Here is a 288358-nt window from a genome sequence, read left to right on the forward strand (position 1 = left end):
TTGAGATTGAGCTTTGTAACTAACTATTAGCCCAAGGCAAGGACTGGGAAAACGAGAATTTGCTGAGAAAGTGACCCCCATCCACAAACACGAAGTGTGAACCACTGTACTTATGACCTGCCATGAAAAGAACTCAAGCTTGGATTTATGGGCAGATATTGCAGTTGATTTGATAAAGTAAAATGAAACCAGCACCTTCTGCACCTGCAGGCAGGCCTAGGGACTTTCCAAAAGAAATATTTCTATTATTTTTATCTTTTTGTGTTACAGGATTTGAAATGAAAGTCCGTGTCCACTCAGTATCCACAAAAGACTATCAGTAATGAGCTGGGAAAGTTGGATCATAATAAACAAGACAAGGAGAAAAACCAGCAAACTAAAGTTGCCTTGTGATGAGGCTGGGCTATGTATCACACAGTATGCTCATGCCATTTTCAACCCCTAATCAAGCATAAGAACCCACCAAAGCAGTGTTCTGCCAAGAACAGATGTCTAGAAAGCAACCCATTTACCACTCAGGTGTCTATTTGTTTGTCTGGTTGGAGTCCTCATTCGTAATTGTTATCCTTCAGGTTTGAGAAAGACAGAATGACCCTGCTTCAGAGCTTTAGCTTCAGCTCAAAGGTTTTTGTCTTCAAACTACAGCAAACTACACACAGGGCTAACTCCGAGATAGAAAGAGGAACACTTTCATGGCGCCTGGGTGGCTCAGTCTGTTAAGCGTCTGCCTTCGGCCCAGGTCATGATTCCAGGGTCCTTGGGTCGGGCCCCGTGTCAGGCTCCCTGCTGAGCGGGGAGTCTGCTTCTCCCTCTCCCTCTACCTGCCGCTCCCCCGTTTGTATTTTCTCTCTAATAAAAAATAAAAAAATCTTTAAAAAAAGAAAAAAAAGAAAGAAAGAAAGAGCAACACCTTCTCTCAAGAAATTCCCAGTAAAATTTCTTACTAAAACATTTTTAGCCATTACTTCCAGAGTAGGGGCGCGCTTTTTTTCTACTTACTTTGTGAAGGAATAGAATTTCTGCACGTTAGACACTTTCCCCTCCTGCTCAGAAAAAACAAAAAAACAAAAAACCCCAAAGGGGTTGCTGCTGCCATGCCAAAAAAATCTAAAGGAAACAGCTGAAAACAAGAATTCCCAGCCCTGAGGGCCTGGGGCTCCGAGTGAACAAGAATGCAGTTTACTTTATTAAAATAAATTAATTAGCCTAATAAATGAGGGAAGAGGACAGAATGAGAAAGAATTTTCCCAGTTTAATGTGTCTATTTGGGCCCTGCGGGACATAGAGTCTATAAAAATTCTTAAGGGAATTAAAACACATGTGCACCAACTACGTGTTGTTTCCTTCCTCCACCAAAGGACCAGAAGTCTCCAGAATTTCATCCAAAACATTAATCTACAGAGAATCTCTTAGAAGAAATCAGTGATTTCTCCATTGTAGTGTTTCATTGTTTATCTTTCTAAAAAAGCAGTAAAATATCCTTGTCAAGAATATTCCTTTAGACTTTAAAAAGTCTTTTTTCTCTCTAGAGAATTGTTTTGTCCTTTTTTTTTCTTGGTATTAAAACCAACAAGTAGACACAAAAGCCTCAGACAAAATCTATGAAAATGGTTAAGGACAAGTGTGTATTGAGACTAAGATCTGAGTGAGCTTAAAAATATTTTTAATTGAACGTGCTAATATCTTGGAAGTTTGGGTTATTGGGGCGAGAAAGGAGGTGGTCAGAATATTTATTCTCACATTTCTTATCAATAATTGTGGTCAACAGTCAATGAGATCCTTTTATTTTATTTTTTAAAAGATTTAATTAATTTATTTATTTGAGAGAGAGAGAGCAGGGGAGAGGGGCAGAGGGAATGAGTCTCAAGCAGACTCCCCACTGAGCATGGAGTCCCATGTGGGGCTAAATCTCACGACCCTAAGATCAAGAAGTCAAGACTGGATGCTCAACCAACTGAGCCACCCAGATGCTCCAATGAGATCCTTTTTAGATGAAAAAAATTATAAAATACTTTCAGTAATCAATGATTGATAAGTAATGTTTACTGAATACCTACATTACACAAACTCCTAGTTAGGCTTTAAAGAGTACATAAAGAGAGGCAAAAACAGTTCTTGCCTTCAACAAGTGTATAAACTAGTTAGTGGCTTAAAACTTCAACACACTGAAAAGTAACTTAATCTTTGCAGCAAATAATGTCAAGTAAGGCATATTAACAGTAAGTGTGATGACATGTCAAGAAGCACTCCCTCGTGTGGACTGATCAACTGATCAAGGAAATGTTTTGTGTAGCAGTTGGAACTGAAGCTTGGTTTTAAGGGCCGAGTAGACCTAAGCTAGGGGGTGCTTTAGCTCTCTCTTTCTGTGTTAAAAAAAAAAAAGAAATCCCATAACCTAGTAGATTAAAATAACAATGATGACTAAAAATAGCCTATAACTCTGAGGGTTGACTGGGCTCACATAGAACGTTCTGCTCCATTTAATGTCAGCTGGAGTTACTCACTCAGTTGCATTCAGCTGATCATCAGGCCGGGCTGAAAAATCCAAGGCTTCCTTCACATGGAAAATATCTCAGTGCTTCCTCATGTGACCTCTCCACAGAGCTAGCTTGGACTTCCTCAAAATATGGTGGTCTCAGTCTCTTTATGGTACTCATGAGGATGACTTCTAAGAGTAAGGAGGTGAAAGCTGCCAGTCTGCTTGAAGGTCTAGTCCCAGAACAGGCACAGCCTTACTTTTGTCACATCCTGTGGTCAAAGAAAGCCACAAGACCATCCCAGACTCAAAGTGGGAGGAAATAGATTCTACTTCTTTATTGTTGGAGCAGACAAGAGGAAAGGCACTGAAGACTCCAAATAGCTTTGGGGAGACTATTATAAGCAAATAGAAAAAGAGGAGATAGAATATAGATCCTCCCTTAGATAGTGACCTCTAAAACAAACAAACAAAAAGCAAAACAAAACACACATTTTTTTTTTTAAGAGGTTTTCTATGTGTCTAGCAGTGTTACATGTTACCCATAGAGAAAAAAAGAAATCTATTCCTTGGCACTAGAATTCAAACAGCTTTCCACCATTTTGTTGTTTTTGTGGTTTGGGGGTATTTTTCACACTGGTTCTTATTTCCAAATAAGTATATTTCCAAACAGTATAAAAATAAGCAGAAAATAAGCCTTCACTCCTCAAGTAGAATCAAGACTACAATGGAGACTGTGTCTGACACATGAAGATTATAGACGAGTAGAAAAAACAATGACATTCAGAACGCTACGCAGAGTACTAGAGACATATTTTATTCTTCAGGTAAGAACTTTCCTTTGAAGTTCAGTTGGTTTCCTGGAGAGTTCCAGTTACCCTAATTTAAGTAACATTTACATCCAAGTGCACGTGCCTACCAATTACCAAGAAGACGCTGCTATGGTGATAAATCTAGATTATCAGCTCAATGGACAGAATTATGTCTCATATATTCTGCCCTGTACCTCCCCAATTCTCTGTAAATGTTTATTATTAATATAGATGCTGTTAGGGTTTTAAGGAGAAACAATAAATATTACTGGTTTCCCCACTTGAATTCTAAGTCAGCGCAACAGTAGACAAACAGTAATGCACAATGAAATAAAAATAGAAGCTTTATTATAGATGGAAACGGAGGCAGAAGATGTGGCTTCGGTCCACAGCAGTCCTAAGTTTGCTGACCCGGAGCTCGCCTGCCCAGGCTCGGACCTCCCTCAGGTGTGGGGCCTGCCCTCTGCAAGACATTCTGCATGGAAGACTAGATTAGACAGCAGTTTGCTGAGAAAGGTGGCCTCCTGGAAAGAGAGAAGAAGGCAGGGCTGAGTGATGCATGACTGCTTTCACCTACCAAACTGGCCGCTTTGCTCTCTTCTCCAGAGAGAAGTGGGTGAGAAGGCAGCGCAAGGCATTTAGAAAAATACCCTTCTTACAGAAGTGTGATGAATAGAGCTGAATTGTTCCCATGAACAGTTCCTTTAAATATATTATATATATTTAAAATATATTATATATAAACACACATATATACATAAATATATAAAATTATGGTAGAAATATACTATATATATAAATATATAATATATATAATTATGGTAGAAATATGACATACACACATTTTGACCATCCAGAATCAAAGAGATGCTTATTGAGACCTTGACTTTCCATAGGTCACTTTCTTCCATTCCTTTTTTGAGTCAAGAAAAATCTCTAAAAGTTTTAAAATTTAGAGAGAGCACCAAACGCACACACATAATGTAAAAATTAAAAGAAAAAAAAATGTTAATTAAGAGAAACTTCACAGTGGTCATCGCTCAATACAAAAAGCTGAGGGAAAATACTAACAACCACACCTAGGCCTAACTGGAATTTGCAACATGGAGAGGAAGATAATATATGTGCTTGCAAGAGAGTAGGACTGGTTTGTAAAGATAAATAAATAAATAAATAAATAAATAGTTTTTCTCTCACAAAGTTAAAACTAACAAAATAGTCCAAAGTTTCTACCCTTTGTCAAGATTGCAATTAATGTTCTTCAAAATCTCATCATTGATTTGTATAAACCAGTTTATCAGACCTTAAAAATCATGATTATTCAGCCCTCTGGATGCCACAAAGTAGAGTTTACAGGATTGAGAACCTCTGTCCGTCGAGCCCAATGACACAATCCCGAATTTACACCGATTCCACTGTGGGATTTGAGCTGGTGGTTTTTCTTCTTTTCTTCTCAGGCTTAATGCTTATGTTCCCACTCTCAGAATTAACCTCTTAATGCCCGAGAATATACCGCGCTGTGGTCTGATCCTGAGTTTTACAGTCTGACAGATATTCATCTCTGGCTCACAGCTTGCAGGTGGGAGCCTCAGCCGAGGAGCCTTGGTGTCAAGAAATCAGCAGCTGCTCGTATATCACACTGGTCATTAGTGGAGGATCATTCTGGACCTTTGCCCACAGCACCTTGCTATGGCAGGAGAAGGGCTATAAAACCCTAGGCCCTGTCAGCCGTTGTCACTTAGGTGAGAATTTATCAGGTCTCCGAGTGCCCTCTGACTGGATTATTATGAATAATGAATGAAGCTTTATGCTACACTGAAGCATTAATAAGATGGGAATGACTGGGAGAAATTCCGAGCACCACAATCACGGTTGCTCTCCGGGTTAGCAAATCCGCAGCTGGTGGGCCTGCCCGGTTGGGCCTCTGCTGAATCTGCGACTGAGAAGTGAAGTCCTCCTTTAATCACAGAGCCGAGCTTCACAGTCCGAGATCTAGCCTGTGGCTGGTAATAAAGAACCGGGCATGAAGTTGTGCGTCCACCCTGTAAAAGTAGATGAAACCAATTTTAGATGCCTTTACGAAAACAATTAGAATGTTTGATGTCAAGCATATGTTTTACTATCAACTTAAAGCAAGATTCTACTGTTGAAACAGAAGCCTTGTAGGAAATCTCTAATATATAAATGCAAGTGCCTTCCATGACGAAGATATTTGGGGTGTGGAGAGGAGAATTTGCCCCTTTTCTAAATGGGGCTGGTCCTGCATGAGTCTCAGAAATACGTGGACTGAAATGAGGGAATGCTGAGGAAACAGAGGGACCGATGTGATGGAAAACAATGTGTCTCAGCTACATCTGAATAGAAATCATTTTCTAAAACCATGTGAGGGTTACGGGGTTCCTCCAGCAAAGCCAGCCTCAGAGCTGATACCTTCTCTAGGCTGTCGTGGCAATGGCAACTATTGCGAGACACTCCATTGACTTCCTTCTCGCCTTCCCAACTTTTACTAAAAAAATAAGGCCATCTGAGTATCTTTCTCAGAAAACACTGTTGGATTGAATGAGGTAAAGAACAACCTATGCTGTTGTGATTTTCCTTTTGACTCTCTTCCCCGGGTTCAAGGGCCAAGGACTAGACAATGTGTTTGTTGGTCTGTCTTCTTCAAGAGACTCACTGACCAGCTCCCACTGGATTAATTTCCATTCTTCAAACATCTTCTGAGCCCCTAAATTTTTCAGGACTGTGGGAAATATTTTTTAGAAGACATTTCTCCTACATGAATGGACTGACACTTGAGAATAATATCCCTTTCTAAATGTACCAGGGGTAACCCAGACATTATACTTCAGTTCTCTAAGAACTTCTGTGACGAAGTTCCTCTTCCTAGCGATAAGAATAGGAGTTTCAAAGATGTAGGTCTACCTCAGGCTGTGTAGGTCCAGGGTGACCTGGAACATCCTCTCAACTTTTCTTGTCCTCAGCTACCGCATCGGTAAAATGAGGGAGGTAGAGATTACTTCTTAAACTCTATCCAGGTTAGAATTCTAGGACCCATTACTGACTTGGAGAGACTCAGAATACACGTACACCACTGCTGTTATAGAGTGAGAAAGAAGTCAGAGCCTAAAAAACATTAAAAAGTGGATCCCGAGGGAATCCTCCCCTGATCTTGCTACAAAGGAAGAAATCTATTCCCTGTTCATTCAGATGGATAGAAGTTATCAAGTATAATCACTTGTGCTCACCTTTCAATTCTGTTTTTACTCATGTAGATGGCGTTATTTTCCCCCCTCTTTTATTCCTAGACATTTTTTGTAGTCGAGAATTATAGAATCTTTAGAACTGGAATGGAATTTCTAGTTGGCCAAGTTTAATTTCCTCAAATTCTCTTTAATTTCCTCAAATTCTCTTCCTCTGAAAGCCTATCTGACACTCTAACCACCCCCAAGTGCTCTCTCTCTCCATTGATTGCATTACTTGTTTCATGTGTTAGGTAAGCTACATGGTAGCTTGGAGAATGCAATATTCATGCATAAGACTTACCTTCCTAAGATTCCTCGAGACAGATGTTGTGTCTTAAATTTCATTGAATTCTTCATAGACTCTAGCAGTGTCTTTCTCATCACATTTATTGAATGATAATTTATTAAGTATTTACTGTGCGTCAGAAAATGTGATGGTTCTTACAGATACAAAGATGATTAGCACATATTTCTTGCCCTCACAGACTTCACAGTCTGGTAGATATTTAGTATTGAAGCACCGCGTTTGTTATGGCTTAGATGACAGCCTTGAGGGAAAGATGAAGCAATATAGACTGGATGCAAGAAGCATTTAGTTAAGAAGCTAACAAGTTAAACTATCATATACAAAGGGCACTGAATAGTTACTGTACCGATGTCAGTCTTAAAATAGGTTCTCTGCATCATGGTGTTCTTGTCCCTGCTTCACTCATCATCACCTTTCCTGATCTGGATGAAGATCTAGAGGGCATGCCTGTCAATTTTGTGGCTAAGAGTAATTGTCAGTGCCTTGAATTATTAAGTCATAATTCAAAAGGAACTTAAGTTGAAATGGTGACCTGCATCTAGGAAAGCGAAATTCCCCGGCATGAAATAGGATCCTGGGGTTGAACACCCCAAACCACTTTTATGAAGGTAGAATAAGGAAATATGTTATATGTGTCCTCAGTGATAGCATGTTCAGTATGAAGCAATATATGGTTTTTAAGTCACCCCCGTATCTAGAAGAGACGATATCTTGCAACAGGAAACATCTATAATGTTAACTGAGGTGTAGGTGCCACGATTGATAAAGAGAAATAGAGTTAAACAAGAATACACAGAGAGAAGGGGAACCCAATAGTCAAAGTGACTCAAAATTATGTCATAAGAAGGGGTGCCTGGGTCGCTCAGTCGGTTAAGTGTCTGCCTTCAGCTCAGGTCATGATCCCAGGGTCCTGGGATCGAGTCCCACATTGGGCTCCCTGCTTCTCCCTCTCCCTCTGCCTCCCCCTGCTTGTGATCTCTCTCTATATATATCAAATAATTAAATAAAATCTTTTTAAAAAATTATGTCCTAAGAAGATGGAAGGGCCTAAGGTTGTTTTACCTGAAAAAGAATAGGAGTAGGGAACACGGCCATTGTCTTCAATTATTTGTAAGGCTTTGCAAGATGGATTAAAGTTACTCTGTGTAAACTTCACAAAGATAAATTTCAGCTTCCACAAATTTCAAGTTTTGTGGAAACTTCACAAAGATAAATTTCAGCTCAATATAAGAATGAATTTTCAACCAACTCTCTAAATAGGCAGACTTGAGAGGTGGTAAATGTGGAAGAAAGAATTGAGGGAAACCCCAGCTCACCAGGGCCTCCAATCCCCAATCTTCTAACTACATATTACACAGTGAAACCACTCTAACTCTGTTTCAAGAGTGCCATGGGTATTTTGTTTATGAGGGTGGGTTTTGTGTATCAGTTACAGATGAAGAAGCTGTTGGTGTTATTCAGAACGCATGATACCACGTATGTGAAAATTTCACCTCCATACACCCTTTGGAAGATGGCATGAGAAGGACCACTAGCTAAATATATTCTGAAAGTGAAGCCTAAGGTAAGAGCTGAGCTTAGTGCGCAAAGGGAAGTTTTCTGTAATTCTCCACAGAGAAGCAGAGAACGAGGAAGGGAAAGCAGTGGCCCCACGTAGCCGAGTAGCCCAAGGTGGGGGAACAGGCACCCCTCCCTCACCCAAGAAGACTCTGTGATCCCCGCACAAAAAGAACCCTTCCTTCACTGACACACTAAACAGACAGAGGCACCAGGTAAGCAGTTCTTTTTTTTTTCCTTCCAGTTCTACCAAGAAATAATCAACATATAACACTGTATGGGTTTAAGGTGTACAGCATGATGGTTTCACTTGCCTCTATTGTGAAATGATTATCACATGGGTTCAGTTAACATTCATCCTCTCGTATAGATACAATAGAAAGGAAAGGAAAAAAAATTTCTCCTTGTGATGAGAACTCTTAGGGTTTGTTCCCTGAACACCTTTGCTGTCCAGCACACGTGAGTGTTAGCCATGGTCATCATATTTCCATCCTAGTACTTACTTATCTTATAACTGGAAGCTTCTACCTTTTGGCCACCTTGCTCCGATTCCCTCTCCTCCCAACCCCCAGCCCTCTGGTCACCACAAGTCAGAGCTCTTTTTCCATGAACGTAGTATGTTTTTGTTGTTGTTTTTAGATTCCACACACACGTGAGGTAGTACAATATTTGCCTTTCTCTGTCTGGCTTATTTCACTAGCATGATGCCTTCACGGTCCATCCGTGTTGTTGCAAATGGTAGGATTTCCTTGTTTTTATGGCTAAATAATATTTTATTACATATAAACTATATCCACCACTTCTTTATCCATTCATCCCTTAGTGGACACAGGTGCTTCCATACCTTGGCTATTGTAAATAATGCTGCTATGAGTTATGGGGTGCACATATCAATTTGAGCTGGTGTTTTCATTTCCTTTGGATATGTATCCGAAAGTGGAATTGCTGGATTATATGGTAGTTCTATTTTTAATTTTTTTGAGGAACTTCCTTACTGTTTTCCACAGTGGCTGCACAACATAGCCAGTTCTAGTCCCTTTTCCTCATCACCACACACTTAGGGTCTAGAGAATACAAAGGAGGAGGAGAAACAAAAAGCATGCCTGGAGACTTTCAAACCTCAGTCTTTCCTCCCCAGAGAAAGCCTAAGGATTAAAAATGAGCTGCTACCAAAGAAAAGTTTAGGAACCAGCTAGTGGATTGAAACTGTGTCCAAATTGTAATTCAGTGAGTTCCCACTCACCGGCAGCATTCACAGCATCAGGAGGGCTGCGGGGAGACCTTGCCAAGGGGAGGGGACTCCAGCACCAGAGAGGGGCTAACCAGGGCAATCTTTCAGGCTCTTTCCAATTCTGACATTCTGGGCTTGAAATGCACCCTGCAGTTCTGGCTGACAAGTTTCTGTTCTTCATGCTTCGGTCTCCATGAATATCTACAGGTCTAGGTAGGAATTTTTTAAATGCTCAGCTAAGAAAAAAAAGGTCCTTTTATTCACTCACTCAAGCCTCCCCGTCAAAATGAATCATACTTATGTGAGCAGGATTTTCTTATAATTGTGAGGAACTTGTGCAGCATAGATACTCCATGTGTGCACGTGTGTGCATGTGTGCAAGCCCATGCACTCAGGCACATATGTTCTGTTGAAACATGTCTGCTCGGGCGGGGGAGGGGGGTCCTCCCACTGAGCCAACACAAGTTTGTTATGTAGAACATTGGCATTGGCAGAGTTTCATACCACCACTAAGCCATAATCTGCTTGGCAGGCATGAGGGAGGCCACAAAACCCCAAGGTTAATTGGGAACAAGACCGTAAACACTAGCTTCTCCCAGGACAAGCTTCATACTGAGAAGCTGTCCAAGGACATAGTCTACTTCAACTTTCATGGACAGAACTGCTATTTGAACTCTCAAAGGTAAAGACAAGCAATGTCAAGTTTATCAAGATTTTAAGAAAATTACATGGTCTTTTATTTTTAAGATGTTGAAAAGAATGTAGGGAGTTAGATGACAAATCACCTAGGATTCACAAACATGAAGGAAACATCTAGTCATGGAGCCACACACAGGCATTTCAGACCACCCTGAAATAGTTTTACATTCTGACATTTATAGGGTCTCCTTGCTCCTGAGGCTTGTTACACCCTTAATATGCAAATTTATGTTACTTCTGGGTGCAGGATTGACATCTTCATACTGCATTAGAGACACAGCTCACAAACAGGAGTCGGGAAATAAAGAATGAGTGTTGTACACCTAAGATCTTTTCAATTCACTACATGAATTTTACTTCAATAAGACTGTTAAAATGGAAAATAAAAAGGAGGAGGTGGGTGAGGGGAGGAAGGTATAGTTTGGGGTCAGAAAAGCATTAAACACAAGGAACATTTGGGGTCACAATAAACATGAAGGAAGATGATGACAAAGGTAAACCAGTGAATACCCTGATAAACAGAGTGAAGCTTTACTCAGGACCAAAGGAAAATGTTTGAATGGGAGAAAATGAAGAACAACGATAAAAAAAAAAAAAATGGGGAAATTAAAAACAATAGAGCCATGGAAAGATAAAAAATGGGTAATATATGAAAGAAGTTAAAAAGAAGTAGAACAAAATCATTTTAAAAAGTAAAAGAAATATAAAATCTACCGTAATCAATGTTGCTGTCTTTGCCCCTTAAGAGCTCAAACAAAGGAAGAAGAGATGCCCACAATTATTATTTATTCATGCCCCTTGCTTCAGTGGGGTTCTCCTGGCAAATTTCCAGCAGCTTTGCCATTTTGCAGACTAGGGACTTCAGAGTGTAGCTGCTCTGAGGATTTGGCCCTATAATCTCAACTCAGATGTTCATAAAATTGACATGAGTTTGATGTCCCTTGGAGATCTGGAGCCAGGGCAGACAGGGGGATGCCCATGATGGAGATCATACCTTGGACGTAAAAAATTCCTTCAAGGGATTGTCATCTCCTAAGTTTTAATAATCGTGCTGCTACACCAGACCTACCTCTTCCATCTGACTATCTATGTCCTGCCACAAACCACAGTTTCAGTAGTAAGCCATAATGACTAATTTAGATAAAGCAGCACTCTCCCAGCCTTGGTAATGGAGGATGCAGGCAGAAGTGGCAGGGCCCATGTTAGGAACTTGAGGTATATTGTAATTTCAACAATAACTTATGATGTCTCTCTGTCCCCAAAATCAGTGCCCTGTGACAATTTCCATTTATTAAGCCTCTGGTAGGTCCCAGGTCCTTTATATATATTATCTCTGATAGTTAGCCCAGCCTGTGAGTTATTAATATCCTCACCTTACATCTGAGGAAACAGTGTCTCAGAGGGCTTGATGTGTCCAAGAACATACAACTAGTGAACGTTGTAAGTAGGCTCTGAACCTAGCTCTGAAGGAGGGCAATGCATTCACGCTTTTGATTTTGCCACATTGGTCAGATTAGTAAAAGTTATTTTACCCCTATTTCCTATCTTCTCTAGGCTAAATTAGAGTAGAGGATTTTAATAAGTTCAGGGTATTTTATTTTGTGCTGTGGTGTATCAGGTGCAGGAATAGAGACCAAAAGGAGAATGCAGAATTTTCTTCCTTTAAGAAGCTTACCAAAGGGGCACCTGGGTGACTCAGTCGTTAAGCGTCTGCCTTCAGCTCAGGTCATGATCCCAGGGTCCTGGGACCGAGCCCCACATCAGGCTCCCTGCTCTGTGGGAAGCCTGCTTCTCCCTCTCCCATTCCCCCTGCTTGTGTTCCCTCTCTCGCTATGTCTCTGTCAAATAAATAAAATCCTTAAAAAAAAAAAAAAAAAAAGAAGCTTACCATGAAATGAAGGAGGCAGACTCATAAGCAAAACTAAGGGTCCCAGCCCACTGGGGCTCTAGGAAGGGTTCCCAGTCTTCCTGAAACTAATTCACACTGGCCCATTTAAAACCAGTAAGAATTGTTTTGTTTTGTTTTGTTTTAATAAAAATTAAATAATTAATAAAATAAAGATTTAATAAAAATAAAAATTCTTTTTCAGGGAAATATTAAGGCTGAACCATTCTACCCAGTACTAGCCCTATCCCAAATAACAAAGTTCACTTTGCAGACCCTTTTTCCAGGGCCACCGGGTCAAGTTTCACGTAGTTCACTAGGCTAAAGAACCTAAAATCTTACTAGTCTGCGTTTCTGTGATAGGAATCCATAGAGACTGGTCTTATTTCTCACATATGGAGACACAGGTAAGGCCATTAGATGGAGTCTTTATTTAGGCAGCCATAATTTCAACACCGCAGTGAGAGTCTTAATGAGTACTTCACTCCCATTTCTGTTTTTCCCCATATAATGTTACTGGCCAGGGACAGCCTTATACATGAGCAAAGTAGGTGACTGCCCCATCAGGTTAAGACAAAGGGTGCCTGGGTGGGCCCTTACTCTAAACGTAGTTCTCTTCCTGGCTTATCTCAATGCCTAAAATGTCACCATTTGGGAGGAACAAGATATTTTTAATGACTTTCATTGTAAAACTAATGCACACTCACTGGGGAAAAAAATCAAACATATAACTATGGAATAAAACACAAAGGTCCCCTTTTGCTGTCCTTACAACTCAAAACTCACAGGCATTTCCAAAGAAAATCATGAATGTAGATAAGTAGTTAGATAATTGTAAAAATGTACTCAATCCCCTGTTGATAGACATTTCATTTGTTTGTGATGTTTATGATTACAAAAAAGGTTGCAATTAATATTCCAACATATATATCCTTGGGCACATGTGGGAGCATTTCTGAAAGATAACTTCTTAAAAATTGCTGGGAGAATGTGCATTTTAAATGTTCACAGATACTTGTAGAAATTCTATAAACCAGGGAACTAAGTTATAGTAAGTACACTGGAAATTAACTATATCGCAAAACCTTCCTCACTCGTGCTGCATCCCAGAAAGAAAAATACTTGGGTACATATTCATGAGCATACGTCATGCATTCAGATTATACCCGTTAAATGTGTCCTGGAAGCAAACAAGAGTTGATCACTGTTGCTTTAAACCATTCTGAACCATTTGAGAGTAGGACCTCAAGACAGTGGGTCACAGAAAGTGTACCTGGGAGGCCAAGATGCATAGTATAGAGATGATGGATGGCATCAGAGGTCCAGGCACTAGAGAGCAGAGGTAGGCACCAAAAAAGGAGAGGGAGATAACAAGAAGAAAGCATGAAGGGAAGAGAGATAAGTACAATCCATTAACAAGATTACCTGGAACTGTTCGAAGCCATCTTCTTCGTATTTTCTCCATAATAGAGACTTCTCACAAGACAATGGAGTAGGGAGAAAGAATTAGACTGGAGGGGTTTGAAACCCATTGTCACAGGAGGAGAAAGTGAAAGTTCCAGAATAGTTGTCTCTGCTTTGTGAAAGAAGAGACAAAAAGTGCCTGGCCCCAGTGTTAGTTTCCTTCCTTTCCTCTCTTCTTCCAAGGTTTCTGAGAGTCACGGTGAGAAATACCATGAACTGACACTCAAGTCTCTTCATGTCTTGTCCTTCTGACAGGTGGTGTAAGCCATAGGCCACTATCAAGTTTCTTGGCCTCATCTATAGCCACCCTCCCCTTTCTGGCATTTCTATACAGTGACTGCTAATCTCCTTTCCATTTCTGTACCTTTGCATATACTTTTCCCTGAGCCGGGAATGCTCTTCGACTAATCCGTTATCCCCCTTCTCTGGGCCAACAACCCTCATCCTTCAGGTTTAAACTTAAATGCCAGTCTTCTGGGATGCTGCCCTGACCCCACCCATACATTTTCCCCAAGACTAGTCAGTTCTACTCATTAAATATTTTCAGAGCCCTGTGCCCCTTCTATCCCAATGAGATTAAATAATCATTTGTGAAATTGCTTGTTTATGTCTAGATGAAAGAGCCCTGAGAGAAGAAATAGGTCTGTCTTGAGCATGAATGTGTCTACAGCACAGCATAGTACCTAGCACAAGTAGGAAGAGTGTAAATACTGTAGAATGATGATCAAATGAATGGACGGACAGGGAGCTAAAAACCACAGTAATCAAAAGAGATAGGGTGTTGTGCCAGAGAAGTTGAATAATCCTGAACCTGAAAAATCAATTTCTGAATATTAGGAGTTAGCTATAGACTTGAACTAGTTTGACAAAAATTTAAACATAAGAACATTCAAGAACCACCATGAAAACAAGTGAATCTCACTTGTAGAGAAAACAGTTTGTATAACCACTTAAAATATTTTTTAAAATAAATATATCATTTTTCTGATATGTGTTGACTGAAAGAGATTAAATGCATTTGAATGTAAACATATTTAATAAAGTTTAATGGATCTCACAATTAAAACTGAAGAATTTGTTTCATGACAATGAAAGGTTGAAGGGATTTTTGTATTGTTTGTGTAGTAGAGCAAAAGAACTATTTCAAACAAATTAGTTCACAGCTTCCCAGTTATAAGAGAATTAACTTTAACATTTCTGGAATGATGGTATTTATTTGATATGTGTTGGTCAAGCTAAGATTTATCTTCATTATCAACTCTTGAAGCTTTTTTAACAAAAGACATTTTACCTAAGGTGCTCAAATATATTAATTGTAAATAAAACATTGCCTCTCTGATAAATATATAATTAGCCCTTCCACCCTTGTTAAGCATGTATACTATATTTTTCACCTGAAAGTTGGAATGACTTAAAACTCTCCATGTAATTACATAATTAGGTGTTCTCTTTAAATGAGGATCATGTGCTCAAACAAAAAATGTCTGTTTTATCATACCAATATATAATTAAACTGTAGACATGCCAATAAAAAAGTTCAGGACAAAACTCATATTAAATATGCTGAAAACACACAGAAGACGCTATTTAGGTTTTAGGTTAATGAGAATTTGGTAAACATTACATCAACTAACTTTACTAGCAAAAGACTCACCTAATGTCACATAAATCATAAGGATTATATAGTTGGTGATGAAATAAAAATAAGCCTCACAAGCATAAAAAAAAAAATCAGATCAACCCAAAACAAATTTATTATAGATTTGGGGCTAATTTTTGAAATTATATTCTAATCAACATTAAAGTAGTCAATCATTCTCTTGATCTCACTCTAACGTTGTGGAATTTCTCTTAAGCAGTAAAGACAGGATTATTCATAATATTTTTGTAAAAGTAGATTTTATAATAACACAGCCAAGGATTTCCTTGTGGGTAAATATTTACTTATATTACCATTGGTCCTCTTTTCAAAAAACGTTTACCTTTTGACTTAGAATTATAGATGGATACCTATTTTGTTAATTTTCCAAGAACTAAATCAAAAAGCAATTCAGGGTTTTTAAATTTATCTTTTTAAAAATTAGGTCAAATGTTTATTTTTATGAACCACAAAAAGAATGACTGAATCTTAAGTTTTAAAATCTATTATGTATGTCCTATTGAGAAATCCATTTGTTTTCATGAAGAGTAAAAACAGAGCACCAGGTTAACAATAGATATCTCTTGCACCAAACCACAGACAATCCATATGCTGTTGTCTTCCCTGGTTTAAATGTGTTCCATGTTCTTTTCACCCTAAACTCATTTGGCTTAAGTTGTTGATCAAAGAAAGTTATGCATGAGAGACCATTCTGTTCAGGAATGAGGGTCTGTCATGCCCTGAAACATCCCTGTGATTTATAATATATGAACGCTGTGTGAAAAAGGTAAATAAATTAAGGCAATTTGAAAACAGAGGGAAAACATACTGTGTATACAATTTATTGGTCACACAACCATGGGTATTATATTCTGATCCAATTTTAATTTCTAAAAATACTTGAATGACATGAGCAGAAACTGTCCTAAATATAACACACATACACACACACACATAGAATATAATAAAATCACACTGGAGAAATAGTTTTTCTGCTTATGTACCTTTTAAAAATGAATTTGATTCTTTCAAATTCTTATTGGTGCAGTTAGGTAACTTGTCCTTTGTTAATATTTTTCATTTTTACTTTGATTCTCGCAAACAATTTGCCATTTATCAGTAACTTGAAGCCAAAATAATCTCTCTTGCTAAACTAGGAAAAGTTCAAACCACCCCAGTGAAAAGCAGAGATAGAGAAAAAGAGATATCAGTACAGTTCAGGCTGTTCTTGTGCATCAGATTAAAAGAATGGGCCATTCCTCTCCTTTGCAGAAAAGAGAAAGATGGTGCTGAGCAGAGGGCAATAAAAATTGCTGGGATAATTTCGCAGGTCCTCCTAAATTAGGATTATATAATGACTTAAAGTTTGTTTCCTGAAAAATTTTGAATGAGAACTCAGATGAACTCATCGTCATAAGTAAATGGCAAAGTTTATTTCAAGCCAAATACAAATCAATTATTTTAGGGCTTTTCATAATTTAAGAAAACTCTGTACATTCTTCCTCTGCATTACTATGGAAAATCATGTCAGTTTAGGGTAGTAAAATTAAAAATCATTAGAGATGCTTGTCTTGCACATATTGTTTAAGTAGGAAATTGTCCTAAAAATTTTAATTCTCAATCATTCTCATGAGTTGGCTCACCTTTTCCCAAATAGAATCTGAGAGAATTAATTAAAAAATACAATCAGCTAAAAAAATGAACAGCTGAAAAAAGCTGGATGAAGAGAAAATGAGAGTAGAGAAATAGATGAAATTGGTATCATGAGTAATACGTGCTATGAATCATGCATGTTCATATACAGTTTCCAGAATTACATTGGGAATTGATTCTGAGCGCTCTAGCATCCAAAGCAAAGCTGCAACAGTTCAGATCTACCCAGCATGCCACAGGATTGATTTTCCAAGGACTAAGAAAAATTCCTTCCCTGAATCTTCATAGAAAGGGTTTTAAAATCTATTATGTATGTCCTATTGGGGAATCCATTTGTTTTCATGAAGAGTAAAAACAGAGCACCAGGTTAACAATAGATATCTCTTGCACCAAACCACAGACAATCCATATGCTGTTGTCTTCCCTGGTTTAAATACGTTCCATGTTCTTTTCACCCTAAACTCATTTGGCTTAAGTTGTTGATCAAAGAAAGTTATGCATGAGAGACCATTCTGTTCAGGAATGAGGGTCTGTCATGCCCTGAAACATCCCTGTGATTTATAATATATGAACTCTGTGTGGTAACATCTTCCACCATGTTTGGTACAGTGCCAGAATTCCATTCAGTAAAAGAACTCTTCACAAGGGCAAGTTCATGTCATCCCACCTGTAGCTTTCTAATAAACTAGATGGATTCAAGGATGAATTTTTAACTACCATGAATTAATAGACGGCATAACCTTTAGGCAAGCCACACAATGTCGCAACCAAACTTCTTAGCAATGAAAAAGAGTCAGCTCAAGGGTTTTTTGTTTTTGCTTTTTTTCCCCAAGCTGAAACCTGAGTGTAGGCATTCCCTTTACCAATTAATAGGAAATCCATGGGCTTTGACGATCATCCAAAGAGCAAGCAGGATTTTCATCATCTTTTTGTTAAAAATGCAGGTTCCTGACCTAGATATATGGAAGATATGGCCACTGTTTCCACAGGTACCATCTACCTCATTGGATCAATTCTTAAAGATTTGCATGATGCATTCTCTGGCTGATAAATTACAACTGATTGTAGGTACCCACCATGCAAAGGAAACCATGTCAGATAACTTAAATCTGCAGATATGAGAAACAAAAATATGGTATTGTTAATGGTCTTTTCTGACCTCTCAGCACTTGGGAATTTTTCCTCCCATGTCCCCTAGGCATTTGAGCCTTGCCTACTACAGCATTTATTATACAGCATAATAAATAAATGCCTGTTCATTTTTCTGTTTGTATCCCAGGCAGGAACTATGTATGCTTTATTCACTTCTGTATCCCCTCAGGGCTTTGTCACATTGTAGGCACTCCTTAAGTATCTGTCAAATGAGTGAATAAATATCTCCTGGGCTAATTACAAAGATTAGAGTGAAATAATGTGAAAATGCATGGCACATAGTAGGAATTCAATAAATGTTTCTTTTCCTCAGTTTTCAGCAAAGGGAACTCAGGCTATTTTCCAACAAGAAGTTTTCCAAAGAGTCTGGAGGAAGGAGGGGCAGAATTGTCATCAAACATCTCTCTCATTTCACTATATTTTGCCTAAAAGTTTATCATGCCAGCATTGTATAGAGCTTTGGATTCAGATCTTGGTTTCCAAACCTGGCTCAGTCAATATAGAGAACTGAATTGTTTAATTCTGCATTTTGTCATTTGTAAGATGTGAATGATATAGATACTTACTTATTTGAGTTATTATCCGAGAAATACATGAGATGCTGCATTTACAGTGCTTGGCACACAGCATGTCCTAAATGAATGTTGATCATCATTGTCTCTGTCCCCATTTGGCAAACTGCCTCTACCTCTGTGGTCTCTCAGGCTGCCCCCCATCAGTCCCTGGACTAAGTATAGCATAGCCATTCCATCAGGAGTGCAGACATAGTCCAAAGATCCAATCCATAGCTCTTAGAGGTGGGAGCTTATATGTTTAGGAAGGGTACTGGGAAGGCTGAAGAGATGAAAATGTCTGGGCTTCTACTCATAAAGACAGGGTAAGAGCTAACAAAGGATACAAGAGTTGGAAAAAGGATAGCCCTAGTGAATTTCCTCTACACATCTGAGCCTTCCACAGACTCACGCTGTGCTTTATTCTCTGCCCCTCTTCTTAAAGAATACACGAAGAATGAAAACCGTCCTGTTTTTCCTAAAAAACCATGCACCCACACATAAGTGGTATTCTATACAAAATTAATGCCATGGACTTATTCACTCTCTTTTGTTAAAAGAATAAAGCATATATGTTAGAGCAAAGCATTTAACAGTACTAACAAAATTCTGGCTTGAATAATCCATTTTCAGAAATATATTCATTCCATAAAGCAAGATACACTGAACCATTTGATCCCTGTTGTATTCATCTATTATCAGTCATGAAATCTGTCTCATACAGCGGCAACAAAGTATTTCTGAATGAAACAGAATGTTCTGGGGCATATGCTGGATGGAGAGACTAGAAGGCAGCTATGCTCACCACTATACCACCAGCTCCAGCCAGATGGAGAAACCAGATTCATCCTCACATTTAAAAGACGGAGTCAAAGTCCCCGGTACAGTGGGTCAGGGGCCGCTCGAGTACTTGTGGGCAAGAGCAGTGACCATCCTCACAGGATCCAGCATAGTGCTTGCCACGTAGTTGGTCCTGCCTCTATATTTGTTATTTAACTAAACTGGTAATGAGGGAACAATGGACCTAGAAAAATGGAAATACATTGAGGACTCAAATCCAAACTCCTCATTTTATGCATGAGGAAGCTAAAATTTTTTGAGGTGACTTGCCTGAACTCAATTGCTAGGAAAGGCAGTCTTATGCATACAGTCTTTTGACCCCCACTTGGTGGAATAAAAGTGGACCTTCCACCTGGAACACATTCTTACCAAGAGATAGAGTCCTCCTAGTCTATGCTGGGCTTATCATCCTGTGTAGGAAAGTCTTTCCATGTTTCAGACTCAACATGTGCTCCTTGGTTCTACTTTAGTGTGTGTCTCTATGGCACCTGGCCAACCCCACTGCTCTATCTGTCTTTTGTGGGGATGAGGTCCTTTTGCAGCAGCACAAGAGCGATGTGAGCAGGCCAACAGCCCTACATTGGCTGCTGGGAGGGACCTGCTGCTCATGGGCAATCAATGCCCACTACCGATCGTGCTCTGTCTCTTCTCTAGGTGAGTAAAGTGTTGTTCTATCTAGTGCTCGACTGCACTGTATTTTCCTTGGCAATTGTGATTCCAAGATGCAGTGGGCAGAAGTGCTCAGACTTCTACTTCGGACAGTAGACAAGAGCTGTCACCTGCTCTGCACGCATAACTTACTGGTTTGCAGAATCCGATATGGTAGGTAGCTCCCTATGGTCGTTTCCTCCCAGTATTTATGCCTCTGTGCAGTCTCTTCCCTATGAGTATGGGCTGGACCCAGTGACTTGTTTCTAACACATAAAACACTTGCAAAAGTGATGGCATGTTGCTACTGAGATTGGTTTGCAAAAAAACTCTGGCTTCTGTTTTACCCACCTTGCTCTTCCTCTCTTGCTCTCTCACTTGACTCTGCTAGAAGCCAACTGGCATGTTGTGAGTTCCCTATGGAGAGACTTACGTGGAAACAGCCAGAGAGAACAGCCAGTGAGAAACTGAGGCCCTCAATTCAACAATTCATAAGGAACTGAATCTTGTCAACAACACACAAGTGGCCTTAGAAGCAGATCTTCCCTAAGTCAGGACTTCAGATGAGACCACAGCCCAGGTCAAGATTTTGATTATAGCTATGGGAAAGATGATGAGAACAAGAACCCAGGTAAGATATGTGTGGACTCCTGATGGGCAAAAACCATGAGATCCTAAGTTTTTACTTTTTTATATCAGTAAGTTTTGGAGTAGTTTGTTATACCCACCATAGATGACTAGAACATCAGTATTAGGATTGGATCTGAGTGTTTTTCTGCTTCAACATAGACAAATTTGCTGATGATATTAAAAAAAAAAAAAACTATCTTCTGAACATTATTTTCCCAGGTACTTCTATTTTTCTGTGCATTTTCCATTTATTTTAAAACTTCCTCTTTATGAAGTCAATCTGTGTATTTTACTACCAAGAGAGGTGTTTTTTTTTTTTCCTCTTACTTCTGTTGGCAAAGTTCAAGACCAGTCCTGTACTTTCAATTATAGACAATGGAAGCAAGGCACAGGATGCCAAAATGTGTATCCAGGGACCATTTTATTAGATACATGTCAGATACATCTAGCTTAGAACTCCATAAAGACTCAAACAAGCTGGAAAACAAGAAATAGAAAAGATCTAACATTTCACCCATAGGGTATATACCTCCTTCCTCATTTCCCATTGAAGCTGTGCTCTTCCTTATGTTTTCACCAGACCTTACATTTAGTCAGGTAGTTTGAGGCTTCCAGGTGGGGATTCTGGGTTTCCTCTCATTGATTTGGTATCTAACCTTGGGCAAGTCTGTTAGCCTTGCTGTAACTCTTTTTTTCCTTCTCACAAGTAAAAATAATATATCTTGGGAGAGAATTTAGAAATCTTCAGAGAAAAATTATTGCTGAAAAAAAATCTGTTCAATTATCTTGCTAATTATATTATATTATATTATTACAGAAATTCATGGCATTGTACTACTATGGTTATAGTCACATTCAATTGCTATATCAATTGACAGCCCCTACTAAATTTTTTGAAAAGGTGAGAAGCTTCTTTTCCCTGTGTGTTCTGTATACTATTTACCACATTTTAACACAAAATGTATAAAAGCAGATTTTATCACTGACCATTATATATCAATAAACTACATCAATTAAGAAGTTAGGATGTGTGATTATGATACATTTTTGACCAAGGTTGGCCCAGCCAAAAAATTAGCATATTATTTTAATATTAATAAATAATAGTTTCGTTTTAGAATACTTATTGTTCAGATAATTCCAAAGTGACCCACTCCCTTCATCTATCATATTTTTTTGAAAAGTAAAGACGTGGGGGAATAAATGAAGTTTATTGTTGGAAAAGGAGATAAGAATACATTTTAATTTGATTTTAAATACTTCAAAAAAGCAATTCTTGAAAAAGATCACCTCAGTTCATATAACCAATGTATTGATGTACAATATATCTGATTACATGGAATGTAATCACAACGCAATTTTATTTTCTCTTCCTCTGCCCCTTTAAAATGTATTCAGTGGAAATAGTTTTTTCTCTGTTCTCACTCATGACTTTTCTGGTCTATCTTGAGAAACAGAACATCCTACAATCACAAGTCAAAAGCACAGTCTCGATTAAGGCAAAAGTGTCCAGGCTCTGGTAATAACCATAACTTCATACTTCATATAAAGGAAAACTTTCCTCTTTCCAGGGTCCTAGATGTGGGTTTGGGTCCTACTGTGGGCCCGCCATTACTATGGAGGAAGGACATATGGTTCTTCCCTCTTTCTTGCTACCTCATTCCTACTAGTTGTTTCTGACCCATCCAGGGGCCGAGGAAAGGGAAGGAGAAGTAAAGGGGAGGCAGGATGTTCCTGACTGGGACTGTTAGAAGCTGCCTTGGTGCTCCCTGGGCTACTGTTGTCAAAGCGGACTTTCTCCCACAGTTCTGAGTCCCCCTTGCTTTCCTGAGGCACAAGGCCCTGGTGCCAGAAGAGCACAGATGGACCCGTTTGACTGGCTGCTCCTGACATTCACTCTGTTTCACCTCTTCTGAGTCCCACACTGGGAAAGCCCTTTGAGGTAGGATCTCCTTCAAAAGGGACCTAACAATCAGGTTAAGAGTTCCCCATTTAGTCCCTGATATTCTCTCAGATTTAACCTGCTATGGGAAGATCATGTTTGCACTCCCAGAGGCAGCCCTCAAATCTGTGATCACAGGTCCTTAGCAGGAGTCAGGCACCATTGTGCCCCCATGACTGCAAAAGACACGTCCCACACTCTCCAAGTGGTCCCTTGAAGTCCCCTCACTAAGCTTGGTAAGCAGAGGGAAATGTCTCCTACCTTCCCCTTTGTCAGAAGACCTCAGAGCTCAGTTCCCTCTGAACAAGTTTTCTTTATAAAATCTTCATCAACCAAAACATTTTTACTCCCCTGGAATGGATGTGGGCCAAAAGTTGTGAAGCCGTTATTTAACCCAGTTCTTTAGAAGAAGTTGCATACTCACTTTGGAAAAATCATATATTGTAATTTGCTTCTTCATCAAAATTTCCAACTTAACATTCCTGATAGAATGAGCTGAACTCTAAAGAAAAACTCGAGTGGTAAGTAGATCCATGATTCTATAAAACTCAGATGTTCTCATGTGTCCTTGGACATTGGAAGCTGCTCTACTGAGAACACACACATTGAAAAAGACATAAGGTTAGTACATACTTCTTTGAGCCGATTACAGGATAAACATAAAAATGCCCCCTTCTGACACTTTAGATACCAAGGTTCAGCCTCGGTCAAAATCTTATGGCTAAGTTATAAATTGCAGGAAAGCATTATTCTTGAAGCATTGACACAGCTTAAAAGGGAGCTGCTGAGCAGGGCAGTGGGAAAATAAGGAACACATCCAAAGCCATGCAAGATTGATACGTATCTAACATTGGATTTTTAATGCTTTACAGGCATCATATGTTGGCAGTCTCATTGCTAAAAAATACATCATTTGGGACATCATTTTAAGGCTGATTTAAGTAATCGTAAACAGACTCTTGAGTGTTCCCATTATCCTGCTTAATAAACCACCTCAAAACTCAGTGGTTTAGACCATGAGCATTCATTGAATCATAATTCTATAAGCAAGGCTGGGCTCGGGAAGGAGTTTCTCTTCTGGTCTAAGTCGTGGTCACTCATGTGGCTGTAGTCATCCAGTGGTTATAACTGGAAATACAAGATGGCCTCATTCACATGTCTGTCACCTTGGCTAGGATGGTTGGAACAGCTGGCTATCTCTCTCTGTCCGCATGATCTCTGAAGCAGAGTGGCAAGAACTCCTTGTGTGGGAGCCTAAGGTTCCAAGAGAATATAGCTGGAAGCCACCAGGTCTCTGAAGGCCTCCACACAAAACTGGCACGTCCTCACTTTTACCACATTCTATTAGTGAATACAAGTCATAATGCCAGCTCAGATTCCAGGGGATGGGAAATGGACTTTACATCTAGACGGGAAGAACTGCAGAGGATTATAGCCATCTTTATTTACCACTTGAGTTTTTAAAGAAAACAGTGGACTTTGTTATCTGTGGAAAATACTAGCATCAGTGTTGATGAATACTCTCTCTAAAATGCTGGCCAGCTGATGATCTCAGAAATCAATTTCAGCAGTATTTATCAGTAAAAAGGAGAGAGATGTCATACAAACATGGTGATAGTATCTGTGAGACCTAAGGAAAAAAATAAAATACATACATAGGGAATAGCTAATACTGGAAGAGGCAAACAGTGCATTTCTAGCTATCTCCAACTCTGCTTTTCTTACACATTATCATTATCATCAAATATCCCAAGCTCCATCACCCTAGTAACAATATCCCACTAAGTCCTTAATCTCTCATTAATCCATCCTTCTATTCATCTGTCCACTGTGCTAGACCTCAGTGATATAAAAACAAACCACACACAGCCATGTCCTTCAAGAAACCCATAATTCTATAATTACAACAAAAGTTTAGGAGTGATGTAACACAGATAAAGAGAGCTCTGTAAGGCCATGGTGTTAGATTAGATTCCTAAAGTCCATAATACAGTCTTTTGAGAGATGAGTAGGAGTCTACTGGGCACATAAAACACATACATAGTCAGGGAGTCAAGAAAAAATTTTAGTGCTCAGAAAACAGAATAGTTCAGTGTGAAAGGAAGACATCGTATGTATAGGAAATAAATTGATGATAAGGCTAGAGATAGAAGCAGGATTTCATATGTCATTCTAGGAGACTGTATTTTAACCCATGCAGGTAAGGATGCACTGAACAGGAGAGGCCCCTCCAAGCAACCTAGTTCTTGAGGTCATTTTCTTTCTTTCTTCTTCCTGAGGACCACCCGTCCTGGTGTCTCCCCCCTCTGTGAATAACACTACAGACAGATGGTGTATTAAATGATTCTCAGTGCTATCAGTTGTCATTTAACTACTGCTCTTTAAAATCTTTTCCTAATTCTCGGGCGCCTGGATGGCTCAGTTGGTTAAGCGACTGCCTTCGGCTCAAGTCATGATCCTGGAGTCCCGGGATTGAGTCCCGCATCAGGCTCCCTGCTCGGCAGGGAGCCTGCTTCTCCCTCTGACCCTCCCCCCTCTCATGTGCTCTCTGTCTCTCTCATTCTCTCTGTCTCAAATAAATAAATAAAATCTTTAAAAAAAAAAAATCTTTTCCTAATTCTCAGTTTTAGATGATGGGGACGCTCTGACTATTCGTGCACAGTGATCTAATGTGTGGGTTTACCTGGAGGCAGTTGTTACAATTATTAATATCCCACATAGAACTGGAATGGAGGCAGAAAAAGTGAAAGAAGCAGATAAAATAGAGAGAAGGAGAGGGAAATGTGACATGCCTTAATGTCAAAGGCATAAAAATCAATTCCTTTGTTCTGCTCAGTGAAATACAGAGTTGGTTGTTTAACACCCCAGCAGAACAAACATAATGTGTGCAGTAAGAGTTAGTGAAGGGGTAATCGAGGAGGGCAATTCATAAAGACTAAAGTGTAATTTATATTAATTAACATAAGCCATATCCGTTGTCTACCAACTATATCCCCAGCACATTAACAGACACGAGCAGTATGTATAGGACAAATGAAATAGACTTGTTTCTGCTCTCTTGGTGCTTACCATTCTTCTCCCAATTGGCGTTTGATGGAAACCTTGGAATTCATTGTCAAGACCTGATTTTCTTACTAACAAAGTGAGAGGTAAGGAATGGCACTTTTCCTAGGGAACTTAAGAATTAACAAAATCTCCTCCTAACCTTGGATTGGCTGAGATGTTGTTAAGACTTACACATTGTCACTACATAGGGTTTTTCCTTTGTCTGGAATAGAAGACAACGACTTGACTAGGAGAAGGGAAAGTCAAGAAAACTATCATTGAAGGCTGGGATGGAATAAGGCTGAGGACTAAGGCTTCTCTTCTGTCCCCTATAGGAAAGAAAACTCTCTCCAAGTGTTAGGTAATTGCAGACCTAAACCTAAAGTATACAATGGCAAGATGAATGGGGTTGTTAGGGATGTACTGCTGTCTAGCACACATTATTCAATGGAAATTAAATACTATAAAGTTTCTCAGTCCAAGAAGTCTACAATTCTTCCCACTTCAAATGGAATTTAGAATCTAGTTTCAGTTTATTCTTTGGAACTCAGTTCCTAATTTAGGTACAGCTCATTGGCAAGACCTCTTTGCCCAGTGATTAAAGGTTAACTTGAGGGTAATGGTTCTAGAAAGCATCTTCCATTTCTAACCAAACTGCAGGAACCACAAAATTGGAAGCTCAATTCTGATGCTTTTTAAACATAGGTCTTGGGGATACTAGTTGGTTGAGAGTTTGAAGTGTAGGGCATCAATCAGTGGAATGTATTGAAGGACAGAGATGATCCTGAAAAACCACCCTCCTGGATCTTGATATCTAAATCAACACATGGGACTTAGTGGTCCCCTCAGAATTCTTCAGAATTCTCACCTGTAGGCTTCTCACCTCCTTTAGTTTATCCCACTCTGCTTGGATGTGGTCAGAGGGACATGTAGCTGCTTTTCAACCAAGCATTAAATATGAATAATCTATTCATTTTGGAAAGTTTGGGAACACAATGAGAATTTAATGACTCTGCTTAGATCAATTAAAATAAGACATTTTATAAGATTTTCATTTCTACTCCCAAGCTCTTTAATCTAGCCAATTTAGTATAGGACTCCACGCTGGAAGCCAAACTTGTAATTTGGAGGTAAGATGGGCTTTTCAATTTAAAGTCCCCCTCCTTCCCCCTTTTTTTATTACAGCCAAATGCAACATGCTGTTTTAAGATTCTCTGGATTATAAACATTTATGTCCAATCCTCTTTTAAAATTATTTTCTTTTCCAAACTTTAAGAGGCTAGACCTATTAAAAAGTTTAAAATTTCCTAAGTCTTAGTTTAGGAGGAAGAACAAAAATGGTTTCTACTATTCAAAGTTTTGCATGTACAAATTCAAGGTTCTGTTTTTACAGAAGAACCTTTTTCCAAATTTATTTCCAGCTACTTTTGTTTTCCTTGAGGGACCTTTGAAACACTGTATTGCTACTTTTCATGTTTTTTATTTGCCCTGTGGAACAATAAAAGCTCAAAGGTTCATAAATATGCATTCTGTAAATGTATTATGCTGACAAAGTGTTGCTCAGATAGCTGTTTTTGCCTTTGGGGAATGAATAAGTTTACAGCATGCTTAAAGAGAGAAAAGAAAAAAGAAGGAGAACAGAGGAAACGGAAAGAAGAGGAAGAGAGAAAACTGGAGATAAACAAAAAAGAGGGGAAAGAAATGAGGGGGAAATTAAAGAGCTACAACAACAGATGAGGGGAAGAAGGAATCCATAGTGAATGAAAAATGCAAAAGCGAATTAAAGACCAAAGAGCAACCATATTTTATAAACGTTTTATAATGTCAAGGAAGAGAAAGAGATCTGTTTTTCTACCAAAGATCTGAAGTTGTTTTTTTTTTCCCCCTCAAAATGATTTGAACTGAGCAACACCCCATACCTATATTCTCATTTGTGTCAGGCTTTTCTTAAAATAAAATTTGAACACAAGGTTTTTGTCCTTATTAATTCTAATTCCCTCTGGAATGAATCTAGTTCTGCTTCATTCAACTCAAATTAGATAAACCATAGGTCTGATGATTATCAATATGCAAGGAATGGAAAGAGGAACACATTTCAATGACAGAAGTGAGAACACCTAAATACACTAATCTCTAGTGAACTGTGCTAATGAGCGTAAGTGCAGATATTAGTGAACTAAAGCTTTGATTTGGATTAAGTTAGTCAGGTGTAGAAATGATTATTGGTTAATCCTATGATAACAGTTTCTGCTCTCATAAGAATTAACTGTGCAATTTAGAAATTCTTTGCATTTTTGAAATAAAAAATTTTTATACAAAAAATTAATTAAGATTGGAAAGAAACGTGAACAAAATAACATTTTTAACTTAAAGGGGAAAAATGTCTAAGAAATAGTAAAATTACTGGGGAAGAAATTGACAAAATATTTCACTGGGCAGTCTCTAGCCCATCAGTAATTATTACCAACAGTTTTATGCCACAGACATTTTTATCACTGAAAATGATCAGTGAAAATATTGAAAAGTAGCTAGTATTCGTAATTTAGATTTTCAAAGATGAGCTAGTATTCTTAATTTAGATTTTCAAAAATAAATTGGCTAGATTAAAGAGCTTGGGAGTAGAAATGAAAATCTTATAAAATGTCTTATTTTAATTGATCTAAGCAGAGTCATTAAATTCTCATTGTGTTCCCAAACTTTCCAAAATGAATAGATTATTCATATTTAATGCCTGAAAAGCAGCTACATGTCCCTCATCTTTGATTTAGATATCAAGATCCAATAAATATCTAAATTTAGATATTTAAAATTTTTTCACCCTCAGAACTAACCACCTATCATTTATCTACTTCACATCTTACTCCACCATGGGATTCTCACCATCATTGGCTGGGTAGAAGCTCCTTCCCGATCTAATGCCTTCGATGTGTTGCTTCCTCCAAGATTTCCTCAAAATCCCACAATTATGCAGTCAAAATGTTCTTTGATACTTTACAAAAGTTATTATTTTATTTGTGTTTCTTTTCATTTACTCAGTGGACATTGAGGGCCTGGCATCATATTCGGCTTTTCTCTGAGGAGTTTCTCATCACAGAGAGATGACACACTAAATATACAGGATGTGCTAAGTGCTTTGAGAGAGAGAAAGAGAGATCCAAATGCAACCGGAAGTGCTTAATTCTGCCTGGGAGGAACATAGAAATGATGATATCTGAACTAGGCCTTAATGGTTCATCAAGCAGAGAAATGGGGTAGAGGCACGAACAAAGGCACTAAGACATGGAATATGTTCAAGGAGGTGTGTAGGACAGAAGGCAGTTAGTATGGCGCCTGGGTGGCTCAGTTGGTTAAATGACTGCCTTCGGCTCAAGTCATGATCCTGGAGTCCCAGGATCGAGTCCTGCATCGGGCTCCCCGCTCAGCAGGGAGTCTGCTTCTCCCTCTGACCCTCCCCCCTCTCATGCTCTCTCTATCTCATTCTCTCTCTCAAATAAATAAATAAAATCTTTAAAAAAAAAAAGAAGAAGGCAGTTAGTAATATGCTTAAAAGAATGAGGAGCAAGAGAGACAAGGCTGGGAAGGACATTTGGGAAAAACCCTATAAGCCAGACTGAAAGTGGGCTTATCCTGTGGCTTTCAAAATTCTGATCACCAGGCAAAAAAGAAATTCTTAATATATGCAGCCCAGTATATATGCAGTAAGTACAGTAAAAGTATCACAAAACAGAATGACAGAGGAGAGATGGTTTGGAAAATGGAAGAACTGGAATCAGGATGTCTGGGAAGCACAGTGGGCAAAATGGTCGGAGGAAGAGATCTAGAGTTAAAATAGTAAAAAAAAAAGCAGAGTGTTTCTTAATGTCATATTTGAAGAATTAATTCATACTAAGGGTTGGTGATTTGTTACATTGCTACTTCCGGGATTATTTCCATTTCAAAGTACGCTTTTAAGAAAGAGAATTGTTAAGACAAAGGGCTAACTCCTCAATAAGCGAGATAACTTGGGAGCACATCCTCCTGGATCTACTCAAAATTACTTCCTTAGAGGAGCTCAGGTGTGTGATCTGGGCTTGAGCTATGCACAGTTGGGGGTGGAGTGGCTGGTACTGGAAATAGGTATTTACAAGTAGGATGAAACCGTGGTAATGCATGGTTTTCCCACCCCCCCACCCCTCTCCCACCCCCCACAACCCCCCGGGGTTTTTCTCTAAAGAATCCATCTCTCCTGTGTTGGGGCAGAGGTCCCCTCTGACAAATTGTGAGTGTGAGTAATCTATCATCTCAATATTTTCAAACTGTGTGTGGAGTGAGGACTTGACACACTGAAGGAGGAAGACGCCATCCTAGCATCTGTGTGTCAATTCTTTATCACCTTGTAAAAACTGTATAAATCCCATTAAAAGAATATGAAGAAAAAGATAGTCATTGTCTCTAACATCTCAACTATTTCCTCTTTTTTTTTTGAGTGGTAGTCAGAGGATATGTACAATCTGAATTCCTCTTTTCAGCACCTTAAACATTTCCGAGTTGCTGTATGAGCTTCATAGAATTGAAGCCAGAGGCATTTTCCAGTTTCCATTTACAAAGCATTTACGAATGTCCCCCATTTTTCTCAAACTCAGCTTTAAATGCACACATCCGTGCAAACCCCAATTTCCAAAGGAAGGAATAGATTTGAAAAGGGAGACATACAATGCCATTCACCTAAAGTCTCTCAGAAAATCGGTTCTAGAATTTGAATTCAGTGCCGTGTTCATATCACATCTCTCCAACTATAGTTCAAGGTTGAGCATTTTCTGCATGGCAGGTAAATGGAGATTTCAAACTAATGCTAAAGTCCACATGGACTAAATACAGTGGAAATTAATTCTTTATTATACTATTTCATCTCGTCTAAATGAGTATTTAGATCAAATGCGAATCCTCCTTGTCAAGCAAACAGCTCTCTTCTCTTCAGGATGCCAGTTTCTTCTTCAAAGCCCTTTTGTTTTATGGGGTCTTCGATATTTCTCCATTTCATCTCCATTTCATTCACATCCCATCCCCTAAGCCCAAATGACATTCCTTAACAGATGAGCCTTTTATTATAATTTTTTTCTTCTCTCTTACTTTGATTTCATCCCCTTTTACCTTTTTTCGTGCTTTCTGAAGAGAGCCATCCTCTTCTGAAGCAATTTCATCACATCACTGAGGCTTCTTTAAGGAAACTTTAAAAGCCAGCTTTCATGTGCTCCCCATCCACTGACCTCTAAGAACCCAACCAAATCAGCTACTGCTGTGGCTAAAAACAAATCAAAATAGGCCCCCGAGCAGATCTTATTTATTTTTTATATTTATTTATTTATGTGTTTTGCTTTGCATTTAGAAGTTGATTCCAAGAATTTTTCTTGATTCTAGGACAGTCCCGGGTATGGATATTGAAAGAAAATGTTACTAAATGAAGAAAAGAAAAAAAAAAGTAAACTGTCACCCAGGATTCTATCAGCCAGGAATGTCTGTTAACAAGGATGTGCACATTTCTCAGTACACTGATAATCCATTACCATAATGATGGGTCTGAGCTACTGCAAGTTCGCAGAAGACTGAGTAGTCAAAGATCATTACGTGCAACACAGTTTCACAAAGATGTTCTTAATTCCTTGAAAATTAGTTTTCCCTAGATCCTGTAGGTGAGAAATGTATATGATTTTATTGCCCACATATTCAGGCACTTTTGTAAAAATCCAAAAATAGCAACAAAGAAAACATACCATGTATTGTGTGTGTACGGATTTACTCATTGACTCATTCATAAATTAAATGATTATGTTTATGTTAGTTTCATGCAAAGCTGTATATGCTCAAAGCTTTAAATGTAAAGCTCTCCATCCTTATTTCACCCTTATAATCTCATCTCTAGCACCAATAGTTTATTCTGTTCCCATAAACTTGGCAGGTTCTCTCTTATCTTCCACTGCCTACACCTTTATCAGCTCTGCCTGGAGCCCTGTTCTGCCACTTCTTCTCTTGCAGGTTTTGCAGGCAGATTTCCACCTCTCCCTCATACCTCTGTCTCAACTAGGTTCCTTCATTAATACATTTTAAGTTTATACATTTTACGTTTATATATATATTTTTAACTGTATATGCATATATGCTATCCTCAGCCTGTTGGAACTGAGATAGGTTTCACTGGGCTTCCTCTGTTATTCTTTTCCACTATGTATTTATATAATTATATAATATATGACCCACTGCATATTCATATAGGGATAGTGGCATTTTGAACTTCCTATTTACAAAGTATTTACCCATTCCCACCTCGGCCCACCATTTTCTCAAAACCAATCTTAAATTGACTCATCAGTTATAGGTATAACTTAGGTTTAAAAAAAAATTCACACTAATCAGCAAAATTTATCCAGAGAATTGACATTGGTCTGCCATCAAAAGATTGCTGAATGAATGTACTTTTAGATATTTTAAGTAAAATTAAAGTTTTTTGTTGTACAGATTTTTTTTAATTTTTCCTCATATAAATTTTTTTTTCATTAATCAACAATCAGTGTTAATTGGATTAGATCAGAGGACTTCTGCTATATAATTATTAATTAAGAAAATGAGAACCAAATAGCTTAAGGCGCTTGTCCAAGGATGTCATCTAGCATAAATGGGGCCAAAGCTCAGCCTCAAATCTCTATGGATCCAAAGCCAAAAGCTCTTTCTATTATGCCGCACTTTCTCTTGGTTTATAAAAACAACTTCAGCCAAGACTTACAGTAGCATGAACATAACTATTTCATCTTAATTCCTCTAAAAACACATTGATTTCTATAGGATTAATTCATGTGAACAAAATAAACCTAAGACCAATTTTCCAAAAGATAGCCTTCATTTACCACGTAAAATTAAATTACTCTTAAAAAAAAACAAGGAAGAAACCAACTGTTCTCCAGGTGCAATTGAATTTTCCCATTTGGCCATTTCTTTCTCATTTAGAAAATGTAAGCAGTCAATACGGAGCATAACTAAGCCCAACTATTGACCTCAACAGGTCGATATGGATGTTCAATATTAGTCAGACATAGCTCAGTTGTCAAATTTGCACTTGAGGAAAAGATTACTGTTTCAGTTCTTATTATTTATTCCAGGAAGCAACTGATTCCCTATGGTCTTCTATGTAACCTATCTGTCATATTCAAAGCAAAGTTGCCTTCAAATGCAATATTGACCTTAGAGAGCAATCCTGTAGGACAGAGAAATTGTTCCTGGTCTGAGCATTTGTGCTTCCGCCACAGACTTATCCTAATCCTTGTCAATCACCTTGCTTTAGGGGACCAGATACATGCAATATACCAACCAGGCTACACAGCGGGGGGTCTGAGCCACAATAATGTAATCCTACATTTCCTACACTTATTATTTAATGAAATTTGACTATGCCTTTCATTCCCAAAGTCAGCAAATAATTGTAATATTCAAATGAAAAGACTATAGAAACTATTTAGATAGACCAATGAAAATGCATGCTCACCTTCAGGAAGCAGGAGGATGAAATTTCCTCTTCTACAGACATTAAATCTCTGGTGTGTAGCTCTGAGGAGAAGGCACCATGCATCTCTCTTTCCCCAATTCACAAGCACAAACATGCACACAGGTACTCACTCAGGAAAACAACATCAAGGTGATGTACCTGCGCATGCTAAATAACACAGCACAAATTACATGTTTTAAGAGAGAGTCATGACAGAAAACTATGCACAACAATGTGACTTACTCTACAAACTGTACTAGAAGAATTAAGTTTATTGTGCCAAATTTTGGAGAAGACAGGCAAGTTTGGGAAAGTATTCATGATGGAAAGAAAATATGGGTTCTAAGATTTGTGTCCCCAGAGATCATCTCTTCCCATAGCCCTGCATGTAAAACTACCTGTCCTAAGTCTGCCTTCATCCTGGATCTCTCAGATACATCTGATGCTCTCTGGCTGCTCCATCCCTTCCCATCAGAATGGGAAAAAAAACAGGGAATGCCTCCCCAAATAAATCTCCATAATCTCAGGGTCTAAGTGTGACACTGGTTAGCTATTTCCACTTTCACGGGATAGTTATGTAAAAATTAATAATAAAATAATCTCCTTGACGAGTTCAGCTGTAATTATGTGAAAGAATATTTGGCAACTAATTGATAAAGTGAAAACATGTCAGTTCATGCTCATTAATGCCAGTTCATGAAGCCACAACGCCATATGTTGGGTTTTTACTGGGCATCTAGTGTGTGTTGGTAATGAGATAGGACACAGCTCCAGGCCTCAAAGAGCTCCAAGTCTAATGCAAGTGGTACACATATAAATGTAGCATGATAGCGCAAAATAGGGGCATAAACAAGGTGGGAAAGTCAGGATATGCTTCAAGGAGGAAGAAAGGATTAAAATTAGATCTTAAAGAATAAGCAGAATTTGTCAATTGGAGAACAGATAAGAAGCACAGAGACAATTATTTGAAAAGACTTAGAGTAATGAAAAGGTTTGGTAAGGTAAGAAACAGTGGCATAGTGGTGAGGACTGACTGGTAAGAGAGAAGGTATAGGAAGGGGTGGGGAGAGAGAGGAAGGAAGGAAGGAAGGAAGGAAGGAAGGAAGGAAGGAAGGAAGGAAGGAAGGAAGGAAGGAAGGAAGGAAAGGAAGGAAGGAAGGAAGGAAGGAAGGAAGGAAGGAAGGAAGGAAGGAAGGAAGGAAGGAAGGAAGGGAGGGAGGGAGGGAGAAAAGAAGGAAGGAAGGGAGGGAGGGAGGGAGGGAAAGAGTTGAGGCTTAGTCTGAAAGACCATATATACCACATTGAGGAATCGAGTTAGACATTTATCCCAGAGCTTATGACAATGCAGCAGAAGTTTATAAGCTTGGGAGAAGGGGAGACATTATCAGATATGTTTGCTGAAGAGAGATCCCAACACTATGTTTAGCACTAACAAGGCACTCCAGATGTAGTTGATGATGGAAAAGGAATATGAAGCCTGTATGGGAGGGGAAATGCCCTGAAGAGAGACTAGTTTTACAATTATTGAACTACAGGTGGAAGAAATAAGGGCCTCCTATAGGCAGGAACTGGGCAAACTAGCAGGAGGGCCTGACCCAGCACATGTTAAAAAGTGTAACCGACCCGACTAGTTTAGAGGTTGAATGTTAAGGAGAGAGGAAAGAGAACTCCTGGATTTCATGTTTGTGGATGGCGTTACTTATAATGGGGAGAAGAAAGATAACAGAATGATCAAATTTCCATGAGAAAGTTTGTCACTATCTCTTTTATAATGTTATATGTATTTGTGAAATATCTTCAACGTGCCTCCCTGTAAGGTTTAAATTCCATGGATGCCATGACATATTGCTTGGTACAGACTAAGTGCTCAGTTCTCTTTATAGAAGAAAGAAAGAAGGGATCGAGGGAGGATGGAAGGAAGGAGAAAGTTGAGAGATGGTAGTAGAGGTGGGTCTAGAGTTCAGGAGAGAAGTGCACAGGTCAGCAAATAGGATCATTCTCATAAAGCCAAGACTTGATTTGAAAGCTATTGAATTAGTGCTGTTGAGTAAATGCAGCTTTAACTCCTCCATTCCAATATAGATTTTTGAAAATCAACAAATTTCTTCCTGGCTGAAGGGCATTGTTACATGTGCATATATATTTCCAGTGAAGTTGCATCTCCACGATTAATTTTTTAAAAGATTTATTTATTTATGAGAGAGAGAGAGAGTAGAGAGAGGGGAAGAGAGAGAATCTTAAGCAGACTCCCTGCTAAGTGTGGAGCCTGCTGAGGGGCTTGATCCCACCACCCTGAGATCATGACCTGAGCTGAAACCAAGAGTTGGACGGCTAATGGATTGAGCCACCCAGGTGCCCTACAGGATTAATTTTTAAAGTACTATCTGTAACTGAAATAGATTCTATCTCAATTTTAAAGCATCTGGAAAATGAGTGACCAATTAATGTTTCCTTGCATTCCCATATGGAGAACTGCAATGTCCTCAATAACACATTTTCACTGTCCCGTTTCAAATGATAAGATATAAGTATTCAGTAAACCGCAGACATTCTAACAGACATAATCTGAGAAATGAATCCCTGAAACTAAAGTTTTCAGGATCTACAACAAATGCACCCATACCATATTTAAGCAACAACCATCACTTGGCTAATTTGCTGCTTAAATATTGAGCTCATCTCTGATCATTTTGATACTGTTTTTACCAAGAATGTTTTAGAATAAGGATAGAAATTATTAGCATATCATAAGAAGAAACAAAGAAGGAAAAATTACACAGGGTAAGAAACACTCTGAATGTTTTTTAATACGTAGAGTCAAATATTCTTTTACACTTAACTCAATTTTGTCTTTAATATAGGCCCGACTTAATATGATATGACTGACGTACTCTCCTTATTTCATCTATTGTAATGTTCTTCAATCGCCCGAGCATTCCTTAATCAAAAGAAGAGTTCCTTACCACCCTTGGATATCAAAGGAGAAGGTTTCTATAGCTATTACTGAACCAAAGAATGATTTTGTGAAGAACCTAAGGTGAAACATTGAAAAATCCTTTCGGGATACATCTGAAAAATGCCACATGTGTGTTTCCTCCAAGTATCTGGTGCAATCCATCAAAAGACTAATAAAAACACAGGCCCACACTCACTTGATACACGTATTCATTTCTCCTATTCTCTCTCATTTTCTGTGTGGCTGCAGATCGACTAATCTTACTCATGCAGAGTATAGCAGAACTGGGTAAAAATGCCAGCCCTGATTAACGAGTCAGGTGAGGAAATGACCTCTGAAATGCTTTCATTTCAATAAACCTTTTATGCTAAGGAGCCAGGCCAGGGGAGGAGAGACATCGTCATGGTAGAGCAAAAGATATGTAACACACGAACAATAGTTATGATTTCCCGCATTGAGGCATGTCCTATCTGTGGCCATAATGTTACTAGGGGAAAGTTATTTAATTACTTTGTTCTGGAAACCCCAGCCTTTTTGGTTCAAAAGAAGGCATTTATAAAGACTACTTGGAATTAAGATAATTAGCACATATCTCATTATTCAAAAGCTCAATCCTGTGAGAATAAATAATTATAAAATTCAATTCAGAAATGACTAGACTTTTTTTTTAACTGTGGCTGGTGAACAGAGTCTTTTTTTTTTTTTTTTCTTTTTAAGATGGAAACCTACCCATTTGAAAACAGAAGTTGTTAACTTGCTCCTTGAATTTAACATCTGGTAACATTTTCATCTTTTGCAAACTAGTAAAATGTTATAGTATTTTTGACAGTGAGAGTTCAGTGCCAGAAGAAATTTTATCAGTACAAAGAGACTACAAAATAGGTTTCTTACTGGGCCACAGGGTTTCTTAATCCTTATCTTACAACATAAAAAAAGCACTGCGGGGAAGGTGCTATGTGCCCATAATTTCTCTAGGAATTAATTTAGGGAGAACTTAATGGCAAAGAATGGGATACAACTATTCCCCTAGACTGCGTTAATGCGTGGAGTGAAGTCTGCTGTTGTTTGAATCTTTTAGTGCTTCGAAGATTTTATGAGCACTACCACTTTGGCGAAATCATTTCTCCGTCTTATTGTATCAATCGCATCTATCTTTTTTGGGGACACATTTATCATTCACTGATTTGGTTTTGAAAACCACCTTATCTTCTATTACTGTGTGATATCCAAAGACAAACATATTACATATGACCAGCAAACTTTTAATATGGAAAAAAGAGGGGCGCACCTGGGTGGCTCAGTCTGTTAAGCGTCTGCCTTCAGCTCAGGTCATGGTCCCGGGGTCCTGGGATCGAGCCCCACGTCGGGCTCCCTGCTCAGCGGGAAGCCTGCTTCTCCCTCTGCCTGCAGCTCCCCCTGCTCGTGCTCTCTCTCTCTCTCTCTCTGTCAAATAAATAAATAAAATCTTTTTAAAAAGAAAAATGAACACACGCGGGGACCACTGAGCAGAAAGCCATCTGAGAGTGCTCAGCTCCGTGCACTCCGTGAATGAGTAGGAATGTGTGACAGCCCACGGAGCTGGTCGCAGAGGGGTGCTGGTGAGGAAGCACATGCTATGGATAGAAGCATCAGGCTGTGGATTCTGGTTCTGGCACTTACAGAGACTTGCTCCAGTCCTTTACACTCTCTGAACCTTAATTTTCTCATCTGGAAACCGGGGAAATAAGATGAAGTCGTTAACATATTTTGTGAAAAGCAACTAGCAGAGAGCCTGGCAATAAGGCTCACCAACAGACGATATTGGCGTTATTCCTGTAGGGGGCGCTGTCTGAAGCATAAATTGACAGGAACTATTTTGAAATACAGACCTGTACCCCTGAAACAAATAATGTTATATGTTAATAATAAAAAAATTTTTTTAAATATCAGCCTCCTTATGATTTTGAGCAGAAAGAAGCTAGAAGTGCATGGGTGAGCACACACACACACACACAATGAGTTTATATTTGACCATAGTCATATAACATAAAAGTGAAACATTTGTCTATTCAATTTTTCAAAGTCTCTGTATACAAATAAATTATTCAGCAAGGACTTGGAAGCACAAATTATTTCTCTGAGGACAAGGAGGGTTATACCCAATAAATGTTCTGATTAAAAGGTTCTGGGCTAGGTCTGATTTGTCTGTGGTATTATAGAAACAATTTAGAGGGCAGAAAGGGAATTAACTAACACCTTTTCAAAAGCAAAACAAAACAAAAATCATTAAAAATCTTGTTTACAGATAAAATATTGCTGTAACCCAAATGTTCTATGCAGTACTCAAATGAAAATGAAGGAAGAAATTCATCTGAACAGGTCTTACCTACAAAGAAAAACATCATTTGTTTTATTGTTATAAAAATAACATAATTGCCAATATTGTTTGAACATTTACTATGTGTCTGGCACATGCTAAATGCTTTTCATGAGCTATTGAATCCTTACAATTCTGAAAGGAAAAATGAAAGCTTAAAAAAGTTAATAATTTATCCGAAATCTTACAACTACGAAGAGAAATAAAGACCCTGGCCCTTACTCAAGGTCTGTCTGATTACAAAACACCTCAGCCTGAGGTGTGCCGCTGAAATCACAGTATTTTTAAAAGTTATGTGATATTAGGACGACTCAGCTCCAAAAACAAAAACAAAAAAATTCCTTCAAAAATATTATCTGGCATTTTCCCATGAAAGAGAAGACAATATCTGTACATCCTTGTGATTAATGTACCACAAAGATGCATGTTAAATATATGAAAAATGAAAAATTTAAAAATGTGCAGTTAGGTTTGTATTTACAACAGACGACAATTACAGGAACAAAGCGTGCCAAGAACTCATGTCACTAAGTTGGAGAATGGGGATAGATAAGGTTAAACTTATCTTCAGAATGTTGTAACAAAAACAAGACAGCTTGCATGGAAAGCTTTATCAAAACCATAGATCTATAAGGATAAATCCGCCTTTCATGTTACATCAATAAGAATGAAACTTCCCCGGGCGCCTGGGTGGCTCAGTCCGTTAAGCGTCTGCCTTCACCTCAGGTCATGATCCTGGGGTCCCAGAATCAAGCCTTGCACTGGGCTCCACGCTCAGCGGGGAGTGTGTTTCTCCCTCTCCCTCTGCCACTCCCCCACTTGCGCTCTCTCACTCTCACTCTCTCTCTGTCTGATAAATAAATTCTTAAAAAAAAAAAAAAATGAAGGGTGCCTGGGTGGCTCAGTCGTTAAGCATCTGGCTTCAGCTCAGGTCGTGAACCCAGGGTCCTGGGATCGAGCCCCACATCGGGCTCCCTGCTCAGCAGGAAGCCTGCTTCTCCCTCTCCCACTCCCCCTGCTTGTGTTCCCTCCCTCGCTGTGTCTCTCTCTGTCAAATAAATAAATAAAATATTTTTTAAAAAAATAAAAAATAAATTAAAAAAAAAGAATGAAACCACTCACTGATTTCACAACACAAAAGAGAAAACAATTTGTATGTCAAACATGAGGGAGGGAAGGGAATGCAAAAATAGCATTTTAGGCTGGGAAATTGAGGAATCCCTACACCTGTCCTGTCCTTCATCAATAACCTCATTTTACAGAGAAGAAGCAGAGTATCGTGGTAAACGGCTTGGGAGGGACTCCCAGCTCAGCTCAAACATGTGTCACTTTTGACAAGTTACTTACCCTCCTTGTGTGTCAGTCTCATAATTTACAAAATGGAGAAAATAATAGTATCCACCTCATGGGGTTTTACTAAGACTTAAGTGATTCGTAAAGCACTTAGGACAATACTCAGCCCAGGGTAGATTAGTTTTCTGTTAAAAAATATTTTGAGTTGTGTATCTAAATAAGAAACATTTGAACTCTTGCTAATAATAACTAAAATGTATTGACTGCTTGCCATGTGCCAAGTGCTAAAATAAGCCCCTCGTATAGGTTAATTTTTTTAATTCTTACAATACGTTTTTGAGGGAGGTACTGCTCAGATAAATGAGATAACAGGGTCTCATGGCTGATAAACTGTAGAACTCAGAGTCAACCCAGGCCATCTGGCTCCACATTCCCCATTTTTAATTAGAAAACATAATTATTCTCCCAAATACAGGAAGGAAATCTCATCATTAAAGGCAGAGGGGATTGGTTAATGATAAGTATCAAATGAGTTCTTAAACTGCCTTATTTTTACAATTAATCAAAATAAACTGAGACAACATCTTACATTGTCTTTAACTTAAAAGGAATATGTGTGTTCTTAATTTGTCAGAGATCATTTATGTGAGTCCAAAATATATATCCAAACCCTTGCACTTCCACTATTGATTTAGTTCACTATAAACAGACAGAAAGAAAGTAGCCACATAGATTAACTGTGACCTAATTATGTTAGCCTTGTTCCCTACAGGAACTTTCCATCTTAATTATTAGCTCTATATTGGACTAAAAACAAACCCTTCTATCCTTTGTTATCCTCAAGCTGTGCTCTTGGAAATCCACAGATAATAGCTATCATTTACTGAAATCTATCATGTTCCATGTGCTACACTAGCCCAAGGCTTCCCAAACAACGTTTAGGTAAAAATATTCTATGGAATGTAATTAGGTGACCCACAGGAAAAAAAAAAAAGTCCCAAACAAAAACTTGATATGTTTACCTGTTAGCCAGGTTTCCTTTTTTAATGCACATTTTCTCAGAGCTATTAATATATTTGCCAGCATGTGTATTGTGAACCTCCAAGAAGGGGATTTAGTAAAGTAGTTTTTCCTACATTTATATGACCATAGAGACTTTAGTGGTTAGAGCTCAGATTTATATCTCCTGAAAGTAAGTGATCTCCAGAACATACTTTAGTATAATGGCACTTTAATATTATCTCTGTTTTACACATTACAATTTTCAAAGATAGGTAGTATTATCTCCATTATGCAACTGAAACTACAGCTAGAGATGTCAAATTACTTGGCTGAGGTTGTATTTATGATGTGGCTGTGACAGGATTCAAACTCAGGTCTAACATGGTACAAAGGGTTCTGCTCTTTCCATGTCCCCATACTGCTTCCCCCACAAAGAAATGGAGCAACATGCTCCGGAAGGTCAGCTGCCTCCACGCTCCCCATCTTTCTTCCTCCCAGAACTTCCCATTACCACCAGCATGAATCTGACATTTGCATGAAGAGAAAGAAAACTTATTTCCTTGATTCTTTCCTCCTCATCTTCCTCACCCTCTAGGGGAAAGTATGCCCCATAGATGTGAAATATGACTCTGAGATGGAAGATTTTAGAAAAAGTGAAATTTTGATCCACCAGAGCATGAATTCAAAAATCCCTTTCAAAGACCACGAGGAGCCCCCAAGCCTTCCCCCTGGAGAAATTCAGGCCTTTTGTTGCCTGGCTGAATTATAACAGTCAGACCTTGCTATTAGTGGGGAGGTTGGGATGAGGCAGAATGCAATCTAATGTCACTTAGGAGCTCATAAATCATACATTTACCTTTCATAGTTGCAAGAATCCTATTTATCCCTATGGATATAGCATTTCCTTCCTTTGGATAAATAAAAGTAGCCCTTCTTTTTCCTCTAGCACATCAAGACTTCTTCTAATGAAATTGGACCCCTATTTCACACCACTCAAAAATAACTCAAAATGGATAACACTTAAACATAAGACCTGATAACATAAAACTCCTAGAAGAAGAAAATATTGGTCTTGGCATTGGTTTTTGGATATGACACTAAAAGCACAAACAGCAAAAGCAAAAATCATCAAATGGGACTACATCAAAGTCAAAAGTTCCTGCACAGCAAAAGAAACAATTAACAACATGAGAAGACAACCCATGGAATGAGAGAAAATTTTTGCAAACCATATGTTGGATAAGAGGTTAATATCCAAAATATATAAAGAACCAATTTAATAACAACAACAAAAAAAACCAATACAAGTAAAAAGTGGGCAGAAGGACAAAATATAGATTATTCCGGAGAAGACATCCAAATGAGCAACAGACACATGAAAAGATACTCAGCATCACTAATCATCAGGAAATGTAAATTAAAACCACAATGAGATATCACCTCACACTTGTTAGAATGGCTATCATCACAAAGAAAAGGGACGGCAGATGCCAGGGAGGATGAAGGGAAAGGGAACTCATATACACTGTTGGTGGGAATGTAAATTAGTTCAACTACTGGGGAAAACAATGTGGAGTTCCTCAAAACATTAAAAATAGGTCTATCATACAATCTAGCAATTCTGTTTTGGGGTATATATCCAAGGGAAATGAAAATAGGATTTCAATGAGAAATATGCATTCCCATGTTTATCTCAACATTATGCACAGTAGCCAAGAGATGGAGACAACCCAAATACCCATCAAGGGATGAACGGGTAAGAAAGATGTGGTACATACACATAATGGAATACTATTCAGACATGAGAAAGGAGGATATCCTCCCATCTGCAACAATGTGGATGGACCTTGAGCTAAATGAGGTAAGTCAGACAGAGAAAGACAAATATTGTATGATCTCACTTATATGTAGATTCTAAAAAAGTTAAACCTATAAAAACAGAGAGCAAAATGGTTACTGAGGGATGGAAGGCAGGGATAAGAGTCATGGTGTTTAAGGGGACAAACTTGTAATGAGTAGTACAGAAGGCATAGAGATCTAATGCATGGTATAATATAAATATAGACAGTAATATTAAACTATAATGATGTAATGTGGTAAATATTTTAACATCAGCAATGATATTACAATATATAAATGTATCAAAATAGCATGCTGTACCTTAAACTTGCACAATGTTACATGTTAAATTTATTCAATTTTTAGAAAGACTTTTTCTAATATGCTCGTAAGTGGACTGTTTATTGCATATACAAGAATCACATAATCAAGGTGCCTGGGTGGCTCAGTCGGTTGAGCGTCTGCCTTCGGCTCAGGTCATCAACCCGGGGTCCTGGGATCAAGCCCCGCATCAGGTTCCCTGCTCAACGAGGAGTCTGCTTATCCCTCTCCCTCTTCTCCTCCCCCCTGCTTGTTCTCTCTCTCCCTCCCTCTCTCCTAAATAAATAAATAAAATCTTAGTAAAAAAAGAATCACGTAATCATTTCTTTCACTCTAATATCATCCAAACTTTTCTTCTTTCTACTACTTTCATTCACTCATTTAATACTATATTAGCAATGAATTTGTTGAGCTTGCACTGTGTACTTTACATATTTTTTCTAATCCTCACAACAACTCTACAAGATATATAAAAGAAAAGAATTTATTTTTTTTTAAGATTTATTTATTTGACAGAGAGAGAGATAGCAAGACCAGGAACATAAGCAGGAGGAGTGGGAGAGGGAGAAGCAGGCTTCTTGCTGAGCAGGGAACCTGATGCGGGATTTGATCACAGGACCCTGCGATCATGACCTGAGCCAAAGACAGATGCTTAATGACTGAGCCACCCAGGCGCCCAAGAGAAAGGAATTTCTTAACCCCCTGAGTAAATTAGGATTTAACTTACTTGTGAAAAAATTTTTTTAATATTTAATACTTGTCTCTTCTACTCCAATTCTTGATTTTTATGGTTGTTTATTACAGGAAAAAAAACTTATAATAAAATACTTAAACAATTTGTAAAAATGAACAACACAGATTATTTTCATTAACGAAGCAAACCTTATGGTCATTTCCATGCATACAAGTAGTAGTATTCATTTCTAGGTAACTGGTATAAGGGCATGGAATTATTCAGAGTCTGAACCATCCACACAGTCCTAATTAAAAAGTATCCATCCCCTTCCGCTCCCTCTCAAGTTTTCATTGATGTATTTACTTCAGTCAAATCAATGCAGTCCTTTCTAAACTGCAAGGTAACAAGAACCAGACCCTAAACATTATGTAATAAAATAAATCATTTTCCCTTCTGTTTAGTTCTTGTCCCATGTGTCTGACATGGCTTCGCCATATAAGGAGGTGACATTTCTTGTTTTCCACCAATGATCTGTCCTCAGCTTCTGAAATTTTTGAGAGCAAAGCCTCTTGAAATTAGATTGGGAGTAAAGGCTGGGAAAACATTTAAGCAACCAAACTAAGCACAGATCCGTTTCTCAAACTGCTCACTTTCAGGTTGCCATCTAAATATCTATGGCTTATAATACACAAAAGAATTAGGAAACAGAGTTTGTGCTCCCTTAAAAGTAAACACAAAATATTTTAAAATTTGTCCAACAAAAAACAGTCCTATATTTGGGTGTTTGCACAGTAGTCAATCATTGTGTGAATATAATTAAAGGAGTACTTTCCATAAACACTATTGTCAACACCTATACATTCTGGTAACTAATAAACATTGCCCAAAGATACTTCTTTTTTCATTTGCTGATGTCAGCTTTGGGGAATAAAAGATGTCAGTCAGAATAGTGTTTGAACTTGCTTAAGTAGGTGGAGAGGGAAAGGGCTGGATTCAGCCACAGTTTGATGAAAGGTTGGAGTATGCATTCTGGATTGTTCAGTTAAAAGAATGAATAAAAATAGTAAGGGTAAATGGCAGAAGGTAGAAATGAGAAGTACAGAAAGAAGCCATGAATTTCAACAAGGGATGTTGACAGCTCCCACTAAAGCTCCATATTTAATGAATAAATTCCTCTACTCTTAGGATTTTTAAGTGTTCAGGCAAAAATTTATTTTAAATAAATTCATGTCCAAATATATATATTTATTAACTAATGGTAATTATTTTTTATTTACCCAGGAAGACATGTGAGCCATTCATGGTAATCTCACTTTCAGTACATAACTGGTATGTTTCCTTTTTTTTTTTTTTAAGATTTCATTTATTTATTTATTTGACAGAAAGAGACACAGCGAGAGAGGGAACACAAGCAGGGGGAGTGGAAGAGGGAGAAGCAGGCCTCCCGCCGAGCAGGGAGCCCGATGCGGGGCTGGATCCCAGGACCCTGGGATCATGACCTGAGCCGAAGGCAGACACTTAACTGACCGAGCCACCCAGGCGCCCCATAACTGGTATGTTTTCAAACCCAGGAGAGATTTGTTGACATTATAACAACAGATTTGCAGAGGCGGCAACAACCCTCCCCAGGGCACACAAACCTCAAGGGTAAAATACTTTTCTTAGGGAAAAAAAAAATTCTGAAGATTGAGAATTTTCAAATGAAAACATGAGATATTCCTGTTTTTTCATTGGGAGAGATCCAGAAAAAGAAAGAAAAGAAAAGAAAAGAAAAGAAAAGAAAGAAAGAAAGAAAGAAAGAAAGAAAGAAAGAAAGAAAGAAAGAAAGAAAGAAAGAAAGAAAGAAAGAAATAGATAAAGGGTAGCAGAAGTGATGGGTAAGCAGTCAGAAAGGTAACTTTCGCTTTTTTATAGGATTTAGGAAAATTGCCAGGATGTCTACTCCAATTTTTCCTTCTTCTTCCTTTCACTTTCGAGCCAGATGGCATGGAGTGGTTGCGGGCATTTTTAGGGGAAGTTAAGGTGTTAATTACCTTTAAAAGTTAAAAGTTAGGGGCACCTGGGTGGCTCAGTCGTTAAGCATCTGCCTTCAGCTCGGGTCATGATCCCAGGGTCCTGGGATCGAGCCCCGCGTGGGGCTCCCTGCTCCGCGGGAAGCCTGCTTCTCCCTCTCCCACTCCCCCTGCTTGTGTTCCCTCTCTCACTGTATCTCTGTCAAATAAATTAAATCTTAAAAAAAAAAAAAAAGTTAATTACATTTAATTTGGAGTATTAGTCTGGGTCAAATCAGGAGATAAAAATTACAGTAGTTTAAAGTGGGAAGACTTAATATAAAAAATTAAGAGCCCAAGTGGATTGGAATGAAAAGAGATTGGCCAGTAAGAAAGAAAGAAAACTCTAAAAAATATAGGAATGGCAGATACAAGGAACCACCGCTACCCCTAGGGCTGAGATAGAATGCCCAAGGAGGAGCCTTCCATAACTGAGGTCCAGACATTGCTGGAAAGGGCCTGGTCGTGGCGCCCTGAATGGCAGAGAAGTCACCATGGTGCCACGTTGGCAGAACTTACAAGAAACTAACCCTCAAGAGTGCCAGGGAAGGCTGTTTATGGGAAAGAATCTTGCTGGAAGCACTCCACTATGAAACCACCCTCAGGGAGGGAAGCCATTAACTGCTGGGGGAGAATACTGGGGAAGCCTCTTACTGCTGGGTGTCGCTGGTCAATGTGCACGCAGGAGAGCTCCAGGAGCCTGATGGGCAGAGACCTTTGCACCGCAGGAGCTGAGCCCTGAGGAAACTGCCCAGGGAGCGTAACAGAAACAGGAAGCAAAACCCTCTCTTCCTATAATGTCTCTCCAGCACCCTCTACTGACGAAGTTTAATGTTGTGCCAGCTGGGGTCGGAAAAATAGAAACAAAGGGCCCAGATCCATTTTTATAAAGCAGGCAACTAATTTGGAGCTGAGAAGTAATAACTCAGTAACTAGCACAGTCAACCCCTTTGGCTGTTCAGCTTCTATATGCACTCTCATTTGCCCACGTATTTGAATTCCTGTGTATCAGCAAAACAACTCTGTATTTCCACCTAAAACAAGATGTCTTATACATAAAGATGTTCTCACTCCTTCCTCAAAATAAGAACCACGGTCCCAACGGTCATAGTATCCATTTTTGCTGCCTATATTAATTATTGCTCATATTCAGTCCCAGTCCCAGTGCAAATTCCATTACCTAAAGACTAAACTATAAAACTGACATTCAGCAACCTGTATATAAAGTCAAAATGGAAAGGAGAAAAAAGCAAAAAAAAAAGATAGGTACCCGCACATACACATGCACATGTAAAGAAGAGAAAATCCGGAAAGCTGCTAGAGTCCTTGTTTCTGTACTTGTCCATGAGGTCGTAGTTGCTATCTCTGGCTTCTTTCTTCCGAATCTACTCTATATTTCCCTTGCCTTCAGCCAGAACCTCAGCTGTTCTGTGTTCATTACCTGGTGGAGTGATGCAAACCTTCCTTCCATCAAGGTCTGAGCACTTAGTTGCCCCGCCTTCTTTTGGTTGCTCTGGTCTTCCAAGACCCCCGACTCTTGGGTATGGAAGTACTGAAGGCATCCCAGAGTCTCCTATGGATTCCAGAGTGCCCACAATCCCCCATTCTGTAGCAGCCACCTAAGTTGTCCTGGCTAAACGGGTATAATCCCTTTAGCTAGAAAATGAACCCATTCGTGTGTGCCTGTTAGTTCAATGCAGCAGGAGCCCCACATGGCCAGGCATCTATTTCACTTTCCAGTTCAGTGGCAGAATTGCCGTGTCCCCCACACCCCATGGAAGCATTTCCCTTTTGTGGACTAAGAGCTCTAGAGCAGCCGAGCTCCAGTTTCCTTCCTCCCTATCTACTCCAAACTGCCAGCGCTGTGAATGACTCCGTAGATGAGTTGAAGTAGCACATTCAGATGTGGTATCCAGTGCCTCAAAAATGCAAAAAGGCTTCTGTTTGTCATAGATGGCCCAAGGTCCAGCAACTTGTTTTTCACTTTGGAGAGAATATCTTGGCATGCTCCAGACTATCAGACTCTTGGAAACGTTAACTGAGGTGGTGAGAGCCTGAACTTTGGTGGGGTTTCCACCCTCTCATTCACAGCTGTTTTAGTAAGGCATTTCAAGTATTTACTAATTCCTGCTCATCAAGTTCAATCAATAAAATGGTGTCAATAGAGTGGCCCAGGTGGTATTTTGTGGAGTGACTAGATATACTTACGTGGTTTTCAGTCACTTCCATGTTTAGTTGGCTGTCTGACAATCATTCTTATAAAAATGACTCTCAGGACTCACTGTGCCTCTTCACTAAACGTTGTGACACAAGGGTGCGTGGCCAAATACCACACAAAATGGGAATTGTGGCAACCAGTACTGGAAGTGAGTGAGCCGTGAGAGGTGAAGAAGCTACAAGGTGTAAAACACACAAAGGCAAGCTAATCTGTGGAGAAGCAGAGGATTCAGCTCTCATAAATTACTTAGTCACAACGGAAGTTCTCTTTATCATTCAATAATGAAGCATATACAATTATAAAGCACCATGCATAGTTTTTTTTTTCTTTTTGATGATATTAAAATGAAATAGAATCTGTAAGAATTCTTTTGTTCGTAGGGCACTGTGGCAGTATACACAGCAGAACATTTATCTGTGAAACCCCACGTTCTACGCATCTCATCTAACAGTGATAGAGAAGTTTTACTAACGATGTAAGAAAAAAGACCAAATTATCTTTCTATTTTCTCAATTAGAATTGTGACAAATGTTTGTCATTTGAAGAGGAAAATCAAGAGTATCCAAGCAGCTAATTAATAAAAATAGTCTGGTTTTTCTGGATTTGTTGATGTCAGTGGTATTTGTCAACATTTTAAAATTTTGTATTTCTGGGTGCCTGGGTGGCTCAGTTGGTTAAGTGACTGCCTTCGGCTCAGGTCATGATCCTGGAGTCCCAGGATCGAGTCCCGCATCGGGCTCCCTGCTTGGCAGGGAGTCTGCTTCTCCCTCTGACCCTCCCCCCTCTTATGCTCTCTCTCTCTCTCATTCTCTCTCTCAAATAAATAAATAAAATCTTTAAAAAAAAAAATTTTGTATTTCCAAAAGGGCCAGTGTCCTTATTAACCCCATGGAGTAATAGAATCCATACTGCCAATTCTAGGAAACATCAGGAGTTTGCTGGACATTTGACCTCTGTTATTACAGAGCTGAATTATATCAACATCTTAAAGAGGAAAATGGGATGGAGACAACCGCAAATGGTAAAGCCAGCTGGCGGTGAAGAATGACTCAAGGAACTAAAGTTTACTATATTGCGTACATATTTGGAGCAGAATTTGATACAAGATTGTGTAGTTATGTTGCCTGGACTGGTTTTTACATTTTTAAAATACTTCAACTATCTTTTTGTTATTAATTGTGAAATTGGCACGTATATAAAAAAATATACATTTGAAATTTGTCCTCCCAAACCACACAAATTTGTTTTATGGTAAAAAGATGTTCCCTCTGGTAATGTTTTTTGAAAAATTCCTAGGCTTCTCTTTGCCAAATAAAACTATTAAAATTCAAAAAAAAAAAAAAAGAGAATTCTGTATTTCTTGTATGTTCTTCATTCAATTCTGGATACATATTCACTTTTATGTTTAACTCTATATTGGTAACTTTATACATTTCTATTTCAGTTTCCCAAAAGTATACAAGGTTCAGGCCCACCTAAACTTGGATGGACCCCTGAGATGAGACGAAGACTGGTCTTGTGACTTGCCAAATTAAATGTGATGTTTTAGTACTCCCATACATTTAAAATCAAGCATTATCTATTTAAGTATTTACATACTAATGCTTTTTTTAAAAAAAAATCCTAAAGCCACAGGAAAAACAAACAAAACAAAACCTAAAGCAAAAGAAGCAAATCTAAAACTTCTAATTGTTATGGAAATACAATGCTCCATGAACAAAACTATACGCTGCACTAAGACCAACTCACAAAAACAAAGATCTTAGATCTTGTTACAGTGCTGTGTTTATTAACAAGAGAAGTTAAACTTCATTAAAATCTAAACTAAAAAAACTTGGGTTTTCAAGCCTCACCTCAGGGCTCCCATTTATAGATTTGCATATCTATTATATTTTTTCCAGTAGGTGGCAGTAAAGAGTCTTGTTCTAAATCAATTAGTATATTATAACAATTTCTGACAGATGAAAAGAAAATGTCTTGAGGACAGGGATTCCTTTTTTTTTGATATTGACAAAGGTGCTTATATAGGCTTGCAGTCGTGCCAAATTGTTTCAGTTATATGAAAATTCTAACCTAAAACTCAGATGCAAATTTAACTCTATGACCTGGGAACTTGGAAATCTACTCAAAGTTGGGGATTAATCTACCTCAGAACACCTGGGAGGAGGAGGAGCAGGTACACAAATTGGCAATAACGTAGTGTTTCTGCAGAAAGAATCTTGTAGCTTCCCTAGTTGGGGGGGTGGGGTGTATTTTTCTGGGTCAAGTTAATAACTCTTGGAAAGACTAATCTGTTAAATTCTGATGGTTGATAGCTTTCAACCAACACATCGACTGAATAAGATTAAAAATATTCAAGACTATGTGATCTAACTGTGATATCAATTTGGACCTGCTATTGGTTTTATTTCAAGCTCTCATCTTCCTTTTCACATATATCTGATTATATATACACATAGAATGATATGGCCAGGAGATATATGGCTTAGAAACCCAGAATTTTCATATGCTAATAATGAATGCATGGTCCTATAAAAATCAGTGTTTGTATAATATTATTGTAAAGCAATGGAGTAAGTACTGGGAGAACAGAAGAGTTAAAAACCAAAGCTGACAAACAGCAGGAATGGCTCGCAGGTTGAGACTTAAGAGGCACAGTGCAGCTGAGAGCTTTGAGAATAACATCAAGTGGAAACAGGAACAAAATGATTTTGAATAGCGTAAAGGCTTACACATCAACCTTAACTAAAAGACCATGAATGGATATGCTGGCTCAGTTATTCTTTTAACTGGAGATTAATACAAGCTCCTCCATTATTTTAGCTGCAGAAGATACCAACATATTTGCGGGCCTGCAAGACTTGACAGATTAGACTAAAAAGTCTCATTTCAAACTAAAAAGCGTTACAATCCACATTGAGGATATTTGACAGGGGAGCACCTTTTTGTGAAGTCATTTTTCTTGTGTCTTAAAATTTAAGAATGGTACAAATTAGACTGTTTGTACTTAATTTTCATCTTTGACTGGGAAACTTTAAAAGTTTAAAGAATCTATTTGCCATTGATTCAGTCTGTCAGTCAATAAAATAGACTTACTTCGGGGAATTCTCTGTTCTCTCCCTGCTCTTTTATGATTCTATACCACACAGGATTCTTAAACATCAAAAATATATTTTTTTCCTGAATAATCCACCCATTCCATTACTGTACTCTCATTATGCATACACAGTGTGAATTTTTGTTATTGTCTTTTTAGGATGTGGGGGGCGTGTGTGTGTTGGGGTTTTGGAGAGGGTTAGTTTCTTTTCTTTGGGTTATTTATTTGAAACAAGTGCTTTAGCCACATGTGAGATTTTACTAAATCAGCCTGACTTTGTGGTCATGAATAAACATCACCTTCCAAAGACTACTACCTATTTAAGTGTGACCCCATCTCTCCCAATAAATAAAAAGTTATCCAATGTAAAATTACCTTAGATATGCTTACTTCATGAGTGTTCAGCAACCAAAGGGCAGTGAAGTTAGAAATATGAATGCAAGTGGTAAACTATGTGCCATTGAACAGGGAAGGATCACGGATAAAACAGGAAAATAAAGATATTTGCAAAATATTTGAGATAGAGAATGATTTAATGAAGGGCTACTTACTAAAGGCAACTGAGAGAGGGCTGGATCAAGGGGTTGCTCAGCATGCCAGAGGTCCAGAAAGGATTGTCTTAAAGGTATTTATCAGGATAGGAGAGTTGTCAATATCTGCTCAGTATGCAAATAACTGGACTATATGATATTTAAGGTTCTTTGTTTTGTTTTGTTTTTTTTAATTAAGGAGCTCCTTGGGATGCAAAATGGTCTATCTTAAAGGAAGAAGACATAAGGAGAGAGAAGTGGAGGAAAGTAGAGAGAGAGGAGAGCAGAGGATAGGAAAGAAAAGAGATCTGTAGCATGGACAGAAAATAGAACAAGTTATTGCCAGAGTCCAGCTCCAGCTGGGGTGGGTCTCTCGTAGGAAAGGACAGCGTCGGCGAATGAGGAGACACAGACACAGGGTCAGGTTGCAAGCATCTCCTCCTGACAGCCTCAGAGGAACTTTATTTATATGTTAGGATATTTTTGTTTTTCCAAATCTTAGATCATTTTCTGGATTACAGCCATAGCCTTCTTTCATTTTTCCTTTGTAATGGTTAACATGACCTTTATTGATTTCTGCTTATTGGCTTTTGCTAAAACTAAAAAACAATACTCAAAGAGAAAGGTGCTAGACAGAGCATGACCGTCTTGTTATTTTTTTCTATAGAAACTAATTCTTCGTGGAATTAGTTTCATTATGATTGCTTAGATAGGCATCACTAAGATGAGTAGTCACTTTATCATGAAACCCCAGAAATATTCCCACAATTATAAAGATTGCCATAAACAAAATGAAAGAGAATAGCAGGAGCCAGCTGTGGAGTCTCCTGTTTTCAGGATCATCCCCATACTTGGACTTTGTCAAACAGCATGAGTAGCTTGGCTCACGCCAAGTTATAGAGAGTGATGGGTCTATAAATTCTTGATTAATGTGTTAAATTGGGCTGAAAACAAGACCTGGCTTATAAATTATCTTCTTCTATTATCTTGAGATCGGCAACTAAGATCCACAAATGAAAGACACATCCTGAGATAAACACCAACAACTGGAGACAGATACCACTTCAAGGACGTGCTACGAGCTTCGGAACTAGCCCTACCGCAGTCAACGCTCTTTGCAACTCCCACCCTCATCTCTGAAATTCATAAGTGAATGGTTGAGGAAAGAAGGAAAGAACCACCTGAGTTACAGGTGTTCAGTCTGGTAGAGAATTCTGAGGCAGACAGGTGCTTCTCTTTTCCTCTCCCCCAAAGCACAAGAGAGCGATTGGGGAAAATTAGGTTGTCTGCAAAAAGAAGAGAAAGGCATTCTTTGTTGATTGGAATCATAATGGGTTTTGTTCATCTGTGCCCTGCACTTACTTGAGCGAAGAAAATAAGAAAAGAGAATTAGAAAGAGAAAGAGTGGAGATGGAGCCTGGGCCAGCAGCTGATTAGCAGCCGGCACATTCTAGACAGTTCTATGAAGTGATCTTTCCATGGGTCAAGTGGACAACGAGGACAGCATCATGTCTTACAGGATCCCTGCCCTATCCATGAGGACCGTCGAGTCAGTGAAGAGCTCACCAGAGCAGGGGACTCTGAGGTGGACCACCAGAGGCAGGCACTAGCTGGGAGTGTGGGGAAGTGGCATCAAACCTCCAAGGCTGTAAAATGTGGCAGTTGGTTTGCTCCGATAGGCCCCTGAGAAAGTCAGTATTTGGATGCTTGTCACCAGAAGCACATTTTTCATGAAGTTAATAAAGCTTAAGCTTCCAAAGTCTGTGAAGGGGCTGAATAATATATTAACAGAACCATGTGGGGCTCTTTTGTTTTGTTGTGTTGTGTTTTTTGTTTTTGCCAAACTTACAAAAGTAGGATATTTCTGCAAGAAAATGTAAGGTTCATGAGCTAAATAAATGTTGGGATTAGGAGGAGAGAGCAGTTGAGGATGATGACATTTCTAGCTAAGAAAACTGCAAGAGATGTTGGCATTATTAAATGCTACAGAGATAAAAGGTAGAATGCTGGGTTTGGGAATATGACTAATGAGTTCACAATTGGATATGTTGACAAGTTTCTTTCATGTCAACTCATTTTCATTTATTGGTTTCCTCAGTCCTTGGTCCTACCTCACCCCCATTGTTAATCTTTACTTACTAAACACACCCTCAGTGACTCGTGCTCAAAACTTAAGCAGAGAGTGGCCGAGGTGGGGGGGGGCAGTGCTGCATGACTGTAAACACTGGCTCAGTGTGCTAGAGGTGCTAAGGTTCCACCCGAGTATTTAGAAGTCTCATCTGAGTGGTTGGTTTTGCGCTTTGAGGATGCCGGTAATTGTCACCTCTTAGACATGAAAGATACAGCCATTCAGCAGTTGCTAAAGACTTGTGTCATTTCTGTGCTCTGCTCCTACTGAAATACTACAGAACATAGTCACCCTCTGCGAATGGGAAAATGTTCATGGGTTATCCCTAAGATTGAGTTTGGAGACGAATGTAGGAACTTCACCTGGACTTAGTCCCCAGAAAAATATATAGTGAAAATCTGAGAAGGGGGGGCAAGTTGACTGTGATCTGCTTGACCTATCTTAAAAGCAAACAAGTTTCTAGCTTAACCAGTGATATAACAGCTACTGGGCAGAGGGCTTGTGTTACCCTCACAACCAAACTGTGAATTAGGGATTTTTAATTCCCTATTTTAGAGATGAAGAAAATGAGGCTCAGAGAAATGACCCAAGCCAAATAGTTCAAGGTGGCAGAGAAAGAAGAAAAAGCCCAGCTTGTCCAACTCCAAAACCATGCTCTTTCCATGATAGCCTATTAGAAATGTTTAGCTGATGCTAAAAAGGATGACATCCATATATTAGTAACACTTCGAGAGTATGGGTAACCATTTGAATCAAGTGCTTAATTTTTCTGATTAACCCTAGTTCTATAATAGTAACTCCTAACTATAAAAGGTTTACTCTGATTTTCCCATTGAACCTATTTATAAAGCCCAAAGCATTTTGATAACACCTTTGGCATAGCACCATCATTAAAGAATGTACGTAAATTATTTTAAAGACATAATAGATCTCCAAGGACATTCTCATAGATTAAATGTCAGAGATGAAATATTGCATTTCAACTTCATAGGTCTTTTGGAGTAGATGTGAAGACAGTAATTGAGAGTCCTGTAAAGTGCAATTTATGATACTGCGATTCTGGAAGCCAGTCATTTTTAGTAACAATTTAACAAAACGTGTGGTCTGACCCCATAGAATTGGCTCTGTCTCAGCCCCTGTCTCCTGATGATATCCCAAGCAATAAGATTACATTTGTAAATTTAAGGGGATTGACGCCAATGAGTTTCATCACCACAAAAGTCTCCATGCTTTAGAAAAGGGTATAATCTGTAGTGGAGTATTTGGCAAACCACTTGATCTCATTTCAAAACGAAAGGATTATTTGGAGACATTGATGCTAAAAAAAAAAAAAAAGTGTCTGTAATAAGGGGAGGTTGACTTTGGCTTGTGGGCTGGTCTTCAGAATGCCAATCACCAGCATGGCACCTTAGATATAAATGGGTGAAATTATCAAAGAAGAAATAAGGTCCATTCCAGCCTCCTACCCAGCAAGGCAAAAGATGAATGCCTGTTTGCTCAACTTCTCTGTATTCAGAAATACATACACAAAGCCCAGTAGTCTCTGGGCAGCAGGTGATCTGTAAATTCCCTCGTCTGTTTGGTTCTGCTCTAAGAGCAGCCTTATTGAGCTCTGTGATATTGCTGTTTCACAATTTCCTATACTGCTTCTTAGCTCTTCAAAGAATAAGGAAATCAATAAAGTTTCTTCTGTTTGTTTATTGCAATTTGGTATACAGTCACTTCAAAACCTCCTTTCCATGCTGGCTTTAACAGCTGAGGGAGGGTGGACGGGTAGAAAAGCATTTATTTCTTCAGGAGCTTCGTTATTTCTTTCCCTATTCCCTGTGGCTGAGTACAGGATGATTTAGCAACATAGCACAGTGAGGGGGATGTCATGATGGGCTCTGACATTGCCTGCCTGGGATGAAGGCAAGGGCCTGAATCGCTGTGATCGCTGATCACACGGGAGAGAGGGTGTGCAAGCATCTCGACAACTGGACTGGTTTGCCAGCAAATCTTTGGCTCTCTTTTGGATTTGGGAAGATAGCATTTCTAGCAGTAACTTTTTATTTTTATATGTTGTCAGGTTATTCAACCAAATAAACAATCATTTTTGATTGTTGCTGAGGACTCTGCCAGCCTATGGCTAGCAGAAGCTGTAGAATAAAGGAACCACCAGAGCAAATGGCTACTGCTTATAAAACTAACCCCCCCCCCTTTTTTTTTCCTGTAGGGTTAAGTTTTATGCCTAAGTCCCACTTGCCATTTTAATTTTAAAAATGTAAAATCTCATCCTCTAAGGAATTCTTTCTTTGGAAATAAATATACTTGATTTTAACCTGAAGTTAATTTTTCATGAAGAATGGGGGCAGGAGGGAGAAACCATGGCCTTGCACCAGTAAATAAAAAATGAAGAGAGAGATGTTTTCCCGGAGAGAGACATGGCATTTCCTGCCAAAAAATCTGCTCCAATATTCAGTGTTGGCGGCTAGCAACGTAAGGTTCTGTATAGTTGTGGGGACGGAGGCCAACTTACTATGCACCTGTCTCTAGCTACAAAAGGAAGATGGAAAAGGTTTTCTCCCTTACCAATAGTTCACCATAGTCATGTATAATTCGTAATTATATAACCTGTTTACACTTTAACCAGCACCTAACCGTTTTCCTGAACTTCATCTTAATTCCTTAGCTAAGGTCTTCCAAAGCTTCACCCCCCTATCTCCGTGATTAGCACTTCTCCTAGGCAGGGACCCCAGGCTTCTAGTCAATAAAATAGTCAAGATTTCTGTCCTCCTGTCTCTGGACCTTTGTGTAGTTCAATTAAAATTAATGGTGTTTCTTCTGCCCGAAATCGTATTCATTTCTCAAAATGTGCCATAACCCTTGAGGCTCAGTTCAGATGCTCTTTTTCATGAAACATTCCCTGACCTTCTTAACAAGTTTCAATGATTATTTCCTCCTACACTTCTAAAGCTTTTCATCTGACCCACTTTAATAGCACATACATTCTTCCTTTTAATGTATATGATCAATGTATGATATCTCCTATGGTTGAAAATAGATCCCTTGCCAATGACGCCATGCCTTACCCATTTTGGAAATGTCTATAATGTCTAGAACCAATTTGTTCATAATGGGTCCTCAAAAAGTGTTGAATTTCATCTTATAAGAAACTTACTTACCCATGTATGTCACGGATTTAAAAAAAAATGTGGTGGAAATACTGAACAGAGGGAGACTCTGTTTTAAAATTTACATTTTACTATAATCTAGGCATGGTGAGGCCAACAGATTAGACGATTCCTGTCATTGGAAAGATAATTTGTTACTCAAAGTTCCCAAGAGAAGGAGGCACTCTCCTGCGGGCCATCCCCCCCGCGCCCCCTTTTTTCAAAAACTGAAGCATACCATATACAGAAAAGAGCACTCATCCTGCATGTATCCAGCTCTATGAATTACCACAGGATATATGCAAGGGCCACACACGGAATCGCTGGGGGCATTGAGGGGTGAGGTTGGAATCCTGAGCGAGAAACTTATTCATGGCTTTTTCAGTAAAGATTGGAAGAGGCAGGGTAAACAGCTAAGCAGATTTAAGATTGGCTAGTTTCGGTAATTTCAGTAGGTATAGGGGTTGTCCCTAGTTGCCTGATATCTAACCAAGAGATGATTCGAGCAGGGAATGGTGACCCCAGAGTGTAAGAACCTGACAAGGATGTTTGAGGGGTTATGGGCTCTGGATTGGTTAGTTTGCATATGAAAGTCTCCCTAGCTGATGAGTCATTTGCTATCTCTAAAAACTGGCTAGCAATAAAAGAGCAGTCTATCCAGGGTCAGCAAGACCCCAGATGTCAAAGTGTTGGAAATACAGAAACTGAAAAGGCATGACTCATTCAAGGTCTTCCCGCCCACTGGAACCTACTTCTTCCTCACAGACACCAATTGCCTATCTCCGTACCTCTCCATCTGCTTGTGAATAAGTATAGTTCAATAGCACCATCAGGAAAATACGTGTTTTTCCAAAGAATTTTGGTTAACTTAGATTTAGCCTTTTAGGTATCATGATATTCCTCTTATTTCAAAAACTGAAGCATACTGTCTACAGAAAAGAGCCCTCATCCTGCATGTATCCAGCTCTATGAATTACCACAAGTAACGACATTTCTTTTTACTCTAACCATTTCATGAGACCCTTTTTGAAATACATCACACATTTTCTGTGAATGTTGCACCGTGCTTAGTGGGGGAGAGTCTAGTCCTAGAATGTCTGGGTTCAAATCCTGGCTCTGCCGCTTCCCATCTGTTACCATCAGGCATGACACTTAACTTTTCTGTTCACCTTTATCAGTTTCCTCATATATAAAATGGGGATAATAACACCAGCGGCCTTGTAGGATTTCTGTGAGGAATAAATGTGCTTAGGACAGTCTCTGGCATATAATCGATCCTCAGCAGTAATATTTGCTTTTATTATTACTGAGAAGTAGTACATAGAATAACGATCTAACTTTTCTTCATGACAATACACAATGATGATAGAGACTCAAAAGATGTCTCTGGCTATAGCCTACTGTCCTTGTGTGATAGCTATGCTCTTGGAATTCTATGCTCTTAGAATTCTACTCGTGGCTTTCTGTAGACTTTATGTCTTTTTAATAAATCCGGCTGTTTGTCAAAATCCATTTTTGTTTCTTCTCATTTCTATGTCCTTAGTACCAAGAATAGAGCTTAGAATTTAATACCTACCCAACAAATATTTTTGAGAATAAACTCTCTCCTTGTTTTTGCCATTATACTTGTGTCCAGCACCAAACAATAACATTTGCCGCTTGCAATCTGCTAAGGGCAGGAAAACTGAATATCCCAAAGTGGGAAGGTCCACACATGAGCCTCAGCTTGTATACAGACATGTCCAAATACAACCAAAAATCTATTTTTCCAGTAAAAGAAAAAAAAATCTCACTGTCAGAAAAGGATGAATCAAACACAACAAATTGATCTATTTATTAAGCTTGACAGCATTTTTTTGTGTTTGTAACTTGACTCTGACCATGATCCAGTCTCATAGACTCATGTCAGTGTTCTATAGAGCTAAAAATAAATACCAACAATGCTATTTACTTGAAATCCTGTACAATAGAGGCCAACAACACAGTCCTTTCACCACGTATAGCCCAAAATGGGGAGAGGGGACAACGCCTATACCTACTGAAATTACCGAAACTAGCCAATCTCTTTCCTCCACTTCTCTCCCATCTTGTCACACATCCCTTTGAAGCTCTGGCACTTGGAAGAGTCTCCCCTATCCCCATTTATTGGTGATAGTGACCGTTAATGGTAGACCAGTGACCTGGTGGAGTAATGATGAATAGAGGCAGAGGTACACAGAAAAACAGGGAGCAAGACTCGTCAAAGCAAGGGAGTCTTAAGAAGATTGGCAGAAATGCCCATTGGAAGTGGTGGTGTTCAGTTGAGGTGGTAAGTGTTGCTTAACTAATGGTTAGAAGTAGCTGACTGGATTTGGTGATGAAAATTAATGAGGTAGTCACAGGAATGTTTTTCACCTGACAAACACTGTGGTGGGTTCCCAAGGATGTCCATGCCCTAGTCCTTGGAACTTGTGAATATGTTATGTTACATGGTAAAAGAGACTTTGCAGATGTGAGTAAGATTAAGGAGCTTGAGATAGGGAGATTTTCTTGGATTATCCAGGTGGGCCCAATCTAATCACAAGTCCTTAAAAACAGACTTTCCCAGCTGCAGAGAGATGGCAGCATGAGAAGGACTCTATGCGCCATTTTGGGCTTTTAAAGATGGAGGAAGGAGCCACCCACCAAAAAAAGTAGGCAGCCACTAAAGAAGGAAAAAGAAGGAATCAGATTCTCCCCTAGAGCCTCCAGAATAACACAACCCACTGAGACCTCAGTTTTAGACCCATGACATTCACATGAGACTGCTGATCTATAGGACTGTAAGATAATACATTTGTATTATTTAAACCACCAAGTTCGAGGTCATTTGCAGCAAACAATAAATGAATACAGTATTTATAGAGTTCCATCTTGGACCAACATCAAACTAAATACTACAGCAACAACAGTGAACAAATATATTCAATTTCTGCCCTAATGAGGCTAGGGTCTAGTATTTGCAGTGTTCTAAACCCACTGATAAGTACAAATAAGTATAAGGTAGAGAAGGAGCATCTTGTTAAGGCACTTCTACCATATTACTATCTGTATTAAGTGTGCAAACCATGTTCTGAATTATAAGAATAGACAATTTCTGAATCAGCCTTTCCTACCTATAAATTGTGCTCTTGACAAAAATATACCGTATTTGTGTAAATAACTTCAGAATGTTTTACTACTGAGATAAAGTAGTACTCAAAAACTAATTTTTTTTTTTTTTAGAGATTTATTTGAGAGAGAGAGAGAGCACAAGCAGGGGGAGCAGCAGAAGGGAGGGAGAAGCAGACTCCTCACTGATCAGGGAGCCCGATGTAGGGCTTGATCCCAGGGCCCCAAGATCATGACCTGAGCCAAAGGCAGCCACTTAATCGACTTAGCCGCCCAGGCATCCCTCAAAAACTAATTTTAAAAATGGTAAACAATTCTATAATATTGTTTAGTAAAAACTGCTAGAGGCAATGAGCGGGATGTATAGCCAACAATTAACTTGGCAGAGGTAATAACAACAAGTGACGTGTGGAATTAAATACAGATGACTGCCAATATTTGTCTAGTTTAGTAAATTGGTTATTCGTAAACCACTACAAAGAACTATAACTGCATATATACTTATAATACATTAATTGACTTCAGGTTACAAACAACTTAAGAAATGTTTATGTTTTCCATTGGATTTAATGCAAAATACTAAAGTGGATGATATTTCCTGAGAAATAAAATTCCTTCTTTTTTGGATGTCACCAATAACTCACAGGAATGAAAGGTAGGTTACAATAGACAAAGATACTACTGCCTATTCATCTGTTAGCTGGAGAGACAAAAAAAAAAAAAAGGAAATATCTGGTTATTTTTTATTTAACTTTTTGCTGAAGATTAGCATTCTCAACCATACCATTTCTCATTGTAGAAATGCATCCTGATTTATCCAAAGATAAATTTGAAAGGAGACAAAGGTCCTTATAGATGGTAAACTTAAGAGAATGAGCCTTCTGACTTTAATAAAAGACAATTTTGTCTCAAGGACAAGTACAGGAACCATTCTATATCAGCTCTCACTCTGGTAATTTCTATAGACACTCTCTTCATGTAGGAATCCAACTTAGTTTCCAATTTCCACCATTCCATGATGCCTCTCTGGTGTCCATGAGGATGTCATAACCTCAATGTTATTGACATTTGGGGTAGGACAATTCTTTATTGTTAAGGGCTGTCCTGTGCATTGCAATATTTAGCAGCATCTCTGGAATTTACCCACTCAATGCCAGTAGTATCTCCTCCCCACTCGCACCCCCACTCCTAGTTTTGACAATCAAAAATGTCTTTGAGACACTGCCAGTGCCCTCTGGGGGGGCAAACCTTTGCAGGTGAGAATCACCAGCCTAAGTGATGACTAGTGATTAATGTAAACTAAAATAACAGAAAAATATCTTTGAAGGTATGAAGTCACTTTGTAATTCATGGTTGTACTTCCTGTTACTGACTTAATGAATAAAAGAGCTTCCATTAGCAGAGCATGGGGGGATTTTCTCAGGGTTAACTTCCTAACGTATTGACCATTAATGTAGCGCAGACTGATCTTTCATTGCAATGATCAAAGTCTTTTATCTTCATAGCCAGAATTAAAATAAAACTTTAAAAATACTATAATTTCGGGCACCTGGGTGGCTCAGATGGTTAAGCGTCTGCCTTCTGCTCAGGTCATGATCTCAGGGTCCTGGGATCGAGTCCCACATCGGGCTCCCTGCTCCTTGGGGGCCTGCTTCTCCCTCTGCCTTTCTCTCTCACTCTGTCTCTCATGAATAAAAAAAAAAATACTATAATTTCTAGGGGGAAAATACCATAATATTCTGTTAGCCACTCTCCCAAATCATTTTGTAGAATCCATTTTAGTTCAATCAAAGGACAGCCATATATGACTTACACAGATAAAAACTGTAATTACATGAATATTGTATACATCAAGAATGACGATTCAAAACATCGCCAAACAGTAGGCACAGAGAGACTTAGAATGACCAAGTTTAATCCCTTGTAATGACATAGGTGGATGATTCAATTATGTGGGATGCCAGATGTGTGATATCACATAAAATGTCAAAGATACAGGAAATCCATTTTTATTTTTATAAATTTACTTACAAAATGCTTAGTATCCAGGAAGAGAACAGTACGGGGCGGGGGGGAGGAAAAAGCATTTCTAAAGGAACTGCTGAATTATATATCATTTCTATGCCTTCTATAACCAGAGCAACTTTGGGGTTTATTTACAATACATAAAGACAAGGGTTTTGAACAGTGGCTTGTGCTTGGTGTTTTAAAAGAAATATTATTAAAGAATCTCTAGGTTCTTTAAAAGGGGAATAACATATCCTGAAAAGGAAAAGTATCATCATATAAAATTTGAGTCTCTAAAGTATGAGTCTCTAAAGACACAGACCATTGAATCAACCTGCATAAAAAGCAAGAACTGATTTGTGCAGTTGAATCGGGTATGCCTATGAAACATTACGGAGAAAATGTCTTTGGCTTATTTGAGCACATGATATATTCAAGAGAAAGGATAAAGTCTATAAAGCTCAAGATAAGCTGACATAGTACTACCATTTTCATCTCGAGCTGTCCTATATTCACTGCAATAAGATTAGTACCTAGATTTGTTTTCCTTACTGGAGTCTCACAGAACAATTTTGGGGAAGGTGTCTTTTAGTTGAAATTTTACTGAAAGAAATTAGATTCCTAGACTGATGACTTAGCAGAGATCACACTTTGCCATCAAATATACACAAAAAGGAGAACACGGTTTCTGTAATGATGTGGATACAATTTATGTTTGCTCATTTTACACCGCCAGCATTAGACGTGGAATCCTACATTTCAAGGAATAGTGTGGTATGTTTAAAGAACACTAACCCCACTTCTAAAGAGCAAATACTTTTTGAATTCCTCATTTTTCAGTTACCAGGTGAATTCCTGTGGTTTAACCTATGGAAAGACCAGATCTTAGAGCACAATGCGCACACACACACACAAACACACACACAGACACGCACACCGAGACATGCACACACACACACACGCAAGCTACATGTTCTTTTTGCCCTTAGGAGATTGAAATTTGATTTACCAAGCTAGTGGACAGGTTGGCAATTGAAATCAAACTGCTCTCTGCTTCTCAAAACACTAGGCATGAGGGTCGTTTCTTCTGATTGGTTATCCCTGGAGAGAAGTAAAGAGCAGAGGGAGAAAATATTGTGGCCAAATGCACCTGAGCTAGCTGCTGGATCAATGGTCAGTATCAGCGGGGCTCTATTTAATGAAGCTTACACCAGTGTCACCGCCTTGCTGACAACAGTGGGTCGCTCTGGTGCCAACGCAGAGGAAGCGGAATCCACTGGAAGACAAAATAATTGCTTCATTTTGTGGTACAAAGATATAAATCTGATTTTTGTGTACATAAGAGCTAGCTTTAAATCCTTAACTGGAAGAGAGCCTTGCACAGAACACAGAGGAAAACATGACAGAAAGAGATTGTGCAAGGCTGTCTGGTCCACAGAACTCCGGGAGAATCGCTAGAGAGCTTTATAGTCAAGTTGCTCTCAGACCGTCCACAAACACCCACCCAAAAGCATGCTGTCTCCGTTACAGAGAGAAAATCATTGTTTTCGTTTGTGCTTTTCCGTGATAAAGTGTTTTGACAGATCAATAGAAGCAGGTAAAAACCCCACTGATGTGATTTACACCTAATGTAACTCATTACTGCCTCATTATTACGGGGGAGACTCAGCAGGGCACGTCTCCCAAATGCTGTATCTGGTACACACTTGAGAGTAAAAAGGAAAATAGAAGTGACGGTCCTAACTCAGAATATCCGTGTCATGTTTAAATTTTCTTGAATTTCTTTGAATAGCCTTTGTGCTAGCAAGTAAAATTATGAGACAGTTATGTCCTTTTAAAGACTGTTCCTAAGTGTTGGTGAGATTAAAATTAAGGCATGATTTCTCTGAAACGTTAACACAATGCAGCCTAAATTAAGGAATTCAGACAATATCTCTAGCATGTATGCATATTTCAGGTTTCTACATCATAATCCACCTTACAGCTGATAAAAAATGCATTATGCTAGTTTTTAGGCAGTAGGATAAATCCATTCTTCACTAGATAACTGGCAAATAGCTAAAACAGACCTGTCTTCAAAGCAACCTCATTAAAATAAGTAAAATAGTAGAGAATCATACCTGTTTTTACAATCTTAGTGGAATAGAATGTGAACTCATGAAGGCACAATCAACACTTTAGAGCCATTGTCCTTTTAAATGAACCAATTCCCTGAAATTTTTATCAACTTCCCAATATTTTTTCCCAAGTCCCCCTTTTTCTTGTCTTCCTAAATTTTTTTCATGCATTGATTTTCCTCACAAATATTTGCTTTGAGTGTATCATGGACTGGCGATGATTTTCTCCCACCACTTCCAGGCCCTGTGACCTTGGACAAGTCAACATTTTGAGCTTAATTTGATAATTTTTAAAATTGAAGATAATATTGACAACTACTTAAGTAATTGAGACAATTAAAAAAAATTAAATAAGGGATATGTCTGAGTATTACACTTAGCACTTAGAATATCCCTACCGAATACAAGTTAAACGTAAATACACTCCATTTTTTAATCTCTTTGATCATCATTAACAGAGATCTTCATGGAATGATAAAGAAGTGCCTTATTGAGCTTTCTTCTCAATTCCCTGTTCCACTAGCTCAGTGTTAAAGCTACCACTTCTCCACCCCCAGGTCATTCATTAATCAAGTGCTGCATCCAACACACATATGTGAGCAGGCTTTCCTCCCTCCCAAGAGGCCACAAATAAGAGAAGGACAATAAAGAATAAAATAAGTGTCTTAACTCATCTATATTTTAGCTCTTTCATGCAACTCTGGATTTTGCAGATTTTTGTCAACATGACAACATGAGACTTTGAGCAGAACTAAAATAAAATCTGATTCCGTGACCTTGGCAAAACCCTTTATCTTGTCAGGGCCTCAGTTTTCTCAACTGCTAAATGGGGGCAATGACATCAAACTTGCTGGAATATTTTTAAAAAATACATATAAATGAGTCCATGTATGTAAATATTCATTCCACGAGTATTTATTGGGTACTTACTATGTTCTAGGTGTTTTGCTAAGCACTGAGGATGTAGCAATAATCATGACAGACATTGCCTCAGCTAATTAGGGAGCTTATAACTTTGCATGAAAAGCAGACTCAAAATAATGACAGAATATTTCATTATAAGAGTGGCACATGCTATAAAAGAGAAACACGGTGTGTTAACAGAGTATATGCCAATGGTTAGGAATATCAGGAAAGGTTGCATAAAACAAGGATTTGATTTCAGCCTCATTTTTAATACTTGATAAGAGCAAGGTATATAAGAAATGAATTTTATTTTTCTGGATCCAGGACTCATATAACCATTAAAATGGAGAAATGTCTCCTGATTTCTCAATTTACTCCATTTTTGTTAAAAAAAAATGCATTATGACGTGCCTGCGTGGCTCAGTTAAGCTTTCGACTCTGATTTCCTCTCCAATCATGATCTCTGGGTCGTGAGACCAAGCCACACATCAGACTCTGCACTAGGTGGGGAGTCTGCTTCTCCCCCTCTCTCCCTCTGTCCCTCCCCCCACTCATTGGCATGCGCTCTCTCTCTCTCTCAAATAAATCTTTTAAAAAATAAGAAATAAAATTAAAAAATTAAAAAATGCATTGTTTAAATTGTCAATAGCATCAAATACATGCATGATGATTGAGGTATTGCAACATACATTTCAGGCTGTTGAGGATATGTAAGTAAACGATAAAGAAAAATATAAACATTGGCCAATAATATATATTCCTTATGCATTGTTAACTAGGCAAATTTGACTGGCAGAAGCTTTCAATATGTCATGCATTCATACATTTATCTATTGAAAAAGTATTAAGTGCCTCTCTGCCAGGTACTTCATCCCATCTTTAGGCAAAACAGCAGAGACATTTATTCTGTACACACTATTAATTACAAAGGAAAAATCAATAACTTTATAATTAAGGTCACCAACTTAAGTGATGAAAGTTTGCACCAACAGTAATGGAAAAATTGGCATTCTTGCTTCCTGTCATGTTGTATGCAGATAAACTCGGCCTTGCTTCAGTAATATTCCATTTCATGAGAAAACATCAGGCAAACCCGTATTGAAGGTCATTCGACAAAATAACTGGTTTGTACTTTTAAAAAATGCCAAGGTTATGAAAGATAAAGAACAGACTGAGGAACTGTTCTTACTGAAGGTGACTACAGAGGCATGACAACTAAATGCAACACTTACTGCTTAGATCCTGGATGAATATTAAAAAAATAAATTCTGCTATAGAGAGCAATTGTTTGAAATTTGAATGTGATTTGTAGGTTAGATAATAGTAATGAATATTGCTTTCCTGATTATTATGGTTGTACTGTGATTATATAGGAGAGGGTCTTTTTTAGGAAAGCGACAAATATTTGGGGGCAATAGGCATCATGTTTGCAACTTTCAGTTGGCTCAGAAAAAAATCTATATAGAGATTTAAAAAGAAACTATAAAGCAATTGTGGCAAAATATTAATATCTGAGAAATCTGGGTGAAGAATTCTAAATTTGTACTAATCTTGCAATTTTTTGTAAGTTTGAAATTATTTGCAAATTAAAAGTTAAAAAATAGAGGTATAGACTCAACATAAAGTAAAAGTTATTTTAAGTAGGAAAAAATGTCCATGCTTTTGTACTGAACAAAAGAAAAATATAAAGAGGTATAAGAACTTAACTATATTGGCTGAACTGTCTTTGTTGTCCACACTCATACGGTAACCAAAGTTAGCTTAGTTTGTGTTCTTCCTCACCTTTCTCCATGTTCAAATAAATGTACACAAACATATACACCTTATAGTTTGTTTTTAAAGATTTATTTTAGAGAGAGAGACAGAGACAGAGAGCATGCACACCAGAGGAAAGGCAGAGAGAGAAGAAGAGAATCTCAAGCAGACACCCCGCTGAGCAAGGAGCCCGATGGAGGGCTCAATCCCAGTACCCTGAGATTGTGACCCGAGACGAAATTAAGAGTCAGTCGCTTAGTCAACCTTTTCTCTTTCATATATCAAGTTCACATAATACTTCTTTGTGTATTTGATCTTATTTTGTTCCACCATTCTATTCCCTTGTTCCTCTTAATACTGCTTAATTAAAGTACCTTTATGGTAAGTTTTAATACTTGATAAGTCAAGAGCAGCATATTTTTTTTTAATGTTCTTAACTATTTTTATAGATTTATTTTTCCATATGCACTTTGACATCATTTTATCTGGTTCCAAAACATGTGAGATTCAAATAGACACTACATTCCTAATATTATAGAGTACTTGATTTTTATATGAAACTTCCCATCTGGAACACAGCCTCTTTTTCCATTTGTTCAGTATTTGCTTTGTGTTCTTCAATGAGATTTTATAATTTCCTTCATGTATATTCTGTGTGTTTCTTGCTCAATTATTTCTAAGTATTTTATAATTCCTAATATAAATTTTTATATTACTGATTACATTACTATTACTTTATATTATCCATTACTGATTATTGCAAATACAGAGAAAATATACATCTCTAAATCTACCTTGTATTACTCCATCCCAACTCACCCACTCTCATCTGTTGCTTCTCAGAAAGCCCAGCTAACTTCCCACAGGCCAGCAGGCTCTTCCCCTTGTTTGTTCTTTGGCTGACTCCTTTTCATCCTTTAGGTCATTTTACTTGAATGTCCTCTCCTCAGTATCTCTTTTCCTCCATAGCACCCGTAACAATTTGCATTTATATATTTCTATTTCTGTAGATGTGTTTCTTCCTGACTTGATTTTAAATCCATGAAAACAAGAAACATTTTGCTCAAGACTGTATATAGGATCTAATATTATGAGGATACACGGTAAACATTTGTGGGCTTAGTGGATAAATCCTCTCTTATCATATATACTCCCTGTCCCTTCAGTTTCTTCTCCACATGCTACCTCTCCTAATCTTCAAACCATTTTAAGTTCACTTTATCTTAAAACTTGAGCTATGACTCCTTCTGGTTACCTTCTATTTTTCCTTCATCTGCCATCATCATTCCTATTTTTACCCGAATTTGTTTTCCACTCCAGTCTCCTACTGAACCTGTATCATCACCATGACCTCCTCAGGAAGTCCAGGAGCCAGGTGTCAATCCCTATTACCTTCAATTTCGTCATTTATGGCAACTTGTAACTTAAAATTTTTCTTCTAGTTTAGCTTGTGTTTGCTTCTCTTACCCCCTTACTTGCCCTCGCCTCTCCTGATTTCTGCTGGTTTTGCATCTCTGCACAGTCCCCCTGAAGTGCTCAACTCCACTTACAGCATTAAAATGTCCATTTATTAATTCAACAAAAATAAGTTGAGTGACTACCAATAGGGCATTGTGTTAAGTGTTGGCATCACATTAAACAACACAGCAAGTACTTGTCCATCTAGAGTTTAGGTTCTAGTAGGGAGATCAAAAGTAAACAAAGAATCACACAAGTAATCATTTGGCTACATACAGTTGGGTTAAGTGCCAAAGGGAAAAGTACAGGATGTGGTCTGTGTGGCTCCTGAAAAAGTACATTTAATGTCAGTCATGAAAGATTGATAGGATTTTTTTTTTTTTTCTTTTCTAAATGGGAGAGCTATTTAAGCAATTATATTGGCCCTAAGGTGAGAAAGAGCTCGGGATCTTTAAGAAACCATGCAGTGGCGCTAGAATGGAGAGAACAAAGCAAAAATAGATGAAGCTAGAGCCAGAGAAGACATACGTGTGTTCTTTTCTACACTACAACACTACACTGTAATAGTTCTGTTGAACAAGCACCCACTTGGTACCGGGCATCACATTCAGTCCTTTATAAAAGGTATTGTAATTCTCTTTAGAGTTAGGAATTTCTAGAGAAATTAAATAATTTATCCATAGGATTATGCTTCTAGAAAGGAGTGGAAAAGATTATCTTTATGCATTGTAACACGGTGAAAATAATTTATCTTTTTTTTTTTTTTTTTAAAGATTTTACTTATTTATTTGACAGAGAGAGAGACAGCTAGAGAGGGAACACAAGCAGGGGGAGTGGGAGAGGGAGAAGCAGACTCCCTGCTGAGCAGGGAGCCCGATACGGGACTCGATCCGGGGACTCCAGGATCATGACCTGAGCCGAAGGCAGTCGCTTAACCAACTGAGCCACCCAGGCGCCCCGACTAGTCACTTTCTTGTGGCTAAAATTTACTATTACTATGCGTGTGTGTGTGCGCGCATACACACAGTCAGACTAAAGGTTCTTTCATACAAATCACAGGTTACAAAATTAGCTTTTCTTCACCACAGTCTATTTGGAATGTGATCCTGATGTGAAAGGTAACCCATCATTCTACCATCAGCCTGGAGGATTTTACCCCTAAAGATCTTTTAGCCTCAACATTTCCAGCTGTAGAAAGTAATTTTCACTTTTTATGTGAAAAGAGCATTCAAACTATTTCTAATATTGTTAGCAGCATATTACGGTGACAGGAATGGAATCTATTGCCTAAATTTTGGACTTATAATTTTATAATTTGAGAAAACTTTTCTTATTCAAAGACAGAAAATCATGTGCTGAAGAAGAGCAGGAACATGTGAAGAGGTACCTTAGTTTAATGCATATTTATTAAACTACTTAGCATCTGTCAGAGCTCCATTATCACCCTCAACTCTTTCAATTCTTAGGCCTCTCCCAAAATGGTAAAGTCATGGAAATGAACAAGAACTGTTCTTCTGTAGGTTAAATGTTAAGTGAAATAAACAACGGCCGACTTTAGGGGGGGGGGCGGAAATCACAGATCATAAAAATTTTATTGTACCCATTTTTTAATTTTATATTTTTATTTATATTAGGGTATTATACAATTTTCAAAGCTAACAACAGAATCTTTTTAGTATGTGTATCTGAAGCATAACAAAATAAAAGTATTTCACAAAAGAAGTCCATATTACAGTACTATTGAAATATGAGGCATAGGATAATTACGCATTTGTGGGTTATAACAATACATTCATTTTAAAGAAAAAACACTTAATATGAATAACATTTTGGTTAAAATAAATATCATGTAAATGTTAACAGCAACACCTGAAGTATATTGATCCAAGAAAGGTGTTTTGTAATAGGTACTATGTGAAATGGTAAAGCATTCATGAAATGGCTGTAATATCTTACTAAATTTACAATCATTGCACATTGTTGAGCACTTTATTTATATAGGAATACCCTTCATCCACCATTCCTAAACCTAAGCACACAAAACAAAGTTACCCCACATTTTCTTCTGGGGAACTGGTACCAATGTCTAAATAAGGTTTAGAAGCACATGTACCTTTCATTTTACTGTTTCCTAATTCAATTCAAATGTTTTACTTAATCAGTACAAAATTTGCTTATAAACAGAAATATAGAGAGAATATTTCATAGGTGATTACAAAAAATTCACACTTCTAATCATCTTCATAATTCTTTGAAATGATCTCATTCAAAATTAAAATTTGTTGTTTACACAGTGGTTTCCTCAGGAAAAAATATGAACACTTAGATAGGAAAAAGATACAATATCCAAAACAAAAAGTTTCCACATGTAGAAAATAATAATGGATTTCCCTGATCATTAAATTCTTCCCAGCTATTTCCTTCTAGCAGAGAGATTCACTGAAAAGAAAAGCTTAAATCTTTGCTTAAAAGTCACTGTGAGGGGTTAAGCAAATGAATTTTAGATTCATGTAGTTTTAAAGATTGCAAGAAAAAGGGAGATTATCTGTTCCAACTACAGAACAATTTCCTCTCACTTATACTATAATAAGATGAACATATGACACTAACGGTCAACAAGAACAATTCTACTTGCTCATACTTCTGGAGACAAATCTATGGGTGCTCAGCGTAAAAGCTGTAAGTAACTGGAATCTGGTAAAAACAATGTATCTGGCCCTCCATCCAGGTGCCCTCTGTCTATCCCAAGAAAAAATTACCCTTCAGATACCATAACTGATTACATTCTGGAAGAAAAAAAAGTTTATGCTTTTGCCCTTATAAAGTTTTACAAATGACTTGAAAGTACTCAAATGAGTGTAAGAAAAATACTTATATGAGAAGACAAAACCAGCAGTTACATCAGCTAAAGGTAGGTATTCTCCAAACATGAGGCTTTCACGTCGGCAGGATTATCCATCCCAGGGTTTTATAGAGTGGCGTGGTGTCCTTGAACGGTGACTGCCACTCAGCCTTTTGGCTTTCACAATTCTGTGAAGAACTGGTCACCACTAACATGAAGGCATTCAGGGAAAACGTCTCCACCACAGCATTTACTAAACTCGGCCTATTTCCTTAAACTAAATGAAGCGTTACCATCTCTGTCATCTTCATGCATGAATACAATACTTTGCTTAAAAGCTTCTCAACAGAAATGTTAATCTTATAAAAATTCTGGCTGTGGTCATAGCCAGTTCCCATTGCTTTAAACATATTCTCAAGTTACAACCTTGTCAAATGCATTGAAACTATGTCAACATTCACAGGTACAGTGCAACACACATCCTTTCTTCTCTCTAACAAGACAAAATACACGCATACAGGGTGGCCCAAATTTTTAAAAGTTAAAAAAAAAATGTTTTTAATCCAGGATAAGTGTTGGTATACTAAATATTTTTTAAAGGGTACTATGTTCTCAGAAAATCTGAAACATAATGGATAAAATGCACATACAATATAAATAGGAAAGTAACTTGAAGAATACAAAAAAATTTCTGAAGGGGACCAATCAGAACTTCAATAAAATCTATGAATAAAAACATGCTTACACGATAGTGTGCAATTATGAAGAGAGAATTTAAATTTATAAAGAACTTGAAATATAGTACTACAAGATTATTCAAAGATTTTTCAAAAGTACAAACAATAATAAAAACACACACAAAAAAGCCTCAGGCAATGTGCAACTTTCAAAATTACTATCACACCAGCCAAACAAATCCTTAACCACTTTTTAAATGGATTCATTTATACCACTATAATGCAAAGAGACTATCAGAGATATTAAAACAAGACAAAACAAAGCAAAGAACTCTTCAGTGTCTGACTCACATTTTGTCCCCCAATTTTTTCACATTTAAGAGTTGCATTTTGAATGTAAAAGCTAAGAATTTTAAGTGTTTCTCAAATAGTTTATGTCTACATTTACCTTAAGAATTACATTTGAAAGCTACAATGCTAAGAACTAAAACACATACTTCAAACTTTTAAAAATAAAATAATCACAAAAGTTCACAATTGTGTTAATCTCAAATGTCCATAAATGATGAAAAAGCAAACAAGTCACATGTTCAGATACTTTTCCTCAGGTTACAAGTCTATCTTGATGAGTGCCAAGCTGCACCTTCAATATTTGGCACTGAGAGTCTATCTGAACACAATTTATCAGCAAAAAAAAAATCTAAATAATTCTAAAAACCTTTAGCCATTAAAAACCATTAAGTTTCATTTACTCTCCTAACATGCAATCTGACTATCCAAAGTCATTTGGGGTTTGCAAGAAGGCGACTTAAACTGGTACAAAATGAAGCTTATATGAAAACTGGTTAAGGATTCAAAGCACATTAGCTCTGAAAGATTCATCTTAACACCCAGACAAAAACGGGGAGGTATGATTTGCACAAAAATACTTTAAATTATTTTGGTTAGGTTCTTCATGATCTTCCACCTATTTAGCTGCTTGCGGTGCACGCGTGCATCCTCTTGGCTACGTCATAAACATAGGTGATGTCTGGTCGCTTCTCTGGATCTGGGTTGATGCACATATTCACTAACTGTCGTAGCTACAGAGAAAGAAAATACAAAATGCTTTAAAAAAACCATTTCAGTTAGTCATTAAAAATATTCTGACTAGATACAGATTTACAAGGAAAGTACATTTTGTGACTAAATACCCCTATGTGGAATTTGGGAATCAAAACAGATGAGCAGAGGGGAAAAAAAGACAAATCAAGAAACAAACTCTTAACTACAGAGAATACTGATGGGGAGGCTGGTGGGGGATGGGCAAAATCGGTGAGGGGGATTAAGGAGTGCACTTATGATGAGCACTGAGTAAGGTACAGAATTGTTGAATCACTACATTGTACACCTGAAACTAATATAACATTGTATGTTAACTATACTAGAATTAGAATGAAAAAACTTTAAAAAAAAAAGAATATATATGACTGCTGTCAATGATTTTACAATTAGTTGAAAAGTCTAAGAAGTATGTATAGTCATTGGTCGGGTATTAATGTCAAGCAAAAGGTAGTGTCTACAATCAGAGGCTTTAAAATGATTTTACTATTTTTCAAAGAAGTTTATCAGAAGACAGTAGTCATGAAGGACAACAGGTTTTTAACTCTAAGGCTCTAAATTAACTGTAGATATATTATACATATTTATTTGATCTAGAATGTACTACATTAGCCTTGATTGTAAGTTTAAATTTTCATAATTATATACACTATATCTATAGATCTAAGTTTATATGAGGCATTGGGTAGGTTAGCTATCATATGCACTTATCATAAACCATTTTATATAAATACGTTTTTATTAGTTTCATATTAAAGAAAAAGCACTCTTCTAAACTTAGAATAATAAATTATAAGCAAGGTAAATTACAAATAGTATTCTAATACTCAACTGCATAAAGCAGTATTAGCATCTTCACTTTATAGATGAAAGAGCTGAAGTTTACTTATTTATATTACAGGAAATAAGCACACTTCAATAAATTAAAAAAGAAAAAATCCTTCCATCTAGTCCTAGAGCCACTGAGTAGAAGTATATGGAACTTCATTTTCAATTCCAACTGCCATCAGTTTATGACACTATGTGTCTTCGTAACACTGTATGTGGTCTTTCACAGATGATAAGCCAAATAAAGGGGAAGAGCCAGATTCTTTGGCTTTGTATGCATGTCTTGAGGAATAATTTAGATATTTTGAAAACTTGCATTAATTCTTTCTGGCCAGTTATTAGCATGTAGTAAATGTTAATGGTAATATTATACCCACTGAGAGGGTCTGAGGATTTCAATTTATATTCCTTGCAATGCAGCAGACAACAGCATTAAACATCCTTAAGGGGCACAACAATACACAAGGCATTTTATTATGGCGATCTAAGAGAAATTTAAATCAGAAAGAGGTTGGCATTTTACCCATTAAAATAAAAACAAATACATTCAATTATACACAATACAGAAAACAGGAGGAAAAGCATTTATAATGATACTTGTATTTAAAAAGATAATGTATTCTAACAGGTCACCTAGTTGTCAGATATTTTGTTTAGAGATAAAAATGACAAAAGAAGCAGAAAAGATGACAGAAAAAGGTAACTGTGGTACAAAAATTCATTCTATTTAACCAGAATACACATAGATGTAATGGCAATTTTTGACTGAATAGAACTACCACATCCTTCAAACCGGTCCAGAAGCCTCATCTTTCCAGCCTACTAGGTCAGAATTGGGTGAAACTTCCAACCTACTGTAGCAAAGGGTCCTCAAGTTCTCCTGCCCAGAAAAGAAAGTGCCCAAGAGGGGCGCCTGGGTGGCTCAGTAGTTAAGCGTCTGCCTTCAGCTCAGGTTATGGTCCCTGGGTCCTGGGATCGAGCCCCGCATCGGGTTCCCTGCTCAGCGGGAAGCCTGCTTCTCCCTCCCCCCCCACCCCCGCTTGTGTTCCCTCTCTCGCTGTGTCTCTGTCAAATAAATAAACAAACTCTTAAAAAGAATAAAATAAATAAAATTAAAAAAAAAAAGAAAGTGCCCAAGATTAAAGATAGCTGGATATAAATTTAGTTGAAGAGGACAAAGATTCTCTGATTCTCCAAAGTGGAAGATGAGAACTAGGTGTAGTAAAGAATACAGTAAATGGGGAGGGAGTGGGGATGGCACCTGAGCCTCTGCTTTATTACCCCTCCTTCAGGACAGTCTTCCTAAGGACTGACAGGAGAGTCAGAAACGCTACAGAAGACAGAGCCAGAGCAATACCGCCTTTGCTTTTCCTCTTTCTTATGTGGTTCGATCTCCATCCGAAGTGTAGTTCATTGTGTCATAAAGATTTATCTTTTCCAGAGAAGTTTCTAACAAGTCACATAGTATAAAATCATATACGATATAAAATATGTATACCTCAGTATATTTGTGAATCAATCTGTTGATAAATTTTTTCCTAAATTATCTAATAAGCAAATTAATAAACTATGAAAATAAGATCCTTTAAAATTAAAATATGCTTGAGTAGCGATTCTCACTCATCTAGAGTAGAGCACTATGCTGGCATCTGAGGACACTGAGGGTAAATCAGGGTAAAGAACCAGCCCAGAAAGGAAGGACTATTGTCCAGGATGGGATGTGAGAGAATGACTCATTTTCCTTCCTGACAATCTGACCCTATTTCCTTTCTACCTCTCCCTTTTCCATTCATTCATTCATTCATTCATTCATTCATTCATTCATTCAATAAAATCTTATTGAGCATTTATTATGTGCCAGACACTTTATTATAATGGTAGTAAGGATAAAGCAGTAAATGAAATCTACATGGCACCTGCCTTTGGACAGCTTACAATCTAGTGGGGGGAGAAGGACTGGCAAAGAAGCAAATGTGAGACTGAGGGAAACTGAGGAAATCATATAACTAATTCTATTATAAACCACAAAGTGATAGGTATCTCAAGAGGTATTTGTGAGATAGTTAGAGGCAAAAAGACTGTAGATGGCCGCCCAGAAGAGACAATCATTACTTTCCTCTTTTTCCTTCCATCTACCTAACTCCGAGTTGTTCCATCTCATTCACTGAGGACATCCAGCTAACAGCATTCTTCATCCCAAGTACAACAACCACATCTTTGGTCACTGTGATGCCCATGTGGATCCTCTATCCGAAACAAACTTCTTGATGACCTGGCCTTAATCTTCACTTTCATTCCATTTTAGTCTCTGCCTCCCAGGGGCACAGCCTAAGTCTTACAATGTCCTATGTCATGTAAGAAATGTGGGCACAAGCTCCTGTCCTTCCAGGGCTCACACCTGTCTCCCAGTATGGTTGTGCTTTGATTTGAGACCATTTCCAATACCTTTCCTCCTCGTCAATCATCTGCCTCTGGATTTACGTCATTCATTTCCAGGCTAGACCTCATAGCACAATCCTTTAGCCACTTCTTTGGCAGCACCATTAATAATCCTTTGTCTTTTCACAATATCAACCCTGACAATTGTTTTGCTTGTTTGCTTCTCTACCAGGATGTGAAGGACTGCTGGAGAAAATTGCAGACTCCATATTGTCTGGAGTCACCAGATTCATGGTTCCAACTGCAGTTAGACCGTAAAAGCTGTTCTGTAATCCAAATGTTTTGCCTGATAAACTCCATTTCCCACAATGGCTAATTTCAACCTTCACTAATCTGTAGTCACGCCCTCAATTCTTTTTCACCTCCTACTTCACAGAGAAAAATCAATAGTTAGGTTTAAGCTTTCCTCAGTATCTCAACCTAACCTATCAATACCTGATCCATATCATCTCTGTTCTAGCATCAGAAGAATATTGTTTTCCTACTACTCTCAATTCTATCACTGGGATCTCTTCCAAGAAATTATACATTATACACCATTATACATCAGTACCTGAAATATAGTTTGCTATGAATATTTAATGAGTACAGTAATAATAATTCTATTATTACTCTTCCATATTTTCAACCTCTCCTCATTTGCTGATTTCTTCATCATAGTCTATAAGTATAGTCAAGTTTCTCTTCCTCACCACTGCCCCATCTAATGTATTTGCTCTACAGCCAAATGTCTTCGGGGTGGAAAAAAAAAACAACCCACTATCCTTACTATATCAACTTCCTTAATCTACTTATTTAAGCCAACTATAATCACTTTTTCATCTCCTCCACCCCCAAGAGTACCTCACTGAAATCACTCTGGCAAAGGTTAGCAGCATTTCCAGTTTGCTAAATCTAACAAACTCTTTTCTGTCTACCGCTTACTCACCCTTTCTGCCTGGCTGATGCTTCTGATCACAGCCTTGCTGGGAGTTGCCTCCTCCTCTGGCTCCAAGACTCCATATTGGTTCTCCTCTCATTTCTCTGACTTTTCCTTCCTTTGTAGGTTTAGCTTCCCCTGGCAGTCCCTCTATTGTCAGTGTGCTCTGAGGTTCATTTCTTTCCTTACCTCTTTTATCTTCTCTCTCTACACCTTTCTATCCTACACAACTTTACTTACTCCCATGGTTTTAATAACCACCAACACAACATGCTGAGGAACACACACACATATGTATCTTCAGGCCAGACCTCTTCATGGGCTCTAATCACATATTTCTGCCTGGCTTCTGAGCATATCTATCTAAGAATACCTCATATTAAACATGTTCGGAACTGAGATCTTATTATTTTCCTCCCCAAACCAGTTCTATCTTGGCAGTGCCTCCAATTTCTCAAGTCAGAAATCTGAAATTCATAGGAGACACTTCCTCATACTTCCTCCCCCTGGCCCAACAATCACCAACCAAGACTTACTGTTTCCTGACTGTATTTCTTCTTGCCTTAGGCTCCACCGCTTACACTCAAGGGATAATCTTCCCACTGACAGTTTTACCTCCAGTTTCTTCCAATCTCCCTAGCACTGCCTGTAAACACCAAGCTGACCACACTTCAACATTAAAGATTTCAATGCCTCCCCACTGCCCTCTACAAAGTCTAACCATTAGCATGGTTTATTATGGGCTTCTAACATCTGGCTCTTGCTTACCTTTCCAGCCTCGTATTTAGCCCCAAACCCCTCCTCCCTCCAGCCCCACTCTACACTCTAACCATAACAAAGTGTTCAGTTCTGTGCTCACCAAACTGTTTTATGCCCTGAATCTTTGTGTATGTTGCTTCTCTGCTTATAAAGCCTGCCTCAAAATCCCCTACTCTCTTGCCTGTCACCTACTCATTCTCTAAAGCCTTTCTTAACAACTCTGTCGCCATGCAGAACTTAAATATATATATATATATATAAAGTAGGCTCCATGCCCAGTGTGGAGTCCAACCTGGGGCTTGAACTCCTGACCCTGAGATCAAGTCTGAGCTGAGATCATGAGACAGATGCTTAATCAATTGAGCCATCCAGGTGCTCTCAGAACTCAATATTTTCTATTTGCCCTCCATCATACCCTTCACATACTTTTTTTTTTAGGTATAGCTGACATTAACATTATATTAGTTTCAGGTGTTCATGTGCTTTAATTAAAGCCTTTATAACACTTTATTGTACTTCATTTAATACCTGTGTTCTCCTATTAAACTGAAAGACCTGGAGGATGGATATTATATGAACAGTAAGTGCTCACTGACATGTTAAATGAAAGAATGAATGGGTAACTTCTGAGTGAGGGAAAATGGAATGGTTTTGTGGTTGTGGCAGCTGAGCGAAGGTCCAAAGCATGAACACAGTTTTGATATATAAAAGGGCAGGGAAGAATCTAAGCAGAGGTAAAAGACTGAACAAAGGTGCTGAGCTAAAGAAAGTGTGAGATGTGTGAAGCAATGGCTAGTACTTCTGCATGACTGGGGAGCAAGCAACAGGGATGAATGATAAACTGAGGCTAAGTAAAGGAAAGGCTTAAGGAGTTTAGAATCTATTGCTATAGGCCACAGGAAGTCAGTACTTAAGTCATGAGGGAGAGGTCATTAAAGGTGCACTTCAGTCCGTATTTTCTTGGAATAGAGCAAAAAGAGAGCAATACCAGCAGAACACTCAATAATGTTCCTGTATGATTTCAGGCAAGAAATATTGTTCATCGGAAGTTTTCACCAGGGAATGTGAAAGAATACTGTGTCCACTAACAGAAGTAGGTGACAAAGAAGGAAGAGTGACTTTGCAGGGGCAACAGGGCCACTAAGTTTTGAAGGTATCACATTTGAGGTATGAACATAGCACAATTTGGGTGGAACTGTGAATTCCTGAATTTGGGGTTTAATTCTGTATCTATATCTAAATAACTGAATTCTATATATTAAACAATTTTTGTGATTCTTCCTATATCAAGATCATGAAGATAAAGGAGACAGCTTTAGTGAAACGTTATTACCTATACCGAACATAATTCTGCACCGTACGGGGGTGCCTGGGTGGCTCAGTCGTTAAGCGTCTGCCTTCGGCTCAGGTCATGATCACAGGGTCCTGGGATCGAGCCCCGCATCGGGCTCCCTGCTCCGCGGGAAGCCTGCTTCTCCCTCTCCCACTCCCCCTGCTTGTGTTCCCTCTCTCGCTGTGTCTCTCTCTGTCAAATAAATAAATAAAATCTTAAAAAAAAAAAAAAAATTTTTGCACCGTATGGTTCTCTTAAATATTCATATGTTAATTTAGTCTTACTTAAAGGCAGGTATCATTCTGGATTTTAAAAAATCCTGTATTTATGGGCGCCTGGGTGGCTCAATTGGTTAAGCGACTGCCTTCGGCTCAGGTCATGATCCTGGAGTCCCGGGATCAAGTCCCGCATCGGGCTCCCTGCTCGGCGGGGAGTCTGCTTCTCCCTCTGACCCTCCTCCCTCTCATGCTCTCTGTCTCTCACTCTCCCTCTCTCAAATAAATAAATAAAATCTTTAAAAAAAAAAAAATCCTGTATTTATATAAGTTTTAATATTTTACAATCTTCCATATCCTTTTATTTTTAAGTATTGTAATCTGTCCTAACAATCTCAATTTAAAGAGGAAAAAAAACAAACAAACCTAAGAACCTATAAAAAAATTAATAGTGAAATCTGAACTGGACCCAAGTCATTTGATCTTTAATGAAGGCCTTTTCCATTTCCCATTGTTGAGAGCTTGCCTACTTTTATCTAACTTGGCCTTTTGGGTTGAATTCCTCATTACGACTAATACAGATCTGCAAGCATAATGATTTCTAACTGGTTGAATTTCAAATCATTACCACTATAGAGGGATATCACTTAGTCTGAGGTATTATCTGAGTTCCCATCAAGAGAGATGAGTTACTAGGTATCGATAGAAAATACTAGTTATGTGGTGGCCATCACGGAGTAGAGAAGCTAGCGTCTTAGGTACTTTATTCAAATACTCAAGAGGTTGGTCTGACTTCCATCCAATGAACACAGTGGTGAGATGCCTCGGCTTTAATCAACGGTGTCAAAGCTGATTTGCTGTTTGTTTTCTCTTAAGCAAATCATAAGAATAGAATCCATCATTCTAAGTCCTTGTCAAAGAATATTTAACGGTGTATTGAAGACTGAAAAATCTGAATGTTCAAAGAGTACTGAAAGGTGTGCTACATAGCTCCTATCAAACTCCTGCTAAAAGAATGAAAATTTAGGGAAGACCCTGTATAGGGTAAGATTCATCTTTATAACTTTGGATAATCTTAGCTCTACCCTTTAATCAAATTAGGCCACGAGAAGCTACATCATGGGAGCACAAGGGTTTATTCAGCTGCCAAAGTGCCTTTCCAAGACCATGCTTTAATGCTTGCTTTTGACTTTTATCAAGTATCACGTAGGTATTTTCTGTATAGTTGCTACTAAAGATACTGCCTGGTACATTACTCACAGATCCTTATAGGAGATATTTCTATTATAATTTAGTGGGAGAAAACTTTGTCTTCTCTGAGGAACTGGTATATTTCCTCCCTAAAAACAGAAATAGCCCTTTGAGCCCCAACAGAAAGGAAGCAATAACTAGATGGAACAGCTCAACCATGGCAACTCTGCTGGCCAGTAAGATAGGTGTGCCTACATTCTCTTTAATCCTTGGTTCTGAATTTGTACTTCCATTTCTATTTTAATAACTTGTTAAGTCATGTCTTTTTTTTTATTTTACTTTTTAATTTTTTTTAAAGATCTTATTTGAGAGAGAGAGCGAGCACAAGTGGACGGAGGGGCAGAGGGAGAGGGAGAAGCAGACTCCCTGCTCAGCAGAGAGCCTGACATGGGGCTCGATCCCAGGATGTCCTGGGATCATAACCTGAACCAAAGGCAGACGCTTAACTGACTAAGCCACCCAGGTGCCCCAAGTCATGTCTTTTACTGTAAGTTATCTCAAATCCTTTTGGAAAAAAAGGCAGATTGGAACACAAAATGGGAGATTTACATATAGACCTGCATTCTTAAATGGATGCAGTTTTCCTTGATATATATGAGATAACTACTGGTTGTTCTAAAGATATATCTAAATAGACGTGTTAACGTAGTGGAGGAAAAATCAGCTACAACAGTCTTTGGCAATGTAAAGGGAAAAAAATCAGAACATAAAACTTACTTTCATGTTACAAACAGCCATGAACTAAGTTTGATGTCTTTAATAATTTGGTTTAAAATTGCAAATTTATATGGATCTATGGATGGTCTCTTGTCATACCAGATAACAACAATTCACATTATATAAATAAGGTCACATCTCACCCTGTCTTCTTTGAATGTATACAAAAGTACAGTTTCACTTTACATGGTAGAGTTATTTGTGCTCCTGCTATCATGAATAGGAGGATAAAACTGTCACCTACATATCAGAAACCAGAAACATTAAGAGACAGAATAAAGACTTTAAAAGTCATTAAGCAGAGGAAGAGGAAAAACTCTTACCTTTGCCAGACAGTTTCCAAATTTTAAGTTGTTAAATAACTACCCATAACAGGTTCATTTGGTTACTCATAGTTTCATTTTTCACAGCCAGGAGACACGTCTAGAGGCCACGTTACTTAGATGGAGATGCTCGATACAATCAGTAGTTAGTTTTCTTAGGTTTCCAGTGAAAAACTGGAATACAGTCCCCTGAACATTTTCATGTTCTATATGGTAAGATCTTTATGCTCTATAAGATAACTCTGGGGCTTTGACTATATGTTATTTCTAGTACCAGAGCAGAGAGAAGACCATTTCCTAAAAGCTGGTATTTATTGAGTTCTTATCATGAATCAGGCACAATTCTATACATTTGCACATGGCTTAACGATTCAGTCTTAATAACAACTCTTTGGGGTAAGAGTAAGCACTACTACTATGACATTTTACAGAGGAGTAACATTCCCAAGGTCACAAAGGCAGTAAAGAGGACAGCCTGGATTTGAACTGAAGTAGTCTAGCTTCAGAGTCTGGGCTTTTAAAGTTACTGTGTTATACTGACTGAGAAAAATCCTAATGTGGTCTGCAGGTTCCCTCATGGCCACCTCTGCACAAAAGTGGGAGACCTTCCAGATAGACAAAGACAGTTTTAGACTACTTAATTCTCAAAAGAATGCTACCTCTAACATTGGTTCATCTAGTTTCTAAATTAATCAATCTGCCCTCATATTTCATAGGCCAACTTTGATCAAAAAGCAAACCCAGGGGCGCCTGGGTGGCTCAGTTGGTTAAGCGACTGCCTTCGGCTCAGGTCATGATCCTGGAGTCCCGGGATTGAGTCCCGCATCGCTCCCTGCTCGGCAGGGAGTCTGCTTCTCCCTCTGACCCTCCTCCCTCTCATGCTCTCTCTCATTCTCTCTGTCTCAAAAAAAAAAAAAAAAGCAAACCCAAACATTTTCTCTAGCGTTCTACAAAACTCATAATGAGATATAGGCCTACGTTATCCGTAAGAGATACATTTAAATGATAACACAAAAATATTAAGATTAGTATTATGGTTCGAGTGACAATTTTAATGTTATTTCTAATGTGACTCATTGATTAAAGTGACAGTAACTCCCTCCAAACAAATAAAATGTAGTTGAATTTTAACATGGAATGGTTTCTTTATGCCAGATTATAAATTTACATAGTGACTTGAATTATAAAAAATGTCTCTAATTTTTCTTTTTTCTTTTTTTTTTTAAAGATTTTATTTATTTATTTATTTGAGAGAGAGAGAGAGAGAGAAACAGCATGAGAGGGGAGAGGGTCAGAGGGAGAAGCAGGCTCCCCACTGAGCCGGGAGCCCGATGTGGGACTCGATCCCAGGACTCTGGGACCATGACCTGAGCCGAAGGCAGTCGCTTAACCAACTGAGCCACCCAGGCGCCCTCTAATTTTTCTATCAGAAAGTCAGACATTAAATAATTAGAATGTGGTAATTATCTTAGCAATTTCCCTCAATGTTAGTCTTTATATTTTAAAAAAAGTTCCTATAAGCCTCCGGAAGAAAAAAAGTTAAAAACCTTTAACATTTAACTAATAGTCTGCAAAAATTCTAAGTACTATATTATTAACCATGTTCGAGGAAAACATGTTCATACAATCACTTTAAGAATTTCCTATACATTCCTGTATGCCAGGCTTTAATTCTAATAACATCATTAGGCAACTTGCTCAAAAAAAATCTTTGTGTTTGAATTGCAGGCATTTGTTTTTCATTTATTCCTTCAAATTAGAGAAATAATGCCAAAATCAGTAGATATTACACCTTTGATAAAAAATAAATAGAAGAAACATTTCATGGTTTACATTATGTCAAAAAATTTAGTTTGCATTACTTAACACATGTTTATAAAAATACGTACTTTGTTTTTTTTAAATTGTTTTATATAACAAGATAAAAATAGGCAAAACAGAGGTCTGAATATGCAAAAGCCTTTACAAAATCAGAGAAGAAAAAAACTGCTTAATTCAGACGCTTAAGGGAAATTTAAAAAGCAATACAGAAACATTTAAATGAGAAAAAGCATACAGTAAAAATAAAATGAATTCTCTATAACCTTTCTAAAGGATTATGAAATCAGTCATATGGAAATTAGTATTTGTTTTCAATGAAGTAGAGAAAATAATAATATACTAATATAGACTGATCTATATATTTCCAAAGAAATATCAAAGCATATGGGTTAGTACCAGAAATATTAAAAAGAAGAGTGTGTGAACAGTCATTGTTGTCAGGGCGATAACCCAATTACGTATCAAGTTCAGTCACGTACAGGTAATAACAATAGGGCTCTTTGTGCATTATAGCTTTAGGTCACTAACACAATTCTCAACAGAATAATAAAGACTGGTGCTATTGGTACTGTTTCTTTTCACCCCCATCTTAATCCCTCTGAGACCAATTACGTTATATCAGCCTCCCAGATATACCCAATTTCCATCTACCCAAGGACACATTTTAGCACCCCAAAGTGGGTCTAATACATTAAAGTACACTATATTTTGGAGCTTTAGATATTTATACAAAATGATTAGGCGTATCCAACTTGTACACCAAAGCGTCACTAGTGATTGACTTGGGGGTAAGAGGGAAAAGGGGAAAAAAAAGCAGTCTTACACAGATATAAGGTAATGTAATGTCTATATTTCACAACTGAAGATCATTCAGTGTGTCTTTTGAAAACTGTGAAAGTCTTACAGAAAGTTACATGGTTTTATAGGATCCCACAGGATATGTGAAATATAGGGCACCGTTTTGGATTCATGTCTTCAAGGAGCAAGTCCCCAGTGTCACTTCAGAAGCATAAGTGAACAAAGGGCCTACTTAAATATATTTTTTAAACAAAAATGGAACATTCAAAGCTTAAAGATCTAATCTTATATGGCAACTCTAAGTAAGGTGGTCAATTGACATTATAAGTGATATGAATATCTAACTTACTAAACCCATTTTTAAGAAGGAAAATCAAATATTATTAACTGTTTGAGATAACATCCAATGTTAAGTTAATCTTAATAAATAATGGCACAGTTACATATTTATTATTATAAACAGTCTCATCTCACTTAGCACTGGATTACATGATTATAAGGAGTACAGAAATATTTGTGAAAACAGATTTAGCGCCAAACATTAATTGTGTCATTTAATTTAACATCTCTCATTTAAATATTCTTGGGATAGTGTATTAGGAAGAATCTTCCAGTACCAATTAAAATAACATTGGTTAATTTCAACTAACAACTCCAGGAATTTATATAGTTCTATTAAAATTTGTGAATCTAGCAATTATAAAATAGAACTATTTAGACTGCTCAAATAAAAAAGCTTACTAAAGCTTAGTTTAACTTCAAAATATGCAAAAATAATCTGTACCTGACACTTTCAGTTTTTCCCTTATATACACAAAGTAGTTCTTTTATGACTAAAACAAAGGTCATGTTTTTGTTACTGACTCAAATTTCATGATAAGCTTCTTTAAACATATTCTGAATTTATTTTTCTTTTAAAGATTTTATTTTTATTTATTTGAGAGAGAGAGAGTGATAGAGCGCATGAGGCAGGGGGAGTGGCAGGCAGAGGGAGAAGCAGATTCCCTGCTGAGCAGGGAGCCCGATGTGGGACTCGATCCCAGGACCCTGAGATCGTGACCTGAACCAAAGGCAGACGCTTAACCAACTGAGCCACCCAGGCGCCCCTAGTGCTAGAAATTCTTAATTAATGCATTTAAGTAAAGCAGCGGGCTGCACCACTAAACTATTTCTGGGAAGGTGGAAAGATAGAACAAAACCCTCCCCTCCTGCCTTCCATTTCTCTTAAAAAAAAAAGGGGGGGGGGAGATTAAGGTAAAAAGAAGTTTGTTATTTGTGAGGTAAAAGTTTATGAGAGTTCATTCATTCTCCATTAGTTCTTTGATTGGATGTGACCTTTTAGGTTGATATTTAAGAAGATAATTGTGTACTTGAGAAGTAGTCCCAGTCATTGATTTTTAATAAAAACAGATACCTTTCTATCTGTGAGCTGGAAATATAAAGTGACAAAATGAACATATTTAATGCACAAGAGAAGCATTAAATAATTTGAAAATTGATTACTGGTGCAATAATTCTATTTCCCAAATTACATTTTGGTTTCTCCAGAAATAAAATGAAGATGACCTACTGAATTAGCAAGTTCTCAAAAATATAATTAGAAGACATCCACAGATACTGTGTCCTACAAAAGTTTTTCTTATTTACAATGAACTTGAAATGACCCCTAAACAGATAAGTATCTGCTATGGCAACCAGTTCAGATCAACAAGCACTGCTATAATAAAGCTGACTTCACTGAAGAGCTTTTAACCCTCTCACTAATGCGCTATAGGTGCTGAATTTCTTTTTCACACAATTCATTGTTTTTTCAAATCCTCAGTTTAATTTCTCCTTATTTTCTCAAACCAAGATCACCCTATTCTCCCCTACTTATTTCCATTTTTCACTTCCATCTACAAACCCTTGACTCAACTTTTCAGTTTCCATTCAAACTTCTCTGTTCAAATCTAAAATGAAGACAAATCTGCCAAAAACAACCACCAAGGTACAGTTCTGCTCAATCTTTCTCATGTCTTCTCTATTTAAATTAGGAATTTTTTACAATAAATAAAAAGTACTGAAAGAGAATCTATATTCTGCAGGATGTTAATGCTCAGATTTTCAAAAAATATGTTGACTAAAAAAGACCCAGTATAAAGTTGCTTTCTGTACTTTCTAAATAATTGTCAATATAACTATATACTGGGTTTATTTTTCAACTTAAGAGTCATGAGATAATTTAGTGAACAACAGTGAAAATGCATACTTTTTTTTTTAAAAGATTTTATTTATTTGACAGAGAGAGAGAGAGCACAAGCGGGGGGAGGGCGGCAGGCAGAGAGAGAGGGAGAAGGAGGCTCCTCAATGAGCAGGGAGCCCGATGCAGGGCTCGATCCCAGGACCCCGGGATCATGACCTGAGCCGAAGGCAGACGCTTAACTGACTGAGCCACCCAGGCGCCCTGAAAATGCATACTTTTGATGACCACTCCTGTGACTCTCAAGGAAATTAAATACTGAAACTGAAGGAAAAAATCTGTTTGTCTTATTTTCCAGTAAATGGACCCTGGGCATTCCGGAAATGACACTGCTTGCTGATCAGAATGGAAAGTCATATAGTGGGTAATATCATTAAAATAAAATTATCATAGCTTCTGCCTTTTTGGGTAATTTTCTACCTTTCCTGAATGGAGAGCTCTTTGGAGAAGTTTCCCTCATTCATTCAATTGCCAAATAATTGGTGCATTTATTTGTTTTTTTCATTTATTACTTTAATCTCACTCTTTCACTTCCTCATTCCCTCAATCAATCACTGAACTTTTTTAATATGCCAGGCCCTAGAGATACACAGACAAAAAGCAGTTACTGTTCCTCAGGGGCAGGAGCTAGACAGGGGTGAGAGAGGTGTGTGTGTGTGTGGGGGGGGTGTATAAAGAAACAAGTGCCATGCAGTGTACTGCCAAGGTGTGGGGTCGGGGGGATATGGGGAGAGAAGAAAGGGGAGCAGGATAACTTCATGCAGAAGATGATGCCCAAGCTTTTCTTCGAAGAGAGAAGTTTGCCTGGTAAAGAACAGGGGAAGGGATGTTTCAGAGAGAGGAAACAGCATCCATAAAATCACAGAAATTCACGGAAATTTTAGTAGAACGTATACTGGTAGAATGAGGGAAAGAAGAGGGTCTCCTGAGATCCATAAGTCTGGAGAGATAAGCTTGGATCAGATTACAAGGGGCCTTTTGAGTCATAATTCCTTGTACATAGTAAATGTTCAATAAATGTCGGCTTCACAGATGTTAATTTCACAATCACTAATGATACCAATTTTAATTAAACTTAAGAGATATCTAAGGAAAAATACCTATCTTTTCAACTCAAGATATTTAGGGTTAAGTACAGTAGTTCCCCACTGATATATGGAGGAGATCATTACTGGAAAAAGAAAGAATACTGAACACCCAAAGATACTGTCATAAACAAAAATATTTTACTAAACTACAAAATATACGTATCTTAGTATCGTTCCTGTACAGCTGACATATTTCAATCTAGAATCCTAATCATTTGTACATAATAACAATAATAGCATAATTCAAAAGGAAAGATTTGACATACAGGGTTATTTCTCCAAAGGACACTATTTCTCATTTTTGGTCTGTAATGCTTAAGTGTATCTATGTTTTTTAGGATATAAGAAATAAAAAAAACTCCCAAGCTTTTAAACTCTGAGTTCTTCTAACTGGAATGACTATACCTAGAAATAAATCTTATAGAGTTCCTTATTCCTATTGATCAAGGCTGGTTGGGGGCATAGCCACTATGTTCATGAAATGTTCCCTTCCAAACCTTTTTGGGCAGTAGCCTTAAAAATTTAGCAGTAGCTAACTCAATTTGATAAGCTTTCAAATAGATATTTAGTGGAACATTAATTTGCTTAAATTTTTTCATTCTTCAAACAGTTACAGAGACTGCTACCATTTTTGCTGTGAAATCGACACTTAGTGAAAGTTTGCTATTTAAAAACTTTATACTTCACTTTTCATTGTCTCCTGTCTTCTGCCATGCTAAAAAATCAAATGGCAATTTGAACTCTGAAAAGACTGAAAAAGTTTACTATGTAAGGAAATATTTAAGATACCCTTAAAGTATGGCAGCATCAGGTTTTTGCTTCCATAAATTCTGAATAATTATTTTACAAACAGAGTTCCTGCTTAAGGAGAGAAAATACTTATTAGCACATCTGCATTTCAAAGCTCTTGTTCTGAGAACTTTTCTACATAACCGAACAGATTAAAGTTACCATTATTAGTCTGTATTTTTCATACCTCGTTTCTTTCATAAGATTTAGTTTCCATGTTTACCTAGTTGTAGAGCCTTCGATTTCCCCACAGCACAAGGACAGATTTTTACCAATATGAGGAGCTGCTCCTCATATTGGTAAAAATCCTGTCTTTATTGGAGAGTACGCCATAGAACACGTTTTGCTTTGTATCTGTTTTCGAAACTGGTAACTCTATAGAGTGAAGTAAAAAGTGGAATCTTACTTTCCTCTCCCAACTCTAAGACCTTCTATCTGGGCCAGACTTTGATATTTGCCCCTTGGCTGAGAATCCGCATATCCAACTTCACACTTAGCTGCAGTGAAGTAGCCCTGCAGGCAGGCCGACTTCAACGAACCACTAGTGGTATCATCATTAAAATCCTGCTGAAGGTCACCATGGTAACCGCCTGCTGAGGCTTCGCTGCTGCACTCGGCATCTCCTAATCAGCTACCATGTGAAATGCAAATTCAGACAGTCTGAAAATTAGTCAAGAAGAATAGGGGATGAGGATGCAGATATGTGAAATATTCATGCGCTTCATGGAAAAAAGAAGACAGCATGAATGACACAACAAAGAGCGGCCCCTGACATTCTTGCCATCATTTTGCATTATTGTTCACACCCTACTGTATTTCCAGGCCTGGAGTTCTGAAGTTGGTTTTGTGAAATGCCATATTTATATTCTATACCCAAAATAGTAATTAAAAATGGCTAACATAATAGCATTAACATCAAATAAAGATAATACTTCTAAATTATCGTCACTGCCTTATGAGAGTTTATTTTAATTACCTGAATACAAAGGCTATGAAACAAACAACAACAACAAAAACCCAGGCACCATTGATTATTAGTATCAAAACCACAGGAAAAAAAGGTACTTATAACATTCTAGGGCCTCAAGTGCTCTACATATGGTAAAAATTCTTTAGAGATATTTATTATTCAAGTTACACTGACTCAATTTTCCTTATATAAGACTCAAACCGATTGCTATTCATTTCAAGATAGAAAGAGTGACAAGACTACCTAATAACTGAATGTTATAATTGTTTTATATTTTTCCTTTGCTCCTTGCCATCTCTCTTGGGCAAAAAATCTGTTGCTCGTGAGAGGGTGAGATGTCCTAACTCAAGACAGTGTTTTCTCTGGGTAGATTCCCCAGTAAGCTTTCCAAAAAGAGTTATGTGAACACATTTAGTTAACCCAAGATACTGCTGTTCTGCCTACCTCCACCTTAAATACTGGCAAAATTAAATACTGGGCTAAAATGGGAGATGTTTTGTTCAATAAAAAACCGTTTGTTGGGTAGAGCCAAAACAACTCATTTCAATGGGTTACCAAAGCAAGCAAGGATTCAGACTCAGATTTTAATACAGGAGAGTCTTCTAAAATTTTCAATCCCATCCAATATATGTTTTAACATGTCTGCTAATGATAACCTCAAAACATTTCCCACAGGAATCGGATTACAACAGTGAGGTGGTGACGGGGCAGGCGTGGTCAAGGGAGGGAGGATAAAGCTGAAAGAACGAGGTTGAGAGACACACAGCTAAGAGATGGAAGTTTCACACTTTGGAAAACACGGATGAGAGGGAAGTTCTGCAAAGCAGAAAGTTATAATGGTTGTTCTGAGGCTGTGAGAATGAGGAGTGGCCTTATTAAGAAGGGCACCAAGACACGCTGGTCAACTCGAGCTGGGGTCTGAGCATCAATTTTGCCCTTTGCCGTGTTCAGGAGGCTGCAAAGTCAGCTCTCCTTCTCCTCACACCTAGGAAGTGACCAATTTCACACCACATGCTGTGCTGTGCTCTGCTCCACATTAGGAACTGCAGAGTCAACTCTTTAAACAGTAAGTCTCCAAGAGAAGGGAAACAGAATGAAAAGTGCTATTTCTGCCACCATACTCATCATTTGTGTTTCTGGACAGAAAAAAAAAAATTCTTAATAAAATGCAAACGTTAGCAAAATGAACAACAGACAAACACATGGACTGAAAAATGACTTACTTCCTCTGAATAGTGATCTGAAGGAAGAGGTGGGTAGTCACACTGTTCTATCTTCTTACACAGCGAGTACAAATTCATTTTGTCACCATAGAAAGGACTCTGTAACGCAGCCATCTGTAAAATGCTCCCAATGAAACTGATATAGCTACATGGTAACTTTTAAAGGTGATTTCATCAAGTATATTACACTCGGGTAGAAAATAATTACAAATACTTTAAATAAAGTTATCTGGGCATTTTGATTGTTATGAGTATTCCTTTCTGAGAATTATTCAGTAAGTTCTAAAAATCTTACTTCAATTTTTGGGGTTTTTTTTCAATATTTAAAATTCTCTAAAAGGGAGAAATGGTTAGCACATATTTACATATACATATATATATATATGTATATGTATATGACATAAAGTAACATTAAGAAAAAGAACACAGAGTGACGTAAAACTCTTTGTGAATATAATGCCATAAAAACAAGTAATATATCTCATGACTAAACAGACATCGCTGGTATACATCAACCATGCAATGGTCAAAATATCACTAAAATGAAACAGAAATTGAAAATGAATTATAATCTAAGCCATGGTTTAGGGAGTAGAATGTATAGCGTTTTATACAACATGACCGTTTCTGTAGGGAAGGGTTATTTTGAGATTAAAAAAGTCTTCTCAATCTGAATGTTATAACTGACCCTCAAGTGGTTTACAATGAACTAGAACTTCTTTTCTTTTGATAATGCCTCAAAAACACTGAATATGTTCAAAAGCTCTCTGAGTCATAGCCGCTATTTCAAGGCATCCGAATGAGATTTCTATGCAGAAAAAAAAAAAAAGACTCAAAGAATGATCAACTTTAAAAAAGACATTACTGAATTTAAATTTATTTTAAGACAAGGTTCTAACTTGACATTTAAAGTGCAAGCAAGTACTGTGGTAAGCAGGGTTACAAACGAAAAAATTCAATTTAAAATGTTCGCATCCTGTTCAAAACCTTCTAAATCTTTGAACCGCAGCGGCAAGAATACAACACGGATGTGAGGCTGCCCCAAAGTCAGTCACCCTTTTCTACATGTGCTAATAAGTTTGATTTTGGAAGGACAATGTGTACATTCCCCAGACAGGCAGAGTGTGTGTGAAACACGCTAGTCCATGCTGTGCTACTCAGTGAGCGTCAGTGGGGACAGGACAAGCTGAAAATGGCTCTCATCTGTCTTCTGGTGCTCCAGACAGAGCTTTAACTCCTTCAGAGCCTTAAACGAGGAGGGGACGGCATTGGAAATCAAACCTGCGAAGTAGCCTGGCATAGTTTTACTTAGCCTACATTTTATATGAAACCTATATAAACCTATATGAAACAACCTCAGGAATGGCTGTTCCACATGAGGAGAGAAAAGTAAAAACAATATAAATGGCCCTAAACATGTAAAACCCTCCATCCGAGAGGAAATTTCTAGAAGAGGAGCTATCAGTAATAAAACATTTTTGTTTTGTTTTGTTTAAAATGCAAGTACACTTTATGACAGAGTATTATAAAGGCCACTTTAAAAAATACACTGTATACATAAACTATAGTCTTTCCATATTTGCAAAAACCCTACGTAAATGTACATATATTCATTATCATATGCTAGGAGTTCATTATAGTACTTTTGTCTCAATACTGCAGAGTGTTAAAAAAAAAAAAAAAATCTGAATGTCCCCTAAGGAGTTAAAACAGGAATAGTATATTTTCATGCATCTCCTGCTTTGACAGATGAAAAATGTCAACTGTCCTGTTTTTATTTTCAAGCTTTTGCACTATTCATCTGGTTCATTAGTGCATCTCGATGCTGCCCCTGACAGCTGCTCGCCCTCTCCTCCCAGCAGCTGAATTTTTCAGGCTAATTTGATCCTCCACACTGAGACGATCACTAGAATGATTGACTTGCTCCCTGACCTCCAGGGTCTGACTTTCCTGATTAGTATTCTGGGGGTGTCGGAGGGACGAAAGCCCACTGTCTGTCTTCGGGGCTGGTGGCAGCTCTCTTTTTTTTTGAACTGTAAGCCACCAACCTACAACCCTGTAAGGATGCAATTGCTGCGCTGAACAATAAAGGAAATGTGTAAAACCTACTTTTCCATGTAAAGGTCCGTGTAGCAAAAGCACAGCATCTTGATTTTAATTAGTAAAGTCTACTTTGTTGCATATCAATTAAAACTGTACTGCTAGTTTTTTTTTTTTTTTTGAGGTTTCAGGAATATTTGAAAGTCTAATTTTCTGAGTTTAAAATACATTTTCAAAAAAGCTTCCTACTCCTTCATTGTTAATAGTAAATTCTTGGAGGGATATTAATATAAAATGTCCATGAGAGGTTGTGGCCAATTTTTTAAGGCTAAGTTGCTGGGTATTTCTATTAGCACTATATTGAAACATAACTGGAAGGAGATAGAACATAAAGACAAATTAAATCTTTCGAAAAATTTTAGTTCTTCCACATGACTTGCATAGAGGAACTGAGAAAATTCACTGAGATGAAAACTAATGTTTTCATGATAAATACTTTAACTCAAAATCATCCATAACACATAAAACTCATGGATGTAGGAGTGTCCAAGGAAATAATTTCTATTTTGGTGATCATTTTAAATACACATAAAAATGGGACACTGCCTCTCAAAGGCAAATCCAGAATGTGAAGAATTATTTCAGTTTAGACATAAGAATCCAGTAGCCCTAAAAGAATTTGCAAACTTCTCAAAAAACATTTATTACCTTAACTGAACTTTTTCTTTTTCATTGCTAAATTTCATCTTGTTAGTGCAAATCAATTTGTTGTTTACTTTCAGGTGTTTAAAGGAAAATGCCACTTTGATAATATTAGACTATGGCCTGAGGAACCTAATGTTACCTAAATAAATATGAAATATTTAAAAATGTACAAAGGGACTTTTAAACATTATAGTAATTTAATATAATCAAATCAATTCTTTTCAGCATTGTATCAAATTAGTAACAGAATGTAATATAGGGAGCATAATCTCTTTTAATCTCATGTGCATACCTAAAAACATGTTTTGTCATATCACTAATTCATAAAAATTATCCTACAGGTGTTATTTAAGAACATTTAAAAATCTGTTCTTTTAAAGTGGCCATTAGTGACTTTACTAGCAAGAACAAAATAAATAATCTCAGGTTCCTTAAATTAAGGAAATCTGTAAACCATAATATAATAATTAAAGATCATGATACACGTTAAAAAAAAAAAAAAAACCCTTCTAATGCTCTACTTCCAAGTAATGGTTGGGGAATTAAAATAGCTGATCTCATGATATATTTCATTTAAGTCAGGAGGACAGGAAACACAAAATATAGAGTAAGAAATACATTGGTTTCTATCTATCCACTTTAGATTTCTTTTGTATACATTAAAACATGAAAATGATTCCATGTATTATTTTCCTTCATTTTATTTTATAGTTACTCAGATGTAGACTAACCTTTAATTAGCAGCTGACTTAAAGCCTGTATCACCAGGAAAATTACCATTGGATTAAAAAATAAATTTACATAAGTCACTAGTTGTGAGTGCTTTTTGATACTATTACTCTATAACATGGATGTAAAATGTGCTTTTATATAATATGCCTTTTTTTCTACCCATCCAAATTACCGCACTGAAATATTTGTTAGAGGATACACCTAGATGATTCCATTTTCCTTTGATAAATTATCACCAGTAGAACAGGAGAGAGAGAATTTCACTAAGCTTTACCAATACAACTGTTACTCATGGAAGTGAAATTAAGTGGTAACCTAGAAAAATTATCTATTTACCTACTATCCTTGAAGCTAAATTACTCTATGTAAGAGCAAAAGAAATATTGAAAAAGATATTTACCATGCTTTCATGTTTTAAATCCATTCCATTATACCTCTCCTGCTATGCATGGATAAGCAAGTTATTTTACAATTGTTCAAATGTACATTTTTATAAATAAGATATGCAGGATAACATCATATTAATATTAAAAACATTTTTTAAAATAAAATTCTCACTAAAAGGAAACAATTTAAAAATATTTAGAAGAAGTAAATATGCAGGAATGTATAGTTACCATTACAAAAGCAGTTACTAAGTCAAGAAATTAACCCTTCCTAATTAAAAAGCTAATTCTTAAACACCATCCAGAAAAAAATAAGTGTATACTATAAGGACAGAGGAAATATATTACAGTAACTAAAAATACATCAATATGTGGACTTTATCAACATTACCTACCTCATATAGTAGACAACCAAGAGACCAGATATCAGATTTGAAGTTGTATCCATTTTCATGTATTCTCTCTGGAGACATGTAATAAGGTGTACCCACTGCAAAAAACAAACCAAACAAAACAAGAGGAGTATAAAAATGAAGATGCAGCTGTGGTAAGAAATTTTACACACAATATTCTAGATTAAAATATGTCACCAAAATCATTCATTAGAATCAGGAAATTGTTTTTGTGAATACTTAAAACTATTTCATTTCTTCTATTCCCTGACTCTTAAGCAGCACATCGACATCCATCCTATATTAAAAAGGGTGTGGTGAGTTTGTGGTGGGTTAAACTTTTGATCAATTCAGGGAGAATCTCGGGAGCTTAACTAAAGGAAAAACAAGGAATTCTAACATGAAAATCTACTTAAGTGGTTCACATTGGCTTCATTTCTTTATTTGAAAAAATATGACTTGCATACCCCAAGCAATTAAGAATGATCATATAATCATTTAAATATAAACATTAATTTATAACAATTCGGTAGTGTGTATAAATAAACCATGCTCATTAGCTTTAACAGAAGCATTCCTTAGAACACAGTCGTAGTTCTTAAAATTAAGAGTGATATAATCATTAACCTTCCATATCCTACTTACTACCATTTTAGAAAGAATACAACAGAGTTTTGTACATCAAAGGGTTATATAATAACATATGTTAAAGGTCAGTGACATTCTGGAAAAATGTCTGAGTAATACTACTGAGACTCTTTTAAAGACAAGATACTCTAGATAATTTTTATTTTTGTTTCTTTTGATGTGCTTATACTTGTTTCCCTTTTTTATGGCCATTTTAGAAAAAGCTAACATAATAAATGATAACATAATAAATTAATATTTATTAAATATTTTAAAATAGGCAAAGCATGTATGTTATATTTTGAAGGGTAAAAACACTTAAGTGGCTTTCAAAGTGAGTATCTTAAAATTTCAAATTTAGATGGCTACTTCACCACCATTATTAGCCTAAGACTTTTTGCCAAATAGACAAAGTTTGAGAACAATATTTTGGAATTTTACTTGCCTGAGGCAAAACCTACCAAGATTATGCTGCTACTCACAGAGAGAAGGGCGTTCTCCTTTTTCTATTAATTTTCAAGAACTCCCCAGATATTTAGTGTAAATCTTAATGAGACTGTAACTCCCAGTACTGAACTGCGAACACGAAGAGTCACACCAATAATCAAAGCATTATCCTCAACGGCAGGACTCAGTTTTCCAAAAGAATAAGGTTGTAACCTAATAGTTGTGTATGACAACTGAAGGTGAAACATCACGAACCGTGTATTCACAAGATATCCCATCTATACTGGAATCCACTTTTACTAATAACAGGGACAGTCCTAGTCAGAATGTACAAAAGAGAAGTATGTATGGAAGTGAAGAAGTGAAGAAAGAACAGGCACACAGGAGGATAAAATAAATTTAAATAAAATATGAACTATTCACGTAGGCAATTAGTAAGACAAACCTTAAGAAACAAATTATTTTAGTGTAGCATTTACTCTGAAGACGGGTAAATCTGCCATTCCCTGTCAGGGTCAGAAAAGCCAAGAAACTTTCAGAAATAGCTAGGATTTTAAACAATCTGAACTGTTACTTGGTAAAATAAACACAAGCTCTCTAGCTTTGGGAGTTCCAACCACTTCCCTTGTAGTTTGCGTACACAACACCGATTACTGGAGGTATTTACACCCTTTCTCCATTTAAGGAAGGGTGGTGGGTACAGCTGGAATAGTCAGGGGGCTCTGCACAGGCTCTTGGTTTCAGGACATAAAGCAAGTGACTGGCAGTGAGGAATGTGCAGAGAGAGGCTTCACGGAATCCACAGGGGGCAACTGAAAACACTGAGGCTTAAAGGTTCAGAGTTTACCAAAAGCAAAGGTAATTTTAACCAGTAGCTCTGGGAAACCTGCTGATACATTAGGGGTTTGATATGAGTGTGAAAGATTGATGATAGGGAAAAAGAAGAACAAATGCTAGCATTTTACAGAGATTAGCCCCAGCATAACACCTTAACTGCAACACAACTGAACTCATGGATGACCCGCAACTGAAGGAAGCAGAGGAAAAGAATGATCAGGAATTCCACTAAGCTAAACTTATAACGTGAAAAATTTTATTGTGAAGAAAAGCCTTTTCTAGCGAGCTGCTAGAGGTCATTACAAAGAGGGGTTAACGCTGCTACTGTAAACTCAGACACTGATTCTTCTTCATATTATAAATAACAAACTTCCTTATGCTAAATATGCATATTTTATTTTAATATTTAAATTATACAAATCTTGAATGTATATTAAAATATAAATCTAAGGATGCTACTCACCTTTTTGACTGACACATTTCCAAAAGAGTCATTATGTAGGAAAAGGAGAAAGTTTGTATCCTGCACTACAATTATTAATTGGATCGATTCATAATTAACTGCTGAGCACGGCGTAAGAGGGAGTTTCCACTTGCTCCCTCTTACATGATCCCTAAAGTGCGCCTCCGCTGTGGACACGGGCTCTTCGGCTGACTGACACAGAGCAGAGAGGTTGAGCCCCATCACATAAACGGGCTTGTCCTTCCTCTCTACCTAGTAGAGAGGTCGAAAAGTTTAAATTGCTCAGGAAAATCTGAAATACATTTAAATGCAGTGATAGGTCTGCCACATTTCAAACTTAATGGATATATAATTATTTCCTAAAAGTTTTTTTTTTAAACCCATGACAGCTGTGTCTATTATTACTACTGCCTCAAGAATGTTGTGACTTCTTTTAACAGCTGTACAAGGGAGAGTTGTAGAGTGATATGATTAGACATTAAAACAATCATGCAAATTACTATGTACTGAGGGACATGGAGACGGCAGGTTGTGTAATTTCACTAATCTTTCGAGAATTTATGGCTGTACCTAAAATGGGAATGTATTTTACTATAGCAGATATTTATGCCATTTTAACCTCCTGATATGCATGAAAGTGAGTAAGAAATGGATGATAACATCATTAAAAAACAGAGAAAGAGTGATATCAGGGGAAAACTGCTAACAACTGAAAATGCTATCTGACCTTTCTTTAAAATTTACTGACAATCATTCAAATATAAACAAATTTTAATTGCATTAATCGACTTATTCTAGCTATATGAGAAAAGTTTTACACTGTGTATACTCTATTAACAACAAATACATTCTAAAATTTATCCTGAACAAAAAGAAGATTGATTTTCAGAAGTTCTACATTATGTTTAAGAGAGTCAAAAAATTCTGCTAACATGCTATTAAGGAATATATGACTAAATTAATTAATAACTTCCCTTTTATCAGAACAAGTCATATGCAGACTTTTTTCAACATTCAGTAGCACAATTTCTTTTTTTTTTTTTTTAAAGATTTTATTTATTTATTTGAGACAGAGAGAATGAGAGAGACAGAGAGCACATGAGAGGGGGGAGGGTCAGAGGGAGAAGCAGGCTCCCCGCGAGCAGGGAGCCCGGAGCCCGATGCGGGACTCGATCCCGGGACTCCAGGATCATGACCTGAGCCGAAGGCAGTTGTTTAACCAACTGAGCCACCCAGGCGCCCCAGTAGCACAATTTCTGCAAAGACTTGAATTAAGAAAAACAATAGCACTACCGAGGCATCTGTTTATATGGTTAGAGTGGGTTACTGGTTTTTTTTGTTTGTTTCATTTTGTTTTAAACAAGGAAGGCAGAGCAAAACCAGTCAAAGGTCAAACACTCTGTTTCACAACTTACCTCACTAACTAAGACCACTTAACTTCTCTTTTTGTTCACTTTCCTCACCTCTAAGATGCAGGGATGAGAAAGAGATGATTTCTGACATCATTTTGCTCTAAATTCTGCAGCACTCATAAAAACCCTACAAAAATCCATATGGAAAGTGAAATGGAAAGAAGTAATATATTCCTTTTTAAAACTATTACATAAGACAGCTGAGCGAAGTGTTTTAAGCCAGAGAGTACAAACAGGCAAATTCAGTTTAGAAATGTTGCTTTTTCTCTCTTAGAATTAAAGCAAACTGCAGAAAAGAAGCTTTGAACCTGCCTTGTTGGGAACTTTAAAAGGACATGAGTCACCTTATACCTCAGTTTGATTTAAAAAAAAAAAATACAGATACACACAACTTCGGGCAATAAGAATTAATTTTCATTCTCTCCATACTCTTCAGTCCAGAAATTATGTTGGCAGACTTCAAAGAGAGAACCCCAATGTATTTAATTTTAAAGAGGTTAATACAGAATGGCTGAGCGGTAGACTAATATTTTTTCTGCAAAAGACAATTCTAAAATAAAATTTGTCATATTTTAAATGCACCTGATGACATTTAAGAGCTTTAATAATGCGGACGGAGAAAAACCCAGGAAATTGTATTGTTACTGTTAGTCAGCTCTAGGCACTGTGTTAAATGCATTGCATATATTATCTGGCTGAACTTTTAACAAATGTTTAGCGGGTCCCTACTACAGGGCACAGACTGTTCTAGGTGCTGGGGAGATAGAAGTAAACAGAGTAAGTCCTGACCTCATGGGGCTCATGCACTAGTGAAATGAGGACTACTATGTAGCCTTAGGAGATGTTACTACTGTTACCTTGTTTTAGTGTCCAAATCTTTTTTTTTTTAAGATTTTATTTATGTATTTGACAGAGCGAGACACAGTGAGAGAGGGAACACAAGCAGGGGGAGTGGGAGAGGGAGAAGCAGGCTTCCCGCAGAGCAGGGAGCCCGATGCGGGACGCAATCCCAGGACCCTGGGATCATGACCTGAGCCGAAGGCAGATGCTTAACAACTGAGCCAGCCAGGCGCCCCTCTACTGTTACCTTGTTTTAGAGAAGAGGCTTTGGGAGTTCAGCTAATTTGCCAGAGATCACAAAATGGGTAAATTGTGGACTTAGAATTCAAACCAGGTAGTTCTGTCCCTTGCATTTAAATAGACGGTTATTCCATTAAAACTCTCTACTGTGAAATATAACTAAACAATAACAATAACAATAACAAAATTCTGTATCCTTCCAAATTAAGAAACAGAGAAATCTTCTAAAAGTCAGGATGTACATATGAAAAGCCAGGAATAAGGGCCTGGGCTCAATGGGCTCCATGTGGAAATTATGCTCTTTGCAGCTACTCTGTTTTAAATACATACTCATTACAGTTGACAGAGAGGTTAAATGTGCACGGTTTAAAATTAGATAATAGCTTCTTCCTGGAGCCATTACTTAAGTCTAGAAAGGGCTGAAAGTTAAAAATAAATCAGTGCAAGTAGCCTATAGCACTGACTGAACATATGCTGCCTTTCCGGCCCCAACCCACCTTGGACTATGACGGGGAATAAGCCAAAGAAAGCTCCACAGAGAGGTGCTAGGGAAAGGTGTGGGGAAAACCAGTATGTGACCACAGGTGGCACTTGGCACCAAAAATGAAACTGTTTTAATGCCTGGTTCAGGAACACTAATTTCCCAAGTTGAAATCAGAAGCTATATCACACTTGGAAATAGTGTGGGGAACATGAATTGTACACTCAAGAGACTCCAGTGTGAAAATGCTGATATCTGGTTTGAGTGATGGCCATGCATTTACTCTTCTGGTAATATCACAAAATCTGAGAACCATTTGTCTCATTGTGGAAGGTAAAGAGGGTTCAAACAATCTTATAACAACAACAAAAACAACAATTTCCCCCCAAGGGGTTTCAAATATTATCTAGCACAAGGATCAGTATCAGAGAGTCCTAGTTTTGTTTTTTGGGGTTTTTTTAATCTATGCCATTCTCAGGATGTACAACAAACACACGTAATAGCTAAAGTCACACACGTACATGCAAAAAGAAAATTCTCCATCTTTCCTCTTCGGGGGGACATTATGAAAACAAGTAAAATGGAAATTGAAACATTATTAATCTAACTATTCTCATTTTTCTCCTTTCCAGCAGTCAGACAGGAAACACTTCATTGTGTATAATAAATGCAACTCTGATGCAAACAGATTTGCTTAAATAGCAGCTAACTACCCCCAATTACTTATATACACCTTTGGAGTATATAATGTGTTTAGATTTTATAGAAGATTAGCTTTTCTAATTAAGTACTGTTAAGATTACTTTTTATCTCCTATATTCTAGTCCGTGAAGGAGTAAACCACTCAAGAAGCAGGACTGGAACTCAGGAGAGAAGTCCCTTGAGAATTAAATAAACTTTTGTTAAAACACACACACACATAAAACAAAACAAAAAAGTGCCAATAAACTAACAATAACGACAGAGAGAACTTGTCTGCAAAATTTGTATTATGCCAAGTATGGTATATTCTTCCCTAAAAAGCAAATTTATATCACAATGCAATAAAACACCTATGAAGTTTATAATAAAAATGTGAAATTTTAATGTCAAAGTATCTGTCCAAAAAAGAAAGTGCTTAGTTTAATGCAAACTTTCATTAAACCTGACTTTTAAACAACTTCACTTTATGAAGTCTTTAAAGGAGGACAGAACAAACTCTCCATAAAGTCTACTTAAATAGTGGTAAGCAAAATTCTGTCCCCCATAACCTTTGCCCTCTGGTGCCATACCTGTATATGCTATGTTACCTGGAGAAAGTGACTTTGCAGATGTAAGATTACGGGTTTTAAAATAGAGATTATCCTAGATTATCAGAGGGAATGGGTAGGAGAGATTTGAAGTGTGAGAGGAATTCTTCCCACCATTGTTGGCTGTAGAGATGGAAAAAAAGGGTTTAAGCCACTAAATTTATAGTAGTTTATTAGGACAGTAATAGAAAACAAATACAAATGTGTTAATGATTCATGCATTGCGTGGGAGAGTGGAACATTCAATTCAATGTGCTGAGAACCAGTTATGTACCAAGAACTACACTAGGCAATGGGGGGCTAAAGAGAGAAGCATATATGGTTTGAAAAATGTTTGACCCCTAAAAGCTTACTGGATTATTTTGGGATGGGATGAGTTATGTTTTGGGGAGTTTTTTAGAGGGGGAGGGAAGTAGAAGCCAATACATTTACCATAAGAAGAGTAAAAGAATAAATTGTGGTCTTTTGTAATTTAAATGAATTCTGGCTTGTTCATTAATTGATATGACACTAATCTAGGTAACCAAACTACCTTAATGTTGAATTAGAGATATAACAATAGAAAACAGTTCATGTGCTACGTGGCACTTAACCCATAGCTGGTATTTGAACCTTGATTAAGTAATAGTTGTTATTATAAATTTTTTAAATTGACCAAAATAAGGTCCCTGTCACAAATACATCCAGCAGGGATTAACTACAGAGTTACTGATCAAGAGAAACATCACTAGGGATCAATACTCTGGTAAACCTCATGAATTATTCTGATTTTAAAAATTATTTCTCTAAAAGAAAAATAATCCTAATCCCAATCCTAATAATAATCTCTCTTCAGAATTTCCTTTTAGGATGATTAAAATTCCCTAAGGCTATCTACGGCTACTTCTTCATTCACCACTACCACACATTCCCATTGAGAGAGTTAATTATGCTTTAGTTGCAACAGCAACAAATATATCACAAAAATAAACAAGTAGGGAAAAAATACAAAACAAACAATAGAAAAAATAAATCAGGTAATTTTTGCTTCATCTCATGGCCATGGACAATGCTCACATTTATTATTTCTGGTTCTCCTCTTCCCTAACACATGGAAGTTATGCTACCCCTTGAGATAGGTAAGGTCGTGAGACTTGTTTTGGACAATAAAACATGAATGGGCATAATCTGTGTTACAAAGAAGTAGAATGGGTTTAATTCAGAGCCAGGAAGTGATTGGCCATGTTCTTTTACCCTCATAAGATCACAAAAACTTATGTTGATATGAAGATAACTCAAGACTGAAGCTGCCTGAAATGCCAAGTTGCCACATGGAGAGAGGGTAGCTACCCTAGAGAGCCACACGAGGCCCACAATGGACTTCGGGTGACCAGACAGAATACACTTTAGTGCCAAGCAACTGAGATTTTGGTATTGTTCCTTACTGCAGCATAATCTAACCCACACTATTACTAATATACTCAGTTAAATCCATCTTCTGATGTGTAGCCTGTCTCTATGCCCATTCATTATTTAATCAATGCTTATTATCTATTATGTGCAATGCCCTCTTCTAGGTGTTTGGAACACATCAGGAAACCAAAAACACAAAGATCCCTTTCTTCATAAAGGTTAAATTTTAGCTGGAGGAGAGAGACAAAAAGTACAAAGCATAACAAATAAATTATATAGCATACTGGAAGATAAGAAGTCCTAATGAGAAAAGAAAAATTATACAAAGTAAGGATCAGGAATTCTAGGGATGGAAGAGGAGCGGAAGTCAGGTTCAGTATTAGAGAATCTCAGTTTCCTACTTTATAACAGCCACTCTACCTAGTTACAGAACATTGAGGAACAAGGAGAAAATGTGCTTTAAAACTGCTTGTAAATTATACATTGCTATATACATATTCGTTCTTACTGCTGTTGCTATTTCATAGCAGTAGAGGATTCCTCTGGGTCATTATTACAGGAAATAAGGGTAGTATGATATGATTTTACTAAAAATCATGTATTTGGGATACATAAAAATTATTATGTGTATTCTGCTGTATTTTTAAATATTCAAAGGTAAAGATACTTGATCCCTTGGCAAGTTGCCTCTGGGTCAGAATATCTGCTGAAAAAAGAATTTAGAGTAAGTTAAGAAAGAGTGTAAAAGAAGTATATTCTGTGTTTTGTGATGTGAGAAAAATGTACCCTGATTGCCATGTTCCTATTTCACAGGTTTTGGTCCAACTGTAGTTTTCAGTTAGAAAAGCCACTTCCTTAGAAATATTACCCAAAGTTGCTGGTAGACAGAATGGCTGTAAAGAAAGACCTCAATATTCTAGAGGTCTATTTCCTGTTTATTTCTGAATCTTGGAGCATCAAGAGCAGTCAAGTCCAGGAGAGAGGGCAAACTCTGCTCTCATATGTGAATTCCTAGACAATGTACAGAACAGAACAAGGTAATTGTAGACGGAAATAAAAACAACAAATAAAACATTAATAGAGTAGGAGAACATGCCACAAGGTACTGATATGGTGAAAAAATCAGTTTTGTTGGGAAAGTAAGCCCAGAGTAGGAAGCCACAAACCCACTCACTATCTCCTAGGTACAGTCCATTTACCTCTCTGTGCCTTAGTTCTTAGGACTCTAGAATGGGAATAATCCATACCCACAGCTCACATATCTTGGGAAGGGTCTTAGGGAATGGAAGGATTTGCAAGTTGTACAGAACCACCATGCATATTACTACCCACCTCCAGAAACACAGAGAACACTGTAAATGACTAATTTATGATAGATCAACTGACCTAATAACCAAACAGCAAGTCAGGAGAATGTCTAAAAGTAGGTAGAAAAAGGGGAATCTGTCTTTAAGTAAATGGAACAGCATGAAAACACTGTAGGGGTGCCTGGGTAGCTCAGTCAGTTAAGCATCTGCCTTCAGCTCAGGTCATGATCTCAGGGTCTTGGGATCAAGCCCACAGCGGGCTCCCTGCTCAGCAGGGAGTCTGCTTCTTCCTCTCCCTCTGCTCCTCTCCCCAGCTTGTGCTCATGCACTCTCTCTCTCAAAATAAATAAATAAAATCATAAAAAAAAAAAAAAGAAAGCATTGTAAACACAGTGTTTTCCAAACTGCAGGTCATTACCAATTAATGAGCTGTAAAATAATTTAGTGGGTTGCAACTAGCATTATTTTCAGTAAAATAAAATAGAACAGACAATATAGTCATAATGTAAAGCACTGTTACATGAAACTTTTGCTTCAATTATATATGGTTATGTTCCTGTGGGGTCACAATGCTGCTGGGTCATTGTCAAGAAGTGTAAAAGCCACTTACCTAGACTGTAAAGAAGTTTGAGCCAAGGGAGACAGATGTGTCCTGAATTAAATTTTAAGATATTGACATACATATATAGGCATATATAGAGAGAGAGACATACATATATATATATATATATATATGTATAGGATTTTCTAAGACACCTATAACATTTATAAGGTTGACAATATAAAAAAAAAAAATGGCAAGATTCACAGGGATATACATAATCTTACAATTAGTCTCCCTAGTAACACCCTCTGTCCAAATCAATACAAAAGCACTAAATGAAGATCTGACTTAACATAAATTCATGTACCAAAAAAAAAAGGAGGAGGGGGACAAAAACAAAGGAACTGTCTAGATCATAGATTATAGGCAGTGACGAACTTTCTGTTCTACGGGCTAATGAGTTCATGCGGTATCTCTGCTCAGTTTGGGGTAGCACATCCTAAGAGGCTCTCAGAGACAAAGGAAGGCAACCACCGGACACAGAAGAACCTGAAAACAGCAGACAATACTGGGCATGATTATCCTGAAGGAGACGAAAGAGGCTCATGGCTGCAGTCTTCACAGCATATCGTGTTGCTCTCCAACTACAGCCTTGCAGAAGCTCGCCACAGCACTTGGAATGAGATGTGAACTTTTCCCACATCTGCCTAAGACCCTTCCTTCACCCCGCTCCAGCAAACTTTCTACAGACAGAGCTGATCCTGTGTGTGCCCCTTTGTGTAAACTGCCCTTCAGTCAGCCTGAGACACTGTTCCCTAGGTCCTGTGTAGCTGGTTCTTCTGCATCCTGACCTCAGTTCAAACATCACCTCCTCACCGAGGCCTTATCTGACCATTGTCCCTTCTAACATAATTCTCCTCCTAGTCACGCTCTGTCACATGGCTAACAAATAAAAAAACGAAGACATAAGATGATTATCTATTCCCTCCCCCAACAAGATAAGATCTGTGAAGATGGCTGGTCTTGTTTGGGCTTGTTCCTGGTCCCTAGAATAGCACATGCATAAGAAAGGTACTAAAACTAACAGAACAATAAACAGTACATAAATTCCTTCTCCTTCTTCCCCTCTTCCTTTTTCTACATCCAACACCACCTTCATGTTCACCTAAGCAAATTAACAGCACATTACGGTGAACAAAAACACCTTTATGTTCATGTATTATTAGAGATAATTGTATTATTAGAGATTAGGGCACAACATAGAATAGTTATTATCCACATTTCTATTTTTATAAATTGGCAACTGAAAAGTGAGAAAAGTTAATAAATGGCTTGATCAAAGTCCTACAGTACAAAGGACATGTAAATCCAGATGTCTTCCATTTTCTCCAAAACATCATGCTATTTCTCACATTCAGAACAAAGCAAGAGGAAAAACATGGCTGGCACATGAGGGAGGGCTGTGTAGTCAATGGCAAAAATGGAAAGTAGAAGACCTCAAACTCTAGAGGACCCTGACTACTCAGCTAAGGACTTTGCATGATATTCTTAAGGCAACAGGGAACCATCAAGGATTTGGGGGAAAGTGACATAATCAGATGCTCTCTTTTAGGAAGATAACTCTGCTGGGAATATATACAGTTGATTTTTTAAAAATACTAGAAACAAGGGAGAATATTTTCCCAGTTTAAACATAAAGTCACTATGGATTAAGGAAGAGGGAACAGAAAAGAGACTGTGATTCAAAGTATGTGGTGGGAGCAGGGAGGGAGTAGAAGGAAAAGTGAAGGCCTCTGAGAATTTTTTTTCTATGCTGAGGATTTAAACATTGTTTGAACATCCAGCAACATCAGATTTTATTTTTAAGCCTATTCCTTGTTGACATACTTTTAATTAAGAAAAATAGTTCTGAAAACACTACAAATGTGACCACCTGTACAACTTTATTCACTACAAAAAATGTGAGAACTATAGATTCTATTGCATGTTGATTTGTTATCACGAAATGAAATAATACAAATAAGTAATGCAAAATGAATAGACAATTGAAAAATTCAAAGGCTTGCCAATCTTTTAAGGATTGTTAAAAATACAAAAATTTTGGAGTATGGGTTCCTAATAGGGAATCAAAATAAGTAAAAACAGTATCCTTTACTTCATTTCTGAATAGTAATATATATTTTGGAAAAAAGAAAATGTAAGTGTAAAATTGTAGCAAGGTGTTTTTAAAATCCTATTAATTTTTACCTTTTTGAACTAAATTCCTAAAAACATCTTCTTTACAAACTTAAATGAAATTGGGCTCCAAGATCAACTTCATTTAACGTAAACTGAACTACATACAGATCTCACTTATTTGTAGTTTCATTAAAATTTAGACCTTCTCTGAGGATAATTCATGCCCTAAGATATTATTCTTAGTAAAATCAGAAAACAAATCAACACAGAATAAAATCTATAATTTTATCATATTTTCTATAAGCAAAATAAATTTGTATAGGTGCCACATTTTCAATTGCTTTTTGTAACCAAGTCTTAGAAGTAATCTTACAATTTGCTCTTAAAAATACATGACAATAACATATGAGGGTAATAATTCTTTAAAAGTAACATAAGTCAACAAACATAGTCTATGTCAGGTTTTATATCCTTGTTATTTTATACATATTCTTGATTGGCAGACAATTTTTCCCAATCCTTCTCAATAGGTTTTCTATTGGGTCCACCTAGCCATGGTAGGCCAGAGTTCAATCTTTAATTCTTGATGTTCACTACAGTTTGCTTACTGAACGTCAGTTTCAGACCATCAAAATCTACACTTCACAGAAAAGACAAGCAGGAATAAAAGAAATTTTCTTATTTTAAGAATTTTTTTTTTCAAAATAATATGGGAAAAAATACTTGTGAAAGAAATTATTTCCCTACCGATTCATCCATCACAGAAAGTGTCTCGTTGCCACTTCCTCACTGGCTGCGCTACAGGGAGTGTCTCAGAATGTTCTGTAATTATGTGCATCCCCGTTTATTTTATGTACCCACACACATATATACTTACATATATAACATAAAACCCACATGACCCTAAATAAACTGATTTAGATAAAACCTGATATTACAGAATTTCTTAATGAATTTACTCTCCATATCACATAATTTGGACTAACACATTACCTAAACTTGAAGATGCATGTTTGTCAACCCTGTTTAGAACTTTTGTACAGGGCAGTGGCAGGCAAGCTAAAGAAGTCCATTTCCAAAACCATTACAATCTTAGTTTCATTTGCTGGATAATTCAGGTGACTACAATATGCTCAGAGTGACAGTCTGCAAAGCAGCATTTAAAAAAATACACGTGTGTGCATGAGCATGGGTATGTACAGATGTGCGTGTGTGTGTGTGTGTCTGTAAGTGTGACAGCATTTCTAGGTAAACAAGTGACAGAATGTTGTTAAGACATTCAGGTGAGTAACAAAGTGAAAACATGTTACTTTTACTGTGAGAAATGACAATGACATGGAATAGTCTACGTTTTCTTCATAGAAATCTATTATTCGCATTGTAAGAGTTGTAACTTCCAAATAAAGCTTGTGAAAGTGCTACTAAAATTTATGCATTTCTTATAGACCTTCCTATCAAATCTTCTTAACCAGAAAAATTTGTAATGCTTCCTAAAAATAAATGTAAAGTGAAAGGGTAACAAGACAGTATTACTACTCAACATCAGTTTTAACTTTATTTTCTTAAAATAGTTGACAAAATTAAAACTCTGCAAAAAGGGTAAAGTATTGTCTTTCTATCACTCTTTAACCCAGGATCCAATATTTTGTCATTCAGCAAATAGTGATCAGGTGCCTACATAATGTGCCAGATACTGTTCTAGACATAAAAAAAATTAAATGACAGGTTCAAGGTCACACAGAGTCTTACTTAACAAAGCCAGAAAAACTTAAAAAAGTCTAGTCAAGCAATTCAGAGGCTCATTTCACTACTGTACTATTTAGTGTAACTCACTTATTCTTCACCAGGCCATTTTAAAGTTTTTTATTTCACATTTAAACACAATTTTATAAAAAAAAAAAAATTAATGGTTTTCAATGAAATTATGACACCAAAGATGGGGCACCATTAAAGTCAACTTATTTTATCTTCTTATTTTATTTTGGTTGTTACCGTTTCATCTGTTTTATATTTACAAGAAATGTGATTTCAAGAGTATTAAGAGAAGCTCTGTCACTCTCCTTAGGTTATTTGATTTAAAAATTATTTCTTCCTAGTAATTTCTATTGTTTGAAGTGGACAACTTTCCATCGTTAATATAATGTTGTAATAGCTACATTCAGTTCTATCTTATTTTTTTATTTTTTTAAGATTTTGTTTATTTATTTGACAGAGTGAGAGACAGCGAGAGAGGGAACACAAGCAGGAGGAGTGGGAGAGGGAGAAGCAGGCTTCCCACTGAGCAGGGAGCCCGATGCGGGGCTCAATCCCAGGACCCTGGGACCACGACCTGAGCCGAAGGCAGACGCTCAACGACTGAGCCACCCAGGTGCCCCTCAGTTCTATTTTAGATATAAGGGACACTGCCATATTATTAGTTCTAGAATGAATAAACTGCAGATATCTTCTATGTAATTTAGGGGAATATTTTTATCATTAGTTGTAGACCATCTTTAGGTTTTCCCCTCTGCAGTAATCACAACTATACGTGTTGTTTTAATAAATAAACATTTACAAATTTCTATGGTATTTTTAAATAGTCAGATGAAGTCCTCTTTCAAGATATGGTTTAATCATCATCATATCTCCATATTATCTCAATATTGTTAAATGAAGATTAGCATTTTTTTTTCCCAAATGTCTACCTGCGGTCAAATTAAGAGAAGGAGCCAACTGTCAGGTGAATGGACACATTATGTCTACTAGAGAGCGATAGGGATCGACTCAGGATCTGATGATTTTAAAAATAGTTGTCTTTAGAACTAAGAGCTGGCATATAATTAGTACATCCTTTATGCTGTTTTTCACCACACATGCACACATGCACGCACACACGCACGCACACAATAACTGAGTGAAATTATACTGTGTCTCTTACCTAAAGAATGTGCAGCTGTGGTTTTGGAGCTGAAAAACCGACCAAGCCCAAGATCCCCAAGTTTGACCACTCCAGTGGCTGTAATGAACACATTAGCTGGTTTTATATCTGTGAACAGATAAAGGAATCAGGTGAAAGATGATGTCAGCTTAGGTATTTTCAAGGGATTAAAATACTTTTCATGACAGAATTTAAAATCTATCTTAAAAATGAAAGAAAGTCAGTTTGAATTTTGACCCAATTGTTTTATTTTGAATAATTTTGATATATTATCCTCATTATTTCTGAGTTCTCAGTCCTCTGCTAGAGAAATAATCAATGCAGCATGATGGAGATTGCTACTAATTTTCATTTAAAATGCATTTTCAAATAAACTTTTGTGAAATTCAAAGCACAAAATAAATTTATGCCCATTTATATCAACATTAAATATCTTATTCAACATTAATTTATTGATACATTTATATAAAATATAAAATCATAACTCTATTATGAACATAATTATTTATTTAGATGACCTTAGAAATCATAATTGCTTAAATAAACTGTATTGAAATTTTTCAGACCCCAAAATCGGAGGATCAATTCCTAAGTGATGTCATCTCTGCATGCTATGCCCAACTCTTTGATTGACAATCAAGAATATATTAAGAGCTAATGTTAAAAATTAAGAAACAAAGTGGCCCTAATATACGCTGTTCGTTTGACAAAGGAATCTTCCTTACGCACATTCAATTGCTTTCCTGCCCCTTTTCTTTTTTTAAGCTACCAACATAATCAGTAAGATGCTCAGAAGAGGAGCAGAACAATAATTCTCATTCTTATTTAAAACAAGTAGGGCTTTAGTTAAAGGTTTTCATCCTAGTAAACGATAATTTGGAAATAAATTAGCTGAGAATGCATGATATAGGCCATGACTGGAAAGTATTTATTCTTAAATTGCCTAATAACCTGCATCATTTAAAACAACATTAGAAATTATTTGTGATTTTTATCCTACCTCTATGCATGACTCGTCGAGAATGCATGTGTTCCAAAGCACTGCAGAGTTGAACAAAGTACTTCCAAACAGTCCTTTCAGGAATTAGCCTCTTTTGTTTCTTAAAATGCTTTTTAAAAAATTAAAAATAGGAATTATTAGGAATTAAAATATCTTAAGACTAGATTCTGACATGCAAAATGCCTTAAGTCAGAAAAACATTTCCTTTTATCTATCTATTGCCAACTAAAAAGCATATGATTTCCCACAGTGAATGATTCCAAGAATTTTACCTGACATATTAGCTTAAATTTCTCACTATTATATCTGAAGTTAGCACACACCATATAATTCTACATCTTTGTGATGTCCAATATTTCAAAAAATTAACATCTACGTAAAATAATATCCTATCCTAAAAGAATGATGTCAAATTTCATTTTAAGGAAACCCAGGATAAAATAGTCTGGAAACCTGAAGGTAATTATGTTCATTAAAAGACAATTCTTCTCCTGACAGAAGGTTTCACTATAGAATTCCTTTTAAATATTGAACCACCCTGGTGATTTGAAATATCAGTTAATTTATTAAAAATTTTAAAAAAGAGATTTATGTAAAAAGTTTTCATGAATATTTCTATTGCACATTATAAGAAACCTGTACTTTGAATGGATGAATCCAAACTTCATGGAAGAAAAACATTATAGGAAGGTCTGGGCAAAGAGCTGAGCACCAACAAACGAGTTGGGAAAGAGTGGGCCATCATGCATAAGACCGCAATCACCAAAGGAACTGCAAAACCAGAGGTATATATTTATGCCCATTTTCCTATATTACATTTGCTAGGAGAATATACTTCCTTCAAGAACAAAGTTCTTAGTTTCCTAAAATTTGTAAAGATTACATAAAAATTATTTTTCTAAAACTGCAATTGGTTTCCTATTTAACAATATTTATAAATGACCAACATGAAATACTACATTTAAACAAGTTTTTATGACATTTTCTGATAATTTTAACTTTTTAAATATACAAATAGTTATTAACAGATATCAACATTTAAATGGGTACTGTAGTGCATTTTTTTCTGGAAATGTTTTTGGAAGTTCAACTGATTCGATTTGTTATTGCAAATGGAGAAACTGTAATTCAGATAACTCCAAAACAAGTTTCTCTGTCAATTTTTTACCCTTGTGACCAGTTGAGGGCAGGCTGAAAGGAAAAACAACACAGGGAAATCTGATGATATCCCTACTTCATACTTAGCAAAAGATTATATCCACTGTCTCATATGTACTCAATATACCAAAAGGATAAATCTTTAAGGAAAAGCCAATAACTTTAGGTTAATGTTTATTATAACACATATTATAGAAATGAACTTAGTAATTTCAATGGCTATTAACATCAGTAGCAAAAAGCAAATAACAATTAGATGACCAGGTAATTAAAAAGCAAAAAAGGGTATTACACAAATGCTGAAAGCCTCCCATATCATGTTTCAATATTAAGTATTTTTAATTGCAGACTGTGTCAACATCACTTTTCATTCTAAGGGGGCCATGCTGCAAAATCAGTTCTATACACATAATTTTCTTACAGATTTGGAATGAGTCCAAATAAAGCCTGTCTATGTGCTCTCCCTGACGCTGGATTAGCATATCAGAAGACTGTTTGATGTCAACAGGAAGATGGGGACCAGGTTTCTTTTCATTCAAAAATAAATACACTGCATCATGTAAGCATCAGACCATGAAAGGAAAATTTTATGCTTTAATATAGATTCTGGAATCATCATAATCATAATTAATTTGGCAGCTTACTTTTTAAAGTCTCATTATTTAAAAAATAAATCACATATATAGGAAAAAGGCAAATGAAAAAAATGGCCCTCAAAATGCACATTAGGGAAAATGTTATCAGACCAAGACGGTCTGATCATTTTCACGTTTTTATATTCTTTGAGACTGTCTCTTTGAACAACAAATTGAAGATGAAGACAATAAATTGACATCAATATAATGCTACCTAGACAGAATGACCTGGCAAAAATGTGTGTCCAAATTAGTAACAGGTTTCTGAAGAATTATTTCATGAATTTGATTTGCTCATAAAAGAAATCAGAGGCAGCTTCATTATGTCACTGGTATCTCACAATATGTTTTATCTATTTCACCACATGCAGTTTTCCACCACTTCTTATGTGTAGGGTTGTTTTTTTTTTTTTTTTTTATCAAAACCAATACTTATGATGAGAAAAGCCTGTCTGTTCTGATGGTGGCACTGTTGGCCATCTCTTAAAAAGAGGATGAACAGAAAAAAGGCAATGAAAATTTGAATCCTTTCTACTACTGGTAAAATTTATATTAGCATTACAGGGCAGAAACTTCCATAATGCCAAAGTATTAAAAAAAAAAAATCTTTTCTTGAAATTTATTGTAATATACACATATCTGTTAATTCTTTAGTCAAATAGCATTACCGTTCAAAAATCCTACTTTTCTCTAAAAAAGACAGACCTATATAACTATTTAGCACTAGATTAGGAAAAAAATCTAATGCCAACATAAATAAAAAATGCACATATATTTGTCATGTGGTAAGTTTTTAATAAAGCAAGAAATAATGTAGCCAAAGTTTTTAAAGGTTAGTATCAATAAACATTTATGTGAAAAGGAAGATTGTACAATATGGCACTTTACTATATTTATGTTATAAAATAGAACTTCAAGTTTTTTTAACCTGAAAATAAAATATCTAAAAATTTACAAAGAGGCAGAAATTGGTACTCAGGTATACCTGATCACTTAGAATTAACTTTTATTTAGTCTTTTTTAAAAAATAGGCTAGTCTTTTCACTACACAAAGCTTCAAATACTGTTTACTTAAAAATCTATTTACTATCTACATCAACATCATTCAAGTAAACACTGAACATTATTCAAATTCAAGAAACAGATGTATCAAATAGTCAATGTACATATAAAACATCAGAATATATTATATTCTCACTTAAGTGTAAGGTGAAATTCAGCATACCTGGTAAAATACAGCCACACTGTCACTTAAGCGATGTATATACGTATGTATTAATATAAAAGAGGACAGCTAAGGCAAGTTGCTTCCATTTGAAGATGCCGGAAAACAGTCATACCTTTTAAAAAAAAAAATCATCTAACCTCCTCCTCCAAATTAAATACCCAAGACCAAATCCAATTATATATTGGACAACTCAGTATTTAAGGACCAGTTTTTGGACTGAACTAGATCACTTGGTTCCTGCACTCTAGATCATCACTCCAAATGGAACATATATATTACTTATTTCTTACTTCTAAGTAACATACACATTTCTTATTTCTAAGTTTTGCAATTCTAACATTCCTCCTCAAGAAATTTTGGGAAAAGCTTCAATGATATTGCCTATAATAAACTCATCCACAGAGAAAAAAAACAAAAAAATTTATTACTGTTTTATTTAAAAAAATTAATTTCCATGGTGTTTCAAAATATTTTTTGGTATGTTATTCAGACCAAACACCTAGAACAAGCAGGGCTGGCTTCATGAGCATGCAGCCTACGTGGTCACACAGGGCACTATGTTTAGCTTAATGCTCTGTTGTTGCCATCCTGAAATTCTCAACAATTTTACAATGAAGGACCCACAGTTATGTAGCTGGTCCTGGGAACAATATACACAGAATCTTTTAGAAATGTACTGCTGTAGTTAAAACAAAGACAAAAAGCAGCAAATGTGATCCCCAGTATGCAAGGCATTCCTGAAGAAGATTAGGAAAAAAGATAATTAAATAATGAGAAATTACGAAGTAATAAGAGAACTAGAATTAAAAGCACCTGCTCCATCTCTTCCAAGTATCTAACAAGAGGAAGTAAATAATTTATGTTAAATATAAGGGCATATTTCCTGCTTAGGAATGTTGTCAGATGTTTAATGTGCCACTAACACAATCTAGTTTATCACCTTTTATAAAGACCTGATTACGAGCCTTGACATAACTGGTTGTGTTACCTTGAGCATGTCACTTAACCTTGGTAGACCGCAGTTTCCTCTCTATATTGAACAGAGTTTGGAGATGAGCTATAAGGTCCCCAGTGCCTCCAAAATAAAATCTATGGTTCTACAATCTCAAGTACAAATAAAACTTACAATTTAAGAAATGCCTACTTGGCACATTTTCACACATAAAGATAATGCTACTTTACTGGTATGTCCTATCCTTTAAATCTCCAGTTAGTAAAAACAAAGCAAATAATAATAGTAATACCTCAGAGATCCCCATAGGTCCAGTTAATACTATAAATGATCTTCACATGAGATGACAGGTAGTTAGAGAAACTTGCAATAGGTCAAACATTTATCATCAGAAGGGATGTTATGTTCCCAAACATATCTCTGTAATTATAATGCATTTTCATAAGACTACATTTTGCAGTGGTTGTTTCAGAGAAATTCAATGCACAGAGACTGGGTGATGGAAAGGATGGGATGCTTCTGAAAGTGTAACTGATGGTTCTAAGTGCGATTTGTATTATATATTAATCTTTCTGCAGAAACATTTTTCTTCTGAAGGTATAAGGAGGTCTCAACAGACTAAATCTCACAAATACTTGCTATACACAATTTTGAGAATATATAAATGTGCAAAATAGTTATGCCTCAATTAGAATTTTGGTTTTGTAATACTAATTTTGCAGGATGTGAATATTTTCACTCTTGGCACTCTGAATAAAATTCAGCAACCTGAAGTCACTCTAGAAGGTATGATGTGGAAGAAGGTGTGACTGGCAGCCATGAGACCACTGAAAATACTTATCACTGGCATCTGAGTTTATCCACTTTGATAAAATATTTCCCATGCAAGCTCCACTTGTCTTTTTCCTTTCATGTAATGTTGGAAAACCCACTAAGAGTATTCAGCTGTTTCTGGATTATAATTTTATAGAATATCAGTATAATCTATTCATTCCCCCATATCAAAATTATATGGGTTATTGAGGAAGCTGAAATATGTTTCATCTTAGGGTAAGAAGGGTAAAGATTTTTCTCTGAGCAATTAAGCGTTGGGGAAAAAAACCCTTAAGTTATTTAGCAAACAAGAAAAATAAGCTCATATAAAGTCACAATGTTTTTCCCCCAGAGAAGTTGCCTTCAGAACATTAGCACATTGATATTGAGGAAACTTAGGACATTAAAAAAATCAATAAAAAATAGATGAATGCATCAGAATTACTACAAGGAATAATTCCTGCATTGCTGTCACATGGATAATTTTTAAGAGAAGCTTCCATGTTGTTAAAACTAATAGAGAAGATACTTGGAAATCTTTAAGATGTCTTCTCTGCTGCATCAGAGTACTAAAGACAGAAAGAGTGAGACACAAAAGCAGAAAGTTAATCTTCAGGAAGACACAAGGTCACAAAGATAAACGGAAACATTTGCCTCTTTAATACATTCTTTCTGGTTCTGTTTTACGAGACATTGGTAAGATAGTTGGAAAGATATTTCAATATTCTTAATGGACAAGGGAAACACAGCAGAACAATAATGAGACAGTAAAAGTCTCTTGGCAGAAATCCATTTAGGGGGAAAAAAAAAAAGGACAGGAGTCTGTGTATCTCATTTTTACTTAACTGCCACAGCTCTCCCAGTACTACTGCTCGTGATATTATAGTTTTTTTAAAGGCAGCTTTAGATCAGTATTACCTTAAAACGTAAAGAGCAAGACATCCTTTGAAAATTATCTTCTAATTATCCCAAGTTCAAAAGTTATACATCACCTTTAGTTATGCTCACAGAATTACATAATGGCCATTAGGATATATAATTTTTAATTTACTAAAATCCCTAAGTTCTATACTACTTTACTATTAAGCTACTTAAGTATCAAAGAAAACCCAGGTGATATTTTATCAGTAACACTGCTTTTATACAAATAATTCTGTATAACACACCTACGCATATATACCAATATAGACATAAATCTATATGGATACACAAACACATGGTTGTTCATGCAATATGAGTAGGTAACTATGTACATATACATATGTATATAATATTCAATTCTGTATGGATTTTTGTCAGATAGTGCCACTGATTTGTAACCTTAAACTTCCAAATAATTCTAAGGTCATAACATAGACAACAATCTTATACAAAAGACTCAGAGGGAAACAGCCCACATTTGGAATCACTGGCAATTCTCATAGTTGCCTGGCTTGGATGATACATTTTATGCCAGATGCTGAAATGGAAAGTGTAGGTGTCCTTGTAAACTATAAATCAGAGTTATCCAAGATAGATGGTACCACTGGGAAGATTTTAATTCTTTAAGGATTCAAAGGTCAAAAGTGTAAAAGACATTTCAAAATGATTTTATTTCCAGTCTAGCCTCTAAATTTGGATAAGTAAAAATAAAAATGTGTCTGCAAATGTAAAAAACAACCACATCAAAAAGGTGAACAAGATTTATAAGTTCTAATATTTGGAGATAATAATTATCTTTAAAACACTGTTAATATTTTAGTTAATATATCAAAGCCTGTGGTATGCAGAACTGTAGGACAAACTTCACCCCCCCCAAATCCCCAAGTTCTATATATAATTCCCTCCCTTTATGTGTAAGTTGGGTTGTGAATATGATGAATTATCATTCCTCTATCATGTTGTCTTATATGGCAGGAAGGATTTTGCTGATGTAATTAAGGCTCCAAATCAGCTGCTTTTGGGTTAACCAAAAAGGAGACTATCCAGGGTAGGCGTGGCCTAACCTGGTAAGCCCTTCAAAAAAGTTAAGAGATTCAAAGCCAGAGAGACTTGACTGCTGGCCTCAAGGTAACAAACTGCAAGGCTATGTAGAGGGCCATGTGGCAGGGAACAGCAGGAGACCTCTAGGACCCAAGGATTGTCCCCAGCTGATAACCACAAAGACAGTAGGGACTTAACTCATGTAACTGCAAGGACCTGAATGCTTCTAGCCAACCAGCAAACAAGGAAGAAAATCGTATCCTCAGATGAAATCACAGCCCCAGCTGGCACCTTCATTTCAGTCTTCGAAGAACTTGAGCAGAGAACCCACTAACTAGTATGTGAACTCACTGACCCGTATAAACAGTGAGATAATAAATTCGTGTTGTTTTAAGTTGTGAACTTTGTGATAATTAGCAATAAAAGAAAAATACAATGTGCATTTCTAAACACAATAAAAAATCAACATATAAAATTAACTTTATGTGTAAAGGAAAGGAGTCTTAAGGTTTCTCCAAATTTAAAGGGAATGCCATACAAGGGGTAACAATGCAGAAAATACAAGTTGCATATTAAAGAAGACAGCATATATCTAAATATATTAAGAAAAGATAGCTTAGTTCAGGAACAAGACAAAGATGCCCACTCTCACCACTCCTATTCAACATCGTAGAAGTCCTGGCCAGAGCAATCAGACAAGAGAAAGAAATAAAAGGTATCAGAATTGGAAAGGAAGAAGGAAGAAGTAAAATAGTCTCTATTTGTAGATGATATGATTTTATATACACAGAAAATCCTAAAGACACAACCAAAAAAACATTAATTCTAATCAATGAATTCCGTAAAGTTACAGGAAACAAAATTAATGTACAAAAATCAATAGTGTTTCTATATACTAACAATAAGTTATCTGAAAAAGAAATAAAGAAAATGATCCTATAGCACCAAAACCAATAAAATACTTAGGAACAAACTTAATCAAGGAGTTTTCTATTCTAAAAATGGTAAGACATTGATGAAAGAAATCAAAGGAGGCACTAAAACAAATGGAAAAGTATCCTGTGTTCAGAGTGGGAAGAATTTTAAATTGTTAAAATGTCAATACTACCATAAGCCATCTAGAGATTCAAGGCAATCCCTATCAGGATTCCAATGGCTTTTTTTTTTTATGGAAAGAAAAAATAATTCTAAAACTTGTATAGAACCACAAAAGACCCCAAATAGCAAAAGCGTAAGCAATCCTAAGAAAGAATAACAAAGTGGCAGAGGCATCATACTTCTTGATTTCAAGCTATACTATAAAGCTATAGTAATCAAAACAGTATGGTAACCTGCGTTGGTGGTATAGTGGTGAGCATAGCAGCCTTCCAAAACAGTATGGTACTGTCATAAAAACAAACAGATCAATGAAGCAGAATTGACAGCCCAGAAATAAACCCAAGCATGTACAGTCAACTAAATACTGGACAAGGGAGCTAAAAATACTCAATGGAGAAAAAATAGTCTCCTCAATAAATGGTGCTGAGAAAAGTGGATATTCACATGTAAAAGAATGAAACTAGAATGAAACCATTAAAACCATGAAACTCCTTAAAAAAAAAAAATAGGAACAAACCTTGACATGGGTCTTGACAGCAATTGTTTTGACACCTAAAGCGTAAGCAGCAACAACAAAATAAACAAGGGTCACCATATTAAACTAAAAAGCTTCAGAAGAAATCATCAACAAAGCAAAAAGGCAACCTATGGAATGGGAAAAAAAAAAACTGCAAACCATACACCTGATAAGGCATTAATATCCAAAATATATAAAGAACATATCTCAATAGCAAATAGTAATAATAATAACAATAATAATAATGATGCAATTAAAAAATGGGCAAAGACCTAAATAGACATTTGCCAAAGAAAATACATGAATGGCCAACAGGTACATGAAAAGATGCTCAGCAACACTAGTCATTAGAGAAATGCAAATCAAAATCACAATGAGATATTGCCTCATGCCTGTCAGAATAGCCATCATCAAAAAAACAAAAGATAACAAATGCTAGCATGGAACTCTTGTACAGTGTCAGTGGGACTGTAAACTGGTACAACCACTATGGAAAACAGTAAGGAGGATCCCTAAAAAATTAAAAATGGGACTACCATATGATCCAGCAATTTCACTTCCAGGAATATATCCACAAGAAATGAAAACACTAGGGGTGCCTGGGTGGCTCAGTTGGTTAAGCGACTGCCTTCGGCTCAGGTCATGATCCTGGAGTCCCGGGATCAAGTCCCGCATCGGGCTCCCTGCTCAGCAGGGAGTCTGCTTCTCCCTCTGACCCTCCTCCCTCTCATGTTCTCTGTCTCTCTCTCTCTCAAATAAATAAATAAAATCTTTAAAAAAAAAAAAAAAGAAATGAAAACACTAGCTCAAAAAGATATCTGGCACCCCAATGTTCACAGCAGCATTATTTACAATACCCAAGACATGGAAACCACATAAATGACCACTGACAGATGAATGAAAAAAAGAAGTTGTCGTGTATATATATATACACACACACACATACAATAGAACATTATTCAGCCATTAAAAAAAAAAAAAACAAGGAAAACCTGTCATTTGCAATAACAGGGATAAACCTTGAGGGCATTATAAGCTAGACAGAGAAAGGCAAACGTTGTGCTGTATAATTTTACTTATATGTGGAATTTAACACACACATACAGACTCATAAAAAAAGGTCAGATTTGTGGTCTCCAGAGACAGAGGGTGGGCAGAGGGGGGATTGGAGGAAGGTGGTCAGAGGTTACAACATAAATAAGTACTGGGATGGAATGTACAACATGATGACTCCAAATAATACTACTGAATGGAAAGTTGTTATAAGAGTAAATCCTAAGAGTTGTCATCATAAGACTTTTTATTGTATCTTTGAGATGACAGACACTAAACTTATTGTGGTAATCATTTCACAATATAACCATAATACTGTTCACCTTACACTTACAGTAATGTATGTTAATTATATCTCAATAAAACTAGGGGGAAAAAGAGCCTTAACTTATTATTTGGAATTGTGCCAAACTCTTGACACAAAATAGATATCCATTTAAATCAGTAATCCATATTTCACTAAAAAAAGTTTCCAAGTATAATGTTGACCTACTTTTTAGCCAGTGTGCTGTGGTATGAAAATCTTTTGGCAGATAGCAAACTTCTACATTTCCCCCTAAGAGATTTATTACATTGGGTTATATTGTATTTTATTGACATTTTAGCAGAATAAAAGTTTTTACAAATATAATGTTAAAGATATGCACTTTTTTCTTTTGTCTCAAACTGACTTTTTAAGAGGTAATTATAAATATAAGAAATTGTAAATAGTTCAATGAATAAACTATACATTAGAAAAATGGGCTATGAATGACAGATGTTGGCAGGGATGCGGAGAAAGGGGAACCCTCCTACACTGTTGGTGAGAATGCAAGCTGGTGCAGCCACTCTGGAAAACAGTATGGAGGTTCCTCAAAAAGTTGAAAATAGAGCTACCATATGATCCAGCAACTGCACTACTGGGTATTTACCCCAAAGATACAAATGTAGGGATCTGAAGGGGTACATGCACCCCGATGTTTATAGCAGCAATGTCCACAATAGCCAAACTGCGGAAAGAGCCAAGATGTCCATCGACAGATGAATGGATAGAGAAGATGTGGTATATATATATATGGAATATTATGCAGCCATCAAAAGGAATGAGATCTTGCCATTTGCAACGACGTGGATGGAACTGGAGGGTATTATGCTGAGCGAAATAAGTCAATCAGAGAAAGACATATATCATATATCATACCTCCTCCTCACTGATAGGAGGAATTCTTAATCTCAGGAAACAAAGTGAGGGTTACTGGAGTGGTGGGGGGTGGGAGGGATGGGGTGGCTGGGTGATAGACATTGGGGAGGGTATGTGCTATGGTGAGCACTGTGAATTGTGTAAGACTGTTGAATCACAGACCTGTACCTCTGAAACAAATAATACATTATATGTTTAAAAAAAAAAAAAAGAAGAAGAAGAAGATAGCAGGAGGGGAAGAATGAAGGGGGGGAAATCAGAGGGGGAGACGAACCATGAGAGACTATGGACTCTGAGAAACAAACTGAGGGTTCTAGAGGGAAGGGGGGTGGGAGGATGGGTTAGCCTGGTGATGGGTATTAAAGAGGGCACGTTCTGCATGGAGCACTGGGTGTTATACGCAAACAATGAATCATGGAACACTACATCAAAAACTAATGATGTAGGGGCGCCTGGGTGGCTCAGTCGTTAAGCGTCTGCCTTCGGCTCAGGTCATGATCACAGGGTCCTGGGATCGAGCCCTGCATCGGGCTCCCTGCTCCGTGGGGAGCCTGCTTCTCCCTCTCCCACTCCCCCTGCTTATGTTCCCTCTCTTGCTGTGTCTCTCTCTGTCAAATAAATAAATAAAATCTTTAAAAAAAAACAAAAACAAACTAATGATGTAATGTATAGTGACTAACATAACATAATAAAAAAAAAGAATAAAAATTTAAAAATAAAATAAAATAAAGAAAAATGGGCTATGAAAATTTTAAATACATTTTAGCAATATTTCTATTGATACCTAAAAAAAAGAAAACAAAGCTTTTGTTTATACCTTTCTGAGATTTGTCTCTCGTCTTCTCTAACACTAAGTCTAAGTCTCTATCACCAAATTTGCTTCTTGATGTTCAAAGAGTGAAATAAACAGTATTAATAAGGCATACTGCAAAATGGAGCATCTATTGGTCCAATTTGGGGTATGATAAAGAAAATACGAAGTATACAAATCACAACTTGATAAACTGAAATTTTTAAGAGTCTATTTTCCTTTAAAATTCTGATTTCTGATGATAAAGAAGTAGATGATGAAAAATTCTAGATTTCCTTTTATCCTAAAACTCATCTGGGAAGTATTTCATCTGACCACAGCCTCAGGTATTCCTTTGTCACTAATTAGAGAAATACTGAATATTTCAACTATAAATTGCTTAATTATATTTGTCAGCTTGCTCTAAACCAATTAATTATTTACTTGTAAAAATCTTTGATGCAATGCTATCCAGAGGTTCGTTTCTGGAATACAGACCAGGAGCTATATTTTCTCTTCTACCCCAATTAAGCTGAAGACTTGAGACAGTGAAATATACTGTTGTGATGCACTATGATTTACAATATTACTCACTATAAAGAAATGAATCATTTTCTTACAATTCAAGTATCTACTGCTGTCCTTTATAAAGCATTAAGTCACTGTCATGTTCCTTCATAAAAGAAGTTCCTATGACTTTTTTCTTAAAGTAGTCTCTTTTATAAAGAACAGCTTATAGCACAAATAAGAATGTTTAGACAAGAATTTTTGAAGTTCTTGGGGAAAAAAATACCTTTCCTGTATCAGCTCAGAACACCATCTTCTGTCTCGCCAGCATACCACTCAATATCTTAGCAACTCCCCGTAAGACCAGAATGAAACTGCAAGAAACAACCACCCATATTCACCTACTGGTCCCTGGAACAGAGAACATAGCAGAGGTAAAAAGAATCAACCTGGAATTGAAGGAAGGAAGGAAGAAAGGAAGGAAGGAAGGAAGGAAGGAAGGGAGGGAGGGAGGGAGGGAGGGAGGGAGGAAGAAAGGAGATAATCACCTTTTATGCACTCATTGACCACGTTTATTAATAGAGCTACTACTATGAGCCAGGCACCTCCCTAGAAACTGAAGGTGTCTACACCTTCTACAGCAGATATCTGTTGAGCATCTACTCTGTGCGGCCCACTGTCCTAAGCACTAGGGATTTGTGAGGTGACAAAACAAACTAAGATTTCTCCCTCTGAGAGCTTATATTCTGGATCACACAGGTTTAGTAAATCTTGGCAAACATCTTTACCATCAACAGGAAACTCAAGAAGGATTTAAAAAGAGGTCTTTCTTTTTTTTTTTTTCCTCCTTTCTCACCTCTCTTGAAAAGACTGATGGAGAAACAGGTGCTGGAAGGTTAGTTTAAAAGCTCCCGTTCTCTAGGTGAGAGATGATGGTACTTCACACTACAGGGAGAGAAATGGAAACAGAGCTGGGTGGAATATTTGAAAGTCATTTAAGAGAAAAATAAACTGAACTTGGTGACAGACTGAAGTGGGAGGTAAGGAGAGAGAAGTGTCAAAGAAGAGTCCTGGGCTCCAGCGTGCACGACTGGGCAGACAGGTGCTGAACTCAGGAAATGTGGGAGGAAGGTAGTCTGGGGAAGATAATGAATTTCTTTACAGGGGTGTTGAGCTAATCTGAATTCAGAATTAGAAGACAGCTCCAGACTAAAGATAAAACATTAGAAAACAAGCACACTGAAAGTAACTGAATCCATGGGCATGAATGACATCAACTACAAAGAGAGTATAAAGCAAAAAGGAAAAAAAAAAAAAGCCAGACCACAACTTTTAAAACTCCATCATGAAGGGCTAAGACAAAAGAATGACTCAGTTAAGAAGAATCAGAGCGTCCGGAGAGACAGGAAGGAAACAAGGCACGATGGGACTCAACAAACCAGTGGAGGAGTATTTTAAGGAGGAGGGTATGAAAAGCAGAGCCAAATGCAGCTGAGAGATCAAGTGGAGTGAGCACTGGAGGAAGCCCCCTGGATTTAATGATAGAGGTCATTCAAGAGCCATTTCTTGTGATGTTGGGAACAGGGTCAGGAGTGAGTGAGTGTCTGCAAAGAAAAAACAGAACCGGGACAGTAAGAAGGAAAAGGCAGGTGGGGGTGCAAGACTTAAGTCAGGAGGGTCTTCTTTCATCCCCTTACCTAAAACAGCAACACCCCTCTCTCCTCATTGTCCTTCTTTATTTATTATAAAGACATACATAAATGTCACCAGATATAAAAATAGTCTACTCATGTGAAACTTCTTAGTCAAACTTTCTTTTATGGACACTGGAATAACTTTCTGTTGTGGCCATTACGCTGAGACTATTCTAAGATCTGTAAGTCTGACAATATAACTTTCCACCTCTAGGAAGGCTCCAAGAGGATCTGGGAAATCTGACCCAGAATCTGGTGTATCTTGATGAGGTTGACTAAGGGCACCTACAGTAAAGGATAGGATCATGAAAGGCTTACACAATAATGTCTACTAGATAGGAAGGAAGAATGATATTACCAATTCTCTAAAGAACTACTTCAGTTCTATCTAAGTACAATAAATTGCTCTATAAACATGTAATTTACTAGCAATCACTTTTAAAAACTTTTAGAAAGTTTCCTAAGTAATCTTTTACATGATAGATACCTTCAAATTTTAGTCAGAAGCCCTAAGGATACTTTGAGAGTATAGTTATCAATCTATAACAGCACATTACTATTCATTACCAAACAGAATCTGTTGTTCTGAATGGATCTTACTATATCTACTGGGTCAGTTGATAAAAAAAATTCCTTGAAAATGTCAACTGATGGCAAGAGCCATTTAAAAGGGAACTGAGTTCATCACCACAATAAATATAAAAACACAGACAAATTTTTCCTCCCCCACTGGTCTAAGAAATCCGAATCTGCTAAAGATGCAGATCACAGGGCTTCTTCTATAAAGCACTCTGATCTTGCCCTAGTTTTCTCAAGTGGTGAAAGGACAGGAGTATTCTTCCAAGGCAAATGTTATGGGCTCAGGCATGCCTTGGCAATGGGCTAGGGACAGCAACGTCTAGGTGTGGAGGAACAATAGCAAAGAAAGAAAACTAGACTGGAAAAGAGCAAAAAACTGTAGAAGAGAATCAAAACCCCAAATCATCAACCTCTCAATCAGGGGCAAGACTTGATAACTGAAACTGTTTTTTATCTGCCTTCAGCTGGTATTTGCCCAATGAAGATTTGCTTTCTTTGCTTCCTACTATAAGTATTTAAACAACTCTTGCACTTAAAGTTTAAGCCAAGAATTGTATATTAGTTGTCTCTCTTATAAGGACAATTTACATTGGCTTTTATATGTCTCATCTTGATGGTTATTTTATAAATTTTGCATTTGTGTGTTTGCATTTCTTTTTAAAATTAAAACCACAAATTTTTTATTTATTATTATTTTTTTATTTTTATATTTTAGTGTTCATTAATTTGCAAAGACAGTACTAGTGTTGGGAAGTCCCTAAAACAAGCAATCAGATAACGGATTAGAAGTGAGTCACTCTCACCATGGGACTTTAAACAGAGTCAGCTCGATAGCATTCTGTGATAATAAAAATATTACCTCCCTGTCATGTAGTATTTTTATAATTTAGCAAGCAATCTTAAAACTGCCTCCGTCTTATGGATGAGGCAACTAAGACTAAGAGAAGTTAAGTGGCAAGAGAGCTGACCCGCTGACACCACGCTCGCACCAGAGAGCAGGGTTCCTAGCTACTGCCAGAGAACCAGTGAGCACCTTGATCAGAAAATCTGTGAAGGCTTAGTGATGGAAGACAAAGTGTGTATGCACCAACATCTCTCTCGGCAGAAGGTCAAGGGTTTTCATCTGACTTTTCAAAGGAGTACTGTGATATAAAAATCTTTAAGTGCCACTAAAGGAAAACACATGAAATTTTGCATCAGATAAACCCTAATTTCAAACATCAGTTCTTCTATTTACTAGTAATGATGGTTATCTTCTCTAAGTGTCAAATTTAGCCCCAGAATCCTTTTAAACAGTAAATATGGTAATGCATATAGCATGTAATGTTGTTTTTAAGAACGCCTTACAATAACTCCATGTAGCAGAGATTACTAGTTGTGCTCCTGTATCTGTTGAGAGACTGAATTTACAGACAATGCCCAGATCATATAAAAACAGAACTTTGATCCACAACCTTCAGCAACCTGACCAGAAAACCAAACTTTTATCCATAACAAACGACCCAGGATGCCAGCCCACCATGTCTGGTGTGCAGGAAGCCAGACTGCCATCTCTAGCAACAATCTAAGAAGCTAAGCAATAACTCTGTATCAATCAGCCCCAAATGCCCAGAACTTGATGAATACCCGACAGCTTCCCTAATTGGTCCAACTTAGGACCAATCAGAAAAAGCCAGGTGAGATGCCCCACTTCTAAGCAGCTCATGTAAAGCTTCTTCGTGCCAACAGCCTCTAATCAGGTCATACCTAAAGGCTTATTTTTCCCATTATAAAGATTTCCTATTCCTCTGCCTGCCTGTGAATCTCTGTCAAAATGTTAATGACAATGCTTGACTCCCTTGCTATAGGAAGCTCAGAGTAAAGAGCCTTGCTTTTCTCATTTAGTTGGTCTTCACTGATTTCCACCCTGTTCAACATGTCTTCCTGAGTAACAGAAGTTCAGATGGCACATGACCAGCCAAATGATGACTATATATTCCAGCCTCCCTTGCAGCTACACATGTTCATAAGACTAAATTCTGGCCGAAGTGATGAAGCTAAGAATGTTGTGTGGCAGTATCCAGGAACGTGCCTCAAGATACAGCCACCAAGTGCCCTCTGTCCCTTCCTGCCTCAGAGAGGTGACTTGATCAGCTGCAAATAGGCTTGGTTTCTGAGAATTTGATAGATCAGAGCTGGCATATCAGCTCCAGAATTTTATGTAACAGAGAAATATAATTAGTAACAATAATAATATATCAGTAGCTTCCATTTGCATAGCCTTATTATGTGTGAGACAGGTCTTAGGTCTTAATAAATGTCAAATAATTAATCATTTACAACAATCCTATGAAGTAGGTTCTATTATTATTTTGTTTTTGAGAAACTGTCATACACAGAAGTAACCTAAGGACAAGCAGTTTTTAGAACACTCTAATTTGGGGGTTTCTATAACTTGTAGCTGAACTTAAACCCAATTAATATGCTGTTGGAAAAGAAAGTTAAATAAACTTTAAAGTGGTTGAATTAGGGTTTGATGTGCAAGGTCTGAATGCAAAGCCCACTTTATTCTTTGATGAATCCCTCCCAGGAACAGGTCAGGATTCTCTAGAATCTCTTTCTGTCCCCCTCTGCCTGATGTCCAGAGATACAGGATCAAGGGTGGTCTGCTCAGAAAAATCAAGTTGCAAAATTTGACCTTCAGCTTATAGAAGACAAATCTGTTGGTCTATTTCCAAGTTGGTTTCAGTGTCCACACATCTCAGCTGAACAGAGTGAGCTTTACCAAGTAAACCAGTTTCATAATCATAATTATCACTACTGTCTATCATTCATTACATATCTACCATATTTTAAAGCATTTCACCGAGGTCTTTAAAATATCTAATATACCTATATGTTTAGAGAGCAATTCTATCAGAAAAAAATAAATACTTAGTTTAAAAAAAGCAAAACAAAACCTTACCTTTATCATTCTGGACAGATCACCAGCATCAGCTAATTCCAAAACTATGTTAAGTTCATTATCTTCAATGAATGATGCATAATATTTAATTACATTTGGATGGTTGAGTTGCTGATGGAAAAAAACACACACACACACACAAAAACAGACACCAGAAAGTTTTCTTATTGTAAATTCCCAGGAATCACTTACAGTTTCTTAACTTAAAAATAAACTTAGTTACTGCGTTTCATTTTTAAGTTACAGAAATCTTAACATGACAGTGTATTTTTCTTTAGTGAATTTTAAAACAAGTATTGAAATACCAGATACAAATTAATTTTATTTTAATACTCTCTATTAGAAATAGAGTAAATTACAGTTAAATTTTTTTAAAGTATGTATTGCTATGTCCAATAAATATATTAACATAAATGAATGGCAGAATTACAGCACCAATTGCTAAAAATTATATTCTTCAAAATGGGAACTGTCATTAAGGGCACTCAATGGTAAATAAAGTATTCCTTTTACTCCTATTTTGAAGGTGGCCTGATCCTCATATAACTGCAGCCAGTGGTTTAAAACAAAACAAAATGAAAGGACATATTCTACCTAAACATATATTCTACCTAAACACAGCTTTTACATCAAATATTATAAAACATACTGAGTTTACCTATGGGGTTGATGCGTTAAGTGATCCTAAGAAAAATTTCACCTTATAGAAATATATGCATCAGTCTCTACACACTGACAATCCTTTTGTACAATTTGCTTTCTGTTCAATCTTTAAACAAGTTAACATAAGAAAATTATTCAAGAATTCTCCCAGAGGGTATATACATGATTTTCTTCTTTTCTTTCTACTTAAAGATTTTTCTTCTACATATTCTATGATAATATATTATTTCTCTAATAGCTATTTATATATATTTTTAAAGCAGTTACTTCATGGCCCAGGAAATAACTACAACTAACAGAACAGATGGAAAACATGGTTCACTTTGATCTTACTCTTATCTTTTTTTGATAAATTGGATTCATTTTAGGCACAAACAAAAATGTACGGCATATAAAACATCTAAGTCTTATCTAACAGTTAAAAATATAACATAAGCTACAACACTCCTCAAAGGAAATTTTACTAGAATAAAAGCAGTGCAGAGATAACTGAAATTTCAGTCATATTCTTTGAGTGGATGAAAAACTGAAAAGCTAATTCTGACATACTCTTTACATCAGCCTTTCTAAATCTGGAAAAAAGATACAGAAATAATATAAAAAGCATGTGCCCATTTGGATCAGTCCACATTCTCAATATATTACATCTTGAGATAATACTAATATTCATTTATGTTACTTAAGCTTTAGAATATGTCTAATTGGGACAGTCAAGAAAAAAATTTCTTCAATGTTCTTTGCCAATTTTATCTATTTCCTAGTTTGAAAGGCAGGGGAGGGGAGCTAATCCTACCAAATGACCTGATTAAATTATTTTACAATGAATTCAAAAAATAACTACATTCTTCCATATACTGAGATACATATTTGTATAATGTTGCTTAAAACCAGTCTGACAGGGGCGCCTGGGTGGCTCAGTCGTTAAGCGTCTGCCTTCGGCTCAGGTCATGATCCCAGGGTCCTGGGATCGAGCCCCGCATCGGGCTCCCTGCTCGGCGGGAGGCCTGCTTCTCCCTCTCCCACTCCCCCTGCTTGTGTTCCCTCTCTCGCTGTGTCTCTGTCTGTCAAAAAATAAATAAAAATCTTTAAAAGAAAAAAAAAGTGTGACATAAGTTTTAAAAATCTTTTTGCTTGTAAGTGTAATATTTTCATAAATCACTTTTATCAACATGCTCATCTATATTCAAAATAGTCAATAGTTCATTTATTTACCTTAAGGAGATCTATTTCTTTGATACAATCAGCACGTGCTTTGGCATCCATTAAATCAAATATCTAAAAAGAGAATCCAGAATTATTTAATAAAATAATAATCTATGGTTCAAGACACCATGTAAATGCATTATAATAGTTTACAAATAGTTATACACATACTAAGAAATTTTCTTCTCAATTAGCTTTTTAGGAGCTATGAAGAACTATAGGTATTTTATCTCATGTTACCTCTAGAGTTTACATTTTTCCTTCCAAAGGCAGTCAGTATTAAAAATGAGAAAAGAGGGACTCCTGGGTGGCTCAGTAAGTTAAATGTCTGCCTTCAGCTCAGGTCATGATCTAGGGGTCCTGGGATTGAGCTCTAGGTTGGGCTCCCTGCTCAGTGAGAAGCCTGCTTCTCCCTCTCCCTCTGCCCCTACCCCTACTCCAGCTTTTTCTCTCTCAAATAAATAAATAAAATCTTTTTAAAAAATGAGAAAAAAAGAACTGCTAGATATTTCAAGTCTTAGGTTCAAATGAAACAGAATGGATACTGTGGTCATAATATAATAAAATGAGAGTTAATACATATTTAACAATTAATATGTGCTAAACATATTGCATTAACTACCTCATTTAATTGTCATTTAATCCTTAGGAAGACAACAACATTAGTATTCCCATTTTACAGATGAGACAAAGCAGGTTTAGAAAGCTTAAGAAACTGACAAAAGGTCACATAGCAATTAATGGAGCAGCCAGAATTCACTCTCAGAGTTATCCAACTATATCCCAAGCTCTGAGCCATTATCTATACAATCAAATCATGTCTAAAAGGTCTAATGTACACCTTGACAGGGATGATAACACTTCAAGGAGATAAAAACTGGTTCTTTGGAAAGAGGAGAGAGAGAGTCTCACCCTTATTAAGGATAAAGCACAGATATACATACAACATATAAACAGATATAGTCTTATCTGTGGAATTAAAATTTCATAAGGGAGCGGGGTAATTAGGAAAAAATATCTAAGAAGGTTCCTTAGGGTGATAATGAAGAAAAGGTTGAGAAATATTGGTCTAATGTGAAAAATATTTAAAAAAAAAAGATAATTTAATCAAAAGGATATTTAGGATGTCTCTGAAAACAATTCAATGTATAGAAAATAAACAATAAATAAAAAATCAATATGCTAAATATTATAGAAAATATCTAGATAAGTCACTACTATGAACTGATTAAAACCCTAGTCACACAACAACTTTAATGACATTTATAGTCATCAATTCACCAAGTCTTTCTGATTCAGACAGCCAATATGTTCCAGGAAAAGTAGCTGTGTAACTTGAAAGGAGGGCATGATCCAAGTCTTTTTGACTCGAGAAGAAATTACTGAACACCCACCAGAGGGTGTAGCCTCTTTACATACAGATGTTGCTATAATCTTCCCCATATTCTTATAAAGTAGGTAGTACTGGCTCCAATTTAGAATGAGGACTCAGGCTCAGAGAAGCTAAACATATGCTTATGGTCATAAAATTAGTAAGTGACAGAACAAAGACTTGGATCCAGATCATTCTAGCTCCAGAGTCTGCATTTTCTTCAATGTCCCAGGCTGTTGTGAAGTCTAACACATATACAACTAGCTAATAAGTACTAAGATACATGTATGCACAAAGTGCAGTATGAGAAATCTAAAGAAGGAATCCCCATGTGAGGAGTGGGTAAAGCTGAACTTTGAAGAAATTGTAAAATCTTCTAGCCAGAAACAACAGATACCTAAGGCATAAAAGGAAATACAGAACATGGGGATATAATTACAATCTGTAATATGCAACTTTTGCTCGATAACATTCTTAATATCCAAACATAGATGTAGTTCTAATCCTCCCCTTATTAAAAAAAATAAGAAAAGTATAAATAAAATTTTTAAACAAAAAAAATCCACTAACTCACTTCCTTAAAGAACTCTAGCTTAAAAAAAAAAAAAAGAATTTTAGCGTTTGCTCACTCCCTTCCATTTCTTGTACAAATGTATGTGTGTCAGAAAGTGAAAATAGCAGCAGGGTGCAATATGGTATATGCGTTTTCACCTAACACTACAGCAAAATACTCCTCCTATTTCTATGCAGTCTTCAACTTTATTTTATTTATTTATTTAATTTTCTAATGAAAATTTTGAGTATCATTTGTTTTTCAAGTTTTAATGTGAAACAGCTGAGAACTGCATAACGTTAAGATTTGAAAAAAATACAGAATCCTATCCTATTTAACGGGCTTAAAAAAAAAGATTTATTTATTTATTTATTTATTTATTTGAGAGAGCGAGAGTACATGGGTATGTGTGAAAGGGGGGAGGGGCAGAAGGAGAGAGAGAATCTCAAGCAGACTCCCAGCTGAACATGGAACCTGATGCAGGGCTCGATCCCAAGACCCCGAGATCACGACCTAAGCCGAAACCAAGAGTTGGACCCACACTCAACTAAGCCACCCAGGCGCCCCTCCCTTTACTGGTTTACAAAGAACGTGAGATAAACAAGGTGGCATCAAATTTCCTCCCACTTCATTCAAATACTAGAAAAGGAAATGTGTGTGCTAGTACATGTATTAGAGAGCGTGGCTTCACTTTTCCCCATTAGTAGTACTTCCAACCAATTTGACCATAATCAACTTGCATTGACTACTATGATTTCAGAACAGAATGAGGAAGGAAGGAAAGAAGGAAAGAAAGGAAGAAAGAAAGAAAGGGCTATGAGTGACAAATCACCATCACAAATGTTACATAAAGTATCTACTAAGAAATTTTTTGCAAACAGCAAGCCCTCATATATATCAAACTTTGGTAATATATTAGCTACAAATGGATACTAATTGTAGGGGTAAAAAAAAGAACAGCAATGACCAGCACTAAAGCACAAACAGTGTAACACTATCTACTGAAGGAAAAACCTCATGTAAACACAAACCTCTTCAAGAGCATCACAGTTTTATTCTATACGGAGATGATTAACATAAATAACATAACTTGTCCATGTTCTTGCTTTCTTTTATTCATAAAACCACGCTGTCAACTTGTTATTAGATTTTATTATAGATACAAATAAGAAAACAAGCTTGCATGCTGTCAGATGCAGAATGAAGACTGGAACACAGGACACGAACACACAATCTAATAAGTACTGCTTGTACAAAGTGATGTTAGAACCTCAACAAGGTGGAGTATGGCTGGCAGGGATTATATATGCAGACTTTATATATGCAGGAAAGTATAATACACTTCAGAAAGATTTCTTACAGAAATAAGTAAAATCAAAAGATCATTACTTTAAAGGAGTAAGTCTTACACCTAGCAATTTCATATAGAAAAGCCGCTCATTCCCCAAATTGCCAAATGATGCTGGAAAAACTGACATTACTAATGTAATATGTTAAATAATAACAAATATTAATGTAAACAAAATTTTGAGCTTGATATTAGTTACAGTTTTGAAATACACACACACACACACAATTTATGCTTAAAAATCAAAGTGGCAAGAGAAATAACAGATTCCCTCCAACTCATGAATGTTGATGCTATTCTCAGGACCTACTAGTCACAATGGACTTGAGATAATTCAAAGAAATGCAGGGAAGTACAAAATTTTAAATGTCTTTCACCTTGAAGGAATTCCTGAAAACTTTTTAAGGAGAAAAAGAAAGGATAATTCTGGTACTAGTGACTAAAATGAAGAAAATCACAAACTTGGAGACATGTATAAATTTAATCTCCCAATAATCAATGTCTCTATGATGGGAAAAGTATTTAAAAAGCAAAAGCTAGTGAATGAGATGAGAAAAAGATGTGTACAAGAGCTTTAGGAAACCCTAACTAGACACAAAATACTAAGATAGAAGTGTGCTCCATAGAAATCATAAATTTCCGGGGTGCCCGGGTGGCTCAGTTGGTTAAGTGTCTGCCTTCAGCTCAGGTCATGATCCCAGGGTCCTGGGACCAAGCCCTGCATTAGGTTCCTTGCTCAGCAGGGAGTCAGCTTCTGCTTCTCCCTCTGCTCCCCGAGCTCATACTCTCACTCTTTTGCTCGTGCTTTCTCTCTCGAATAAATAAATAAAATCTTTTTTAAAAAATCTAACTCAACTTAAGTAATTTAGTATTACAAATTAACTTTTATTTTTAACTGAATTCTCAGTAATAGCAAAATCTCTCCTTTGTTACTGAGAGATAAGTACTGCTGGCACATTTGAGGCAAAACTAAATTCTGAACCAAATACATTTATAAATACATTTAATTTGGAATTAGCAGTACCTTATCTTTTGTTCTTAGCGAGCAAGTTAAGACAAAATAAAAACTGGATCTTTAGATTAAATCATTCCCAGACACAGATTCAAGACTGATTTCATGAGCAAGAAAAGACAACACATAAGGAAAAAAAAATTTGGATTTTGTAAAAATATTTTTCTTAGAATATTTACAAGCTTATCTTCAGAAGGCATCTTTCTGGGCTCTACCAAAGTTTCTTTGGGTCTTTAACCTTACTGTATACTTGGTAAGAGCAAAGTTAATAACAGCATTTAGGCAAGTGTTGGCTAATAAGTTCTTGGTACTTTCTGAATCATTTTAAAAGTTTTCTTTTGTCATCTCTAAATTCTTCCAAAAAAATTACTCATGACTAATGAAACTGAAAGGATATCTTTAAGAGGAAAAAGAGGCCTTTAAGGAAATGTCCTTGAAAAGGCATAGGTCAGTCTGTTAGAAGAAAAAAACACTTAAAATGTAGAAATGATAGTACTTAAAAATGTATACTAGAAAGTTTGAAATGAAAATCTTAACCAAATTATCTCCTGGGCCTCCCCAGCTTTATAGAGCCAGAATAAATGAACTGAGCAACTTGTCCCTAAATTGAGTCCCTGTATTCCATGTGACAAACCTCAGTCCCCCCTGGATTATGCCATTCTTCATCCCAGTGTTCTTGCCCCTCTTGACCCGGTGCCCAAATGATGCTTTCATCCCTTTATTCCAACTGACCAGTGCCTGGAGAGACGGTCCCCTAACCATTGTTGGAGTGAGGGGGAGGAGCTTTAAAAAATGTTTTTGCTACCAGCCTGCAAATTTCTGGTTCTCCTACTTGCTGACTGGTAGGCAGACTTTCCCTTACAGAGCCTCTCTTTTTTATTTGAAGGGATAGAGGATGGGTGAGGGGGGTGGAAAATCCATAGCAGAAGGGCTGTGATATCTTCTAGATATAAATCACAATCACTGAAAGAGTTACGTCCAAATAACTAAAGTCTCTACCACCAGCACTTCTACTGACTAAATCCAGAGGCACTCTAAAGGGTGGAAAGATTGGGCTGGAGTGGGCTGGGGGGCAGAACTTAAGCAAGGTGAGTACAGGAAAGTTCTACATGAGTGCCAGAAACCTTGCTCCCTTTACAACGCCAAGGCCTGCAATCTAGCTTCTGTCCGCCTTCCTCTCTTAATAGATCATGTCTGAACTGCAAATGACAAGACAGGCCTCGATTTCTTTCTTGTGGATTCCTTAAGGTCCTGGCAAATGATGGGTTGGAGCCAGGTATCAGTGTGTGGCATTCATTATTCTTTAACTTTTAAAAAACTTTTGTTTCCAAGGAAATGCCTTTTAACTCAACAGGCTAGAGGTAATCTGACTTCCAAGTACATCAGGGAGCCCTGTTCAATAGGCTTCCCTGTAATTAAAAAAAAGAAAAAAGGAAAAAAATCTCTAAAAATTATCATAGGAAATGCACTTTCGTTTAGATTTTATGAGCGCTTAAAGCTCAGCAAAGCTTAGTCAGGGCTTCTACCGATTAAGAAGCCACCCTACAGAGGTATATTGGAAGCTGTGAGTGAGAATGTGGCTAGAGAGAAGCAAAAGATCCAAAATTAAAACTGTGAGACATAACCCAAAAAGAGTAAGGAAAAGAGGAGTGATTCAAGGGGACAGAAAAGAGAAGTGATTGAAGGCCACAGAAGAGGGATACCAGCGAGGGAGGAGAATCAAGCACATGGAATCCCAGAAAACACAAGAGGCAAGCCTTCAGAAGCTGCAGGCAGGTGCTGAAGCAATAGGTTGTATAGTGGCGTCTGTGAGAAAGTCAGATGATGACATCATAAGCAGAGATGGGAGGCTGATGTGGGAGAAACGGGCAAATGGCGAAAATGTCTCAAAGGAAAACAGAAAAGGAATACTCCTTCCAGAGCACAGGTAGAGTTAAGAGAAGAAGAATCAGAACAGTTATGTGATTGTGAAAACACAATGGACACAAAGACTGTTTCTGTCAAAGAGGAGATGGCCTTCTCCTTTGAACGTGAATGCATTCTGGTAGAGGCTGAGGCTTCCAGGTAGTAGTTTTTAACTTCCACTGTGGACATTATAACCACATATCTGCTGATTTGGGGTTCTTTTTATACTGTTGTTAAAATATATGCAAGTGGGAAGTGTAAGAGAGTGCACGTCCAAGGAAACTACAACAAGAACTCCAAGACATACCCTGAACCCTTCTGTGCTATTGGACACGGAACGATTACATTTGAATACAGAAATGAAGAAATACACAGTGGAGATTAACCATGACTGGGGATTAGCAACACAGGGAGAGATTCTAAAGTAGAGGCATCTGCATTGCTCAAAGCACTGACAAAGGTCCAACAAAGTGAACAACTTTTGAAATCAGACCTTAAATAAGAGGTCTAGAGAATATGGAATAGTGTGTCCCTGGTAATCAAGATGAGGTCAAAGAACAAGTTTCACTAGAAAGAGGGAATAGGAGAAAAAAAAAAAGAAAGAAAGAGGGAATAGGAGAGAATTGGGAATTTAATCAGAGAGGGAATTTTGAGAGTTTGAGGTAGAATCAGTAAAGTGTAGGGTGTAGGGTATGTCCTGATGATGGACTGAGAGAGCTGAGTACCATGGAGTGAGGCATGTGAGAAACTATGAGGCCTGGTCTCAAGAGAGTCAACATAGTACCAAGCAATGGGCGGAGGAAAAATGAGAGCAAGGGGCTAAAAACATTAAAAAAGAAAGGAAGGAAAAGTACTTTAGACAGGCAGACAATGGACCAAGATGGGAAGAAAGCATTTAACTTGATGATACTAGTTTCAAAGATGGAGGAATGACAGATGGTTGGGTGTAGAATGTGGTCTGAAGTGGCAGGGAAAGCAACCCTAATGAAGACGATTCCACTGTACTGCAAGTCAGGAAGGAGAAGCATATGACATTGGAGAGGGTTGTGAGGAAAGAGTAAATGTCTAAGGAAAAGCAAGATTCATCTAAAGAACAAGAACTAAAGAACTATTTGTGGAAAAAAGGTCAAACGCACTACCTCTTAAAACTTGCCTCCTATGTGAAAGCTATCATATGACTCTATTTGCTTTTATACATTCTTTTATAGCTTTAATGTTTACAAAGTTTTAGAAATCTCTTATTTTGTAATTTTTGTTTATATTGACAATAACATTATTTATTTAATAGCTAAACATTTTTCAATTAATAATGTTTGGTCTTATTACTGCTGTGTGCTGAAGAGGGTGAATCCATGTTCTACAAAACAGTCTGTGCAGTCTTTAAAAAATACATCAGACTTTATCATCACCTGCTTAAGCTCCTCCAATAGCTATTCATTACCCTTAGAACAACGTATAACACATAAATAGTATATAGACCTCTCCTCATGGCCTACAAGCAAAACTCTCAAATTCTGGGTAACCCCATGTTACTTCTCTTCCTCACTCCATTTATGGGGATCACAGCAATGTGTTTTTAGTAAATTCTATGTCAATCCTATTGTTCAAGGCTGTTCTCTATACCTGGAATCCTCTTCTTCCTGCTGTTGAGACGGCTGACTCCTTTTCCTCCACTTCAGCTTAAATTTCACATCTGCAGAGAAGCCTTTGCTATTTTTAAATACTAGATCTAAAAAGTCCTCCCCCCACCCCACCCAACCTGTCTCTCTTGTCACATGATAGCCACTTCCTTCTTGGCTATAATTATTGGACTTACTGTCTATTCCCCCCACCAAAAATGTTGAATTCAATTGTTGTATCTCAGTGTCCAGTACACTGTCTGCCACACAGTAGGTCCTCAGTAAATATTAAATGAGCATATCAAAAATCTTCAACAGCATAAATAAAAAGTTACTTCAACTATATTTATTCACTGAGCTTGGCCACTAGAAGAATTCACCATTTAAAATTTTTAAGATAAACCCACATAATCAAAACTTGTATTAGCATAATAACAACCCTGAGGCACCATAAGATGCTAAAGAAAAAAACAATGTGAAACATCAAAAAAGGACAAAGGACTAAATTATTTCATCGATGTCCTTTGTCTCACTTAAATATTTTAATGTTGATAATCTATTTATGCCATGTGTGGTAATTCATTATAACCCTAAAATGTTGTTAACTAAAATGTCCTATTCTCTAGACCTTCAATAAAACTAAAAATTTTCTCCATTTCTTATATGCCTAAGAAATGCCTAAAATAAAATTGCAAGTACAATAAATAAAATTAAGAAGCTTTCATTTTAAAGATAAAAGTCTATGTCTCCTAAACAAACTAACATCAATTACTAAATTATTCTCCAATTAAAAAATATATACATAATGTATAGATTATTCTTACAAGTGCTTCCTACTTTTCATTTGTCCAAATAACTATAGGAAGGTCTAAGGAAAGGAAATCTATAAAGATTAAATAATGAAGCTGATAAAAACTGCAGGATGAATTCAGTAATCACAGTGAACACTGAAATAGAGACTGGATATACAGTTGTAGAGATTATGAATGTATTCTAATCTGTATGTATTATGGAAGAAGCTATCATTGCTCACAAATTTCTAAATGCATGCAATCCCAATTTCTAATACAGGAATACATGCAGAATCTAGAAACTAAAATCAACATATGTTAAAAAAAAGCAAGTTAAACTCAATATACTTTAAAAAGTGATTTTCTTGATGAATGTTTTATTACAATAATCAAAAAGAAGTAAAGGAATAAATATCAAAGAATATTTGTCCCTTCAGAAAGTTGTTTTGAGATAACCTGTGTATCAAAAGGGTGAATTTGAACAAAATACATTATCACCTTGTCTTTGTTAGTACTATACAAAAGTACTTTTTTCCATTCTAATAAATGTCTCTGATAATGAATGTCCCATAGGAAAACAGTATTATCTGGACATATAATTTAAGACTAGGCAAAGAAAACTAAAGATCAAAATATTTCACCTACTACCAGAAAATTAGGGTAACAAAGATCAAAGAATTGAGACATAGTGAGACCCAAAATTCATATTATAGTACCATGTCATAAGACTGATAAATTAAAAATCAATTCTAATTACAGAGCTCTAATCAATGAACTAAGCATAATAAAATAGCGATTACATGTACCAGATCAAAACAATTCTTTGACAGTCTTCCAACACAAAGAATTGAGCTTCTGAGACCCAGATCACATCCTTTGTGAAGACTTATCCCAATCTCCCTCTCACCCATGTTCCTGGAGACTGCTCTCATTACAGTGCCTATCTTGTGATTTCAGACGTGTCTCTGTTGCACTTCTATTGGAATCCCATGAGTCCTGTTATTTGTTTACCTTAGTATTCCCAAAGCCTTCCACACTGACCACTGAACATAAGGTGATCCATATTATTAACACGAGGTGGAATGAGTGAATGAGCAGTAAGAAGGGAAGTGTCAAAGAAAGGAAACAGGGAGAGACAGAAGCAAAAGTGGTTCAGGGGATTTCAAAAATGTCACATCAGTTAAAGCACCATCTTAATTTTGGAAAACGAATCATGACAAGATGTGGGTACATTTTTGAAAAGATTGGTTAATGTTGCTATATACTGTAGGCTCTCAGATCTCTTTATGAGATCATGCATTCAGGACACACACTTTTTTCCACACACAGCTAACAGGCAAACCTATAGGAAAGTCACTAGAACTTAGGACACTTTTTTTTTTAAAGGTCTTGAAAAAATGAAATTTGATGGTGTGGGACAAAGTCAAGAAATGCCTTGAAAACTAAGCTGAGGAATCTGGATGGTAATTCTAAGGTATCTCCTTAATGATAGGTAAGCAGACAAATGAACTGTAAAAGCAGCACTTCAACCGATGAACCCAAGCACAGTATTCAGGAAAGATTCCAGAAGAGCCGGGAACAGTAATACAGATCTTCAGACAAGAAACAAGATGCATGAGGAAATCCAGTATTTGATTCTTTATGAATTTTTTGAAGAAGGGCTAAGGTTCTTCAGAAAGGAAGACAGTCTGGTTAACAATATTTTTAAACATTTTCATTTTAAGCTACAGATTTTTTTTTTTTTTAAGGAAGAAGAAGCACAGGATTCATTGTTCAGCACAAGTGTAATACATCACAAAAATCAATAACATATCTGAAATGCAAACACATTTCTCCTCACGAAGGTTTAAGACACCATTCCCTAATTAAATAAGCTATGAATATCTTTACAACATCTCTCTCTTCTATAAAGAAGCTACATTTAAACTGGAAGATGCCACAATATTAAACTTTATAAAGCAGAGAAGAACGGTCTAATCCATGAGGACAAACTGACTCCACACAGCAGGAGACGGTTATCTGAGGCTTATCACAGTGCAAAATGGGAGCAGTTAGAAGGGCATCAGATACTGAATGGAAATAGGATTGCCCAAATTAACTCACATCCTTTCAAATTTCCAATCAAAAGGAAGAAAAATTCAGATGGAATGGAGCCCTGTCTCTTTCTCTACACTCAGAATCAGTTGGAAGGTGGAGAAGGAAGCTGAGAAGCCTGCAGACCTCCAAGTAATTTCTCAATCCATCTATCCTCTGGCATTCGCCACCTGCGGCCAATAAGCAGCTGACTTCTTTCTAGTCCGTTCTGTGTGCTTGGTTTGTAATTTTACTTTTAAAAGAATGAATTTTGGGCGCCTGGGTGGCTCAGTTGGTTAAGCGACTGCCTTCGGCTCAGGTCATGATCCTGGAGTCCTGGGATCGAGTCCCGCATCGGGCTCCCTGCTCGGCAGGGAGTCTGCTTCTCCCTCTCCCACTCCCCGTTTGTGTTCCCTCTCTCGCTGTGTCTTTCTCTGTCAAATAAATAAATAAAATCTTTAAAAAAAAAAAAAAGAATGAATTTTGAGGATTATTACTCTACTCGAGGATCCATAGTGAATCCTTACTTTCCTATTCTTCAAATTCCTGTCCCTGGTTTCAGTGCTCTCCAGAATCTGGTCTCACACTGACTCTCATGTGACATGCAAGCATTTCTCCAACCTATGTTCCGATTCCACCAACGGCTCAAAATGACATCTACATTCTGTAAACTCCTATTTAAATCAGGAATCCATGCCACAAGGCTTAACATTTAATTGTTCTACAAAGACTCTTTTTCCTCTCGAATGCAGGAATAATATGACTAGCTTCCTTTTTATTCCCCTCAGTGCCTAGTAATGCAGAGTAGAAATTTCATAAATACATTTGAAAAATGGAGCAGAGTTCTTTTGTAAGGGAATCATCCTTCCAAAAGTCATCTGCTTCATGAACATTAATATCTGCATTCTATATTATATTTTCTTAAGCTGTAAGTGGCATATTAAATGAGAGAAGACTGCTACTCTTATATGCTGCTGGTGAGAAAGTCAACCGGTGCAACTATGGAAAATAACTTGCTCTTAAACTTGTCGAACCAACCATGCACATCCCCTGTGGTTCATCATTTCCATTCTTAGGCCCAGACAAAAGAGAAATGCTTGCATGTCACATGAGATGCTTGCAAGACACATAAGACTAGCACAGCAATACCGCTTACAATAGTAAACAACTTATAAACAATCCAAACAGCAAGCAACACGTAACAAGAGCAACTGAATACGATACAGCAGTGGAAAGGTTAATGTACAGCCACATCCACCAACACGTGATGACACTGACGTAAAGCTCCAAAAATGCAAAGGAAACAACAGATTTATTTAGAAATTTACACAGATGTGGGAATGTTAAACACAGAATTCCAGACATGGTTCCCTCTGAGGGAAGGTAGTGGTAGATATAAATAAAAAAATTTTTAATGTTTTATTTCTTAAGCTGGGGGGGGTGGATACAAGGGCATAATGTCTTTTATAAACATTTAATATTTCCTTAAAAAGGTGAGTGAAAACTGTTCATCTCTGTAATGGTTATTGTAAGTACACTGATCCTTTAAGAAGTCACACACAAAAAAAAAAACTGAGGGAACTTTGGTCTCACAGGTCACTACAGAGAAATGATATCAGGTTGCAGACTAAAATAGGAAGTCTGTGGGCAGGTGTGAACAATAACTACCTTATCTGAAAAACGGGAAGCAATACTGTGTGATGTCAAACATACTCTGAGACAGAAAAACAAGTACTTTCTAGACCAGAGGGCAAGTGAAATTAGACTTTCTAGACTCACTAGGGCAAATGAAACTTTCAGGGCCGTTGCAAGTACACTGCAGGGTAGCTCAGTGGGACTAGTCCACTAGGGTTAGGGTAGGACTTGGTAAGAGGAGCCAGAACAAGATAAATGAATCTGAGGGAAACAAAAGAAAAGTCAGGATTGGAGAGCAAAGCTGATTCTAGAATGATACAGATACAAGATGGAAATTTCAAACAGGTCATCAATCCTCTGATTTAATCAATCGACTTCATTCTTTTTTTAATTTTCCAGTAAATAAAGTTAACTTCATTGTTCCTTCATTTATTTCCAGTGTGGTTCTCCACATTAATTTAATAACCCATCCTAACCTTGACTGCCACTTACTAACTCTAGGCAATACATTTTGTAAAGTCTATTTTCCTGTTGTGAGGCCTATAGCTGCAGCTGAGAGTTACCTGTCCAGTGAGGAGCAAGTGGTGAGAACTCAAATCTGCCTCTTAAAATCTAGAGTTGTAAAAGCTTTTCTAGGATCATTCCAGTCACTACTAAATCTGGGTGAGCAAAACCAGCTAAATTTTTAAAGCCTAGAAGTAATACTAAAACTAAAAACTAATTTCCACTGTGTACTACACTCAATCCAAGCTTTTAAAGTATAATTTTTATTCCTTTCTATTATTTCTTTCTAATTTTTATTCATTCTCAACTTAAGACTGTCATTATCTAATCATTCAGGACATACTTTCCTCTATTATTCATATAGTATAATTTTACATTGATTTACATAAGTAAAATCATCTTACCTGCACTTTTTTTAAAGCTACTGGTACTCCATCCAAGAGACAGGCTGCTCTATAAACTTCACTAAATTGCCCGCGACCAATTTTCTTTTCTATTCGAAAGTTGGCTAATGTATTATAGCCCATATCCGGTCGTAAAGCCTTCTGTAATTAAAAAAGTCAGAATAAGTTTTCAATCACACAATATTCACACAATCATTGATTGTTTTCACATAAGTAGGTGATACCTATGGTAGCCTGCAGACATCTATTCTATTCAACAAATATTATATTGAGCCATTCATGCTAGGCACTGTTCTATATACTGGGAATACAGTGGCAAACTAAACAGATGATAATCCCTACCCTCAAAAGAAAAATTCTGGCAGGGAAGAAAAATAACAAACAGGGTAAACATGAAAAATATATATACAGTATGTGAGATAGGAAGGGCTAAAAATAAAATAAATCAAGGAAGAAGGACATGAAATATCAGGGAATGAGGAAGATTTTGAAATTTTAGATAGGAACTCTATAAAATTATCTTCATAGAATATAAACTTCTCCCACTCAATCTAGTACTCCTTTGATATTTGTTTTCTTTTTCAAAGAATCTTTAACTTGAAATAGAATGTGTGTAAACACACACACACACACACACACACACACTTAGTCCAACCTGCCAACTAATGTATGAAAATCTTCTGAACTTCTTGAGAGTTATTTAACTTCTACAAAGAACATTTCCAGTGGCAGGGAATACACCACCACATCATTATTTTTTTTTAAGACATTTTTTTAGAGCAGTGGGTTCACAGCAAAACTGTGAGGAAGCCCTTGCCCCATATATGCATGGCTTGCCCCATCCCCCACCATAATGGTACTTTTGTTACAATTCATGAACCTACACTGACACATCATTATTACCCAAAGTTCCTAGTTTTACATTAGGGATCACCCTTGGTGTTGTACATTCTATGGCTTTGGACAAATGTATAAATGACATATATCCATCATTATAGGATCATACAGTGTATATTCAGGGCCCTAAAATCCTCTCTGCATCTTCTATTCATCCCTCCCTCCCCAAGTTAACACCCCCCACCCCCCACCTTCCGGGCAGCAACTGATCTTTTTTTACAGTCTCCATAGCTTTGCTTTTTCCAGAATGTCATATAGTGGAAGTCATTCAGTCTGTGGCCTTTTCAGATTAGCTTCTTTCACTTAGTACATACTTACATTTTTTTTAATTTAAAAGATTTTATTTATTTACTTGACAGAAAGAGATCACACAAGAGGGGGGGAGCGGCAGGCAGAGGGAGAAGCAGGCTCCCCGCTGAGGAAGAAGCCCGATGTGGGACTCGATCCCAGGACCCTGGGATCATGACCTGAGCCGAAGGCAGACACTTAATGGACTCAGCCACCCAGGCACCCCCATAATTACATTTTTAAACAATACTTTGCTGTTACTCATGAAAAAAAAAAGTCACTTCTTTTAACTAACACTTTTTAGTACTTACTGTGTAAGAAAAAGAGATGAACCAGAAATGCTGTCTGCTCTGAAAGAGCTTTACCCAAATATATGGAAGAGGCTCTTAACTGCTATGAGAGAAATAATTACAGGGTATTGGGAAGGGAGCACAACTGTCATTCCTATTTTGAGACAAAGCCCAACTCCTTATACATTTTATCCATTCACTAGTCCTTTTGTTTATTTGTTTATTCACGGACTCTTTCAGTCATTAAGTCAGTCACATGGTAAACATTAACTGAATACCCACTACAGTCAGCCACTGTCTGTTGCTGAAGTTACAACACGTACCCAAGAAACACTGCCTTTTAAGCTCCTGAGGACACTCACGATCTATTCCAGCACCTCCACCTATATAACAAACTATAACAAAAGAGTCTAGTGTAGCTATCAAATGCCCTTATATCTTCTCTTTTTTGGCTAAATATGCACAGGCTTTTCGAGGTGCCTGGATTATTGGTAAGGATACGCTTCTAAGTCTTCACCATTCTCTTCACATCCTTCTGGACCTCCTCTATTCTCTGAGCCAACTTGGAGTACACATGACATTCTTGTGGGGTCTGACTAGTGCACCCTCTAATGAGACTGAACATTAAATGCCTATTAATGCAATCAAAGACAGCACTAGTTGGTAAACACACTAAATTGAACTTAAACTCTTAGTCCTTCAAATAAACCTCTGTTAAGACTGATGACCCCATGACTTATGCAGAAGGCTATTTTGACATATGAGTAGTACTCTACATTAACCCCAATATTTTCAATATTGTTGATTTTACTACATCTATCATGCTAGCAAAAACTCTAAAATCTTGCTAAAGTTTCACTGTAATTCAAATACAATGTTTCACAAAAAGAGAAAAAAGTAGCAATGATTTCTGTTGCTGCACACTGATTTTCTTTCTCTGGAAGTCCAAATTATTGTCCAGAAAAATACCATTCTTCCTTTAATACATGCAAAATAACCAGAATATAAGAAATTTCACAAATCCATTTCATAAATATAATACAATAACTGGTATAATAGAATAACAGTAGCAACTACCTTCTATAATAATAGAAGGTTCCATTTTCGTACCTACAACTTAACAATTCCTATATATTAGGACTTTATATGCCATCTAATTCAATTCTGATGACAATCCTATACATGTCATCAAACCAAACCTATGTCTAGTTGATTCCCAAGTATAGCCTTTGCTATCCTACCACGCTTACTAAACAAAATCATCTACAATATGATCCAATATTATGGGATCCTACATGATGATTCATAAATATTTTCAATTTCAGATCTTTTGATTTTAAAAAGCAGAAATAAAAACATGTTAAGAATTAAAACAAAAATATACACCATAATAAGAAAAATTAAATTATCAAATACAGGGAGACAACCAGACATGCTGTTCATTTATAAGATTTCTTTTTGTAGTCACTGAGATTAATTTGTAATTAAGTGCCACTGTGACAACATGGTACCTATTTAAGAAAGGAAACTTAAAGTACCACTTCTTAGATATAGTCAATAGATAGAGGCAACTTTTCTTAGTTTTTTAACTGTAAATAAAAGTTTCATTTAAAGAGGAGAGATTTTTTTTAACTGCTATGCTTTCCTAAGAAATTTTTTCTTTAAATATTGACACACTAGGATAGTCTGCAACATCAAAGAAAGAGAACTCCTTCTTCTGCTATAGATGTACATACCATTTTTTCTCCTGATGAAAATTTACCAATCTCAACAGTAAAATACAACTTCATCATTAGGAACACTATCATACAATCCATATATTTTAAATTTGACTGGGAATTCCATCTTCTGTCTACACAATAACTGACAAATATTAGCGTGAACTGCTAAGACAGTGTGACAACCGCATGCTGAGAGCAAAGTCTCACTAATGTGTTTTGGCATGCAGGTTTGTAATCACACATTTACATATGCAATGACCTACATTTGCATGTCAGATCACACACCGTCTTGGTTTATTAAGACTGGGCACCTCCCTATGCTTGGCGGCCAGAGTGGCGAGAGAGGGCCAGAGGGCGGTGTTTTCTGGCAGTTGAGGGATGAACTGCCACCAAGGATTAGGTTGATATGGCCTGAGCATTAGACACTTCATTAGACGTAATCTGTTTAACAGTGGGCAGTGTATGTAAACTTCACAGCCCATTTGCGGCACCTTTTTCCCCCTATGGCCTTTCTTCAAAGGGCAGTGTGGGTGAGTGACAGCTTGTCTCATCTGCTCCCATGTCCTGTCACCCAGTGTAGACATGGAGAGCTGACATGAGAAGGAGCATAGCTGCACATCTCCAACTACCCCTGGGTCTCTTTGCCACACTGCAATTTGTATAAAAATAAGCTTGTGTAGTAGGAGATCTCCTTTAGGAGATCATCAGACAGGTGATACATATACTTCAGTAATGATTCTATTATATTGTATTCAATGCCATACCTCATTTTCATGAATTATATCCTATTGTAGGTAGCACTGTATTAGGTGCTTTAAATAAAAAGATGATATCATCAAATGAGTGCCCACTCAAGTAAAGAACTATTTTTAGGAAAGAGATATATTCTTTTTTGAATGATGTCCAATTCCCCATATTTTTTTTAAACTTAGCATTTGAATTATATTGGGAATAAATAACCCAGCAAAATAATGAGATTCAAATCAGTATGAAATATGGACCAAATAAAATCACTTAAATTGCTTTTTCCCTGGTTGCAATTTGGTGTATAAACTGCATCTGTCTCCTACAGTCCCTTAATGACCAGGATATTTTTCTGAGCTGCACAAAATGGCTTTTGGATTTGATATGAGTCACTTAAAGGATCTTAAATTTTTATAAAATCAAAAAAACCTCCTCTGTTTCTTCCACTGAAATAAAGATAATAATGCCTTCCCTAAGACAGAGGGCCACGTAATTTTTATACCGAGCCTGGGCCTCATCCACCAGCCAAACCAAGTGTTCCCCAAGTGCGCCATGAGCTTTGGCCTCTCCATGCAAAGCATGTGCTTGTCCCCACGCCTTCTAAATAACTTTGCTCTTCACACCTGGCAAACCACAACTCATCTTTGAGATTCCACTGCCAGCCTTCTAAGGAATCATCTTCGGCTTGTGGGCAGCTCGACCAGCTCATGCCTCTGTGCTTCCGTAGCAACTGACAGCAGGCATTCAAGTCTATACACAGCTGTGCAAACTCAGGCACTGAGCTAGGCTCTGGATCTCACTGGATTTAATTATTTGTTTACATATATGTATTTTTCCCTCCACATAACTGAGTTTCTCAAAGGCAGAAACCAAGTTTTATCTTTGTATCCAGATGCCATGAAGGCAGTTTGACGTGAACTAGATAATAACTATTTACTAAATAAGTGAATGTAACTGAAAGAACTTGAAGTAAAAGGCTTTAAATACATACTGCACGATTATAACTATTGAGAGGCTCTGAGTAGAATCAGGTAGAGAAGCAGTACAGCGCAGTGCAAAAAAACTTCTGTCCCACAAAGCAAGACAATTGTCTCTGCCTCTAACAGTTTCCCAACAGGTGAACTAGAGAATTCCCTTACTCCTCACTATTAAAGGACACTTCGGTAATAATCCACAGTCTGGGTTAGAGTGATACAAGAAGCACTAAACATTGTGTTTCAAATCAATCTTGCTCCAAAGCCTGACTAGGCATGGCATTACAAAAGAATCCACGGAGTTCCCAAAGAGCCCCGTAGAAAAGGCAGAGAGGTTCTGGAGTTAATCAGTAAGACATGGGCTCAAATCCCAGCTCTGATGCTCAGTATCTTTGTGAGCTGGCAAGCCACCCAAACCTTGTTTCCTACTTCTGTAAAATAGGTGTAAGCCTACCCAAAGAATTGTGTCTGAGTGAGATTATGATTATAAAGTACCTAGGACAGAGCCAAGCGCAGAGCACGTACTCAGAATCAGAGAAGACTTTCCCTTCCCCAAGAGTACCAGCAGTGACAACGTTCTACCAACTCACTCTTGTAACAGGGCTCTTGTGTTTGAAAAGCCTCCTTTAATGTCCTCTCGTTTGTCTCTATCTGTTGCTGGACTTCCCAATGCCAAGAGCACACTTACTAGGAGTTCTCAGTATCACCCAACCCTGGGCTCTGCCTTCCAACTGGGATACCTCATTTATCATGTGGATTATCTGCCTGATTCGCAAATGAAGCTAGCCTAACCCCTTGGGTATGAGGCTACTTAGGTGACACTACAGTGGATCTAACTATAGTTATTCTGCCCACTGTCCTTCTAATAATTTTTGTGAGGAGGGCATTTAGTACAAAAAACCACCATGTTTGCAATTTGGTTATCTGGTTAGAACATGCTTAAAATGAAGTTTAAATCTGCAGGCACAGTAAAGAGGAGACAAACTGGGTCAAAGCCCATAAACCCTATGAGTTTGAAACTGCCTGGCTTCATGACAAAAGAAAACTGAGAAAGGGCATGGCTAATTCAGTACACAGCATCTTCTAGAATTACTGAAATAAAGACTACATACCCCACAGAAGTATTTTCAAACAGATTAATTTTTGGAAGAAGTTTTAAAACATAACTAATTAACATGGATAACATAAGTATAAGCCTATGTAAGTTGTTTCTCAATGTTACTTTATCTCATAATTATTAACCATAAGATACCTGTAACTCTTGACTTAAAGGGCATAATTAAAACTGTTCTTGGAAGCATTTATATTACATTTTTCTGGTAAATTATTATGTTTAGCCTCAAAACATTTATGAATCTATATACTAACAGGTTATATTATAAAAGTATTCTGAAATACCAAAAACATAAAATAAGTATTCAGAATTATAGATAACAACTAAGAAATCAAACCCTAGAGTGAATCAAGCTTTATATAACACCTTAAATGTTCTGGTTTCTCACTAATGCATCTCTTGTTGATCTGAATGCACTCTAATCATGTAACACCAGATCTTGCTAACTAATTGGGATTAACTTCTACATGTCAGTCTGTGTTTACTGCTTCCTTCATATAAAATTTTTCTTTTTAAAATAAAATTCATTCTGTTGTACCAGTGGTTCTTATTCTCACAGTGCAGACTCTTTAAACAATGATTTCCTAGGACTAAATTAATTTCTTTAATTTGCTTTAAATTTGAAGGCAAGGACACTTAATGAGCAATAAGATAATTCAGGATAACATTATGATGACAATTCTCTCTCGGGAAATTAGAAGAGTCACAGCATGGACTCAATAAACTCCCCAGGGAGAAAATTATATCCTGATAATTCCTAGTGGTATTGTTATCAATGATCTAATATACAAGCCAGTATTAATTACAATATTTAACATCATTAATAAGGTCTTCATTGTTATTGCAAATTTATCTCTTACTGGTCGTTTTCATATTACCAATTATGCAAGTTAGTAAATTGCTTTATATTATATATTAATGTTACTGGATTTCTCCAAAATTTAAGAGTAACAAACTCCAAAATGCCCTTCAATTTTACTTAGCAATAAAATTCATGCTCTGGTCTCAAAAATGATACTCCTCATCACCAAATTACTCAAAACTAGAATAGCCTTTTAACAATATTTAACACAGCTCTGTCAAATATTATTTTCTACAAACTTCCTATAAACCTCACTGGAAACCAGAAAAAACCAGAACAACAACACAAAAAAACACCACATGTGCCAGCAAAGTCTAATGACCCATGCTTTTTCACATTTGAACAATTATCTCCCTAAAATTTCTTGAACTATTTCAAAGGTAACCAATTCCTAAAGATACTAAGTGTTGGAGATTTGCACCAGTTTGAGCAATATGCCATTAATCATTACAACTGGCTTTTTATCAAAGGAGGGAAATTCATTATAGCAAAAGAAAAATGAGTGACCAAATATAACTAATTATCTAGTTAAACATTTATAAGACCCTAGTATTTGTATCATTTAATCATCATTATTTATACTACCTAGCATAATAATTACTCTATCTAAATTATGTAACCAAAAATTCTATCTTTCCCACCTTATCATGAGCAGAATAGTTGATTAATGACAAAGATACTCCCATCTCTCCCACTCCTCCCATGAGCACCACCAGCTATACCTTGAAAAATTAAATATGGCAAGGAAAAGTCTCTGAGAGAACACAGAGATAGAGACAGGGAGAAATAGAGGGAAGAGGCTTTCTAAAGTTTATTCATTTATTCCACAAGTATTAACAGGGGTCGGGATATAAACAAATGAATACATAATACAAAAACAAAAAAAAGAAACTAAACATATACATAATAGTTCTAATATTTATTCCACATACTTAAGTACTATGCAGAGAAATATATAATGGAAAATGAGTGGATGGTTATTTTAGATTGGGTAATTCAGGGATGACCTTACAATTTACACAGTAATTAAAAGACCACAAGGAAAGGAAGCAGCAGAAAGAACAGCTGGAGAAAATGTCTCAAGAATGACGGTGTGAAAAGTACAGTGTGGCTGTCAAGGGGGACAATGGTAAGGAATGAGGCTCAAGAGGTAAGTAAGCACTGACAAAATTACATAGCACTCTGATGGCTAGAGTAAGGAGTCTGAGGTTTACACAGGAAGCACTGTGCTCTGATCTACTATACCTTTTACAAAGGTAATTCACAGTGCTGTGTGGAAAAGGAACTAGAGAGGAGGATGAGTAAGGCTAGAGTGGAAGCTGGGGGTCTGGACATAGGTAATGGACTTGACCTGGGAATTACAGTGAGATACGACAGCAGCTGGAATCAGGATATGATCTTGACATAGTCAAAGGAACTGCTGATGAACTGAATATGAGAAGTGAGGAACAGGGACAAATCAAGGATAAGTCATAGATTTTTGGCTTGAGCACACAGACGGATCTTGATGCCATTTACTGGCATAAACAAGGTGAAAGGAGAGGCAGTTTGGGCAGAACATAGGCAATAAAAATGTAATAAAGATTATAACGTGCTATACAAACAATCAGTGGGCAGAGAAATCTGTGGGCCGAGTAATTACTGGCAGAAAGTTGTCACTATCATAGTCACGGTGGACATGGTCATCATCACCATCAACTAATGAGTGCTATGTGCTAAGCACCATACTGAAAGAAAGCTCCCTATCAACTCTATGGAGTAAAAAATAATTATTCTTCTCATTTATTGATAACTAAGTTTTATAGATGTTAAATAACTTGCTCTCCATCACATAACTAGAAAGTGGGAGATCCAAGAATTCATCCTAGACAATGTCTTCAGAGCTCATGTTCTCAACCACCACACTACACAGCCAGTCCTTCTGCTTCCTTCCAGCAACTCTACAGATAAATGCTGGTGTGTTCCAAGGGTACTATCCCTAGCCTTCTCTTCTCACTTTACTCATTCACTCTGGGCAATTTTATTCACTGTTCAATCTCACCCATTTATTGGCTCTGGAAGTTAGTGTTAGTTGATTCCAGGTATCCCCCACACCCTCTACTGGACACCCTATCATAACTCTCCTAGAAACTCCTCCTCCATCCCCTTATTCTCCCTTGATCTACATCCCTTTGATCTATACTTAATGAGATCCAGTCAGGAAAGAAAAAGAAAAGATGTGTAATTAAATTTATCCTATATAAATGTGCCTGATAAAAGAGGTCCTCATCAAAAGTTCTAAATGTAAGAAATATTTGCTTTATGAATACTTAGTGAGAAAGCTGTTTGAAACATAACCACAGTCACATGAAAAAGTCATAATATTCACATAATAATGATATAAAGGAAGACAAAATATAAAGATATCCTAAATGTAATGACAATTTTTTAAAATTTTGATTCCAGTGTACTTAACATACAATGTTCTATTCATTTCAGATGTACAAAACAGTGATTCAACAATTCCATATATTACTCAGTGCTCATCAAGATAAGTTACTCTTAATCCCCTTTACTTATTTCACCCATCCCCCCACACTCCTCCCCTCTGATAACCATCTGTTTTTGTTATCTATAGTTAGGAGTCTGTTTTTTTGTTTGTCTTCCCCCCTCTCTGTTTCTTAAAAACCACATATGATTGAAATCCTATGGTATTTGTCTTTCTCTGACTTATTTCACTTAGCATTACATTTTCTAAATCCATCCATGTTGTTGCAAATAGCAGGACATCATTCCTTTTTATCACTGAATAATATTCCATTGTACATATATACCACCTCTTCTTTATCCATTCATCTACCAGTGAGCACTTAGGTTGCTTCCACAATTTGGTTATCGTAAATAATGCCACAATAAACATAGGGGTGCATGACTCCCATTAAATTAGCATTTTTGTATCCTCTGGGTAAATACCCAGTAGTGTGATTACTGGATCATGGGGTAATTCTATTTTTAATTTTTTGAGGAACTTCCATACTGGCAACACCAGTTTGCATTCCTACCAACAGTGCAAGAGGGTTCCTATTTCCCCATGCTCTTGCCAACTCTTGTTGTTTATGATTTTGATTTTAGCCATTTTGACAGGTGTGAGGTTTTGTGGTTTTGATTCGCATTTCCCTGATGATGAGTGATGCTGAGCATCTTTTCATGTGTCTGTGGCCATCTGTATGTCTTCTTTGGAGAAATGTCTGTTCATGTCTTCTGCCCATTTTTTAACTGAATTATTACTTTTGGGGGGTCTTTCTGTATCCCTCAGGTATGGGTGAATTGTATAAGTTCTTTATATATTTTCAATACTCTTTTATCAGATATGTCATTTGCAAATATCTGTTTCCATTCAAGTAGATTGTCTTTTGGTTGGTATTTCCTTTGCTGTGCAGAAGCTTTTTATTTTGATGTAGTCACAATAGTTTATTTTTGCTTTTGTTTCCCTTTCCTCAGGAGACATATCTAGAAAAATGTTGCTATACCTAATGTCACAGAAATTACTGCCTGTGTTCTCTTCTAGGATTTTAATAGCTTCAGGCCTCACATTAAGGCCCTTAATCCATTTTGAGTTTATTTTTGTGTATGGTGTAAGAAAGTGGTCCAGTTTCATTCTTTTGCATGTTGCTGTCCAGTTTTCCCAACACCATCTGTTGAAGAGACTTTTTCCCATTGCATGTTATTGTCTCCTTTGTCAAAGATTAATTGATGATATAATTGGGGGTTTATTTCTGTGTTTTCTATTCTTTTCCATTGATCTATGTGTCTGTTTTTGTGCCAGTACCATACTGTTTTGATTACTATAGATTTGTAATATAATTTGAAGTCTGGAATTGTGATACCTCCAGTTTTGTTCTTTTTCAAGATTCCTTTGGATATTCGAGGTCTTTTGTGGTTGTTCTACTTCTGTGAAAAATGCTGTTGGTATTTTGATAGGGACTGCATTAAAACTGTAGATGTAGTATAGACATTTTAACAATATTTGGTCTTCGAATCCATGAGCATGAGTACCTTTCCATTTCTAATTTTTTTTTTTAAAGATTTTATTTATTTATTTGAGAGAGAATGAGATAGAGAGAGCATGAGAAGGGGGAGGGTCAAAGGGAGAAGCAGACTCCCCGCCGAGCAGGGAGCCCGATGCGGGACTCGATCCCGGGACTCCAGGATCATGACCTGAGCCGAAGGCAGTGGCTTAACCAACTGAGCCACCCAGGCGCCCTGCCTTTCCATTTCTTTGTGTTGTCTTCAATTTCTTTCATCAATGTTTAATAGTTCTCAGAGTACAGGTCTTTCACCTCTTTGGTTAAGATTATTCCTAGGTATCTTATTATTTTTAGTGTAACTGTAAATAGGGTTGTTATCCTAATTTCTCTCTCTGCTGCCTCATTATTAGTGTATAGAAATGCAATAGATTTCTGTATATAGATTTTGTATCCTGTGATCTCACTGAACTCATTTATCAGTTCTAATAGTTTTTTGGTGGAGTCTCTAGGGTTTTCTATATGTGGTATCATGTCATCTGCAAATAGTCAAAGTTTTACTTCTTCCTTAGCAATCTGGATGCCTTTACTTCCTTTCTCTTGTCTGATTGCTGTGGTTATGACTTTCAGTACCACTTTGAATTAAATGGTGGGAGTGGACATACTTGTCTTGTACCTTAAGGGAAAGCTGTTTTACACCAATGAACATGATGCTTTCTCTGCATCTACTGAAATGATCATATGGTTTTTATCCTTTCTCTTATTGATGTGATATATCACATTGACTGATTTGCAAATATTGAACTTGCATCCCAGGAGTAAATCCCACTTTATCGTGGTGAATGATTTTTTTAATGTATTGTTAAATTTGGTTTGCTAATATTTTGTTGAAGAAGACTGCATCTATGTTCATCAGAAATATTGGCCTGTAGCTCTCTTTTTTGTTGTGTTTTTATGTGGTTTTGAAATCAGGGTAATGCTGGCCTCATAGAATAAATCTGGAAGTGTTCCTTTCTCTTTTATTTTTTGGAATAATTTGAAAAGAACAGGTATTAACTCTTCTTTAAATGTTTGGTAGAATTCGCTGGTAAAGCTGTTTGGCCCTGGACTTTTGTTTGTTAGGAGTTTTTGATTACTAATTCAATTTCTTTGCTGGTAATCGATCTGTTTAAATTTTCTATTTCTTCTTGTTAAGTTTTGGTAGGTTATGCATTCTAGGAATTTATCCATTTCTTCTAGATTGTCCAGTTTGTTGGCATATAATTTTTCATAATATTCTCTTACAATCCTTTGTATTTCTCTGCTGTTGGTTATTTCTCTTCTTTCATTCCTGATTTTGTTTGAGTCTTCTCTCTTTTGCTTTCTTTCTTTCTTTCTTTTTTTTAAATGAGTCTGGCTAGAAGTTTATCAATTTTGTTGATCTTTTCAAAGAAACAGCTCCTGGTTTCATTGATCTGTTCTATTGGTTTTTTTTTTAGTTTCTATACCATTTCTTTATTATTTCCTTCCTTCTGCTGGATTTGGGTTTTGTTTGTTCTTCTTTTGCTAGCTCCTTTAGGGGTAAGGGTAGGTTGAGATTTTTCTTGCTTCTTGAGGTAGGCCTTTAGAGATTAATTTATTTAGAGATTAATTCATTTATCCAACAAACATTACTGAGTAGCCATTACCTACTATCAGTGACATAAAATATAATCCACAAAAGTGAACACTGAACTGCTGATATAGTATATTATTTTTCTTAATTGAAGTATAATTGACGTACAATGTTATATTAGTTTCAGGTTTATAACATATTAATTCAACAATTCTATAGGTTACTTAATGTTCATCACAGTAAGTATAGTCACCATCTGTCACCATACATTATTACACTATTACTGGCTATATTCCCTATTCTATACTTTTCATCTCTGTGACTTATTTTATATAACTAGAAATATGTACCTCTTAGTCCCTCCACCTATTTTGTCCATCCCCTCACCCACTTCCCCTCTGGCAACCACCATTTTGTTCTTTGTTTTTAAGAGTCTGTTTTTTTCTTTATTGTTCATTTGTTCTATTTTTCAGATTCCACATATAAGTGAAATCATATGGTATTTTTCTTTCTGTACTGGACTTATTTCATTTAGCATAATACCCTATTAAGTCCATTCACATTGTCATCAATGGCAAGATCACACTGCATCTTTTTTATCCATTCACCTATCAATGGACACTTGGGTTGTTTTCATATCTTGGCTATTGTAAATAATGCTGCAATAAACATAGGGATGCATATATCTTTCCAAGTATAATCTTATTTATTGGAAGCATATGAGTATAAGGAACTACCCAATAATCATTATTTTTTCTGAGAGTACTCTTTTTGTTGTCTTACAAATTATATATTTCCTCTACTATAACACTTTCCCTAGTATTTCTATCATGAAATGTAGCTTATATAACATTATAATGAGCTTTTATGCTCATTATGTTCCATTAGTGACTAAATATCCTTGAATACTATTACCTCACTACCTTAGACTTGGAGATGAAAAATAGCATAGTATAAGCAAGACATGACGGAATCTGAGTCCAAAATAAAAAAATGACACAAAATTTAGTTGGAAAAGTAAAACGAGACCAGATGATGCAAGACCTTCTAAGTCAGACAAGGAAATGCAGAATTCACCCTAAGAACAATAAAAAAGCAGCCCTTTAAGGAGAGTGAGATAATGAAACGTACACTTTAAAAGGATAATTCACGCTACAATGTAAAGAATGGATTAAAAATGGTAAAATGAAAGGTACAGAGCTCAGTTACACAAAGTTTCTGCAATAATCCAGGCAAAAGGTGACAATAACCTAAATGTAGAGAATTAGCAGATCCGATAGTTTTTTAGGAAATAAAATCAAGAGAACATGGAAATTGCCTAAACATAAGATATGAGATTCCCTTGTTTGTAGTTCAGGCAACCAGAGGGATGATGGTAATAATCACAAGCAAAAGTGCAATCTTGGGCAAAATAACAAATTTCATCTTAAAGACTAAGAGCTTGAGGTACCTATAAAAATATCAAGGGTCGTGGTGATTAGGATCAAACTGGCCAGGAAATGTATGAGGAGCTTTCTCTGTGAAGGCTAAAGAATCACAGGCTTGGAGTCAGACAACCCTGGGTCAAAACCCAGCTCTACCACTTACTAGCTATGTTACTGTGGGCAAATCTGTTCATTAGTCTGAGCCTCAGTCTCTTATTTGTAAAGTGTGAAAAATAATGCTTTGTATGTTATCTGTTAGAAATAAATGAGGAGGGGCGCCTGGGTGGCTCAGTCATTAAGCGTCTGCCTTCGGCTCAGGTCATGGTCCCAGGGTCATTGGATCGAGCCCCGCATCAGGCTCCCTGCTCCACGGGAAGCCTGCTTCTCCCTCTCCCACTCCCCCTGCTTGTGTTCCCTCTCTCACGTCTCTCTCTGTCAAATAAATAAATAAAATCTTTAAAAAAAAAAAAAAAAGAAAGAAATGAGGAAATGTATTCAAAATGTTTAGCACAAGATAGGTGTATTTTCAGACTTCAATCATCAGCAGGTGCCAACAGTAGCGGCCGTACCACTACCCCGGACAAAAGCAGGATGAAGGTGGTAAGACAGTGAGCCAGGTGGTCAACTTTTCAACTAATGCGAGGAATGATGAGGAGGGTAGAAGATAACAGCTATCAGAAAGGTGAAAATCCTTTAGATGGGAAGCAGGAGTCTCAGTACAGCAGGTTTCACCCCTTCCCACCCCCAAGAGAAAGTAGTGATCAGAAAGAGGTACTGTGGACGGAGAAGGCTTCTGTTGCTTCCTCCTGATCCTCATGGTTTATGGCTATTAGAGAACAAGTAGCCTCTACTTGAAAGGGTTATGGGGTAAAAGCAGTGTCCTTGGGGGAAAGAGGTACATTCCAGTTAAAAACAAAGAAGTGAAAAAAAAAGTTCAATAAGAAATGAGGGATGTAGGTGATTACTCGTACAATGAAGGAGAAATTCTGTAGGTATTTGTATATTTTAATATTCACATTCAAAAAGGTGGTGCTTAGAAAGAGAAGTGACTGATTTCACACCAAGTTTATATGCATTCAACAAATATTTGCTGAATGTCTACCATGTGCCTGGGTTCCATTCTAGGGACTAGGGATAAAGCTTATACTCTAGGAGAACAATGATAACAAACAAAATAAAGAGTGCTAAGGTGATAAATTCTATGGAGGAAAAAATACGGCATCAAAGGCATACTGTGTTGGGGTGAAATTTCAATTTTCATTGAATGATCAAAGTATGTGATATTTAAATATATACTTGAAGATGAGTGAGCAAGCTGATAAACTACTAGAAGGTTTTAAACAGACATCATTTGACTATAATGTTATATTTTATATTTAAATTTTGTATAATTTTATAATGGCTTCTGTGTTGAGAGTAGAGTGAAGAGAGGCAAGGGTGGAAGCAGAGACCAAGTGGGAGGCCATCACAATAAGGTATGTGAAAAATTAAAATAATTTTGACCAGAGTGGTAGCACAGAGTAAGAAGTATTCTGAGTCTAAATATATTTTAAAGCTAGAGCCTATGGAATCTATTAACAGATTAGATATTAGATGACAGGGATGGGAGGGAGTCAGGAATTTCTCTAAAAATTTTAGCCTAGCAACTGAAAAAATGGACTTCCCATTACTTGTGATAGAGAAGACTATAGAGGGGCGCCTGGGTGGCTCAGTCGATTAAGCATCTGCCTTTGGCTCAGGTCACGATCCTGGGGTCTTGGGATCGAGCCTCATGTCGGGTTCTTTGATCAGCAGGGAGCCTGCTTCTCCCTCTCCCCCTGGCTCATACTCTCTCTCAAATAAATAAAATCTTAAAAAGAGAGAGAGAAGACTGTGGATAGAACAGTTTTATTTTTTTTTAAGATTTTATTTATTTATTAGAGAGAGAGAGAGCACAGCATGGGGGAGGAGGGAGAAAGAGAAGCAGGCTCCTTGCTGAGCAAGGAGCCCCATGTGGGACTCGATCCCAGGACCTCAGGATCATGACCTGAGCCGAAGGCAGATGCTTAACCACCTGAGCCACCCAGGCACCCGTCAGAACAGTTTTAGGAGGAATATTTAGAGGTCAGTTTCAGACATGTTACGTTTGAGACATGCAAATCTGATGTCAAGTATGCAAGTGGATACATGAGTTTGGAATTCAGGACAGAGGTCTGGATTGAGATATAAATTTGACAGTCCCCAGCATATAGATCATATTCAGAATCCTGAATTGTTTAGAGATTCAGGAGGTGAGGAGTAATCAGCAAAGGAGGGACCATTTAGACAAGAGAAAAACAAAGTTCTTAGAAGCTAAGCAATGAACAGGCTTCAAAGAAGAAAGGATCATCAACTCTATCAAATGCAGCTGGTGACTCAGGAAGATGAGGCCTGAGCCCAGACAGCTGGACTGAGCAACAGGGGAAGTACAATCCTGGCAAGAGCAGTTTCAGTGGCATAGTCAGGGAGGAAGCTGAATTGGAGTACATTTCAGAGAGTGAAAGGAGAAATGAGACAAAACTACAAATAAATCTTTCTAGGGATTTTGCAATAAAAGGCAGCAGAGAAATAGGTCAACAGCTGGAGAGAAGAAGGACTTCAAAGGCTGTTTTTTGAGTTTGTTTGGTTCGGTTGTTGTTTGATGGAAGAAATACCAGCACAATAGTATGTAATGGGGAGGACTCAGTAGAGAAAGGTGAAATAAGCACGGGATGAAGATGGGATCTGGGGCTCACGGGAACGCTGGCCTTTGAGGACAGCTGGCTCAGTTTATCCGGAAACAGAAAAGGCAGGTCACAGGAGTACAAGGTTCTGGGAGGAGAATATCCATGGGAGGAGTCTGTGGGCGATCTCTTCTGATTGTTTCAGTTTTTTTAAGGGAAGTAGGAAGCAAGGGCATTAGCTGAGAGTGAGGGTGGGGGAGAAAGTATTGGGGGCTGAGGAGAAAGAAGATGAAGTAGTCATTGAGGAGGCAGGGGAACAAAGGCACTCAGGGTATGGCTGCTGACATATAATCTAAGGGTTACTTGAGGTCCATGGTCAAGAACTTAAACTATGGCAAGAGTCTTCTTTCCTCAAAACAGCTGCTGCTTATTTTCCTGTACCTTTATCAATAATGTTATTCAATGAGCTAAAATGTTAAAAGGAGACCAATACATATAAACTTGTATAAAGACTCCCCAAAATAGAAGCTCTGCTCGATGCTGTATGATAGGTGCTTTGGCAAAATCAATTCATCAAAAGAAGCTACATGATGACCCTTATTTCACAAAGAAAGGAATCCTATAAGATAAGCTAAAGACAGGGGAAGGTAATACAGTTATCATGTGCAAAAATCCTATCCACTCAACAGTCAACTGGGGGCTGAGTCACTCTGGCCCATAATGCACCTGGATTACTAGCTTGACATGCTATGAGGTAAATCTCATCTCACCTCTTCACACTCCTTTCCCAGAGAAAGGACAAGGACAAGTGGATTGTAGTTTGGGCTGCCATGAAGCTTTAAGGAATGGTCTACCTTACTGCCTGGATTGGAAAACAGCAAGACAAGATTTTCATACCTTCCAAACTGTCTATTTTTCTACCTGTAAATGTGGGATGCCCTCTTTCACAGGTAGCCAAAGTGTTACACTAGTTATCTACAAATTTACAAGTAATAATTATAACCTAAACCCTGAAGATTATTACAATTAAAATTAATCCTCCTTCTAATCACTCCCAGAAATCATTAGAACTGTATTAATAATTGTTTTATATTTACATTTATGATAAACTTGTGAATGTACCACAGCCCTCTTCAATCAATGACCATAAATCAAAATTCTCACAAAATGTTAGTTGTAAACTTCCCTTGTTTAAAATTAGTCTCATAGTAGAAAGCAAACATTTTACTATTTATCCGTCACTATCTTGTACATAGTCTGCATTTTTTTAAAAAATTAAGCCAAACCCATTGTTCCACAAACAAGAGTCCTAAAACAGTAAGAATATATAGAATAAAAATCTAGTCAAAATATCCTTGCAGTACCTTCTAGGCTTTAATGGAGGGACTCAAAGAAGGAAGAGAAGGGAAAAAAAATGGAAGCTGATAGAACAAATTTTCCCTAAGCTCAAGAGAATAACAGTAATACAAAAACACATTTGAAAAGATACATAAATCTCACAATCTAAAACTTCAAAAAAAAAAAAAGAAACTCCTATTCTAAAAATGAGACCATACATTATGCATTATGGGGTTAAGAGTATTCATCTCGGAACAAGGAAAGGAAAGATATGCCAAGAATATACATCACTCATCATTATAACAGGGCATAATTGGTATTTGACACTTGGAAAGCTGACTTCCCTAGGTTTCTGTTTATGTCCACACTGTTATTTGCATTACAAAGGTGAAAGAAGTCACTTGGCTACGGATGTTGCCATATCACCCCGGTTATTCAGGCCAATGGTGTGGAACAAAACAAAAGAAGGTTGTCAACCCCGAGCAGACACTGTCCTTTCCCAGCCCTTTAAAATAACGCTACTGAGAACAGTAACGTTTTTCAAAGACCTAATAAGCAGTAACACCTATAAGCTCTTGTCAGGTAATCTTTCTTTCATGATCTCACACTATCAGTCTGAACGCAGAGAGGGGGGAAAGCCTTCTCCCTTCCCCCACTTGCCACAGGCAGCTAGAACCTAGGATGACACTTGCCCGTTTCCAACAGGGAAAGCGGTCCAGCCACACAGGAACAGCAGCAGGGGGCATACACGAAAGGGACCAGTGTGAAAAGAGATGCAGAACCACATATATGATCTTGAAATTTATGCTGCGTGGCAGCCTTGTGTCTCATAGGAAAACAGGTACTTTCATTTTTGCCTCCTACTGCCACTCGACCTTTCCTGGCTGGTGACTCAGTAGGTGGCAAAAATGAAAGTGCTTTTTTCCCTGCCTTTGAAACTAGGGCTGTTCCAAACTGTGGATTTCAAAATCATAACATGAACCACTTAATTTTCCGAAGTACTTCTTCTACTGTCTTCACTAGAAATAGTAAACTATGAAACAACAGTGTTTGCCTAGATGTGTAAGATTGGCACTAAGATGTGTTTATATCTATCTGATAGTTAGAAGTTGCTTAGTATAATCTCGGTAATTTATGGCCAGGACACAAAATATAGACAGATTTTAAAAAACAACCGTCTTGAAATTAAAATATTGGACACTGTATATTAACTAACTGGTATTAATTCAAAACTTAAAAAACTTAGGTAAAGAGCTAATTTAAACATCTTCATTTGAACGAGTCTCTGGTTGGCTTCAATTACATATTCTTATTGAGGCCCTGCTCCATGTGAGGAAGTACAGTACCCAAGTAAGAGACAGTCCTCTTCCTCAAGGAGAGCTTAACCCAGAAGAGAGAAGAAAATATCCACATAAAATAACACAAAGGTGTCAGAAATACCATAAGACATACAAAGAATGTGTATCATCAGGTTTCCAAGAAAAGATACTACAGTCATAAAATCAGAAAAAGCTTCATGATAGAAATGGCATTTTAGGTGGTGCCTGAAAGTGGGATAGGATTTCAGAAGTTGGGAGAAAAAAATGAGGGTGCAAAGTGAACAAAATCACAGAGGCAGAAAAGGTAGTTTATGTATAGGCAGTATTTTCTGAACTGTGTTTTAGACACCAATTCTGGAAGAAGACAATAGATGCACTTAAAAAGAGGGGGGGAAGGGGAGCCCCACAGTCAGATAAGGGTACAGTGTTATTTTAAACACTACACCCTATGTTCTCCTCTTGGAAATTTAAAATGCACATTAGAATAAGAAAGGCTCTGAGCAAGGTCATAAAGTAACTGTTAGCCCAAGTCCCCCCAACCTATAGAACTCATTTGAAAGAACGTCCATCAATTCTTCAAACAATTTCAGAATTACTATCTAAGTAAAACTGAGATAAGGTGAGCAGAGTAAATTTGACACATATTACAGAATGCCTCATACACAAAACTGAGAAATGTGGTCTTTATGAATGACAACAAAATGAGGTTTTGCCCCTACATGGGGGTGTTTGTTATTCAAACATATCATTACATACTAAGCTTAATGGGAAGCTTTGTATGAAACTTTTTTTTTTTAATTCATCTTATTTTACAAAAAAACAAGCAACCACCTAACAGGAGAAGCATACTACTAGTCAGAGAACATGAGAAAAGCAGCAATAATGGAAGGCAGTTGTGGAGAAGGCAAGATCAGCCAGCCAAAGCAAAGACAGGTAGGTACCAAATACACAGGCACCCCCACAAGCTAGACTCAGCCTCACGTGCGTTCTTTTTTCCCTAAGTCTAATATTAACTCTCAAAGCCTACAGGTCATTCAATTAAAGTCAAAATCTAAAGCTGCCTTTTTTTAAATATTTGTACATGAGAACTAAGTTTTCTAAAACACAATTTAAAAATATACACAATTCTGACTACAACTTGGAAATTCATAATTAGCATTTTTTGGCTTTTATTTCTTAAAGGAACTTTTACACACACACACACACACACACACACACGGACGCACGCCAGCCTTCATTAGAAGAAATTACCTGTGGTTGGAACTGGGGAACAGGTGGCCCTTGCATTCCTTGTGATTGCTCATCCATTGTCTGAAGCAACAGGAACTTTAGAACTCTGCAAAAATATAAAGTTTAAATTTAAATAATGTAATCATTACCAAGTCATGTTGCTCATCATATGCCTGAGGCTTGCATTCAAATATCAGATTTACCTAATGGTTCAAAAAGCACCCATTAAGATATCCCATATTCTTCTGTCATTTGCTAAATCCAAGCTCTGTTTAGCTAAAACAAAAGGTATTCACTGTCTCAACTATGTCCATTTCTCCAAAGTAGTATTATGTGCTTAGAAAATCCTATTTTATGAGATGAAATTCTCTCTTCTCCATTATACCTTATAGACCAAACAGGCTTCCCCTTCCCCATGCCAGTGTGCAAAGATAATTACAATAAGCTTCCCATCAATGTGGTAAATGTTCTACAACTCTAAAGTGCACCTCATCTTCATATTCTAAAAATGTTAGTACTTTTGTTATGTATGTCCAACTATAATTCTTACTGTAGTTTTTAGGTTTAAACTTAAAAGGCCAGTCCTCCTATGAGGGTGTTTATGTTTTTATGCATACTTTGCTTGTAATTAAAAACATTCAGCCATCAACTCAGTTAACATAAGCTGAAGACTAATTCTATGTCACCTACTGCACAAGGCTCAAAAAGTGAACTACAAACAAGACACAGCTATTGCCCCACCGAACAACACTTTTTCTACACAATGTCAATTATTTCTAGGTTCCTCACAAGTGTTATTTTTTAACTAAAATATAATGTGTGGGTTGAAAAACTAGGATCCATTTAAATGGGATTAACAGAGAAACTAAAACACATCCTCATTTCATTATACTCTTTTAGAAAACAGTTAAAAAATGACATGGGTATTTGTATTGTAAATATTCCCTTCCATCTGTAACTTGTCTTTTTAAAAACCTTTCTAATGGCATCTTTCAATTAACTAATGAACAGAAATTCATAAATTTAATAAGGTCTAATCAATCGTTCCTTTACAATACCTTTGTGTACTATTTAAGAATTATTTCTGTACTCCAATTTCTCACACATTATCTTCTAACATAAGCTTTGTTGTTTTACCTTTCAAGTTTAGATCCATAATTGACCTGGAATTAAATTTTTGTATGACAAGGTAAAGTCAATATTTAGGTTTTTTTCTATATGGATATCCAATTGACTTCAAATCAGATATTGAAATGATCAGGCTTTACCCCACCCTCCCCCCAACACTACTATGTCATCCTTGCCATATATCAAAAGACAACATGTACATAAACACACACATACCCCCACACACATTGCAAACTTGCTGAACTCACTTATCAGTTCAAGTAGATTTTGGGGGATTCTTGCCTTATTTTAATGACTAGAACTTCCAGTACAATGAACCTAAGTAGAGAGTAGACATCTTTTTATTGTTCCTATCAGGAATAAAGTGTTGGGAAGGAAAAATTTCCCTTCACTGTTCAAGATTCTTCTAGCTGCTGTAAGAATCAAATTGACACGACAGTAACAGGAGAAAAGTTTGATAATATGTATCAAAAGTAACAGGAGAAAAGTTTGATAACATATATACCTTCTATAGATATATATATATCTTATATATATATAAGCAACTCAGGAAAACTGAGCAACTCCCCAAAATGGTCAAAGCCATCAACATAAATACCATCTTCAGCCAAAGACAAAAGATGTTGGGAGTCAGTTACGGGAGGTTACCAGGAAAAGCACAGTAAACAATAGTAAGGTTGTTATTCAGATTAACTCATTGCCATCTCTATTGGTAATAGTTTCTAGAAATTGAGTCAAACCCTCTTACTGGTACAGCAAGGGAGACACCTTACAAATGGAGATTTTCCTTACAAATACAACTGTCTCATACAAAATGGTAACCTATACTCAGGTTCCAGAGCTTCTCCTGTGTTTGCAGCATCTTAAAAATAACCAGCTTAAAATAATCAATATGCCGGGGCGCCTGGGTGGCTCAGTCGTTAAGCATCTGCCTTCATGAAGCTCGGATCATGATCCCAGGGTCCTGGGATTGAGCCCTCCATCAGGCTCCCTGCTCCGTGGGAAGCCTGCTTCTCCCTCTCACACTCCCCCTACTTGTGTTTCTCTCTCTCTGTGTCAATAAATGAATAAAATCTTAAAAAAAATTAATCAACATGCCAAAGAGGCATATCTTAGAAAAATATGCTCCCTTACAAAAGCATTCTTCACATGAATGAAAGATGTACATTTTTCAAAGATGTCTTAATTTATCAGGTTGAGATAGTGCCCTTATATTCTTACTTTGCTAGATTTTATAAAGAATAGATGTTAAATTTTAACTCAAATGCTTTTTCTACATCTGAGATAATTATATAGTTTTTTTGTTTGTTAAAATGTTCAGGTATGGTGATTCATTTTTGAATGTTAAGCCGGTATTCATTTCTGGGATGAACCTCATTTGGTCATAACATATAACTGTATTTTCTATTTTTGGATTGGATTTTATATAGTATTAGATCCAAGGAGAGGAGGAGAGGGAAGGAGAAAGAGAACTCTAGTAATGAATTAGAATATCTTTTACTGTGAAATCCAAATAATTAAAATCAGCATTTCACATCTAGTATTGCACAGTTTCACAAAACATTCCATGAAAAAAAGGGTTTCCAGGTCAAAGACCTCTGTGAAATATTACTCACTATATAAATCACTCTTAGAGCATTATAATAAATACCAGCATACTAAAGGATCCAACTCAATCTTCTAGATTATAAATTCCATGTCGCAGGGACCTATATGTGTCATCCACAGCTGTATCCCCAGTGCTTAGGTCAATGCTTGGCACAAAACAGGTGCTGAACCAATATTTATTTAATTAATTAATGCATGTATGCCTATCATAAAAACATCACATAATTATGGTTACAGTTTAATAAGTCTAAAGTCAATGATAAGAAAAATCATGATCAAATTCAACAAATCTGGCAACCTTCAATCAAAAAAGGTGCCCAAAGAAGGTGCTGCCTAAATTGGATTTTAAATAATGAAGAGGAAAAGTTAACAAGGTTTAGATGAGCCAAGCAAGAGAGGAATTCTGGGAAGAGGAAAAAACACATAGAAATACTCAAAAGCAGAGCACAACACTTTATAAAGAGCTTCAAATTAAAGTTGGCAGGTAGTAGGAGATAGGGGGTGGAGAGTTAGTAGCAGGTTACCTTAACAACACAGAGAAGTGTCAGCTCATGAAAAAAATTATGGTATTTACTTTATTCAGTTGGTACCAGAGAGTTAATGTTGGATTTCAAGCAGCTGAGAGAGAGGATTTCACTGTTTGTGAAAGACAGTCTTTCTTGCCACATGACAGAGTAGAGGAATTCACAATCATAAGGAAGATCAGTTAAGAAGCTATGGCAACAAAGATGTCCATCGACAGATGAATGGATAAAGAAGATGTGGTATATATATACAATGGAATATTATGTAGCCATCAAAAGGAATGAGATCTTGCCATTTGCAACGATGTGGATGGAACTGGAGGGTATTATGCTGAGCAAAGTAAGTGAATCAGAGAAAGACATGTATCATATGACCTCACTGATATGAGGAATTCTTAATCTCAGGAAACAAACTGAGGGTTGCTGGAGTGGTGGGGGGGTGGGAGGGATGGGGTGGCTGGGTGATAAGACACTGGGGAAGGTATGTGCCATGGTGAGAGCTGTGAATTGTGCAAGACTGTTGAATCACAGATCTGTACCTCTGAAACAAATAATGCAATATATGTTAAAAAAAAGAAGAAGAAGAAGAAGATAGCAGGAGGGGAAGAATGAAGGGGGGAAATCGGAGGGGGAGACGAACCATGAGAGACGATGGACTCTGAAAAACAAACTGAGGGTTCTAGAGGGGAGGGGTGGTGGGAGGATGGGTTGGTCCAGTGATGGGTATTAAAGAGGGCACGTTCTGCATGGAGCACTGGGTGCTATGCACAAACAATGAATGATGAAACACTACATCAAAAACTAATGGTGTAACTATGGTGATTAACATAACAATAAAAAATTAAGAAAAAAAAAGAAGCTATGGCAACAGTCAAGAGATGACAAAGCCCTTCACCAAGGTCCTCTGTTGTTGTTTTTTTTAAAGATTTTATTTATTTATTTGAGAGAGAGAGAATGAGCGGTGAGGAGGAGCAGAGGGGGAGAGAGAGAGAGAGAAGCAGACTCCCTCCTGAGCAGGAAGCCTGACATGGGGCTCGATCCTAGGACCCAGAGATCATGACCTGAGCCAAAGGCAGACACTTGATGGGACTGAGCCACCCAGGTGCCCCCCATGGTCCTCTTGACCTCACCCAGCTTTCAACACAACCATCTCACTTTCCCAAAATGTTCTATGATCTCTTATTCTTCTCGCTTTTCTCCTACACTGTAGCTATTCTAAGTTCCTTTTTCTATCTAACATTTATATTTGAGTGCTCTAAGGCTTAAAGCTTTTTTGGGGGGTGCCTGGGTGGCCCAGTCAGTTGAGCATCTGACTCTTGGTTTAGGCTCTGGTCATGATGTCACAGGAGGGGGGACTGAGCCCCACCTCACACTCTGTGCTCAGTGCAGAGTCTACTTGAAGATTCTCACCCTCTGCCCCTCCCCCAACTCATGTGTACATGCACTCTCTGTCCACACCCCTCTAAAATAAATAATCTTTTTTTAAAAATCTTTTTTTTTTTTTAAACCTACTATCTCTGCTGAAGTCATACCATCCAGTCCCATGACTTTGAATAGCATCTCTATATGATTACTCTGAAATCTGTATCTCTACCACAGGTGTATGGTCTGAGCTCTGAGCTATCAACACCAATATCCAACTGTCCATCTGATATCTCCACCTTGATCGAGGATTCCAACTCCCATCCTTCCAAAAAAATAAAATAAAATAATTCTTTTCCTCTAATATTCTTTATCTCTTTTTATGAATCACCATCTATTCAGCTGGTCCGGCCCCAAAATTCTCAAGCTTCTGGGTCTCTGGACCTCTTTATCTGAGGACCCCAAAGACTTTTTGTTCATGTGAGTCATGCTCTATCAGTATTTCACATAATTGAAATTAAAACTAAAAAAAATCATTAAAATACATACTAATTCATTTATAAATAATAGCAATAACACTATTACATGTTTATGCATATTTTTATAAAAAATAACTACATTTTTAAAAATGAGAAGAGAGGCACTGTCTTATATTTTGCAAGTTTCTTTAACGTCTGTCTTCAGAGAAGCAGTCTGTTCAAATACATTGTTTTGGCAGAAGTATATTCCAAAAAATCTGGTCTTACACAAATATATAGTTGAAAAATAGAGGAATATTTTAATAACCAATATGGATATCACTGTGGATAACTTGACAGGTGGCAAATTCTGAAAGGTTAACTGCCATGTAGACTCTCAAATCAATGAAATTTATACTCTGTAATGTTAAAATCCAATGGTCTCTCTTGCTCTTTGAATAGATCTTTTACTCATGCTTGATTTTGTAACACCATGCATTGGTCATCTGAAAAATTTTAGTTCACTGGGTTACTCAGATCATCTAAATGTTGACCACTTCATTATATGAATCAAAAAAAAAAAATTCCTTAATACCAAAACTAATCTCATCAGGAAAGTCTTTAAGTACCAGGAAGATGTCAAGGTTATAGTGATGAATATAACTTCTCCAAAATTCCAATTTTTACTTTATAAGTTCGAATCTTGTCATTAGTGACAAATAATTTCAATTGTTTTTCTTTAGATGACTGGAACTTAATTTTCAAGAAAATGTCTACAAAACACCCAAGTCTGAAGAACCAAAGTTTGTCTTTCAGTCATTCTTTCAAGTAAAAATGGTGCTCCATGAAAATAGCAGCTGCTCGGCTTGCTCTTGAAAGAACTGCACAAATGCTTCTCCTTGATACAAGTTTGATTTGCTGCAGTAGTACTAAATTAAGTATACTTCCCATTTAATCACATATATTAAGAGACATGTACTCAAAGGTTGAGATTTGATTAAAAAAAATAATAATACTCTTTAACTGCTTCACCAAAGACACTTAAAAATGAAAGTCACATTTTTATTATAATTCAGAGCATGTAAAGAACACAAAAACTAGTACAGTCTAGTGTGTGCATTGATTCAAGCTAAGACATCAGTGGCTTTACAAATGTCTTAATATTAGAAAAATTGTCTGATCTTGCAGACCACTTGAAAGAGCCTCAAGATCCTTACCCAACCCTCCACTCCCACCATCCCCAGAAATCTGGAGATCACACTTTGAGGAAGAGATGGTCTAATTAAAAACCTAAAATTCATTCTTTATTCTTATTTTCCCCCCTCACTTCCCAGTTCCCCATATCTAACACATCAGTAAGTGCCATTTGTTCTATTTCCAAAATATACCTCAGATTTGTCCATGGTCTTCTAGCACCACAAATAAGACCCTACAAGGTATCTCCACCAGGAACTACTACAATAGCCTACTAATTGGTCTTCTTTTCTGCCATTTTCCTCATAGTGGTATTCTGAAAACATAAATCCACTCATGACACTCACTGCACTTAGACTAAAATCCCAACTCCTTGCCAAACACTACAGGGCCCTGTAAATAACCTCCTGCCCACCCCTTCTACATTTGCTCATCCCAGCCTCTCTCATTGCCTACCTTCCAGCAACGTTGAACCCCCTTCTCTCTTCTTAAACCTGCAAAGTCCTTCCTAGCATCAGGGCCTTTGTACTTGCTGTCCTCTAGGCCCAGAATCCCTGAAAACTGGCTCAAAATCAGGCCTACCCTAACAACCCTCCCCAGAGTAGTATCCCCCATTATTGTTCATATCATCACTCGTTTCTACTGAGCAATTATAATAATCTATAATTATCTTTTTTTTTACTTGTTTATTATCTCCTCTGCTATAATGCAAGTAAACATGAAGACAAGAACTTGTCATTGTATTTCCTGTTATATTCCCCACCAAGTACCTGACCAAAAAAAATGGGCACTTAATAAACATCTGCTGAATGAATGAAAAATGAATAGAAATGAAGAATATAGTACATATTTTAGAGTTGCTTATGTTTAGACTTTTAGGACTTGTGACTGATCAGATGTGTTTGGTAACAGAAAAGGAAGTTAAAGATGACACCAAAAGTCATTTTTAGCATGAGGTGGAAGGGACTATATATGGTGGTAGCATCATCCAAACTAGACAGTGAGGAGAAACCAGAATAGGGTGGGTGTTAGGACAAGCAAGACACAGGATGAGGATGGTATAGGAAAAACTAATTGTGAATTATTAGGAGAGAGAGACTGTAAATATAAAGTTTTTAACACATTAATTTTGCCAAGTAGAATCTCTGGAGAAGGGGAATTCAATATATTGTCTTGTAATTCTCATACCAATTAGTGATTAAGTGAAGGCTTTTCAATGTGTTTGAAAACAGTTCTCTTAAGCATATTACAGGTCCCCAAAATCTTTCAAAAACTACAAATATTTTCACATATATCTACAAACTCAGTGCACATTAAAGTCTTCCACTATCCTTGTGTGTAGTTACATATTTTGCAGAAAATAAAACTACAAAATTAGGAAAGTGAATTTCAGATGTAAAAACTAACTCAATGACAAAATTATTTAGTTTTTAAAAATTGTAACTGTCAGTGTACTAAACCTCATAATTCATATGACCCTGGTAAGAAAATTATTAAATAAAATATACTGTATATATTACAAAATAATCTATCCCTCAGTGACACTATATCAGATAACTATCTTAATTTGCTGAAACAGCATTATAGCACCATTCCCTAAATAAAAACACTTTTCTTAGTTCCCATTTTAATAAATTTATAAAATTTAGAAATCCCTGAGATAATTATAAGCAAATTAAATCATGCTAAGTGCATACTTTTTTCCCTAATATCTGAATTGAATAACACATTTATTTTTTAAAAGATTTTATTTATTTATTTGGGAGAGAGAGAGAGCCAGCATGAGGGACACAGGGAGAGGGAGAAGCAGACTCCCTGCTAAGCAGGGAGCCTGATGTGGGGCTGGATCCCAGGACCCTGGGATCATGACCTGAGCTGAAGGCATACGCTTAATGGACTGAGCCACCCAGAAGCCCCCGAATAACCACATTTAATGTATTAATTTTAGCCAAAATCCTAATCAAAATGAGAAGCTTTATTTTATGTCTATAGACATCTTCAATGAATTTCACCTTTAAAAATTTAGTATTTTTTACAAAAGTTGACTGAAAATAAACCAACATATATTTCTCAACACTAACTTGATTCTTTGTTAATTATTAAATGTAATATTAAAACTTATGTAATAGAATAAAAAGGATGAGATTCCTTATATATTTGTAAGAAAATCATTTGGTGCATTTTATTTGTGATCATAATTTTTCTCAAAAAAATTATGACTAGGGGCGCCTGGATGGCTCAGTCGTTAAGCGTCTGCCTTCGGCTCAGTTCATGATCCCAGGGTTCTGGGATCGAGCCCCACATCGGGCTCCCTGCTCCGCAGGAAGCCTGCTTCTCCCTCTCCCATTCCCCCTGCTTGTGTTCCCTCTCTCGCTGTGTCTCTCTCTCTGTCAAAATAAATAAATAAAATCTTTAAAAAAAAAAAGAAAAAAATTATGACTAGCCATTAGACAGAAAAAAAATTTCAAGTTATAGTTAATATTAAAGAATGCTTAGCTCAAAAAAATTTCCTTCATTCTACAACAAAATTACTTTACAGTAAAGTCATAAAGTCAACAAAGCCAACCTTGCAACCTTTTGAATTCAACTTCTAAATTTAAAGCTTAAAGACACTATTCATTAAAAAAGACTGTTTCTAAATATTCTGATAATCATGATACCCAGTTTCTCTGCAACCCATTCTTGACAGCGTGTGAAATCTTAAATATGAAATTATGTACATACCAATCTGAAGAGGGATTTTAGATAAAGCTTTAAAGTTTTTTTCTTGATATTTTAAATTCTAAAGAGTTGAAGTACACTAATCCAAACTTATTTAATAGTTTTCCTTTTCTTGAAATAAAGTTTTCCTTCAATCATCAAGGTTATTTATAAAATCTCCAGTATTCTTTCTAGTTATATATAACATTTAAATATTCTATGAGAAAATGTTAGTAAGATGTATTTCATTGACCAAACAGCTATAAGTTATAAATAACAAAAAAGAGGGTCAATTGTATTAAAATAGCAATACCACTCTAATCCAAAAGAATGCAATTGGTTTAAGTGTATTTGATTCCTAAAAAATAAAAGAATACCATGGAAATTTTAGGGGACTGATACTTGGCAGAGTCTAAATACTCAAATCCAGAACTAAATATTTTTATTTGCCCAAAGTCACCATTCAACAGTAATATTCCTAACCTCACCCTTCGGTCTCCATTTAACTGAATATTTCCCATAATCAAGCAAGTGACATTTATGTATCAGGCAACACAAAGAAAATTAGGTAGAAGTACTTAGCATCAATAGTTCATTCATACATTTCTGTGTTATCATGAGTAAGTTTTTAAGAGCTACTAAGATAACTATTAGATCTTTGAAGAGAATGACGAATGCTTCTAGAGCGTTACAATCTCAACATTTATAATTAAAAACATTAAAGTAACCTAGCACCCAATCTTGCCTTCTAAATGCCATTCTTCACTTAGAGCTCTGAGTCTGGGCTCTTGGAGAAATGGTTGATTCCAGTGCCGGGGCTGGGAAAGCACAAGCTGAGCCTAAACCTCATGTTGTGCCAGAAAATACGGTAGTGTGTAAAGAACAGTGTGGACATGTGAAAAGGACATAGGAGCTAGCATAAATAGATTCCTACTGGCCACATTTGGAACAATTTGAGAGTAACAGTGATAGCCCACTGAATAAAGTAAGAATCTGTGAATCCATAAAGATATAAATTAATAAATGTGAAAAGTGGGAAGCTATTCCTTACAAGATGTTACCTCATAGAGAAAGATGGAAAGAATGATGGAATTTTAAAAAATCACTATTTGCCAGTGATCAGGGAAATAACTGACTCAGGTAAGAGTCATCAATGGATCCTAAACTAGAGGAACAAGTTATTTTCAGCGTCTGAAAGTATCTAACCCCCCACCAGACACACACAATTATAAAAAAATAGTATTACAAAAGGATAAAGAATAATTCTATAGTAGAGAACCTAACATCACCAATAATGGAACATACAGACATCATGTGTTTCCAAATATGATGCACTTAGAAGAAAACATAACTTCTGTGATATTCCTGCCAAAAATGCAAACCTTGAATTTAAATGTAAGGTAATACCAAATAAACCTAAATCAAGTATACCTATAAAGTAACTGGCATGTACTCTCAAACTGTCTATGTTCTAAAAGGCAGAGAAGCACTGAAGAACTGTTCCAGACTCGAAGAGGCCGAAGAGACACAACAAGTGAATGCAAGACAAAATCCAAGATTTTCAATTCCTATAAAAGCACATTATTGGGACAATCTAAACAATGAAATTTCAATAAGTTCTGTATAGTAGTAGTAATACTATAACAGTGTCAGTATCCTGATTTTTAAATTTTACAGTAGATATGTGAGTGAATGTCCTTGTTTTAAAAAAATACACAATGAGGTACTTAGGGGTAACAGGGCATCATGCCTACAACTGATCTCAAATGTCTCATTTTTATATTTTTTATATTGTTATATATATATATGCAACAAAACAAATGTAATTAAATCTTAACATTGGGGGAATCAAGATGAAGATTATATGGAAATTCTTTGTTCTATTTTTATAATTTTTCTATAAATCTGAAATTATATAAAAATTAAAAGTTCAAAAAACAAACTGAAAGATGCAATATAAAAAAGAACATTAAGGGCGCCTGGGTGGCTCAGTTGGTTAAGCAACTGCCTTCGGCTCAGGTCATGATCCTGGAGTCCCTGGATCGAGTCCCGCATCGGGCTCCCTGCTCGGCAGGGAGTCTGCTTCTCCCTCTCCCACTCCCCCTGCTTGTGTTCCCTCTCTCGCTGTGTCTTTCTCTGTCAAATAAATAAATAAAATCTTTAAAAAAAAAAAAAAGAACATTAAATTATCTATATCAGTGTTAACAAAAAAAAGCAGATACATACCTTTATCACAAAACTTCACGTCTTTTAATTAGAACTGCTGTATTACTACCAGAAAATATGTTACTTAATGAACTCTTCAGCCATTACTATACTTCAATAATTTATTATTTCTCAATTTTGGAAACTCACTCTTTCTGTAAACTTGTCCTAAGATAGTCTCTTAAAATATTATTTACACTAGTTTTGCTACCAAAAAAGTTCCTTTAAATACTAAATATCTCAAACTAATGAAAAATAAATACATGTGTATACATATATCATAAATCAAAATGGTTTGTTTTCTGGAATGGCCCAACATTCCAAGGAGATTTAAAACTACACAATCTGTGAAAGAGATCTGTGTACAGGAATTTCATATTTCATCCTTTTGTAACAATGATCAACCATATTGTTTCTTATCTAATACTTACTTTTCTGTGTTATTAAACTCTTAAAGCTATTTCCTGCTACTTGTTAAAAAACACTTGAGTATTCTCAACAAAGGAACAAGTTAAAAATGGCATTCCAAGTATAAAATAATAAAGTCACAGCACTGGGAAAGAAGTAGAAGATCTAATTCCAGTTTAAATCTAACCCTACAGTCTCCTCAGAAAGCAGAGTGTTCTGTCTTAATTCTGTTAACAGTCTAATAGGCACAAAGAAATGTACATTACAAATAAACAAAACATTTTGAAAATCACTGATAAAGAAATACAAATTTAAGCAACAATGAAATATAAAATTGATAGCCTATCAAAATGACATGTATTTTTAAATTATATGTAATGCTTATATAAGTGTAATAACCTTCCTAGAAAATAATATAACAAACATTAAGAATCTTTCATACATTTTCACTCAGTACTCTGAATCCCACAAATCTATCCTAAAGACATTAATCAGTGACTGAATTTTGGATTACATTCAAGAATGTATATTAGAAAAGCACTTATCATAGAGGAAAATTAAAAACAATGTAAAGATCCAACAATATAAAAATGGCTAGATAAATTGTAGTGCATATGTAAAATAGAACACTAGACTTACAAAATGTTTATTAAAAATTTTTAATGATATTTAAAGATGTACCCAGTATAGGGGTGCCTGAGTGGCTCAGTCAGTAAAGCATCTGCCTTTGGCTCAGATCATGATCCCGGGGTCCTAGGATTGAGCCCTGAGTCAGTCTCCCCACTCAGTGGGGAGTCTGCTTCTTCCTCTCCCTCTACCTCTCCCCCCCACTTGTGCTCTCTCGCTGTCTCTCAAATAAAATCTTAAAAAAAAAAATGTACCCATATTATAGGTACTCAAAGGATACTTTTCTTATCACTACCAATTAGTTAATTGGTAACTAAGCTTTCTATCTTGCCAAAATATAAACTAAATAATGGTAGGAAAGGGGTGCCTGGGTGGCTCAGTTGGTTAAGCAACTGCCTTTGGCTCAGGTCATGATCCCAGGGTCCTGGGATCAAGCCCCTCATCAGGCTCCCTGCTCATCGGGAGCCTGCTTCTCCTTCTCCCACTCTCCCTGCTGTGCTCGCTTTCTCTCTCTCTGTCAAATAAATAAATAAAATCTTTATAATAAACAAACAAATAAACAAATATAGGAAATTGTCTATTTTATATATCACTGTACTCCCACAGTGACTGGCACAGAGTTAAACATTAAGAAAATATGTATTTGCCTATGATTCTAATAGGAATTCATAATATACAAGTAAAAAATTGCAATATAATAAATGTATAAAATATAATAAAATGATAAAATTATCAACACTGTTTATAAAAAAAGTATAAAATGTATAAAATAAAATGTATAAAATTATCTTAATAATAAAATATATGTAATAATAATAAATGTATATAAAATTATCTTAACACTGTTTTTGTATATATATAATAAATGTATAATAAAATGTATAAAATTATCTCAACACTGTTTTTAAGAAAAGCACGTTTGGGGGTGCTTGGATGGCTCAGTCAGTTAAGCGTCTGACTTCGGCTCAGCTCATGATCTTGGGGTCCTGGGATCAAGCTCTGAGTTGTGGGGGAAGGGGGGGGTCCATCTCAGCAGGGAGTCTTCTTCTCTCTCTCTCTCCCTCTGCCCCTCTCCCCTACGCATGCGTGCATGCACTCTCTCTATCCCCCCTTTCAAATAAATATTCTTTAAATAAACGAACAAACAAATAAATAGAAAAGCACATTTGTATACCCATATGGGTATGAAAAAGGATATGGGCAATCTTTGCTTTCATAATGGCAAAATGATAATTCAGACTAAACTTCCCTCTGAAAACAATTAGTTACACAAAATAAATATTTTTTAATCTTCTTTAATACATCATAAAGTTATGGAAGTAGTAAAGAATTAAAAGACCAGTATCTGAGGGATGAAGAAAACCAGAAGTGAGTACAACATCTAAGTGGTTTTTTTCCACCTAAGTGTTATACTGATTGTGAAGGGGTGCTTATGATGCTGAGATCCTGTACCGTATATCTTCAGCCTCTTGGCTGAGAAACAGAAATTGTAGTCCATGGCTCCACAAAGGGAGGTGTTCACCACATTTGGGTTGGGACCTTGAAAGCCTTAACCCTAGTACACAAACCTCATCATTAAATCATCTGCAATCCTGAAATTGAATTGAAGTGATCTCTGAGAGTTAGTATCCCCAGGCACCTTGCAGAAACAAATAAAAATACATTCTGGAGAAAGTATCTTAGCCTTCAAATTATTTCTACAAACAATTCTGCACATATTAATATCCAACACATAACAAAAAATAACCAGGTGCTCAAGCAAACAAGACCACATGAATAAAAATCAGCAGAAACAATAGGGGGCAGAATGAAAATGATCTCCGATAAAAGGCTGAAGGAATAAGGGATAAAGGCAACGGGGCAAATTTAAATATTATCCTCATGAAACAACAAATGAAAGGGATTATAGAGTTAAATCTAGAAGTGAAAACTTTAAAATCGATATATAAATAGAAGGGCTAAATGGAGTTACAAGTGTTCTAAGATTCCTATTAGAATGTCTGGGACAGGGCAGCTGGGTGGCTCAGTCAGTTAAGTATGTCTGACTCTTGATTTTAGCTCAGGTCATGATCTCAGGGTTGTGAGATCGAGCCCCGCATTGAGCTCCATGGTGGACACAGAGCCTCCTTAAGATTCTCTCTCTCCCTGTCCCTCTGTCCCCCTCCTCTCTCTCTCCTGCTCTTAAAAAAAAAAAAAAAAAAAAAAAAGTCTGGGACAAGGAAAAGTACAAATTAGCATTATCCTTATCCTTAATTTATTTTTCTAGTCTACAGATCTTTTTAAATGTTATTTTGGCACTTCTTTTTTGTGGTATAATTTATATACAGTAAAACTGCCACTTTTCACGTGCAATTTCTCTAAGTTTTGACAATGGTAGTCATGTAACTACCACCAGATTCAAAATTAGAACAGTTCCATCAGCCCATACAATTCCCTTGCATCCCTTTATAGTCAAATCCTCCTCCAATTCCTGCAACTACTGATCTGTATTCTATCCCTATAGTTCTTCCTTTTCTAGGATAGCATATAAATGAGAGCCATATAGAATATAGCCTTTTGAGTCTGGCTTCTCTCACTTAGCATGATGTACTTGAGACCCATCTATGCTGCTGCATGCAGCTTATTTGTTTATATTGCTGAGTACTACTCCACTGCATGGATGTACCAGTTTATTGATTCACTCTCCAGTTGAGGTACATCTGAGTTGTTTCCAGTTTTGAACAATTACAAATAAAGTCACTATAAACATTTGCATACAGGTTCACACATAAGTTTCCATTTCACATGGGTAAATATCTAGGAATGGGATTGCTGGATAATACTAGATTTTAGTAAGTTAAGTATGCATGTGAAATACGTCTATTTGGTAGGACAAGGAATAGGAAAATGAAAGCACCTCAGATCATCTTGCATCTCACGTACCTTCCTTATGGTCTCAATGATGTTCTCCTTACTCATTCTTTCATTATTACTCTAGTAAGATTATTACAAAATACTGGATATTGTATTTGTCTACTGGATTTGTATTTTTGTCAAGTCATCAAGTGAAGAGGAAGGAAATAAGAGACAGGATTTCTAATAAAAATTATAGTAAACCAAGAAGTGTAATAAATCTTTCAATTTTGTGAAAAAATAAACATTACTTCCCCTGACTATTCAATAATTAGAATAGGTCTAAAATAAAATAGCTAACTATGCTGGAAGAATAAAAATGCTGTATTTTCATTGCAAAATTAAGGCCATTATGAGGACAGCTGTTTGAATTCCTACTCCTAGTCCTATAAAATGCATATGGTTAACTGGTCAGTAGGAATAGAATATTGAAAAAAGTAGAATGCAGATAACCAGAGAAATGTGTGAACTGTTAAAAGATAAGCTTTTTTGATTTGGGATAATTTGTGTATAATGTTTTTTAAGACACTGAAATGAGGAAAAGTTCATAGCACTTGGCAAACATCTTTTTCTTCGAACTAAATCTTTTTGGAGCTGTGGCTATACTTTAGGCATGTTCCCTAAAAGAGCTGAAAGAAGGATTCCACATTAAAATGCAAATTAGTATCCAATGAAATATCATTTGAAAGTTGATTGACATTGAAGCATCCCTGAAGTAACAAAATAAAGGTTGAGATAAGCAGGACTAATATTTTTATTATGGTTCCTGCTGACACCTGCTGGTTCAATTTTATCTTCCTCCTTAATATATATTGATGTGTTAAAAGTCTCAGATATGAAGCTTTGTACCACATAAAACAGAATCCTCAGATTAATCAAGGGACCACCAACTCAAAAACTAAATGAGCACACATCAGTCAACTAATCGCTTCCCATATCCACTGACTTACTGAAATCAGTGTTGTTCCCAATGAATTTAATTAATTAATTAAACTATTACCTAATATTTTGATTCTGCATTCTTTAATTCTGAGACTTAATTCTAAGATTAAAGTTACATTTTTTACTTAAACTGTAAAAGGTAGTGGATCACATTATTAGAACCCAAAAATGCCAAAAAGTGGATGTCTTTAAAAATATACAGGTAATTTTTTGGTTTGCTTTAGCAAATCCAAAATCCTATACTTGTAAAATAGTAATACATGGCACTTACTAAGGTCTCAAAATTTTACTCTCTCCACACCCTCCTCCTTTCCCCTAAACTCATTATAAAATAATATGGAAAAGAAGTGGCACTTTCTTCCTCCTTGAAACTTCAGTGTTTCATACTCTTAACATAAAAAAATAATAATAATTAAATGTCTCTTTAAGAAAAAGAGATACTATATAATAGTAAGCCACCTTTTTAAAAAAAATTTTGTTATGTTAATCATCATACATTACATCATTAGTTTTTGATGCAGTGTTCCATGATTCATTGTTTATGTGTAACACCCACTGCTCATGCAGAACATGCCCTCTTTAATACCCATCACCAGGCTAACCCATCCTCCCACCCCCCTCCCCTCTAGAACCCTCAGTTTGTTTCTCAGAGTCCATAGTCTCTCATGGTTCGTCTTCCCCTCCAATTTCCCCCCCTTCATTCTTCCCCTCCTGCTATCTTCTTTTTTTTTTTTTTTTAACATATATTGCATTATTTGTTTCAGAGGTACAGGTCTGTGATTCAACAGTCTTACACAATTCACAGCGCTCACCATAGCACATACCCTCCCCAATGTCTATCACCCAGCCACCCCATCCCTCCCACCCCCCACCACTCCAGCAACCCTCAGTTTATTTCCTGAGATTAAGAATTCCTCATATCAGTGAGATCATATGATACCTGTCTTTCTCTGATTGACTTATTTCGCTCAGCATAACACCCTCCAGTTCTATCCATGTCGTTGCAAATGGCAAGATCTCATTCCTTTTGATGGCTGCATAATATTCCATTGTATATATATGCCACCTCTTCTTTATCCATTCATCTGTCGATGGACCGCTTGGCTCTTTCCACAGTTTGGCTATTGTGGACATTGCTAGTAAGCCACCTTTTTACTTATCTTTTTACTTGTTCTTACTGTTTCTCTAGTTCAGCAAACCTAGTAAGAAATAGACTCCATATATCACTATTAAATAGGATACATAGGAGCAAGCCAAAACAAAATGTGCAGGGGAGGCTGAATAAATACTTTCCCTTCATTTCTTAATTATGCATTAATATATTTTTCCCATAGTAAATAATTATTTAAATCTAAATATTAGTTATTTTCTAATATATGATTTTGAATAAAATTAATCTTGAGTACATGCTATGAATCAGCCAACCCTGGTTGGCCATCAGGATCATGTGTGGAGGCTTATGGGTTTTTTTATTTGGCTGCTTGCCCACCCCACCCCCACCCGCCCAATCCCATCCTCTGATTCTGACTGGACAGGTCTTGAGTGAAACCTATACTTCTCCGTTAAAAACCAAATAAATAAAATGGCAGATAATGGTGATGCACAACTAGATTTGAGAACTACACAGTGTTTGAATGTAACAGGTAGTGGGTTCAGTCAATATGCAGTTTAGCTCTTTGTGTCCAGCAGTGTCACTGTGGCTGAAAACGATGAGCGACGGCTGCCAAACTGCCCCCTGCATTGGCCCCGCAGATAAGGCTGTTTCAGACTCAGGCAAAGCACATGAAGGAAGCGGCTCATGCTCAACTTCTTTCTGAGTCTAAACCGGATCCAAACAGAAACAAGCAACAGTGTTTTTATTGAAGGCACTGACTGGTAACTTAGTGGAAGGAGGAGAAAAGGGGAACAGCAGCTGCAGCAGGAGTTCTGGACGACCCCAATGGGTTCCTGCTGTTGTCAATACTGTTATTCTCATATGTTGTTACGTATTTTTAAAAAAGGAAAACTGAGGCAGAACGCAAACACCTCAGGCATATACAGAAGTCTCTTGTGAATATCTCCTCCTCCTTTTTTAAAACTGATCTGAAGTCCTCCACTAGTTTCAAATTCATATATAAACTGATTTACTCCCCAAATTAGAACATTGGAACAGCTATTTCAGACAATATCTATACATGAGCTTATTTTTAAAATAATAAAGATATAGGTCTAAGCTACTGAACTTAAAAAAAAAAATTAAGCATCTTAATATTTGCCAGTTTAAGAGACATGTGCCAAAGTACATTACAGCACAGCAAAAAATAAATATTAAGACATGCTCTCATCACTAGAGTTCTCTATTGTATCATCAAAATATAAAGACTACTACTCTTCTGAAAGGGATCTACGCAAAAACAAATTCAACCTCTGTCACTTTCTGACCCACGGATTAAACTAATGCCTCTTTTCCGAGCTCTTGTTATTAGCAGCCCCTGCTTTAGGCATTCTTCTATTATTTCTGCCACTACTGTTCTTGCCATAGTATTTTACTGATTAGGAAGTGTTTTCCTATACATAATGTTACTTACCTACCCCTTTCAATCCCCCCTTTAAAAACAGGGGTTTTGCCCTCCAAAATCCAGTAAAACTGACTTGAGTCAACAACAGGATCATGTTCCCTTCTTTCGTAGAGTTAGCAATGTCCCACAGACAGAAATCCTTGCTTCTCTTGGGCGTTAAAGAAACAGAGTTCTTAAGTGTTTGTCTAAAACACTGATTCTCAAACTTTTCCATGAGCTGGAGGAGAAAGCCTACTCCTGGAAGTTGGGAATGTGGCTAGAAGTCCATGTAAAGGAGAAATCCATTCAGAGTCTACTTTCTCTTTTTAAAAGATGAGGAACAGTTTTCATTCCCCTCTTCGTTATATAAAACATTTTCCCCCAAAAAATCTGCAAGTGTAACTGATGCCCCAGGAAGAGGGTTTCAAGCACCAGGCTCATGAGGTGCAGACCTAAGTGAACAAGACCTGTAATAATGGACACTCTATCCCAAATCTCAGCATTGCAGAATCTAAAGGGATGTGATACATCCTCTATTTCAATCCCCTTCAATCTTATATAATAATTCTAATTGCAAAGATTAACAGACTTCAGAAATTACTGGCAGGAGGGGAAAAGGGTTACAAATGCCATGTGAGAGTTTGGAAAGTTTCATCTTAAGTATTTTATTTTAAAAGCACTTGTAATTCCAATTTGTCAGTTCTAGCTTAAGAAAAAGAAGAAGTATCGAGAAGGCTTTTTTACCAACAAATTTTTGTTTTGTTTTGTTTTTCTTGAGCCTCCTCATCCCTGACCTGAGAGTTGTTTGGATGAGGGGGAGCTCGGAGGGCACAGCAGGAACCCTGCCATTGCAGGGACTCCTGGGGAGCCCACGCAGTGCAAATGGAAGGAAGAGCATGGGAGCTGAGCACCGCCTGCTTCTGAGGCTGTGTGCACAAACACTCCAACCCAAAAATAACACCTTCCAGAGGAGTAAGTTTCCACACTGAGGGCTGGGGCGAGTGACTCAATGATTGACAGGGGATTGCTAAAAGAGAGGAGAGCGCCAGACCATCCCTCTCCAGTCATCCTTGTGAACAAAGACTGGGTCACATTTTTTTCATATTCCTGACAACACCTACAACGGCACTAAAACTCTAATATGATGATTGATGCCTGTGAGCACTGAAATCCTCAGCCGGTGTAACTAACGTGGAAGCAATTCGTGCTGCTGCGGCCACGAATGAGTTATTTCTGGTTTGGAAAGATACGTGGCTGAAGTACCTCTGACTTTTTAGGTACGGCCAAAAAGAGTCAGCAGACTGGATGCCCTAAGATGAATGATTGTAATAAACTGTCCTCAGACATGAAATTTTAGCTTCGTGCTAAATCCAAACTGCTGTGTTCTTTGTGATTGCCACAGAGTTTATAAAAAGCCTTTTGCTGAACAAAGGGCTCCCCAATTCTGATGGCTTTGAACCACAGTTTGTCTCAAACCAGTTGCAATATATGACCTATTTTGAAATAAAGCTTAAATGTGACTTTTCAAGTGTTTCTTGTTAATGGTCACTGTGTGGCAAGGCACACCTCCCACCCCTTACTGCTTCCTCGACACTTAACACATCTCCAGTGCAGAAATGCTGAATGTCTCTCAGTGTCACCTGCATTCTCCCGACACACCATCAACAGACTGAGGTTCCAGAGAGAGAAGAAATGGGAGTAGAAAAGCAATTTTAAAAATCAAGTGAGGACAACAAGAGAGAAGACAGAGAAAAAAATGCATTTTTTAAGCTATAGCCGATTCCTTAGAATATTAATGATGGATTCTATAAAAAGAACTGAATCTCTTAAGTTTGATCATCTAAAACAGAGATCAACAAACTTTTTGTATAAAGGGCCAGATGGTAAACATCTTAGGCTTCAAGGCCATACAATCTCTGCTGCACTCACTCAACTCCATAACGGCAAAGCAGCCACAGAGAATATACAAAGGAAGAGGACTGGCTGTGTTCCAATACAACTCTATTAACAAAAAAAGGTAGTGGCCACATTTGGCCCATAGGCCACAGTTTGTCAACCTTTATTCTGAAGTAACGTTTGTTACATTTTGGCCCAATGAAATTCTGGGGCCTCAGAAATACTGTATGGATCCTTGTTATCTGAAACCCTCTGTACTGAGCTTAGGGCTTGCCCATTTCCAACATAAATTCCTGGTTTTTCAAATGGAATTAATAAAATGAGTTGCTATAAAACAAAAGACAGACCTATTAAATTCATACTGATGTAAGAATAAAATATTTTGTGGTTATCCTAAATACTTCATAAATTTAGATATGCCCCATGGAATGATTTCCAGTGGGGCTCATTAATTTACACTTCTGTTATTCCCTCCTTACCACAATGCACACAAATATAACCCTCTCCCACTAAAAAATCCACAAATTAATAAAATTATATATGGAACATACCCCATGCATCACATACCACAAGCATCACTATCAAAAATTCTATGGATCCCAACAACCCAATATGACTAAGTACAAAATCGGGGGAAGGCACCCAGCTAGTCTATTATCACAAATAATTCAAGAAACCAAAGAGAAAGCAGTTGACAAGATAAAAAGCAAAGCAGAGATTCTGGCAGACTCGTGGTGCTGGGGAATTCCCACCTGAACAGAGTGGGAACAGAAAGCATGAAGGAGCGGAGGTCTGGGTAAACACCCTACACATTCAGCCAAGACCTCTAAGATAGACCAGCCTCCCCTTGATCAAGATAAAAGGCGGTATGCCCACCAGGAAAAAAACTGAATCTTCTCTGGAGATGGTGACACCATTCAGAGTCTCTACAAGTTTTCATACACACCTGACATGCAATAAAAAAAAAAATCACCAGGCTAGCCAAGAAATCATACATAGAACCTAAAAAAAGGGTGGGGTAGGGGGAGCAGACAACAGAAACAGTCTACAAAGTGAACCAGATTTTAGAACCATGAGAGACGAACTTTAAAATAATTTTGATTAATATGTTCTATAGATTAGCTGGAAATAAGGAGAATTTCACCCAAAAACAGAAATTTATAAAAAGAGACAAATGTACTATCCACGACAGAAACAAACAAAAGTACTGATTTAACGCTGGCTCAAACAGATCAAAGATGTGTGGCAATCTCCAGGGTGTTCACTAATAGAATAGTGAAAGAATATATAACTAGCAAGGTAACAGGGCAGGGGGTAGAATAACAACGACAAAATAGGAACGATTAAAAAAGGAAAGCAAAACAGGAGGGCAAAATAGGAACAAAGAACTGAACAGCTAAAAATAAATAATAGGCTTAAGTCCAAATCTATCAGTAATGACATTAAATGTAAATGAACTATAAGCTCCAATTATAAGACAAAAATGATCAGATTTTTTAAAATTCTAAATGCTTCTAAGATATGTCTTACATAGTGGAACACAGGAAGATATTTTCCAAGAATGTAAAAGAAATACTATGTGAACACTGGCCCAAAGAAAGCTAGTGTAACTAACTTTATATTAGACAAAGTAGTTAAGACAAAAGGCATTGTTAAAAATAAGGAATATTTCATAAAAATAAAAGATACAATAAGACAATAAGACACAACAATTCTACATTTAAATAACACCGCCTAAAACTATAAAGCAGAAACTAAAAGAACTAAAAGGAAAAAAGACAATTCTACAATCAAGAGTTACAGGTTTTAAAATATCTCTCCAAGCAACAAACAGAACAAGCAGACCAAAAAACTAAATAGCATGTGTTGGAAAGAGTTAAACTGCCCAATAACTAATTAATAGCATTAAGTGCATGCACTGGAAAAGAACAAAGTCTGAAAAATCGATATCCAGCATCTGCAGTGGATGCTGTGGTGTGCCCTCCAGAGAGCTTTTGAGGACAGAGGCACTCGTTCTCCAAGCTGCAGGGAGTAATGGCTGCTCGGGGCTCACAGCTGAGTCCCTCTCTAGGCAGCTGCATCCAATGACTGGTCACTGTGAGGGTACAAAGATCCAGACCCCTTGCATCAATCTGAGACAATCCTGAAGGGCTATGCTAGCTCCTGAATGGTCCCATGGGACTGGCTAAAGCCTTTGTTGCAAACCACACTGCAATTCAGCTCCTTCTGCCCAGTCCTGTTTCCTTCCCAGCTTTCACTGGAACAAGTCTTTTGCTGATATTTTGGAAGGGCAGGGGGGGTGGTTTGACAAGAAATTTAGCTTATGTTTGGAAAACTAGGTCACATGATCAATCTTAGCTGAAATATAGGCTGGGAGATGACTAATTTGCTTTTTAGCATCTGTGGCAGAAGTATGCAAGGGAGAGGGTGGGAATGGATGTGGGGTTGGTCAGTCTGTGGTGTCTGCCTCAGTGACCATGGGTGCCAGAGCTAACCTGAATAAGCCTCAGTGTCCTCTTGGGGATAGCAGTAGCACCCACTAGGTGGGACTTGGATTTTTCATGTATTATTAAATCTTTCACATCTAGAACAGTATCTTATGAATGTATTCATTCAGAATTAATAAATGAAGATCATTATGAGAATACATGAATAATGCATTTAAGGCACTGAGTCCAGTGCTTGACATTTAGTAACTACAAATGATATCTACTTTTGTTTTCAATGTATGCAGTGATTAAGTGTATCAATTTATTATACAAGCATAAATAGAAATTTTCACAATTTGATTGTATTTGTCATATTTTGTCACTTAATGTGTAATTGAAGGTTGTTTTCCTGACAATTAACATTTCTAAAAGAATAGTTTTAATTAATATGGTATCTGCCTTACTATGTAGATATAGAGATAGAGATACATGAGTGCTGTTTCTGTCCTTCCCCCTTTCTCCCTGCCTGCAATGTGGATGTGATGCCTCACGCTCAAGCAGCCATGTTGTTCCATGAGAAAGACAAAGAATCAGAGAGATACCAGCCCTGACCTCGATGAACATTACACCAAAGCCAGCAGCCATCTACACTTCCAGATTTCTCATTATCTAAGAAAAATAAACCCCCTTTTTTGTGTGTGCCATTGTTGTTACTTGAAGCTAAATGGATTCCTAACAGATTTGTCACACAGCTAGTGAATAAGTAACAGAGATTCAAAACTAGGTCCGTCTCCAAAGCATAAAACTGGATAATTTTTCTAGGAAAGCTTATTCCAAACTGTAAATACATAGATTTTCCACATATAAATGCTTGTTTCAAAGATAGCTATAATTTGTAAAAAATCAAGAAGATAAATCATCCAAGCATTCTGTTCTCTTGTCATTTTTCTTACTTGATTGTTGTACTCAATAAACTTATATGACCCTTTCCTGACTTTTAAGGATAGCTTTTTACACACTATCTTGTGAACAATAATGCCCTTGAGCTGTTTCAGAAGCATTAAGCTTTAGAATTAATAATATTAAACTTCTCCCAATTTTCCTAGAATATGGGGGTGCATAAGAGTCTGGAGTATTTTTAATTGGCAAGTTATTAACTTTTAATCTTCACATTAAGACCTAAATCTGGGAAGATAAATCCTTCTGGAAACAAGCAGTAACAGAAGATACATCAGTAGATACCTTTTCATTAAAAGAAGTATCTCTGATAACTGAAAAATTACTTTTCCTCCTTAAATATGGTATATTAATAAATGTCTTCTTCAAATAAAAAATACTCATATTCAGGTTAAATTTAAAAATCAAATTAAAATTTGATTTTAAAAAGTCAATCCTTGCCCTCTTTCAGTTTACAACAATAAGGGAAATATTTTTAGTGGTTAAAACTGGTAACTGTCTCGAATCCTCTAGAATGAGCATCCATAACACATTCCTGTTAAATCATGTATACACGACCAAACTCAAGGACAGTCAATAGGGTCGATTCCACAAACACATATCCAATGCTTTGACTGCACTAGGTCCTATGAGGAGGTCAAGATGCCCTGTCCTTTCAGTCTAGTGAGACATACAAACATGTCAATTATTACAAATGTATGCACAAGTGCTCCTGGAAGCACAGAGGCCTTTAAGTTGAATAGAAATAGGGATGGTGACGGTATTACCAGAGCCAAGAAGGCTTCCCACTGACCTCCAATCATTGTGTCTTTCCTTCTTCCCACTACTCTCCACTGACTATCTTTACCAATAGCAAATAGCAAATCACTATCTCAGGCCCAGCCTCTCCTATAAACAGCTCCACCTGGATTTCCTATAGACACCACAAACTCCATATCCAAAAGTGAGCTAAACATCTTCCCCCACAAACTGCCTCCAACTATTTTCTACTTCAACTGATAAACACTACCATCCACCTGGTCACCATGATGGAACCTGGAGTATCTTTCATTCAACCCTGTCTCCCCCACATCCAATCACAAATGATTATTATTAATTACCAAGTGGTAACAATAAGAGCAAAAATAAATAGAAAATAAAGACTATAAAACTCCACAAAACGAAAAGCTGAATCTTAAAAAAAAAAAAAATTAAGAAAGACAAACTTATGGCAAGATTGATCAAGAAAAAAGAATGCAAAGATAAATAAGAAGACTCTCAGGGGGCATAACTACAAATCCAGTAGAATAAGAAATGTGGGGAGAAGGAGAGAAGAATACAAGCAATAGTAAGAAGAATTATTTATGTCAATAAATGTAAAAGCCTTAGATGAAATGGACAGTTTCCTAAAAAACATGTGTGTGCTTGTATGTCTACAAAACTAATTCTAAAATATGAAAGAAAAAGAAACCAAAAATAGCCAAGAGATTTTTGGAAAAATACCACCAAAGTAAAAGGCCTTTTCCAAACAGATGTCAAGACTCATTGAAAGTACCACTGAAGCAGGAAAAAACAAGACCAATGGAACAGAAAAATAGCCCAGAAACACAACTGCTCATGTATGAAAACTTTGTGTCTGACAAAACAGGCATTACACTTTAAGTGAAAGAAATACAGACCATTCAGTAAGTGGTATGGAGACAAATGGTTATCAATTATTGTAAATAAGAAAAAAATACACCTACATGCTACATACATAAGAATTATCACCTTGCAGGGGAATAAAGACCTAAATGTCAAAATTAAAACTTTAAATTTTTTTGAAGAAAACAGACAATTGTCTTCATGGCATCAAATTAGAAAGAAATATACTTCAGGATAAAAGGTACGACCATTAGACACTGATAAATCCAGTCTATTCATCAAAAAATACAACCAAAAAAGTGCAAAAAGAAGTCACAGACCAGGAAAAAAAAAAAAAAAAAAAGACTCGTAATATATACAACCAACTTAGAATTAGCATCTAGGATTTGTAAGGAATTCAATAAACAAAAGATAACCCAATTTTTTCAAGACTGGCAAAAGACACAGAAAGGTAATTTTCCAAAGAGCATTTGAAAAAATATTCAATCTCAGTACAAATCAAGGATACGCAAATTAAATTAACAATAGAATACCATTTTGGATCCACCATCAGGCTAAAAACTTTACATTCTGGCAAAATAAAACCAAGCTATGGAGCAACTGGAACTCATATACTGTTAAGTGGAGGGCAATGTCCCCATGACCCCCCAATTCCCCTTCTGGGTAATATATTCCAAAGAAACTCCCACATGGGCACAAAAGATATACACAAGAATGTTTAGGGCAACAATGTTTATAACAGCAACTGTTGGAAAAAGCATTGGCTTTTGCCAGCCCCTACCCACCCCACCAACCCCAGAGGAGAGTAACAGCTTGGGACTGCTTCACGGGTTAGGTTCCCAGTTTGAGGGCTCCTAATCCACCAAGTTAAAATAAAAATGACTTGCAAACTTGAATGTTGATCTCAGTTGGTGTTTCAAAACACTTTAAAAATATAAAAGTGATACTGTGAGATACATCAAAGAAAGTAACAGCTAATGCACCAAAGAAAATACTATATAAAATCTACGACTACCCCTTTACTATTTACCTAATAGAAAACACAGCAAAATCCTTCTGCGGGCTTAGAAAAGTCAATACTCTAATAAGTTCCACTTGTTGCCAATGAAATAAAAATTATCATCCTTCTCTTCTTGGACCAACCTCCTAATAGATGGTGGAATTAAAGAACAACAACAAAAAATATTTCCAGGAAGAAAAAGACTAAATTTCTAAATTTATAATGATGATAATAATTATTCATTTAGAAAAACTGTGTTTTAATTCTAGCATTTAATAAAACAGCACATTCAATTAAGTATGAATTTTGTTAAGTCTTAAGCCATCTAAAAGCATTAAAGAAAACTAACGGCATAAAAACTCCACAGGGTACAGATTTAGGAAGGTGGAGGCACGCTGAAATTTAGAGGAGTCTCTAAGAGTCTATTAAATTTGTTACAACAGACTGAAAACTGGCAACAGGTTCCCATATGACTACCCTAAAATGAACTAAACTACAGGTTTTCACAGTGGATTTTGATGGCAATTCTGATATTAGAGATTTGGGGTATTTTTTATACATTTTCAGGGGGAAAAAAACAATGCTCAAGGAATATTTTCATCAGAACATTTCATCTGTTTCATTTGTTTCAAGTATAATACCAGCACTTTTGGAAATAATATGACTAAGAGTATAGGAAAGAATTATTCATGGTATTTGGAAATGGTTAATTTCATGTATCAAGTTTACTGGGTCATGGGGTGCCCAGATACTGGTTAAGCATTATTTCCAAGTGTGTCTGTGAGGGTGTTTCTGGATGAGATTAAGGTTTGAATTGGTAGACTTGAATTAAGTAGACAGTCCTCCCCAATGTGGGTGGGCCTCAGCCAATCCTTTGAGGACCTGAATAAAACAAAAAGGCTGAGCAAGGAAGAATCCACCCCTTCTGAATGATGACTGAGCTGGAACACTGGTTTTCTCCTGCCCTGGGACTGGGGCTTATACCATGGCTCTACTAGTTCTCAAGCCTTCAGACTTACACTACAAGTTATACCACTGGCACTCCTGGTTCTCAGACCCTAGAGTTTGTACTAGAACACACAAAATGGGTTCTGGTTCTAGGGTCTTGGACTCCGACCAGAACTATACCATCAGCTTTCCTGGGCCTCCAGCCTACAGATGACAGATTTCAGAACTTCCCAATCTCCATAATCATGTGAACCAATTCATTACAATAAATCGTGTGTGTGTGTGTGTGTGTGTGTGTGTGTGTGTGTGTGTAGAGCTAGAAATACAGCCAGTTGCATAGGTTGAGATAACCACATATACAGAGAGAGGTATATGTGCATGTGTGTAGGTGTATCCTATTGGTTCTGTTTCTCTGGAGAACCCCCAACAGTATTGTATTCTTGAATTAACATTTGTTTGCAGAGCAATACAAATCAAATAATTAAGTAAACACAAAATAATGATTCCCCTTTTTTTTAAATAATTGAAACCTAAAGTTTTAACTTTTAAATCAGTTAGTATACAAATTCTTTATTCATTCTGACAACTTCTTAAAATCAATTAAATGCTATTCCATTTATAATTTTTAAAGGCCTATCATCAGAGCTTAGTAGCTATTCTGAGTATAATTCTAAAAATACAATGCAGCCTCACAAGGAATGAATAAAATAATTTTAAGTTGTTGACTCTAAAAGAATAAATATTTTGAAATATTTTGAAACATAAAATTAGCCTTCATCTTAAAAGCCCTTAACATTAATCTGAATGTTTAAGGAGGTCTGTAAGTGGGTCATGAGATATTTGCTCCCAGGCTGAAAATCTGTATACAAATTGTTCCCTGGAAAGGATTTTCAACCAAAAGTTATAAAAACCAAAAGAAGGATTAATAATGGAAAGTCTGACCTAACATCAGCCTGACTGCTATGATGATATTCTACTCAGCAGTAGAATGATCCTTAGTTCTCAGAGTATGAATGATCCTTAGTTCTTTCAACTTGAGAGATGCCGATAATCTACCTTTTCTCTCAATTGTGCTTTATGTATAACTAATCAAATTATAAGATGTTGGTTCATACAATCAGGGACTTACTATATCATAACTAACAAAAATAACAAAAATTGTAAATGTCTATCATTTTTCATTCTCTTTTCCAATGCAATACTAGAACCAGTTAAATCTTAATTCAAAATATGTATTAAGCCACATTTAAACTAAATTTTAACACTGATATACTTCCTAAGCAAATCGTTAGTTTAGGACTTTGAAAAAAGACTCAAGAGAGTAATAATTTCACTGAAATATCACTGGCATACAAATCTTATTTATAATCTACAAATGATTATTTTCTACTCATTCAAGTAAACTTGGTTCAGGGTAGTAAAAAGAAAACATGAGAGTCAACAGACATGGATCCAAGATCTGGTTCCACTACTTACACATATAACCTGCCACATGTCACTGAACCTCAACGAGCATCAGTTTTCTTCTTTGTGCAAAATGGAGATGGTGACACTTCCGTGACCTACATCACAGATGACTCGATAACATAAATTATGAATATATTTTAATAACTCTGAAAGCAGAACTTAAATGTAATAGATTACTGTACTATGATATGTGTGTTACTTGAAAAATACCTATTCTTATATTTTAGATATTACCTAAAAAATAACGTCAGGAAGCCAGTCTGTCATGGGTCCCACATGTCCCTGTATGGTCTCACTGAGTACAACAAACTACAAGGTGCGCTGACCTTGAGCCCCTTCTATATCTAGTGACCAAGGTAACCACAGTGTAACTTCAGCACAACTGCTCATTTCCTAGGTGACCGTTGACACGTTTGGTTGCTACTTGCTACAAAAGGTGCTGAGCCCTTAGTCCTATGTTTCTCAGCTGCAACTCAACTCCCTGCAAGCACAGCCACCATCCAGGTGCATCACGTCTCACCATGGTACTTGGGAGCAGGAAAACCAGCACTACCCGGACGGATGCTCTAGCTGTTTGTGTATTTTAAAAACTGTCTTGCTCTTATAGCTAAGTCTCACTGCCTACTTTCACACCTATGAAGCTGTGGCAAACCAATCTGCTTGCTTACTTAGTCATTTCCTTTGGGATCTTGTTACTTCATGCATTCTCTATGTGGTTTGGGTTCTTCCTGAAATATCTTGGTGCAAGTAGTATGCTGAGATATGAGACAGACAATGATTTTTTGGAACTCCTCCAAAAGGGCCCAGCTAGAAGACAATGTAGATATAATTGTTAAAACAGGAGTCCCCTGAAAAGAAATGGATGGAATCAGGGGTGCCTGGGTGGCTCAGTCAGTTAAGCGGCTGCCTTCAGCTCAGTTCATGATCCCAGAGTCCTGGGATCGAGCCCCACATCAGGCTCCCTGCTCCGCGGGAAGCCTGCTTCTCTCTCTGCCACTCCCCCTGCTTGTGTTCACTCTCTCGCTGTGTCTCTCTCTGTCAAATAAATAAAATCTTAAAAAAAAAAAAAAGAAAGAAAGAAAGAAATGGATGGAATCAGCACCAAAGAAATTCGGTCCAGAAACTGAACTATGGGAGCCCCAAAGCATACACCTGGTTGAAACCAAAAATGCCTCTACAGATCCAAATTTCTCCATGGAAACTACAGAGGTAAGTGGCAACCTTAGAACACATTACTCCTTCAGTACCTTCACTACCTAACCTTGTGCCCTTGCACCCTGATTTACCAGCCTTTTAAGAAAAGGGGGACCAGAGACAGACCCATTCCCAAGGGAGGACTGCAGGGGAAGAAGAGACAGGGTGGGAGAGAGAAGCTTTTCTGGCTTTTTTGGATACTGATGCTTAAGTGGGTATCTCGTCAGCTTCTCTTGAAGGGCAGAAGCCACACATTCAATTGGCTGAAGTTGCAAACAGAATAAAAGTAGAATTCCTGGAACAATGCAGGTGGGGACATTTGGATCCTTGTTGTGCACTGCTGCTGGGGCTCCTCTCATTGCTGAATGTACACTTGCTACTGATGTCTGACGTACTGCAGTTGTACCGTGAATGTGCATGAAATCCAAGGGGTCTTTTCTCAGCGTGGAAGATGTGCTTGTTGGAGGGGATCGTAGGACAAGTGCATAACAGATTCCCTAGTCAGGCAGTCCTCTCCCATGTTACACAACAAAAACAATATGGAATTCCAGAAGGAAAAAAAAAAAAAAAGAAATCACCATTTTGATTAAAAACCTCAAGGCAGTAAGAATTTTGAGAGATGTGAAATTTCAATAAAATCACCTTGTGTGGCCTTGTGAAAAAGACTAATGGGAGCTGGAGGCCTACAGTGGATTGCCAGCAACTGAGTTCAGTTGTGCCCTGTTGCTCTGGTTGTTCCCAATATTGTGACTGTGAATGAATCAACTGCACAAACTGAGGACACTGGGTATGCCTTCTTGGCCATTGCTAATGCCTTCCTCTCTCTCTCTCTCTCTCTGCCAATGCCTCTTTCCTAATCCCTTTGATACTATAAGATCAGTATCAGTTTACCTTCACCTGCAGGTTCCAAGACAGGTTTACTATGTAGCCTCAGAGGTACCTGAATTCCCTTGCTGTTTCCACCAGTGCAGTGTGGAAGAAGCCCTTGCCCTTCAGGAAAGACTTGGTTCCACTACATTCGTGATATCATGCTGACTGACAGGCTCAAAGAAAGAGCAGGTGGCAATGGCTTTAGAACAAAAACTGACTCACATGAAAGCCCAGGGGTGGTTCATTAATCCTGATAAGACACAGGGACTTGCAAATTCCAAGGCAAATTCTTGGGAGCAATGAGGGCTACCCTGAGTCAGTAAAGGAAAAATTACTCATCCTCTGCCCTCCAGCTACCAAAAAGGAGGCCTGGCAGTAAGTTGGACTGTGGGGACTAGAGACAACATGTGCCCCAACTAGGCTATCCTACTAGGGTTACACAGACTTCTGGTTCCATAAAGCAGTACAAGTACTGTTCCCTGGCAGGAGAGTTCATGCCCTACGGCAAATGGTCAGCAACTGATCCTTAGTTTTCGCCAATGAGACTATGCAAGCTCTAGAAGATCAGTAGATCAGTTTAAACTCTTCTTGCACAAGCCACAATGGGTAACACTCTAGCCTTAAACTATACTTGGCGGAACAGAATATGTATAAATTAATACCACTAGACAGCGGAACAATCCACATATCCCACAAGAAAGGAAGTTAAATGATTACCTGAAATAAGACCTATCAGTCCTCTCTGGGGCTTTATTCAATTGGCTGAATCCAGAATCCTGTGGTACCTGATGGAGATGAAAACTGCAGGTTGGCTTCATCCAACTGATAATCATCCTTATCAAGTGTTGCATGAGATCATGTGAATGGATTTGGTCTCAGCATATTTAATCTGAATTGCTGACGGTGTGGCATACTCATGTGAAATTTGACTTCAGCCTATGTTTAGGGCCAAACGGTAGACTATTAGAAAAGGCTATCTATCATGGTCCCAAGAGCCCCTATACATCCTCCTTACCAAATGCACCAAACTACAAGTACACCAACCAATCCTCTGTCCTTCGGCCATATCTGTAGCTAGTCATGTAGGGCAGGCAACCATAGCATGACTACAGGGAGATTGCTTGCTCCCTGCCTGATCCCCAGTTAGGGGGACAGGCTTGCTTACACTTTCTTCCAATGGTGTTGAGCCTTTAGCCCTGGGCTCTGACACTGTGACCCAGCTAGCTCAATGAAAGCACAGCAACCATCCAGACCCATCTTACTACTCCATGGGACTTGTGGGCAAGAGAATCAGTGTGATTATGCCGATGCTCCTGCTGTTTGCTGTGCTACAATGAGCTGTTTTGCTCTGATCTCTGAGTCTCACTGTCTACTTTCAGGCCTACAGAGCTGTGGCAAGACATCCTCCTTGCGTGCTTGGTCATTTACTTGTCTGGGTACTCCTTGCCAACCTGCATGATGGCCGGGAAGAACAATACTAAGCAACAACACAGTAACAACTTGTTCTATACACAGTAGGCCAGCATTTCAAACCATTAAAAGAAACTGTAAAAGTATGAGAAAGTTCAACAAGTCAGGATATTTACTTTGATGGATTTAATTTTTGATTTCACCAAACATCACAATCGATAATGCCTTAACATCACCTGAATGCATTACCAAACAGAAAATTAAGTAAGCAGAAAGACAGCATGCCAAATAGCTAAGGAAATCATTTCAATTCTATCCTTTCACAAGTAAAAATAATTTCCACTAGTCATTTTACTGTTCTAAACACATTTATCACAAGTTTAAATACAATGAACATTAGAAAAGTGATCTAGTAACATAAATATTCCAGCTAGTTAATCTTGCAGCATAGATTATCTCTTTCCTGCACTGCACTCCTTTGAGATAAGGTCATCTGCTAGGGCAAAGATACTGTATACATGTTTTTAAAAAGAAAATGATCTTACAGATTTTCATTTTCACTTTCAATATTTCAGTATGCACCCACTGGTACAGCCTCAGGAAACTGAAATCAAAATGACATCTGGAAGACGACCAGCAACCAATCACCAAACTGAGTAAATCCTTCCTTTAACAAAACCCAGCTTTAGATATTTACACATAATTTTCTTATGCAAACTCTGTTGAAACAAATAACAATACTACCATTCTCCTCTCTCTGGCTCCTTTCATCCATTGTTATTCCCTCACCAATATGTAGTTAAGACTTAAATACCTATCATAAAATGTGCAGAAAACAATTGCAGTTCAGACTATATGAGGCAAGTATCTGTTTTCTTACTAAATTCAACAACTTTCAGCTTTCTAAGGCTGTTCCCCTGGGTGACACTTGAGTTAGCATGAATGCGTTGGTCTCAATTTTTAAGAATACAAGAAAAAATACACACATAAATTAACCTATACTTCACGTGTGTTGCTCACAGGTATGTTTTGTACTCAGTACAACACTCTCATTAGTGTGAGAAAAATTTCAGAATAATAGTCTTTAACGTTTAAATCAGTTTGGGCACATGAAGAAAAAGAAAAGGCACATTTAAAAACAAAAAAATCCCTTTGAGGCATGCTCCTGTTATATCTATGGTATCAAACTTATTCCCACCACTCCAGGAGACGTCAAAAGGTCACTACACAAAGCAGTAAACAATAACAAAAATAGCTTCTAAATCCATCATACCCTGGGAGAATGGGGAGAGCAATGTTTTCCAAGAAAGGAAACATGAAAATCAGCCACAGTGTTAAACTTTCGTGGAGAATCTAATCAGTAAGGCAAAGCCAAAATCATACATGCTAAAAACCCAGAATTAGTTGTTAGGAAGGCAATTTAGCTGTCACCTTAACACATTTAATGCATAGATGGCCACAAAATTAGGATAGATAAAAATAAAACAATCACAGCTGATTTGGAGGAAGGCCCTGGTAAATTTATTTTTAGGTCAAAATGCACAATGGGAAGCAAGTCAGTATAATTATAGATCAAATCTCCTAATATAATATATCTTTTCCAATTTTTGGCAATGCACATACCACACCACCTTTTTCTTCTATTGTCTTCAGGCCCACTCAGTTTGTGTTTCAATTTCATTGACACTGACATCGTCAATGACCCAGATCTAACCAAAAACTTTTAACTTAATCCATTTGAGTATTTTTGTATTTACAACCTTACCACATTATTTAAGGGCCTATTATATGCCATGGACTATTCTAGACTCTGGGCATACAACCCGCACAAAACTGACATGAGCTCTGCCCCCAAGGACGACCTTGTGATCTAGGTAAAAAGACTGACTTTGATGGGTGGTGTGGTAAGTCTGACAAGCGAAAAATGCAAGGTGATAAGGGAGCATATAACAGAGTGTGGGGTAGGGGGGTATCAAGGAACTCTTCCCACTGAAGAAGTGCGCAGTGCGCACTGAAGAAAGGGGTTCTTTCAGTAACAGGACACATCGGCAAGGGGAAGAACCGGAGCAAAGACCGCATTCTGGGCAGCACTGTCTCTAGACAGGAGGTATTCTGTCTGCTCCTAGTACTCGTTATATACAGAAAGGTTACATTTCATGGACGGTCAGAGGTGGTTGTTAACTTTCAATGTCAAAACTTGGTATTTCTTAAATTTCTTACATTTTATATTAGACTACTATAATTCAAGAAATGACATTCTTAGTTCAAGTCAGAACAAGACTTGAATAAGACTTTAATAGATCTATCAAGAAAGCTTCACTGAGGCACATTTTGAATGGGGAGAAATTCATTCCCTCCCTCCCAGGGAGGTATAAAGTGAAAAATTTATGTCTAAAGTAGTTTCACAAATCTGGATCACACACAAAAGGAGGCAATCATTGATAACACTTCTTTAAAACAAAATATCTGCCAGAAAACCTGGCTTATCTCAACGGATGGACACAAATTCCCAATCATAACGAAGTTGAAACACAGATTAAGCAAAAAAGCTTCTCTTTTGAGAAAAGAAAAATAACTGCTAAGTAAAAGAAACACCTCAGAGAGGGAAGGTGGAAATCTATACTAATGTACCCAGTGTCTCCATTAGCATGCATGTTTGTATTTTGGAAACAGAAAAATCAAGACATTCTTTTTAATACAAATTTTCTTAGTACCTTTCAGAAGTGTCTTGTCCCCAGACCCTCCCAGAACCACCAACAATATTCTATTTTGGCTTAGAATGCTTTGTCATTGTATTAATGAAGATAAAGATAATCTTGTTGTTATCACTGTTGCCATCATTGTTGTGTTGTGTTGTGTGTATACATGCTTTAAAGTTGGTAAAGCCACTTTAAACACAAACCAAATTTAAGAATTCTTAAGTCCACCATTAGTCACAAATCATCTAGATTTATGAATGATCTAGAACAATAATGCAACAGCTCTATAAATATCCAAGTGATAAGGGAAATCTGTGTCCTAAGATGGCCGACCCAGCCAGCAAGGGAGTCCCAGCCCCTGCCCCGGGGCTCTGCTTCCCGTGCGCACCAACCCAGGTTCCTCTCCCTGCCCCGCTTCGCGCACACACCGAGAGTGCCCAGTATGCAGAAGAAGTGTATAAATTGCCCCTTTTGTTTGTGCTCGGGGCTCAGACCTTTGGAGATCACTCTCCTCAGAGCCCGCGGTGTTAAATAAACCTCCTATCCTCCAAGATCTCTGAGTGCCACTTGGTTCTTCCATCAGGTGATCCAGGCCAGGTTTGGTAACATTTGCTTGCCTGACCGGGAAACCCAACTGCGCTGGCCCATTGTTGCCACAGTTTGGGGGCAACGGCGGGGCAGTGACGGAACGAGAGATGGTAAGGGAGAAGGCGCGCGCTGTTTCGCTCCCGCCCCAGTCACCTTGGGCCAGCCCCGCTCCGCTGTTCCCGCCGGACTCAAGGAGACTTGGCAGGTGAGGACCTGGTCCTGACATCGGATTCCGGTAAGGCCTGGGGTCCCAGGACCCAGATAGGCGCACCCATCGGGGTGGAAGGGGAGCCTGATCACCTCCCAGAGACCTCTTAGAGGTCTCACAGGTAGGGATTCCCAGGGAGCGAATGTAGTAACTTCTGGAGTAAATGTGTGAGTGAATGTGCAGTCCGACCTGGCTTGCTCAAGCAGACTGATTCTGTGACTCCACGGGCGGGCACCCTTAAAGTCCCCAGAAGTCTACAGAGTCTGAGTGGGCCCGTCTGCAATTCCGTGGTGAACAGCATACAGTCTATGGCGGCATCGGAAGAGTTTCCGATTGTAAGTCACGACACAGATCGCTACGGCTAAGCCTCACCTAAGCTCCTTCGGGACACGGCCAGACGGGCATCTGATTGGTCTCTGCACCTCAGGAGGCACCCCCCCTTTTGTCTGTCTCTGCGCCACCGCACATGGGGACATAACCATGGGGTCAGGGCAGAGTAAACCTACAGTTCTAGAGACCATGATCAAAAATTTCAAGAAGGGGTTTTCGGGAGACTATAGAGTCAGGGTGAACCCCAGCAAGTGGAGAACCCTATGTGAATTGGAATGGCCCAACTTTGATGTCGGGTGGCCTTCAGAAGGGACACTGGATGTCCCAAAGATTTGCCGAGTATGGCAAGTTGTAACAGGAGAAACAGGACACCCCGACCAGTTTCTGTACATTGACTCCTGGCTAGGAATTGCTCAGACCCTTCCCCCCTGGGTGTGATTCGCTTGCAATAGGCAGGTACAGGCCAGGGTCTTAATCACCTCATCCAAGAGACCTAAAGAAAAGCAGCAAAAGCCCCAGTCGCCACAAATCCTAGCCGGAGATCCTGAGGATGAACCAATCCTGCCCCCACCATTAAGTACCCCCAAGACCATCTACACCTGGCCCTTCAGCTCTAGACACTCCACCACCATCGGTTTCACCGGCATCCCCCAGGCCCAGAGGATACACTGGTGCCACCAGGCCCAGAGGATCCATCGGCGTCCCCAGGCCCAAAGATCCACTTTCTCCAGGACCAGCAGCCAGGCTGCGCCCCAGGCCAGGCACAAGTGCCCTCCAAATGCCAGTCCAAGAGACGCGGGAACCAGAGAGGCACGATGAAGACGGGAGGGTCCAATCCAGCCATTCCATGATGTATTATCAGCCCTTCTCCACCACCGACCTCCTCAACTGGAAACATAACACCCCATACTTCTCTGAGAAACCATAGACTATGGTAGACCTCATAGAATCCCTCTTCCAGACATATCTGCCAACCTGGGAAGACTGCCAACAGTTACTCCGCACCCAGTTTAACACAGAGGAAAGGAGGAGAACAATGAAAGGTACACGGCAGTACCTGGAAGAGCACGCACCAGCAGGAGTCATCAACCCTGCTGCTTGGGCTAATACGACCACACCCGAAGATCGCCCAGCATGGGACTTCACCACAACCGAGGGACAGGCCCACATCCGCCAGTATCAAGAGGCCCTCCTCTGGGGAATCCGGGCAGGAGCTAAAAAACCCATGAAGATGACTAAGGTATCCTCGGTCACTCAACAACCAGGGGAGTCCCCCGGGGACTACTACGAAAGACTATGTGAAGCCTACAGAATATACACTCCATTTGACCCCGAGGCACAGGAAAGCCAACAGGTGGTAAACACCGCCTTCGTGGCTCAGGCCGCCCCAGACATCAGAAAAAAACTTCAGAAACTAGAGGGTTTTGCTGGGATGAACATCACCCAGCTAATAGAGACTGCCAATAAGGTCTACATGAACAGGGAAGTCGCAGCCGAAGGAAGTCGACAAAAAGACGAAAATGAAAGTCAGCCTCCTCGCCGCCGCCCTGAAAGAAAAGGACAACACAAAGGCAGGGAGACCCAGACCACCAAAAGGGGGGAGACCCAGAACCCCCTTGGCAAGGGATCAATGTGCCTACTGTAAGGAGAAAGGGCACTGGAAAAATGAATGTCCCAACCAGGGAAAGGCTCAGAAGCCCAGCTGCTATAAGGAAAATCCCGAGAGGAGGACCTCATAGACCTTGCGGGAATGGACTCAGACTGAGGGGGACTGGACTCTTTCCTCCTCGGCCCCCATGAGCCCACAGTCAGAATGAAGGTGGGGGGCCAACCAGTGACTTTTATGGTTGCTACTGGGGCCGAGCACTCTTGTTGTCACCTCCCCAGTGACCCCTTTCAGCAAAAGGACTGCAACCATCCTTGGTGCCACCAGGACGCAGGCGATACAACAGCCTTTTTGCCAGGCTCACCAGTGTGAACTCGGGGGCCACAAGGTCTGACATGAATTCCTTTATCTGCCTGATTGCCCCATCCCTCTCCTGGGCCGAGACATACTCTCCAAGCTTAGGGCTCAGATAACCTTTGAGCCCACCGGACACACTAGCCTCCAACTGAACCCAAGGCAAGAAGAGAGAGGGTCTCTGGTACTAGCAATTACCATGCCAAGGGAAGAAGAATGGAAGCTATTCTGTGCCCAGGCCCAACCGAGCAGCCCGCCGGAGTTCAGACTCACCTTCCCTTCAGTATGGGCTGAAAACAACCCACCTCGACTAGCCCGGAATCGGGCCCCTATCATTGTTGAACTGATCCTAGGAGCCCAACCTCAGAGGCAAAGGCAATACCCCCTTCCACAAGAAGCTAAGATCGACATCCAAGAACATATGGACAAACTCAAAGAAGCAAATATTCTAGTCGAGTGCCAGTCGGCCTGGAATACCCCACTCCTGCCAGTCAAGAAGCTAGAAGGGGGCTGTTCAAGTCTTGAACTGACCAGTTCAAGACCTGCGGGCCACCAACAAGGTGACCATCTCTGCACCCAGTGGTCCTGAATTGATGTACACCCTCCTCGGCCAAATCCCAGGGTCAGCCAGATGGTTCACTTGCCTAGATTTGAAGGATGCCTTCTTCTGCCTCCACTTAGCTCCCCAGAGCCAGCCACTGTTTGCCTTTGAATGGTCTGAACCTGATACAGGGCGCCAGATGCAACTGACTTGGACACGCCTCCCGCAGGGGTTTAAAAATTCACCAACCCTCTTTGGGGAAGCACTGACCACGTACCTCGCCAGCTTCCCAAGAGAGGCCACTCGGTGCACCTTCCTCCAGTATGTGGATGACCTCCTCCTCGCCAGTGACACACAAGAAGATTGCACAAAAGGCACAAAGGCCCTCCTACAGCTCCTGTCAGACTCGGGAAGAAGGCACAAATCTGCCAACAGCAGGTCCGATACCTTGGTTTCCTCCTCACCCAAAGGAAAAGAGAACTAGAGCCGGAGAGGAATAAGGTCATCATCTCCCGGCCATAGCCCCAAACAAAAAGGGGCCTATGAGAATTCCTGGGGGCTGCAGGATTCTGCCACATCTGGATCCCTGGATTCTCGGCAATAGCAAGACCCTTTTATGATCTCTTAGGGGGACCAGATCGAGAACCCCCTGCCTGGACTGAGGAAGCAGAAGCCCTTTCACAGAGATAAAGACCGCCCCGAGGCGGGCTCCAGCCCTACGCCTACCAGATATAGAGAAACCCTTCAATCTCTTTGTACATGAAAAAGAAAAGATAGCGCTCGGGGTACTCACCCAGACTGTTGGGCCCTGGCAATGGCCAGTTGCATATCTGTCAAAGAAGCTGGACTCTGTGGCAGCGGGATGGCCATCGTGCCTCAGGGCGCTGGCAGCCACAGGCCTACTCATCAAGGAGGTGGACAAACTTACCCTGGGGCAAGAACTTAATGTCAAGGTCCCTCATGCAGTTGTGTTCCTCATGAATGCACAGGGACACCACTTCCTTTCCAACTCTCGGCTAGCACAATACCAAGGGCTCCTCTGCGAAAACCCGTGGGTCACCCTCGAAACAGTAAAGACATTAAACCCAGCAAATTTCTCCCCACGGAAGAGGGGGAACCAGACCATGACTGTTCTGAGGTAGCTGATGAGGTCTACTCAAGCCATCTAGATCTGCAGGATCAAGCCATAAAGAATCCAGAGCCACACTGTTCAGCGATGGCAGCAGTTACCTACAGGAGGGTGCCTGGAAAGCGGGTTATGCAGTAACCACAACCACTTAAGTCCTAGAAGCTAAGGCATTACCCGCTGGATAGTCAGCTCAACGGGCTGAATCATTCTCCTGTTGGGACAATATCACCCTATGGGGACCAACCCCATGGCCAGGTTTATGATTAAGTCCATGTTCACGCCAAGCCTTACAGTCAACCCCCAGAGTCAGACAGAAAATAACTCACCCTGGTGTATCCCTGGGTCCCCCATCCACACGCAGCAAGCATCTATAGCGCAACTGTTAGGTATGATTAACGCCTCCCACAAAGTGCCTAACCACTCAAATCCACCCCTAGCGTCTAACTGCTGGATCTGTATGAAGCCCGGTCCCGTCCAATATCTAGGTGTCATCCTCAACCAGTCCACCATGTCACCTCCCACCTCGGCACCGGGGACCTCAGACTATCCCCTTCTGGCTCCAGTACCACTATATGACAACTCTTCCTCTCCCATCACGGGCCACGGTTGTGTCTGTGCACCTAACACTTTTCTGGCTTGTGATCAAGGTGTATACACCTGCATCACCCCACGCTATCAATCATGCACACTTGTCAGTCTCTTACCCGATCTTTCAGTCCTCCCCGGGAGCAACGCCCCTCTCATATGGAGACCTCCTAGCTACCCTCGACACTCCCCTGCGGCCATCCCTCTTATCATGAGCCTGCTGGCCGCATCACATGTTGCCCTCAGTGCCACTGGTGTCGAGATGTCTCAGGTTCAGTACCAGGGGTTAACACAACAACTCACGGCAGATTTTTCCACCCTCACTCAGTCGGCCCTGGCCCTGCAGTGCCAACTCGATTCACTGGCCTCAGTGGTCCTCCAAAACAAGCACGGGATTGACTCGCTCAAGGCCGTGCAAGGGGGGCTCTGCTGCTTCTTACAGGAGGAATGTTGTTTCTACGCTAATGAGTCAGAGGTGGTCCAAGAAACTCTGACCCAATTACAGGAATGAGTACCTCACCGATGGGAAACACTCCCGGGGACAACTTGGTGGGATACCCTCTCACAATGATTCCCTTGGTTCACCCCCCTCGTCGGCCCCCTCCTATTGCTTCTCCTCATAGTAGCATTTGGTCCTTCTCAGACGCCAGTTGCTCCTTACTCACTATTGCCCCTTAGAAGATGAAAATGATGCCCTCTAAACTAGGTGTTTAAAGGGGCATCAAAGGCGGGGGGAGGGGGGCGATGATAAGGGAAATCTGTCCTAAGATGGCCAACCCAGCCAGCCCCGGGGCTCTTCCAGGTTCTTCTCTCCACTCTGCTTCCCACGCGCGCCAATCCAGGTTCTTCTCCCTGCCCCACTTCGCGCACACGCCAAGAGTACCCAGTATGCGGAAGGAGAAGTGTATAAATTGCCCCCTTTGTTTGTGCTCAGGGCTCAGACCTTTGGAGATCACTCTCCTCTGAGCCTGCCAGCATTAAATAAACCTCCTATCCTCCAAGATCTCTGAGGGCCGCTTGGTTCTTCCGTCGGGCGATCCAGTCCAGGTTCCGTAACACAAGCAGTTTAACTATTTAAAATGGAAAATATATTCTGAATTTTCCAAAATTAACCATGTAAAATTGGTCTCTCAGTCAAACAGGTTGAGAGGAAGTGAGTCAAGCCTATCAACTGATGAAATAAAGTTCAGAATTGCACGGTGTTTTATCCACTCACTCAAAAAATACTACTTGGTTAGAAGGTCAGAAACCAATTATTATAAAGAATTCTGATGCCTAAATAGAATATTATGCACATTTATTTATAATGTATCTACCATTTGGAAAACTGCCCAATGAATAAAGTCAAAGCCTTGCATACTACTAGAGTACTTACTATACGGTGGATAATCAAGGCATATTAAGCTGCATCAACACATTTTTTAAAAACTAAAATCTGGCATGTGCGTATCTCATTTTAAAAAATCATTTTAAAAAAGGCTATTGTTGATTAAGCATCAAACTGTTAAATGGAACAGGTACCACCCATACACACAATGTCCAAATAAGTCCAGAGAGGCCTCTAAACTCCCACATTTCTATTTGTGATGTCCTCTTACAAAAAAAAAAAAAAAGAAGAAGAATACAAGAAAGAAAAAAAAATTTATGTTTTCTTCACATGATTTTTGAACTCCTTAAGGGTTCCCGATGACATTAGACTATTTAAAATGCCTTCTGAAGTCATTTGCTGTGTTAATCTTATTAACACCGTGTCCCCAGTGCTTAGAACATGTTAGACACACAGTAGGCACCCAAGTATTTGCTGAATGAATGAAAAACATAAGGCCTACCTAATCTTGCTTTGTCTTAGTGAACTTAAAAAACAGTGGTTACAAACTCTTTTTTTTTTAAAGATTTTATTTATTTTTGAGAGAGAGAGCACGAGAGCGCATGGGGAGAGGCAGAGGCAGAGGGAGAAGCAGACTCCCTGCTGAGCAAGGAGCCCAATGCGGGACTCGATCTCAGGACCCTGGGATCATGACCTGAGCTGAAGGCAGACGCTTAACCAACTGAGAGTTAAAAAAAAAAAAAAAGGCATCAGGAATTTGGAATTTTGTTTCCTGAATTGACTACTACACGTTTAGGACAACATTAACTGTAAATGTTTATTTGCTGTTAGTCAGAAGTACTTCAGAGTATAATGTTTAAGAAGGCTAGCATGTAAAATAATCAATTCACTTCAATTAATTACCTTAGAATACCTTTCACTATAACTTCCACTATGTCATTCTTTTGTTTAAAAATTTCTAATTGCTCTGCACTATCTTTAGAATAAAGTCCAAATTCCTTAGCTGGGATTGCAAGCCTCTATTTATTCAACAGGAACATACTGACTTCCTTCTTTGAGGCTGGCAGGTACTAAGGATAAAAAGATGCACAACAAATGGACCTTTCCATTGAAGAGTTCATAACCTAGTGAAGAGGTATTCAGAAGCATCTGGCAGAGATATGGCCAATAAAAGTCAAGAAAAGTCTCAAGTTTCAGGCTATTAGGTACAATCTCAAGATTGGTTCTCAGATGGAGAGTTACAGAGCTGATTTTTCATTTTACAAATACCATTTTGGCATCTATAAGGGAAATGAATCAGAGCCTCATGTCCCACTATTTTTGCCAAGCTGGCCCATTTTTGAGCTTTAGAAATCCTAATTTCGTCAACTGCAATGGCTTCCCCTCAAAGCCCAGCACAAATCCCCATGCTCCCATGGGACCTTCATGGAGTCCATTCAGATCAAAAGAGAACTCCCCTTCCTTTGACGTCCCAGTAGCAGCCCTCTACTAGGGCATACTTCTGAGCCTGTAAGGACCTTCCTTATACTGTTAATGACACTATCAGTCCAGATTATAAAGTCCTTGGTAACAAAGGCTGTAGTAGATTCCTCTGAATCTCCCACTGTATTTAGCACAGTTCCTTTTCCACAATACGCCTTCACAAGGTACAACGAATAACTGTTGATTATCAGCTGGATTATATCTACTGAGACATTATAGAGTGTGTGAAAGTCCATAAGTAGATGGTAACAAAGAACAAAGAGTTTAAAAAATCTGAAAACATAAGTACTATTTCCAAAAAATAAAACCCTAAAGTCCTTGCATTGTTCTTTTCCAGATGGCTTAGTTACTCGTAATGCATATAGCAATCAAAGCCATAGGTCTATCAGCAAGAACCAACCAGAAAACCAGCCTTAAGTCTTAATTCATGATTATAATCTTGGGCTATAATAAGAAAGCAGGCATACACAAATCTCTCTCTCTCTCTCTATCACACACACACACACACACATTTTACTCATACCCATTTCCTTTCTTTCCAGTTCAAAGCCTAAGAGATTAAACAGCCTTGTCCACTTAGAAATAGACACCAAACTAACCTACTTATTATTTAATATACAATTAAAAGAGAAAAATCCAGAATGGTGAAACCATTAATGTATGTCCAACAATACCTCCCTAACTGAAAGCTGACCATCAGATTATGTACATATCTAATTCTTCTGGGACTTACAGTTTTGTAGGCAAAAATCTTCATTACGGTCAAGTATATAGAAGTATATTATACTGATACCCTCTATTGACTTCTCTCTGTTGCCTATCTTTTGATTATTTCACTCTTTATTTCCATCAAACAGAGATAAACATAAAGAACACCTACCCATATTTTGTTTAATATGTCAAACACATGAAGACATTTTTAAATTGCACATTTTACCATTTTTTATATTAAAACATAAAACCCAGTGTCCCAATTATTTCATTAATTGACATAGTTTAAAAAGGTCTCTACTTCAATTCAAGCACTTACCCTGTCATATGTTATCTTTAAGAAACTGATTTGCTGGGGCACCTGAGTGGCTCAGTCGGTGGGTGTCTGCCTTCGGCTCAGGTCATGATCCCAGGATCCTGGGATCGAGCCCCACATCGGGCTCCCTGCTCGGCGGGAAGCCTGCTTCTCCCTCTCCCTCTCCCACTCCCCCTGCTTGTGTTCCTGCTCTCCCTCTCTCTCTCTGTCAAATAAATAAATAAAATCTTAAAAAAAAAAAAAAAAAAGAAACTGATTTGCTTTATACTGTTAACTGTTAAAATATAGTTTAAATTCAATCTGTGGATTAGTCCACCATCCAGGTAGAATTTTCCAAATAATCATTTCTTCCATTGTGGCACTGAATGAATTCTAAGAATCATACAACCCTGCTAATTTAGAACTTTATTTTTGTTGTTACTTACTTCTTTGGTAATCTTATCAATATTATTGAGGAGAATCTCACAAACAAATAATACAAGGGGAAAAACACCAGAATATGACACAGAGATACAACTCTTAACCCACTTTTACCAAGAACTTTCTTTGTGATGTGTGACCAATCCCTCAGAGCCTTAGTTACCTCAAATATCATATGAAGGTAAGGATTATATGATCTCCAAAATCCCTTCCAGTCTCAAAAGTCCACTCAATCCTAATTTCTACTGAAATAAACAAATAAGTCATGTTGTATAAATGCAGAGGTTTTTTTATTCAAGTGGAGCAGCAGCTATAGATTAGTTACTACTCCAGAGCAGAGCCTCCTAGCAATATACGATTAATTCCCAAGAGATCCCTTAATTAAAACTTCATGGAAGACAGCACTATTGGATAACAGTAAATAAATGATCAATTAATTTGAAAAATAAAATACCAAGAAGGAAAAAGGTTTGATTTGCTTCGAATGACATATCAAGTATATAGCTGACCTCTCAAAAAAAAATTAAGTTAATGGGGGCACCTGGGTGGCTGAGTCACTAAGCATCTGCCTTAGGCTCAGGTCATGGTCCCAGGGTCCTAGGATCGAGCCCCATGTTGGGCTCCCTGCTCAGCGGGCAGCCTGCTTCTCCCTCTCCCTCTGGTGCTCCCCCTGCTTCTGTGTGCTTTCTCTCTCTGTCTCTGTGTCAAATAAATAAAGCCTTTAAAAGAATTAATTTAATGCTTCTGGGTTTGTTGTTTTCTGAACTATTGAAAGATGATGCAAAGCTCTAAGATTCCAATTTATAATTACTTACCTCCTCAAAGTAGCCTGGGAATTATCATGCGCTTAAAGTTAATGGAAAACTGTACATAAAATAGGTGACATTCTCAGTTTCATAACTTATCCCCTTTTAACCTTTCCCGCACAGATAGTTCTCTCATATTAAAAGTCAATCATGGGGCACCTAGGTGGCTCAGATGGTTAAGCATCTGCCTTCAGCTTGGGTCATGATCTCGGGGTCCTGGGATCCAGCCCCACATCAGGCTCCCTGCTCAGCGGAGAGTCTGCTTCTCCTTCTCCCTCTGCATCTCCCCTCTGCTGGTGCGCTCTCTCTCTCAAATGAATAAATAAAATCTTAAAAAAATAATTTTAAAAAAGTCAGTCAGGTGTATGTTTAAAGCATCATTACATGAAGTATTTTATACAGTTTTTCCTATTACAAATCAACATTGAAAAACGTGTAAGCTATAAGCCCATTTTCACACTTTTACTTTTAGTAAACGATTCTATGAATATAAATTATTTAATAAGCCTGAGAATTTGTTTTCTGAAAGTGAAAATGATATGTCCTCTTGAAAACACCTCACGTGGGTTCTCATTCGATAAGAAAAGCTACGTATCATCTGACTATCTTCCTAAAAGATTATGATAATTACCAAAAATTACTACAAAGTCATAATTATCAACAAGAAAATGCTGGTACCCAAAGGGGGAAAATATGTTGGGTAACAACAAAAATTATGAATTCTAGCCCTGCCTCTATCATCACCCAGCTAATGCAAGCTTAGGAAATCCATTTGCCTTCTCAGTGCCCTTCCTATGCCATCTGTCAAGTGAGGAAAAGCCTGCCCATCCCTCAAGCAAACTGTTACCAAAAAGAAAACTCATTCAAACCTCTTCTGTCATATTTTCATCTAGCTATACAGTTAAAACAACAGGTTTCAGTGTACATCCTGAATAAATTACACTTTACAATAAGTAACAAAATGTTGGCAACACAAATGCTGATTCTGAATTATTGCATAATTATGCTGCACATTAATTATCTCTCTGTAATGCAAAGGCTTCTAAATATTTTATTTATTGAGAGAGAGAAAAAGAGAAAGTGCGCCTGTGTGCAGGAGGTGGGGGAGCACATGGGCAGAGGGACAGGACAGGGAGAGAGAATCTCCAGCAGAAGACACGGTGCTGAGCAGAGGACCGCCCACGGCTGGGCTCAATCTCAGAGCCCTGACACCATGACCTGAGCCAAAACCAAGTGTGGGACATTCAACCCACTGAGCCACCCAGACGCCCCTATAATGCAAAGGATTTTAAACGTTAGTTAAAACTGCATTCTTATTTGTAACTGAAAACCCAAAAGAAAAAAAAGTAAAAAAAAATCTTCATGTTTCCCTATTGCCATGATTTTTAGTTTCCAAATTCTATGTTTACATGTACTTGTCCAGCAAAATGAGTACCCATATGCTTTACTGACATCTTACACACTTACAGTTTTGTACATTTAAAAAAGTTTTCACAGGTATCTTCTCAAAACTTCACAGTGGAGTGAATGGGAAAGAATGTCCAGATTACAGACAAGAAAACTCAAAAGAGAAAAGTTACAGGACTTATCCAAGATTACATAAGAAGAAAAAACTAGAACTCAAGATTTCCTGACTCCTCTAAAGCAGTACCACATCCAGGCTATTTTGTGTGTTTACACACAGACACACGCTCACATACACATGCCAAGCCCTGTATAACTGCAGCTGCTTCTTGGAAATTGAAAAACTGCAGAAATCTGCATATGAATGAAATTTTCTCAAGCCCTGCAAAGCCACATTTCAAGGCTAGGGTTTCATGGGCTGCAAGGCAGTCCTAAGGCCATAGAAAAACTGTTTAGCTCAAAACCCAACTACATCTTGAAGAATTCTGAACCAGCCTCAGGTCCCAAATCCCTTGACTTTCCTACATGAATAGAGAGCTCTATCATTACGAGTCCTCCTCATGCATCCCATTTTACCAAGGATAATACTTCTGACCAGGATAACCCTTGGGTTTCTTCCAGTTTTGCTGAGCAGTAATTGACACACATCACTGTAGAAGTTTAAGATGTACAGTATGATGAATATACATATACTGTGAAATGATAAAATGATCATCACAATAGGTTTAGCAAGCATCCATGATCTCATACAGACACAATAAAAAGCAAAAGAAGAAGAAAAAAGGGGAAAAAAGTTCTCCTTGTGATTAGAACTCTTAGGATTTACTCTTTTAATAACTTTCCTATATAATGCTAACCATAGTCAGGTTGCACATTACATCCCTAATATTTATCTTATAACTGGAAGTTGGTAACTTGTGACCACCTTCCTCCAATTCCCCCTCCCCTCACCTTCCTCTATCTCTGGTCACCCCAAGTCTGATGATCTCTTTTTCTATGTATTTGGTTGTTTTTGGTTTTGGTTTTGGTTGTTTTTAGATTCCACATATAAGTGAGGTCATACCATATTTGTCTTTCTCTGACTTACTTCACTGAGCATAATGCCCTCAAGGTCCATCCACATTGCCGCAAATGGAAACTAAAACCACAGTAAGATATCACCTCATGCCTCTGAGAATAGCCATCATCAATTAGGACGGGCATCATCAAAAAAATGAGATAAAAAGGGCTGGCAGGGACGTGTAATAGTGGGAACCCCTGTGCACTGTGCACTATGAGTGGGATTGTAAACTGGTACAGCCACTATGGAAAATCCTCAAAAATTAAAAACAGAACTACCATACGATACAGCAACTGCACTTCTGGGAATATATCCAAAGGAAATGAAAACCCTAACTTGAAAAGATATCTATTACCCCCATGTTCAAAGCAGCATTTGAATTTATAAATATAATTTGTATAATTATTACATATATACAATTAGATGATATTTAATGGAGTATTACTCAGCCGTAAAAAAACCAGAATAATCCTTTTTTAAATAGTATTTATAATACCCCTTCACTTTTCAAGAATCTTTATAAATTTCCTGTCACTTAACCGTTAGACCAAATTTAAAACAACCTTAAGTTAAAGCTTGCTGGGTATATAAAACAAACATTAAGGCTATTTCAGTTTCAAAAAAAACACGTTTTATGTTTAAAAAAGTATATGGCTTACCCTTTTAAAAATATTTTATATGAAGAAAAATATCATTTTTAAATCCATTTTAAACTAAAAGTTACATAAGGATATGCTTCCAAATATTTTCATTTAACAGCTACAGAATGCTTAAAATGCAAGGTTCTATATCAAAATGGGTGACAAAAAATACATAAAAATCAACTTATTTCCTACCCTTAAAGAGCTTAAAATATAGCAGATAAGAAGTAATAAGGACAAACTTCCATGCAATTGGAATAAATTATGACATTGACTATATTCCATACTAAATGATATTCCCAATTTTCTAAGAGGCTTTTTTTTTTTAAAGATTTTTTATTTATTTATTGAGAGAGATAGTGATAGAGAGCATGAGAGGGGGAGAGTCAGAGGGAGAAGCAGACTCCCCGCTGAGCAGGGAGCCCGATGCGGGACTTGATCCCGGGACTCCAGGATCATGACCTGAGCCGAAGGCAGTCGCTTAACCAACTGAGCCACCCAGGCGCCCCTCTAAGAGGCTTTTTTATATAAAAGGGCGGGGGATTAGGTATCAAATGATATCAAATGATTTTCTGCTCTACTAAGTTTATCATACAAGTTTTCTTACTGAACCAAATGAGGTAATGAATCATGTGACTATATCTGTTCTGTTAAACCATCTTTAAATGCTCAGATAAAAATTTCTTAGTCATTGGGGTACCTGGGTGGCTCAGTCGTTAAGCGTCTGCCTTCGGCTCAGGTCATGATCTCAGGGTCGTGGGATCAAGCCCCGCATCGGGCTCCCTATTCAGTGGGAAGCCTGCTTCTCCCTCTCCCACTCCCCCTGCTTGTGTTCCCTCTCTCGCTGTGTCTCTCTCTGTCAAATAAATAAATAAAAATCTTAAAAAAAAAAAAAATTCTTAGTCATGATTAATGACTCTTTAACTGTTCCATGAGTCTTAATTTTATTAGATTTGTACAGCAATATTCATAAATATTTTCCAAACTCTGTTCCTTAGAACACCAGAATCCCATAAATCGTTCATTGATAATCCATGACCAAAACAAAAGAAAAAAAAAGAGGAACCTGTAAAATGCTGGGCTAAATTGCTCAGGGATCCTAATACGCTACAGTGCCCTATGAATCTCCAAAACAGTTCCTTATGCAGATTTTTCCAAACTTGTCTAGCCACAAAATTCTTCCATAGAACTTCTATTAATATCTACAACTCTAGTAATCTGTTGAACATAGCTTAGTCAATAGTTGACCTAAACATTCTCCTTCAGTATAATTTTTGATATTAAGAATATACGAACACAAGGACATGGATAGGAAGATTCCCAGTCATTTAATTTTAAAAAGTAAAAATCTAAAAGGCAACTCGTGTAACTTTAATTCCTCCATAGTTATTGGTCTATTAAGTTATTACATTTTCAGTCAATTTAAAAAAACTGTTCATCTTATTTAGTTCTTTTCTTCATTTAATTCTACTTTGGAATTCGTACTGTTACTCTCCTGTCTTTTCTGTGGTGTTTTCCCTATAAATCTTGACCCACCTTTTTTTACTTTTAATCCTTCTAGGTTTATTTGTGCTAAGTATACCTTTAAAAAACAGCAAATAGTTTAGGATTATTTTTTAGTATGAGTTGGTCTTTTAAAGGGGAAATTTAATATACTACATGTAAATTGTTTTACTGATACTTGTCTTTTAAAACCTTGTTTCCTTGCTGCGTTTTGGGTTTGTTTTTTTTTTCCATCTCTTGCCATAATCTTTAATCTTGTCTAATTTAGGAAACAAATATATATCCTCTCCTATTTTAAATTTTACTAATGGTGACTTCCCAGATTTTTTTGTAGTTTTCTTTGACCACTTTTTGGCTGATTATCAAAGGAAAAATGAAATTCATGTTAGGATACATAATCTGATGCAGGTTGGCCAAGGACTGATCCCGCCATGACACCTGCCCCTCGTATTCTACCCCCAAGTTCTCAGATTATAAATCTTATAACCACAGCCTATCTTTCTGAGTTATTTCTGGCCCTCCACACTATATCCAATCTTGTATAACAACTGTTTAGTCTTGCTTCTACGGTTAATTTGTTTCAATGCTTATTCCCAGTGCTTTCGGACAAAGATGTCCTTTTCCCTAATTTGACTTGTCTCATTTGACTTTTTCTCATTTAAAAAAAAATTTTTTTAAAGCACACGTGCAATACATTTTCTCTAATTCCTGAAAATCCAAAAATATCCTTCCATCTTCCTCACACATGAACCATAATTTGGCTGCGTATACAATTTTTTTTGCCACAACCCTTTGTTTTGTTCTCTGCAGACCTCTGAAGCAATTGTTCCATTACTTCTTGCACTTTGTGTTGCTGTGCTCAAAGTGTTCAAAGAGAATACTTTGATCCTTTCCAATTTCTTGGATAAAGACACTGTCAACTACAGTTAAGAAGTGTGTATGTATTTGATACTACTTAATCTAGTATCAGCTTGAATAAATCAGGCTAGCAATGTGAATAGGATATTCTTTACCTGCTTTTTTCATTTCTACACCAAATATCTCTTTTGCTCTATGATCAATAAGCAATTCTGCTGATTCTCTTGCTCAGGTTTCCTTTAATGATTAGTCCCTTGGTTATTTAAATCAATAATCATGCATTTTCAGCTGGCACATAACCTGCCTCCTATACACTGATGATTTATGAACCAGTAGCTCCAGAATCTCATTTCCAACTCTACTGGATCTTTCTGCCTGATTGCCAAAACAGACATATCTAAAATCTTGAAGATCTCCCACCCATTCTACACTGTATTCCCTTTCTTAGTGAATGGCATTGCCACCCAGTCATCCCATATAGTTCCTAGGTCATACCAGACCCTCTGACTCCCTCACCTCCACGTAGGTCCTCCAGTCCTTCTACCTCCCAAATGTCTCTCTGCTTATCCTAGACCCTCATGATTCTTGCTACTATTATAACCTATTAACTATTTTGCCTGACGTTGTGATAATATAATTTCTACTCTATACAGTCACCTAAAATGAAAATCTAATTATGGCATATTCCTGCTTAAAACTCTTTAACAAATGGGGCGCCTTGGTGGCTCAGGTGGTTAAGCGACTGCCTTCGGCTCAGGTCATGATCCTGGAGTCCCGGGATCGAGTCCCGCATCGGGCTCCCTGCTCGGCAGGGAGTCTGCTTCTCCCTCTGACCCTCCTCCCTCTCGTGCTCTCTGTCTCTCATTCTCTCGCTCTCAAATAAATAAACAAATAAATAAATAAATAAATAAATAAATAAATAAATAAAAAACAACTCCTTAACAAATGAAACACACTTTTCTTAGCCTTGCTTCTTGTTTGCCAGTGCCTTCCTTCTTATAAATCCTGTAGTCTGATCTTAAAACCATTTATACTTCCTCCAAATTCTAGGCTATTTCATACCTATGTGCCTCTGACAAAGGTTGCACTATCTTACTGATAGCACCCTTCCCAGCTAGTCTGCCTGGCCAACCTTGCTTCATCATCAGTGGCCCTTTTGCTTTGGGTGGCTCAGTCAGGTAAGCATCTGCCTTTGGCTCAGGTCATTATCTCAGGGTCCTGGGATCAAGCCCCGTGTCGGGCTCCTTGTTTGGTGGGGAGTCTGCTTCTCCCTCTCCCTCTGCCCCCCAACTCGTGTTCTCTCTCATGCTCTAACAATTTTTTAAAATCTTTAAAAAATATAATAATTGGGGCTCCTGGGTGGCTCAGTCAGTTAGGCAGCTGCCTTCGGCTCAGGTCATGATCCCAGAGTCCTGGGATCGAGTCCCGCATCGGGCTCGCTGCTCGGCAGGGAGCCTGCTTCTCCCTCTCCCTCTGCCTGCCTGTCTGCCTACTTGTGTTCTCTCTCTCTCTGTCAAATAAATAAATAAAATCTTAAATAATAATAATAATCAGTGGCCCTTTATAAAATACCTTCTGAAATATTTGTCTTAATGTATTCTAGTGAATCAGTTATCTGTCCATCTGAGGTCCTGATCATTAACTACACTAGCAACTACTACTTAAGGGCAGAATCTATTTCTTCCTCATTTTTTCTTTTACCTCCAGTACATATTAAGGTCTAATAAGTACTTGTTGAATAATCAAATCTAGAAAATAAGAAGTTATCAAAAATACAGGTCTAACAATCAGGACCTAATTAATTCAAACTTACATGAGCATCTACTTCTGAATAATTAAAAACTAGCTATCCTCCCTAGGTCTCAGTTTACTTCCCTCTAAAGGAGGTTCATAGTAAGCACATGGCACGTGATGACAGAGCAAGGTCTCAAATCCTTATCTTAGAGTAACAAATGGGAACTTTTCTATGGCAAACAAATAGTTGGAAGAATAAAATACCAATGCTATTCACAAGTGTTAAGTGGTATACAAATGCAAGATAGTATTATCTTTTCCGTTTATCTTTACAGAAGAATCTCCCTAAGAGGATGTTAAAGACCTAGTCAGCCATTTCCAAGAACTTTGCCCAAAAAGCTTTTCATAGACTTTCTGTTTGTTTAGTTTAACTGTTGGCAAACGAGGCCATTACAAACAATAAATTTTCCCATATATTTCTGCCATGTCATTCAGTTACTCACATAGCAACAACTAACCCCCCGCAAAAGCACGTGATTACTAAGCCAACCATTCAGTTGTAACACTAGAAAAATCATGGCAACCGAACGATACCATCCATGGCAAAAGACTGACACACATAAAGAGCTGTGATAAATAGGCTGGATCCATCTTCCCAACCTGATTATAAAAAGCATCCTACTGAATTCAATAATTCATAGAAGTGAATTCTGTCATAACAAAGCTGATAAGGCCCTATGGAATAGGCTAGTAGTTGGAAATGATTTCATTTCTGTGAATTATTTATTGTGAGATCATTTGTTTTAACAGACTTTGGTGTGTACCAAGCACTCACTAACCAAAAACTCATCACAAAAAAAATTAAAAACACTTCTCATTTAAATAAAATAAAGGGAAATTTTAATAGATTTTTTCAGAATTAACACATCCTTATTTAAAAAAGCTTATTAATTGCTGTTTATTCATGTTTTTTTTTCACATACCTACTCTATTAGACACTGTTCCTTGCACTTATTCCTGAATTTCCAAAATCCTCTTTTCTTTACATACTACAGTTTATAGGAACCATAAAATAGTTTTAAAAAGATCTATCAATTACAAACTAAACAGGTAAACTGAAACATAGAACTAAGTAGCAAAATAATGACCCCAACGCAGGTCCTCTGATGCCCTCTCCAGGGAACTTTTTCACTCAATCCTCACCCAGACCTTCACAACGTTCTTGAGATCTGAGTCAGTCATAACAAAAGAGTCCGTCTAATGGATAATTAGGTTAGTAGGACATAATCAATGTTTAACAAAACAAAGCTAGTGTGTTATTTTACTTCTGGGAAAACTCCTGCCTTTTCCCTCTTCCTGCGCCCCTCCTCTCCACTCAAAAAAAAAAAAAAAACAAAAAAAAAAAAACTGTATCTCTGAATTCTCTTCATCTCTTTTTCACTGTGCACAGACTTCCAATGCAAACCAAATTAAGAGAAAATTAAGAAAGGAGGAGAAAAAGCAAGTATGTAAAAGCCATTCACTCATAAGTTACACAAAACTGTCTTTTTTTTTTTTTTTAAGATTTTAGGTATTTAATTAATTGACAGAGAGAGAGACAGCGAAAGAGGGAACACAAGCAGGGGGAGTGGGAGAGGGAGAAGCAGGCTTCCTGCGGAGTAGGGAGCCCAATGTGGGACTCAGTCCCAGGACCCTGGGATCATGACCTGAGCCAAAGGCAGTCCCTTAACCAACTGAGCCACCTAGGCGCCCCGTCCTAACTTTTAATAAAAATATTTTTCAATATACTTACTTATAAGGTAAATCATGGTTATATTTTATACTTCAAAATTGGCCTTCTAAGAAACTAAATGCAGTTGCTGCTATTTCTGTTCTTGATATCACAGAACTGAACTCATCTTTGAATGGATTATACAAAGTTAACCAAGGCAGCCGCAAAGCAAACTTTCTCACCAAACTCTGCCAAGTTATTTCAACCCTGACCTACACCATCCTGCAATCCCTCTCCTGATCTTTTTCACAGACCACAAAATCATGCCAAGCTGTGTGCGTGTGTCTTTTAACATACACGAACAGATACTACAAACAAACGTACTTTCTCTGGCACACTTATATGTGAAACTACGATTTTAGGGAGATACTATCCAAAGAATAAAGACTGTTATTTTAAATTAGCAGTAGGAATAACAAACATAATGTTGTTTGCTCATCAGAAGCTATCTGGGATGTTATATGACAGACTTTAAATATAAATAACTCATAAAAAAATTGCAAATCGAGTTAATAGTGATTACAGACTTACAAACACTAAAATAGTTATATATAATTGATGAGATCTATCTAAATTTTATTTTCAGAAACCTTCTGAGTATGTGAAAATCCATTTCTCTAAAGAATAAAATCTTAGAAAGACAGCATAGGGTAAGAGGCTTTAAAAGCACAGTTTTATTAAGGATGTAAATGGCATTATTTGGGTTTTCCCAAGAAAATGTCTTACATAGTATATACTTAGAGCTAAAGTCAGACAGCAACACATGAGTTAACTTTTAGTTACTTTCCATATTTGTTGAGTATTTACCTTCTTTTAAGTGAGCAAGGATGAATAGGACCCCTGACACATCTTCTCTAAACAGACTTACCCGCTACCACACATAATCCGTTGCCCCTCTCTACTGATGACACCAGAGCTCTACACCAGGCCAGACTTTGCTGCTGAGCTCAAGCTCCATATAACCAACTGCCTAGATAGGGTCACTTGTATATCCCACAAACAGCCCAAACTCAACATGAGAGGCCTCCTCCTCCCACCACACTCGGTTAGTTTTCATGAATGCAGTGTCAATGAGAACTGAACGCGTTATTCTCTACCTCTGCTTAAACAACAGGACTGAATTTTAAGCTGATCTGGTTAAGATTTCTTTTTTGTTTTTCATCAGCATTAGGCACTATGACAACTTTATCTATAACTAAAGCAAAACGTATTCCCTTGCATCTTAGAGTACTTCAACTCTCACTTTCCCTAGCCAACAAGTAGAAATTTATACCATTTGATAGCTATGTGATTTGCAGGTACTCTGCATAGGAAGATCTATATGATTATCTCAACACTAAAATGACATGTAAAGGCCAGCTGCAAACACATTTTGTAAATACATGAGAAGGCTTCTAAAACCATACTGGGACAAAGTTTGTTCTTCCTAACTCTCATGATCATACTACTACTGCTTATTAAAGACTATAAAGAGAGTCAAAATGGCAAAAGAATTAGAAAATATGCCAATAAAAAAGGAAGACTATACCTCTTCACATTTAGTGAGAGCCATCTATATATACCCCGGCCCTCAATGAGGCAAGAAATACCATGGCATAAATAAAATGTCCTAAGAATCTTCAACAAAGTTAAGTCTCTAATTTCTTTATTTCATCCTTTTTAGTAAAAAGCCACAGCTACTCAAAGGTGGGGGTGAGTGGAGTAGGGAGAAAAAGGTGCTAGAACTGGAGATAAATAACACCATCATCTACTCGGGCCCCCTGCCAAAACTGTGGGCTCTCCTCGACTCCTCCTCTCTCTTATCTACTCGAACTCATTCACCGGGTCAAGTTTTGAGCACAACCGACGTGTCTACTACAGCTGCTGGGAATACAAAATGGATTCAGGCAATTTGGATCCCTCAAGTTATTCCCAGGAGAGACAGAAAGAAGCAGACTTTTACAGCCCACGGAAGCAAGTATTCTGACAGACACCATCCCAGGGAACTGCTACAAGAGCTGGCAAGAGAGATGCCTAAGCAGGCTGTCAGGTCAGCAAGGCTTTGCAAAGGAGACACTGGAAGTGGGTTCTAACGAGTGTGTGGGAGCTACACAGGCAAAAAAGAGGGCAGACGCTCCTGACTAAGAGCAGGGAGTGACGAAGGAACCACAAGTAGCGCGATAAGACAGGAGCATCAGAAACAGCAGAGGCAAGAGCCAAGGCCCAAATCATAGTTTTAAGAGACTAAGGGATTGGAAATTATTCCAAAGATAGTAAGTGAAGGATGTTAAGCAAGGAAAAAAAACAAAAATAAAAAACAAAACAACAACAAAAAATCTAGAAGTGGGTAGAAGGTATTGAGGTGGTTCTTTAAAAAAATTAATTAATTAATTAAAAAAAAGCATAAACTGATTGAATAAGGACATAAATACATAAATAAATTTAACCCCATACTAAATTTTAAAAGGGAAAAAAAGAAAGCAGATACTACAATAGGCTCTGTTTATAAAGAATAAAATAACACTTTTTCTTGGTAAATTTAAAGTATACTGTACTATGACCAGAGCCTGGATTTTCAAGTCTAAACTTAATTTTTTCATACATCCCTTAACACATTTTCTTAATACATTTTTAACACATTTTCTTAATACATTTTTTAACAAATCTACCTAAGGCTGCCTTTATAATAATCTTGATTCAATTCTGACACTAGTTCCTGATCTCTGATCACCTAAAAACCGGTAAAAAGATATCAAAGACCTATAGCTTTTATTGCTATTACAACCAAAAGTTGAAAACATAAAGGTACAAATAACTCTTTACAATCGTATTACAGGAGAGGAGGGGGCCAATCTTCTTAGTATTGTATGTGGGGCTTTCATAATGCAATATCTGGGTATTTTTCCAGGCTCATTTCCTACGTGCTTCTTCATTCATTCACGAATATACACTGTATCTTTGGCCCACTTGGCACAGGCCTTTTTGTAAGTACTTTAAATGTTTTTTTTAAATAATTATTGACATTGTGATTGTTCTTTTAAACTTCAGCAATGAAAGCTATGAAAAGATACTAAATAAAATATATCTATTTTGAAGCAGAACAACCTTTCTCTAGGTCAGCATTTGATGACACAAATCAAAGGATAACCATCATCAATTCCCAATTAGTAGTTATTCTTTAGAGGGGAATAATTTCCAGTAGTAAGCTAGTTACTTCTTTATTTAACTCAGTTCAGTGTTTTCCTCATGAGAGGCCTGTCAGAACATCAAAACAGGATTCATTTGGCAAATACAGTCAGCAATTTTTTGGGCAGAGAGACGTTGCTACCCCTTTATAAAAAGCCAGGTCAATGAACTTGAACAAGGAATGGGCTTGCCTCTAAGCAAGGGAAATATAAGGATACTTAGTAAACGGCTTAATAAATCAGCCTCAAATCAATTTAATCTGACCGCTGATCCTGTTTTAACCTCACATCCTAATTCCAAGAACTTAGTTCTTTGCTCCTTGTTGCCCGAGCCTCTAACTTGTACCTAACTGCCAAACTTACCTCTGCCTTGACTCCATAACTCTTCTCGTTTCCACCAACTTCATGTCTGGCATCTCTATCCATTTCTCCTAGTCCTAGTTCCCATGTCATCCTATTCTGAGATCTGCCAGAACTTAAAATTCAGAATTCAGATACCAAACCCAGACTCTCAAACTAGATCTCTGAATATCCCAACATTTACCACTGACTGATCAACCTTTATCTATATCACATAGTAAGACCTTCCTCATAATATGCCCTATGGGCCCTGCAGAGACATGCACCTCGCCGTCATCACAGACTTCCCTGAAACCAACTGCTCAATTGTTCTGGACATTCTTTCACTCTAGGATCTGCCCAGACCTTCTGCCCCATATCCTCACCAGGAGGCAGTCACCTGTCATTCCCTGAATGGCTGGTTCTGACAAAAATGGTCCTAGGCCCTGCAGGAAACACTAATATGTACAGCACATGATTCACACCTTCCAGAAGCTTATATTCCAGGAAGGAAGCTAAGACAAGTAACTACAGGGAGAGCCAACAGGTACTAGAGGCTTAAAAGAAGCAGAAGGATTTCTACTAGGGCAAACCCTTAAAGGACGAAGATTATTTTAATATAGTGATACTGAATAGCTGAAGCAAAGAGAATAGGCATTAAAAGAAGTGAGAAAAGCAAAAAGATAAAGCAGTGAAGCAAAGAGAATAGGCATTAAAAGAAGTGAGAAAAGCAAAAAGATAAAGCAGTGAAGCCAGAAAGGGTACAAAAAAATTTTTTTTAAGATTTTATTTATTTGACAGAGAGGGACACAGCAAGAGAGGGAACACAAGCAGGGGGAGTGGGAGAGGGAGAATCAGGCTTCCCGCCGAGCAGGGAGCCCGATGCGGGGCTCGATCCCAGGACCCCGGGATCATGACCTGAGCCGAAGGCAGATGCTTAACAAAGGGTACCCCCTTTGTTAAAGTGCCCCAAAAGGGTACAAAATTTAACCAAAAAAAAAAAAAAAGTAAGTGGTCAGACATGACTAAAATATAGAAAAGTATAAAGAAGTAAATCTAGAAAGATAGGTCGTCAGGCTGAAAGCAGAGGTTCCAATGCAGAGCCATTAAAAATAATAGAGCCAGGCAATATGATGCAGCATTTAGTCATTCTTATGCTCCTATATTCTGTGATTAATAAAAACTGAAATATTTTTAAAAGCATAAAGCTAGATCTTTGTTTATTTTCTTTATTACTCACTTTCAGCTACCTAGCAACAATCCCCAAATTTCTCTTTCTTCAACCCATGAATTGGTGGGACCCAGTAGGAAAATGGGGAGAATAAAGAACAAATAGAAAAAGAAGAACCATAAAGTGAACAGAATCACAGAATCATTCATCTTACAAATGCTGGAGATCCCCAGAGATCAAATGGTCTGTCCCTCAGCTTTCAGGCATGTATGTCTTCCAATTTCAGAGAAACTTCATCTCATTGTGAAACTAAGTTTAACATCAAACCCCGTCCAATCCACTGGATCATCTTCTGAACAGCATATGCAAATACCCGACAAAGTTCACAAAAAAAAAATAAAAATGGGCATTCATGTCTTATTGTGGAAATACTGACATTCAAAAGATGACAACCCAACACATGAACAAAAAAGGCCTAGGAATCGTAGTAGCACTGCCTTATCCAGGACCACACACCCAACATATACCCTAAGTCAACATCATCAGGGCATCGTTACAGTCCAGGCTCCATTCTATTATCTGAACTATTCATCACATTACCAATGCTCTCTCCTAGGCCAGACACTCAACTCTTAAACTGAGTTGTGTAAATATTAATTTAGCTTACACTAAGAGCTGGACTCTGTGCTTGGCATCTGAAAAGATATAAAAATGAACCTGGACTCAATCCAGGACTTCAATACCTTTATCGAGCTGCCTCTTCTTATTATATGAAAAAAGATGGGGAGGGCGCCTGCGTGGCTCAGTTGGTTAGGCGACTGCCTTCAGCTCAGGTCATGATCCCGGGGTCCTGGGATCAAGTCCCACATCAGGCTCCCTGCTCAGCAGGGAGTCTGCTTCTCCTTCTGACCCTCTCTCCCCTCATGCTCTGTCTCTCACTCTCTCTCTCTCTCTCTCTCTCTCAAATAAATAAATAAAAATCTTTAAAAAAAAAAAAAAAGAAAAAAGATGGGGATAGAAATGGTCATAAACAACAAGGGCCTGAACTGATTTGATGAACTCCAAATTAAGAAAAAGGTATTAAAAAACACTGGTAGAAAGTAGTTTTTAAATGACCAAGCATATCTTAAATGAACGAATGACTGTGATTGACCAAGGAGGCTTTCTTGAATAAAGAACACAACCTGCATGCAAAGATCTGTATCTAATGACAAGGAGGGAAGTTAGAAGCAACTCAAGTACCAGAGACACTTGTTATCAATGGAAATAAGACAGTCATGGAAAAAGGAACAGGTTACTCATCATGATGTTCTTGAATACTTTCCAGCATGGCTAGATATGCAAGACATCAAAGCTTGGTGCAGCCAAGCCCAGAAACAAGACTGAGAACTACAGATAGAAGTAAGGTAATGGTGACTAGAAGCAAAATCTCTAGGTGCAGGCAAAGGGCTTTTAGCCTTAAGCAAAAAGCAAACCATCTCAGAGGTAAGGGAAGTGGTAACTTTCACACCTAGCTGAGAGAAATACCATAGAAATGCCAAAAATGGTGACAAGTGCATACACTGTAAGCAGTACATTAACAAGGGACCACTTGTTGGGATAGAACGAAAACTAACACTTAGATGTAGTATTTTCTTTTACTTGTTCGAAGTGGAATTTTCTCTTCTGTTATTACTTCAGTTGTTGTTTATAAGATATTTATACTTTATCTAAATGATTTTAATTGATTTATAACCATCATTTCAGCAACACCTATGCCCTGTTTGAGCTGAGACACAGGTTACACATGCTGGAAGAATCTAATTATTAGATATAAACTGCTCCAAAGGGCTGCACACCCCAGGCCAAAAATGTTAGCAGTAGGAATGGGCTCTCATTATAAATAATTTTTTTTTATTATGTTCAGTTAGCCAGCATATAGTACATCATGTTTTTGTTGGAGTGTTCAACGATTTATTAGTTGCATATAACACCCACTGCTCATCCCAACACATGCCCTCCTAAATATTTTTTTAATTAAAAAGTATTTTTTTAAAAGACCATGTGTCATTTCTTAGTATGGCCTGAGGAACACCTGCATTAGGATCACCTGCAGTACTTATTTTAAACGTAGGTTCCCATCACAGACCAGTGGCTTTCCAAATCTGTGTTTATTATAAAAATCATCTGGGGTACTTGTGTTTTATTTTTTTAAAGATTTAATTTTTAAGCAATCTCTACACCCAACATGGAGCTCAAACTTACAACCCTGAAAGCAAGAGTTACATGCTCTACCAACTATCCAGCCAGGCACCCTAGGGTACTTGTTTTTAAATGCCAATGCTCATACTTATAAGATCAGAATCTCTGACACAGACATTCTGAGGACCACAGTTTGAGAAACATAGTAATAGGACAAATGCTTTGAAAATACAACCTATCTTGGTGGTAGCAAAAAAGCCACCCATATATTCTTGAACAGCTATACAAATTTTGTAAATCATCTTCAATGTACAAATAGATGTAACTATTTCAAGGAATCATGAAATAAATCCTTTAGGATTCATGTGATTAATCTCTAATCATTCTGCTTTGTAAAGCAGAATTTTCACTGAAACAGGGAACGTATATAATAAACTGAGAACCAACTTCTAAGAGAGGGGCATGGCTACAGAAGTAAAGGAAACAGAGCCAATCATGATCTTTGAATCACAGCAAGAGAAGGTATTAGAGGGAGAAACTGGTCAGTGGCATTCCGAACATTTCAGGCATATATACATGAAGCAATGGGGGCACACAAGTTATTTTCAATATACCAAAATGACAAACAACATGAAGGCTGGCTTTTATGAGTCAAGGTGTCTAACATAATGAAATATGTATTTATGAAATATTGACCATACGACCAATCATGAACTTTCTAGCCTTTACTGTCTTATGAACTGCCTCTAATTAAGTGCTCCTTCCTGGGACTGGCCTCCATAATGGTAATTTCTTGTCCCACTTGGATCCTATTAGTGAGGATACAGCAATCCACCCTACTGTTCATCATTTTAGAGGCAAAAGAAATACTTCACCCCTGCACAATCAGGTACTCAAATATTTGCTGACTTAAATCAAGGCCCTGATATGGCAATCAGAGGTACACTGTCATCACTCCATCAGCAAGTCTTTATTGAACATGTACCATGAACACAGCAAGATTCTGCTAATTCAGGAGAATTGAAAAAAAAGAAGAAAAAAAATCACTGTGCCTACCATCAAAAACATCACAAAGGTAACACAAGGCAATATTGACTGTTATGGAATCTAGCAGAGTGTGTATTAGCAAGTTTACATCCTTGGATTTTAGGTTATTCTTATTATAAGAATAAGTTTATTTTTATTACTCCCACAATAAATGAAAAGGTCAGTTTAGATAATTTATAAGTTTCCTTCCAGTTCTGAAAATAACTGATTTAGTGAATCATACACTTAGGTCTCCTAATGGAAACTACAAGATGATAATAGTGAATGGAAAACTTGAGTTTGGAACAGCTGTTTTGTGGTAGCAATAGAATACTAACTACAGGGGTGCCTGGGTAGTTCAATTGGTTAAAAGGCTGACTCTTGATTTCAGCTCAAGTCATGATCTCAGGGTTATAAGACAGAGCCCCGCATCGAACCCCACATCAGGCCTGCATCTGCTGCATCAGGCTCCACACTCAGCAGGGAGTCTGCTTGAAATTCTCTCCTTCTCCCTCTGCCCCTCCCCCCATTTATGTGCACATGAGCTCTCTCTCTCTGAAATAAATAAAATCTTTTTTTTTAAAGATTTTTATTTATTTACTTGACAGAGAGAGAGATAGCGAGAGAGGGAACACAAGCAGGGGGAGTGGGAGAGGGAGAAGCAGGTCTCCCACTGAGCAGGGAGCCCGATACGGGGCTCGATCCCAGGACCCTGGGATTATGACCTGAGCCGAAGGCAGACACTTAACAACTGAGCCACCCAGGTGCCCCAAATAAGTCAAATCTTTAAAAAAAAAAAAAAAAATACTAACAGCAGATTACATATGTACAGGATAACCTGGGTGCCTTTATCTCTTAAATATAATTTCTGCACAATCCTAAAATTCTGTTCAGAACAGAAAGATCAGAAATCTATAATCTGTATGCTAAAGAATCTGAAAGAAAAAGTATAGATTTAGCTTATTAAACTTTAAGTGTAAGAGTGACTGCTGTCCTTAAAAGAAGAGGAGAGACGCATACAGAGACACATAGGAAGACTGCCATGTGACAGAAGCAGAGATTGAAGTGATATATGTCTAAAGCCAAGGAACATCAAGGAATGCCGCCAACACCAGAAGCAGAGAAAGCATGGAATGCATTCTCCCCAGAGCCTTCAAAGACAGCATGGCCATGTGGACATCTTGATTTCTAATTTCTGGCCTTTGGAACTACGAAAGAAAAAAATTATGTTGTATTAAGCCACTCAGTTTGTGGTAATTTGTTGGGGCAGCCCTAGGAAACTAATAGAGGGGTTAAGAGCCAGTGCGCAGAGCATCCATTTCCTGGACCACGACAGTCAGAGTATGGTTCTGGGGACACCAAAATAGCTGCATCTTCCTTATTGTGGCCATGTCTTCATCAGGACAGCGACTGTGTTCTCTCACACTGGCAGCTTTATGATCATGGATGAGGCAGCAGCTCCCTTGGTGGCCTGGTATTGGGAAACTTTGCAGAAGATGGAACTCCACCCCCACCCCGTGCCCCACAACCCTCAAATACTGTTAAATACAGTGTAATAAATTCCTTTATAAAAACAAAGAATGATTACAGGATAAGAGAGCTGCTTAATAAAATACAACTCTTTATCAACAGCTAGTATTTGAAACACTCAAGGTCATAAAATGATGAAGCGAAGTTGAAAACATGCCATTCAACAATGAAAATATTTATCAAATGTAGAAACTGTATTAAAACTTTACTTTAGATATATGTTGAAGATGTTAAAAAATGCCAGTTTTTATTGAATACATTCCCTGCCACTATACTATCCTTAATGTGTTCTAACACCAAAGACTATAAAGAAAACAAAAGAAGTTAATAAGAAACTGAGAATAAAACATCAGTTTTTTCCCATAAATTCAATCCATCAATAAGCATTCTTCCTGTCTATCTTTCTTTTTTTTTTTTTTTTAAAGATTTTATTTATTTTTTAGAGAGCGAGAGAGAAACAGCATGAGAGGGGCAAGGGTCAGAGGGAGAAGCAGGCTCCCCGCAGAGCCGGGAGCCCGATGTGGGACTCGATCCCAGGACCCCGGGATCATGACCTGAGCCGAAGGCAGACGCTTAACCATCTGAGCCACCCAGGCGCCCTCCTGTCTATCTTTCAATTTACTTGTATTTGTTAAGTAACACACCATGCCTGGAAATAAACTGTTTGGATAAGATCATGCCATTTGCCTTAAAAAAATTACCTACTGTCCAGTTCTGGGAGTCTTTAAGACAGTATGCAAACATATCACAGTATTTTACTATGTGTCCACAGTTATATATAAAAAGCAATAGAAGATTTGCAATTCCTTACCTTTTAGAAGTACAATAACTTTTCTAAACAAATCTATTCAATTTTCCCAATCATAATGTAATAGAGGATATGTGGCTTTGTTATGGTTACAACCACAACAAAAATTACATTAATCTGCCAGGTAAATATGAGAATATGAGGAAAATATTCTAATGATTAAAAAAAAGCAAAACTGTAAGACTATTAGAAATAATATTTTTAGTTTTGCCATTTTTACTTAGTATTTAAGGATCTCTTTACAACTCCCATTTTTTACTGTCCAAAATATAACCCCCCCAAGCCTCTTGTGTTTTTCCTGTCTGAGGAACCAAAGATTAATGCCTTCTCCCCATACTCCAAAAAACATAAAAACATGAACTCAAACAATGGGAACCACTAAATTATGAATTTGGAAATCACAGGGCAAAGAGGAAGAAGAATTCAAGCAGAGAAGGTAGAAATGGCATAGAGCTAGGTAGGAGCCTGATCAGACAAAGCTGGGCCCCAGCATAATGGGCAACAGGGCCTGTCATCAGAAAAACTGAGAACAAGCCATCAAAAGGAATGAGATCTTGCCATTTGCAACGACGTGGATGGAACTGGAGGGTATTATGTTGAGCAAAATAAGTCAAACAGAGAAAGACATGTATCATATGACCTCACTGATATGAGGAATTCTTAATCGCAGGAAACAAACTGAGGGTTGCTGGAGTGGGGGGTGGGGTGGGAGGGCTGGGGTGACTGGGTGATAGACACTGGGGAGGGTATGTGCTCTGGTAAGTGCTGTGAATTGTGCAAGACTGCTGAATCTCAGATCTGTACCTCTGAAACAAATAATGCAATATATGTTAAGAAAAAAAAAAAAGAAGAAGAAGAAAAAGGTAGCGGGAGGGGAAGGATGAAGGGGGGGAAATCGCAGGGGTAGACGAACCATGAGAGACGATGGACTCTGAGAAACAAACTGAGGGTTCTAGAGGGGAGGGGGGTGGGAGGATGGGTTAGCCTGGTGGTGGGTATTGAGGGGGGCACATTCTGCATGGAGCACTGGGTGTTATGCACAAACAATGAATCATGGAACACTACATCTAAAACTAATGATGTAATGTATGGGGAAAATATAAGAATAAAAAAATAAAAAATAAAAAAAAAAGAAAGAAAAACTGAGAACAGCAGATGCGCTTCCTACCGCTGAACGTCCTAAAAACAGAAATAGGTGAAATGAAACTAACACTTAGAGCCTACTGTGGTATTTTTACAAAGATGTTTTCATTTATTCCTCAAAGCAATCTTACCTGAGCTGAGAAAACTATAGTCCCAACAAATCAAGTAACTCAACCAAGGAGACAAACCCGGGCTTAGTCTTTTTCATGATAAACACAGAAAATGATATTTGTGCACAGGGTCTGATAAAGAGGCTCGTTGTAGCTGGTGGCAACTAGCCTGGTAGCTGTGAATGCCCCAGGTGCTACCTGACCACGCTGAGAGACAAATATTCTGGCACACCCAGAACCCACTCCTGGCCAGGGCTAGGAAACTCTACTGAGTGATGTCAAAACTGCTGCATTTTCCATTCCATTCTCAGGCTTCTCAGTAGCTGCACCCAGGTAAGCCTACAGCCAATTCTTCAAACAAAGGGAGGAGGTACCCCACACATCCCCAGACTACACACACCCTGACTGCAGGCCCTCCCACAAACACAAGCCCTTTCCAGTATTTTTTTTTTTTTAATTGGGGGAAAAAGTCTTCTATAAAAGACTTTTTTCTTTAAAAAAAAAAATCTGCCCACCCTCTTGCTCATGACAGAAACTTCTAAAAGAAACAAAGGCGGTCATTCCAATAGGTTTAAAATGAAAACTATGAGTTAAAGAAACACACCAAAATATATTTATATTAGTGTTATCTGTCAATCAAGCAAAGATTAAATATATGACATCAGATTTCATCTTGGTTTAGTAAGGAAGAAGCTAGACAGGTACACATTCATTCAATGTCACAGGATGGGTGTGGGACCCCCAAGGAGCAAACAATGGTAGAAAACCCTGAAAAAGTAGATAAATCTAAAAGAGGTTCATATATTTATGAAGTCTCTGAGATGAAACACAAAATTGGGGTATGATTTAGTGGCATTATTCTTAGGGGACTGGGAAAGATCAAGAGATTGTCACAAATGTCTAAAACCAAAAAAGGCCAGGGACATCAGGGTTGCTTGGTTGGTTAAGCCTCCGACTCTTGATCGCAGCTCAGGTCTTGATCTTAGTTCAGCTCTTGATCTCAGGGTTCTGAGTTCAAGAAACAAAAAAGGCTATAAAATACTGCTGTGGAAAATCCACATCAAGTCAAGCATCAATGGCCCAGAATCATATTTAGATCTTTGGTATTATCTTCTAAAGCTGGGGTGGGCCTCCAAACTATTTGTATAAATAAAGCTTTATTGGAACACAGCCATGACCACCTGTTCAGGTACTGGCCATGACTACAATGATAGAGACTATATGGCTCACAAAGCCAGAAATATTTACTATCTGGCCCATTACAGAGAAAGTTTACTAACCCCTGTTCTATACAAAAGCAGCCTGGAATGAAAAAGTTACCCTCAACGGCTTACTTACACGGATTATCAACAGAAGACCAGTGGCAAGATTTACAGAAAGGTCTACTTTCATTAAGTAACAGAAAACATTTATTTCTAAAATTTTATAGACCAATTAAGTAAGTTCCGTTCATTTATACACTGTTTTGATTAACACCCTGGATAGCTATTACAAAACAACTCATTGTAAGCACATTATATAAACAGTATAGCAGAGCAGTTATTTTGACAAAGGTTAAAAAAAGTTTTCTTGCACAAGAAAATTAAGAAATGCTTCATGATCATCTGTCCTTCTCATTCCCACCGCTCACTAAAAACCATGAAATACATTCTTTCAGTGTTTTCATCAGAATGAAAAAAATATTTTATATAGATATATAATGTGTCATACAGAGATAATCAAGCTATTAGTCACTAAGAGGAATCAGCAATTTAGAAGTTTTATAACTCTAAGAGTGAATCGTTCTACATTAGTTTTACATATATTTAAAAATTCTCAACTGCCATTATATCCTGCAAATAAATACATTTCATTACAATTATATAACCAAATGTTACTCACCTATATTCCCTATAAAAATGAGGGGAGGAGGAATTAAACTAAAATAATCAAAAGGATGAAGAAACACTTCTTAAAACATCTAGCCATATATTTATGGAACTGTCAATAAAGTAACTTGATAAAACAAATCAGAGCAAACAATAATCATATATGTCATTTCCAAGATACCCTCAAGTATTATACTAAGTATCCTACCCTGTTTTATGCATACGGTACTAACTATCTGAAGGGACAAATATTTTAATTGAAGGAAACCAGGAATGTGGACAGAGTGCAACTTTGTGCAACTGCAGCTACACTGCAAATGTTTTAAATACCAAAGCCTATTTAAAAAAAAAAAAATCAAAGGAAACAAAACCTGAAAGGAATTTTGCAACTTATTATCTAATTAAGCAACTTCTTTTCCAAAGTTGCATTTATGTTATCACTATCCTCTCCTGTCCACATACGCTGGCTAGGTTAGGAACACTTCAGAGATAACATTTTAAAACATGAGACAGTTTGGTTCCAGAAACTCAGTAAAAGTCTCTAATGATATCTCAGACCACATATTTAAGTGAAAAAAAGAAATCTACATTTCGGTAAAGGCACAACAGATGAGAAGAAAAGAATACCTAAATTATGGCGATAAATCAGAGCCCAAAACTGTCTATTGGAAGGAAGGTGAAGGGGAGGGAAGTATGAGGTTAAATACTTACTTACACAAACTGAAACTGCGCTTTCGGTCATTTAAAACGACAATTTTGATTTTTATTATTTGGGTATGTTATTATACTGGCCTTAAATCTCCCCTCCTCCACCAGTATGTTGCCATCATACCAGACGTGCTTTCCTCCTTCTTGGAGTAAGTGCTGTTTTATTGGGCTGGAAAAGAGCTCTTGAAATTGTCCAGCCAGGAAAATGTCTAAGTGGGAAAAGGAATGGAGGGGGCTACAGGTATGATCTTCATAAATAAACCTAAATAGTAGTTTCAAGTATAGAATAAATCTGCACTCAAGTTACGCTCTTCACTTTTTAAATTGATAAAGATTTTTAACGGTGGCAAGATTCCCAAGTATTGTGGAAATGCTTAACAATTTAGTTTCTGATATTCCTTGGTTTTCGTTTACAGAAAATTTCAGAGTAAAACTCCATCCACCTGGACATTTAGTTCGCTGACCACCTTCTTTTCTTATCAACTACAAAGCTTCAGATGCAGTGGTGAATTCAAGATGTAGCTCAATTATGAAACGAGACGTGCATGAGGAGTCAGAAGAAACTGGGACCTCCTCCCCTTTATTTTTACGTATTTCTCATCCCTCACACTGGAGTCCTCCACCAGCCATCCTTCGAGGAGAAACTTTCTCTCCCTCCTCCAAGCCTAGGGCCGAAGTAGGAAGTACCCGCCCTCCCGAGCAGGGAACCGCGGTGCCCTCGCCGCTCATTGGCTGCGGAGGCCGTCAGAGCTGCAGAGGGCGGGGCCTCCCGGCTGAGCGCAAACTCCCAGGCCCGCACTTCGCCGAGGGTCCGGGGAATCTCCACCCCAGAAAAAGCAGCCAGCGTCCACTAGGGGTTCCTTCTTCTTTTTATTTTGCGGGCCCTCCTCTCAACGTCCTGCCCGTTTGACTCCTCCACGCGGCAATTTTTCAAAGCTCCAACATCTCATCCCCACCCCAGCAAGCTCCAGTCCAGGACCAAACAGAAAGATGCTGCGGTTTTAGGAGTGAAGCAAGCTGTGGACTGGATCTCCCAAGGGTAGCAGAGGATTCCTTCCTCTGGAAATGATATAATCGCTTAAGTTTTCTGTTAACTGTTGTAAGCGCACTGGCCTTCGCCAAGTATTAAAGCCAAAAATACTCGGTGTCCATTCAGTAAGAGTTGCCACAAAGTATTACAGGGTTAGTTGAATCTCTTGTTGAATTATCCACCGTTTCCAGTGTTTTGTCCGGTTGCCCCTAAAACTATGCCATTCTTCGACCACACCCGCAACAGCTCAAGCTCCTATACAGATTTACCACACACGCATTCTGTACTTTATCCTGTAAAGCAACCTGACAAGACACACTGCTGTTGTCTACAGGGAGTGTGCATACTTCTTGAAACTACAAACTCTTTGGAGGAAGAATTAGAAACAATGGTGCTAGTTATGATAGGTACCCAGGGCTCTACAAACTATGCGCATTCAATTTTTTCAACAGCATCCTTATGATCAGTAGTCAGAGGAGGAAAATCATTTCGTTTTTGTAATGCTTTCAGACTTTCAGTTCCGTCACCAGAACTGCTCAAGGATGGGAGATAACCTACTGTAAAATAAGTATATTTTTAGTATTTACCCCTAATAAGGACTACAGCTATGAGAGAACACGATTTATGTGTTTGACACATCATCTCCCGAGGCCTGCAGTACACAGGGAAGAGGCAACAAGAGTTCTTTAGATCTCACTGCAGCATCCTCTAGGTTGTGTTGCTTCCTGACACTATCCTAGAGCAATGTGGTCTTCTCATTTTTCTTTTTTGGGGTCCCCTTCGTCTCTCTGACTTTGGCCTCAATTCTCAGTGTATTTATTTCCCATTGCCACCATCACCATCTCTATTGCCTTGCAATCTCTCTCACATTTGCTAATCCTGACAGGGTCCCACGAAAGCCCATTCTCCAACAGGTCGGCCATCCTCCCTGTACTTCTCAAGCCACTTCAGCTTCTCCCTTAGCTTCACGGCTCCCACCACCCACTCTCGCCAGTGAACTTCACTCCTCTGAAGTCTGGCTGCTGCCGAATCCTGACAGCTGGGCCTAACCAATCCGTGAGGGATAAATAACCGACGCCACCAATGAGCAGCAGCCGTGGGGTGGGAGGCGGGACTTCGCCTAAGTTCCTCGGGTCCTGAAACCAAAGACCTGTTGCCGCCGCCGCGGTGGCCGCGGAGTTTCTTAGTTACCGCGGCACCCACGGCAGCCTCGGGCCGCCAAAGCCCGTGCCGGGCACCAAGTTCCTGCCGCCCGCTCCCGCCACTGCCAACGAACCGGACCGAAACCCCCACCCAGCTCGAGCGCGGCGCACCCCGCCCCACCTCCCCCGGCGCGGGGATCCCGGAGGCCGCCCCGCGCCCTCCCGGCCTCCCCGTCTCCGCCCGGCTCCCGCAGGCAGCCCCACCCGGCCCGGGCCACCGGGCCCGGGAGCCCGAGACCCCCGCAGCCACTCACCAGGAAGTTGGGAGTTTTCCGTTCTCCTGTCCGCGAGGGACCCGGGGCGGGCGGGCGGCTCGGCCAGGCGGCCCCGCGGAAAGGCCCGCTGGGCCGGGGGCTGTGGCTGCGAGGCCGGGAGCCGATCGCCACCTCCCGCCGCGCCGCGCCGCCCCCGCGGACGCTGCAGGCGCGGGCCCCCACCCTGCGCAAGGCGAGACGCGTCCCGAGTGCGAGCCTAGTGGCGGCCCATCCTCCCGCAACTCCCGCTCCTCCTCCCGCGGCCGCCGCTGTCAGGAGGGTAAACATCCCGGCATCCCCGAGGAGAGGGGCGGGGCGGGCGTCGGCCCCTCCCCGCCCCCGGAGCCTCGCGCCGCCGGTCCGGCCGGCTGCGCGTCGGGGCTGCCCGCGGGCCCCGCACGGCGCTCTGCGAGTGCAGGGAGCCCCGTCACCTCCCCGATGCAGCCGAAGCCGTTCTGGGGGGCCCCTCCCCGCCCCCGGAGCCTCGCGCCGCCGGTCCGGCCGGCTGCGCGTCGGGGCTGCCCGCGGGCCCCGCACGGCGCTCTGCGAGTGCAGGGAGCCCCGTCACCTCCCCGATGCAGCCGAAGCCGTTCTGGGGGGCCCCTCCGGCATGTGGCTCCCTGTTGTCAGACCCAGCGCGGCGTGGAGTGCGTCGATCTGCCCCCTGAGCCCCATTCGCCTCCTTTGCGCCAACTTTCCTCTGGGCTGGGGTGGGCTGCTTTTTGAGAACTTGTCTTTTCCTCACTTGCATTTGAATGCCCCCACTTTCAAGCTGTGAGCTCAACTGGTGACGTCCCCTTTCTTCTGGATCACAGCGTTTTGATCCCATCTTCTCTTACTAGGTGGTTTGAACTACCTCTGCGCTAAGCACGCCTTACATTAAAGTAAGAGTCCTAGCGTAGATAACAATGGCTTTTAGGACATTTCTGAAAAGTGAACGACTTATTTTGGTATTGGGAATCTTTGGGAAGTGGGGGGTGGATACCCCAGACCCCTAGGACAGGAACTGCAAAAGACTACTACTTGGGTAACTGGACACGTATTACTGGAGATGACAGCCAGGAGGCAGTATGGAGTCAACCACGCCTTCATTCTAATCTTAGTTCAGTGATTATTAACTCTGTGACCCGGCAGCAAGTTACTTCACCTCTCCCGAGTATTAGTCTCTTTGTCTGTAAAACAAGAATGGTAATAATACTCATCTCTAGGACTAAGGTTAGAATTAAATGAGATAAGCAAGGTGCTTAAATACAAGAACCTAGCTTTTAAGTACTCATTAAGTAGTTGTTACTGCCCCTAGGTCTTTCACTAGTTTGATTTACCTACCAAAGGGATTCAAGCCAAGAATGAGTAGATTATAGCTCAAAGACTTCAGAAGTTAAAACTATGGATTTAAGATTTAGAAAGTTTATTTTTAGCAAGAAAAAAAGTCAAGATCTCAAGAGGAGATGTTGATTCTGTTGGCTCAAGAAGTAATAAATGTACTAGTTACCGTTCTAAGGAATGAAGGTACAACAGTTACCAAGATACAAAGTCCTTGCTATCATGGAGTTTACGTTGTAGTAGAAAGGCAATAATCATCATCATAAGCCAGTAAATACATACTATGTCAGATGGTGATTCATACAAAAATAAAGCAGGGTAAGGAGACAGGGAAGGGAGCATGCTGTTTGAAATACATTTATCTGGGAAGGCCTCTCTGACATTTGAGCAAAGACCTGAAGGAAGTGAGAAAATGAGCCATGTGTCTGTCTAGGAGTAAAGCATGACACAGAAGGCACAGCAATACAAGGACCCTGAGTGGAAGTGGGCTTGGCATGTGTGAGGAATAGCCAAGAGATAAGTGTAGCTAAAATCCAGCAAGCAAAGGGAGTGCACTAGCAGATGTGATCAGAAGAGGGGATGGGGTACAGGAAGGGGACAAATGTAGAAACTTGTTAAGTTTTAGAATTTATTCTGGATGAAATGGAGAGTCCTTGGAGGAGTGACCAAATCAGACTCGGTTTAGGATATAATAGCAGCACTGTGGAGAATAGACTGCAAGTTAAGAACAACTAGAAGGGGAGATTATTCTAAAAGTCAGGTGAAAGATATTGATAACTTAGAACATTGTGCATATAGTGGAGGTAATAAGAATGGTCAGATTGCAGATATATTTCTAAGATTTGCCAGTGGGTTGGATGTGGGGTAAGAAAGGAGGCAAAGATGAAGCCAATGAAGTTGGTATTTGAACTAGATCATTCTGTCACATCACAACAAATTAAAATCAGTCTGTCAAATAAGAAAAGTGTCACCTGAGTCATACACAAGCACACCTTGCAGGAAAAAGAACGAGATATTCCCAGGGTGAAGACATTTCAACCTGAAATGGCACAGGAAGTATGATTAAAGGTTTTGGGGGGTTTTGTTTATATTTTACTATCTTTTGCACCACCTTTTTAAAAAATGTAGATAGACTGATAGATAATAAAACATCCCAGTTTAAATAAATTTCAGATTCATCTGTAGACCAGATACTTCATTGGCGTGAGGAAAACTTACATACCTTATGAACACTGATAGGCAAATAAATCAAAATGAGCTCCCAAAGCCTAGTAGCCACAAAGACTTAGTCTAAGAAATATCCTGTTAGTGGCTCTATGGTGCCCAAAGTACTGAAATCACCTGTATGTGTCCTCTTCTTTCACCTTAAAGGACTACAGAGCTACAGCTATATAGTAGTAAAGTGTTTTAAAAGTTGTTAAGACTGTCAGAAATGAATCCACTACACTTTCTCATTGTGACTTTTTATTGCCCTGTGTGGACATAAGGGAGGGTTGCCCCAGCCACTGGCCCTTGGCCTGGAGCAAATGCTAATGGAAAAACTGAGATCTGGCCAAAGAGGCTCCTCTGACCCTGGGGATCATTACAGCAGAGCCTAGCTTTAACTGCTTTTCTTTTTTTTTTTTTTTTTTTTTTTTTTTTTAAAGATTTTATTTATTTATTTGAGAGAGAATGAGAGAGAGCACATGAGAGGGGGGAGGGTCAGAGGGAGAAGCAGACTCCCTGCCGAGCAGGGAGCCCGATGCGGGACTCGATCCAGGGACTCCAGGATCATGACCTGAGCCGAAGGCAGTCGCTTAACCAACTGAGCCACCCAGGCGCCCTTTAACTGCTTTTCTATTCATCTCCCACCAACCTTGCTTCAAAAATGCTGTCTGGCTCCATGAAACGCATTAATTACAGTCTTTTCTATGAGCTGTGTTTATACTTAATTACTACACAATACATACCATTAACTATCAGGTTAACTTTGCTGTAAATGATATTTGATTATGTCACTTAAAGCCTGTCAGCTTATACCAAGGCTTCCTATTTTATTATTCATACAGCTTCACTGGCCCCACACAATTTAAAATAAAAATTAAATGTAGAATTGATTACCAAAACCCATTTTTTATCCATAGGCTAAACCAGACCAGATGTTATATACCATGTTCATTGTAAATGCAACTTCTCTGTAAAGAGAGAAGCTTGCTAGAAAAAAAAAAAAAAAGTGTTTTCCCGATGAAGGATGGTGAAGTAATATTAAAAATAATTTTCCTTTGAAAAAGATCCTAGCCACTGGGGTAGACCAGAAATGTCTAGTCTTCTTGACTCACAAACATAGTGCTGGCAACAGGTGTACTTAAAAAGCTACTAGTGATATTGGCAGTCACTGAACTTGGCAGCTAAATGGTGATGAGGCTTAGTCAAGCTGTTGAAATGTCTGGACTGAACTGGGCCAAGAGGAGGAAGTCAAAGTGCAGACTGCAGACAACCCAAGGGAGATCACTTTTCTCTAGTCCTGGCTGTGGTCACTGTACAGTGTCTGGAAATAAATCCTTATCTTTCTTTGAAAACACTCATGAAAAATATTAGAAAGCTACTTTTTCACTCTGACAGCCCCTTGCATTTAATTTTTAGTGGATCACATAGATGAGCTTCCCATGAAAACAATAAAATCAGCCTTCATTTTATTCTCACGCCAAATCCCTAGAACTCAAATTCACAGAAAGGCAACTCTGCTGTCCCTAGCACCTAGTTATGGCATTTTGAGAATATGGTTCATAGTTTAAAATTGTGGCATACTTATGGTGGCTTTTTCCTGGCTATTTTTGTCATAGTTACAAAACGGGGGAAACATTTTCAATACACTATATACATATTTTAAAAATATATACTCTTAAAATGGAGGGAAATGTAGTAGTTTATACTGCTTGCAAAATAGGGAAGAAACAGTACCACTGGTAGTTCATGTTTATGTTACAATTTTCTTTGTTTAACAGAATCCAGTTGAATTTATACATTTTGTCTCTTACTATAAAAGCCAAAAGGCCAATATGCAATGGGCCAAAAGTCAAAGCAATGAAGGAACTATATTCAAAAATCACTTCCCTTTCACACTTGTACACTCTACCCTTGATGTGGAGCCAAACAGTGAGTCCATTTCACAGGACACACTCTCCTCAACAATGGTAGCATTTTCACAGAGCGTTCACGAGCTCCTCTTTATTCTCTATGTTCATAGAGAGTTGTGGTGATACACCAATCAAATCCCAAAGATAATTTTTAAAAGTACAGGTTTCTCTGGAATATTTTGTGTGCATGCATCTACCTGAGAAAGGGATGTTACAAATACTCTGGGATTTCACAAAGCTGAATGGATAGGTCTAGAAGAGGTCTGCCTAATTTCTGCCTCCTTCTACATCCTCTGACTCATCAAGTCCTCTTTTGTGCTGTTCGCTTAATCTTGGGATGCACCAAATCCATTCAGGTTGGAACAACTGGAGCAATTTTCTATTTACTAAATAGGAAAAAAAAAAAGGCAAATAATAAGTATTTCTGTTTACTTTTAGTATTCCCGCATGGTTAAATTGGGAGAGCACTGGGCGCCGGGGTGGCTCAGTTGGTTAAGCGACTGCCTTCGGCTCAGGTCATGATCCTGGAGTCCCGGGATCGAGTCCCGCATCGGGCTCCCTGCTCAGCAGGGAGTCTGCTTCTCCCTCTGACCCTCCTCCCTCTCATGCTCTCTCTCATTCTCTCTCTCTCAAATAAATAAATAAAATCTTTAAAAAAAAAAATTGAGAGAGCACTCTCAGGCTATAGATCCAAAAGCACATCCTAACAATGTCAACACAAGAGGTGAAAAGTTGCAGTCACTATTGTGTTCACCTTTCTAACCCTCTTTGCTCATACTTCAGCCTTTCTTGCTCAAAACATACATCTCTTCATCTTTTTTTTTTCCAACTGTTCTATTTAATATCCTAAGTGTACTTTAAAATACTTCAGTAATTATGTCTTAAGCAGTTCAATTGCACTGTTAATGTTTAATCTATTTGGAAATACAGGATGTGAGTAAAACCAGATTTGGAATCTTGCCACATCAAACTCAAAGATATACTCAAAGCCAGCTCTTATTGTCTTTATGACAATAAGCCTAGTCAATCATAAACAGCCTCAATATCCTCCATAATTCTGCTACTGAATTCACTGTTGCGTGAAATTCAAATTATGGGGACATTTTATTTCTTTAATCACTCTGTCATATCAACTTTTCTATCTAAAAGTTAGCATTATGTAGAGGAAGGAGTACCTAGAACAACACTTTGCAGGATAAAACAGGATCATTTTCAAAGCTTGAGAATTTGGGGGCAAAAATCAGAGATGTGCTTAAAAATTAATGAAGTGCCTGTTTTCAAAGTCAGGGCAAGAAACTTTAAATTCATAAACCATTCAAGTACTAAAGAAGGCAAGCCAATATTTACCTATGGATTTATGGGCTAATCTGTTCTTTGAAACTGTGGGAGAGGACTAACAGTGGACTGTCACCCATGGAAACTGCAAACAGTCCTAACTGTACAATATTGTTACATTTGCTCATCAGTGTTATTTAATTATTTATTTATTTATTATTTATTTATTTACTTACTTACTTGAGAGAAAGAGGGAGAGAGCAGGCAGTGGTGAGAGGCAGAGGGAGAGGGAGAGAGAATCCCAAGCAGACTCCATGCTGAGCCCAGAAACCCTGTCTTGGGGCTCATCTCACGACCCCAATATCATGACCTAAGCTGAAATCAAGAGTCAGACACGTAACCAGCTGAGCCACCCAGGTGCCTCTCATCAGTGTTATTTATTGTTACATAGCTAATAGGTTCATGTAATCTGAACTTTTAAATTATTTTTAAGTTATTTATATATAAATATATGATCATTTTTTAATATAAGTTAATTATTTTTAAAGTTATTTCAAAAGCTTATTTTAAAGTTGTATATACATTTAAAATTTATTTAAAGGTTTTATATATGTAAATAACTTTTAAAAATAATTTTAAAGTATATAAATATACGCACACACACACACACAATGTATAGTTTGGGCAAACAAAGTATGCAACTGTTTAAAATTCTGTTGTTTTTCTTTGTTCTTTCCTTGCTCAAATTGAAAGATAAAAATAATCATCATTTTTCTGAAGACAAATGCATAATAAAAGTATTCCTTATGTTCTAAATTAAATGAAATTAATACTTTATCAGATCTAAATCCTATAACTCCTAAGTAGGCAGGTATGTTTCACTCTCTACAAGAGGAAGTTTGTAGAAATAGCATAATGTAAATTAGAGATGACTGGGAAAAAAAACCCATAAAAATGACTTATGTCGGGATTTAGTTTCAATTTCCTACATAAATTTTTAAAATACATTTCTGTAGTCACTACATAACCAAGCCTTTATTTCTAATACCTAGCTAGTGATATTTTAGGCTATTGTACTGTTCTAAAATCTAAATATGTAAAGAGATTATATTAAGTCGGAACAATCAATATCATCTGAATCTTTGCTCCTGATTGTTTAGCCCCTAAAAGCTAGAATCTACTTTTATCACTTTCAGAATCTAATATTTTAATTCCTTTTATGGATATTCTATGTATTTCCCTATTTCACAATTCTTTAAAGTTATGTGTACATAAACTATACAAAAATCAAAACCAATACTCCATCTGTTTCTTAACACATACGGAGATAATCAGCTGCGATATTAAGAGATTTTCACACCTATGATGAGGCAGCAGCTCATGAACAGGCTCTGGGACCAGTACAGCTTTGGGATAGAATTTCATCAGTATTCCACCTCTGGGTTCTACCTGGGATGATAGAGTGTGATGTGATGCAAAGGAAAAGATGGTGGGTCTGAGGTAGGAAATGAATATAACAAAACACATGCAGGTTATCACATCTCAAGATGGCAAAGGGAGAATGAAACTCCTGTATTAATAGACTTACTCTTCTCCTTCTCTAGTAAGGACACAGTAGTAAAGTGTCCTAAAGTGAAACATGAAAAACTTATAAAAGATACAGCCTAGAATTAACTGTAAGAAGGAATTCCTAACCTTGCAGAAATAGGTTCTCAAATACCCTTCTCTAATAAAATTTTAAAATGGAATTTAGCTCATCTCTCTGGCCTGGTTTAAATATAACCTGCCCAGACACAAGAAGATGGGCTAGAATCACATATGTTTACCTATTAGTTGACATAAATCATAATAAGCTTACATAGTAGCTAATTAGCAGTCCAGCTCCAGGAAAACATGGAAGCAAGTCAAAGTTTGTCCTTATTTCACTCTTACCGCCCTCGGTAATGCCCATTTACCATCATGGATTAATCATACATTTTCAGTTTCACAGTTTTAAGAGTACTAAGCATTAGTGCATATCTCTGTGTTTATTTTTCAATCTGAATCTTGTGATTAGTATGTAGGCTTCTATTCCCTGGGTTCTTAAATGTGTTTTTATCTTTGCTAAAGTATATATGCTTTTGGAAAGAAGTTACACCTTAATGAGCACCTTGTGGGGATGATTAGACACTCTGAAGAGAACAAAGGATAAGATGCTCTATGAGGGAATAACAAAAAGGAACGCCCTTTAGATTGGGTAGTCCAGGAATGCCTCTCTGAGGAAGTGACATTTAAATGACAGCTAAAGGATATAAAGGGGCCAGCAAGGCTGAGCACCCGCACTAAATTGCAAAGGCAGCCATATCTGTTTTCCCTCCCTTCCACATCGAAGAAAAGCAGGCAGGAGCTTACAGGCCTGCATTACAAAGATGTCAGCTCAGTGGCTTCATTTTTATTAACTGAGAAACGGATTACTATTGATATAATAAATAAAGTTTCCATCTGTGAAAAGGAAAATTGGAAGATTTTTCTACCAAGAAAGCCTCAGAATTAAGCCAATGCTTTATGAAGGCTACGTAATTATTCTTTGCCACCCGTTTTCTTGCTTTTCTTCCTCTCTTCCTTCTCCCCCCTTCCCTCACAATCTTCTTCCCTGCCTGCTTCCTTCCTGCCTTTCTTCTTTCCTTCCCCAGACTTATTTATTAAATGTCTCCCATGCATTAAGACTCTGGTGGATTTTGCAAATACAGCCTTTTCATTGTTTCTACTTTTTTTTTTTTTTAATATTTAACCTCTGTGAGTTGGAATGCATATCTTAGAATCAAGGAACTAGGATACAATGATGTAAGCAGTAAATCTCTGTTTAAAAAAAGCAGAATAGTTTTATCGAAATCTGAGTATAAAATACAAATTTTAAGTAAATTACATGCAAGGATGAGGAAGTCACTGAATCAAATCTTTCATATTTCTTTGCAAGTTCTACTTAGAATTACTTTACAATTCAATATTTGCTATTTTCATTGTTTTAATAATTTTAGAAGTCTGAAAATAATGGGAAAATAATTTTGACTGGATCTCAAAAAGCACATCTGGTAACTGGCCGTTATGAAGAAATCACTTATCACCACCAAGTGGCTGAGTAGCTTAATTGCAGGAGAGAGTATGCAAGAAGGAAAGAAACAGTTGCCAAGCAAACTCTTAAGCGTTAAAAAAAAAAAAAACTCTTTCAGGTGATAGCAAGTAGAGGGTAGTGAGACTGGTTATAGTCTCCACATTTCCAATAAAGAAATTGAGAAAGAATAATAAGTGCCCAGAAAAGGTGAAGAAAAAGAAAAAAGTATTCCTTTATATATTTTGTGATTGTATTATCTTGGAAAAGAGTCCCATAAAAACATGTGTGTAGACATACATATGCACACACACTTACACACACACACACATACTCATAAGCCCAATCAGATGGATGTGAAATGCATGCATTTGGTAATAATAGATGTCCAAGGAAAGATACAACTCAGGGGTCTCAACCTTGGTTCTGCCAGAACTCACCTGCACAAATTTGGCTTCAGTTAGTTTGAGAAGTCTTTGATAATTCATATTTTAAGAAGCTCTCTGAGTGATCTTAATGTTGAGCCTATGTTAAGAACCACGAGTAACTGATAGTTATTGAGTTCCTACTATGGCTAAAGCTCCATATTAAGTGCCCTTGGGGGATATAAAGGGTTAAGGAATATAAAGTTAAGTACTCTGAGGGATATAAAGAATATGATATATAAAGAACTCACAACAATATGATCGTGAACCACCATAAACTCTACCACTCTCATGCTAAGTATTTGTGAGACCGGTATTAGATTAGTAGTATCATCTTTAGGTATTGGCAGGATGCATGTCACCTTCCATGTCAATACACACACACATACTCAAACGGCACATTAATAAGACACATATAAAAAAAATTGAGAGTCTCATTATCTGTTTCACTGTGCTACATGAATAGTACCCTCTACTAGAGTTTCTCGAAATGTGGTCTGCATTAAAATCATGTGGAGACTACAGGGTATTTACCCCAAAGATACAAATGTAGGGAAGGGGTATATGCACCCCGATGTTTATAGCAGCAATGTCCACAATAGCCAAACTGTAGAAAGACCCAAGATGTCCATCGACAGATGAATGGATAAAGAAGATGTGGTATATATACATATACAATGGAATATTATGCAGCCATCAAAAGGAACGAAATCTTGCCATTTGCAACGACATGGATGGAACTGGAGGGTATTATGCTGAGCGAAATAAGTCCATCAGAGAAAGACATGTATCATATGACCTCACTGATATGAGGAATTTTTAATCTCAGGAAACAAACTGAGGGTTGCTGGAGTGGTGGGGGGTGGGAGGGATGGGGCGGCTGGGTTATAGACATTGGGGAGGGTATGTGCTATGGTGAGTGCTGTGAATTGTGTAAGACTCTTGAATCTGTACCTCTGAAACAAATAATACATTATATGTTTAAAAAAAAGAAGAAGAAGAAGATAGCAGGAGGGGAAGAATGAAGGAGGGGAAATTGGAGGGGGAGACGAACCATGAGAGACTATGGACTCTGAGAAACAAACTGAGGGTTCTAGAGAGGAGGGGGATGGGGGGATGGGTTAGCCTGGTGATGGGTATTAAAGAGGGCACGTTCTGCATGGAGCACTGGGTGTTATACGCAAACAATGAATCATGGAACACTACATCAAAAACTAATGATGTAATGTATGGTGATTAACATAACATAATAACATAACATAACATAATAAAAAAAATTTAAAAAAATCATAGGAAGAGCTTTCTAAAATATCATTGTCCTACCCCAGGACTACAGAATTTCAGAGAGTAGGCCTAGGGATTATAGAAATCTGCATTTTTAATAAGTTCCCTGGTGATTCTAATTCACAGAAAAGTTCCAAACCCTTGGTATAAACCAGCATTTTTTTCCTTCTGGGGATAGCGTTTGCCTGTGTGAATGTGATCTTGGGGGTTAGGGGTAGAGAATGATATTATATCTAGGTATTGAAATAAATTTTCCCTGTAATTAAAAACATTGCCTTAAGTCTTAATTACCAAATGTATTGATGACACAGAGTTAACAGTCATTGTCAGGTGCAGGGGCATAGATTAAATAGGTTGTTGACTGTGTACAGTCCCCACATCCTAGCTGTTATCTTCACTGCTTCCCTCTATTACAGAAAAGAAGTCCATGAGTGAGTGGTATTGTCATAAAGATAACTATGGATACACTCTAATTTTTAAGAAAATGCTTGATATCCTCAGTATTCTAACTATTGTTGGTAACACATTATTTGCTCAAACTGTATTCTCATCACAGTGAACTCATATAGGAATATTTGGGGATACTTTAAATATCCAAGGGAATCACAGCAATACTGGAGACATTTGTCAGACATCTTATGAACTACTAACTCTAGGCAGTTCACTGTTTGGACATCAAATAAAGCTACATTCCTTTTCATGACAGCATATCTTTGTGCAACTAAGTTTTGGAAGACTGCTGAGGTTAAAAAGCAAGTAGCACGAGAAAATCACTATAGAACCAAAAATGATGAGAGGCTGTCCAATCTGATACTGAGGTTCAAGAAGCTGTGCACTGCCCAGCCCACAAGCACATCTTATTAGTAAGCAATTGTGAATGTTCAAGAATGAAATAAAAATAGCATTTGTTCTTTCAAATTGTTATGTGCTCTTTTTCGAATGGCTACTAAGTTGCTAGGACACAAATACTAAGTTGTTAGGGCATGAGTTCTAAGTTGTTTAGATTTAACTACTTGGTGGACTAAACTGCTAGGTTTTGTTTGTTTGTCTGTTTGTTTTGCCAAGGGCTTCAGAAAAAAAAAATTACTGATACATGAACTGAGAAAGTTTGGAAATCTCTGCTTATGGTATATCTGATTGCAACATACCAGTGAATTGCAGCATTAGAGCTGAGAATTAGTGCTCTTGATGGTCTCAATTTTAATATACCTGCATTTGCTTTGTTTCCATCTCAACTCATCTATTTATTCAACCAGTATTTATTGAAAACTCACCATGAAGTACAAAGTATCCAGGGGCATGTACTGATGAATGATACAAGACTTCCCTTCTAAGTATCCTTTATATCTTCCTACACAAATAGACTTTCTACAAAATGAACTATTTAGTTATAAGATTTTTCTTCTGTGCAACATAGGTAAAAATACCATATCCCTGAAGAAAGAATTAGAGCAACTATTAATTCTACCATGTTACCATTTTCAGCTTCCCTAAATTATGCAGATTTATCAATAATTCAAGAAAACTTCATGTGCCATGTACTTGACAATTTGAAGCTATCAGAGCAATAGCTTTAGACAGACTAGCAAGATGACATTTGTGGCTGAGGAACTGGAAGGCAGACTCAGCATTCACTAACATGATCATTACCCTTCAAGGGTGAAAGATTAGTCACTTCACCTTTAAGAGAGATTCGACCGGATGTGCTAGGCAGCAAGGAAGGAGAATTTTAACTTTAGAACAATCTGATCCCACAGGATAAGCACTCTTGGAAAAGTTCTACTAGTTATTTTTTTCTTTTTCTTTTTTTAAAACAAATAATACTACTAGCATTTTAAATAAGGAGACTCCAAATGCCAGAATAAAGTGGTAAAAATCTAGTACTAGAAAATGTCTAGGTGTTTATCTAAAGAATTATTTTATATTTTACCTCATAGCCAGAACTACCATGCCATTCATTGCCAATGCATGCCAAAGGGGCTCTGAAAAAATTCAGGCCCTCAACTATTTTAAAGTTCCGCATGATTCCCAAATTTATTATGATTTCTTTTAGTGAGACAGATTTGGACTTAGAGTAAAGCATCATGGAAAAAACTGAAATTTTTAAAACATTCTCTCCTATTTCTTCCACTATTCCCTAACTAGACTTTGAATTATTGAATTATCAAGAAAATGGCAAAAGGGGGATGGCTCAGTCAGTTAAGCATCTGCCTTCAGCTTAGGTCATGATCTGGAAATCCTAGGATCAAGCCCCACATCCTGCTCTCTGCTCAGCGGGGAGCCTGCTTCTCCCTTTGCCCCTCCCCCTGGTCATGCTCTCTCTCTCACTCTCTGGCAAATAAATAAATAAAATCTTAAAAAAAAGAAAAAGAAAAAGAAAATGGCAGAAGAAGGAGAAGAAGAAGGGAGAGGAGGAGAAATATGTAAATATAATTACAAAAGAACAGGATATAAGCAAAATTTACAATAGCTATTCAAGTTGAACACTGAACCTGACATTACAAAATTTGCTCTTATGCCAAAGGATTTCCACCAATAAAAATAGCCATCCTTCTCCGGCTTAGAGGAAAGAAAACAACCTCATTTTACATAAGTCTTCTTTGTTGAAAACACTCACTGCATTAAATGGAAGACTGTCACCTACTGAGGCCCCCAATAACTAAGGGGGGAAATAATAAGCAGTCTTCACCACACGTCTCTTTTGCTCCCCATATGTGTCCCAAATATGTTATTTCACCATTCCCGGGTTTCTTTGTTCTTTCCGCCATTCATCCATCTGGTGGAAAAATGGTTCCTCCTTCACTAACCATGAGCTGGTGGATTATCTATTTTGTAAATTTGAGGATAAATTAAACATATTCATTTACATAGGCAATTCTAACTGCTAATCATTTAGAATGTTTATAATCATTTTACCTATACAACTTCCTAAGGTCAACTGGTACTCTTTTCAATTGAGTGACACACGTAGGTAGTGGGGGTGGGGGTGGACATTGAGAAGGCTATTTACAAAACTATTACTTATATTCTGACATACTGAGCTGGCTTGGCATTTGTGATGGGCTGAATTGTGACCCTCCCAAAATTCACATGTTGAAGTTCTGACCTCGAGTACTTCCGAATGGAACTGTATTTGGAAATAGGGCCTTTAGAGAGGTGATTAAGTTAAAATGAAGATGTGAGGGTGGGCCTTAATCCAGTCTACCTAGTGTCCTTAAAGGAAGAGGATATTTGTACACACAAAGGAGACACAAGGAACGAGAAATGACCATGTAAAGAGGAAGCAAGAGGGCAATCATCTATAAGTCAGGGAGAGAGACCTCACGGGAAATCAACCCTGCCGACATCTTGATCTTGAATTTCCAGCCTCCAGAACTGTGAGAAAATAAATTTCTGTTGTTTAATCCACCTAGTCTGTGGTATTCTGTTATGAGAGCCTAGCAAACAAATATGGCATCTTAGACAATAACAAGAGTATATTTTAAATCTTACGCTATTAATCATCCATGTTTTAGTCTGTCATAGAAGGTTCCAAAAAACAGAGGAGATTCAGGTGTTTAAGGAAACAAAATGGATCATGGTTTTTTAATAATTATAAAAATCTTCAATATTCTCCACCGATAATAATGTTTACTTTTGTTTTAAAACTCCGTGAGACAAACAGTGCTCTGCAAATTCCAGTGGTATGTGATTTTCTCAACTCATTTAACAAGTGTAGCGTTTTTTGAGGTATGCTCAATTTACAGTGAAGGGTAGTTATTAAATTTGAGCTTAGCTGGCCTTTTACCTATGTCTAGTTAAATTTTATGGTACGTTCTGATGGCTCTTTTTAATTTCATAGCTTTCTCTGATTTTCTATTTGCACAACATGTGCAAGTTCATATAAATCCAGTGCTCGCTTCGGCAGCACATATACTAAAAAAAGTTCATATAAATCTGATCAGTTTTGGCAGTATGTTCCCATGAAAATGAGATACACTTAGAAAAACATTGCTAGAGCTCTTTGTCTGTGGAGTCCTTATATCTATCTCAATAAAAATCATTAAATTCATAATGTTTGTATTTTGTAAACAATGAAAATGTAATTTAAGTTCTTAAAAATGTTAAGGTGACATTAAGATGGGTATGAAGCACTGAGGTTCCCACAAGAAGAAAATAAATGCTTTCCTATATCTCTAACTAAATATTGGTCCTTAATGTGAGTTTAGTAAAATCTGGAGTCAAAAATTGTAATTCCCAAGGGTTTTATGTTAATATGTTTCTGCTGAGAATTCACTAGAGAGTCCACAGGACCACTCTGCTTAGTAACTACTTTCTCTGTTCCTATAAATTCTACAGTTGACAGCTAGCTTAAAACCTAGGCTGTCTCTCTGAATCACTCATTAGGAAGGACAGTAAACAAGTAGGAAGAGTTAAGTTGGTAAAATTTTTCTTCTCATATTTTTGAGGGTTATATTGGTCAAAATGGTTAAGGGTGCTAATACTAATTGTGCTCTTATTGAAATAGGTTATGCTCTTTTTTCCTTTTTAACTAAACTAGGCTTCTTTCTCTAAAACCTACCTTTCAGCCATTCATCATCGTGACAGCATTGTGAGAACTGCGAGAATTGATCACACACTCTCCCCTGAGGCAGGTGGTAATACAGCTCATTAATTTGGTGAGTAAGACAGATTGAAGAGTGATGTGGCTTCCTTGTTCTCCAAGTCAGTCAGCTGATGCCCACTGTCCTCACTGAGTGGTACATTATAACCAGGTAAAAGAAGTGTTTTAAAAAGTCATTAAAAGAGCAATTTAAAACAATATGGTATGCTGGGGATAGCATTATGACACATTTCTTATCGAGACGACATTATACAGAACAGATTAGAGACAGGGCTGCAAATTTCAATGGAAATAACTGAGATTAACTCCTATTGTTATTCAAAGGATGAAATTGGCACCCAGCAATTAGATTTCTAGAGCTATTAATTGAGTTTCAGGTATGCACAAGAGTATACAACATCTTCGTAGAGTAATTTTCAGATCCTGCTCTCCCACTTACATACATGTCATATATTCTTTTGTGTTTTGTTTGTTTTTTAAGATTTTATTTATTTATTTGTCAGACAGACAGAGAGAGAGGACAAGCAGGGGGTGCAGCAGGCAGAGGGAGAAGCAGTCTCCCCAGTGAGCAAGAAGCTGAATGCGGGACTCGATCCCAGGACCCTGGGATCATGTCCTGAGCCGAAGGCAGATGCTTAACCAACTGAGCCACCCAGACGTCCCTACTTGTCATATATTCTATACTATTTTTGAGTTGCCAGGAAAAAAAAACTGTTTTGGGGATTTGACTGATATTTCTTATTACATAAAATTATTTAGAAACACAATTCTGAACTATATTTTGCCCAGCGAAATGCAGCAGCACTATTCTACTTGTAATTTATAAAATTCTTTTCAGAGTAGCACATGGGCTATTACAAGAATGTGTATAGTCAAAAAAAAAAGAATGTGTAGAGTCATTGGTCAATATTTTAGTTGCAAACCCCTTAGTTCATGAACCATCTATACCCATATTTGGGACTCACATCAAGCAAATCAAAGAATAGGAACCTAAAAATAAGGGTCATGTTAGGATTTGACAAAGCTAAGAGGTAGACACATGTATATTCATTCTTTGTTCGAGGTTAGTCTTTTTTTTTTTTTAAGATTTTTTATTTATTTATTTGACAGAGAGAGACACAGCGAGAGAGGGAACACAAGCAGAGGGAGTGGGGAGAGGGAGAAGCAGGCTTCCCGCTGAGCAGGGAGCCCGATGTGGAGCTCAATCCCAGGACCCTGGGACGATGACCTGAGCCGAAGGCAGATACCCAACGACTGAGCCACCCAGGCACCCCTGCTCAAGATTAGTCTTAATAAAAATAAAAAATTTAGCAAGACATTTTGTCCAAAAGAATGTTGAAATCACTTCATTATTTTTATTATATTTTTTATGTATGGTTTTTACTTCTGTTTTAGTCAGTTGGGATTGCTATAACAAAGTACCAGGGACTAGGAGCAACAGAAATTTATTTCTCCCAGTTCTGGCAGCTGGAAGTCCTATCAGGGCGTCAGCATGGTCAGGTTCTGGTGAGAGCTCTATTCCATGTGATAGATTGCCAACTTCCTGTTATATCCTCACATGGCTGGTAAGAGAGAACTCCAGGCTCTTCATGCCCTTCAAAGGGTACCAACCCCATCATGAAGGCTATACCCCCGTGACCTCTTCCAAATCTAATTATCCCCCTCAAAGACTCCTCCTCTGAATACCATCACATTGGGTATTGGGCTTCAACATGTGAATTTGGGGAGGGGGCGGGGAGACATAAACATTCAGCCCATATCAACTCCTCATTGTAAATTCTGCCTTTTACTGATAAGGAAAATGTAGTAATTTTTTTATTATTATGTATTTAGAATTTTTTTTAATTTTTAAATTTTTTTTAATTAACTTACAATGTATTATTTGTTTCAGGGGTACAGGTCTGTGATTCATCAGTCTTACACAATTTACAGTGCTTGCCATAGCACATACCCTCCCCAGTGTCCATCACCCAGCCACCCCATCCCTCCCACCCCTCACCACTCCAGCAACCCTCAGTTTGTTTCCTGAGATAAGAGTCTCTTATGGTTTGTCTCCCTCTCTGGATTTGTCTTGTTTCATTTTTCCCTCCCTTCCTCTATGATCCTCTGTCTTGTTTCTCAAATTCCTCATATAAGTGAGATCATATGATACTTGTCTTTCTCTGATTGACTTATTTCACTTAGCATAATACCCTCTAGTTCCATCCACATCGTTGCAAATGGCAAGATTTCATTTTTTTGATGGCTGCATAATATTCCATTGTATATATAACCACTTCTTCTTTATCCACTCATCTGTTGATGGACATCTAGGCTCCTTCCATAGTTTGGCTATTGTGGACATTGCTGTTACAAACGTTGGGGTGCATGTGCCCCTTTGGATCACTACATTTGTATCTTTGGGGTAAATACCCAGTAGCGCAATTGGTGGATCATAGGGTTGCTCTATTTTCAACTTTTTGAGGAACCTTTATACTGTTTTCCAGAGCGGTTGCAACAGCTTGCATTCCCACCAACAGTGTAGGAGGCTTCCCCTTTCTCTGCATCCTCATCAACATCTGTCAGTTTCCTGACTTGTTAATTTTAGCCATTCTGACTGGTGTGAGGTGGTATCTCATTGAGGTTTTGATTTGGATTTCCCTGGTGCCCAGTGATGTGGAGCACTTTTTCATGTGTCCATTGGCCATTTGGATGTCTTCTTTGGAAAAATGTCTGTTCATGTCTTCTGCCCATTTCTTGATCAGATCATTTGTTCTTTGGGTGTTGAGTTTAAGAAGTTCTTTATAGATTTTGGATACTAGCCCTTTATCTGATATGTCATTTGCAAATATCTTCTCCCATTCTGTCGGTTGTCTTTTGGTTTTGTTGACTGTTTCTTTTGCTGTGCAAAAGCTTTTTATCTTGTTGAAGTCCCAATAGTTCATTTTTGCCCTTGCTTCCCTTGCCTCTGGCAATGTGTCTAGGAAGAAGTTGCTGTGGCTGAGGTCGAAGAGGTTGCTGCCTGTGTTCTCCTCTAGGATTTTGATGGATTCCTGTCTCACATTTAAGTCTTTCATCCATTTTGAGTCTATTTTTGTGTATGGTGTGAGGAAATGGTCCAGTTTCATTCTTCTGCATGTGGCTGTCCAATTTTCCCAACTCCATTTGTTGAAGAGACTGTCTATTTTCCATTGGACAGTCTTTCCTGCTTTGTCGAAGATCAGTTGACCATAGAATTGAGGGTCCATTTCTGGGCTCTCTATTCTGTTCCATTGATCTATGTGTCTGTTTTTGTGCCACTACCACACTGTCTTGATGATGACAGCCTTGTAATAGAGCTTGAAGTCTGGAATTGTGATGCCACCAGCTTTGCTTTTCCTTTTCAACATTCCTCTGGCTATTTGGGGTCTTTTCTGGTTCCATACAAATTTTAGGATTATTTGTTTCATTTCTTTGAAAAAAGTGGATGGTATTTTGATAGGGATTGCATTAAATGTGTAGATTGCTCTAGGTAGCATAGACATTTTCACAATATTTGTTCTTCCAATCCATGAGCATGGAACGTTTTTCCATTTCTTTGTGTCTTCCTCAATTTCTTTCATGAATATTCTATAGTTTTCTGAGTACAGATTCTTTGCCTCTTTGGTTAGATTTATTCCTAGGTATCTTATGGTTTTGGTTGCAGTTGTAAATGGGATTGACTCAGTTTCTCTTTCTTCTGTCTTGTTGTTGCTGTATAGAAATGCCACTGATTTCTGTGCATTGATTTTATATCCTGCCACTTTACTGAATTCCTGTATGAGTTCTAGCAGTTTGGGGGTGGAGTCTTTTGGGTTTTCCACTTAAAGTATCATATCATCTGCAAAAAGTGAGAGTTTCACTTCTTCTTTGCCGATTTGGTTGCCTTTTCTTTCTTTTTGTTGTCTGATTGCTGTGGCTAGGACTTCTAATACTATGTTGAATAGCAGTGGTGATAGTAGACATCCCTGCCGTGTTCCTGACCTTAGGGGGAAAGCTCTCAGTTTTTCCCCATTGAGAATGGTATTTGCTGTGGGTTTCTCATAGATGGCTTTTATGATATTGAGGTATGTACCCTCTATCCCTACACTGTGAAGAGTTTTAATCAGGAAAGGATGCTGTACTTTGCTTTTTCTGCATCTATTGAGAGGATCATATGGTTCTTGTTCTTTCTTTCATTAATGTACTGTATCACATTGATTGATTTGCAGATGTGGAACCAACCTTGCAGCCCAGGAATAAATCCCCCTTGGTCATGGTGAATAATCTTTTTAATGTACTGTTGGATCCTATTGGCTAGTATTTTGGTGAGAATTTTTGCATCCATGTTCATCAGGGATATTGTTCGGTAGTTCTCCTTTTTGATGGGGTCTTTGTCTGGTTTTGGAATCAAGGTAATGCTGGTAATGGAAATTATTTGAGTACATGCTCCTAAAAATGAAACTGACTTCTAAAGTCCTCCATCCTCTGGTTCCAATCAGGACTAATTGTCATCTAAGCCTGCTCTACAGCTATTTTCAGATTTTCTTTCCTGGTTTTGGAATCAAGGTAATGTTCTTCAGTGTGGTAATGCTGGCCTTATAAAATGAGTTTGGAAGTTTTCCTTCCCTTCCTATTTTTGGGAACAATTTCAGAAGAATAGGTATTAATTCTTCTTTAAATGTTTGGTAGAATTCCCCTGGGAAGCCATCTGACCCTGGGCTCTTGTTTGTTGGGAGATTTTTGATGACTGCTTCAATTTCCTTACTGGTTATGGGTCTGTTCAGGTTTTCTATTTCTTCCTGGTTCAGTTTTGATAGTTTATACATCTTTAGGAATGCATCCATTTCTTCCAGATTGTCTAATTTGCTGGCATATAGTTGCTCATAATATGTTCTGATAATTGTATTTCTTTGGTGTTGGTTGTGATTGCTTTCACTCATTTTATTTATTTGGGTCCTTTCTCTTCTCTTTTTGATAAGTCTGGCCAGGGGTTTATCAATCTTATTAATTCTTTCAAAGAACCAGCCCCTAGTTTTGTTGATCTGTTCTACTGTTCTTTTGATTTCTATTTCATTGATTTCTCTTCTCCTGCTGGGTTTAGGCTTTATTTGCTGTTCTTTCTCCAGCTCCTTTAGGTTTAGGGTTAGGCTGTGTATTTGAGACCTTTCTTGTTTCTTGAGAAAGGCTCGTATTGCTATATACTTTCCTCTTAGGACCACCTTTGCTGCATCCCAAAGATTTTGAACAGTTGTGTTTTCATTTTCATTTGTTTCTATGAATTTTTAAAATTCTTCTTTAATTTCCTGGTTGGCCCATTCATTCTTTAGTAAGATGCTCTTTCGCCTCCATGTATTCGAGTTCTTTCCAACTTGTATTTAGAATTTTTATACACCATTATATTTCCTTGCTAATTGATTATATTAAAACATAGTAAGTTTTTTGTCAAAATGTTATGTGCACATGATTTTTAAAAATTAAAGAGTTCAGAAAGATTGCATATGAAAAGCCACAGGGCTCTGCCCCACTTCTTTCTTCCCTCAGCCCTATTCCACAGACAAAACCACTTTCATGCTTTTGCTTTTAGCAATTCAAGTAGTTACCACCATAATTCTAAATAATATATGCTTGATTCATCAATTTTAGGATCGATCTATTGGCATTCTGCTCTGACAAACAAGAATTTAGGTAAATAAACTCCTCTAACTGTTCCCTAGAAAGTTCCAAATCAATTATTCATTTATCCGTCCATTCATTCACTCAGCAAATGCTTATTATTTTCCTATTCTAGGGAGATTTCTAAGTGCCTGGCTACATCAGCTGATAAAAGAGACAAAACTACTGCCTTTCTTGAGACAGAAGATGAACGTCATAATTACGTAAATGATATATAATATATATAGAAGGTAATCAAAGCTACAGAAAAAAAAAGTGGTAAAGCAGAAAGGGTGAGTCTGGTAGGCACATACCTGGAGAAGAGCGCTCCCCGGGTGGAGAAACCAGTCAGTGCTAAGGGCCAAAGCAGGTGCTTAGGAGCCTGTCACTCACATTTGGGAAACGACAAGAGACCACAGTGGTGAGAAGAGTGAGCAAGGGTAGGAGAGGAGGAAGATGAGGTCACAGTGGGATGAGGGAGAGCAGCAGATCATGGAGGACCCAGAAGGCTCTTAGAAGGCCTTAGATTTTACTCTGAGTCATCTGTGAATTCTTCGCATGGTTGCGAGCAGAGACATAACAGGATTTTCTTACATCTTGAAAGGACCTCTCTGGCTGCTGAGTTCGAATATTTTGTAAAGGGACAAAGAATGAAGCATGAGGACCAGCTGGGAAGCTATTTTAGTAATTTAGGGCAAAGACTGCAGGAGCTGGGATGAAGATGTAAGCAGTAGAGAAATTAAGAGAGGTCATTTTCTGTATATAGTTTGAAAGTAGAACAACAGAATTTCCCCATGAATTAGATTCAGGTTGTAAGAAAAAGAAACAAATGAGAATGCAATAAATTTAGTCTCACTTTAAATTATCCTTGTAAAAAAAAAAATTAAAAAAAAAATTAATTATCCTTGTAACTTTAAATAGTGTGCTTTTATGTATTGTTCTTCAGTGTGGTAAACATCTGCCATTCCCTCCAATGACCTTATAAATATCATATTTGGGTGAAACTTATATTGTGACTCTTTCCTTTCTGAAAAAAAGAGAGTCAAATTCAAAGTCCCATTTCCCTTGCATCTATGACAGAATCAGGTGACCTAGTTTCTCCTAACCAGATGCACCAATTTCATTTGAACAACACGAGGGAAAAGAAACAGGCTCCTCTGGAATTTCCATTTGTGTGGGTGTGTGGATGGCAGTGGGTGTCAGATGGTGGTGATGAGAGTGGCACTGCTTTGCCAGGGATGCGGGACGGAGTTTCTGAACAAAGTCCAATTGGCTGGGCAGCTGAGGCAGTTTCTCGCAATCTCCAGTGGACAGCACCAAGAGTTACAGACCTGCTCTGCAGCATGCTTTTGGGTATTGATCTTAGAAACAGCCTTGAGCCTGTTTGTTTTGGGGCGGTGAGAGGGGTTGTTTTTTGGTTTTTTGTTTTAGTTCTGCCAAACTAAACTCATTGTTAGTTTTCCCATATAATTTTAATGATCTCTTTCCTGCTTAGTAAAGTCAGAGTCACCCTCCCTTGCTTGCATCTCACATAACACCCTTGGTGAATGCCAGCAACTGATGACATTGTCTTTTCATTCCCTGTTTTGTAAGATGAGGATGCTGATGGCCCTATCTTTCCCATCAGCTTATAGTCCACCTTCTACCTTCCAACTTCAATAATCTAAACTTGAGCTTTAAGGGAATCAAGGTTGATAACATTTATATTTGGTTTTGTCACCATACTTCAATCTTCTATGCTTTGTCTATAAGTCAATTGCAGAAGTTAAGAATCAATGAAACAATCTTTATGTAAATGTTGTTTATTTCACGTCCAATTAGCATAGCCTAACTATCCTATGTACCTTTTTTGTTTATCTGGAGCATCTTATTGCCTTTGTTTGTGTCTTGTACTGTCAGCATTTATTTCATTCTTCAGACAATCCAGCACCTTAAATCTAGGAATATGATCAAATTTCTGGGTTCTGTATTTTGTCCTAAGGACTTCTAAAGTCTTCCATCCTCTGGTTCCAATCAGGACTAATTGTCATCTAAGCCTGCTCTACAGCTATTTTCAGATTTTCTTTCCTCACTTTTCTTTGTTACTGTCACTAATTCTTGCATTCCCTGTCTCCACCCCACCTTTTTTGTTTAATTCATTTTTAGGAGCATGTACTCAAATAATTTCTTAAGGAAGGTAATGTGCGGGTGATAATTTTCTAAATCCATGCATGTCTGAAAAGATGTTTTTATTTTGCCCTTCTAATGGGTTGGTCTTTTTTTTCTGGATAAGGAATATGGATTATAAATAATTTTCCTTTGAGATTTAAAAGGTATTATTCCATTACCTTTTCAGTGTCTACAGTCTGATGTCTTGTAATTCTCATTCTTTTGAATGTGACTTTTCCCTCAGACAATAATTCTATAAGGCAGGTTTTCTTTAAGGTTTTTTGTGGGTTTTTTTAAGATTTTATTTATTTGTCAGAGAGGGAGAGAATGCATAAGCAGGGAGAGCGGCAGGCAGAGGGAGAAGCAGGCTCCCGGCTGAGCAACGAACCAGATGGGGAACTCGATCCTAGGACCCCAGGATCATGACCTGACGGGCAGGTATTTTTATTGTTCCCATTTTACTGAAGGGCCAATAGGAATTGAAGAAACTGAAGGAGAGAACAGGATCTTGCTAAGATCGCACAAATAGAACAGACAGAGCCAGACTTCCAACCCAGGTTGGATGGCTCTCCAGTCTGTACTCTCAACCGCCATGTTGTGTTGCTTCTCATTCACCATATACAGTCTAGCAGTTAGTATTGGTTCAGACCAGTGTGAGGACCTTGAGAGGAAAGAGAGCACTGCATGTTCCAGAACTGCAAGTGAAAAAAAAGTCCAGTGTGGCTGCGGAGACAGGAGTCAGGAAACAATACACTGGCTGGAATGTGGAGTGATTGAAAAGACATGATGAGTATTCGGTTTTTAAATATTTATTTATTTATTTAAGAGAGAGAGACAGAGAGAGAGAGTGCACGAGCTGGGGGAGGGGCAGAGGGCGAGATAGGGGAAGCAGACTCCCTGCTGAACGTGGAACCCCCATGCCAGGTTCAATCTCAGGACCCCAAGATCATGACCTGAGCTGAAACCAAGAGTCAGATGCTTAACGGACTGAGCCACCCAAGAGCCCCATGATGAGTTTTCTGAATGGCATCATAGGCCAAAGAGAAGCCACAGAAAGGTTTTAAGCAGAAGACTCACAAGTTATGATTGGCAAATAATAGTAGTAATACCTCATATCAAAATTCTCTTTGACCTCTTTGTTGCCAGATCCATTGGGTACTTTTCTGTCCTCAGTTTGCTCAACCTTTTAGCAGCGTTTCCTCTTTCTTAAACCACAGTCATTTTCACTTCTATAATACCTCCTTCTCCTGGTTTTCTCCTAACTGACAGCTCCTTCGTAGTTTCCATCACTGGCTTTTCCTCCACTAGTCAGTCTCTAAGTGTGACAGTTCCATAGACTCATCCCTGTGTCCATTTCTATTACTATATTCCCACCTTCTGCCATTTTTCTGGCAATAATAACCATTTTCTACTGATGAGTCCCAAATTTATTTGTTTAGCCCAAACCCCTCTGCTGAGCTCCAGATTTCTGATTATAAGTGCTTACTTAACGCTATACTTGAATGTACTGCATGCATCTCAAAATTAATATACCTAAGGTGACATTTTTTATTGCTTCCTTAAACTAATTCCTTTCCCCATCTTCCATAATTTTCAATTACTCTCTTTCCTTTACTTCCCACATCCAATCCATCGGAAAGTCTTGTCAATTAAATCTACGAGATATTTCAAGAATTCATCCACCTTTCATCACTGCTTTTACCTCAGCCCAGCCTCCCTCACCTCCCATCTATACCACTGCTAAAGCCTCCTCATTACTGTACCTCTTTGATTCCACTAGTGCTCCCTATAATCCATTTTTCCACACAGCAAAGAAACCTTGAAAAGGGTGAGTCATTGCATGTGACTTCCCCACCCCCAAAACTCTTTAATGGCTTTCCTTTTCATTTGGAATAAAATTCAAACTTCTTTCCATGGGCCACTAGGTCCTTCAGATCACACAGCTAATACTTGAAGACCTAAATTTAGTATTTTTAAAAGATAACTTTGGCTAATTAGGGAAAAACAGATTGAAAGTGGCCAAGAGTAGATAAAAGAAGATCAGTAAAGGAAAGTTTTGCAAAAATCCTGGCTATCTATTATGATGGCCTAACTGGGGCATTAACAGTGACAATGGTGAGCAAAAATGGACAGATTGAGATATATTTATTTTTTTAAATGATATAAATGTACCATCATGAAAAAACACCCACAATTAAAGATTAAAGAAAAGAGAATTGCAGAACAATATATATGGCTTGCTCCCATTATGGTATTGAGTTTGAGGTAACTGAGTTATCCAAGTAAATATCAAGTAGCCAGTTGATTATACAGGTCTGAATACACAGGTGATAACTATTTTTGATACATAAATGTAAAGGTGGTAAACGAAATCAGGAGGGTAAAGACCCATTGCTAAGGGAAAAAAGAAGCAGGATTAGGACAATGCCAGTGAATAATGCCAACATTGTAGAGCAAGATGTGCTTTTCTGATTCATTATTGTCCATATACATGGAGTATCCTAATTGTTTTAGTCTTTACTAGTGTAGAAGGGAGAAAAAGGGGGGGTTCTCTCATTTTAATTCATAGTTCTTTGATTATTTTTCTAAAAATATTTTTAAATTTACTTTAGAGAGAGAGAGAGAGAGCAAGCAAACAGGGGGGAGGGGCAGAAGGAGAGAATCTTCAAGCAGACTCCCCCCTGAGCGCCGAGCCGATGTGTGGTTCTATCTCATGACCTGAGCCAAAACCAAGAGTCATACTTAACCAACCGAGCCACCCAGGCACCCTGATAGTTCTTTGACTACTTATAAAATTATATATTTATACCTTGGTTGCTAGTGTTTTGGGAACTAGGTGATAGAAATTGCAGCAATTATTGATACACATTTTCACCATAGAATCATTTGTTCCTGTCATGGTTCTTAAGTTGTTGTGTATGATTTTTATGAGCTAAGAGGGAAATACACATGACTGTAGTACCCCCAGTAAAGATCAGCTCAATCTTAGATACATGGATATCTTTTATGTATATTTTTTTTAAGATTTTATTCATTTATTTGACAGAGAGAGACACAGCAAGAGAGGAACGCAAGCAGGGGGAGTGGGAAAGGGAGAAGCAGGCTTCCCGCAGAGCAGGGAGCCCAATGCGGGGCTCGATCCTAGGACCCTGGGATCATGACCTGAGTCAAAGGCAGACGCTTAACGACTGAGCCACCCAGGTGTCCTGGATATCTTTTATTTAGACTTACCAATCTAAAAGGTGACACATACTAATGACAAGACAAATATGAAATGGCAAGTATGATGAACATCAAATATGAAGTGTGAAATTACACATTTATAAAGGACAGTGGGCCTACTTCTGAGACTTCCTGACCGCATCTCTTAATTGAAAAATATAATTAGTGCTGTCTTGAAATGAGGAGATTTGACTAAGCAATTTGAATCCTTGTAACTCAGAAACTCTGTGACCCATTCACAACATAATGTGATCACATCACCACATAGAATCATATACTTTATAGTAAGAAAGAAACTTGGAGACCCCTGTTTCATTCATTATATTTCAAATGCATCTTTTGTACTGTATTTTGTTCCTTATGGGTTAGGAATTAATGTATTTGGTGTTATGTATAATAAAGTACTTCATATTGCCTGACACATAATAGTCTTTTGATAAAATATTTAATAAACTACCCCCCAACATATTTCATTTTGTAAATATGGAAGAAAACTGAGAACCAAAAAGGGTAAGCACTTTCATAAGCTCACTCAGATAAATGAACAGCCTGTTGGTTGATAAATATGACCACTGGTTCAATCTGAAAATACAGAAGTAGTTTTGGACAAAACATTTAGCCAAAAGTGACATTCTAAGAGTAGCTACCCAATAATGTGAAACTACAATAGTAAAGTGGTTTTCTCTCTCTCTCTTTTTTTTTTTTTTGCCCTTTGTTGTATTATGACTGGTTCCCCTCCCCCAATTCAACCAGATAAAACTTGCCTCAAATAGATTAAAGGTAAAAACAAACAAACACTCAACATTCAGCTTTTCAGTTCCAAAAATAGGGCTTTGAAGTCTGTTCAGAAACAACAGATGGGAAAGCCAGGATATCCAATTCAAAAGCAAGGTGATTAAACCATACAGTAGTGAGGAAATCTTGATGAGGGAGTGATTTCTTGCCTCACAAAGAGGAGGAGCAGTTATTCCAGAGTGGGGAGTGGGTGGGACCCTGGGGATAAAGGGAAAGGAGGGAAAAGGTTGGAGGTAGGGTGTACCTGGGGATCAGGATTCTGAACTGCCTTCTGCCCTGTGGCTGAGAATGCTGGAAGTATGTGTCGTTAGAGACCACCGGATAGATTTCCTGTCCTGAGCACAATTCCTACTTCCTGCCTGGAGCTCTGGGAAGAGAGGACCTCAAAATCCCACACTAACATGGGACAGACCCAGTGAAGTGTAAATAGTCGTAGGGCAGGGATGGGGAGAGAGAAGATGCTGAGTTTGTGTAGGGGCCAAGGGCAGGCTGCCCCCAAATGGACCATTTGCCGTAAGATTATTTCGAGTTAAAAGAAATGAAGACCCAGCAGATTCAGGAAAAGTCCTTCACTTCATCTGACAACTGCCTAAAAAGAATTTGGATAAAAGACCTGCTCCAGGAAGCGAGCTCTCACTGTAGATAACCACATAAAGACATGAAATAGGTAGAATAGTCAGGAAAGAACCTAGCAAGGCCTGTTTGATCAAAGTCTTCTTTGTCCCATTGTTTCTGAGTGGCCCAGCAAACATTCGTTCACTAAACATTTACTCTTTTTCATCTTCCTGAGGATTCTATTCCTCCCCTTTGAAGTCCCAGACCCCTACCCCTTTTCCTTAGTTCAGGATAACATATATATTTCATTTTGTAGGACTGTCTTTGGAATTTCCATGTCTATGTGGATTCCCTGTACATACCCTATTAAATCTGATTTTCTCCTGTTAATCTGTGTCATGGCAATCTGACTCTTAGTCTGCCCAGATGGACCTTTCAGGGAAAAATTCTTGCTCCTTGATAATTGTCCACAATTGTAGGACAGCACACACAGCTGCTGCAAGCTGCCACCACACCTGAACTCCAACCCTTGGGAGCCCAGAGAGTGTTGAAAGACCGGTGAGGGAAAGACATCAGAGTCTGGATAAAGAAGTAGGGTTGCCAGAAAAAATACAGGATGCCCAGTTACATGTGAATTTCAGATAAACAACACATAATATTTTAGCATCAGTATGTTACATATAATACTAAAAAAAAACTTCTCTATCCGAAATTCAAATTTAATTGGGCACCCACATTTTTATTTACTAAATCTGGCAACTATAGTGCAAAACTAAATGCCAGGCTGATACATCGTTATTACTCTTTTTTTTTTTTTTTTTTTTTAAGATTTTATTTATTTTTTTGACAGAGAGAGACATAGCGAGAGCAGGAACACAAGCAGGGGGAGCGGGAGAGGGAGAAGCAGGCCTCCCGCAGAGCAGGGAGCCTGATGCGGGGCTCGATCCCAGGACCCTGGGATCATGACCTGAGCCGAAGGCAGATGCTTAACGACTGAGCCACCCAGGCGCCCCATCGTTATTACTCTTAAGTCAGGAGTGACCTAAATACTGGTGGCTGGAAAAATAACTGGGTCTATACTGGATTGGACAACGGATCAGGTTTTGAATTAAAATTTCTGCTCACCAGCAAATTTATTATCCACCTTTTCTGTGTTTTCAAATATTTAAATTTTTGCAATTGTATATTTCTGTCCCAATGACAGTAAGAGTCCATGTTTTGTAAAATGACAAATGATATTGAGATGTAAGTTCATATTCACCATTAGAAAAAACAGAACTTTCTAACTTGACTGGTTGACCCTTTTAAATTATAAAAACATAAAATCATTTTAACAATATTTTATGAGATTTGGACTCCTAACCCAGCTAGTTACTAATTACCAGAAAATACCTGACCTAGGGGGTCACTGTTATTATTGAAAGTGGCTTAGACTTCATAACATAAATATTACATAATCAATGTTTTATGTGTTGAAATGTGAGAAGTTGAATGGTCATTTGCCAACAGATTCTGTTCTGCTTATACTTCCTGTCATTTTTTTAAAAAGTAGTTTAAAGTGTAGGAGAGTAACCAATTGAAAAGCAAGCTTTAACTCTCAACATTCCACTAGGTTTATAATATACAATAAACTTCAGGGCTACCACTTTTCACTAGCCCTGCAAATTAGCCTGTCTACATCGAGGTTGGAAACCAAGCCAAGAATGGAGTGTTAAAAGAAGTTAAAATGGTCTTTATTTAATCCATAATTTCTGCAATCCAGACCTCACCACCGTTATGAGTAAAAAATGAAGAAGGTTTTAGCACTGACCAGTTCTATGAGGAATTTACACTGTGAGGAATTTGACAGTGATGAGTGAGCTGTGCTGTCTCAGAGACTGATTTCTTTGGTGGAGTGCCAACATTCAAAGTCCCTGCTACTTAAAGCTCATCTTAATTGAGCCTTCTGTATTTTGTGCTCTCGGTGAAGATTCATGAAAAATTTTCACTTAGAGCTGCTTGGAGAGAGGGCATAATTTATTATTGGAGGGTTCAGTTTCTTCTTAACAGAATATTTATTTGATGGAAACATTTAACTGTCTACATTTTGATTCTACTTCACCACCCATTTTAAGACACTCTGGATTTTAAGATAGCTTTTGGGGACAAAACAAGAACGTAGTATTAATTGGATGTGTAATATAATGTATAATTAATCATCAAAATTAAATAAATGTATTAATTGTAAATGTATTCTAAATTTAAATTTCTCTGTAAATTATTACTAAATTTCTACAAAAACATTACATTTTTAAGTATTTTAATTTAAACTTAAATTTATTGAATTTATTCTTTTATTCAAGTAGTATTTATTGAGTTCCTACTTTTGCCAAACTGCTGTCTTACCAAAACAGACAAGGAGCTTACATCCCATTAAATAAAAAAAGAAATGTCTTAGAATTGGAGACATACAGAACCTCAAGTGAGTTATTTAGAATTAGAAGCCTCAATCAGGCATTAGTGGAAATGAAGATGACTGAATCTGAATATTATATTTCCTTTTGGCTAGCTGATGAGTGTGGCTACCTATCTGTCATCATTTTTATCATTTTAGCAAAATTGTAATATGGAGGGGTTTTGTTTGTTTGCCAATGAAAGTCACTGACTCTCTTGTTTTAAAAAAAACCTAGACTGAGCCCTGTGACTATAATTTGGGGACAACCTTCCATTAGAAGCTACAGAGAGAATTAAAGATGACACATTAGTCCTTGGTTTAAAATTGCTAAATACCTTCATCACTTGTCTTGGAAATATCTCAGGTAGTTTCATAGAGAAAGGGAAGTAATATGAGAACAGTTGTGTATTTTGATGCAGCCCCTTAAATCTTGTTATCACCTTTTCTATTAACTTCTATTTGCTTGCCAATTTCCTCATTTGAAAGGACTTTCAAGTTGCTGATTTTGTGAGAAATGAGGGATAGTCATTGCCAGCACTATCCTTTTTTCTACAATTAGTATTTCTAATCACATTAGACATGTTTTCAGTATCTAGAGAGGATGCCTGCTCCCTACAGCTATCATGAACCATTAACTTTAATTAAAATTTACAAGTCTAATGTTGTTACATCTGCTAAATGCATTAACTTTCATGTTAATTACCAAAATGTTAATGTTGCATTAAAATAATGTTCCCTTTTGACAGTTCATCTATAGTTTAATTATTTATTTTGTTGGGGAATATGTTCTAAAAATTGAAAAGAGAGTAGACTATGAAGTCAAATTAGAAAAATGAGATAGAGTAGCAAAACTTTCAACAAGTAAACCTTATGGTTCAGATAGACATGGGTGAAGCATACCTCTATTGCATTTCAAGGAAATATGTCCTTTTTGTCTTACATCTGAAATACTGTTTTGAATAACATTTCCTCCTTTTTTGCAGCTAGTTTATAGTGTGAACTCTACTATTCATGCCTCATCCCTCAACTCCCAAGAGCTTACAAGGCTACACATTCCTTTATCCATATATCATTTAAAAAGAAAACTTCAGCTAAAAAAAAACACAAAAAGCTCTCTATTTTCTATTTAAATATTTATTTATCTTTTAAAATAGATTTATTTCAATAAGCTATTCAGTATACATTTGAGCAAATAAAAATAACCAAAAGAAATTCTCAATGATCTACAGAGATCACTGCAGTGAGCTAATAAACATGAATACTAGTAGAGCATCTCAAACTTCACTGAAAGGGATATTCTATAATAATAATATTTTATAATAATATAATAATTAACAACAGCATCTTCTTATCATGGGTGTACTACCAGATATATTCTTAAAATATGTAAGTCTATGCACATGAGTTAATTTTCAAATGGGATGCATCCTTCCAAAACAAGATTATATTTGAGGTTGAGCAAATCTTAACTAGTTTATAGGTTGCAGAGCCCTTGCCTCTGTTTTTTGTTTGTTTTTAAGAGAGAGCATGCCTGTGCGCAGGTGTGCAAGCGGGGGAGGGGCAGAGGGTGAGAGAGAGAGAGAATCTTAAGCAGGCTCCATGTTCAGTGCTGAGCAGGACTTGGGGCTCAATCTCACGGCTCTGAGATCATGACCTGAGCTGAAATCAAGAGTCAGACGCTTAACCAACTGAGCCACCCAGGTGTCCCACCAGTGTTTTTGATCACTGTGTGCCCAGTACCTAGAACCCCACCTGGTGTATAGTAGGCACTCAATAAATATTTAATAGTTGGTTGAATGCCTCCGTAAATTTTTTTATTTTATAAAATATTATTGTGTACTTTTTTCTTTTGTGAGCTTTTCTGTGTGACTATGTAATTTAAGTAAACATGCAAGTCTGCAGTCATCTCTTTAAAAATTATAAGTAGTCAGTTGTCCACAGGTGCATGTTATTTCTAAATACTTATTGTATACAGATCAAATTAAGCTGATTATTTAGGGGAAACATCCACAGAATAAAGTACTTTCTATATGAGAGTAGTAAATTAGTTCTAAAAATAACAAGCACTCTATCCAAAAGAATGAGCACGCTATATAAAACCCCAATTTTTCTTGCATTGCTGAGTAATGAACCCTTAATTCAAGTAGGTGCTTCCCCTCAAAGTTGCCAAAAGTCTAGATGGGGAATTTCAGAGCTCCATGTAGTTCTCCAAACCTTTAGTTCACCATATCTGAGACACACAGCTGGACTATAAGGCAGTTGTTGACAGACTAAAACTCTTGTATTTACCTCCTCATGTTTGTACATTTACAATGACAGTTTAGAAAATGTTTCATATACATTATCTCTGATTGTGTCAAATCTTGTTCCAAAAGGGATTTGAAGCAACTCACTGAAAACATATGTTCAAAAAAAAACACACCAAAAAACAAAAAAAACCACCTCTGTACCAACAAGGGGAAAATGGAATGGATGGTTAAGGCCCAAGAGAAAAGAATACAAATAAATAAGCCACAAGTTCCTCATTGAGTTGGAATTTGGCCCTAAGCTTCCAGGATGACAAAGCAAAAGTTTACTGTGATAAATTATGCAGTTCTCAATGTCCAGAGGATAAAGCAAATAAATTCCCCAGAGTTAACAATGCTATTCTGAACCACCAGCTCTAGCCTCAGAAGAAATAGATCATGGATAGTTGTAAATAAAGGGATCTGGAGAAATGAGATACAGTGGTTTCTCAAACTTTTTAAGAAAATAAAGTATTTTCCCTTAATTAATTTATTTCTTAGAATAAAATCTTTTTTTAATTTTCACATCTAGGTTTTTTTTTTTAAGATTTTATTTATTTATTTATTTGAGAGATAGAGAGAGTGAGCATGAGCAGGCGGAGGGGCAGAGGGCAAAGCAGACTCCCCGCTGAGCAGGGAGCCCAACATGGGGCTCAATTGCAGGACCCTGAGATCATGACCTGAGCCAAAGGCAGACGCTGAACCACCTGAGCCACCCAGGCGCCCCTAGAATAAAATCTTAAGATACATCCAATACATAAAACAAGTAAGAAAACAGCTGCTTTCATGGAACTGCAGCCCCAGGCAGAGTCTGACTAGCTCCTCCACCACTGCCTAGATTTGTAATCTGGAAAGCTTCTTAACTTCTCTGTTAGTTTTCACACTGTAAAATAGTAATAGGTGTAGAAGCTATGTTTTTCTTGAAACAGTATTGCAGATGCCTGTCACTTGGTAAGTACTCTATCAATATTTGTTAAATAGGTGAGCCAATGAAAGAAGCACAGAGGCTAATGGAAATATTTTTGTAGATCTGATGGGGAGCAGTTTAGGTTGTATTTTTCTGAAAGTCCACACTTCATATGAAGTAGAAGTCAAAGTTTTCTGCTGAAAGGAAGGGAGAGGTTGGAGGGGGAGGTATGACCTAGCCTGCCAAGACTGAGAGGGCATAGCAACTCCAGAAAGGCAGTGTTAGCCCATTAGGGCAAGCGTCCATGAACTCATACTGTACCAATCCTTCCTGCTGTGCTCAGTGGCCAGGGTACAAGCATTGGAGAGTGGATCCTGGGTTGAGGATTGCCAGGCAGAAGCAAAGGCATAAAAGGGCAAGAAAACTGAAAATTCGGGCAAGAAAAAAAATGAGGATTAAAACGAGTACTTACCTCATTAAGTTATTGTGAGGGTTAAAGAATTAATACAGTAAAGGACTTAGTGTCTGCCGCATAGTAAATACTCAGGAAAGGTATTATTATCATTATTATTATTATTATTATTATTATTATTTTTTTTAATCTAAGCTAAAGAGAGAGGGAAGTGAAAACAAGGGAGAGCACCTGAAGAAAAAGAATGCAAAGGGAGAGGCCTCATTATAACAAGAGCAGTTGTAGTGGGAACAATTGAGAAAATTATCTGGAAAGATAGGAGATTCTAGCTAAAGAATGTGATTTTGAGGTAGTTTTTGATGAGAACCAAGTTTAGCACAGTGGTTTTCAACGTCACTTTGCCTACAAATCACCTGGAAGGATTGTTAAAATGCCAGGACCCTTTTTCAAAAACTGTGATTCAGTAGGACTGCCAACCAGCCTTAGAATCTGTATTTTATCAAGCTTCCTAGACAGTCCCGGTGCAGCCTGCCCCAAGATCACACTTGGAGAAGTCTGGGCTAGGCTATGATTCTGACTGGTTGACACAGAGTTGAAGAGCAGGTAATTAGAGATGAGGAGACCAAGGAATTGGGAGGCTTGGGTGTAGGATGACTCAGTCCAATGGTTGCTGAGGTCACTCAGGATAGAGACCAGACAGGGTGGAGAAAAGGACTGTGAGCCAGAGAGCAAAGTCATCAATGTATGGGGGAAGATATAATAAGGAGAGAAGAACAAAGACTCTTCATGACAGAGGAGCTGGGGGTGAGGTTAAAGGATATAACCTTGCAGGAAGAGTCTTACAGGAGTAGGAGTAATTCAAAAAGACTAGAAAGTAAAGGTCTGGTATTAGCTTTGAAAAACAAGTTAGTAAAAGAATATATAAGGAGATACTTAGAATAATAAGAACTTCCATTTAAGAAGGCTATGAAAAAGTCATGTACACAGGGGAGAACTTGGTTTTAGTTAGAGAGTAGGGTACATGCTATTAAGAAATTCAGGACATGGGAGAGTCATTAAATCATGGACAAAGTTCCAGAGACGATAATGAACAGAAGTTAAGGGGTGTAAACTAAGATTACAGAACAGGAGGCACAAAGTATTACAAGATTGAGAATTTGGAAAAATAAAGTTGGCCAGAGGGGGTTGACATTTTGGGGAAAGACAGAGGAAATAGGATGTGAGGCACACAAAGTCAAATAATACAAACTCAAACAAATAAGGTACCTCCTCCTCCTCACTAGGTACCATGGTGGCTGGGGAAGAAGCTTTACAAAGGAAAGGTGGTCAAGAGTTTTTAAAATACCTTTTCTTAAACTTCTGTCTCAGATGTGATGTGCAAGGTTCCCAAACTTTCTCAGTTTACCAGGCCCTCAGCAACTCAGTAATTATTCTCATGGCAGTCCCAGGACAAATGAAATACCTAACAGTTCTGCTTATTAAGTAATTGATCCATATTTACTTAGTAATTGTGTCCTAAAAACTTAACTCTTTGAAAATAAATGTATGTTCACATAAATTGAACAAAAAAGCAAACTTTCACATCATTCTTTAACAATCATTTGCTAATGGGGTGTGCATGTCTATTGGCCAATGAGCAACATCTCAAACTTTGGAATCAGATTGCACACCACCACCCTTATCTCCTGTCCCATTCTGATTTTCACATAGTACTTGTTTTCCATAACAGAAATAACCCCAAACCAAGCTTTGCAAAGGTATGACATCATCAAAAGAAAGGTAGCTTGAGCCCATGTAGGAAGTGTTAATGACTCAAGCTAGAGGTCATTTCTGCAGGACTGACAGATGTGTCTGTGTTCGTCTTGAAATTTTTAAATAATCCACATGCCACTCCAAATTTGATGAGATGTCCCTGAGTAACTTGGTGCACAATGTGTGGTACCATACTAAAGAATTTGGATATTATTTGTATCACGGGGAGCCATCAAGGAGTTTCAGAAGAAGTAACATAGTCTTAGAAATACCAGCGTGGGGAAGAGATCAGAGGAGAGGAAGAATAGAGGCAAGGAGACAAGTTGACAGCTGGTGACAGCAGTTCAGGAAATACACTAGAAGCTAAAGCAAAGAACTAGTGGTAGCTATGAAGAGGAGGAGGGTGTGGTGTGGACGGAAAGAGCCACAGTGGTTTTGTAATTTGGCCCCTCTACTCTTCGACAATCTGCCCATCTAAAATTGTTATAACTCCTCTCCTCAAATCTGGGTTCTATGACTGCTTGAAAATAGATTATGGTAGAAATGACAGTGTGCCCATTTCTGGGCCCAGGACTTAAGATACTAACAGTTTCCACTTTTTGTCTGTGGGATGCTTGTTCTTAGAACTTACCTCCTGTCTTCTGGGGGCTCATTCTTTATACTGTGAGGACAGCTAATGGGCAGAGAGGCACACATGGAGAAGAACCTAGGTTTCTCGGCCATAGCCCCAGGTGAGCCCAGCCATAGTCAGCACCAACTTGCCAACCATTTGAGTGAGCCGTCTTGAAGAAGACCCTCTGCTCCCACTCTAGCCACCCCAGCAGATGCTGCACAGGGCAGAGATGAGCTATCCTCTCCAAGACCTAACTAATTTATAGCTTCAGGAGCAAATACATTCACGAGTTGCTTGTTTCAAGCTACTAAATAATGGGGTAGCTTGTTACACATCAGTAGATAACTGATACAAGACCTAAAATTTATTTAAGGCATTCTGTGTGCCAAACATTATTTGTGGTGTCTTATATGAATGTTTCATTTAGTCTTCTTAACAAATACTATGAATATCTGTTTTAGTTATGAGGAGACTGGAGCCTAGAACATTTCCCCAAGGTCATGCAGCTCCTTGGTGATGAATTGGGTGTAGGGAAATGGAGCACTGAGGGTGGGAGAGCCAATAATGGTGACCAACTTGTAAGTTTGAGATGTTAGCAGTGTTGTTGCTGGCCATGATGAATATACAAATGTAAGAAAATACAGGAAACATAAGAAAAGGGTAAATTAGGGGCGAAGATGGTACTTGTAGTTTGGGACATTTAGGTGAGGATGCCTAAGAGCATTTGACTGTCAGAGTCTAGAGTTCGAAAGAGACTTATTAGAGCCAGAGATAGAAACTTGGAAACTACTAGAATATAAATGATAATTAAAACCTTGACAGCTGGCAAAATCATCCAGGGAAAGAATGCAGATTTGGAGAATAAGAAGAGGATAATACTCTGATTGTGTTAAGATTTAAGATTTGAGGAAAGGAGAAAACAGAGCCAGGAGGAAAACTAATCAAAAATGAAATGAAGAAATTCAAGGGATAAGATAATTTCAAACCAGGAGAGAATGGCCGATATTTTCAAATCCTACAGAAAAGAGAAGCAAAACAACACCTGGCAAAGAAGAGATAAACTGAGTGACAGAACTTTTAGTGGTGCGGTGAGACTAGAAAACAGATCACAGTGGACTGAAAAATGAATAACTGGAAACAGGAGCATCCCATAAGACGTTTTTTTGCTTGAAAATGTCCAGGAAAATACAACTGAAACGACTTATGCAAAAAGCCATCTATTGGTTCATGTAACTAAAATATCCAAGACTGTTTTTGGCTTTAGTCACTGCTGGAATCAGCAGCACCAATGATGTCACCAGGATCCAGTTTCTCTCCTTTTCTTGGTGAGTCTTCCGTGTTTGCTCCCTTCTCCGCTAGGCTCTCTCCTTGGGTGGACAGACAGCCCGTTGCAGATCCCGCATTACGCATTCCCACGTCCGGAGCCCTTGATAAAGAAGACCTACTTTCTCAATAACTTGTACACAATTCCCAAAGTTGAGTCTCATTGGCCTGACTTGGGTCACGTGTCCATCTCTGAATCAATCAGTGTTGCTTATGTACATCAAGGCATTGGTTAGATAAGGTTTCCATCACGAGGGGGCAGGAGGGACTGGTTCCTTGGAGGGAAATCAGAAGATAAGAAGGAAGGCTAGCAGCAAAAACAAGTGGGTCGTCAAAGTGATTATGATCTGCCAGCTTAGGGAGTCTGGCTGCAGAGGCAAGAAGAAAGAACTATAGTTAGAATGGGGGTGAAAGAGAATTTTAGGACAAACAGCTGAAACAGAGAGGCTGACTATGTCAAGAGAGGGACAGGGATGAAATAAACCCCTGAGGAAGCAAAGAGTTGATTGGATCAAGAAAACAGCCGGCAGAATTAACTTTGAGCTTGGACGAGGGTTACCACTTCCTCGTGAGACCAGACAGAAGGTGGAGAAGCAAGTTTGGGAACTTATGCCTCATGACCTCTGTTTTAGTGTAATTTAGCAAGAAAAGACATGGGCAGCGATTGAGAAGAAGAGTTAGCTGGGGAAGGAATGCAATGGTGTCTGTGGGAAATGGGAGAGTTTGGACATGCAGACAGATTGCTGGGAGGTAACATTACATTTTTAGAAGAGCATAATTCCCAATTTAATTTTTTAACATTAATGCCGTCAGGAATCTCAGTGAATAAAACAGAACATAGACATCAGCTTATACAGTAAACTTGGGATAAAATTATGCTAAACTATGAAGACACTTTTACTCACTTACTGGCTAGCATGAGGATTATTTTAGTGAAAAATCTTTGTTGGGAAATTGATTAACATATTCCCTTGGGATTCTGAAAACTCTAGGATGGAGCTGATCTCCTGAGGATGAGGAGAGCAGTGTTTTGTTTCTTGAAGAGAGGAAGAAAAAGAGAGAAAAAACAGCACAAAGACAGCAAACTGAGACTGTATTCTGTTCTGTGATCTTCAAATCCTCAGTGAAATTTCTAAACTTTTTAAATGGTTGGTAAGAGTAGTTTTTTGTTTTGTTTTAATGAAATTAGTGAAGAGCTATGTTTCTAACCTGGCTGATGCAAGTGCAGTCAAGGCAATGCGGTGGACATGAGAGCATGGAAGCTGGAGATATCTGGGAGTAATAGGAAGGATCTGGAATTGCTCTTTGGTTAACTTTTAACTTTTCTTGGAGGGCATACTCACCAGTGAGCATACGTATTTCTCTGGTCATCTTCTTCCATTCATGAAAATGATACCAGAAATGAGAAACCATATGAGTTAAATAAAATGTAAAAAAAAAAAAAAAAACATTTTATTTACCATGGCATATAACCATTCAGTTCATAGAAATTATTATTGGGACTCGACTCTGTTGGCAAATGTCTTCATAACGTTCAGCCCTTTGTTTCTTCATTCCGATTTACTTGGCTTTTTCTTTCAGGGCTTGGATATATTCTATACAACAAGAGAAGAATGGTTGCAATGGTTACTGTATCAGGCACCCTTTCAGATGTACATTGCCTTGAGGTTACAAGTTACAAAATAGTAAATACCTGGGTATAAGATAGATTACAACGATTCTGTAAACAATTTCGTCCACTTGAAAAAAAAGAATTTATTCCTCTCGTTCCAGCTTTGGATTTTGGAAGGTATAAGGTATTATCATCCAAATTTACTCCAGTGTTACTTTATCCTCATAGTAACCTGTGAGGAAGCAGGGAAGGGTGTTAGCCTAATTCTAATAGCTCCTATGATCTGATCAGGGCCACATATCCAGTAACTCATTGAGAGCACCTCAGCCCAGGTGTTCTGCAAATAGGAGCATGCTGAGAAATACTGATCCCCACAGCCTTCAAGCAACAAGAAATGCCCCCACTACACACACACACACACACACACACACGCAGCATCTTCCACTTTGTACAATTACCATTTTTTACTGTACTGCGACATAAAAATGTGATCGAGGGGATGAAAGTCTGACTCCTGGTGTGGAACCAGTTCCACTTGACCCCACTGCCTCTTCGGGAAAACCATGGAATTCTTTTCTTGTAAATTCATTTATTATGAAAGAAGTAAAGCTTTATTCATATGTGTTGTCTTCATTCAATGCATTCGGTATTTATTTAGCTATTGAGCTCTACAATGTGCCAGCCACTTCCTGGGCCAAGTTGATACTTCATCAAATCTAGATGGTTACAAAGAATCAGTGAGCACTGCTGGAAAAATACCAATGAGTCTGTTTCCCAGTCTGTTAGCATCTGTCTAGTCAAAAAACATGCCCACACATCATGCCTGACCTGAGCACCAAATTTTAAAAGTCACCTGTGGTAGATCGCAGCTGTAGACTCAATGTTTATGTTCCCCCCTAAAATTCGTATGTTGAAAACCTAAAGTCAAATGTGATAGTAGGAGGTGGGGCCTTTGGGACATGTTTAGGCTCTAAGAGCAGAGCCTTCATGAATGGGATTAGTGCCCTTATAAAAGAGGCCTGAGAAAGGTCCCTTCCCCCTTCCTCTATATGAGGTGACAGCATAAAGATGGCTTCCTCACCAGATGCCAGATTTGCAGGACTCCCCAGCCTCCAGAACCGTGAGACATAAATTTCTCTTCATAAGCTACCCACTCTGTAGTATTTTGTTATAGCGCCATGAATTAGTGAACACAAATTCCTCCCATCCCTGTATACACACTCCCCTGCCATGTGACTTTGCCTCTTATCCAGAGGTGGAATGTATTTCTCCACCCCCTTGGATCTGGGCTACATTTGTGACTTGCTATGACCACGAGAATGTGGCAAAAGTGACATTGACAAATTCCAGAGCCTAGACCTTTACAGTTTCCATCTTGAGCGTCTTGGAGGGCTCCCCTAGGCTGTCATGACATAGAGAATTCCAGGATGTGAGACTACTTGGGAAAAGAGGCCCAACTGTCCCAGCTGAGAACAGAAAATGAATGGAGTAGAATGAGTGAGCCCAGGAACAATCAGAACAATCACAGAATTGTGAGAAATCATTAATACTATCTTAAATCACTATATTTGGAAGTGTTTACGTAGCACTAGGTAATTAATAAAGGACTCTGGGGACATGTTGGGGTATCTGTAGTGCTGCCGATCATTTTCTCTGTCTAATGGAATATATTTCAGTTACTTGGTAGAGAGACCATCAGTAAGAAAATGACATATTTAGATTCTTTCTACATATCACTGGGTCCATAGATTTATTGGCCTTTCTGAAAGCCACTTTCAAAGGTGCAATCAAATATTTTACATTTGGACACAGTTCAATTATGCACTATTTTTTTCCGAATGGGAAAAATGTGTGTGACTTAGCATTGTGCTTTTTGGCAATGAAACGGCTTTTGGGAAATGCACATAATTTCTGAAGGGCCAAGGAATGGATTCAGCCAGTCACTACGTATTCCATTTTTGTGTTACCTTCTTCCTCCTTCCAAAGGAAAGGATGCAAATGAATTGTAGATTCATTTCCTTTTACATAAATTTGAGCTCATTTAAGAATCATTCTACTTTATATATCTTTAATGCGGAGCAATATTTAAAGAATCATTTTCTAGAATAGAATAAGAGAAAGCCAGTTTTAGAGAAATCTTTTTTCCTAAGAGTGCAGCAGAAGGCAGCCTTGCTCCTGGGCTTTGTTAAGTTACATAGATTTAATTGCCTGGAGCAGTTCTTCTAAAGTCAAGTTTACTAAAATGTGGGCCTTTGGGACCATATTTTCTGGAAACAAATGCTTTTCAAACATCTCATTTTATAATATAGTTGTATCCGGACTCTGTGGAATGTGAATATTTTAAGAATTAGGCCACTGATTTGAAAAGAAATCGATATCAAATATACAATTCCTGAAAGTCACTCAAATTAAGGTAATTTTTTGCACATTTAAATGTTACTACCATTCCTAACTCACCCCACCCCCACCTCCTGAGCCTTTTAGCTCTTAAAACTGTCTGGAAACCAAACCGTACTTTAAAAATTATTTTTATGGGGGAAAAATGAAAACACATTTCACTTTTCTTTATGTACGATGGTGCACCTTCCCATAACTCCTGTGGTTTGCCCGGGACCAGGAGTGGACTTGACCACTTCCGCTTTGTCCCTTACATAGAGAAAGAGACCAGTCACAAAGCCTTCATTTTCTAATCCCAGGACTTTTCTTCACGATTATCAAAACGCCTGTTCTAATGGCAACTCCAACATGAACTTGCTCTAGTCAGCAGCCCCTGCTGCTCCTTTTTTTTAACCTCACATGAGCTTAAGTATCTTTATTTAACTCTTTCACAGCACGGCCAGACCTGTTTCTCTCATCAAGAATGGGGTGGGAGCAGGGGTGGCGGGGACTTGTCAGAATAAATTACAATTTTTGGCAAGCGTCTGTGTCTCTTACCCACTTAGGAACTAGAATATTGCCTTGTAAAACAGTGCAGCCCTTCTATTATTGCTTAATTATAAGGCCAAAATAAGGACACCGTTTTATAGGCTCTTTTAAGGTCTATACATAGGATTTTCATCTTGGAACACATCAAAAGAGATTAGGTTTAGCTGACGACACCAGCTCCACAGATCGGTCAGGAACACCAGTCTTGGGGTCCAAGGGGAAGTTACACTGCACATTCTCTTTGTCTACTTTCTCTTTCCCATAAACGAAAGATGCACACACCTCAAACGTAAGCCAGGAAATCACTGTTCCCATTCTTACAACACAACTCCATCTGGGTCCAAGAGACGGGTGCACAATGATTAATCCATGATGTTGGAGGAACGACAAGGCCCCTCAGCTCTGTGAGGCGCCTTTAGGTTGACAGCAAAGTTTTCATATCTCCTCCAAACCCTTCTCAAGGGACACACACACGGCTCTGTCTCAGCTGGTGCCAGTGTCATCTTGAATCCCTGACCTCTACCCGGCCTTCTTAACCAAATTGTGCTGGATTATGCTGCAAAAAGGAGCAGATTCATAACCATGGAGAAATGACATTTGGGCAAGGGCATGGGATGGTTTGATATGTTTCTGTAGGTCCAGATTTGATTCTGTACTCCACTCCATTTTAACTCTTTATAATCAATTTCTTCAAGGATCAAGAAACCCCTGGGAGAACTGGCTTTTACCACCAACACGTAGGTGAGACAGATGTGAACTGAAAAATACATTTGATATTTTAAAATAATAAATATTAATTGGCATGCTAATAGGTGTTCAGTGCATTATTTTCTTAAGGGTATTTATTGAGAAGACACACATTGCAGGGACTTGGCGTGAATATGGGGTTCCTACACAAGGGCTGAATCCATGGAATAAGCCTGTCAGTTTTTGTCTAAGCTTCCTTACCAGTTTTAGGATTACATCAAGAACTAATTTATTTAATATGCTACGTACAAAAGGATGTATAGTCATCGGCTACCAATGACAATAACATTTTTTCACTTATATTTGCACTGGATCTCAAGCTCTTTGGATTTTTTTTAAAGATTTTATTTATTTATTTGAGAGAGAGACAGAGAGAGAGAGTGTGCAAGCATGAGTTGGGGGAGGGACAGAGGGAGAGAGACAAGCAGACTCCCCTGCTGAGCAGGGAGCCCCATGCAGGGCTCGATCCCAGGACCCCGAGATCATGGCCTAAACCGAAGTCAGATGCTTCACCAACTGAGCCACCCAGGTACCTCAAGCTCTTTGGATTTTACGGGGGCAGGATTGGTATTTCACGGTCTACATGCTGGGAGTAACACAGTCAGTGGTTCTTGAGTGTAAAAGGATGTTCTGAAGAAAAGAGTACAGCAGCCCTACTCTCAATTTCAAAGGGGAAAAAAACATTTTATTGATATTATAAAAATCTAATAGAAACAAAAAGAAGGGAAATTTGCACATAAAAGAGGGCAATAGTAAGCACTAAAGGAGAATAAGACAGAGTTCCATTGAATTGGGTACTTAGGACATCCAGACTCATCAGCTGGGGAAGCCCCGTGGAGACAGCCTGGCTGGAGTCCCGACGGACAGGCCTCCCTTCAGGTGAGACTTGCAACTGACCATCCCCCTAAGGGCCACAGTTATAGGGCAAATAATGGGGTCTGAAGTTAAACATTTGTTTGCCTACGTGCAGTTTGGAGTGAGCTGCATTCCTCTGTTATCATGTCTTTACATACCCAAGGAGCCTGGGCTTGCTGTGCTCGCCCCGCCTGGAGCTGGGGAGGGGATGTAAGGCAAAATGTATAGCTCTTAGCGTCCAGACCAGAAGGGCCAATTTTGACCTGGAGGCCAGCTAATGTCAACTCATCGGGCTCCTGAGGTCACTTATGTAGCACAAGTCTCACAAACACTATGCTTTAGCCTGCCTGCCTACATGCAGGTTGGGAAGGTCGGTTATGCAGGACAAATCACAGAAACCTCCATCCATACAATAAAGGGAACCTGATTCTCCATGGCATTTCATCCAGGTCTTTGGTTAAATTCGTGCATCTGTTGTACCAGTTGAGAAATAATGGGCAAGATATTGATGAGAATAATAAAAATTATATTTATGTAAATGTCACTTTGTGCCAGGTACTGTTCTAAGCACTTTTCTGGCATTTTCTTTTAATCATCGTAAGTATCTTATCCCATGAAGTTTTACTATCCATTTTACAGATGAAAAAACTGGGGCTCTGAGAGGCACAGTCCTTTGTCCAAGGTCACAGATAGATAGGGGGAGCTGGTCTCTGCAGCTGGATGGGTATCTATAGACGTCATCTGGCTGACTCAGATCCTTAGGGCTTGAATCACAGGTTCTATTTGGTGGACTTCTGAGTATCAACTTCTGTGACATGGCCATGGAAAGGACGACCTTAACATACAGCAGAGGAGACTTACGGTGACCTACACTCACCAACAGACACAGTCATTTCAATAATACTAACAAAAGATTCAGTGAGGTGGCTGGCTCAGTGGGGGGTTAAATATAAAGGGGAGAGAACACGTAGGATGTATTAGTTTTCTAATGTTGCTGTAAAAAATTACCACAAAGGTGGTGTCTTAAACCAATACACATCTATTATCTTATAGTTCTGGAGGTCAACAGTTGGAAATGGGTCTCACTGAACTGAAACAAGATGTGTGCATTCCTTCTGGAAAGGATTTGTTTCCTGGCCTTCCCCAACTTTTAGAGGCTGCCCACATTTCTTAGCTCATGACCACCCTTCTCCCTCTTCAAAACCAACAACAGCAGTCCAGTCTTTCTCACCCTGCATTACTCGGACACTGACATTTCTGTTTCTTCTTCCACATTTAAGTATTCTTGTGGTTATACAGTTAACCTTGAACAATGCAAGGGTTAAGGGCACTGAGACCCCCTCCCCCACCACACACACAGTGGAAAATCCAAGTATTACTTTTCATTCTCCAAAACTTAACTACTAACAGCCTAATATTGACTGGAAGTCTTACCAATAATGTAAACAGTCAATTAACACTTATTTTGTGTGTTATATGTAGTATATACTGTATTCTTACACTAAAGTAAGCCTGAGAAAATTGTTATTAAGAAAATCATTACGGGACGCCTGGGTGGCTCAGTTGGTTAAGCGTCTGCCTTCAGCTCAGGTCATGATCCCAGGGTCCTGGGATCGAGTCCCGCATCGGGCTCCCTGCTCCGCAGGGAGCCTGCTTCTCCCTCTGCCTCTGCCTCTCTCTCTCTCTATCTCTCATGAATAAATAAATAAAATCTTTAAAAAAAAAAAAAGAAAATCATTAGAGGGGCACCTGGGTGGCTCAGTGGGTTAAGCGTCTGCCTTCGGCTCAGGTCATGATCCCAGGGTCCTGGGATGGAGCCCTACATCAGGCTCCCTGCTCAGCGGGGAGCCTGTTTCTCCCTCTGTCTCTGCTGTTCCCCCTGCTTGTGCTCTCTTGCTCTGTCAAATAAATAAAATCTTGAAAGAAAGAAAGAAAGGAAAGAAATCATTAGGAAGAGAAAATTCATTTACATTATTGAATTGCATTTATTAAAAAAAAAATCCACATATAAGTGGCCTTGTGCAGTTCAAACTCAAAATGTCAAAGGTCAAATGTATTAGGCTCATGTGAATCACCCAGAATAATCTTCCTAATATCAAGTCACTGATTGGCAACCTTAGTTCCAGCTGCAACCTTAATTCTACTTTGTCATGTAACTTAACATATTCACAGGTTCCTGCGATTAGCATCACTGGGGGATCATTGTTCTAAACAGGTACATCATAGCAAAAAGTGGTCCAGTGGCAGATAACAACAAGGTATTTTTCAAGAGGCTGCTAATACTGAATTACCTAAGTGTTTGATAGGAATGACGTAAATATCTTCTAAAGAAATTTTTGTCCCAGGACAGGAGGCAAAACTGAACTCACAAGTGCAGATCAAGTATTGGGGGGTTTGTTTACTCATTTGGGAACCATCAGTTATGTGACAGAGCACAGTAACTGGTTGTAGTAGGTTTCAGAAGCTGACAGAGATCATTGGAGGGTCAGTAAATTTCTTAATATATATACCTCTCCTTGGTCTCTTCTTTCTCAATTTCTTCACAGGCCATTCAAATTGTATCTTGTGTCTTTGTCAGTTTGTTTTAAAATTGTAAGGAGCTCCAAGGATTAAAAAAAAAAAAAAAGTGTGGCTTGTTGAAACTAAAAACAGAGGTGTATTCTAATGGAAATGAAGACCAAACCTGGTTTGAATGGATTTGTGGGAAGCAGATTGCTGCTGAGGTCTTTTGTGCTGTGTGCCTCACTCTCAGACTTGGAATTCCAAGCCAACTGGGTGACTGATCAAAAAGAACTCTCAGAAGCCTCCACCAAATCGCAGCCAGCGATGATGATGGTCCCAGAATATCCAAGGAGAGACAAAGTCAAAAGAGCTACAATCTAAAAATAATTCCACTGCATTCCCATCTCTAATATCATCTCTTATCTTTGAAAAGGAAGGACAAGGAGGAAAGAAGGAGCTGAAAGTTTGATGAGAGAAGACAGGAAAAAAAAATGCTATGAGAAATTAGCACTTGGTGTACTATTTTCTTAGATTTACTTTCACTTCTTTTGATATTTTACAAAGAAGTAAAAAAAAAATCATACTAAAGACTGTTTATTTACATAATAAACATAATTTTTGATACTATATAGACCAGCTGGTGGTTTTCCAAGTAATTAGTGCGACAGCTGCTTAAAATGAATTCATATCCTACATAGACCTCCATCCTCACCTGGAGATAACACAAATAACAAATATTTGTGTGGTATTATACAGTTTACAGAGATCTATACCCTAAATTCCTTTTTTTTTTTTAAGATTTTATTTATTTATTCATGAGAGACAGAGAGAGAGAGAGAGAGAGAAGCAGAGGGAGAAACAGGCTCCCAAGGAGCAGGAAGCCTGATGTGGGACTCGATTCCAGGACCCCGGAATCATGACCTGAGCCAAAGGCAGACGCTTAACCATCTGAGCCACCCAGGCTCCCTACCCTAAATTCTTTTTTAAAAATCTTTCTACCCTGAGCTAAAACCACAGTTTAGGGTGCCTGGGTGGCTCAGTCGTTAAGCATCTGCGTTTGGCTCGCGTCATGATCCCAGGGTCCTGGGATGGAGCCCCGCATCGGGCTCCCTGCTCAGCGGGAAGCCTGCTTCTTCCTCTCCCACTCCCCCCTGCTTGTGTTACCTCTCTCGCTGTCTCTCTCTCTGTCAAAAAAAAAAAAAAAAAATTAAAACCACAGTTTAATGACTTAGTTTCTGACCTGGTGACCTCATAGAGGTCCTTTTTCTCCTATTTCTCAGCCATAAAAAGGGAAGAATTTTAATACTACATCTTTACCATTTAAACACTACCATAAAAATATGTTGGCATGCTCTCTACTGAGATTCTCGAATAAAATACTAATATCAAATGTAAAATACTATTTTAAATCTTCTCAGGGTTGTTTGTCTTTAAAATTATGCCTATAACATTTTGGCTTTTTTTCTTCTCGTTATGCAAAATGATGATAATTTCCCTGACCTTAATGAGTAATTTTCAGATTCCAACAGAAAGCCAAAAGAAATGCTATTTTCCTTAGTGAATGCATAGGATTTTATCCCTCAGACTTCTAAAATCCAATTCATTTGCACATAGTAAAATAAGAATATAAAAGATCTTACGGTAGTTTTCATTGGAAGCACCCAATATGCTAGACAATGAAGCTTGCTAGAGAAGGAGACAGTATAATATCGTGGAAAGAGACTTGATTATGGAAATCAAACAGAAATGGTTTGAATTCTGCCTTTTACTTCTGTGTTTTAATTTCTGCATCAGCACAATATATAAAAATGATTCTTGATTCCAAGAGTTTTTGTGAAGCTTAAATAAGATATTTTTTAAATGCCTGGAAAGTTAATCATTCTCTAAGTGTTAGATCTCCTTGTAGTCTCCCTTTAAATAGGCTTCACTGCTCGCGGTTGTCACAGGTGAGTGTGTTTCCATAAGAATTTTACAGGACAAAATGAAGCATAATAATCAAAGTCTCTTGGAACCTCATGGCCAGAAACAAACACCAGATTGTTTTAAGGAGCCCTGCCTATTCCTGATTTGAAACTCACCCGGAATGCCTGAGACACTGGTTTTCTATGGTAATTTAGCAAGATCATATCTGATCCTTTCCACCTTAGCACCAGGCTTGGACTCTCATGGTCACTGCTTAGGAGGGGCCCACAGTTAGGTTCTTCAACGTCAAGGCATCCGACTTAATGTGTCCGGGCCACTCTAGTGGTGGCCTTGAGAGAAATGCAGGAGCAAGGCTGGAACATAAGTACTCTACTTTAAGCTCCATGTGGCCTCTTCCATATTTGCATTTTTGTTGGCTGTTTACATTTGCCCAGCATTTAAACCGTTCTTTGAAAACCAAGGTTAGGATTGCTTTCCGTCTTCTGAAAAATTTAATTCCAGTTGTCCTAGAACCTGAGAATACTTAGAAATTTTCCATATTCACCTCCTATTATTTACAGAGTTAGGGTACTTGGCAATAAAATGATATACATGGAGGCTGTGTCTCCATGTGGTGGCCATATAAAACCCAAACTAGCTGATATGGCACAAGAATCAAAAAAAGCTCCAGGCTATAGCTAGGAAAGCAAGACTGTATCTAGTTTTGCATCTGTCACCATCTCTCTGATTCTGGGCTGGTTATTTGGATCTGTTTTGTAATCCTTACAGTGTGTAGGTGGCTATCATCTAAAGATACAACTTAGAGCTCACAAACCAATGCCACAGACTTTTGTTTGACAAAGGGCAATACATCAAAATGCATGAAGGCAAAAACTCTTTTGACTATAGGAGAAATTGACAAAAATGTAATTTTACTAGAAAAGCCATCCTCATTGAGTGGGAGATGTTCAAACAAGGGGGTTGGCTTTAGATGATCTCCAAGGTTCCTTCCACCCCGGGAGCCTTTATTCTGGTTATGAGGTCAGCACTGATACAGTTGCCTTGCTGTGTCATCACATGGCAACCTCAACCCAACTCTGCATGTTCAGGGGCACAGAATGTGTAAGGGAGAAATTCCTGGTTCACTGTGATTAAGGCACTGCTTATAGACAAAGCCATGTCCTCAACAGCAGAATTTGGAACTTAAGACTGTCTCATGGATTTGACTGCTGATGAGCAGAACTCACGATTCTGAACATATTTTTCATCTTTCCAGAGGAAGTGTTTGTGTGTTTGACTTAGGTGAAATGCATCTCGGGCATTTGCTTTATCTTTCTTTTAATATCTATTTCTTTGCCACATTTAATGATTTAGACTGCCCTCCTACTTCCTGGCATTACTGTGCTTAAGAGTAGATTGAAAGTTACAGCAAAAGTTAAATAGTTTGGAAATGTGGTTAACAGTGTGCTACGACTACTTTCAGCTGAAGTGTTAAAATTGCCAGTAAATCAGAAAGAAAAGAGAAGATAGAGCATTTGCCCAAAGCCCAAAGCAGAATTTCACCAACATGAATAATTTTCAGGGTTTAGGAGGCTATTAAACCTTTACTTTACACATATTTTTAGGCTCCTTTGAGATCTCTCACTGAATTCACAGATGTTTATAATATCTTGATGAGTCAAGCAATGTTCAATCTTAGACTCAAATTGTAAGTCCCCTCCAGCTCAAAAAATCTTTAATTTTATTATCTTTACTAACAGGTCTGGCATGCAGCTTTAAGACCATAATGTGAAACTGGATCAGACAGATGGTTGGACTAGTGGCTTATGACTTAAGTCTCAAAAATTCAGGAATGTGCTAAATCTAATTACCCAAATAATACATTCACAAATTTTCATTTAAGTTTTATTTAAACAAACAATAATTGAATCACTCCTCTCCACCAGTGCCCGGCCTAGGAGAGACTGTAAACATGTGGTCCCTGTACTCATGGGGAGGTCTGAAATAGGCTTCATGTATACACTGTTAGTTTATAGTTTTCATATCATAAAATTCCTTATTTCATCTTTCATGGAATAGTGCCACTGTTCTTAAACTCTACAATCTTAAGAAAAACCAGCGTACAATGCATTTAGGATTTCTTCAATGTGGTAATGAAACCCAGGGCTTTTCTGTGGTTCTGATTCTCATCACTTCCTCTGAAGATGAAGAATCAGGACCAATTCCTCCCCGACCCCACCCAAGTGTACATAGAGACCCCTAGCTCCCTTTGTAATGCTGGGGACCAATAAAATTTGAATGGGTCTAACATGTTTGAAAAAGAAAAGAAAAGATTTTCACTTGCCTTGTGTAATCCTAGCTACTCGGGTAATTATCTTAGAAAAGATGCCAGTTTCTGCCAGATAGTGTTTTAGGACCAGAAAAGATACGATACGGAAAAAAGAGATGTGTCTTCTAGTAACAAAGTATCCTTGGTTACACTGACATGAGCTACAATTGGTAGGTAATGTGATTTCCAAATGGGTACTTTCAGGACCCTTTGGTTCTCGAAGTTTTGCAGGGACCATTGGAGCAGTAGGTATACCTAGAACTCATTTGATTATATTTTTTTAAACTGCATTTTGTTTTACTTTGTTTAAACCCTTTACAGAGCTTAAGAAAAAAAAAGTGAGGCAGGAGAGTATGAAAAAAGAATAAAACAGAAAGCTGGCAAGTGGTCTTGGAATGATGGAATCTTTATTTGAACTACCCTTAGGTTCCTTGGTGTGTTCAGGTATGAACAGGTTGGGAAAATTCAGTACAAATAACCTTGGCTGGAAGAGGGTCTGAAGCTCAATCAAATGCCGTGAGAAACCGAAAAAAAAAAAAAATGCTTATTAGATTCTGAACCCATTTCAGCAACTATGGCTACGTTTCTGAGATTACTCTTTTATGCTATAGATATTGAGAAAACATGCCAGGATTTTCTAGTATAATTACAACCAAATCTCCAGTCTCCATTGGCCCCTACCAGGCTGCCACAGGGTTAGAGCTAAAACTTTCCTGTCACAAAGAGTCACTGTCAATTTTGTAGTCAGAAAACAGAGGAAAATATGAAAACATCACAATCCATTCCTTCCTTTAATATTTTATGAACTAAATACAGGCCCATGTAGCTTGTGTCCAAAATAATCAGGGCAGAAATAGTCAATGAGTCCAATTAGAATGGCTCAGCAGATTTAATACACATTTTAAAATATATTCTGCACGTGTTTCCATTTTATTTTCTTATTTATTAATTTTTTCAAATAAATCAGTGGAAGAAATTCCTTGAGTATTTGTTTTTCTGCAGGGAGAAAACAGATACATTTGGGTGATACAAATGTATTGAGTTTCTGTGGGGAAAAAAGCAGAAATCATGACATAAATAAAAAGGAGGGCACACTTATTGTTGCATGTCAAATTTATTTGACCCACTAGTGAACATGCTATTCAGTATATCTAAATTATCTATGTAATAGAAAACATCAAAGCTACTTTTTTACCTTAAACATTCTGAAATGGAAATACTAGCAAAATACAATAACCTGGACTAACCCAACTGTCTTGATTTCTGTTCCCGATTCTAAGCTGCTGGGAGTTACTGGATCAATTCCCATGATCCAGCTGATTCCATATCCATAATGGATAATCTTACCAAAGCGCAGAGGACACCTTGGTGAACCCTCAGTTTGTCTCCTACAGAATTCACCAGGTCAATTCTTTCAAACTGTTTCCCTTGTTAAGCCCACAGACTCACTCTTTTAAGATATTACTTTGTAAACTAATTCATTAATGACGAGATAAACTTCTTCTTTCCTCAAATTTCCCCTTTTTCTTTGGTCTTGGAGGATAAAATGTCCCTTTTTTTAAGGCAAAGCTTCCACCTGTGCTTTTGAACTGATTTATTATAATCCCCACCAGGTCCCTGCTTGAGCAATACTTATCTACAAATTCATGCTTAGGTCTTAAATCTTATGTACAAATATAGCCACATCTCTCTCATCTAAAGGTACCCTCCATTCTCTTTAAACCATTCTGACCAGGTGTTTGCACCTACCCCCATTACAACTGACCTGTGCCATGACAAACCAAGAGTCAGTTCTCAGCACACCTCACACTTGCCCTGTCAGCAGATTTCACACAATCAACCTGTCTTAGCCTGTTCAGGATGCTGTAACAAAATCCTATAGACTAGGTGGCTTACGAACAACAGAAATTTATTCTGCATGGTTCTGGAGAATGGGAAGTCCAAGATCAAGTCACCAACATGGTTGGGTTTGTTGAGAACATGCCTCTTGCTCCACAGATGGTCCTTCTTGCTGTGTTATCAAATGGCAGACAGAGAGGAAGGGAGAAAACTCTCTGGGATCTCTTTTATAAAGGCACTAATCCCATTCATGAGGGCTCCACTCTTATGATCTAATCACTTCCCAATGGTCCCACCTCCAAATACCATCACACTGGGAATTAAATGTCAACATAAGAATTTCATGGAGACACACAACATTTAGTCTATTGCACACTCCTTCTTCAATCACTTTCTCACTTAGATTTCAGACCATGTTCTTCTGGTTTTCTTCCTTACCTTCTGACCACTCTTCAGGTTCAGCTCTACTTCTTGATTTTTATGTGGTGCATCACCCTGGAACCCTTCATTATCTCCTCCACTCCTTGTGTGATGTCATCCAATCATTTGATTTTAAGAATTTACATATTGATGATCCTAAGATATATATATTTCTAAATTCTCCTCAAGCTTTAGACTTATTATATCCAACTGCTGCTTAACATCTCCACTTAAGTGTATAATAGGTATTTGAAACAGTATGTCTAAAACAAAATTTTTTATTTCCTACCTAAAACCCCTCCTCCATAAAAGTTACTTATAACTGGGTATTATTTCCTTCCCATTTGCCCAGTAGCTCTTCCATGTCCTCATACCTCATATCCTATTTGTTCACTGTCTCTTGGCACCCAAATTGAAACTGCATCCAAAACCCAAACTCACTCATCACTTCTACCATTATTACTCAGATCCTAGCCACTATTAATTCCTGCCAGGATTACAAAAGCCTTCTGACTGGTTCCATTGCTTTCTATCTTATCTCTTAGGGTCCACTCTTCACAAAGGAGTCAAAGGCCCATTTAAAATTATCTATCTATCTATCTATCTATCATCTATCTATCTATCTATCTATCTATCTATCTATCTATCTATCTATCTATCTATCTATCTATCTATCTATCTATATATAATACGTAGAATAAAATCCACAGCTTTCTCCTCAAGCCCACAAGACTCTACATGATCTGGTACCCAGCCTACCTCTCCAAACTCATCTCCTATCGTTTTCCAATTTGCTGCGTTCCAGACCCACAGACTTTCTTCCTTCTCCTGAAATACTCTAAATTTGTTTCTAGCTTGACTCTTTCCCATCACATTTACTCTGTTGACAGCCCTCTTGTAGATCATCAATGACCTAAGAAGCCAAATTCAACTAACTTATTGCCAGATCTCAACTTATTGACTCTTCTACTGTGTTTGAAACCATTAACCAATCTGTTCATTACTGAAACTCTGTCCTCTCCTGGCTTTCTTGATATTGAGTTCTCTTGGTTTATCCATTAATTCTCCAAATATTTCATTTCAGTCCTTTGGTGGAGTCCCTTTCCTCTGTCCAAACTTTAAAGGTAGACTTTCAATCACATCAACAAAAAACTGTATAAAGGGGCACCTGGGTGGCTCAGTTGTTAAGCGTCTGCCTTCAGCTCAGGTCATGACCCCAGGGTCCTGGGATCGAGCCCCGCATCAGGCTCCCTGCTCCGTGGGAAACCTGCTTCTCCTCTCCCACTCCCCCTGCTTGTGTTCCCTCTCTTGCTGTGTCTCTCTCTGTCAAATAAATAAATAAAATATTTAAAAAAAACTATATGTAGAAAAATAGTTTGAAATAAATCACCAAAATGTTTTCTCAGGGAGGTGAGAGAGTGTGTTATCTGTTTTCATTTTACTACTGTATATGTTCTACTTTTCTTTAATGAGAATAAATAACTTCTGAGGTTTTTTTAATCAGATAATACATGCACATGCTTAAAAATTAGATAGCATA

General features: G+C 37.9%; 1 protein-coding gene across 8 annotated transcripts; it reads right to left on the reverse strand.

Moving 5' to 3' along the window:
* Positions 1-71957: 71957 nt before the first annotated feature.
* NEK7 (NIMA related kinase 7) lies at positions 71958-234784 on the reverse strand. 8 transcript variants are annotated; one of them, XM_054507958.2, is made up of 11 exons: positions 234497-234777; positions 195197-195264; positions 163532-163616; positions 143031-143171; positions 129824-129886; positions 127949-128059; positions 110839-110947; positions 109839-109946; positions 94868-94962; positions 90610-90765; positions 71958-72878 (listed from the first exon to the last, which is right to left on the reverse strand). In XM_054507958.2, exons 3-11 carry the CDS (start codon positions 163586-163588, stop codon positions 72768-72770), a joined length of 951 nt encoding a protein of 316 aa, XP_054363933.1. In that variant the 5' UTR covers positions 163589-163616; positions 195197-195264; positions 234497-234777; the 3' UTR covers positions 71958-72767. The 8 variants fall into 8 exon arrangements, 7 of the variants coding, with proteins under 7 accessions (XP_054363933.1, XP_064450115.1, XP_064450116.1 ...); XM_064594045.1 differs by having other exon boundaries at positions 90610-90723; positions 234497-234775; XM_064594046.1 differs by lacking the exon at positions 143031-143171.
* Positions 234785-288358: the final 53574 nt, after the last annotated feature.

Source organism: Mirounga angustirostris, unplaced genomic scaffold (genome assembly GCF_029215605.1).
Source record: "Mirounga angustirostris isolate CCGP_5_RB_7025 unplaced genomic scaffold, mMirAng1.0.hap1 SCAF_6, whole genome shotgun sequence".
NCBI classification, from domain to species: domain Eukaryota; kingdom Metazoa; phylum Chordata; class Mammalia; order Carnivora; family Phocidae; genus Mirounga; species Mirounga angustirostris.

Bases quoted from the DNA above. Each gene is read 5' to 3' on its own strand.
- NEK7 (XM_054507958.2), bottom strand. From the start codon at position 163,588: ATGGATGAGCAATCACAAGGAATGCAAGGGCCACCTGTTCCCCAGTTC. The intron at 129,887-143,030 runs GTAAGATGATTT...TTCTCTTTTTAG, and splicing joins TAGCTTTAAAAAAAGTGCAG to ATATTTGATTTAATGGATGC. The intron at 94,963-109,838 runs GTAAGAGACACA...TGTTTTTTGCAG, and splicing joins CACAGCTGCACATTCTTTAG to TGGGTACACCTTATTACATG.